The sequence below is a fragment of the Aotus nancymaae genome, unplaced genomic scaffold (genome assembly GCF_030222135.1).
Source record: "Aotus nancymaae isolate 86718 unplaced genomic scaffold, 86718_ANA_hifiasm-v0.15.2.pri h1tg000020l, whole genome shotgun sequence".
In the NCBI taxonomy this organism is placed as follows: domain Eukaryota; kingdom Metazoa; phylum Chordata; class Mammalia; order Primates; family Aotidae; genus Aotus; species Aotus nancymaae.
The window spans coordinates 41,396,203-41,684,560 of NW_026988432.1; the positions used below are offsets into that span (position 1 = coordinate 41,396,203).

At 39.9% G+C, this 288,358-nt stretch overlaps 2 protein-coding genes across 8 annotated transcripts; one reads left to right on the top strand and one right to left on the bottom strand.

Annotated features, from left to right (window-relative positions):
- Positions 1–2,287: 2,287 nt before the first annotated feature.
- Positions 2,288–132,912, bottom strand: GALNT1 (polypeptide N-acetylgalactosaminyltransferase 1). Of its 7 annotated transcripts, none has more exons than XM_064379267.1 (12): positions 132,897–132,912; positions 67,911–68,152; positions 58,582–58,756; positions 49,377–49,543; positions 43,643–43,850; positions 39,784–39,954; positions 37,713–37,830; positions 35,762–35,942; positions 34,766–34,905; positions 10,742–10,840; positions 10,097–10,231; positions 2,288–4,502 (listed from the first exon to the last, which is right to left on the bottom strand). In XM_064379267.1, exons 2-12 carry the CDS (start codon positions 68,047–68,049, stop codon positions 4,356–4,358), a joined length of 1,680 nt encoding a protein of 559 aa, XP_064235337.1. In that variant the 5' UTR covers positions 68,050–68,152; positions 132,897–132,912; the 3' UTR covers positions 2,288–4,355. The 7 variants fall into 7 exon arrangements, with proteins under 7 accessions (XP_064235337.1, XP_064235338.1, XP_064235339.1 ...); XM_064379268.1 differs by lacking the exon at positions 132,897–132,912 and adding an exon at positions 94,324–94,339; XM_064379269.1 differs by lacking the exon at positions 132,897–132,912 and adding an exon at positions 94,288–94,302.
- Positions 132,913–215,015: 82,103 nt separating this feature from the next.
- Positions 215,016–252,103, top strand: INO80C (INO80 complex subunit C). Its single transcript, XM_012447293.3, has 5 exons — positions 215,016–215,264; positions 233,832–233,942; positions 234,992–235,103; positions 236,045–236,112; positions 248,437–252,103. Exons 1-5 carry the CDS (start codon positions 215,109–215,111, stop codon positions 248,566–248,568), a joined length of 579 nt encoding a protein of 192 aa, XP_012302716.1. The 5' UTR covers positions 215,016–215,108; the 3' UTR covers positions 248,569–252,103.
- The last annotated feature ends 36,255 nt before the right edge of the window (positions 252,104–288,358 follow it).

Consider the following 288,358-nt stretch of genomic DNA (forward strand, 5'->3'; position numbering starts at 1 on the left):
TGTAGACACGGTATCTTGCCATCTTGCCTAGGATGGTCTTGAACTCCTGGGCTCAAATGATCCTCCTGTTTTGGCCTCCCAAATTGTTGGGATAACAGGTTTTAGCCACTAAGCCCAGCCTATTCTTTCAATTGCAGACTAGTATCCAGTGTATAAATATACTATTACTTGATTATCTATTAATGTGGTGACAGATATTTGGGTAGTTTTCAGTTTGATGATACTATAAAAATAAAATTGCTATTCTTGTACAAGTTTTACTGTAAAAACATACCCTCATTTCTCTTGGGTAGCTCTTTAGGAGTGGAATCACTGAGTCACGGGTAGGCATTATGTTTACCATTATAAGCAACTGGCAAACTGAGACTTCTATTAGTTGTTCCATATTCTCACCATTTGGTGGGTATGCAGTGGTATTTCCTTGTGGTTTCATCCTACATTCCCTGATGGCTGACATTGAGTGCCATTTCTTACGCTACTCGCACATCTGGAGAGCTTCTCCCAAGTGTGTATTCAACTCACTCATTGTTAAATTGGGTTGCTGTTACAAGGGTTTTAAAATCTTCTTTGCTTTCCTTTGTTAGTTCTGTGTATTGTGAATATTTTCTCCTAGGCCGTGGCTTGCCTTTTCACTTAAAAGTATCTTTTTAATGAGAAGTATCTAATTTTGATAAAATCTGTCAGTTTTTATATTTAACCTTCATATCTTCACCTCTCTTTGCCTACCCCAGTGTCATGAAGATAGTATTTCCTTTTACAAGATTTATTGTTTTGCCATTCACATTTAGTTCTATGATCCACTTTGAACAAATTGTGCACAGGATGAAGAAGACATCAACATTGTTTTTTTCCAGACATCCAGTTGCTTCGGCTCCAACTGAAAAATCTTTCCTTTTTCTATTTAATTCAGCTTGGTGTTTTTGTTGAAAATCCAATAACCATATACATGTGGGTCTATTTCTGGACTTGTCTATTAAGCTATTTGTTTATTCTAATTCTAGTACCATACTCTCTTAACTATTGTAGCTTTAGAGCAAGTCTTGACATTGGGTATTATAAGTACTCCAGTTTTGTTTTTCTTCTTCAAAATTATCTTGGCTATTTTGGGTCTGTTGCATTTTCATATATATATTTGCCAATTTCTACAAGATAGCCTCGTGGGATTTTCATTTCATTGAATTTAGATATCAATTTGTGGGGAACTGACATCTTACCATTATGCAGTCTTGCAACCCATGAGCATAGAATTATTTTTTATTGTGGTGCTCTATAATTTTTCCAGCACTGTTTTGTAGTTTTCAGAGTAGAGGTCTTGCACATCTTTTGTTAACTTTCTTCCTAATTAGAAGTTTGACTTCTTTGATGCCAGTATAAATGGCATATTTTAATGTTGAATTTTCAAGTGTTTGTTGCTAGGGTATAGATACACAACTGAATTTCATATATTTGTCTGATATGCTGCAAAATTATCAGTTCTGGTAGATTATCAAGCAAATGCTTGGCAATCTTCAAGAAATCAGAGAATGGAGAAAATGTCATCTAATTAGAAACAGATCTAATTTTCCAAATGGCCTAAAAAGGTAATCATTCTTTGTATACAACCTCTTACAGTTATGACCTCAGAAACACCGTCTTCTAAGTTTCTTTTTCCTCTGAAGAACAGGCAAATTTGCTCTTGGTATACTTCTTGGAGGATGAGAAGAACATCAAATCCTTACAAAGAGGAACCTCCGTTTTCCAGCAAAACACAGAATGGGGGCAATGAGGACATGGCCTATATGATGTCTTCCATCTGCAGAATAGATGAATGTTCCCAATGTTCAGTGGCAGCACTATTTCTCAAGAATGCCAATTAGGACAGAGAGACTTATTAAAAAAAGACTGGGACTGGGGTGGGGTGAATAGATTTGAGAGATTCAAATTATCCTTAATTGTTACGTTTATGAATTCTTCACTGTTTAAATAATAATCCCATTTTTTTCATCTTTCATTTTCGTTTTTTTTTTTTTCTAAGAGACATAGTCTCTTCTCTGTTGCCCAGACTGGAGTGTCGTGGCACCATCATAGCTCACTGCAACCTCAAACTCCTGGCCTCAAGTGGTCCTACAGTCTCAGCTTCCCAAAATGCTGGAATTATAGGTATGAGCCAATACCCAGCCATTGTTTTGTTCATTCTTTTCTTCCCAATTTGATTTATAATAGAGTGATAAGCATCTGCCTAATTACAAATAATTATGATAAACCAGGATCCACTCTAACTTCAAATAAAACCAATGTAAGTCACAACTATTCAGGAATATTTTATATTTTCAAAGTATTTAGGAATTCTTTAATTAGAAAAATAAAGGCAATAGGATTATCTGTCAGGTTCTAAAAGTACCCATGAATTAAATCACTTACATCCCCCACGTAAAAAACAAAACAAAACCTTAAATCACATTGCTGTTAGGCTTTCATACAGTAAGAAATAAGACCAAGCAATGCTGGAGTACAAAAACCTGAAATTCTGAGCATGAAAATAATTTATTGATTAGACATCTTGCTTATTCAAGCATTAGGCCTACTGGAGATAGAATTAACACAGCTCATGGAAAAGGAAAAAAAATTCCATCCAGCACCTGCTTCCTTTCAAATTTCCTGGGGATGTGGTTTATGCATTTTGTACTATAGCCTCACCCTAAAGCATCCCCATGTGCTTGATGTTGATTAACTTGAACAGGATATGAGAAACACTGTGTACACTCAACTTGGCAAGTATAATTAATGATGTGACTTTCAGAAACATTCTTAGGCACAAGAAATAGCACTGCCTGCAGTGAAAGTCCTTGATAATCAAAGAAAAGAATTCCATTAAATATAATTTTACAGATACGAAAGAAAATATATGCATTTTTGCCAACAGACTGCTCTACATATCAGAAAAAATGTCTTAATGAGATTCCTTCTATGAGATCACAAGATTACTTTTTAACTGACAACTTTTAATTGACACACAGGTGATTCTGTAGTATTAAAAATCAGAAAAATAAAACTGATTTAGCCCAATAAAATTTAGAAAAGAAATGCAAGCCTATTAATATGGAATAACAGCTGCACTTCTTTGGCTAAGTCATTAAAAAATGCCAATTAAACATTTTCAGTCAAATTTTATTTTAAAAAAAAGCAGCAGATAAACATTACAATTCAATAATCTAAATATGCACTTGACAATGAAGCATATCTGAGTATGGAGTGAAAAAGGTTTTCCAAAAAACCATCAAATATATTATCTCCAAATACCCAAATAATAAATCACTTCTGCAGGCCTTCTGTTAAGTGGAATCATAAACAAATAAATGAAGATTTATTGCTGTGAAAATGAATCTGTGGTACAGTAGTATGAATCTTGGGTATTAAGCATAATCAGGTGGGTCAAGAAGTTGAAAATGTGATAAGAAATTTGTGTTTGTGTATGTGCACTCATAAATCTGTAAGCCAGTTGACCCAAGAGCAACTGAAACATCTAACTTGTTCAGTTGAGACCGGACATTATGTTAAATTCCGAAGGCAATTAAAAATTACAATTCCAAATTTCAGCCCAGAAACCAAACAAACAGACAAAAAAAACTGTAGAGAGAAATTAAAACTATATTCAAAGAGTCTTTTTTTTTTTCAGCTCAATTTCAGCACCCCAAGGAAAATAAAAGCATCCATGACTATCACAGATGAAAACAAAATGAATGTCATAGGAATCAGCTATTTTTCCCCACTGAGGTATAAAATCTATATAGAAATTTGATACTATACTATAACAAATTGTACTTCTCATAGTTCTGTTTTAATTTCCTTTAAACCCTGTTTAATATAGTTTGTTGTTGTTATTGTAAAAATCTTGTTTTCATGGTCCTGTATCTGGTTCCAGTTCATTTATTTCAATATCAATATTTAATATACTGGCTACCAGTTCTAATCAGGAAAGAAAATCTTGGAAATCTCTTCATTATGACAGCACATTCAGCAGAAATTACTGATGTGCAAGCAAACCATAAAAGGTACAGTTCTCCAGAAAGCATATTTTGTTGATTTTTTTCATTGTCTCAATATTCTTTAGCATGTTTTTCAGAGAAAGACTCTTTCAATCTTGTAAACATCAGTGTGCACAGTCTCATTACTATGCAGTTTCACGTCAGTGGACAGGAAGGCTGGTTCACAGCTAGTGAAAAGCTAGAGAAGTTTAAGTTTTAATGGCTGATAAACCTTACATCCTGCAGAGGAGGAAAGCACTTTTCCTTTTTTGCTACTTAAGAATGTGGCAGAAATGTATGCTGAGGTAGCCCAGTCAATCCTTATTTTTTTCGTTTTTTGTAAATTTGGTCTCAGAATATTTCTGGCAGGGTGACGTTTCGAAGAAGCCACTGCTGGGACCGACTTCCATTGCAGTCTCTAATGCTGGGCACCTGGCTATCCTCTTCTGTGGCTTTATCCAGGCACTGATTGCTGTTCACATGCTGCAGGGTTAACTTCTGAAAGTAACAGAAAAAAATCTTAATAGGAGAGTGGAAGAAAACAAAACACCTCAAGCGTCAGTTTTGGTGATTATTAAATTCCTCTGTAGAAAAGGTGTTTTTTTTGTTTTGTTTTGTTTTTGTAATATACATTATTTAAAAGACAATCGATAAAAGGAAGGTGATAGATTAGATAAAGAGGTATGAGGGAGGGAGAAAGACACTGGGGTCCAATAGGATGCACTTGACTTGCAGCAAGATGACCTAAATTCTAAGTCCTAATTCTGGCGTAAGCTCTGTAACACTATGAGAAGTTTCTCTTTTTTTGTGCTTCAGTTTCCTAAACAACAAAAAAAGACCAGATTAGTGGTTCCTAATTTAGGATTCTCAACCTATTTTCAAACAGCTATTTCAAAATTGTTTCATTTCTCTGTGATAAGGCTGTTAAAGCTAATTCTGTGATTCCAAAGCTCAAGTTTTTAGAAACTCAGGTCTTTCTGATAACTCAAAATCGTAAGAATGTTGGGCAGCTGAGATTTAGTACAATCAATCTTACGCCTATGTCCATAGCAAACCCAGAGGCTATCCTGGTGGTTAAAGGAGATGGTGTGGTACAGAAAGAAAAGCACAGGAATGTGGAGTTGAGTTCACAGCCTGGGTAACTTGAAGTTTCTCCTTTTAAAAATCAGGATCACATTACATATTTTGAGCAGATTTTGGGACAGTACACAGATAATGAAGATAAAGTACATAGTGCCTCATCTAAAAGGAGATTCTTAATAAATGGTTAGTAGACATAGCCATATATTTCATCTACTTATTTAAGTTCTAGATTTGATGCTGCAACATGTTAAAACGATAATTTTGAAAGGGCAGGGCAGGTAAGAATTAACAGACAGATAGTTACAATGATCCACACCAATGATTGTGATCATTCACTCTGGCCATGTTAAGGACTTTAAAGTAGTTGTACACAGGAATTTGCATTAAGCATTAATCTACAAATGTATATTAAGGAAATGTAAAATGCTTAACACACAGTTATCTGATTCTTTTACTCATGGCTCTATTTTAATATAGTTCTTTTATCTGAAATATTTCATTTTCATGAGGCCTCTTTTGCACCTATTAGAACTTAAAATCTATTAATTGTTTACAACTACTTGGGCTTCCAGTCATTTATTATTCTGTGCTGTGGTCAAAGTAGGACCTGGCAGATGACAGTCTACCTTTGCAGGTGTCAATATCGACACTGTCTTTAGGTTCAGGATTCTATCTTTAACGCTTGCAAACATAAGAAGACTAGACCCTGGAAGACAGCCAGCACAGCTGTGGGGTATTCTTTTTTTTAAATGCAGACTTTGTGTAGTTTATTAGTTGAGAGGAGGGGCTTTGCAGTCAGACATTCCTGGGGTGATTTCCAGATTGGTCACATACCAACTATATGCTTCTGAGCAAAAATTTAAACTCTTTGAGACCCAGTTTCCTTATCTTTCAAGAGAGGACAAAAATACCTCACTGGGTTTTTATAAGGAAACACTGAGATAATGTACATAAAGTGCTCTCTATCCCATTGTACGTAAATGTAATTGTACCGTTTATCAGCAAATACCTGATAAACGGTACAATCACATTTACATACAATGGTAATCTGCATTCATAGACTAATGCTCATTATTGGAAAACACAACAGCCAAGCAATGTCCTGAGCAGTCATGGACACATCCAGCAGCCAGAGTGCTGCAGCTCAGCATGCACATTGCTGCCAATGCCTTCAGTCTCAGGAAAGACCACAGCAACAGAACCTCTCAATCATTCCAGGAGTTCCCCCAAAGCTTATCCCAGTGGCCTCCCTCATCAGGCCCATGGTCACTATTACTAAAAACAAAAAATCCCCAACTAAGCACAATAAAAAATTTAGTTGGGAGACTTGGTCTCTCTCAACCTAATTTCTAAAAATGTGCATTTCACTTAAAATTATTAAAATAAACCCATCACAAAGATACAGGTTATTGCTCTGTGCTGAGTATTTAACTGTTCAACATCAAGACAGAATCCCCATAACTTGGGAGGTGAGCAGCACCCCCAGGAGTCCTGGACTCTGATGGAGAACCCTGTTCCAGATATAACTCTGGCTGCTGACAGCAGGCATAAAGTCTTGTGGCTTGGAACCCTGCAGGGTAGGGAGCTGTCATCACAGCACTCCTCAGAGGACCCAGGCAACACCAGCTAGTTCTCATCCAGAGAGAGCTGGACTAAGGCAACAGGACAAGCGAGTGACAAGCATTTAACTGTAACCTTTGAAGAAGAGGATAAAAGCTATAATTAATCACTGAGTAAAGTCTACCTGTATCCTAGAAGAAAATAATTTGCCCACCTCCTAATCTCTAGATGCAACTAGGTCTAAAATCTGCATTTTATTCCAAAATGGACAGATACAAGTAGTCAAAGCAAAAGATCCCAGTGCCTTATAAATTTTATGTAATATGTAATATAAGTAAGACTCAAAAAACATTAATCAGAAATAGCATGGTACTGTGCAAAGAAACCTGGATTAAGAATCAAGAATTATAGATTTGAGATCTAGTCATACTATTTACCTGCTCTGGGACCTTGGGCAATTAATTTCCATTCTGAGCTTCAATTTCTACTTGTATAAAAAGTAACCTGGGTTTCATTTCTAGGTCCTTTGAAATTTGAGTGTTCATGATTTTGGGATTAGATTACAGATTACTGACTTAAGTATTCTGATATTTTTCTAAACTGTTAAGTTTTCAATGGATGGAGGCAGGACGATTCTGATGGGCTGTTCCCCTCCAGTGCTCCCCCTGCAGTCTGCTCAGGCTGGTGGAGCTGCAACGCAATTCAACTTCTCCCTCTGCCCAGGGAGAAAAATGTACTCCTTTAACAGGTTTTAACCCAAAAAGTGCTCCCTAATACACATCCTGAATGTTCAACTTTATCTTGTAGTCTGCTTCTGGGAGAAATCAACCCGTGGCATTAATGTTTTATCTCAGAGGGAAAAAACCTTGAAAAGTTATCTAGAAGTTTTAAAACTTGACACTCATAACTGGCTCTTTCTAAATTCTCTAAACTATCTCCAGCTTCTTACCTGTCTTATCAAACATTTACTTTTGGAATACTGTTGTGGTAGAGTGTGTAGATTGGCTAGCCAACAGTCCTTCCCAATTCATGTATCTCTTGACTATCTCACACTCTAACGACTAGAAAACCAAAACTTGCTTTCCCAGCTTCCTTTGCAGCTGAGGGTCACTATGGGATGAAGTTCTGATCCATAAGACATAGGTACAGCCTGCTAATGGGGTTCCAGAGAAAGCTTTTGCTTTGCTAATAAAGAGCAACACATGTGGTAGTGTACCATTCCCCTTCCCCTTTTCTTTCTGCTTGGAGTTGGGATGTGATAGTCAGAGCTGTAGCAGCCATCTTGTGGCCACAAGGAAAAGCTAAGAATATTACAACAATGTTATAATCACTATGCCACTGAATTTACTTACCTCTAGACTTATGTAATAAAAATAAATCCCTATTTGTTTTAGCTGTAATAAATAGAGTTTAATAAATATTGCCTAGTTAATATACTGTCATTTTCCAATGAACTTAAATTTAAGAGGCTTTTTCACTTTAAAAATTTTGTGGTTGTCACAATGGCTATGGGGTGCCACTCGCACGTACTGTCTGGAGCCAGAGACGCTACACACCCTGCAATGCATGCGGCAGTCACACACAAAATGGCAGTAGCACATACCATGGGAAACTCTGAAACAGAACATTAAGGCCATTTCCAATGGCCATATTAACTGAGCTATTATTATAGGTAATATTATTTTTTCTATAGTCTGATATTGTGAAAGACCCAGGATTTATAAAAGATGATCTCTGTCCTCTAGGATCTAACAATCTAATACTGGAGAAAAGACTGCTAGATAAATAACTACAAAGAAGTACAGATTTATAGAGGTCAGGGATTACTGCAATTAGGATTGACAGAGTTATTAATTTCAGGCTAGGATTCATGGAAGTGATGTCAAAGCAGGGTTCTTAAGAATGGGTAAAGTTTGTCAGACAGAAGGAAGAGTGTTAGATGTAAACTTGGAAAGTACAGGGTATGTTCATGGAACAGCATATTGATGATTAAAGTAGAACATGGTTGGTGTATGACACAGTATAGGGAGGAAAGATAGTCAGTGTCATAACTTTGGTCAACATCTCCATTTAAGGATGAAGAAGGAGAGAGAGCCTGGCCAACAAAAAGAACAGAAAGCAAACTAAGAGAAGAACCTAAACAGTAGTGCATCTTATGGTGAAGGGATAAGAGGATATGAAAATATCAGGCCAGGCCGGGTGCAATGGCTCATGCCTGTAATCCTATCACTTTGGGAGGCTGAGGCAGGCGGATCACCTGAGGTCAGGAGTTTGAGATTAGCCTGGCCAACATGGCGAAACCTCGTCTTTACTAAAAGTACAAAAATTAGCCAGGCATGGTGGCAGGTGCCTGTAATCCCAGCTACTCAAGAGGTTGAGGCAGAAGAATAGCTTGAACCCGGGAGGTGGAAAGTTGCAGTAGCTGAGGTCGTGCCACTGCACTCCAGCCTGGGCAATAAGAGCAAGGCTTTGTCTCAAAAAAAGAAAAAGAAAAAATATCAGGCCAGGCCTGATGGCTCGTGCCTGTAATCCCAGCACTTTTTGGGAGGGTGAGGTGGGTGGATCGCTTGAGTCCAAGAGTTCAAGCCCAGCCTGGACAACAAGGTTAAACTCCGTCTCCACAAAATTATAAAAATTAGCTGGGCATGATGGTATATGCCTGTGGTCCCAGCTCTTCTGGAGGCTGAGGCGGGAGGATAGCTTGAGCCTGGGAGGTGGAGGTTGTGTGAGCTGTGATTGCAGCACTGCACTCCAGCCTGGGTGACAGAGCAAGACCCTGTCTAAAAAAAAAAAAAAAAAAAAAAAATCATCTGCTTAGTGGCACTAAATGCCTTAGAGAAGGTAAGCCAAATTAAAAAGAACCAGAGAAAGAGATACTAAATTATGTTGGTGCTGGTTCCAGAATGACAAAGGCAAAAGCACGAATGAAACAATTAGGCAGATAGGTGGAAAGAGGTTTACCACAGATGCTTTTAAGTACCTCCATGTTAGCCCATTGGAGAAAAAGGTTCTAGACAAAAGGAAAGATAAATATGAAAGGTTCTGTTACATATGTCACTAAGAAATCATCAAGCCAGAGAACGTCACTAATTAAAACTTACCTTTCACTTAAGTGTTTAATTAAGTAATTTTAAAAAACCTACTTTCTGCCTCATTTCTTCCAAGCTAGACTATAGAACTTGAAGACATACAGAAGGAACGGTGGCTACTCAGTAAACAAGGTCCCAGGGACTGGAGGCAACTGTAATTTTGTAAGACTAAAATTTAATTATTAGGGATATTAAAACATGTTTATTTTACTTATTTTTCCTACCTGTCAATATTTAGTGTATAAGAAAAGTTTGATCCATATTCAAAGTCCACAAGAATTCATTCCTTTAGCTATAAAGTATACAAATATACCCAGTGACACACATAATTTTATTCCTATAGGCAACTGCATAACTTACCACTGGGTCATACTCCCACAGTTGGTTGCCTTTTAGGTGGTGGCATTTGAGCATTGTAACTGGGCCATTAAGTTTGGAGACATCCAAGCAAAGGTCATCTGTTCTGATTTCTTTGTTGGCAGTGTAAGAGAAAACCTGGAAATAAAAATGCATGCAGATAAACAGAAAAAACCAAATTAGTCAGCATTTTAGATACCCAATTATCTGTCAGGGAAAATACAAGTACTTCAAGGTACGTGATTTCTGTACTTTATTAAAGTAATGAAGGACAAAGTGATTCAGAAAAGTTACCACTAATTTACACTGACGTTATGTTACTAATTTTCTTGCTTACGAGGTGAAGCAAAAATGACCTTGAGCTCTCTATACACTGAATGTATTGTCAAGGGTTGTCATCTGTTTGAATAAAAAGGGAAAAATAAATTTTGTGCTCAGCAATGTAAATACAGTTCTTACAATGGGCCTTTCACAAATGTTTCATTAAAAAAAAAAAAACCACTGGATTGAAAGCTTCCTTCACCTAAATGTCTATTATTTTCTCTTAAAGGAAGGAAAATATTTCCTGAACAATGTCATGGGATACAAAAGGCAAAGAAAAAACAAATCTGAAAATTATCCCTTTTAAGAGTTTACTGAGATACTCACCTGATTACCCCCCATACCGTGGCAATTAAAAATTCCAACTTTTTCATTCTCTTTTCTGGCCATGTTATCTAGACACTGATTTGTTTCCACATTTCTTATCTATGGGACAATGAATAATGAAAATATCAGGAGTTGGAGTAACTGGACAGACAAATACATACAGATACACTGAAAAACAACCTAAACTTTCCCTGGCACTACTCTGAAATGGCCTATTAGCCTATCACTCTCTGGCTATCTAAAATTCATTGGTCTAGAAAGGTCTTACAAACTGTTTACATAATTTCTGTGTTTATGGGGGGAAATTCTTAATTTTTTTTTTTCATTTTTTTTTCAAGTTATTCCTTTCAAATTTGTATTGAGTTCAACAAACTCTACTTTGGCTAATAATTTAAAGGAATTAACTCCCTGAAGACACTATTATCAATCAAGATATACTCAGTGACACACATAATTTTATTCCTATAGGCAAATGTATAACTTATTAAAAACAATTCTGGTAACTACTCTGATGACTTAGGGGAGACAAAGGTAAGTCTAGTCAGAGGTTGGAACTTGTCTTACCTGGAAGTTTAAGCATAGTGTGGTACAAACTCCACTCTTTCACTAGACATTTGTGGATTACATAAAAGGAATTTAAGTCAGTCATCAGAATTATGAGCAATATTTTAAGTAATGCCCCTTGAAATTTTGTTTCCTCTAAACTGTTACAGTTTAAAAGCATAGGGCAAATTAACAGACATTTGAAAGTCTTAAATCTATTCCCATGTACAGTGTTGTCAGCAGCTTAAGCCAGAAGGGAAACTACATCTGTCGTGTCATATAGGTTTTTTTAAAAAGGTAACTACTTTTGTGTGATAAAGCAGGGGTAAAGTTAAAATCACATATAAGCCAGTTACTTCTATAAACAAATACACAGTTTGCATATTCCAATATTCCCAAGCAGCCAGGAATAAAAAAGGAGGGTTCTGGCATAAAAGACTCAGGTTTAAATACAAGTTGCCTAAACCTTTTGAGATCAGGAACTCTGGGGTAATGTCAGCTCTATGCTGATGTTTGTAAGACAACGTATCCAGGCACCTAATTCAGAGTCCAGCATAACTGGGCTCAGAGACAGTAATAATCTGCACTGTCACTTTACCACTAGTCACATCTTACTACTCCACCAAAATCTCAAACTCGGTTCATTGAAAACAGGGTTTTTCAATTTTCTAATATGAACACTTCATCATCTTCACATTTTAATATGTCCCCGTCCCATCCCCCTTGAGATCTGCTACCTGAAACAAACCTCATTATTATTCCTCCAAAATTTTCCCAATTTCCTGATATCAATGTTTTTAAAAAATATATTTTATTGCACTTTAGGTTCTGGGGTACATGTGCAGAACATGCAGGACTACTGCATAGATACACACATGGCAATGAGGTTTGCTGCCTCCATCCCCTTAACCTTTATCTGGTATTTCTCCCCATGTTATCCCTCCCCAACCTCCCTACCCCTGACTGTCCCTCCCCTACCCCCCGCAACAGACCCCAGTGAGTGATGCTCCCCTCCCTGCGTCCATGTGTTCTCATTGTTCACACCCGTCTGTGAGTGGGAACATGCGGTGTTTGATTTTCTATTCTTGTGTCAGTTTGCTAAGAATGATGGTTTCCAGATTCATCCATGTCCCTACAAAGGACACACACTCATCATTTTTTATGGTTGCATAGTATTCCATGGTGTATATGTGCCACATTTTCCCTGTCCAGTCTGTTATCGATGGGCATTTGGGTTGTTTCCATGTCTTTGCTATTGTAAACAGTGCTGCAATGAACATACGTGTGCATGTATCCTTAGAATGATTTATAATCCCTTGGATATATACTCAGTAATGGGATTGATGGGTCAAATGGAATTTCTATTTTTAGATCCTTCAGGAATCACCACACTGTCTTCCACAATGGTTGAACTAATTTACATTCTCCCACCAACACTGTAAAAAGTTTTCGTATTTCTCCACATCCTCTCCAGCATCTGTTGTCTCCATATTTTTTAATGATTGCCATTCTAACTGGCGTGAGATGGTATCTCAGTGTGGTTTTGATTTGCATTTCTCTAATGACCAGTGATGAGCATTTTTTCATGTTTGTTAGCCTCATATATGTCTTCTTTTGAAAAGTGTCTGTTCATGTCCTTTGCCCACTTTTGAATGGGATTGTTTGTTCTTTTCTTGTAAATCTGTTTTAGTTCTTTGTAGATTCTGGATATTAGCCCATTAGTTGATGCAGTTTCTTCACTGTGCTGATGCTCTTTACCATTTGGTACGTTTTTGGAATGGCTGGTACTGGTTGTTCCTTTCTATGTTTAGTGCTTCTTTCAGGAGCTCTTGTAAGGCAGGGCTGGTGGTGGTGAAATCTCTGAGTAATTGCTTGTTTGTAAAAGATTTTATTTCTCCTTCACTTATGAAGCTTACTTTGGCTGGATATGAAATTCTAGGTTGAGCTGAAAAATACAACACGGGAACTTTGCGAAGCATGCACAAGTTTCAACAGCCGAATTGACCAAGCAGAAGAAAGGATATCAGAGGTTGAAGATCAACTCAATGAAATAAAACAAGAAGGCAAGATTAGAGAAAACAGGGTAAAAAGGAATTAACAAAGTCAACAAGAAATATGGGACTATGTGAAAAGACCTAATCTACGTTTGATAGGTGTACCTGAATGTGACGAAGAGAATGAATCCAAGCTGGAAAATACTCTGCAGGATACTTTCCAGGAAAACTTCCCCAACCTAGCAAGGCAGGCCAATATTTAAGTCCAGGAAATACAGAGAACACCACAAAGATATTCCTCAAAAAGAGCAACCCCAAGGCACATAATCATCAGATTCACCAGGGTTGAAATGAAGGAGAAAATGCTAAGGGCAGCAAGAGAGAAAGGTGGGGTTACCCACAAAGGGAAGCCCATTAGAATCACAGCAGATCTCTCAGCAGAAACCCTACAAGCCAGAAGAGAGTTGGGGCCAATATTCAACATCCTTAAAGAAAAGAACTTTCAACCCAGAATTTCATATCCAGCCAAACTAAGCTTCATAAGTGAAGGAAAAATAAAATCTTTTGCAAACAAGCAAGTACTCAGAGATTTCATCACCACCAGGCCTGCTTTACAAGAGTTCCTGAAAGAGGCACTACACATAGAAAAGAATAACCAGTACCAGCCACTCCAAAAATGTACCAAATGGTAAAGAGCATCAACACAATGAAGAAGCTGCATCAACTAACGGGGAAAACAGCCAGCTAGCATCAAAATGGCAGTATCAAATTCACACATAACAATATTAACCCTAAACGTAAAGGGACTAAATGCCCCAATCAAAAGACACAGACTGGCAAATTGGATAAAAAGCCAAAACCCATCGGTGTGCTGTATCCAGGAAACCCATCTCACATGCAAGGATACACAAAGGCTCAAAATAAAGGGATGGAGGAAGATTTACCAAGCAAATAGAGAGTGAAAAAAATAAGGAGTGGCAATTCTCATCTCTGATAAAATAGACTTTAAAGCAACAAAGATCAAAAGAGACAAAGAAGGACATTACATAATGGTAAAAGGATCAATGCAACAAGAAGAGCTAACGATCCTAAATATATATGCACCCAATACAGGAGCACCCAGATACATAAAACAAGTTCTTAATGACTTACAAAGAGACTTAGACTCCCATACAATAATAATGGGAGACTTTAACACCCCATTGTCAATAAAGAGCTAGAGGAGCAAGATGAAAAAAACTCAAAACCTAGTAGAAGACAAGAAATAACTAAGATCAGAGGAGAACTGAAGGAGATAGAGACACAAAAAACCCTTCAAAAAATCAATAAATCCAGAAGCTGGTTTTTTGAAAAGATCAACAAAATAGACAGACCACTAGCCAGATTAATAAAAAAGAAAAGAGAGAATAACCAAATAGATGCAATAAAAAATGATAAAGGGGATATCACCACAGATTCCACAGAAATTCAAACCATCATCAGAGATTATTACAAACAACTCTATGCACATAAACTAGGAAACCTGGGAAAAAATGGATAAATTCCTGGACACTTGCCTCCTCCCAAGCCTAAACCAGGAAGAAGTCGAAACCCTGAATAGACCAATAACAAGGTCGGAAGTGGAGGCAGCAATTAAGAGCCTACCACCCAAAAAGAGCCAAGGTCCAGATGGGTTCACAGCCGAATTCTACCAGACATACAAAGAGGAACTGGTACCATTCCTTCTGAAACTATACCAAATAATCCAAAAAGAGGGAATTGGTCCCAAATCATTTTATGAGACCAACATCACCCTGATACCAAAACCCAACAGTGACTCAACAAGAAAAGAAAACTACAGGCCAATATCCATGATGAACATAGATGCAAAAATCTTCAATAAAATACTGGCAAGCCGATTACAACAGCACATCAAAAAGCTTATCCACCATGATCAAGTAGGATTCATCCTGGGGATGCAAGGCTGGTTCAACATACGCAAGTCTATAAATGTAATTCACCACATAAACAGAACCAAAGACAAAAAACACATGATTATCTCAATTGATGCAGAGAAGGCCTTCGACAAAATTCAAAAGCCCTTTATGCTAAAAACCCTGAATAAACTAGGTATTGATGGAACGTATCTCAAAATAATAAAAGCTATTTATGACAAACCAACAGCCAATATCATACTGAATGGACAAAAACTGGAAGCATTCCCTTTGAAATCTGGCACTAGACCCTCTCTCACCACTCCTATTCAATATAGTACTGGAAGTTCTAGCCAGAGCAATCAGGCAAGAAAATGAAATAAAGGGTATTCAAATAGGAAAGGAGGAAGTCAAATTGTCTCTATTTGCAGACATGATTGTATCTCTAGAAGACCCCATCATCTCAGCCCAAAATCTCCTGAAACTGATAAGCAACTTCAGTAAAGTCTCAGGATATAAAATCAATGTGCAAAAATCACAAGCATTCCTATACACCAATAACAGACTTAAAGAGAGCCAAATCAAGAACAAACTGCCATTCACAATTGCTACAAAGAGAATAAAATACCTAGGAATACAACTAACAAGGAACGTAAAGGACCTCTTCAAGGAGAACTACAAACCACTGCTCAACGAAATAAGAGAGGACACAAACAGATGGAGAAACATTCCGTGTTCATGGTTAGGAAGAATCAATATCGTGAAAATGGCCATACTGCCCAAAGTAATTTACAGATTCAATGCTATCCCCACCAAGCTACCAATGACCTTCTTCACAGAACTGGAAAAAATCACCTTAAACTTCATATGGAACCAAAAGAGAGCCCGCGTAGCCAAGTCAATTCTAAGCAAAAAGAACAAAGCGGGAGGCATCACACTACCGGACATCAAACTATACTACAAGGCTACAATAATCAAAACAGCATGGTACTGGTACTAAAACAGAGATATAGACCAATGGAACAGAACAGAGGACTCGGAGGCAACACAACATATCTACAACCATCCGATCTTCGACAAACCTGACAAAAACAAGCAATGGGGAAAGGATTCCCTGTTTAATAAATGGTGTTGGGAAAACTGGCTAGCCATATGCAGAAAGCAGAAACTCTACCCCTTCCTGACACCTTACACTAAAATTAACTCCAGATGGATTAAAGACTTAAACATAAGACCTAACACCATAAAAACCCTAGAAGAAAACCTAGGCAAAACCATTCAGGACATAGGCGTAGGCAAGGACTTCATGACCAAAACACCAAAAGCATTGGCAACAAAAGCCAAAATAGACAAATGGGACCTAATCAAACTCCACAGCTTCTTCACAGCAAAAGAAACAGGCACTGGAGTGAATTGGCAATCAACAGAATGGGAAAAAATTTTTGCAGCTTACCCATCTGACAAAGGGCTGATATCCAGAATTTACAACGAACTAAAACAGATTTACAAGAAAAAAACAAGCCCATTCAAAAGTGGGCGAAGGATATGAACAGATACTTTACAAAAGAAGACATACATGAGGCCAACAAACATATGAAAAAATGCTCATCATCACTGGTCATTAGAGAAATGCAAATCAAAACTACACTGAGATACCATCTCATGCTAGTTAGAATGGCAATCATTAAAAAATCTGGAGACAACAGATGCTGGAGTGGATGTGGAGAAATAGGAACACTTTGACACTGTTGGTGGGAGGGTAAATTAGTTCCGCCATTGTGGAAGACAGTGTGGCGATTCCTCAAGGACCTAGAAATAGAAATTCCATTTGACCCAGCAATCCCATTATGGGTATATATCCAAAGGATTATAAATCGTTCTACTATAAGGACACATGCACACAAACGTTAACTGCAGCACAGTTTACAATAGCAAAGACCTGGAACCAACCTAAATGCCCATCGATGATAGACTGGACAGGGAAAATGTGGCACATACACACCATGGAATACTATGCAGCCATAAAAAATTATGAGTGTGTGTCCTTTGTAGGGACATGGATGAATCTGGAAAACATCATTCTCAGCAAACTGACACAAGAACACAAAATCAAACACCGCATGTTCTCACTCATAGGTAGGTGTTGAACAATGAGAACACATGGGACACAGGGAGGGGAGCACTACACACTGGGGTCTGTTGGGAAAAAAGGGAGGGACAGCAGGGGGTAGGGAGTTGGGGAGAGATAGCATGGGGAGAAATGCCAGATATAGGTAAAGGGGAGGAAGGCAGCAAATCACACTGCCACGTATGTACCTATGCAACAATCTTGCATGTTCTTCACTTGTAACCCAAAACCTAAAATGCAATTTAAAAAAAAAAAGAAATTCTAGGTTGAAAGTTCTTTTCTTTAAGGATGTTGAATATTGGCCCCAACTCTCTTCTGGCTTGTAGGGTTTCTACAGAGAGATCCGCTGTGAGTCTGATGGGCTTCCCTTTGTGGGTAACCCAACCTTTCTCTCTGGCTGCCCTTAGGATTTTTTCCTTCATTTCAACCCTGGTGAATCTGATTATTATGTGCCTTGGGGTTGCTCTTCTTGAGGAATATCTTTGTGGTGTTCTCTGTATTTCCTGGACTTAAATATTGGCCTCCCTTGCTAGGTTGGGGAAGTTTTCCTGGATAATATCCTGAAGAGAGTTTTCCAGCTTTGATTCATTCTCTCTGTCACATTCAGATACACCTATCAAACGTAGATTAGGTCTTTTCACATAATCCCATATTTCTTGGAGGCTTTGTTCATTTCTTTTCACTCTTTTTTCTCTAATCTTGCCTTCTTGTTTTATTTCACTGAGTTGATCTTCAATCTTTGATATCCTTTCTTCTGCTTGGTCAATTCAGCTATTGAAATTTGTGTATGCTTCACAAAGTTCTCGTGTTGGGTGTTTCAACTCCATCAATTCATTTATATTCTTCTCTGAGCTGTTTATTCTCATTAGCATTTCATCAAACCTTTTTTCAAGGTTCTTAGTTTCTTTCATTGGGTTAGAACATGTTCTTTTAGCTCAGAGAAGTTTGTTATTACCCACTTTCTGAAGCCTATTTCTGTCAATTCATCAGACTCTTTCTCTATCCAGCCTTGTTCCCTTGCTGATAAGGAGTTGTGATCCCTTGGAAGAGGAGAGGCATTCTGGTTTTGGGTGTTTTCATCCTTTTTGTGCTGGTTTCTTCCCATCTTTGTGGATTTATCTACCTGTGGTCTTTGTAGTTGGTGACTCTCGAATGGAGTCTCTGAGTGGATGTCCTTTTTGTTGATGATGAAGTTATTTCTTTCTATTTTTTAGTTTTCCTTCTAACAGTGAGGCCCCTCTGCTGTAGGACTGCTGGAGGTCCACTCCAGATCCTGCTTGCCTGGGGATCACCTGTGGTGGCTGCAGAACAGTAAGGGTTGCTGCCAGTTTCTTCTTCTGCTATCTTTGTCCCAGAAGGGTACCTGTCAGATGTCTGCCTGAGCTGTCCTTTATGAGGTGTCTCTGGATATATGGGGGTTGGGAAGCTGCTTGAGGAGACAGTCTGTGCCTTATAGAAGCTCAAGTGCTGAGCTGTGAGCTCCATTGTTCCATTTAGAGCTGCTGGGCAAGTACGTTTAAGTCTGCTGCAATGGAACTCATAACCACCTTTTTCTCCCAGGTGCTCTGTCCTGGGAAGGTAGGCTTTATTTATAAGTTCCTGATGTGTTGCTGCCTTTTTTCAGAGATGCCCTGACCAGTGAGGGGGTAGCCTAGTCACACTCTGCCAGCAGAGGTGTTGCTAAGCTGCTGTGTGAACTTCCTTGCAGTTTTGTTTGTAGAGGTATAGTTAGAACTGCCTCAGTAATGGCAGACTGCCTTGGTAGTGGTGGACTGCCTTGGTAATGGTGGACACCCTTCCCCCACAGAGCTGCATCGTCCTGGGTCCAGCTGTGCTTGCTGTGAGACTTCCAACCCAGAGCGTTTCAGATTGCTGGTCTTTGTGGGACCTGCCAAGCCAGATCACCTGGCTGTTTCAGCCTCCTTCTTTTCAGTTGAATGGGTGACTCTGTCTCCCAGGTGTTCTGTGCTAGTTGAAATGGCCGCCCAGATTTGTGTGAGTTTTTGTGCTGAGATTCCACTGCAAACAGCCGAGCCTGAAACTTGTGGTACTTTTCTGCCCGGGAATCTCCTGGTCTGTGGGTAGTAAAACCTCGTTTGGAAATGCGGTGATCACTCACCCTCTGTGTTCTTACTGGGAGCTGCACTCCAGAGCTGTTCCTATTCGGCCACCTTGGATCATCCCCTGATATTGCTATTTTGATTAATATTCTCACAACGTATCCAATTATTCAAGCTAGAAATTTCAAGGTCTTTTCTTCTCAGGGTCAAATATATCATATCAGTTTCCAGGAATTCTTTTACCACATAATTGACATCATTATTTTTAATCCATTATTTTAATTGTGGAATCTATCACCTCATAAATAGGTTGTATAAAAGATTTTATGGTTAAATACACATTTGCATAAAGCACACCTTCCTTCATCCTGGTAGGTGATCAATTAATACCAGATGATTATGGCTGTGTCACTTGAAAAATAATTTAGTTCAGATTGAGCCAATCATAGTGACTGACCCACATTTATAAACCTAGCACTTAAAGAGGCCAAGACAATAGGACTGACTGAGCCTAGGAGTTTGAGAGTGGGGGCCAATATTCAACATCTTAAAAGAATTTTCAACCCAGAATTTCATATCCAGCCAAACTAAGCTTCATAAGCAAAGGAGAAATAAAATCCTTTACAGACAAGCAAATACTGAGAGATTCTGTCACCACCAGGCCTGCCTTACAAGAGCTCCTGAAGGAAGCACTAAACATGGAAAGGAACAACTGGTACCAGCCACTGCAAAAACATACCAAATTGTAAAGACCATCAACACTATGAAGAAACTGCATCAACTAGTGGGCAAAATAACCAGCTAGCATCATAACGATAAGATCAAACTCACACATAACAATATTAACCTTAAATTTATACAGGTTAATTCCCAATGTAAATGCCCAAATTAAAAGACACAGACTGGCTGATTGGATAGAGTTAAGACCCATCGATGTGCTGTATTCAGGAGACCCATCTCACATGCAAAGAGACACACAGACTCAAAATAAAGGGAGGCAGGAATATTTACCAAGCAAATGGAAAGCAAAAAAAAAAAAAAAGGGGGCGGTTGCAGTCCTAGTCTCTGATAAAACAGACTTTAAACCAATAAATATCTAAAGAGACAAAGACGGGCATTACATAATAATAAAGGGATCAATGCAAGAAGAGCTAACAATCCTAAATACATATGCACCCAATACAGAAGCACCCAGATTCATAAAACAAGTTCTTAGAGACCTACAAAGAAACTTAGACTCCCACACAATAATAGTGGGAGATGACAACACCCCACTGTCAATATTAGATCAATGAGACAGAAAATTAACAAGGATATCCAGGACTTGAACTCAGCTCTGGACCAAGTGGACCTAACAGATATCTACAGAACTCTCTATACCAAATCAACAGAATATACATTCTTCTCAGCACCACATTGCACTTACTCTAAAACTGACCACATAATTGGAAGTAAATCACTCCTCAGCAAATGCAAAAGAATAGAAATCATAATAAACAACAGTCTCTCACACCACAGTGCAATCAAATGAGAACTCAGGATTAAGAAACTCAAAACCGCACAACTACCTGGAAACTGAACAACTTGCTTCTGAATGACTACTGGGTAAATAATGAAATGAAGGCAGAGATAAAGATGTTCTTTGAAACCAATGAGAACAAAGACACAATGTACCAGAATCTTTGGAACACATTTAAAGCAGTGTCAAGAGGGAAACTTAGAGCAATAAATGCCTACAAGAGAAAGCAGCAAAGATCTAAAATCAAACCCTAACATCACAATTAAAAGAACCAGAGAAGCAAGAGCAAACAAATTCAAAAGCTAGCAGAAGACAAGAAATAACTAAGATCAGAGCAGAACTAAAGGAGATAGAGACACAAAAAACCCTTCAAAAAAAATCAATAAATCCACGAGCTGGTTTTTTGAAAAGATCAACAAAGTAGACTGCTAGCCAGACTAATAAAGAAGAAAAGAGAGAAGACTCAAACAGACACAATAAAAAAAATGATAAAGGAGATATCACCACCTATCCCACAGAAATACAAACTACCATTAGAGAATACTATAAAACCTCTATGCAAATAAATTAGAGAATCTAGAAGAAATGGATAAATTCCTGAACACATATACCCTCCTAAGACTAAATCAGGAAGAAGTCAAATCCCTGAACAGACCAAAAACAGGTTTTGAAATTGAGGCAGTAATTAATAGCCTACCAACCAAAAAACGTCCAGGACCAGATGGATTCACAGCTGAATTCTACCAGAGGTACAAAGAGGAGCTGGTACCATTCCTTCTGAAATGATTCCAAACAATAGAAAAGGAGGAAATCCTCCCTAACTCATTTTATGAGGCCACCATCATCCTGATACCAAAACCTGGCAGAGACACAACAAAAAAAGAAAATTTCAGGCCAGTATCTCTGATGAACATCGATGTAAAAATGCTCAATGAAATACCGGCAGACTGAATCCAGCAGCACATCAAAAAACTTATCCACCAAGATCAAGTCAGCTTCATCCCTGGGATGCAAGGCTGGTTCAACATATGCAAATCAATAAATGTAATCCATCACATAAACAGAACCAATGACAAAAACCACATGATTATCTCAATAGATGCAGAAAAGGCCTTCAACAAAATCAACAGCCCTTCATGCTAAAAAGCTCAATAAACTAGGTATTGATGGAATGTATCTGAAAATAATAAAAGCTATTTATGACAAACCCACAGCAATATCATACTGAATGGGCAAAAACTGGAAGCATTCTCTTTGAAAACTGGCACAAGACAAGGATGCCCTCTCTCACCACTCCTATTCAATATAATATTGGAAGTTCTGGCCAGGGCAATCAGGCAAGAGAAGGAAATAAAGGGTATTCAAATAGGAAAAGAGGAAGTCAAATTGTCTCTATTTGCAAATAACATGATTGTATATTTAGAAAACCCCATTGTCTCAGACCAAAATCTCCTTAAGCTAATAAGCAACTTCAGCAAAGCCTCAGGTTACAAAATCAATGTGCAAAAATCACAAGCATTCCTATATACCAATAACAGACGGAGAGCCAAATGATGAGTGAACTGCCATTCACAAGTGCTACAAAGAGAATAAAATACCTAGGAATACAATTTACAAGAGATGTGAAGGACCTCTTCAAGGAGAACTACAAACCATTGCTCAAGGATATAAGAGAGGACACAAACAAATGGAAAAACATTCCATGCTCATGGATAGGAAGAATAAATATTGTGAAAATGGCATACTGCCCAAAGTAATTTATAGATTCAATGCTATTCCCATCAAGATACCATTGACTTTCTTGACAGAATTGGAAAAAACTACTTTAAATTTCATAGGGAACCAAAAGAGAGCCTGCATACCAAGACAATTCTAAGCAAAAAGGACAAAGCTGGAGGCATCATGCTATCTGACTTCAAACTATACTACAAGGTTACAGTAATCAAAACAGCATGGTACTGGTACCAAAACAGATATACAGACAAATGGAACAGAACAGAGGCCCCGGAAATAACACCACACATCGACAACCATCTGATCTTTGACAAACCTGACAAAAACAAGCAATAAGGAAAAGATTCCCTATTTAATAAATGGTGTTGGGAAAACTGGCTAGCCATATGAAGAAAACTGAAACTAGATCCCTTCCTTACACCTTATACAAAAATTAACTCAAGATAGATTAAAGACTTAAACGTAAGACCTAAAACCATAAAAACCCTAGAAGAAAAACTAGGCAAAACCATTCATGACATAGGCGTAGGCAAGGACTTCATGACTAAAACACCAAAAACAATGGCAACAAAAGCCAAAATAGACAAATGGGATCTAATTAAACTAAACAGCTTCTGCACAGCAAAAGAAACGATCACCAGAGTGAACAGGCAACCTTCAGAATGTGAGAAAATGTTTGCAATCTACCCATCTGACAAAGAGCTAATATCCAGAATCTACAGCAAAATTAAACAAATTTACAAGAAAAAAACAACCCCATCAAAAAATGGGCAAAGGATAAGAACCGACACTTCTCAAAAGAAGACATTTATACAGCCAACAAACATGAGAAAAAGCTCTTCATCACTGGTCATTAGAGAAATGCAAATTAAAACCACAATAAGATAACATCTCACACCAGTTAGAATGGCAATCATTAAAAAGCCAGGAAACAACAGATACTGGAAAGGACATGGATAAATAGGAATGCTTTTACATTGTTGGTGGGAGTGAAAATTAGTTCAACCATTGTAGAAGACAGTATGGCAATTCCTCAAAGATCTAGAACCAGAAATACCATTTAACCCAGCAATCCCATTACTGGGTATATACCCAAAGGATTATAAATTATTCTACTATAAAGACACATGCACACATATGTTTATTGTAGCACTGTTCACAATAGCAAAGACTTTGAACCAACCCAAATGCCCAACAATTATAGACTGGATAAAGCAAATGTGGCACATATATACCATGGAATACTATGCAATTATAAAAAAAGGATAAATTCATTTCCTTTGCAGGGAGATGGATGAAGCTGGAAGCCATCATTCTCGGCAAACTAACACAAGAACAGAAAATCAAACACCACATGTTCTAACTCATAAGTGGAGTTGAACAGTGAGGACACATGGACACAGGGAGGGGAACATCACACACTGGGGCCTGTCAGGGAGTGGGGGACTAGGGGAGGGATAACATTAAGAGAAATAGCTAATGCAGATGATGGGTTGACGGGTGTGGCAAACCACCATGACACATGTATACCTATGTAACAAACCTGCATGTTCTGGACACGTATCCCAGAACTTAAGAAGTATAATACAAAAAACAAAACAAAAACGATGCCTTGCTGACAGAACCAAGTACTGCCACTTCCCACCATTTAGCTATCCACCAGTCAAAATACTCATTCTGAGTACATTTCTTGATGTCTCCTGGATATGAGTGGTATTTCAAATATTAATTTAAAAAGAAGCCTTCCTATAAAAACATTAAGGTTAGCAGATGGTACATGCTGCATACCATTCTGATTTTTAAAAAATACACACACAGCTACCTTGGAAAAAAAAATGCAATTATCCTGAAATTTAATAGGGTTCCCTATCACCTTCTAAGTATCTTATAATAAATAAACTAGGCTAATTTGTTTCTATACGTGATCCTGCTAATAAATTATAGTAAATTCATTGTGCTTCTGCACTAGGCACTGTTGTAAGAGATTCGTACATTAACAGCTTATACAATCCTTACAAAATTCCTACAACGAATTCCCAACATGCGAGATCTGGGCCTTTATCCCTTGTGATTATTACTGATCACTAGATGTCGAAAGTGGAGTTTCTCCAAGGACTGGAAACCACTGTTTCCCATCAGCTGTTAGAGTAAAGAGCAACAGAACTGTATCAAAAGCATGTGGTGAGGCCCAGGGGAGGTGGTTGGTGTGGTCAGAGACCCAGATTCAGGCTCCTGGTAGGGCCTGGAGGCACTCCTCCAATGTACAGGGGAAAACTGGAGATTACACTTCTGAAGAGTGCAGCTATGATGTTTGAGTCCCTAAGTGAATTTTACATTAGAGGGCAGAGGATTCTGTTTGGCTCAACAAATATGTGGCTTCTTTGTAGTTGAAGGGACATCTGCTCACCAGGTGGGTTTTTCTATATACTGCCTAGCTAGAGAATAGTTCTCAGAGAATATTCTTCTTTGCTGTGTAGTGATACACATGGACTACGTCATCTATGGGGTGTGTAAGATGTTATCTCAAGGGCATGGAAAACTAGGATGACTCGGGGATAAGTTTCATCCTTTAAGATCCTAGGAAGGAGAGGACCATCTAACAGATTTGTTTGCTGGGAGTTAAATTTGAAGAGCCTTTCGAGGAGATGAAAATGAGGAACAAACATTTTCTATGGATGCTGAATCAAATGTTCAAAATTTTAATTCCAGATAGCTATAAGGCTATATAACCAATTACCAACTTTCTAGTGAGATGTGGAGGGCAGAAATGGTGAAACACATACTTGTTTCAATGTTTACATTGGGATGAAAATAGGTATTTGGGTTGGATATTCAAAATCTGACATTTGAAAAAAAATTTACAACAGTAGAATTTGGAAAATATAGAAGGAAGAGAAAATACATTGAAGAATTGAGGACTGGCTTGTAAGGATGTTCTAGGCAAATGTCTTTTTTGTTGGACTTCTAAAAATGAGTGAGAACCTTCTGATAAAAGGCATTTTGAAGTTCAATCTAAGGATCGAATGGTCCAGATTCTTTCTGTATTCTCCCACTCTTCAGAGGATTTTATCCCATCTCTTGGTGTACACACAGTGTACAGCTAACTGCTCAGTGGTCTTATTATACTACCAATTCCTTGTAGATCACTCCTTTCAAGTTACCTCTTGATGACTCTCTTGGAAAGAGAAAAGCAAGAAATAAGCCTTGCTTGATAACATATTCGGTAGTCATCAGGACATCTAATGGCAACTGAGATTCTAAATTATCAGGAACCCTTAAATAAAAGGCGGATTTCATATGGGAAAAGAAGGGAGCTTTTCTTGGTTGAAGTAGATACTCCTGAGTATCAATATGGTCCTGATGTTCTTAACAAAGTAGGAAGTTATTTATTGACAGGGTGGCTGGGGAATTTGATACGGTACATCCCTGTGAATTACGTTAATTCTAAATTATTTCAGAGTAGAGAGAATTAGAGGGGGCATACATTAGTTACAACATTTGAAAACACTAGATTTGACAAGGCAAATATGGCCACCTCAACTTAAGACCTGAGAAGGAGAAATGGGTGAAATGACAGGGTAGCAGTACATGATACAAACAGCTGGATGACCTCCCGTGTTGGCTGTTTTAAAACAGCAGTGTTAATGTCTCCAGCACCATTAAGTAGAACTTTCTGAGATGTTGGAAATGTCTATATTTGTGCTAATATAGTAGCCACTAGTCATGTATAGCACTGAGCACTTTAAATGTGGCTATTGTGACTGAAGAACTGACCTTTAAATTCTATTTAATTTTAATTAAATTTATTTTCCTTTATTTTATTTTTTGAAACAGTCTTTTGCTCTGTTGTCCAGGCTGGAATGCAGTGGCATGATCTTGGCTCACTGGAACTTCCACCCCCAGGGTTCAAGCAATTCTCGGGCCTCCCAAGTAGCTAGGACTACAGGTGGGTAGAACCACATCCAGCTAATTTTTTGTAATTTTTAGTAGAGACAGGGTTTCAGCATGTTGGCCAGGCTGGTCTCGAACTCCTGATCTCAAGTGATCAACCATGCGTGGCCTAGTTTTAATTACATTCAGTGTAGCCAACACATTGGAGGTGCAGGTCTAGATGCTGACACATAGGAGAAAAATATTCCACCATTTGTGAGGAGCTACTTGTCAATGATGGGAAATATTGCACAACATGCTAATAAACCCAAGTTCTCACCCTTGGCCACCCTATGAAAGCCATGTGCAAAGTGCCCAAGTGTAGTCTGTACTTTCTGAAACAGTGTAAATCCTGGGAGAGCTAAGTGATTTCAAGGGGAAAGAGCAGTGGGTGAATGGTCCTCTTCATAGGAATTGTTTATGGCTGATTAACACATCTTTCCTTATGTTGCCAGGAACGCCACTGAGTCAAGGCAAAAAAATCTAGAAATGATATACAGACTGAAAATATAACGGGTGAAGACCTGTTAGAAGCAGAAACTTTTCTACTTGAATCATAGCAATGTCTGACTCACAGTGTGTGAATATCCATACTTTCAAAGTGTCTGTAGGAGTGAGAGTTTAGGTTGTGGGGACATGCAGACAGGGCTTCATTCCTGACTAGCCATGAGACCTTAGGCAAGTTATTTACTCTAAGATTGTGATTTCAAAAACCATGATCTGAACAACAGCATTTTGCAAGGTGCCCCACTAAAGGTGTTTTATGATCAGGTATGTTTGGGAAATACTAGTTAAATTAATTTAAATAGGTTTCTTTTTTGAAGGACTTCTCAAAGCCTTTTAATATACCATGACTTGGGGGCATGGAGGCAGCAAACCACCTTGCCATGTATGTACCTGTGCAACACTCCTGCATGATCTGCACATGTATCCCAGAACCTGAAGTACAATTTAAAAAAAATACATGACTCTTGGTAGAAGTGGGGTATAAATTAGCACTGCCCAAACATTTTGGCCTCAAAATCTACCTCCTTCTCCCCAGTACCTCACCTTTCTAATTGAGCATCTTCAGGACATCAGAAATCAGTATTATTTACAACACAGAATTGAAAACACTGCTATAAGAACCCTGACTTTCCCATCGGTAAAGCAGGGATAAATCTCTCTCTCTCAGGTTTGTTAAGTGCTCTAAATGAGATAATACATACAGAGGCTCTAGCAGGGACAGACATGTAGTAGGCACACAGTAACCGTTGGTTTTCTTTCCCTTATCCACAGATCCAGCAACTCTTCACTCCCTTTTGGAAGCAGCAACTTAGCTGTACCTGACTGTCACTTTAAAAATACTATTTTTGACATTAGGAATTGTGAATGCACTCATTCTTGGGAAATGGGCAAGAGGTTAGAGCTTAAGTTTCTTAGTTTCTATTAGTCTCCTCCAGAATCAGTATCACCATTAGGGTGGACAGTGTAAGAGCTTTGTTAAAGCATTTTTACAATCTAGTATTAGTGAATATGGATTCACTTATCCATTCTCTGCTCCAAGGGAAATATTGGTTAGATTTGAGAAAGAATATGGACATTAGGGATTAACTGCACAGGCTCTCAAACAAGATGGCTGTGAGGTTAGCCATGTTTTCTAAACCATTTAATTGTGTCTCAATTTACTTATCTGTGAAGTGGGAATAACAGCACAATCCTATAGTGCTGATGTGCGGATGAGTTAATATTCATAAAGCATTCAGATCTGTGCTTGACATAAAGTACATGCTCAGTAAACGTTAGGATTATTAGATTGCCTGGAAAAGCAATTGGTCAGCCCCTAAAACTGACTAAACCAGTAAAGGTCTAGATTGTTTACTTTTTGTTGTTGTTTAGAATACTCAGCTCCTGGGTTGACAACTATCAGATACCACAACAAAACACATTTATTCTGGTCCTACAGGAACTATGAAAGTCAGAGTTAGCTGAAGCCAGATGCTCTAAATTGTATCTATAACCCTAGTCATATTTATACTTTCTGATTTCCCTTTCTGCTCAAAAATCCCATAATTTCAGGTTTCCCTGGACCCTTGAAGCATGACAAGAGATCTATGAAAGGCTAAATTCCTATTGCTAGCAAAGAAAGGTGAAGCTGTGATCAGAAGCATAAGATCCCTGACTGCATGATGGTGGGTACTTAAGAATGCCCTCCAACCTAGAAATGAGACCTTTAACCTGTAGGATGTGGCCTGGTATTAAGGGCGTGCAAGGCTTAAGACCAGCTGCTAAGTTAATAAGGCGATAACAAGCAGGCCACAGAGGGTAAACGCTGTGACTTGCCCAGAAGCCAGCTGGCAAGAGACAGGTAAGACGCAAGCTTGCCTTGGCAGTCATCTGCCATGGGGCAGACAAGTGTTTCTTTGTCGCACGCCTAAACTCTAGCCCAGCTAACAATGCCTAGGCGTTGTCCAAAATTGGGTCAGCGCAAAGGAAAAAAACAGCCCCTAATTTTTTGCTTCTAAAGACAAGCTGCAGTGACTGCTATAAATTTTTCCTTGGTGCACCACTCACCCTGGGCTGGCTTTGACTAGTACAAGGCTACAGCAAAGGAAAACATTTCCATTAATGAGGCATTGGTGAGAATGAAAGGCTCAAGAAACTCAATGGAGCCCTCACTTGTGTGAAAACAAATTCCCTAAATCACAATAAAGTTCAGAGGTAGGGAGCTCAAGTCAATCCTGAAGTAGCCTTAGTAACTGTTAAGGACAAATGCGGAAGTCTGTGCCTGCCCTGGCACTGGAGAAAACACCAGGCCAGATGGCTTCACCAACTCACCACCGTCTGGTTTTCTTCGGTGATCTACTTGCATTCCCTCATCTTACATTTCTATTTTACATTCCTATTCTCTTTCCCCAATTCCCCCTCACCAACACCTTCTTCACTCTCAGCCCATGAACTTGTGTTTAACTGGGGAAACAAGCCACCAGAAGAGAAGTTCCTCACACTCCCACCACAGACTGCTGACTTGCACCACCAAACCTACAGCTGCCCTGCACTTGTTTCCATTCCCTCTACATTCCTCGCTATGACAAGAGATGATCTCTCTTCTTCCCACCCCGAACTGACACCCTCTACTTGTACACAGATTTCATCTCCTATCCACCCAAATACATGACTCCTATAACAGATCCCTCCTTTCTTTTTATTCTGCTACAGAAACACATAAAATTTACCATTTAAACTCTTTTCAAGTGTACAGTTTAGTAGTGTTAAGTATATTCACACTGTTGTGAAAACAATCTCCAGTACTTTTTCATCTTGCAAATGTGAATCTATACCCATGAAGTAATTCTTTTTTACCTCCTTCTCTCAGCACCGGTAACCACCATTCTACTTTCTGTTTCTATGAGTTTGACTATTCTAGGTGCCTCATATAAGGGGAATCATACACTATTTCTCTTTTGGTGACAGTTTTATTATGCTTAATGTAATGTCCTCAAGGTTCATACATGTTTTTTGTAGCATATATCAGAATTTCCTTCCTTTTTAAGGCTGAATAATATTCCATTGTACATTGTATCAAGATTTATAGCAGTAACTCCGTAGCTTGTCTTTAGAACCAAGAATGAGGAGTTGTTTTTTCCTTTGAACTGACCCAATTTTGGACAATGCCTAGCTAGGCATTGCTAGCTGGGCCAGAATGAACAGACATGTGGGCTGCTTCCACTTCTTGGCTATTGTGAATAGTGCTGTTATAAACATATATGTACAAATAACTCTTCAAACCCTGTGTTCATTTCCTCTGGATATATTCCCTGATGTGGAATTGCTGGATTATATCGTAGTTCTATTTTTTGAGCATTTTTTGAGAAACCTCCATACTGTTTTTAAACAGCAGTTTTACCATTTTATATTCCCTCTAACAATGCACAAGGGTTCCAATTTTTCAATATCCTTGCCAACATGTGTCATTGTCTGTTTTTTTGATGGTGGCCATCCTAATGGGTGTTAAGTTGGCTCTTTGTTTTGCATCCTTAAATTTTCTCTTTTGGGTTCCTCATATCAGCACAGTTTTATCTTAATAAATAAAAACCCCTTTAATCCCATATTCTCCTCCAGCTACTACCCATTTCTCTTCTCTCTTTTACAACAAAATTCCTTGCAAGACTTGTACACATTTATCTATGCTTCTTCTTCCATTCTCTCTTGAAAACATTAGGGTTTTTAACAATGTCCATGGGAACTCTCTCGACACTGTGAGACAGGCTACTGACAATATGACCCTAGCCAAATGCAATAACCAATTCTAAGTACTCATCTTCCTCAACTTCTTTGCAGTATTCTATATAGCTGATCACTTCTTTCCTGAAACACGTCTTTCCCTTAGTCTTGGAGACACCACTCTCTAGGTTCTCCTATTTCACTCCCTACTCCTTCTCAATCTTTTTTGCGGATTCCTTCTCATCTCTGTGATTTCTAAACTGTGGCGTTCTCTCTAGCATTGTCCTCGGTCTTCCCTCTCATAGTTACATTTTCTCATCCTCAGGTGACCTCATACAGCTTTGTGGCTTTAAACATCATCAATATGCTGTCAACCTTTAAGCTTACATCTCTTATCACAACCTCGCCCCCAAATGGAATATTCTTAAATGTAAAGACCTATTTACATGTTCACTGGATCTCAAATTTAATATGTCCCAAACTACACCGTTGAATCCCGCCAGCATCTGCTCTTCCTGTAGGCTTTTCCATCTCAGTAATGGCAACTCTAGAGTCAGTGTCTCAAGCTTGACAGAAACCTGACATAATCCTTCACTCTCTTCCTTTCAACAACGCACACCTCTACTCCTGTTTCCATAGAGTTTTTCTCCACATAGCAGACAATCTGATCCTTTTCTAATGGAATTTTGCTGGTATCTCTCTATGGCTTCCATTTGACTCAGAATAAAATGCAAAATGCCAAGTTCTCACTATAACCTATAAGCTTTATATGATGTGATCCTCACTATGTATTTGACCTTAACTTCTACTACTCTCCACCTTGTTCACTCTATTCCAGACAACTGGTCTCCCTGCTGTTTCCGGAACACGCAAAGTACATCATCATCTTAGAAACCTTTATATTTGTTCTTCCCTGTGCCCAGAACACTCTTTCCCTAAAAATTCATATGATCTGCTCATTCGCTTCCTTCAGATCACTGCACAAAATCACCTTGAGAGGACTCTTTCAACTTCCTTACTCTTTCAACTTCCTTAAATAAAACAGCACTACTACCCATGCTCACTAGTCAGTCATTCTCTATCCCTTCTGCCCTTATCACCACCTGACACATTGTGTGCCTTTCATAATCTGGCTTACTCATGGACTGTAAGATCAACAAGAGCAGGATGTTTGTTTTACTTATTGCTGTATTCCTAGTACTTAAAATAGTACTTGTCATATACTAGGTACTATAGTGATGTGTTGAATGAATGAAAGAACTGAAGTGACAGCCTTCTTCAGAGTGGGAGCCACTTTTCCTGAGATTTAATCCTGGATAGGCCTGGTTGTAGTCCTGTTCACACTAATCTTTATTTTGCTGCTATAACTTATAAAAGGAAAGCTTGTTCTTCTATTGATTTCTATCACAAAAAGTTTGGGTTTTTTCCCCCTACTTGGCCATATTTTTTTCTAAAAGCCATCTTATAATTACAAGTTCACAAAGACTTGCAAAGAAGTCTTTTTTAAATATATATATATATACAGATTTTACAGATCCACAATTGCAGATGGTGCAGTCTGTTTAGGAAACATATTACTACAAACAGAATAGGGAAAATCAGACTCCACAGTACACAGCTTATCTCCAGGTGCATCAGCTTAGTGGAAATCAATTTTTAGGCAGAAGGAAAGGGGGGAAAAGAATATTATTTAGACTTATAGGATAGGAAGGAGGAAGGAAGCAAGAGAAGTTAAATGTTAGGTCTATCTGGAGAAAATATCACTATCAAGTCCCCAGATGATCAAACACAAGCTGGAAGAACAGGGCTGTGAGGATAAGGAAGGCTGTCAGTGATTGCTCCTGGCTGCATATCCTTAGGGTCAGTAAACATTTTCTTAAAGGGCTAGAGAGTAAATATTTCAGGCTTAGGTGCAGTCGCCATCCATCTCTGTAGCAACTACTCAACTCTGCTGTTGTAATGCAAAAATAGCCAAGGGTAGTAAGTAAACACATGGGTGTGGCCATGTTCCAATCAAAGTTTATTTACAAAAACAGGCAGCTGCCTGGATTTGGCCTGCAGGCTGTAGTGTGCTAATCTGTGGCAGAGAGGATCCTGTGCCTGTGCTCCTAAAATAACTTTTCCTTTCCCTTCTAGAGCCTTTAAGTAAAGTGATTACAGAGTGAAAAGAAGGATGGATACATCTTTATTACAAGAACTTATGTACAAAAAAGGCCATCTTAACTGCTAAGACTGTCTCAGGAAAAAAATGTGTCAAATTCTAAGCAAAGGAGTTTGAGCCAAGGGTATTATTACAAGGAGGAAGTCATATGTTCTCTGGGGAGGAAGCCATGGGATATAGAAAAGGCTATGTATCTATTACTAGAAAGGCAGACAATAAAAGAAGGGGCTACTAAAGAGATAAAAAAAAAAATCTGATAGTAAATTCTACAAACATGAATATGAGGCTATTCAGAAGAGAACTGTCATATACTCTTTATTAAAAAGACAGTATCTTTCAAACTTTTTTTGATCACAACTCATTTTAAGAAATATATTTTACATCATGACTCAGTAAAAATAAAATTCTTTTATTACAAGCAGTACATTTTAATATATTCATTTCTAGACTACAAAAAACTAGTGGTCATAAACAGCTAAATTGTTTTATAATCCACTACTGAACTGTGCTGAAAATCACTCCCTAGATTTAACAACAAAAAAAAAGGATCTTGGAGAGTTTGAAGATTATTAAGAAAGGATACTTAGGAATCTTTCTGGTCCCAAAGCTTGACATATTATATGATAATGAACAGAAGGAAAAGCACTGTTTCTACATAGGACAAAGCAGTTCAACACTTCTTCAAAACTAGGGGAATAATCGATAGAGTTGCAAATTGGTAAAGTATAAATTAAGGTAGGCTATAATAATTCAAGGACACATATTAAAATGTCTAGGGCAAACATGAAAACAAAAACACAAGAATGACAACTAAGAAGTCAAAAGAAGAGAAGAAACTGAATTAACAAATGGCTTTTGTTTCCTGGGAACTGAAGGGAGGAACATGGATGTACTAAGGCTAGAGGTGAAGACAGCTGTGTCTTCTTCCAAGAGAGGGAAGGTCTCAGGCTTCTGGGAGAATTCTGACTTACAGACTGAATATTCTGAATAAAAAAAAAAGGACCTTGGACTAAAGGCAAGGACCTATTTGGACTCCTACACATGAAGCAGAAGTTTGGCTGGGAGGAAGAATGGATGGCAGCTTACATTATACGAATAGGGTGAAACAGAGCATAAAAAATAGTTCCTATGACCACCATGGTAGTTAGATCCTCCTACAACATGGGCACCCTAGGGATAAAAGACCTAAACTCCAAAGCACAAATAATTTGTGTTAACCAATTATAAGCATTAATAAGCACATTTTTTAAGGTTTCAATAAAATTTGCTGCTGAATTCTAAGAAAAATAATTGAAGGCATCATCCAGAAACAAACATGTTTACCAACATTATTTCAAACTTCACTGACCAAACAAGAGAGATTTACAACTCCCAAAGTAAAATAAACATGTGCTGAAATACAATTTAATATAAATGGCCTTTCACATTTCCTTATCATTCCTTTATAGTTTATCTTGACTTTGTAGTTCCTCGAGCTTTGATTCAGGCTCCTTAACATCAAGACATTAGCTTTAGGAGTATATCATCTGAACTAAATGGGTTAATCTGTTAAAATAATAAGCCTACCAAAGATACTGCTACATTGTAATAAGAGTCCAGCTGTGAAAGCTCAGGGGTAGAACATTCTTACTTTAATAAAATATAACATGAAAAAAATTAGTAAGACTTCAAGTTATGAGGTAGATTCTGTCAACTAACAAAAACTTCCCCACACTTAAAGTTACTATATAATTTTAATATGAAAGTACTTTCCTTGTTAGAAGTTTAATTTCTGTTGTTTTCTTTTAATAAAAAAAGTAAGAACATAATAACCACACAGAATATATATATATTTCTTACCTCTCCTAATGAGAAATAGTGACGTGGAATTTGAGAATCAGGGTAAATATTTTCTAGGTACCAAGAAAAAGGTTTGCATTGTAGTTTGTGTCTTAGACCAACTCTTGATGATATATCTCCATAATCTACCTTTGTAACACCTGTTGAAAGAAATAATTGACTGAATTATTAATGTTGTTTTAGGTAACACACATCTATATATTGAATCTAATGAGCCAGATTACATTTATGTGAGAATGAAATATAAGTGATATGAGATCAGTAAACATCAATATATGTTAAGGCACAAACAAAACCATCAAGATCTATTTTGCTCAAATATTAAACAGAGCTATTGTTTGCAGTCAGGCTTCTCTCACACAACTCACAGAATTGTGAACCCTGCCACTTGACAGTCTTGCAGTAACTAAAAAATAAGATGGACTAGTAACAATGTCAGGCAAACTTACAGCTGATGGAACAACTGTTCCTACAAAAGTTTGAATAGCAGAAAAAAGTTCCTGGAGAGAAGGCCTTTGTGGCATGTTTTGGGCTCTCAGTGGCCTTGTGATACTTGGCGAACGCCTCCTATGAAGGCCTGCTTATAGAGAATACTCATGACCCACTGCAAAAAATAGCAGTTTTGTTATGTTGAATGAAAACTCCAACAATCATGAAAGTCACACAAGCTAGAAAAATGGCTGAAAATTTAATAAGATGAAACTTCACAGGAATAAATATTAAATGTTGCAGTTAGGTTAAAAAAAATAGAGTATCTGTAAAACCTGGGCTAGCAATACTGACCTGGATAATTTATTACTGCTAATTATATATTATTCTAGGCATTCTGCCAAGCACTTTCTATACTGTGTATGAGTTCATTTATTCCTTACAATGACCTTATGAGGTAGGTGTTCACCTCTGCTCAAAGCTTCACTTTTACCCTTCTTATTTCTCCTCCAGGATCAGGGTCAAGAAAGGTACAGTCCTGTATTTCTAATCCAAAACAATGCTAACCTGGAGAAATTATATAGAAGAAATTCTTGAATTCATCCATCCACACTTCTGCAAGTCGTCTGTTATTTTTATTGATAATCTGCCCTGTACCTCCTGGAAACGTGTAAGGTGTAGCTTTCCGAAACACGTGTCCAACATGTGAGCATGTAACAATTTCCAAAGTTCCACCACACTGCCAAATCTGAAAACAGCAGAGATGACTACGTAAGACGTAGCTGGGTAATCAGGAAATGTTCACCATAGTTTTCCAATGGCATTTTTCTTTTCAATTAAATAGGGATCTGGCTTTTGTTTAAACTTAAATGGAACCTACTGTAGTTACTGGTAAAAAGCCTCCAAAGTACCTCCATACTACCAAATCTGAAAATAACAGCAAAGAAGACCATATATGACATTGATAGTTTAAAAAAAAGTGTTGACATCTATTGGGTTCCACAGTTGGAATTTCACAGAATGAGGGGCACATGGTGGGCTCCTGCTGTACGGTTTGGTTACAAAGCCAGTGCTTCCTCAAAAGAAATGTCTCTAATTCTGGGCTCTGATCAAACTAAAAGTTGAAGATTAAAATAAAGAAAACATAAGTTAAAGGCTAAATACAGAAACGACACGAGATCTAGAGCAAGCAGTATTTTTCTAACTGCAGGCCATGATTCCTAAGAGAATCATAAATTCAAACTGATGAATTGCAACCTGTACTTGTTAACAAGGACATACTGTTTCACAAAATGTTTAAATTTTATGTTGTGTGTGTGCATAGTGTATAAAGTATTTATTAATGTGGTCATGGTTAAAAACAACAACCAAACCAAACCTGACCATGGAGTATCCAGCCAGATTCTCATCAGTTCACCCCTCTCCAAATCTGTGTCACTGCCTGTGCGTGAAACAGAACCTAGGAATCTAAACTAGATCCATCGTAAATTCTTCAGTGAGATAATAAAAGCATGTTTTGTTGTCTTTGTTGGAATAAAAACAAAAAAAGGGGCAAAATAAAGATGATCAATTATGGGGCTTACGTCATTAATTTAATGAAATCCTTCTGTTCCTTTCAAAATGCATTCCCCCACCCCTACTAGTTAAAAATCTTGTAACTCTTTACAATTAAAATAACAGTTTGGAAAGTTCTGATTTTGTTAAATATTCAGTGTTCCTACCTTCAAGTTTTCCCAGGAACATAAAGTGTTAGAGCTGAACAGGATCTCCAAGATGATCTGGAGTCCAACCCTCTCTTTGACAAGAAGGCAAAGTGATTCATTGGGAATTAAGTGAGCTCTCTGGTTTAGATTACAGTACAAAGTGATTCATTGGGAATTAAGTGAGCTCGCTGGTTTAGATTACAGTACATGTCAATGTGATTTCCACTTTAATAAGCTATGTCTCCAAAGTTGGTTATTTTCAAAAGTATGCAATGCCATTTAAACGATATATTGATTCTAGTGAACATGAAATGCAAAGACTTTATATGCAGACTGGGTTAAATTAAATTAGAGTCATTTTAGAATTTTTGCATTTTTCTTTTTACTGAAAAATATAAAGCTGGTAAAGTAACTAGGTTTTATATTAAAAAAACAATTTCACACTAGAAACAAAAAGCATATTACAAAATGTGAAATTTATGTTTTTAAGAGCAAAGTACCAAAGTAGCATATTCAAACCACATATTATTTTTTTGAGCTTAAATTACTTCCTTGAAAATAATAAAAAGTTAAAACAACTAGAAAATCTTGTGTAAGTTTTATAGCTGGACTTTAAAGGTAACTGTATTATTTGCTTCAATAGTTTATAATGAACCATTAATACTTTAGTCCATTTTATGGACTGAAGGTTCTGAAGTTACATTAAACTTGTATTAAATTCAATTTTTATTTTTTATGTAAAGATAGCATGAATAATCAAAGCACATCTATACTTGAGGTTAAATAAAAGATTAATTTTTTTGAAGGGAACTTACCCTAAAGGAAATTTCTAGGTTTTCTCCTCCCCAAATATCCATTCCAGCATCATATGTTCCAATTTCCTGAAAGTAATCTCTGTCTATTGAAAAAAGGCCTCCTGCCATGGTAGGTGTTCTGAAATTCAATAATGCTATGCCATTAGCAATTTAAAATTTACAATCAGTTTTTGTTTTCAAGAGCAGTTTCATAACTATTTATAACTACTGAATAAGTACTTATTCTCACACTTTTCATAAACTTTCATAGGCCCCAGGGGCTTTCTGTGTTTCATGCTGTGTTACTTGGTTTTCAGACATGACCTGTACCGTGGTCATGCTGACTGCTAGACTTGCTGTGTCATGCTTCTGCTCAGACACCCCTCTCTGTCACAGTCCTAACAGCACTTTGTATCTTTAGCATCTTTCTTGGTCCTCAGGTTCTAACTGGGTTTAGAGCTCAACTCCTTAAATTAAAGCTATTCCACACAATCCTCTCCATCTGACTGTGCACCCACTCCACGGATCCTAGCAACTTCAAGACAGTTGACTGTATTAACCAAGTAGATTGAGGTTACAGTTACCATGTCAGGTTCTAAAGGGTGGCAAATACGTAAACACAGAAGATAAACAGGATGAAAACAATGAGGTCTTTTCCCAATACCCACTAGAAATCTTTAAGGAGAAGAGAAAATATAGAATAAATCAGTATATTCCTTCCTGACTGTATGGTATATTTTCTGCAAAAGAGGAGCCTAATTCATCAAAATGGGCTCAGGTATGCAAAGGGAATGGGGATATGTGAAATTAAGCAGAGAAATGATTAAGAAATGAAGGAAGATTTAAATCAGTCCATTTGATTTTCATAAAGAGTAAGTATGGAGAAAAAGTGAACTCCAACCAGGAGAAAAAATAATTAAGTTCCAGGGACTGAAGATACCATGAAGATTATATTTTAAGATGAATTGGCCACCTCTGGAACCCTAAAATGTACTCACTGCCTTTCCAGAGGAAATAGTGGTTTCTAAAAAAGGTTTGAACTTATTTTGATTTTAGATGAAAAAAAGAATGAGAAAAGGGTTTAAAAGAAACAGGCCAAAATTCAGAATTATCATTTAATACAGGGGTTTCTTGACCTGAGTTTTTTGTGTGCTAAATCTTCTGTATGTAGGTGAGCATTTTTCTCTATTAGAGAAGACCCATAGCTTTCACCAGATTTTCAAAACACTTCATCATCTTTGAAATGTTTAGAAACCCTTGATTTCAATAGTGAATTGCACTAACAGCTAAAGAGAAGAAAAGTCCCTTGCACTACTAAGAACTCAGGCTGACTAAGGAAAATAGCACACAGTCAGTGGAAAATCTCTTCAATGTTGCCAGAACTGGACTTGAATTCAAGGGAAGGCAGACACAGGAGGCCCCAAAACAGAAGACAGCTGAAGCCTGGCTCTGAAAACTCTTAATACAGAAGTAGCAGGTTGATACAATTGGGATAAATTCTAGGATGGCTCAGAAGAGCTCAAAGTCTCAATTTCATGTTCTAAAAAGAGCATGAAGATTTTTATTCCACCCTGAAAGAAAAAATCTATATGTGGCCAAGTGGAGAAAAAAAAAAACGAGAAAATAAATGCGTTAATGAATACCTTTTTTATACTTTGTGTCAATTCTAGCTATTTTTATGTTTGATACAAGCTTTTCTAACTTTACCAGTCAATAACTGTCATCCAGATGGTACAAGTCTGAATTTAAAATCACACATTATAATGCAAGGACCCAGTTTTAGGCAATATTTTAACATACTGACACAATTAATTGAGCTAAGATTTATTATCCTTAACAAATGAACTAAAGCACAGATCTGACTTATACATTTGCAAAATGTTCATAAAGGAATGAAAAAACATGCATGTCATCATTTCTCATGTATAGAAGATTTATAGAATAAATAAAAATTTCTAATTTTATTACAGGAGAAATCCTTCTTTAAAACACTTATATATGTGAAAGATGGTTCTTAACCTACCATAAGATATATGAATGCTTCATGTTTCTCAAAATACACTTATCCATTTGATATGATTCCCATAATTACCTGACAGGAAGAGTCCGATCACCTTTCCTTCTGTCCATTTCTCTTTGGGGAACAGGATACCAGCGAAAATTGAGCTTCCAGTTGAACCCGCCATAGGTCATATCAGAGCCTGCCATGTACTCAAAAGTATCATCGCTGATCACATCGATGATAGGACACACCACTGTTTTCCTGATGTCATAAGAGCAATTTTAAAAATCTTTCAAAACATACCTGTTTAATGCCAACTATAGAACAATTGTATACTAAGTGCTTTAACTTTTTTTTTTTCCTCTGTCACCCAGGCTGGAATGCTGTAGTGCAATCAGGGCTCACTGCAGCCTTGACCTCCTCAAGTGATCTTCCCACCTCAGAGTCCTGAGTAGCTGGGACCACAGGTGCATAACACCACATTTAACTAATTTGAAAAAAAAAAAACTTTTTTTTTTTTTTTTTGGTAGAGACAAGGTCTCCCTATGTTGCCCAGGCTTGTCTCGAACTCCTAGGCTCAAGGGGTCCTCCTACTTTGGCCTCTCAAAGTACTGGGATTACAGGCATGAACCACCGCACCTAGGCCTAAAGTGTTTTTAAAATAAAATATAGTCTATAATGTTAAAGGCAATGATGAAAACTCTCATGCTCTATCTCACATCAAACTAGCGTCATAATTATTTACTGATTGATAATCCCTCCCCTTTCATTCATACTCCTATATTGTCTTAAAAAGAAGCATATTTTTATTTTTTATATTTAAGTCCTTAACCCTCAAGGGACTGGTTTTAACTATGATATGCAGTAAGTATACAATTTCACTTATTTCTTCTATAGATAACCAGTTGTTCCAGCACTAATTATATAATGGTCCCTTTTTCCTCTGCTGTAACTATGAGTGCCTGCTCTGTCATAAATCAAGATTACATTTTAAAAATGGGCTGGTTTCTAGACCCTACCCTGTTTCATTAGTCTATTTGTGAATTCCTGCATTAATATACCACTGCTGTAATTAACACAGCTTTAAAATAAGTCTTGACGCCTATTAGGGCAAGCCCCCTTAGGCTTGATTCTTCCTCAGAAGCATGCCAACTACTTTTTGTTTTCCTTTTATAGTTCCATATCAGTGCTAAAATCAGCCTTTTCAGTTTCTCAAAGAAAATTCTGTTGAGATTTCAATTGGAAATGAACTGCATTTAAATATGAATTTGGGTAGAACTGATACTCTCATGATATTGACTTTCCTATATATGAATGTCACCTCTCTTTTGAGATTTTTTTTGTAAATTTCAGTAAATCTTTTGAATATTCCTATGTGTAGTCTATGACTTCCATTGCTATTACGAATGATGTATTTTCTTTTTTTTGTATTGCATTTTAGGTTTTGGGGTACATGTGAAGAACATGCAAGATTGTTGCATAAGTACACACATGGCAGTGTGATTTCCTGCCTTCCTCCCCATTTTACATTGTATTTTCTAAGTATTCCTTGTTGCTGTGAAATAAACTTTTCTTTCTTTTTTTGGGAGATGGAGTCCAGCCTGTTGCCCAGGCTGGAGGGTAGTGGTATAATCTCGGCTCACTGCAGCCTTGACTTACTGGGCTCAAGTGATCCTCCCACCCCAGCCTCCCAGGTAGTTGGGACTATAGACGTGCACCACCATGCCTGGCTAATTTTTTGAATTTTTAGTAGAGATGGGGTTTCACCATGATGGCCAGGCTGGTCTCAAACTCCTGGGTTCAAATGATCTGTCCACCTCGGTCTCCCAAAGAGCTGAGACTACAGGTGTGAGCCACTGCACCAGGCTGAACTTTTCTATAGTAACCTTGTGTTTGGCAACATTGCTAAACTCTTAATGTTTCCATTATTTTATGTATAGATTCATTTTCTTCACAAACACATCTACAATTGACAACAATGGTTTTCCTTTTTTCCAATAAATAAATGTTCTTTATTGTAGTACTGCAAAACCTAAGAAGGACTTCTAATAATACTAACAGGTGACTGAAGGCATTAACATCTTGTTCCACATCTTTTTAAAAAATGCTTTCAGCATTTCTCCATTAACATGATTTCTGCTTGCAAAGGCTTTTTTTTAAGCTAACCTTTCTTGGATTAGTAAACTTCCACTGTATAATAGTTTGCTAAGTATTTTCTAATAATAAATTCATGTTAAATTTTAGTGAACCCTTTTCAGTATCTATGGCAGTGATCACAGGTGTTTAATAAGTTTATAATCATAATTTCAAAAATTCATTAATGGGATGTATTAAATGAATTAGTTTTGTAATATTATGCTAAACCAAGCAGTTATGATATCATGATGTGTGTGTGTAAACATATATATTGCTGGTTCTGTTTGCTGGCATTGTGAGATTTTTGTACTAGCATTCATGAATAGATTTGCACTGTAATTTTCCTTGTAGTATTTCTCTGGTTTTCACATCAGAGTTACACCAGCCTCATAGAAAATTTGGTTTGTTCCCTCTTTTTCTATATTCTGTTTACAAAGTCTTTTATTCTTGCTTTATCCTAAATACAGATTTCAAGATCCCAGCTTTATACAGGTATTTGCTATTAACCTTCTCACCTTAGGCAGGACCTAGGTTTTGTCTCCTATCCTTGCATCTTATTTGTCTGTCAAGGAAGAAGTTTAGTGTCCCCAAAGTTCAGCAGAAACCCTACCAGTGAAATCTGGCTTTAGTGTCTGGACTGCATATTTGCTCTCACTTCTTTTCGAGATCTGCAAATTTCTTACTTTTGTGCCAACTCAATGATGCTTTTAAAATTTGTTTTGCCTTTTATCCAGGATTTTCAGTTGGAAAAGTTATTCAGAATATTGAATCCACCATACAGGCCAAACTGGAAGTCACTGTGGTTGCTATTTCAGCTGACTCTCTTTCATACTTCTGTCATCACTTCACCTTGCTTTCTCTCTATGGGTTATGTATTATCTTCTTGCAAGAAAATATTCTCTAAAACAGTCATCAATTATACAGAGAAAACAATTTACAGAGATGTTCTATTCTTTTGACTCTTCCGGTCATTGCTCTTTTTTCTAAAGCTGCTCTACTTTCCCATTGATTGGCCCAATGCTGAGTTTTCCTATTTATTCATCTTTGAAAAGGAAAAAATGTAGATCCAGCATTTGCTAACAAACAGAATAGATGCTGTGGCTTTAGCTCCCTCTGTGTTGCACTTGATTAGTAAAAGTTCACTCCACTAAAATCTACACTTGAATGTTAACATGGACAGCCTCTACTTCAAATTATAATGACAAGCAGAAATTCAACCAACATTAGCAGAAGGAAGTTAGGTTCTCTCCTGATGCACAAGAACTAAGCCAGGGCCAAGCAATAGATAATTCTTCAAAAAATGTGTAACATGAAAAACTACGACAGGTGTTCATTACACCAATGTTCTTCCTGTATTATCCAAGATTATGGTGCTTTCCATATAAAATTAAGCATTTCAGGACACGATATGTTTCTCTCCATTCTCTTCTACTTCTTGCTGCACCACAGGCTGAGAGAAGACCTGCCTGCTCCAGTGTTAGCTTTAGAGAGCAAGGACAAGTGAAGGGTTTTACGCTATCTTCTCTGAGTTCACCCTCCATCTGTTCTGCTCCAGTTTGGTGAACAGATCATATAGTATACATTCCAACCACATGCTTCTTAATCCATCCCCATTAGCAAGACAGTTTGCAAACATTCCTGCCAGGTTTCAGAATGTGGTCTTCTGGATATTTTCTTTAGAGTCCTCTTCACAGATATTTTAAAGCAAACTTGGGAGGAAATTATATTTATTTAAAAATATAAAATTTGGCAACTCACCATATAGTTTAGGACAAAAGTACTAAAAACAAACTTACAGACACCAGAAAATTACCTGTCATGTTTGATCCTGGCCAAGAGAGGTTCCAGCCATCCCACTGTACACTCACAATGAGCATCCAGGAAGGTGATCACTTGGCCCTTAGAAACAGCAGCTCCTTTTAATCTAGCTCTGATCAATCCAGAACGTTGTTCCATTCGAATTACATGAACTGGTACTTTTAGTTTTTTCACATAACTCTCTAAAGGCCTTTTCAAAAAGTCTGGAAAACGAACAAAACAAAAAAACATGAAAAAAAGTGTGGCCTGGCCCTATTCAGATTAAAGCAATTTTGATTTGGAATATTTATTCAACATCCCCTTATTGAACACTCTCAGCAAGGCTCCCTAACTCAGAAACCCATTTTGCTAAAGGAAGCCTTTATATTTCCCAAGAGCATGTACTAGAGATGCCTCTATCTAATTACATGCAGAATTAGGAGAGTGCTTTTGGGCTCAGGCTTAACCAAGGATAGGAATGCTCCTACATTTCTCTAAGTAACTTTGTCAGACTCAATTCTTTTTCTAATCATGCTTAAAGATTAGCAATAGAAAGAAAGCATTAAATCCTCACCTCAACAGAGAGAAGACACAGAATATGTTAACAGCTGTTAAGAACATTGTGATATTTCCTCAAAAGCAGAAACAAATTGTCTTGTTGATTACCATGGTCTTTGACTATACATTTTTTTAAAATCAGGAGGCAGAAAGTGAGGTCGAGCTTGGAAAAGAAATGCTGGACTGTAAACTGCAAGGCCAAACAGCGATCCTTAAACTGACAATTAGGTGTAAGAAAAAAGTTTAAAAAGGAAAGGACAACTGAAGGGGAAAAGAGAAAAAGGGGAAAAAGGGGAAAGGGAGAGTATGTGGGTATATGAAATCAATAGCTATTCTATTGGTTCGGATAAGAGGAGAGTTCGGATAAGAGGTTATGTTGCTGAGGACACAGGCAAGCTATAGGATAAGGCAAACCTTACCTCCAAAGTTCACAACTGACTTTAAAAAGCAGAAAAGGCACAACTTCCTCAAAGCAAAGAGAAAATATTTTTCAGATTAGGTTGGTTTATAGAATTTATGCTAGAGAAGCTATTGGTGGTAATATGGCCAAATGCCTTTCCAACTATTCACCATACAGTAAGTATGAGGATAATCTCTCTAGGGAAGAAAATATTTGAGATGGAACTACTGGGACCCCTAAAGAGATTATCCTCATATCTATTAATTAAATACTAAAAGTAGGGACCCAAAAGGCTTCCTACATAGTGGGGTAGAAAAGACAAATGGGAATAAAATGATTCTGGACTATTCGACTCAACAAGACAAAATGACTCAATAATGAAATAATCAGGGATATAAAAGTTGTAAAAGAGAAAGGCCTGTGTGTCCCAAAACACTGATCTTTTCCATTTACGCTAATATGTTTTCTACTATTTGGGCCAAAAATTTATCTGAAAGACATCACTGTGATTTTATGAACCAAGTCTTAGGCTCTGAAGGATCTAACTTGATTCTGAGTAAAAAGGTAAGGGTAGTGCCAATCCCAGAGAAGTGCAACATTTTATAGTACTTGTTAACATTTTGGGTCTGTTTAGCACAATGCTAACATATGTAATGCTAATCTCATTATATATCTTATCTCATTTAATGCTCACAACGACCCTATGAGGTTGTTATTATGCATACTTCAGAAATGAAAATCTAAGGCTCAGCATATTACATGAATTTGATCAAGGTGATACAGCTTGTTAAGGGATAGATCCAAGATTCAAAGTCACGTCTGCCTGACTTTAAAGCCCATCTTTTTATCTACAACAAGAGAATCCTAGAAGGGAATTCTATGGAGAGAACAATTCAGGTCTTTGGAAGCACCTGATCAGACACAAATTTAAAATACTTTGTATGCAGAATTTGATAGAATTTCATGCAGTAGGGTGTAAGATATATTCTAGTACCTTAGATCAATCAAGCCTGGGTGTGTCATAAACAATGTGTCTCCCAATAATTTTTCCAAAAATATTAGTTTAAAATGTTTCTTCAGAACTAAAGCAATCTAATCTTGAAGTCCCACATGTCTTTGAAAGCTATACTATCTTGTTTATGAACAAAATATAAAAAAATGCACAATTCTGTGGTCTGGTAACTCACAAAATTTACTCTTCCACATATCTTCTTGGTGTCTTTGTTTGACATCTTTGTGGCTTTCACACAACAACATTAGGATATAGGTGTCTTATTTTCACTTGATACAGAATTATGGACTCAGGGCTGGGTGGGGCATTAGGAACTATCCAAGTCTCATTTTACAAAAATGTAGCCATGAGTTAAGTGATTGTAGTTAGAAGCTACTATTACATCTACAAACAAGGGAGAAAGAACATCTTTATAACTCTTGGCCTATAAATGAATCCCTATGCATTTTTCAGAGTGTGAGATTGTCAGAGAGTGTGAACATCAGGGAAAAATTTCACTGTTCACAGCAACATCTGAAAAATATTTACCAGAACTCTAAAGAGTAGTAGGGAAGAATAAGGAATTCAGAGTCTAATAAATCTGACTCCTAATCTCTGCTAAATAAAAACCTCTGCTTCTTTTTGTATAAAATGAAAAAAAAAATAGCCTTCTCAGATTAGAAACATTACATAAATTCTAAGTCTTAAGATAACTTTCTGAGATGACAATTACATAACTTCTGACATAAACTAGGGATTCGTCCAAATTCTGACTTCATTACAGATCCTGTAACGGTAAAGTTGTACCAGAAGCAATTAGAAGTGAGGCATATAGCAGTTAAGAGGTCAGGCTTGGATTTATACAGGGTTTGGTTACTCCTCTACCATGCTAAGCCTCATCAATAAAACAGGAATAATTATAGCACCTACTTCATACTTCTTTAATAAACAAAGTTACTCAGCAGATTAACTTGAAATCAAGTATCCAGAGGCCATGGGCACACTATCTATGCTACACAACCCAATTAGGAAGTTAGCACAGAGAAGTAAATGTGAAGATTAAATGTACCAGTGTACCTTATTCTTTCATCCATTCATTATATAATTCTAGACTGTTGTTACGTAACAGACACTGTGGGCACTGAGGACATAATGGTGAGCAAGCAGACCTGACAAAGTATACAGTATATTGTGGGGAGGCACCTGTTAAAGAGACAAGTAAATAATTCAAACTCTTGTTAGAGCTGCAGAGGAATAGAGTGTTATGTTTTCAGAAGAACATGACAGGACTGGAGAAGTCAAGGGAGGCCTCTCTAAATGCATCACATCTGAGCTGAACTCTGATGGATGATTTGATGTTAACTATGCTGGGGAGATGGTGGAGACAAGTCTTCCCTAGAGAACAATGTTCCAGGGAGAGGGAACAGAATCAGTACAAGCGAAGGCCCTGAGATAGGAAGAAGAATGATTATCTTTAATGAACTGAAAGAAGAAACTGTATAGAGGGCAGAAGTATGGGAATGGTTCAAGATGTGACTGGAGATGCCAGGTGGGGCCAGGTCATACAGGTCTTAGTGGAGGGGTTTTAATCATGGAAACAAAAGATTTGCATGCTTTAAAAAAGCTCACTTTGGAGGCACCATGGTGAACAGATTGGAGGGGGTAAGAGTATGTGGGGACATTAGTTAGACTAGTTAGCCTATTTCCACATCCAGCTGAGAAATGATGGTGCCTTGGATGTGTCTCATGAACAGGAAAAAGCAGATTTAAAGAGTTACGTAAAAGCAAAGAGCTTGCTCTGGTTTCTGGGTCCAACAATTATGATATAAACAATGGGGCCAAAGAAAAATACATTAGATGACAAGACTGCAAATTATCATCACAAAAACAAAGATCTAGTGTCTCCCAGATATCAGAAATGGTAACCTGGATATTTGAGGCTTCCAAGGCAGGAAGATAAAGGAGAATCAGACCCCTGAGCAGGGACTCTGGAGCAGCACTCCAGGACCCTGCCTAGTGACTAAGCCTCAGGTGGAGCAGTGAAGTATGCACCTGCCCACACCAGTTTCCTCTCACAGGTGTACCCAGGTTGGGGTGTTAGGTGAGGTCTGCATGAGGGAAAGGAAAGAGAACTGGTAGATGTGAGTTTCTCTATCATTTGCTGTGGGACCCTGCACCTTTCTAATTGGGCCATATCCTACAAAAACTTATTCTACACAGCAAGAGAGAAAAACAAAGGAGGAAATGAAAAAATAATTCATTTAATCTCAGGGTAAGTATCTCCTCTGGTAAAATATATTTAATCTAGCAAATATTAACATGTAAGTAAACCAAGCACAAGTCATTTGCAGGATAAATGTTTATATATATTCCTCCTTATATTAACTCAGGTTAATTTTCTTACAGAGGGACTAACTCCTAGCAAATAAACTATCCACATGAGGTTTATACTTCTGTTGTCAACAATTATTTCTTTAAGTATTCTTAACAGCTCTCATTCATTTTAACATGTAATTATATCATGTATTATACTATTTAAATGTCTTGTGTGATTATAAACTGTCTTTAATTAGATTAAAAAGGTAAGATATAAGTTACTTTAAAAGGTAGGTTTTATCTTATTCTTCATTTGCACCTGTATAATCTGGCAAAGTAATAAGATTTAAATTGTTTTTATTGCATTAATTACGCCAAATATTTGATGTGAATAAACTTAATTTCTGTTAAATGCCTGTATTCAGCGTGGGCACAGGAAGGAGAAAGTATGACACTTAACTAAAATCAAAGCAGATGAAATGACAGAATAGGCAAGAAAGTTGAAGATACTAGCAAAAGAGGTTAAAATGGTGGATCATTTAAGGCTGATAAAGGAAGGAAGAAAAGCAGTAGGAAATTATTTTCTGTAGCTCTAAATTTTTCTCATGTGAACACAGAACATTGGTGGAATACATGACACCAATGATTCCTAAACAGATGTGCTATGAATAAGAAAATTAGGAAATGCTGGGTATCTAAGTTAAGCACGTTTCTTTACTGATGGACTAAGCAGAGCCTTTTCTATACAGTACTCTGCGGTGTGAAATCTCCAGTAAGGATTCATTATAAATAATATTGACTAAGGCACCTTTAATCAATATGTCCTTTCCCAAAGAATGTTTCATGAAATAGTTTGGGAGATTTTAGGTTTATGAAGAATTCTGAGATTCTTAGAAGGATATTTGGGCAAGTCTGTAGAGATTTATTATGAGTCATATTACATCCTACCTTTTCATCCTTCCTAATCCTTTTATGCACCTAGCTATAGATCATTCCTGAAACTTAGAAATGGAGAAAATAGGGAAGCCTAAGGAAAATCTGGAGAATAAAGGTTCACCCAGCTAAGGCTCCATTTTGCTGTCAGAGATAGTTCTTACTGAACATGGAACTACATTTCTCCATTCATGGACCTACGTAGGATCCAGGCTCTCTCTACTGACTCAGTCCTACAGCTTCCCACAAAGAAAAACCTAACAAAATGATGTGAGTTTTTTCACTGTCCTGCATAATAGTTTGTTATATAGCATTATTTCTTTTTGAAACAAGATTAAGATGCAACACACATTAAATGGTAATTAAAGTAATATTTTGAGTCTCACAAGGGTGTACTTTTTTGCATATGTGAATGAATCCAAATGCCATAAATATTTTTGGGATAAATTAGAATCTTGTATAATATAATTAGGTTAAAAATTATAGCAACTATGTTTAACCATTAGTGGCAAAAGGTGTAGCAAATTATTGGCATTAAAATTTAAAATTTACCTCTTTCACTGGCATCATCTACTAGAACAATTTCTTCTATCATGTGTCTTGGTGAGCGATTAATGACACTATGGACAGTTCGCAGAAGTGTGCTCCAAGCCTCATTGTGGAAAACAATCACCACACTTGTTGTAGGAAGATTATCTGGATACACCTTTGTTTTACACCTAGAGACAAAGCAAATGCCTTTATAAAAAGTGACTGTTAAGATCGCGTAATAAAGGAATCTGGACTAGAAGGGGTGATAGAACAGTAAAAGCAGTTTGCTCTAGTGGTGGGACCCTTGGTACCTTTTCATTTAAGTCTTGGTTATGTTACGTGTTTAATAAATAGCACCTATTTAAAGTGATATATTTAGATTAAAATTATTCAAATATGTCCTTTATATCTTAAAATTAGGTTCTTCTTCCTGATGAATGTTTTCAGGTGATTCATTTTAATGGAAAATGAAATAAAGCTATATTATCTACCCCAAACTGAATGTACTTCAAGGACTCTATTAGACAAAAAAAAATCAGAACCACTGGAGTTTAAATAGTTTAACAATCTAAACAAAAATATACCTTCCACAAAAGCAGAAATATTTAATGAGTACCTATCATGTACCAGGCTCTTTATCTTCCTAGTCATTCTGTAAGACGGATGCTCGGAGCCACACTTCACAGATGAGAAACAGGGCAGGGATAGCAAGGAGGTAGCAGAACCTGACTGAATACTCCACAGCCCATGCCCTGCTGCTGGAACTCTTGATGCTACCACTTCCTTAAATATCAGCATGTATCTCATTTAGTAAACACTATTTATGCCTAAGCATGCAATCATCAGAAATATCAAACACACTCAAAAGTATGCACACAAAATCCACATAATAACTGTATGTTTCCAGCACTTTGTTAGGCAACATGGTCTCTTCTTCCAACCTTGTTAGATTAAATTAATAGATAACAACCTGTTAGAGAACAGTAACAGCAGTAGGTAACCTGAGATCGAGGGATGTGCTTTAGAACATAAGCCCCCCAAATAGTGCATACATAACTCTCTCCTAGGCATCCTCAATTTTAACAGTTGCTTTAGCCTCCTCTTTCTTCCTTTATTCCCTGTTCTCTCTCAAGCTCCTCAAACTTTGCACTCTCCAGTCTCAACTGTAATCACCTGTCAGTGGGAGTGGAAAAAGGGAAGGATGGGGAGGAAATGAGGAAAACACAAACAAGACTCCTCTTTTGAAGCTGCTGAAATAGCTCTTCTTATTGAACACTCTACCCCTAGGGCTGCCTGTTGGCAGCTGGAAGAAAAAGAAAAGGGAAGGGTAAAAAGATGACAAAGTAAAAGAGCTGAAAGTCACTGTAGGGCCCCCATCAGCCCTTGTCCTTTCTCTCTCCCAGGAGACAAGGAGCAACAAGTAGCTTTCCCTGTCCTTTGTTATATTCCACTACAGCCCCTCTCCCCTCTTCACCATTCCCAAGATCCCTTTCACAGGATGGTCTCCATCTCCTACTACCAGTAACTTCACCATCTATCCACTGATCCAGAAAAACCCACAGCCTCATTTCCACTTCACTGCCCACTCCCTATATTCACTCTAACAACCACAAGAAGGCCCACACAGCCTGCCACCCTCTCTGCAGCTCCCTCCTTCCAAGTCTAGGCTAAAGAGGTGGGGCCCAAAAGACTAGGCTAGAGGGGAAAAGATGTATCCTCAGCAGTCCTAATAATACTTCTGAAAATAGTTTCCCATCAAAACTCTGTTATAAATGGTGGCTAGAATATTTAGGTATATAATTAGTACTGTGTTTCAGGTACATCATAGCTGAGCAAGCTATTTTGTTTTTATGGGAGTATGTATCTTGAATGCCTGATGCACAGACTCCCGGAATGAGACTCTGAAGTCAGGAATGGCCTATGTATGGGTAAAAGAGGGGCCAGAAAAAGAGTTTCTTATATTATTTAGCTGAATCTTATTATGCTACATACAATCTCTTTTCCCAAGTGCATCCTACTCATTATTAACGTAGAACTGAAAATCAGAAAACAGCCAAGGTGACTATACAGCTGCTAGCTTACCAAAACAAAATAATAAAATCAAGTGATGTATGGAAGATGATTAGGCAAAATGTATAGTGTACAAATGGCAGTTAGCCATGTCTACTGCTAGCAACAGAAAGAAAGACAGAAAAATGTGGAGACATCAGGTTCTGCAGGAGAGAAGTGATAACCCATATTTACTTCTTGTATAATATGTTAAAGAATAAAATTCTAAAACTGTATGGAAAGTAAGATTATAAGAACACTAGAAAGAAACTAGATGGAAGAATTAGAGAGAGAAACAATATTAGGATCCAGAAGAACAGATGATAAAAAGAAAATTATTTTCTAAATCAGACGGCTAATCAGCGACCGTAACAAATTCATAAAAGATAATATTCTCTCAAAGCAAATGAGAAAACATAGAGAAAATATTAAACAACCACACATACAAACACATACCCCTAACCTGGAAGAGCCACAAGGTGCTTGAGAAGAACCAAAGAGCCTTTAACATTCTAGTTAAGCTTTTCCAATAAAGAAACCACCTGTCCTTGTGCATTTTGGGGTTTGAAGTGGGTAGGGGGATGGGTTCATAGAACACAGAGCTGAGGATGAGCTGAAAGGCCACAGGCCACAGGCCACGTTCAGGAAGAAGGTTTCTTCCACACTGGCCTAATTGAGACTTTTATCCTCAGTTATGAAAACAAGCCACTATAAGTTTATGCTAATTTCTAAAAGTTACATATAGGTTTAACAGCAAGGTACAGGTTAGGAAGAGAGAGTCTTCATTTTCTATTGAAATATATACATACAAAAAGTTACAAATCTAAGTGTACAGCTGAATGCATTTCCACAGTGAAAGCATCAAGTAGTCAGCACTCAGATGAAGAAACAGACCATGACCAATACCCCAGAGGCTTCCTTTGTGTCCCTGTTCAAGGTAACCACTCTATAGGACTTCTAGTACTACTGATGAGCTTTGCCTGATTTTTTGAACTTTACTTAAAGGGAATACTATAAAATAATAGTTCTCAAACTTTTTGATTTATAATCCCTTTACCCATTTAGATGTTGAGGACCCCAAAGAGCTTTTGTTTATGTGGGTTATGGCTATTAATGTTTACCATCTTATAAATTAAAACAAGAATTTTTAAAATACAAGCATCCACAAACATGTAATACATTAGCTCCTGGAGATGACTCATCATTGCCATGTAGGGTCCCCATCATCAATTTATTGCCTCTTAATTCCAAATATATCTTTCATTACCTGCACTGTGATAATGGAACTGGCCCCTATAAGCATTTATCCTTTGCAGTACACATGACACATGCATAGTTCTGTCAGTAGAAGGTGCTAGAGGGACGACACAGGAGGAAGAAACTTCCCTCCCTGGTTCCAGTGTACTTCCATTTGTTTTCCTCTCCTTCAGAGTGAACTGTGTGGTTGCCAGTGGAATGTGGTGGATACCCAGGGCATTCACCCTGCTGGGCTTCAATAGCACCCCCACCACAACGGACCACATATATGATGGTAGTCCCATATCATCATAATGGAGCTGAAAAATACCTATTGCCTAGTGTCACTGTTGCCGCCATCAACATACTAGCATAATTACTTGATATGCAAAATATATTTAGTAGAGCCTAAGTGTACAGTGTTGTTAAAGTCTACAGTAGTGTACATAGTAATGTCTCAGGCCTTCACTCAGCACTCACTCACCCAGAGCAAGTTCCACTTTCAGTCCTATTCTATTTATCCTATCTCAGGATACTGGACTGAAAAGGTCCTGCAGGCTTTTTATTAAGTTCCTGAAACTGCATTAAGAGGTTTAAATATATTACCCCATGTATGCTTATAACAACACTAAGACAGAGGTATTACTCTCCAAATTTTATAGATGAGGAAACCAAGACTTAAAGAAATAAAGTAGACTGCTCATGATAGCAGCTAGTAAGTAGCTTCCTAGAACTGCAAGTTGAGTCCACAACTTATGATAAAACTTGTACTGCTCATCAATCATCCATATATATGTCAAAAACTACAGTATGAAAGAAGAGCCAATAAAAGAAGAAATTTCCAATTAAGGTGACAATGCATATATAATCCAATGCTCTTCTCCATGTCCCTGAAAGCTATGATTTTCAACATATTTTTTTTCTCCCATTCTATTTCATTGGTCACTAGCATTTATCAATGACAACTCAATACTTCATAAGATGTATGGCTACCTGCCAGGCAGTGTTTGGCAATGTTACAAAATTTCTCCTCTGTATACTCTCATTCGGAGAAGATCAACTATGATCTAACCATAAAGTAAATGTAAAGCACAGTGATTCAGAGCACATATTTTGTCCTTGAAAGCTGGGTTCAAGTTTCACTTGGGTCACTTATTAACTATATATACTCTGGACAAATCATTTAATTTCCCTAAGTCCAAGTTCCCCCATTTGTAAACTGAGCACATTACTACTACTTTGCACAACTGTTTGAATATGGCAATGTGTATAATACTGGTATATAATAAAACATTCAGTAAATGCTATTAAAATTACTTTTTAAATATCTAAGACTATATAGGATGGATTTGGCTTACTAGATGATTTGGAATCTGTCTTATACCTTCTTCCCTAAGATCACACATTAGAAAAGTTATTCAGGGACTGTTATTTCTATTTAACTCTTCTAAACAGTGTAATACTGTCATTCTTCCCTCCAGTTTCCTTAAGGAAACGTGCCCTTGGAGACTGTACAAGGCAGCAGAAGTTACTGGCAGACAGGATGATCTGGACACTGCCACTTACACACCAGTTAAGCCCATGCCTTAGTACATAAGCAAGGCTTCTCTGAATTCCAAAAGGTGGTGAAAAAGCTGCACTCTAGGGGCCATGCCATACCATTCTTCCTCCACCTTGGGGAACAGGAATGGAAAGCATCTGAGTACCTCTGTCCAGCACAGTTGGCGCATAAGAAAATACTATCTAATATTTACCACTTGCCACTTCATTGTGAATCCACTTTGGAAGTCAGGCAATGAGTAATAAAAGGAAAAAAAAGTGAATCAAACAGGGACTTGCAGCTCACTCCTTGTACAGAGACCTTCTCTGTATCTTAGATTCCAGGAAGTGTGCAAAGCACTTTACAAATCCTCATAATCACCCTTGGAATTCTCCTTATCTTAGAGATAAGGACGGGAGGCATAGAAAAGTCAGGCAACTTGTCCTAAACCACATAGCCAGTAAATGGCAGAGCCAGACTTGGACTTTGCCACTATCAAGATATTAATGGGAAATTTACCCTGAGACAATTTGAAAAGGAACAAACAGAAAAAATAAGAGTATAGATTGAGAGGGTCTAGCATATGAATATAAGCAGCTCCAAAAGAACAGACTGGAAGAAATAGTGAAGCAGCAGTATTTGAGATTGCAGCTAGGAAATGTTCCACAATTGAATAATAATATCAATGCTCACATCAAAAGCACACTATGTGCACTGAACATGTAGATACATAAAGATAAATCTACACCTTGACAATTACAATATACCCAGGTCTTACTACTAAAGGAAAAAAGTATACAGCTTCCAAACCAAGAGAAAAACGTGAATACTCAAACTTTACCAGTTGAACCTGTATCAATTAGAAAGCAGGAAAGGAAGAAAAAAATGAAAAAGATACTAACAGAAAGCAAGATTTATTAGGTCAAACTTTATGAAATTGTCATTTTCATAGGTCAAAAGTGGTTGATCCCAGCAAGAGTAAAAGACCAACATGGAAGCCACAGTGTATTTAATAACATAATATTGAGAGATACCCAATTTTCCATGCACCATGTTCTACTGCTCAAACAGACCAATCTTAGTATAACTTGGAAAGAGACTACAAACAGGTGTGAATACTGGGAGGCAAAGATTGTTGGTGACATCTCAGAGGGTATAAGAATTCATAAGACAAAACTGCTAGAAATTGTTGAAGCTGGGTGGTAAATATATGAGGGTTCATTACATTATTATCTCTATTTTTGTACACATTTGAAATTTTCCATAGTAAAAAGTCTTCTAAAACTTTTTTTTAAAAGGGTATCAATCAAGAGATGGAGTGAAGATATAAAAAGGCTACTCAGTGGTAATAATGACTCTGTGCTACCTCCTAGGGAGCCTAGTCTCACAGAGGCCCAGTGACCAGAAGGACTGTTCCAGCAGCTTTCACAAAGGTAGACTTTGTCAAGTCTGAGGAGTCTTCATCTAGTGTGAAACTTGGTGCACAAGCATTTGTATCACTCCATTTAAACACTGCTCCTAATATCATAAAGCTGTTCAATGTCCAAAAACTGGTGACGTACAATGTACTTAAAAGCTACTCAATAAAAGAATCTTCAAAAACCATATAAGAGACAAAAAGACATAAATGTTTAATAAAATTTGTTGAGAGTGTTGATGTACTTAGGGGAGTTATTAAAATTACAAAGACAATTCTACCAGAAACAATAATAGTTGAGGCTTTTGAAGTAAGTATAAGGTTGTTTATAATACAGGCATCATTTTAACTCTTGACTGTGGAGAGTCTACAGTTTTCTTTGACAATGTTTAAATTGTTCAGGAAAGCAAATAGTTTGTGAAAAATCTAAGATTACAAATTAAGCTTCTCTTGACTGATCTCCACTTAACTCGCTGGATAAAGAGATACACTTCATCTCCTTGGTTTAATTTTTACATGCACAATATTCAACAGTTAACATTATGACTTATTCATGGCTAAGCCATGTAGTAGTAAACTATGATTACTTTTGTTTTCTCTGAACAATTTTTTTTTAAGTTTTCCCTGGAGATAACGCTCATTTAATTTTTTTCCTTATTATGGTTTTCTATGTATTTCAATCCCAAACTTCCCATCAATTGTCTAAATCTGCTCTAGACATTCAGCTGTATCAGGTGTAACTTCAAAGGCATCTTCTCGAAGTCTCTTCTGGAATTTTCTCATTGGCTGCCATATGGGCTGGTTGCCTCTGTGCCTGTGCAACTCTTACTCAGGCTCTCCCTTCATCATCTTCTGGTCATTCTCACCATTTCTCACACAAGCTGTATCTTCTGTATTTCACACTCTATGTCTTTCTTGTCCTTGTTTTTAAATGGTGGTGTACTATCTCTAGTAACTTCCTGAGAATGGATGCTTGGCAATTCAATGTTTTGAGATCTTGGAAGTCCAAAAATATCCTTAACCTGTACACTTTACTGCAAGTTTGGCTGGATATAACATTTTAGATTGGAAATTATTTTCTTTTAGAATTTTGCTCCTTTGTTTCTAGAGCTGCCGCTAAGAAGTCTGAAGGCATCCTGATTAATAATCCTTTGATTATGACCTGCTTTTGCCTCTTAAGAAACCTGTAAAAGGTTTTCTTTTTTCCCTTAAGGGTTGAAATCCTCAGTGTTCTGAAAGCTGCAATTTCTTGGAGTGCAGTCTATTTTTATCTATTGTCCCAAAAAGTTGGTGGGCTTTTAGAATTTGAAAATTTGTGCAGTTCAGTTACAGAAAATTTTGTGGATAAATTTTCTTCCCCTATTTTTAAAAATTCTTTTTGAGGCTCCTACTATTAAAATATAGAATCTCCTGACTGTCATTTCAATGTTCATATAATTTTACTGTTGTCCATCTCTTTTCGTGTATTTTTTTAAAAAAATTTTCAAAAGCTCTTTCTGGTTGTCTCAGTGTATCTTTTGACTAGTATCCTTTTCTTGTTTTATGGTTTTAACATATTCTCTATTTTGTTGAGGTTATTAGTTATTTCTTTTTGTGTGTTCTAGCTTAATATTTTTGTTTTCTCAAAGTTGCTTTTCTCTGTTTGTTGAGGGTTTCCTTAGATGTCCAGTATTCCTTGCTTATCTACCTGTTATTAAGAATGGAAGACCAAGAGGCTGAATATGACGCCTAAACACATGAGAAGGACTCATTAACTATGAGTTTCCATAAGGGTGGTCAGGCTGTACCATTAAGTTGGAAACTTTCCCAAGTCAATCAGCACTAAAGTGCAATTTGTTGGAAATTCAGAACATACTTTTTATTCACATACTATCAGGACCACACTAGGTACTTACCCTTCTCTCTAGGACTATACAGTTCTGATAAGAAAGATCTTCCTGTCTAGAGGAGGTAAGCTTGGCTGCCAGCATCAAGCAAGGAGCAAGGAGTCTAGGGGTCCTCAGCACAGAATGCACATGTTCATTTACTCTACCTATTTTCTGTACAGTTTGCTTGCTTTTAACTGGGCCTATTGTACTCTAGTACCTTGTATTACCATCTTATTATGGAGCAACTAGACATCTTATTAATATATTGCTGATAGGAGTGTAAATTGGCATAAATATTTTGGAAAATGTTTGGTAGCCCATGCTAATGCTATATAAATGCATAACCTATTCCTTTCTCTAGAACACAGCAAATAGTAATGGGCTCTTAAGTCTTCCGAAAGACATGAACATGAAGGTCACAACAGCTTTATTTATAGTGGTCAAAAAATAGAAATAATCCAAAGGTCTATCAATATATAAATAAATGATGGCATATTCATATTACAAACCACCATACTGAAGTAGAAAAGAATAAACTTCTGATACATATAAAAATATGAATCTCAAAGACACAAAAAATGGTGGGGATCCACTATAAAAAGTTCATAGAGAGACAAGAGGTCAATACAAAGGCTGTTTAAAGAGGTGGCTGCCTCTGGGGATAGAAGTACTGACTACAAAAAACATAAAGGGACTTCAGGGGTGATGGGCTCATTCTATGTCTTGATTTGGCTGATGGTTACACAGGTGTATATGTAGCAAAAATTCAGTGAGCTGTACACTTAGGACTGTGTATTTTACTGTTTCAAGTTACACACAACTTAAATGTAAAAAGTTGAGTATGTGAATATTTTGGTAATAATAAAGTTTAAAAATCCCTTACTCATCCATTAAGATAAATAATTATCTTCCAATGCCTGAAATACATAGTGCTAATAATCAGTAGAAGCTTGAGGTATTATTTCTATCAGCATTTAATTATCTTCTAAGTGGGGTAAGTAGTAACATAGTGATGTAACATTTGCCTTAAGAACAATCAGCACTAAAGTGCAATATACTGAAAATTCAGAACATACTTTTCATTCACATACTATCAGGACCACACTAGGTACTCACCCTTCTAACCTAACATCTGGTAAAGATCTGTTGAGTGCAATCATCTCACTTGCCATTAAATTGAACTGATTGATTTTAAACATCTCTTTCATCTTTTCTTGATCCTCTTTAGGAATGACGACTGGTTTCCCCATTTCTCCAGGACCTTCATGAGGCTTTTGTACTGGCTCTAGAACTAAGAATAGGAAGAAACTTAACATTAATTTCATAGCAATTGATTGATTCATCATTCTGTTTAATAACATTTGTGTTTGAACTGTGCCCTCAACCAGACCCCTTTCTGAGCCTACCCTCTCCCAGGCTGTTAGCCCTTCCAAGCGGCTGTCTTGTTCTCCTCCTCCATACCAGTATCCTGACTCAAGACTTCCTGACCTTGCCCCACTTACCTGGGTCACTGCATGGTGCTGGCTCCCATCTCAAAAACTACTGCCACATTGACCTCCCTAAAGTGCAGCCTTCACTGTTATTCCTATAGCCTCCTAGAGTCCAACTTCTATAATGTGCAATTGAGCCTAATTTTCCAAACCTATCACTTGCTAGGCCTTCTTCTCCCACCCCACAGTACTTCATCTTTCAGTTACCCATCGTCTGACTGGCAGCCTTCCTTCCAACATGCCTCACATTCTCCTGCTTCCATGCCTTTGCTCACAACCCCTATCCATTTCCATCTCTGCAACACCAAATCCCTATTTAGCTTTCCATGCCCAACTAAAATAGCTTCTCTTGCCTGTAGCTTTTCTGAGTCTCTCTATAGTGCTTACTTACTACTCTTGTTTATCATATTATTTCATCCAGGGTTCTTATGTCTCTAACCAATTGCTATCTCTCATTATAATAGTTGTCAAACCTGCCTTATGTACCCTTCCCACTAGAATGAGAATTCTAATCAAAAGTAATGCTATCTCTTGATACAGACATAAAAAGACCAATGTGACTGCAGTACTTTCCAAACCTTGTTCCTTATTATATGCTTTTGAGATGTTAATAAATGTCCAAGAAAAACAGGTTCTGGGATATATTAAATTTGGAAGATGCTGTGTTAAACTTCTCATCTAAAAAGGATGGCTAAAGAATGAGGTGAGGTCAAAAATGGGATGAAAATATATTTTATGCATTACTTATTTTTAAAATCTAAAGTTTTATTCTCTTGTAGATTGTTTTTTAGGAATCCTCAAAACCTCTCTAAACAAAAATAGTGACATCAAGGCAGCAGAAAAGCCACCTCTCTTCAGTCAGGCTTCATCTGTGCAAAAACAGGACTAGCTGGTAGAGCTGACTTTACGGTGATTGATTCAGACAGTGGTACAGAGCCACCTACCAATACCAGAGTTGCAGGATATGAAACTATTCATTGTGTTCTCAACCATGTCCAGAATTTAAAAATCGAGTTTAAAGAATGATGAAGAAAAAAACAGCGTGCATTAGTTTTCCCCTGCTTTCAGAATAAACTGTGATTTTATGAGAAACATTAAAATAGTAGAAAATTGAAGTTATAGGAAACTCAAGTAACACAGTTTTTAAAAACAAGTCCTGCCTAATGTTTGTCCAGTAAGCTCGCTCCTTAAATATAAGAGTTGGTAGAATTTTTTAAAATTCTCAATGACAAAAATTATCAAGTGTAATAAAAACTATAATACAAGTACAGAAGTATAATGCTCCATATAAAATAAGCTTTTAAAGCTTTAAAAGTCATAAATTGTAAAACTCATAGAGTGACTTCTACTTATCACTATCTGAAAATAAAAAATCAACAGATTTTGGGACTGGTACATCAGGGGTCAAAAGGAAGGAGCAGAATTCTGAAAGTGACAAAGATCTTTTGTGGATGGCACAGATAACATAAAGAGTAGGTGGGAGACATCTAGCGGCCCTGATTATAAATATCCTTCTGTTACTCATTCCCTATTTTAGTATAAAATGATGCTTTATAGAAAAATCAAAATAGAAACATTTTCATGCTGCCCAGTTTTTAAATGAAAAATATTAACATATACATACACCATCTGTGTTTTTGTTGGGGGAAAAAGATCCTCAATCTGATCAAGCCTCTGGACCTAATTCACAAGAAATAAAGGGGGCAAAGGGACATGACACACAATTAAAGGGATGCAAATCCTGACTGCAGGAAAGTGGAAAAGAGAAATACCTCAATTTCTTCTTCAACAACAAACAAAACAGGCGGAAGGGACACAGAAAGAGGTATCCATGCCACAAAACTAGACAACTCTTGAAGCCAGAAGATGGGTATCTGAGAGTTTAAAAAAAAATTTTTTTTTTTTTGAGACAGAGTCTTGCTCTGTCACCCATACTGGAGTGCACTGGCACAATCCTGGCTCACTGTAACCTTTGCCTCCCAGATTCAAGCAATTCTCCTGCGTCAGCCTCTCAAGCAGCTAGGATTACAGGTGCACACCGCCATATCCGGCTAATTTTTGTATTTTCAGTAGAAACGGGGTTTCACCATATTACCCAGGCTGGTCTTAGACTCCTGACCTCAGGTGATCCACCCTCCTCGGCCTCCCAAAGTGCTGGGATTACAGGTGTGAGCTACCATGCCTGGCCATAATTTTCTATTCTCTCTACTTTTGTTTATATTTGAGAATTTCCATGGTGGAGGATGAGCATTAAGGAGGACTGGAGAAATTATTACTGTTAAGTACTACAAAATATAAACTTAATTGCTTATTACATAAGAAACTATATAACCAGAAACTTAAAGTTGGTCTTGAGATCTTAAACTGTACAGCATTACAATCCTGCTGATGCACTATTTTGCACATTTCATCACCTGATATTTACTAACAATCTGAAAATCTAATATAGTGCCTGCATTATATACTCTAACCTACTGTTACGTATGAAATTTCAGAGCCACATTTAAAATTATCTTTAATCAAAAGTTATATGTCTACTGCACGATTTAGAGAATCTACCACAATACTCTATCAATAAGTAATTACAATATCCTACAGAATTAAATGGACTATTAAACTAATTGTCTTGGCAAATGAGCCTGTATGAAATGCATGTGGTTAGTGAATATATTTTTTTTATTAATGCATTTACAGTATTAGAAAGCAATTTAAAAAATGGTAGGCATTAACTTTCCATGTACTCTACTGCCAGTCTTCTACGTATATGAAAAGTTAGTTCTGCGAAAATTTTTAGAAAGAAACTGAAATGAGTTTGGATGCCATTTCATGAACGGAAGAAAACATATTTGCATAAAATTTTACATGCAGCTCATTTCCAAGAATCAAATCAATTTTGACAAGTGAGAGACAAAGGTGTTATTCCAAAGTATTATATGGTAACAAACATATTTAATTACATACTTCAGTTAAGTTTAATTTACATAACACTGTAGACGAGTATCATGTTTTAGAAAATGTATTTACCAAGAAAACTACTGGTTCACTATGAAAGCCCCCAAATAAGATTAACATACACAATCCACATGACATGCCTTTGAATACACTTTAAGGTATTTTTCAAATTTCTTATGTGTGTTTCTCTCATGAAAGTAGAATAAAGAGGTATAAAGTTGTATGACTCCTTTTTGGGGTAAATATACTAATAAAAGGCTAAAATAATTTCTCCCAAATGATTTTCTGATCTTACTATACCATTAACCATCTTTGCTGTCCTTATGCACTATATTTCACTATTTAAAAATGTTTCCTCCCGCATTTTAACATCTCTGACACTGAGACATGGCTCACAATGGTAACTGGAATGTTTTCACTTTTACAGTAGTATACAGAATATTCTATAAACAAAGGTATGTAAGATGCAATAAAAAATGCAGCATATTATCTGATTTTTTTAAACATCAAAGTATCATTTATAACTTAACTCACTGGTAACTTTGTTACTTCAACATCTTTGTCAATTTCCAATTTCATGTTTAATTTACCTGTGCTGCATATATAAAAATCAACACTTAAAAATTTGTCACAAAGTTTCTTATAGCATTTATTAGTAATATTTTAAAGTTTTTAATCATTGGAAGTTTTTTTTATAAACCATGTTCTCCAAGGCTTCCTAATGTTTAACAGTTGAAATAATTCCCAGCATAAGTACATGAAAAGCTGAATCATTAATGTTTTAATGATCTGAAAATGTAGTATTGACATGAAAAATCAATTACTACTGGAAACTGCATCTGTAAAAATCCTGAACACTATATAACACCCAAATCCATAAAGTGAATAAATGAGCTAATTTGGGAAAGCAGAAGAGTAGTAAAAATATTCTTAGGCCATAACCCCTACTACCCTTATTCTCTCAAGGGAGCCCAATCTAACTCTAGCAACAGAAGAATTCTGCTATTTTCAGATAGCCTCAGGTATAAAATACAAGTATACACCTATAAGACAACTACTCAGAAAAAACAAACCCCTTTGGAATCACCAGAAGACTGACTACTATCCCTTGAGGCAGGCAAGTAACGATGGAAGAATCTTAGAAAACTCATAAGGACAGCATATCAACAACAATCTTACAAGAAGCCTTCATAGAATTATCAAAGGAAATCAATCCATTCTATTCAAACCTAGGAAAACTTTTTTCATATTATAGAGAATAGAATTTGCTAAATTTCACCAAAATCAGAGCTGTAAAGTAGAATGGTCAGAAATTAGGTGCTTCCAATACTGAAACAGTCACTCTGGATGTCATACTGCTCAATGTTTTTTGCTGTTGTCTTGGTTGTTTGGTTTCTTTGCTTTTTGGTTTTCAAATGCCATAAAAAACAAAGATCCAGGAGACCCTATGTGTCCTATCAAGGGAGACTTCGAGGTCATGGAATGTACATGCTAATTCCACTAAGAAACTTGGCATCCATTGCCTGAACCCAGGAGGCGGAGGTTGCAGTGAGCCGAGATTGCGCCATTGCACTCCAGCCTGGGTAACAAGAGCGAAACTCCATTTCAAAAAAAAAAAGAAACTTGGCATCCTTGATGCCATCACCCATCCCCTCTCCCTGATCCTCTTTAGTAAAAAATCTCTTCAAAGACACCACAGCAATTTGCCACTAGCAGAACCTTAAAAACTCTGGGCTCTGAAAAGACTTAGGACTTCTCAGCAACCACTGCACTGAAACTTCATATCAAAGCAGATTTTTCACACTGTTGCTTATTAGCATCAACTGTGCTCTTCCCCAATCATTTCTCCCCTTAAGACTACTATGGGCCTCAAAGATCATCTCCCCTTAGCTATATACTTCCCCTCCCACCTACTGCTCAGCACTTCTCTCATGCTCCCATTGAGGACGTCCTTCTTAGTTTGTCCCCTGAACACCCTGACATCCCTAGGCTATTGTAAAGCTTCTCCACTGTCTGGTCTCCATAACACACAGGCTCCATCTACAGACTTAAGTCTGGCTCTCCTCCATGTTAGGGACAAGCTGCCTCAGAAAACCCCCTCCACACAAGCTGACCCCTTCCCCTCACTCAGATTGCTCTGCAGCTGCATTCCTGAACCCCTACCTAGGTGTCACATCAAGCCTGCCAGACGTGCTACAATTAAGCAAAGCCTGATTACAGCCATCCAGGAAGTGAGGGAGGACAGGGAAAATAAATGTTTGTTATCCATACTTGCAAATTCCTGTTTGACACATATCTGTAAAAAATCCTGGTTTTTCTTTTTTTAAAAACTGCTACCACAAAAGTCACAGAATGATGTACTGTAAGTCTACTGCAAGTTGACAAACTATCTCTGTGCCTGTTACCAGTGGATAGATTACCTCAGTCCTGAAACTCTCTTATGCCCCTCTCACTCCATATAAATCCCTCATTTTGTAAGCTCGGGGCTGCCTCCTCTGATTGTTATGGGTCAGCCCGGCAGGCTAATAAAACTTGTTTGCCTGACTTTGGGTCTATTCTCCTTTCTTTCTGCCAATGTTACACTCCAGAGTCCATGAACCTCACAACTGTTTCTGGGAGAATGATTCATTCTCCTTTCCTCCAGAGGCAATGATGCTATCTCCTACCTCCACACCGTTACTTTCAGACTACTGCTCCTTTAGTCTGTACTTTTGTACAAAACCCACTCCTTTTCTCTGAAACTGATGCCACTAGTGACTGTCAAAACGATAATAACCTGAGAACGTTCTTTGAGGAGAATCCTTTTCCTCAAAGATATAAAAAATCTGTTTTGATACCACACTGTCTCATCTGCTAAGAATTTGTTCTTTCAAGTATTCCTCCTTTCCCCTACAGTTTAAACCTCTTCCTCAACATATATAAATAATAATAAATACACAGAAAGCCAACTTCAGCTCCATTTCTCTCTTGTAACTACTGTATACTACATGCTTCCCTTCATGCTGAAGCTTCCTAAAGAATAAGCTACATCCCTACTGTTTCTCTGGTATATTGAATCCAGAATCCAATGACCATTCCCTGAAATGACACTTGCCAAGGTCATGAGAAGCCCTGTCTTAGGTAAAATCTCTGAGCAAACACCACCCTTGGTTAGGCTTCTATGACCCACTCCTTGGGGCTTTCATTGTACTCTGACTTCCTGGGAAGCCTTCCCTTCCTTCAGTGACCCTCCAGGAGGGGCTCTCCAACAGGGAGTCTGTCTCTTCCAATTCTACACATACCGTGCACAGCCTCATTTATAGACAAGGCTTAAATTACCACATATTTTCTTCATCTCAACCATTCTCTACTGTAGAACATCTCTACTAGTACCTCAAAATTAAATACTCCAAACTCAGGCCGGGTGTGGTTGCTCATGCCTATAATCCCAGCACTTTGGTAGGCCAAGGCAGGTGGATCACCTGAGGACAGCATTTCCAGACCAGCCTGGCCAACATGGCGAAACCCCATCTCTGCTAAAAATACAAAAATTAGCTGGGTGTGGTGGTGTGTGCCTGTAATCCCAGTTACTGAACAGGCTGAGGCAGGAGAAATGCTTGAATCCAGGAGACAGAGATTAGAGTGAGCTGCGATTGCACCATTGCACCTCAAGCTGGGTGATAGAACTACACTCCATGTCAAAAATGAAAAAGAAAGAAAGGAGAGAGAAGAGAGGGAGAGAGAGAGAGAGAGAGAAAGAGAGAGAGAGAGATTCCAAACTCAACTTCATCCATCTACCTTTTCATCAAAGCTGCTCTTCGAGGAGCATCAATTCATCCAACCATGGAGACAGGAAAGCCACCTTAGACTTTTTCTATTATTCCCTACATTCGATGGCTCCCAGGTTATGTAAATTCCACTACTTAAATACTTCTGTATATACTCATTTCCTCTCCACCTCCAGTGTCATTTTAGTGTCCGTTTCAAGCTCTTTTCCAAATTTTCACAACAGTCTCAGACTGATCTCTGCTACCTGCTTCATTCTCTTCTAGTCCACCAGTTACATGACCACGAAAGCATTCTTCCAGAAGTCCAGGTCCAATCAGGCCTTACTCCCTTGTTTAAAATGCTTCAGCAGCATGCCACTCTCTACAGATGAAGTCCAAAATCCCTAGCATGCCATAAAAGGCCTTGTGTGACATGGCCTCTGCCACCTCCCAAGCTTCATCCTGTGCTCCTGTTCTCCTATTGACTCTGTTCTCACTTGCTAATCTTGCATATCCTTCTTTCCTTTGCTTGGAAGGTCTTCCCCTCTCCCAGCGAAACTAAAAAACACCTGCTCAAGCTGATACTCAGCTGGAGCAGACTTTCTTACTGTACCTTCTCAGACACCCCAGGGCGTTCCTTCCTTTCTACTCTTGTCCACATTCCTAAAGTGATATTTATTATACTAGTGTTTATTATTGTTATTTCTCTTTCATTAGACTGTGAGTTCCCTGAAGGGAGGGATTTTGTCTTATTTTTTTTTGTTCAACTGTGTATCAACAGCACCTAGTACCTTGTCCAGCACATAGAGAAGTCAAAAAACATTCAAGTGAATCTTCACATGCTACAGATTCTATCCTTTTTCAGTGTCAAGCATTTACATTTAAGATAGAACACCAGGAGCTTATTATAAATGGCAATGAATTGAAGTAGGGTGATGAGAAATTTATTCCATTCTATTTGGGAAAAGAATACTCAAGTTTCTGACTGGTGAATGGTAATACCTGTTCTTTGATTTAAACACAGCATGGGTACAGCTCTAGCAACAGATAAGGAGGCAACATTTTGTCACCCAACAAAGATACTAAACAGCAGAACTATAAAGTAAATATTACGCAAAATAATGGACTGCCTTTGGATGAAAAATGTATTAAAACTTACGGAAAAGGTGAAAATTTAAGTTAGGAATTAGCCCAGGTATTATTAGAATTCAGTGTGAGCAACTGAGCCTAATTCTAGGCAGATTTACCAAGAAGATATGAATAGAACAGTTATATAAGCCCACATATAACAATTACAATTAAGTTGGACAGTTAACAATACAAATCAATATTTTTTCTATTGTAAATTTTGGGGATCCAAAGGCCTTTCTCATTGTAAAAGTGCAAAAAATTTAAATGTGGCTATATACTTAAACATGTTGAAAGAGTGATTATTTGTATATAATTCCCAAAAATAGTAGAACTGCTGTACAGCCATGTATTTTATAACTAATCACAGAGAGTTCAGAGCCTGGAACAACTGGATTACTGACTCTTGTAATGTAGTCATTTTCATTACGGTTAATTTTTTTTTAAAGGGCAACATTTATTTGTTGAATAAAAGGAGCTTAAAACTGAATCTTCCAATGTCCTCTGCCAAAAACATCAGTACTACTTACTACCGCCTCCTTTATATTTGTATATTTTCTTTCTTTTCCATACCACATATTGCAATGATCTCACTGCAGCGCCTATTCTATTGCCCGATCTTTTCAAAAGTTCTCCCTAAAAGTGCTAACTGGAGCTATCTCCAACACTAACAACAAAAACCTCTCCAGATCACATCTATCTATAAAAACGTCTTCCCCTTAGGACTGAGATGGAAGGGCAGGAGTAATCTCTTTTCATACCTTATAAAGCAATTTTAATGCTCCACTCAGCATTTCGGCATTAGACTAATCTTCCGTAAAATTTTGATACTCCCAACTATGAGATATCCATGTTACTTAGTAAAATAAATAACAAAATAACTTGTAGGAAATTAACTATGCTGAATAATGAACATAAAAGTCAAGTTTAGTAATTCTATACATGATACTTTAATGCTTTTAACTGTTGGAAGAACCCCCTGGAGAACTATAAATATGATCATCATATCTACTATAGGAAGCCAGGGACTCCTGTTAATCTAAAAAAAAGTTAAAATTTTATATTATCTAAATTTGTAAAAACTAGTAATATATTGATTAAAACAGCTGTATTATAAAATGTCACTTACCATCCCCAGCAGGAAGTCCTCTCTCCTTTTTTTCATCACATTTGTTGCATTCACTGAAGTAAAGCAGCAGGAACATATCCAAGAGTACCCAAATCAAGGAGGTGGCTAGGACCACCTTGCAGTATGCAAATTTTCTCATGGCACTTTAAGTCAAACGCAAAATTTAAAAATATATATATATAAATATACAAAGATAATGAAAATTATTCCAATCCAGTTTCATCAGAAATCACGTTCATACCCTATAGAGAAAGAAAGAAAAAAAGATTTACTTAAAAATTCAGAACCTCAAAAGTGAATTATAAAATTAATTTAATATTATAAACATTAAATAATATGAATTAACTTCATTAAGAATAAGAAATTTCACTATGAAGACTATGTTTGAAAATCAGACTTGGAAAATATTTATAAAATATATGGAGTATCAGGACTATATAAATAATTCCTACAAATCAGTATTCAACAATCCAGTAGGAAAATAAGTAAAAGATATAAACAGGTACTTTGCAGAATGGAAACCTAAATAGCCAATAAACATGTAGAAACATTCTCAATTCCCTACAATTAGGAAATGCAAATTAAAACAACAATGAGTTACTATTTCACACTTATTAAATACCTGGGTCTTAACTACCTTTCACTCAATTGCTGTATTATGTGTTAAGGCAAAAGCTAAGCTATTAATTACCATAGGGGTTTACGCAACTAGTGATTCCCACTGCATTTCAACTGTCCACATTCAGTACCCAGGCTCAAGAATTAATATAGTTCTCCTTATAGCCTGCACTACAACAGCTTGCTGGGCTAACCCTCGTTTGTCTTTCACACTGAATCCCATTCTAAAACCACAACAGTCACCAATCATTCAGGAAACAGATTTGTGAAAAGCATAATGGAAAAGAAAAGTGTCTTTTGTCATGATCTTATGTCATAAGATCTGATGTCTAGTCTTGGCTCTGACAATAATTTTATACACTTCCCTGATTTTTAGTTTCTATTTCCCACCCTGCTACCTCCCTTTATTCTGTTACAGCATCATGAGAAAATGACTAGAGGAACTGCTACCAATTTTGAAAAGTCATTTGGGATAGTTTGAGCATGGGTGTCTTGAGCACAAGGAATTTATCTTGGAACACGCTGAAGCAGCCTGAGGGACCTGAGAAAGGTAGAGAATCTCCCGCTCAGCAGCTGACTCTGATGCTCAAAGCCTGTGTCACTGAAGACCAAGAGAGATATAAACCAAGTGCGTTCCTATGAAGGGGAGCAAGGAAACACAGTTTGTACTGTGTCCATCCTGAAAGCTACAAATGCAGACACCCTGGAAGGACCAGAGTGTGGGCAAAGCAACAGCTTTTTACAAGGGCAACTTTATGCAACAAGTTCCATGGTGGCCAGCGGAGATGCCCTTACCTGAACAATTCAGGGCAGGCCTGTACTTAACCCATGAAATATATACAGCAGTTCTTGCCCACTTCACAAGGTTGCTAGAGAGCAACCTGAAAAAACACTAAGTGATATTTATAAAGTTATTATTTATGCTCATCTCTCTAGGGACTTTGATCTCTTGCCTATATTCCTCCTTTCACCAAACCAATACTCCCTGACTGCAAGATGAGAATAAGGATGCTACAAGATTAGAACAAGGATGCTACTTGACTGCAAGATGAGAACAAGGATGTTCTTACCTCAAAATCATGCTCACTCAATACCTGATACTGGGTCACCTGCAGTGAGCAACTACTGATAACCATGGTAACTGAGGTGAGGTGAGAACCTAAAGCATTATGTCATGGAACAACAGTTCTCACCAAATAAACTATATATATAAATTTATATTTTGTGTTATTTCACATGAAAAGCTGCCTCTTTTGGTCACTGGCAAAGCAGTCTGATTGCTGGAGCAATATTTGAATTTCAAATGTGGTTTTATGGTCTCTAAAATCCTATTTTAAAAATATGCCTACAGAATAGATAAATGTAAATATAACTTTGCATCTACTTCTACTTAAGTTTTGCAAGGGTGCACAATTAGCTTTAAAAATTGAAGGTGAAGGGCCGGGCGCGGTGGCTCAAGCCTGTAATCCCAGCACTTTGGGAGGCTGAGGCAGGTGGATCACGAGGTCAAGAGATTGAGACCATCCTGGTCAACACGGTGAAACCCCGTCTCTACTAATACAAAAAATTAGCTGGGCATGGTGGCGCGTGCCTGTAATCCCAGCTACTCAGGAGGCTGAGGCAGGAGAATTGCCTGAACCCAGGAGGCGGAGGTTGCGGTGAGCCGAGATCGTGCCATTGCACTCCAGCCTGGGTAATGAGCAAAACTCCGTCTCAAAAAAAAAAAAAAAAAATTGAAGGTGAAGTGCAGTGAAGGAGGACTGTTTGGGAGAAGAGGGTTGTGTGGCACACCCTACATGGGGTATGGGGAGAAAGGAAGATAAAGGAGAGGCAAAAATGATTCCCAGATTTAAGGCCAAGGTAACTAGATACATAGATGACGGCAATGCAATAATGAAAGGAAATACGAAATCATGAGTTGAGTTAGTTCACCCTGAATGTGAGGGGCCTCATGTCGAGGTGTCAACAGGCAGTCAGGGGAGTAGCTGGGTCTGATGTGAAAAGGCAGGTTTGTTAAGTATACACACACAAGCAGCAGCTGGGGTCAGCAGAGCAGACGAGATGGCTGAGGGAGATGGCTGAGGAAGAAGGTAGAGAAAGAAGGTAGAGAGAAAAAAGGGGGCTGAAACTCAAGGAAACCCATAACCTTCCACATATTGCAGAATACCAACCCCTATGAGAAAAGCATGAGGAGAGAAGTCAGAGGAAGGAAGGAGTATGGATAAACAACGTAAGATCCTCTAGGAGGCTGAGATAATAAAGAAAGAATGTCCATAGGGTGTGGCTCTTAGGATGAGGCCACTGGTAATTTGGGGTTCCTATTACTTGTTCCCCACAAGGGAATGAGGTCATAGAAGGCTTGCTCATCTCTATAAGCTTCAGAGCAGACTCTTAGAAAATGTCTTCTAAATGAAGAAAAAAAGAAAAGGACAAAATGCCACAAGAGATGTTTCTTTGAGATTCATTTAAAACAGCATAACTGTATCAGGAAGAAATCTGGTGAAGAGTAAGTAACATGTAAGGAACTTGATTTTTTTTTACTCTGTTGTTTATGTCCAAGAAAAAAATAAAGCTACTTATATGTCTTTAGAAAATGGAAGATAAAGTTCCATATATGCTGCATCCAATGTTTGCAACTGTCATCAAATATATAAGATGTAAAATAATGAAAAAATATTTATTTAAATATGGCAGATAATTTTTCTTTCTAAAGAGTTGTTTAAAAGATTGTTAATTTGCACTATACATTGCAGGTAAGATTCTAGTTTTCATATCTAAGTAAATAAACAATTATTATTTCAATTTGTTTAATGAAAGCTAGTACAATGTATTTAATGAATGAATTGCTACCTTTATTGCCACCATTATTGTAAAGTTATTCCTTATTCTCCATTACTAAGCAACTTTTGTGTGTACTCCACTGTCCTTGAAATGAAGGATACAATGAAAACCAAGTGCTTGTTCCAAAAGGCACACAAAGCTCAGTAGAAGAACAATCAGCAAGTGGGGAAGACAGTCAGAGCTGAAGAGAATTGTCCAACAGCAAATTTCAGTCTTTTAAGAAATTACGGGACATCAAACCCTAAAATAATACAGTAAAAATGTCTTCAGACTTCATTATTTGATCCAAGAAATTCAAGGCAAATTTTATATTTTTTTATACACTATTTTTCATTACTAGGAAAAATTACCATATTACAAAAACCAGACTTTAAAATTATACTTTGAAGTTGTTTTCCTCAAGGTAAAGTGGTAGGGGTGTTTTCTTTATAAAAATTGTTATAGTGCAAAATTATTAATGCATTAAGTCACAAATCTTGTTTTAGGTTCATAATGATAGTCATTAACAACTAATATTAACATGATCTCCTCGTTCAAAAAGATTAGCCATAATCTAGGAGGCCTTGAAAAGGAATTTTATATTTGGCCCAGAGGTCTTTAATAAGGTTTAGGAAACAAAAGAAGTTTAAAAAATGAACATCCCACATTTTCCAGAGACTATTAGTGTTGCCTTTACCTGAGCAATTTCCCACTCTTCCAAGAGGAGAAGACTGACAACAACATCTGGGAATCTTCAGCAGAGCAAAAGCACTGTCTGTCACAACAGACAACATTTTTGGTGACAACAGTGTACCAGTGAGTGCTAATCTTCACACTAAGCCAAGCCCCACTATCTACAAAAGACCCACACATATATAGTCCCTTGTTATGGAGAAAGAATAGTTTTTTCAATAGTCCCAGAACAACTAGACATCCATATACAATAAAAACACAAATATTGGCCCATTTCCTATACCGCATACAAATATTAACTCAAATTTTTTAACTAGATCTGGAATAAAACAGAATAAAATCTTTTGAGAACTTGGCTTAGACAAAGATTCCCTAGATAGAACAAAAAACCACAAACCATTAAAAAAATAGACTTCCTAATTAATCTTCAAAAGATATCATTAAGAAGATATCTGTTTATGCTCAAGTGACAACTCTTTATTGATTAAATTAAAAATTCCAACTTTTCTTTAAAAGAAAATAAACAAGTCACAAATTTCGGAGAAAATATTTATAAATTACATATCTGATAAATAACTTGTATCCAGCATACATAAAAAAAAACTTTCAAGACACAATAAGAAAACAATCCCATAAAATGGGCAAAAGGTCTGAACTGTCACTTCACCAAAAAAGCCAAACACTTTTTCAGATAGCAAATGAGCACATGAAAAGAAGTTCAGCATCAAATTATAACCATAATGAAATATCACTATGAACTGATTAAAACAGCTAAAAGAAAAAAGAGAAATAACAAGTGCTGGAAAGGAATTGGAGCAACTGGAACTCATATATATTGCCAGTGGGAATGCAAAATGGTACAGCCTCTCTTGAAAATAGTTGTTTCTCTCCATAAGAATCTGTAATCTCATTTCTAGCTATTTACTCAGGAGAAAGGAAAACATATCTACACAATGCCCTGTATGCAAATCTTTATAGCAGCTTACTTATAATCATTGATATCTGGAAACAATCCAAATGTCCATCATCTGACGAACAGATAAACAAATTGCACTACATTTACACAATGAAACACCACCCAGTAACCAGCAATAAATCAGACAAGTGGCTGCCAAAAGCTGAAAAAGGAGTAGGGGATTGCCCATAAATGAATCTGTGGCAATGAAAACATTCCATAACTTTCTTGGGGTGGTGGTCATACAACTGTGTCCCCTGTCCAAACTTATAAAACTGCCCTCAAATGATGAATTTTACTGTATATAAACTTAATCTCAATCAACTTAAAAATAAATATGGGGGACAAATAAAAAATATATATATATATAAAATAAAATTGGATTTCTTGTTTTAATAAATAAATATGGGGGAAGGGATACCTCAAAGAAACAATGCCACTTTTACAAAGAGAGAAATTGTTTTATGTTTTCTCAAATGACACATACCAGAATTCATTTTGGAAGTAACTAAAAGTTGTTTATTTTGTCCCTTTTAGTCTGTTCCCCTGGAGCAGCCTGGCCAACATGGTGAAATGCATTTAACTACTTATTTTTAAAGTTGTAAAATTAGAGTTAATATCAAAGTAGAGTGATTAATTACAGATGCTTCTTGACTTATGATGGGGTTATGTACCAATAAACTTATCATAAATCGAAAACATCTTAAGTCGAAAGTTGAAAATGCCCTTAATACAACTAACCAACAGAACATCATAGCTTAGCCTTGCCTATCTTAAATGTGCTCAGAACACTTGCATTAGCCTATAGTTGTGCAAAATCATCTAACAAAAAGCTTATTTTACAATAAAGTGTGGAATATCTTATGCAATTTACTAAATACCATATATTACATATAAATTGTGCTGGTTTCACACTCTTGTAAAGTCAAAAAATCTTAAGTTAAACCATCATAAGTCAGGGCCCATTTGCTTATCAGTAAACTTTTGATCCAATTCTTCTTCTTTTTTTTAAGAGACAGGGTCTCACTTTGTTACCCAGGTTGGTATTCAACTCCTTGTGGTCTCAAGTGATCCGCCCACCTTGGCCTCCCAAACTGCTGGGATTATAGGCGTGTGCCACCACACCCAATCTTGATCCTATTCTTACTATCATGTCAAATTTTCCGAAAGATTAATCAGCATTTTCTAGGACAAACGATTTTTCTCCTATCCCTCATATTTCTAACCAAAGCTCTCCAGAAATTTTGAGAGAATCTCAGCTCGATAGTAACTTTCTGAGAAAACGAAGCTTCATTCTCTTTGATACAAGCTTTACTCATCTCTCCTGAGAACACAGCACTCTCCCAGCCACCCAGAGCTAGGATCACTAGTTTTGCATCATACTAACCAGACAGAGGTATTATATATGAGACCCTTCAACAGATCTATTCATTTAATTAACAGCTAGAATTTCTGCCAGGAAAACTAAAAGACTTAAAAAGACAAGTGTTATCCTCTAATACAATAAAGAGAGACTGAGGAAGGAGACCCAGGCATCTGGGATTCCCTCCCCCTCTGTCATCCACTGTGCTGCTCAATAGAAGAGAGAGCAGGCCAGCTGGCGCCTCCTGAATCTCCTTCCTGAAAATAACACGCTTGGTCTTGGGGAAACTCTCTGGATGACACTATTTTTACTTAAAACAAGATCAAACCAGAAACCTTTTCACATGTGAGTCCTAAAACTGTAAACGGGAACCCTTTCATATGTGATTCCAGAAACTGTAAACCAAAACCTTTTCACATGTAAGTCCTAAAACTATGAACCTAAGATTCTCCCATGTGTAACATCTAAAGTATAAGCCTATATAAAGCCAGAACCTTTCTTTGTTAGAAGAGCTGGGTTTTCGAAAAATTACTGCCTGGTCTCCCGGCTGAATAAACTCCTCCCTCTTTTATTCGGTGTTCGAGAGATCTGTTTCCACCAGCCGCTCCTGCTAGAAGACTAGATTATTTTATTAATTTTATATTCTATTTGCTCTATTCCTCAAACAGAACTATAATCAAACAATGCATTCATTCACTTAATAATTCATTCAATCACCCAAACAGTAAATGTAGGGAATGTGTCAAATGCAGGGAATACAACAGTGAATAAAAGGCACACACTCCTTGAGTTTATGAAGTTCAGAGTTGGCTCCAGGGGAACAGACATTAAACAATCATATAAATGTGAAATTCCAATTGTGATAACTGCTCTCTATAATAGAGAGATTTGACTTTGTCAAAAAGACTTCTCTAACAAAGACGTGGTTTGAGGGGAAACTAAGCATTATAGACAGTGAAGAGCAAAGGCTCTATAGCAGGAAGGAGCCCAACACTGAAAAGCTAGGGAACTGAAAGAAAAAGAAAAGGAAACTGTGATGTGAGATGAAGCTGGAGATGACAAAAGTGGGAAGATTCAAGGGATATGATGGGACAAACTCAATCCTAGCTTGTACAACTAGATAGAGAATGGTGTCAATCATGGAAATGGGAACCAGTGAAAAAGGACCAATTTTTGGAGGGGAGGAGAAGGTAGGAACAAACCTAAGTGTGATTTTGGATATGCTGAGTAGGAGGTGCCTTTGATACCTTCAAGGAGAGATGCTACCATGGATGCTTGGATACACACTCCAGGGCTCAAAGGAGAGGCCTGAGGTAAAGATATCCAGACAGAAGCCCTTAACTTATGCTACTCTGTGAGGACAGACAGACTAAAAGAAACACATAAAATAATTTTTGTGTCATTTAATTTCCTCCCAGAGTGTGGGCTGGACTTAATGACTTGCTTCTAACCAACAGACTACGATGGAAGTGAAGACTGTGTCATTAAACACTCTATGGCCTCCTCCGAGCTCTCTCTCAGATCGTACTCTGGGGAAAGTTAGTGCCATGTCAGAAGGATGCTTAAGCACTCCTATGAGGAGGTCCACATAGTAAGAAACTGAAGCCTCCTGCTTACAACCAACATTATGGTGCCAGGCATGGAAGTGAGACCCTCTTGAAAGCAGCCCCAGGCAAGCCTTCAGATGACAGCAGCTCCACCTGACATCTTGAATACAACCTCATGAAACATCCTGAGCCAATACCCTGCTAAGCTGCTTGATACAGCTTGGTTCTGTATCCCCACCCAAATCTCATGTTGAATTGTAATCCTCAGTACCGGGGAAGGGACCTAGGGAGACATAACTGGATCAAGAGGGCAGATTTCCCCCTGGCTGTTTTCATGATAGTGAATGAGTTCTTGGGAGATCTGATGGTTTAGAAGTGTGTGGCAGTTTCCCCAACTCTCTCTCCTGCTCCACCACATGCTTGCTTCCCCTTCACCTTCTGCCATGATTGCAAGTTTCCTGAAGCCTCCTCATCATGCTTCCAGTTAAGCCTGTGGAACTGTGAGTCAATTAAACCTCTTTTCTTCATAAATTACCCAGTCTCAGGTAGTTCTTCATAGCAGTGTAAAAACGAACTAATATACTGCTCTTCCATTCCTGATCTACAGAAACTATGAGATAACTGTTCATTACTTAAAGTCATTAAACTTATAGGTAATTCATTACTCAGCAACAGAAAATTTCAACAGCAAACTAAGACTAGAAAGGAACTTCTTTAACCTACAATAAACATCATATTTAATGATGGAACCTCAGTTAAAACAAGGCAAGTTATGTATCCTCACTTCAATTTGACACTGTACTGAAGGTCGAAGCAACAGACAAGAAAATGAATTAAGGATTGGGGGAAAAAAAAGAAATTTATCATCTGCAGATGGTATAATTTCTACACAGAAATTATTTAAGAATCCATAAACCATTAGAGCTAATTATTAATTTCATCAAGGTGGATGAATATAAGATGAACATATAACATCAGTCGTGCTCTTATATGGTAGTAATAACTAATTAGAATATATAAAATAAAGCAAACTACATTCAAAATAGCTATGAAAACCCAAAGGTATTTGGGAATCCATTTAACAAAACAGGTACAAGAGGTGAAGAAAACTGTGGAGCTTTACTGAAGGATATTAAAGAACAATTAATTAATAAATAGATATACCACATTCAGGGAAAAGGAATACCAGGTTCTTCCCAAAATTAATCTATAAATTCAATATAATTCTGATCAAAACCCAAATGAGGCTTTGGGGACTAGATTTATTTATTCATTTACTTATTTATTTATTTTGAGACATAGTCTCACTCTGTCACCCACGATGGAGTGCAGTAGTGTGATCCTGGCTCACTACAACCTTTATCTCCTGGGTTCAAGCAATTCTCCTACCTTAACTTCCCAAGTAGTTGGGACTACAGGCCTGTGCCACCAAGCCCATCTAATTTTTGTATTTTTAGTAGAGACAGGGTTTCACCATGTTGGCCAGGCTGGTCTCTAACTCCTTACTTCAAGTGATATGCCTGCCTCAGCCTTCCAAAGTGCTGGGATTATTGGTGTGAGCCACCACGCCTGGCCTGGACTAGATTTTATTATAAAGCAGAAATACCTAAACCATGTGGTACCCTCAAGACAAATCCACACCAGTGTGAAAAACTAGAAAGACACTACTACAAAGAAAATTGGTACAGGGTCAATTGGCTGTCCATATAATTAAAAAATAAACTTGGATCCTACCTTATAGCAATACAAAAGTGAATCTGTAGAAAGGTAACTGAAGCCAAAATTGTCAAAACCAAGTAGCAACTATTCTGGCCTACCTCTACTGGCCAAAGTGAGTATGGCTCCAGTCCTGTAGGCTTCAATTTATATATTCCCTGCTTCCTATAAAGTGTTCAGCTCAACACTTCTGCCCCAGTTTTTGAGTTGTCAAGTGATTACTGATCAAAATTTAACACTGACAAGCCTCATTCACTAGCCAAAGAAAAAGGAGAATCAATTTTCAGGTCTTAGAATCTTCTTATTCGACATAAGTATTTAACAAAAATTAGCAAAAAAAAAAAAAAATCAATCAAAAATTCCTGCCCAGATTGATGTCCACATTCCATAAAAACCTGGATATCCTCTTTCTCTAGTTATTTCCCAGGTGTTATCTCAAGTTTAGACATCAGAACAAGCTTTTCTGGGGTAGTCATAATGTACATAAACTCCTACAAAATTTATTGGCTCAAATGTTTTAATTTAGGGAATACACTGTTTAGTGTCTTGAGTGGAATGTGTCTGTTTCTAAGACGATAAACTGACTTCCAGCAATACCTTTAAAAGTTTGTGTTTTCCTGGTTGCGTAATATATGTTCAAAGCAAAGAACCTGGCAAACAGAAAAGCAAAAGATACAAACTACCTACAAATTTGCATCCCAATTAAACACCAACGGGTTAAATGCCCTTCCAATCATCCAGAATAATAGATAAGTGCTATGTTTTAAACTAAGTTTGTAATATCTATTTTGACTCAAATACTTAATGCCTTAAATGTCCTTATGAGAAGAAGGGAAGGAGACAGATGTGACCGTAAAGTGGTAGGACAGCTGATCATGCTATATTTTAATTTTTAACAGATAATATGCTCAAGAGACATTTCTAACCCCTCTTCCCACCTCAGCCATGTCTCAGTACCATGTCTTAGGCAACATCATGACATCTTAGTGTTAACATCAAAACAGCCCTGATACCCACACAAAGGTGTGACAAAATGCCACACATATGGTTTTATACTTAATATATAACCAATGCAAATGAAGGTGGCTGCCTGGCTCATGATTCTCACCCTTAACCTCTCCTTCCCTTCCCCTCCCTGAAGGGTTTCTTGTGGTAACAGATCCAGTTGCTTGGCCACAGTATAGTTAAATGACCCAGCCAGGCCAACCACAGACACACAGGACCTGACTTCTTGGCCTCTTGATTCACAGAGCGGGAAGGCTATGCTCTAGGACTGCACTCAGTCACACTGCCCCCAACATGGAGGCCACTTGCAGCTAAAAAGAACAAAGCCAAGCAGAGGCATACAGATGACAGGCAGAGCACCCTGACAGTGACCAAGTCCCTGATTCTTCCTTGGCTTTTGTGACCACCCAGGAATCCTTCCACTAGTCCCCTTTTCTGCTTAAGAAAGTCTGAAGTGGGTTCCCAACACAACCAGAATGCTTGGGGAAGCAGGGAGGAGGGGACTATAGGTAAAAATCAGCAGCTTCTAGTCTGCTGATGAGTTTCCCCTCTGTGGGTCATAATTATATTATGAGACAGACGACACTATTTGAAAAGATACTTTTTAATGTCCCAGATCACAAAAACTTATAAAATATCAAAAGAGTACATATAAAATGCATCACAGAAATGAATGATCACAACACAACACACATCTCCATCACCTAGTTTAACAATAAGAACATGACTTTTAAAGTTCCCTCTCAAATCCCATCTCTTCCCCAACTCTTCAAAGGCAATCCCTATTCTTAACTTACAGTCCTTCCTTGTCCTGATAATTTAACCTCATGGGTATCTTTAACAATGCCTTGTTTAAACTTGACTGTTTCTGAACTGCTTATAAGTGGAAAAACCTGACTTGCTTTTTTCTAACACCATTCTTGAGATACACTGATATGCTGCATGTAGCTGTAGTCTATTCCATTTCATTATTAAGTAACTGAATAGTATTCCACTGGCTTAGTAAACCATTTCTCCACTCTACTCTTAATGGGCATTTGATTTCTTTCTAGGTTTCCATTATTACAAGCAATACTGCTATGACCATTCCTGCCCGTTTACTAGTACTTATGTGCAAGAGTATTTATTTAGGGAAGAGGTCAGTCAATATTTTCTGCAAAGGGCAAGATGATAAAGATTTTAGGCTTTCTGAGCCACGCAATGTCTGCTGCAACTTTAGTACTGTACCATGAAAGCATCCATAAAAGGTATGTAAATAAGTGTGACAACATTCCAAGCTTATTTTTGGACACTAAAATTTGAATTTCATATAATTTTCACATTATAAATTACAAAATATTATTTTTTCCCAACCACTTAAAAATGTTAAAAACCATTCTTAACTCATGAGTCATCACACTGACCCCTGATCTAAAGTAAATACCTACGGTTGTTAGGTCATAGAGTATGCATATTTTCAATACGATCAAATATCACCAATTTGTTTTCTCAGGTGGTTAAAACCACCCACCAGATATGAACTGTTATATCACTAGATGTGGTGGATATATCGTTGACAACACTTATTATTGTCAGACTTTTTTATTTTTGACAACCTAATGTGTCTGTAATTGGTATCTTAATATAGTTTTAATTTGCATTTCCCCACCATCTCTGACACTACTGATCATTCCATTTCCTCTTCTCTAATGTGCCTATTGAAGTTTGGTCCACTGCTCTACTAGATGTGTTGTTTTGTGTTTTTCTTGTTAGTTTGTAAAGATCTAATGTAGCCTGTGTGAGTTAAATGTACTGCAATATCTTCTCCCAGGGTTTTGGAGACAGGGTGTCCCTCTGTTGCCCGGGCTGAAGTGCAATTTGGCACAATCATGCCTCACCAAAGCCTCAACCTCCTGGGCTCAATGAATCCTTCCCACTTTAGCCTCCCAAGAAGTTAGGAGTACGGCACACACCATCATGCCCACCTAATTTTTGTATTCTTTTGTAGAGAGAGAGTTTCCCCATATTGGCCAGGCTGGTCTCATACTCCTGGGCTCAAGTAATCCTTCCACCTCAGCCTCCCAAAGTGCTGGGGTTATAGGCGTGAGCCACCATGCCCAGTCCTTTTCTCAATTTATAGCTTATATTCTTAATAAAAAAGAAGTACGTTTGTCTGGGCATGGTGGCTAACACTTACAATCCCAACACTTTGGGAAGCCAAAGTGGAAGGACTGCTTGAGCCCAGGAGTTCAAGATCAATCTAGGCAACGTAGCAAGACCCCTTCTTAAAAAAAAAAAAAAAGGAGCATCTTTTATGGTTCACATTTTCTATGTCTTAAGAAAATCTTCTCTATCTAGAAATCATTACAAACAATGTTTTAAGGTCTTAAAATGTTAAAGGTTTGCTTTTCCCATTTAAGTAAGGATTCAGTGTCATTCCCTCCTATGTGGATAACAAGTTGTCCAAAACTATTTATGGAAAGCTCTCTCTAAAGGAATGTGATTCCAACTTTGTCATAAGCCAAGTTTCTGGGTTTCCATATTCTCTTCTATTGATCTATCTCTTCCTATACCATACTGTTGTCTTAACTTTCATAGCTTTATACTAATTCTTCGTATTTGGTAAAACAAGTCTTCTCACCTATCAAAACTTCTTCAGGAGTGCCTTGGCTACTCCTGACCTGTTAAGTCTTCCTCAAAAAATTTAGAATCAACTTTTTAACCCAAAAATAAAAGTTATCATAATTCTGACTAGACTGAAATAAATATATAAATAACTGGAGAGATCTGCTATCTTTCCAATAGAGTCTTCAAATCTATAAAAATATTCTCTCTCTCCATTTATTTAGACCTTTCTTAACATCTTCCAATAAAATTTTATAATTTTCTTTTAAAGGTTTAACATAAATTTTGTTGCAAAATACCTGTTACTTTATATTTTTTCCTGCCTGAAATGGTATCATTTTGTTTATTGCTGGTTTACAGAAATGAACCTGATTTTTTACTTATTGATTTTAAGTTCAGCTACCTTGCAAAGATTTCTAGAATTAATATCATATTGAACAAGGAAGGTGACAACATGCAAGATGACAACAGGCATCCTTGTTTTATTCCTGATTGTAAAGGGTAGGTTTTAATAAGGCAAAAAAAGAATGCAGTAGCTACGACTGATAATCTAATTACTTAAAATAACATTCCAAATACTACAATAAAAATCTAGTAGTTAAAAGTATTTAAATGTTTAGGGTGGAACAATTCTACAAATCAAACAAGCATAAAGATCACACAAAAGAAGTTAATGTTGACAGGAAAAAGAGCTGAACTCAAGAGAAGTCTAAAATTAAATCCCAAAAATGTTTTTCAAAATGATATCGTTACTAAAATAAATGCATAGTACTTAACTTTTATGTCTATTACATTGTTGTTCTTAAAAAAACAAAGTTTCAGCCAGGCATGGTGGCTCACGTCTATAATCTCAGCACTTTGGGAGGCCGAGGCAGGCAGATCACGAGGTTAAGAGATCGAGACCATCCTTGCCAGCATAGTGAAACCCCGTCTCTACTAAAATACAAAAATTAGCTGGGTGTGGTGGCGCATGCCTGTAGTCCCAGCTACTCGGGAGGCTGAGGCAGGAGAATTGCTTGAACCTGGAGGCGGAGGTTGCAGTAACCCGAGATAGCGCCACTGCACTCCAGCCTGGCTTCTGGCAAAAAAAGCGAGACTGTCTCCAAAAAAAAAAAAAGTTTCACTACAGGCATACGTCGGAGATATTGTAGGTTTGGTTCCTGACTACGAAAATAAAGCGAATACTCAATAAAATGAATCACATAAATACTTTGGATTCCCGGTACGAATAAAAGTTATGTTGATACTATACAGTAGTCCACTAAGTACACAACAGCACTGTCTTTAAAAGTAATGTACACATCTTAATTTAAAAATTTTCCTGCTAACAAATACTAACAATCATCTTTGCCTGCAGTGAACTGGAAACTTTTTGCAGGTGGAGGGTCCTGCCTCGGTGTTGATGGCTGCTGACTGCTCAGGGTGGTGGCTGCTGGAATGGCTGTGGCAATTTCTTAAAATAAGACAAAAATGAAGTTTGCCACATCAACTCTTCCTTTCATGAAAGATTTCTCTATAGCATGCAATGCTGTCTGATAGCATCTTACCCAGAGTAGAACTTCTTTCAAAATTGAAGTCAATCCTCTCAAACCCCTTGCCACAGCGTAATCAACTAGGTTTGTGGATTATTCTAAATCCTGTGTTGTCATTTCAACTATGTTCATAGCATCTTCGCCAGGAGTAGATTCTGTCTCAAGAAACTACTTTCTTTGGCCATCCATAAGAAGTAACTACTCATCCATTTTATCTTAAGATTGCAGCAATTCAGCCACATGTTGAGGCTCCACTTCTAATTCTAGTTCTCTTGCTATTGCCACCACATCTGCAGTTCAAGTCAACTTCTTCCAACCTCCTGTCAATGTTTTGACCTCCTCCCGTGAATCAGAAATGTTCTTATTGGCATCTAGAACGGTGAACTCTTTTCTAAGTTTTTCAATTTACTTTGCTCAGATCCATCAGAAGAATCACTGTCCATGGCAGCTATGGCCTTATGAAATGTATAAATAAGACCTGACAGTCAGAATTACCCTTTGATTCATGGGCTGCAGAATAAATATATTTACAGGCATGAGAACATTAATCTCATTGTACATTTTCATCACAGCTCTTGGGTAACTACATGCATTCTCAATGAAAAGTAGTATTTTGAAAGGAATCTTTTTTATTAAGCAGCAAGTCTCAATAGTGGAATTAAATTATTCAATAAACCACGTTGTAAACAGATGTGCTGTCATCCAGCCTTTGTTGTTCCACATATAGAGCAGAGGCAGAATAGATTTAGTGTAACTCTTAAGGGCCCTAGAATTTTCAGAATGGTAACCAAACATTAGCTTCAACTTACAAGTTACTAGCTGCACTATCACCTAACAAGAAAGCCAGTCTGTTCTTTGACTGTTTAAAGTCAGGCACTGACTTCTCCTCTCTACCTATGGAAGTCTTTTTGTTTAGTATAGCCACCTTCAACAGTGGTCTTAGCTATAACTTCTGGATAGCTTGCTGCAGGTTCCACATCAGCACTGGTTTTTACGTTGCAGAGATGTCTCTTTCCTTAAACCTCCTGAACTAATCTCTGCTAGCTTCAAACTTTTTTTTTTGCAGCTTCCTCACTTCTCTCAGCCTTCATAGAATTGAAGAGTTAGGGCCTTGCTCATGATTAGACTTGGCTTAAGCAAACATTGTGGTTGGTTTCATCTATGCAGGCTACTAAACCTGAACAATAAAACTGTTTTGCTTCCTTATCATTTGTATGTTCACTGGAGTAGCTTCCTTCAAGAACTCTTCCTTGCCATTCAGAACTTTGAGAATTATACTGCGCAAGAAGCCCAGCTTTTGGCCTATCTCTGCTTTTGACATGCCTTCCTCACTAAGCGGAATCTTTTCTAGCTTTTGATTGAAGTGAGAGACACATGACTCTTCCTTTCATTTGAATGCTTAGAGGCCACTGTAGGGTTATTAATTTGCCTCCTTTCAATACTGCTGCTTAGCAGAGTGTGGTGGCATATGTGTTGCATCTTAGGGAACAGGGAGACCCAAGGAGAGGGAGAGAGACAGGAAAACGACTGGTCAGTGGAGCAGTCAGAAAACACACATTTATTGATTAAGCTTGCCGTCTTGTATGGGCAGCTTGTGGTACCTCAAAACGATTACAATAGTAACAACAAAGATCACTGATCAAAACTCACCACAACAGATATATGAAAACCTTTGAAGTCCTGTAAAAATTATCAAAATGTGACATAGAGACACAAAGTGAGCACAGGCTGTTGGAAAAATGGTGCCTATGGACTTTTTCAATACAGGGTTGCCACAAACTTTCCATTTGTTTAAAAAATCCAAAAACCAGGCAGAGTATGGTGGCTCACGCCTGTAATCCCAGCACTTTGGGAGGCCGAGGCGGGCAGATCACGAGGTCAAGAGATCGAGACCATCCTGGTCAACTTGGTGAAACCCCATTTCTACTAAAAATACAAAAATTAGCCAGGCATGGTGGCACGTGCCTGTAGTCCCAGCTACTTGAGAAGCTAAGGCAGGAGAATCGCTTACACCCGGGAGGTAGAGGTTGCAGTGAGCCGAGATCGTGCCACTGCACTCCAGACTGGCAACGGAGCGAGATTCCGTCTAAACAAACAAACAAACAAACAAACAAACCCCAAAACCAAAAAGCAGTATCTGTGAAGTGCAATAAAACAAAGCATAATAAAATGGATATGCCTGTATTTTTGAGTCACAACTCATTTCATGCTCTCTGGATATTTACTAAGTTTTGGCCCATGATGTTCTTGATACTGTGTCAGTTACTGTAGATGGTACAAGCATGAAGGTAACGACCCACATCCAATCACCTAATCACAGTGTTAAACACAAATCTAAGAGACATGTCACTCACATTACAAAAGAAAAATATCAACTAAGGAAACCTGACAGGAAAAGAAACATCCAGATAGGGAAGTTTCTGAACCGGTTTTATGAGAAAGCAGCGTAAGATACAAGGTTTTGTTTGTTTAAAGTAAGTTTTTCCTATAGTTGGTTTGTTTCTGTATCTCTTTGACCTAAAACCCTCTAATGGCCTTTCCCTGTCCTTAAGATAGTCTTTCCCTCTGGTCCATTTTGTTCTAAAGAACACTGTTATTGAAGGACCAATAACTGAGACAGCCCTCACTAAAGAGATTCCTTGGTCAGGCAAGTCAAGGAAACAGTTTATATGTACTTTATTTGTCCTGGTAGATCCACATTGCGTATTATCATACTAAAGGGTCTGTAAAATTCTGCAATAAGGAAAAATAAGGAAATCTATTTAACTGTGTTAACTCAGAACTTCCCATTTTCAAGTATGGAACTGTCCCCGTCCACTTTGTCATTTTTGTATAACATAAAGCACGTTTCAACTAGCAATAAATAAAGCAGCAAAGACTGATTCCATATCCTGGAATCACACATTCTTTTTTAAACAACAACAACAACAACTACGGCTGATGTGCTTCCTGCAAAACTGGTATTTCTGCGAATCTGCAAATTCTGTTAAAAAAGGATCCCATTGTGTTGTAAAGCCAAGGAAGACTTTCACAAAGTGAAGGTTAACTTTGAAATAACTGTCTTTAAATTAATATTTTTGTATTACTCTTTAACATAACACATATCATTATATAATACAAATAGTTGTGGACAAAAATGGGAAATCCAAAAGTCACCTTAAAAGAATCTATAAATCCCTAATTAAAAAAAAAATCTACCAACTTCTCAGAGAAATAAAATGTCAAGCTACTTTACTAACAATTATTGTTTCTACGTTTAGAATATCATACTCTAAAGACTATATCTAGCATTAAATATTGCATTCAACAAATGCAACAGTATTTCAACTGTGTGAATAGTTAACACAGCAGGCCCAGTTTACTTAGGTCGTGCTAATCTCTAGGGGATTCCTGGAAGCCACGGCAATGACCCTAGCCAAACTCTGAGAACGAAGTTCCTGGATTATTCACAGTCACTTGCTAATGATCTTTTTCTGTATGCTCCAGGCAGTGAGTCAAGATGTACCAGGCTGTCAGCATTGTTTTAAAGTAATCATTAAGATTTATGATGTGTATCTGGTATCTCCTGTGGGGTCCCAAGTTTCAGTTACCAGAGCTGGTCATATGGTACGAATGTGCTTATGTGACTAGCTCCCTGTAAGAACTCTGAACTGTAACACTTGTGTGCTTCTCTGGCTAGAGGCATCTTGCATGTGTCTCTATCACTCACTGCTAGAGAGAAAAGCACATCCCTGTGATTCTCGAAGAGCGAGGACTTGGAAGCCTATGCCTACCACCTCCACCTGCTTTGTTTACCTTCTTCCTGCATTGTATCCTTTGCTGTAATAAACCTGAGCCATGAGTACAGTGTTATGTTGAGTTGGGTGCATCCTTCCAGAAAATCAGCGGCAACTGGAACCTCCACAAAACAGATTCCATTAAAGAATTTAGTTTGCCATAATACCTACTCCTCTCATTACTTATCAAAAGCTGAATGTGACCATAATCACATTCTTCAAATGAATAAATCAATGTACAGGAAAAAAGTTAACAGGCCTAATATTCCTATCCTCAGAAGAACTTGGTTGTCAGGGTTGGCCCTTGGCTGGGATGTGGAAGCTTGGTGAACAGTTCCCTACATTGATATAAAAATTTCCCTAAATGATAAGCATGATTCATTGTGCCTAAACTTTCCAAACAACATGGTTTGTATTGTTTGTATAAAGGCCTGCTTTCTTTCTGGGAATCTGGAATTTTGGTATGTGCTAGACAGAGGATGCCTACATGATCAGCCCCAAAAAAAATCTTGGGCACTGAGTCTCTAATGAGCTTCCCTAATAGACAACATTTCACACATGTTGTCATGATTTGTTGCTGGAGGAATTATGTATATCCTGTGTGATTCCACAGGGAGAGGACTCTTAGAATCCTGTGCCTGTTTTCCTCTGAACTTCACCCCATGTACCTTTTTCCTGTGCTGTAATAAATCTCAGCTGTTAGTACTGTATGCTAGATCTTGTGAGTCCTTCTAGCCAATCACTGAACTGGGGGATGGGTCTTGGGAACCCCCACACAATCAGCATATTAAGACAGAAATGAGTGTCCATTAGGCCAAATGCTGAAATTCAAATATGAGTTCAAATTTCAGCTCCAACACTAATTAGTTATGTGACCCTTAGCAATGTTACTGTATTTGCAAAAACCTGTGCCTCTTCTTTTATTCCTTTAAATGAGAAAAACCTATCTTCTTTATAGTCCCATTGCACGAAACTAAATAAGAAAATGAACAACACACTCATACACAACAGTACACACTCAGTAAATTTTAAATGATATTTCCAGAAGCACCCTCTCAGGTTAAATAAAAAATGGAGAGCCTTTCACATGTATACTTATGCAACAAGAACTCAAATGGTCATTTGGAATACTGCAAAGCAAAGCTCATTGACAAACTTGCACCCTGTATCTTCAACACTGGCTCTGGGAATGATTTCCAGATCACATGACAGGATTACTGGGTAAGCTCAAGCAGGTTAAATCCTATATAACAAGTATCTTTCAACTTCTGAAACTGGTCCTTACTTAGCCTTCAGATTGACTTCCCTAATGAGAAGTGAGTATACTAATTAATTAGTATTGGGACTATGCTTTATTGTTACATTTCTCAAATTGCTAAACTGAGATTTTAGTACAAGCCATTCTCTTGTGTGTAGATGAGGCATAAAGTCCAATCAATGTAATTTTTAAAACCTAAGAGCTGTAAGATCAAACCCAATGTAAGAGAAGTAGAACCCTAAAGTCATTTACTCTCAACTATCAACTTACCCAAAAGTGGTTTCTCAAATGAATTCATATCCCAAATCCACATGTCCCACATCTCCTGTTGAAAAATAAATGTCCTACAATCAGTTTATTTCAGAATAACTCTATCGTCCCCACTTACTCAGCCACCTTGTTCCACTTCACTGTAGGCAGCTACCACCTGAGTGCAAGGACCATGCCTTATTCAGCTACTTCCCCAATACTGAGCACAGTCCGTGACACAGAATGTGTTCAGTTAATGTCTATTGCATGAATTAGTGAGTTAATAAACTATTACTGAGATCCAACACCAAGCTCAGTGGAAATACAAAATTATCTCTCTCCCTCTTAGAAAACTGTGGGGATCTTAACTTTCCAGGTGGGAAGGCCAAAGACACCTACAGAGCACTGTGACAGATACTGTTTGTTCCTTATCCCTCCCAAACATTTTTCACTGCATTGGACCCCCAACATAATTCAAGTGATCTTCTCTGCTAGGCCACCTATTCCTGATTGGCCCAAGCCAACCATAGTCATTCTATTCCTCTAGCTAATACAAGTGACCAAATCCTGACTAATGGGACCCAACGGGAGGTCTGCTGGGAAGCATTCAGGAAAAGTTGCATCCCTCATAAAGATGTTAAAGGAGAAACTATACTTTTCAATCTTTGGATATTGTTGGAGAGTGTAGTGCATGCTTAGAAGTAGTGTAACCATCTTGAGGCCATGAGGGAAGCCATCATCAACATGCCATCATTGATATGCTGAGGACAAACTGAAAATATGGAGAGCACACAGAACCCTGATGATCTCATGGAGTCAGACCAATCCTAAGATGAGACCTTCTAATGTCTGAACTTTTTGTTATGCAAGATGATAAAGTCCTCACTGATTAACTGGGTATTCTGCTACTATGGTCAAAAGCATCCTGATACACTAATCTGCAACCTACAATTACTGATTTCGACAGGTATATATCCTGTCAAGAAAAAAACGAAGATATAAATCAGTGGAGGATCCAAATTAAGGACTCTACTTTTACAGGAGACTCCAAAGAAGCAGAACTTCAGTATAATTTTAAGAGCTACAAACTAGAACCTGGTATATGAAATGACCATCTTGGACACGGCATTAGTTTATCACAGAATCATATATCCCTAATTCACTCAAACTTTCTCAGATACGTGCAAAACACGACATTAAGCGATCTGATGCACACAAACATGAAAAAGATTCAGTCCCTATCCTCAACTAGCTTGCGATATTGAAGAGACAACAAAGTGAGTTTGCATGGCATTTCACAACTTAAATCTTTGCAAAAGATGCCAAAAGTAGTCACGGGCTACAGTGCACAAAAAAGAGAAACTGGTGGGGAGAATGACTGGGGAATTGGTATCAGTTAGGAAAAGGCAAAAGAATATTTTAAGTGGACAATACAGTGTGGGTTAAAATAGGGAGGCAAGAAATTGCAGGAATGTCTGGGGAACAGCAAACAGAAGAATTAATGGGGAGATACGAGTAAAGGAGTGTATTCAGAACAGAGGAAATCTTGAGTATCATGCTAAGGAGTTTGAAGAGCAACGGCCAGGTAAGCCATTGCTTTCTTCTTGTATTTTAATTTGTAATCACATGAAGATGAATGCCAGCTCATTACAACAGAAGACTGTGTTGGATTTTCAGAAAAAAACACATCTCTCTCCCCACTATGAACTCGAACACAGGAAAATATATCACCTACCAGGGGAGCAGTTTCTGGGAAGTAAAGGATCCAGCAGGAACTTCCTCCAGGCCAGGGGCCCATGTTATTTTCTGCTCATGGAGTCCTCCAAATCTCTAATATTTTCTACACCTTTTTGCTATAACATCAACCTCTCCAATTACCATTCTATTCGTTCTTCCTTCCTCTACCATCTGCATAAGAAATCTTTATTCTCTATCTCTAAGGCAAGTCTTCACTTCAATGAAACCATTTGTTAATCAAGTCACTCTAATGTCCTACCTAGAAACACAAGTCTCTTTTTCAGCTTTATTCTACTTGATATCTTAGCCATCTTAAATTAGTTTTAGAATAGGCAGGCTATAAATAAAATTAAGCCTTTTCTTTTGGCTCCCAGGGTCATTTCTTGTTCTCCTACTTTTCTGACCATGGTTCAGGGTCTTCTTTATTGGCTCCCCGCTCTTCTCTGGATCTGTTCTCAAGCCCCCTGACACTATACAGATCCTCCCTGGGAAGTTCATCAGAGGCACAGCTTCACCCACCATATGCCAGTGGCTTCCATATCTGTATCTTTTCCCTGGTACTCTTTGGTTAGACTGTAAACTTCCCCAGCACAGGAATTATGTTTTTCATACTTGAGCCCTAAAGACGTTAGGCAATGTCTGAAGAGAGCAGAAACTCATCTACAAGACAGGATCTCCATCCCCATGTTATTCTTTATCCTTTCCTAATGCTTTACTTTCCAGTCTAGCACCAACTACTAATTTACATCATAATATATCTTAATTAATGTATTAATTACCTTGCAAGCTCCAATACGACAGGAACTTTATGTTGTTTAATGTTATTACTACAGCACCTTCAACAGTATGTGGCACAAGGTAGAAGAATTCAATAATTATTTGATAAATAAATAAAAATACCAGAAAACAGTATCATGTGAGAAGGAAGAAAGGCAACTGAAATTAAAGCATTTTAAGGTTGTTGTATTTAGGGATAGGGTAGAAATATTTGATTAATTTTAGTTTTAAGAGCAAATATGTTGAGAATTAAAAGTTAACAACTAATTAAATAAAAACAATGTGTAAGTTAAAAATCAAAGTTGAAAAAGGAGGAAATAGAAAATCAATCACTTTAAAGAAAATGAGAAAGGAATTTAAAATAATAGAGAAACCACACCTATACAAAGCACAAAATGGTAGAAATAAATTCCAATATATCAGTTATAAAAATTAAGACAAAATGACTAAATATATCCATTAAGCTGTCAAACTGGATTTCTTTAAAAAATAAAAGCTAAATGCTATTTACGAAACACACATCAAAAACATAAGGATTCAGAAAAGCTGAAAGTGAAAGGATGAGAGACTTACACACAAAAAAGTAGAGGAGCTTATTCTAGACTAACTTACTTACAAATAACAACAGTTACCAGCCTACACTGTGCCGAGTTACTGAAATTCAAGAAGGAAGTCACAATCATATTGGCTTGAAGCATCAAAGGATGAGGTTTGGAAGTAGCAGGCAACTGGAAAGTGAGGGAGCAAATACTAGAAAAGTGAGAACCCTAAAATGTGTATGTAAACTTCACTACCATCTTTAGCTGAACCTTGAATCAAATGACATAGGGCAGACTCCAGAGGCTCCAAAGAAAAGGAACATTTAGATGGCTGAAAAAATTGAACAGCGATATCAATGATGTTGCCCAAATGCCAGAGAGGGAGAGTTTGGAGTTTAAGTCTAGCCAGCAAGGAGTCAATTTTCTTTAGGAGAAGAGAGAATTGAGGGTCAAAAAAACATACTATCCACAATACCCAGTATACAATAAAAAATTACTAGACATGAAAATAAACAGAAAAGTTGAGTCAAGAAAAAAATGCAGTCAATGGATATTGTATAGAAGATGACCCAGATGTGGAAATCAGTTGGCAAGGACTATAACGTACCTATTATAAATATGTTCAAGAAATTAATAATAAATGAACAGAGGAAACTCTTATCAAACAAATTAAAACTATAAAAAAAGAACCACACAGAACATGTAAAATACAAAAATATGAAGTCTGAAATGGGAAATTCACTTGATAGGATTACAGCAGATTAGAGATAACAGAATACAGGGTTAGTCAATTTAAAGGCAGATCAAAAGAAATTATGCCATCTAAAGAGAAAAGAAAAATCTTTAATGATCAGAGCCTCAGTGAGCTGTGGTACAGCATAAAATTTAACATATATGAAATCAAAGTTGCAAAAGGAGAGAACAGAGAAAACAGGGCACAGGAAAATACGTGAAAAAACTGACAATGTCCACATTTGGGGAAGAACAAAATTGCAAATCTAAGTCCAGTGAAACCTAAGCAGATAAATACAAAGAAAACCACAACTATAACATATCTTGTTTAAACTGCTGAAAACCAAAGATACAGAGAAAATATTGAAAGCATCCACAGGGGGAAAAAAAATACATTATGTACAGAAAACAAAAAAAGGATGACTTATCATTATATATAACCAAGACATTTTCAAGTAAAGAAACATCGAAACGAATTATCTTTCACAGATGTGCACCATAAGAAATGCTAAATGAAGTTCTTCAGGTAAAAGGGAAACAACACCAGATGGAAACTTAGATCTGTGAGAAGGAATGAAGAACACTAGAAATGGTAAATATATGAATAAATATAAAAGCCTGATTTCTTCCCTCTTAATTTCTTAAAAAATGTATAACTAATATGTCATACAACTTATTAATATGAAGATGTGATAGATGAGATTACAACAAAGGATGAAGGTGTAAGAGCAACTATAATATATAGCTGCAAGCAACTTATATAAAATAGTAAAACTCAGCACTCCTTCATGAGATTTAAAACGGAAGAACTCATGGAAAACTAGAAATAGGAATTTGGTTAACCTGATAAAAGATATCTACCCCAAATCTACAGTTAAAAAAACTACTCCCTGTTAAAGTTGGGAAAAAGACAAAGATAGATGTCTTCTATCACTTCTTCCTGTCAACAATGTACTAGATATCCTATCTAGCACAGTACAACAAGAAGGGGGGAAAAAAGATTTAGACTCAGAAAGAAGAAAACAAACAAAAAATAATAGAAAATTCAAGAAAACAAAGACAATTAGAACAAGAACTTTCTGCAAGGTTACTGGATACAAGATGAACATACAAAATTCAATTGAAATCTTTTGTACCAATAACAACCAGAAAACTACTAAGCCACGTGCTTTGGCTCATGTCTGTAATCCCAACACTTTGGAGGCTGAGGCAGGAGGATTGTTTGAGTCCAGGAGATCAAGACCAGCCTGGGCAACATAGGGTGACCCTGGCTCTACAAAAAGTACAAAAATTAGCCAGGCACAGTGGCATGTTCTGTAGTCCCAGCTAATTGGGAGGTTGAAGTGGGAGAATCGCTTGAGCCTGGGAAGTAGAGCCTTCAGTGAGCTGTGACTATGCCACTGCACTCCAGCCTCAGTGACAGAGTGAGACCCTGTCTCTTAATGAAAAATAATAACAATAAAAGAAAAAAAAGAAAATTGCTTAGAAAGATCTAAAAAAAATTAAGGAATACTATGCTTATGTGTGAAAGGTTTTCTGTAGTAAAGAAAAAAATTCTCTTTATATTAATCCTGTGTACTTAATATAATTCCAATCAAAATCTCAACAGTTTTTTAAATAGAACTTTAAAAGTAGATACTAAAATTACATGGAAGAGCAAAGTCAAGAAAGCCATTATAACTTTGAACAACAAGGTGAGAACTCTGTCTGCCATATATCAAGATAGGGTAATTAATTCGGTATGATACACAGGCAGACACAGACTAAAAGACCAATGAAACAGAAACTACAGCCCAGAATCAGACCCACATGAATATGTAAACTTAATATATAATAGAGATGGCACTATAAATCAATGTGAAAGGGATAGGCTATCAATAAATCTTCATTCATACATAAAAATAAAATTCCTGCCTCATACCATACAAAAAAACATTAAAGACTTAAAGGTATAAATCTCTAACACTCTCAACTATAGGCAGCTATTGTCATGTCATTAAGTCAGGAAGAATTTCTTTTTTTGAGAAGTCTCGCTCTGTCGCCCAGGCTAGAGTGCAATGGCGCAACCTCCGCCTCCCAGGTTTCTGAGTAGCTGGGATTACAGACATGTACCACTACACCCAACTATTTTTTCTGTATTTTTAGTAGAGACGAGATTTCACCATTTGGCCAGGCTGGTCTTGAAATCCTGACCTTCTGATCCACCCACCTCAGCCTCCTAAAGTGCTGGGATTACAGGCATGAGCCACCACTCCTGGCAAGTCAGGAAGAATTTGTTAAGCAATATTCAAAAAGCACAAACCATAAAAGAATGAATAACTTGTACTATATAAAAATTAAAAATTTTGATATAACCAAAGACATCATAAGATAAGCCAAAGCCTGGGAAAAAATATTCACAATACAGACAATGAACAAAAGATTGGTATCAGAGTGTATTAAAAACTTCTACAAACCAAAACAAACAATAGGCCAATTGCAGTGGTTCACACCTATAATCTCAGCCAAGGATTATAGGAGGCCAAGGCAGGAGGATGACTTGAATCCAGAAGTTCGAGACCATCCTGGGCAGCATAGGAAGACACCATCTCTACAAAGAGTAAAAAAAAAATTAGCCAGGTATGTTGGCACGCACCTAGTCCCAGCTACCTGGGAGGCTGAAGCAGGGGGATCACTTGGGCCTGGAAGGCTGAGGATGCAGTGAACTGTGATCCTACCACTACACTCCAGGCTGGGCAACAGAGTGAGACCTTGTGTCAAATAAATAAATAAATAAAACAAAAACACACACAATTGAAAAATGGCCAAGATATGAATGGGCAAATCAAAGACAAAGGACCACAAACAGGGAACACATAAAACAACATATAAAAATATGCTCAATTTCCATAGTACTCAGGAAAATGAATCTGACCTCATCAAACTGGCAAAAGCACAACTAGTTAGAAATAAGGAAATGGGTCACTCACTGTTATTCCAAGTGTAATTTGGCACAGCCACTTTGGAGAGCAATCTTGCAATAAATAATCTCATAAAGCTGAAGAAAGAACCACCCTATCACTCACTAATTTCACTTCTAGGTACAGTCCCTGGAGAAACTCTTACACATGAGTATAAAAAGACATGATTGCAGGATTGTTTTTAATGGCCAAAAAAAAAAAAAAGTAACAACCTAAATGTAGATAAAGAGGAAAACAGACACATGAACTATATAATGGACTACTACATAGCAGGAAAAACGAATAAACTAGAATTATGTGCATCACTATCAGTAAAAAATGCTGAATGAGATAAAAGCAATTTGCAGAGTATATACAGTATGTTCCATTAGTATATAGCTTTAAAACATATTAAAATAAAACAGACTGCTTATGGACACAAACACTGTAGAGAATAATATGCATGAGAATAATATACCAAATTCTTACTAATGGTTTGAGGAGGGAGGGAGAAAGGGAAGGGCTTCAACTATATTAGAAATTATTTTATATAAAAGATCTAAATTGTGGCAGATTGCTAGTTGTTCATTCAATATTTTCCTCTTCTTTTTTACAAATCAAACTGCTGTATTACTAAAAATGGCAAATTTACATCTTCTGGCTTGTCTTGAAGATTAGGGTGGCCAACATCAGAAATCAGTGGGTGGGAATATGGGAAAGATTTTTAATGGGACCAACTTCATGGAGATAAGGGCCCTTTTGCCCATACCCCTCCTTGATTCTGCTCCCTGGAAAGCAAATGCAATGGATGGAGCTGCAAGGACCTTCTTTGCAATGAGGAGATAACCCTGAGAAGGAAAGTCACAAGCTAAAGACTGCAAAGCGGACAGATAACAGGAACTGGGTCTTTGGCAACCACACAGCTGTCATATCCTGAGAGGGAAAAAACCTCCATCTTGTTTAAAGCCACTTTTTGTGGGGGAAGAGGGAATGCAGGAACCTTTTTTGATGCTAACAAACACAGAAAGAAAATGGTCAAAATAGAAAAATTAGATGAAACATAGGGAGAAGTGGCTTCATGGCTTGTTTCTTATCTTCTGCTAACTGTACTTCTGTATAGGCTCTACATTTTTATTTTAAAAAAAACACTTTTACTTTCCAGACTTTAAACAGAGATTCTCAAATGTTACTCACAAACAACTGTTGGCTCACAGATCAAGTTAAAATGCAAAGACAACATGTATACTCTATGAGGTGGCCCCCCAGAGTGGATAAAGAATTCACTAGAAGCTTGCCAACCACACTACTGAGAGCAGACAGTTACTACACTGTTGTCATCAGTACTGCCACTGCCAGTTTGAATAACAAACAAGACTGTATGATCCCACAGTCTCTTGGCTCTGGACTACGGATGAGAAAGACCAAAAACAATTTGCAGACTAAATGGAAATCTCTGTTGTCACTCCCTTTTCCCAATTTTTTTTTCCATGCATTCCCCAGAGCTCAGTGCCATACTTTTCCTCCTCCACAGCTGGATCATCTGTGAGGAGAAAAAGAAGAAAAAAAATCTCAAAGGACAGCAGTACCGTTAGATGAAATTTTGTTTTTTGTGCATTTGTAAGCATGAAGGTTCTTCTGAGAACTACTTTCCTTAAAACACCGTCTGACGTTACTTGGATACTAACTTAAATAACCTTTTGAGTCTAAAAAGTTTTTGGATTTGCTCAACAGATCAAATAAAAACCGAAACTTGAGTTAGGGGCAGAGTTTAGATTTTTGGTACTAACAATAGCCTGCAATATTTAGTTACCATTGAAAAAACAAAACAAAACAAAACAAGAAACCTTTTCATTTATTAGCATGTTACAGAAAGACAGTATTCTGGTTAGTCACAAATTCTACCTTATAGATTTATCACAGATACCACACACTGCAAAACAACCATACCCTTCCCTTTTTCCTTAACTAATCAGTAATTTGATATATTGGTTTTTGTCTTGCTGTTTTTTCTAATTTGGTTTCTCTCTTATTAGTCTCTCCCTGATGTTATTTAACTTCTCCTAGTTTATAACCTTAGTGGTTGTTCTGCATTCTTACCTGCTGATTTTCCTGTGAAAAGCTATTCTCTGCCTCCTTTCCTCAATTCAGTCTGCCCTGTAGTCTCAGACTGCTTCTGCATTGCTATCAGTTAAAATTCATTCTAGGGGATGACCTCAAGTGCCTTTTTTTGATATTTGTTTCAGCTTTTTGGGGGCTGATTATAGGCTTTGCTTCCTGCTCTCAGAACAAACAAACAAAAACAGTGCAGTACAATTGTTATTTACTTAACAATGTAATAAGAAAGTTAAGCAAATTGTTGGAAAAAAACCACCCTGAAATAAACCTGCTATTTAATTCACATCAGTAACTCAAAACATTTCTTCTGTATTATTTTTTAAAATTCTAATTCGCAAAACTGTATTCTACAGAACATTCTAATCATTTGGGCTATCTCTCCTTTCCTTTTTAAATACACTAAACAGTTACACGTTTGTCTTTATTAACCACAATGTAACTAAGAGATAAATTTTTTGCAGATGCCATTTCTCCACTTGAGCTTTAGACAATTTAAGAATTAAGTCCATTCATGAGCAGTCTTTTTCAAACACACATTACAGTCTAGTCTCAAGCTTCCTTCTTGAGACCCTAACCATAAATTCAAGAAGAATAACTAAAATTTTTTAAAGATATAAGCATACTAAAGAACATATGCTTTTTAATGAATATAAAATTATTTTACAGCTTTAGACTGCACTTAATGTAATTGAAATAATGTAAAATTACTATGAATGAAACCAATGTAAAATTATTTTCCTAATGGTACTGGTTCATAATGCTAACTCACTGTATGAGAAAAATCAAATAACAGTTAACAGTTTTGCATTTTGCTGTGCTGTTAACTGCAGTAGTGCTCTCTATTCATGTTCAGTGTTTGGCTGTCCAAAAAAAAAAAAAACAGCAAAGCAGTCTTAAAAGATGAAACCTTTATCACTAGAGCAAAGTTTATGGTTTCATTATAAAGAACCCTAATCTGAAGAAAGAGTTATTAAAAAGAAAAGAGGGGAAGAAAGGGAAAAAAATAATCTTTAAAACAGGTATTATTTTATTTCTTCTTAAGGAAAATGTTTTCCTAAAAACTAAATGTACTATGTTGATCTGGTTTGAGTTTTGAATCTACAAATCAACTTAAAAAGACACTTCAGGGACCATTAGGGAAATGTGATTATGAACTGGGTTATTACTGGGTTATAGATGCTACTGAGAAATCACTGTTAATTAGGAATAATAAGAGCATTGCGGTCATACTCAAAATGTTCTCATTTTAAAAGAGCTATACTGAAGAATGTTAGCGGTTAAATGACATGATATCTTCTATTGCTTTAAAATGCTGGGCTTGGGGGTAGGGAAGTGAGGGTAAATTGAGAGGTGGAGCACATGTGGGAAAAATCTCGGTGTTTGCTGAATCTGGAGGATGGATACAAGTTTAAGGGGATTCGTTTCACTGTTCCGTCTACTTTTATATATGTTAGATTTTCTTAAAATATGAAAATTCTTTGTTTAAAATAAGTAAGTAACTTTTAAACGTGTTTCAGAAAGCTAAAAGCTAAATTAGGATTATCACTGGATTTAACCTCTTACTTTGGCTGGCCAAACACTGCACACACTAGTGTTTTGTAAACAAAATCAAGGGACATAGTAGACATTTGTTCACTTAACAAATTTGTTAAGTGCCTATTTACTATATGCCAAGCATTTTACCAGACCATAGGAGAACAAAGATAGGTTAGACAATCTCACTGTCTTTAGGGAGGAAATGGTCAATATAAATATCTGTAATAAATGATTCTTGGTGGTGTGAGAGAAGAGCCTAGAGAACAGAAGTCACAGACAGGAAATGGAGGGGGAGCTGTCTGAATGCCTGCAATGTGCCGCTTGTGTTACATTCACCCATCACTGCTGCTCAAATGGGAAGGAACTACTCATAAAGTTTTGTTTGTTTTCATACCACACCTCACCCAGGCACAAATGAGTCAGGATCTATGGTTACAGGGTTCCTCAGTGGATAATTAGGCATTAAAGAGAGAATTTTATCCTAATAGCAACCCTTTCAAGTGGGTTTTATCTTCATTTTCAGCTGAGGAAGCTGAAGAGTCAGAAGTTTTAGTGGTGGACCACACAACATTAGAACATTAGAGAACATCAACACTAGAGGACTCGAAGGTCTGAGAAGTCACAGAATTTGAAGAGTGGTGCCAAAATAAAACACAACAGAGCTCTAAAAAAGGAGTCTGGGACAATGCTAACTGCCACAGAGAAAGGTTGCATGCCACTGGAAGCTGTTTCTGCCAAGTATTCAGCACACTACCATGAATGTGGAGATTTAAACCCAACACTAAAACACTAGAGGGTTTTACAACCTATACTAAGCAAGAGAAATCAAACATTACTCAAGACTTCAGGTGAGGATATTTCAAGCCTTAGTACTAGCCTCATTAGCCATATGCAATGCAGGTCAGATAAAAAATACCCAGTGTCCAAAGCAATAAAGGCTATCTTTCTTTTAATAGAGACATAAATTAAAAGAGGAGAATAAAAGCATAACAACAATTATCAACTTACTGTGTGCTGAGCACTTTTATGGGAACTATGTAACAATCCTCCCAACAAACCAGTGAGCCAGGTACTATTATGCTACCATCTTACAGATAGGAAAAGTGACACTTTAAAAAGTTAGGTAATTTGGCCAGAGTCACGTAGAATATAAATGTCAAAGCGAGAATTCAAAATTAGGTCCCAGCAACTATGATGAAACACCCACAAACCTGTATCCTTTACAGTGTCGACCTCTGCAATTTATATAAATTAAATCATATTATAATCTTCTGCTACCTTTTAAATCCAACATCATGTTTTTAAGACTCATCCATATTGATGTAGTTTACTAACTTCAGTGTCATAAAGCAAGGATCGGCAAACTAGTATTTTTGTAAATAAAATTTTACAGGAATGCAGGCACTCTCATTCGTTTTATGTACGGTTTACGGCTGCTTTTGCACTACAAAGGCAAAGCTGTTGGCCTTTACAAAGACTGCATGGCCTGCAAAGGCTAAAATACTTACTATCTGGCCCTTTTTTTTTTTAGAAAAGTTTGCCAAACTCTGCCATGGAGAAGTGCAGTGGTATACTTGACAATGTCCAAGTTTTACAGTTTCATCAATGTAGCTTTAATTTGTATTGCCCTGAAAACTGTTTACTGGCTATTCATTTTTTCCTAAGAAACAGCTCTTGCTTTCTTTGTCATTGACTGTTTTCACACTTCCGTATGTATGTGTACTAACATATGGGTGTGTGTATTACTGTAGTTTAAAAAATCCTTGTCCTTTGTATGAGAAATATCTTTTACTTGTGTATTTGTGACTAGTCTTTACACTGTCCTTTTTGTGTACACAAAACCCCAAAGATCTTAATTTTAGTATAGCCAAATTAATAAACCTTTTCCTTTAACTATTATGCTTTTGGCATCCAAAGCCTAAGGTCTAAAATACTAATATTTTATTCTGAAGGCTTAAGTTTTGCCTTTCACAATCTAGTCTTTAATCCATCTGAAATTTTTAATACAATATGAAGTAAAAACCATTTTTAAAATATGGCTAATAATCCCAACACTATTTAAAGAGTATTCCATTTCCTTGATTTGTAGTATCAGCTCTGTCATGTATCAGGTTTCCATGCACTTAGAGTTCTGTTTTTTGCCTTAATTTCCTTCCATTATCTATTTGTCTATGCTTGTCCAAATACTACACCATCTCAATGATTAAAGTTTTACATTGTCTTAAAATCTTGTAGAACAAGTACTTGCTTCAAGAATGTCTAAGCCAATCTTGATCCTTCGTATTTCCAAATAAATTTTAGAATTAACTGGTCAAATTCCACAAAAACAAACAAATCTATACCCTGCTGGGTGTTTTTTTAAATAGCAATAAATTTATATATTTAAGAAAGATTGATTGATATATTTATAGGAAATCATCTTTCTATGAACACGGTATATCCTCATATTTACTAAGGTCTTAATTTTAGTCTTTCGATATATTTCTGTGCCTTTTATTTAAAGATCTTGCCTTCTCTTTTTCTATTTATTCCTAGGTGGCTTTTTTACTATTCAGAAATATTTTTATTACATTTATTATTGTATGCTGCTAGTTTAGAGTAATAGAACTGACTTCACCATATTGATCTTCTTGCTGATTTGTCAGCATTCCTTGCAGATCTGGATATCAGTCCTTAAGATTTTACTATATTAATCATATATTCAGCAACTTAAAAAACTCTTGAATTTTCTATGAAGGTATTCATATTTAAGGAATGACCATTTTGTTCATTCCTCATAGCCTTGTAGCTCTTTTCTGCCTTATTGCACTAACTCATACCTCCAGTGCAATCGTAAAGAGGTAGAGTAACAGCGGGTATCTTTATATTGCTGCTTTTTAAAGGAATGCCATTAATGTTTCCTTATCAAATACTATGTTTGCTATAGGTTCTTCAGATGCCCTTTGTCAGGTTACAGAATTTCCCTTCTGTTCTTTGTTATGAATTTTTATCATAAAAGAGAGGTAATTTTTAATAAATTTTCCTGCATATTTTAGGATGATACAGTTCTTTAAACTGCTTGTACGGACAATTATATTAGCAGTCCTTCAAATGCAGAACCAAGCTCACCTTCCTGGAATAAACCCTTTGTCCAATTTATAGTATTTCCTTTATACACTGCTGAATTCAACTTGCCTAATTATTTCTGATAGTCTTTTGCTCTTTAGCCGTATCTTTATACTCTGTAAACATATTAAGCATTTATCTTATATTCTGTATCTGACAATTACAACATCTGCAATGTTTGAATGCCTCATTACATGGTCTCCTTGCTTATATTAGCTTTAAATGGTGTATTTAAAGTGTTTTTGGCTTTTTAAATTGTGAATGCATTTCTAGGAAGAAACTTTACCTGTGTCAATTCTCTGAGGCCTGTGTTCCTATATGCCTCAGTGAGGATTTCATTTGATTCTCAGTCTTGAGACTACTCTTCTCTAAGCTTTTGGCTCAGTTTTCTTTTTTTTCCCCACCATGAAGGCAGTATGAACTCCAACCCCAAATCCAGTTACAGTGGACTTGTAGTTATAATCTTTCAGAGGTTATTTTACTCTTCCAGTGAAAAGCTGAAACAGGCAACCCTGTTCCTATCTCCCTACCTTATACTTTTCCAACACCTGAGGGATAGGTTTTTGTTTTTGCCCTAGTTTACCTACTGACACATTTCAGGGAGCTTAAGCTTTACACAAAGGTCTCTGGATCCTTCTTGGCACCTGCTTGATCCCTAGATACTGTCTGGTACCCCATGACCACCCTGCGAAAACCAAAGTTCTGAGTTTCCAAGGATTTATAAATACCAGAACCCTCAGCAAGGCAGCCAGTATCACTATTAGCTTACCTCCCTGGATTCAAGATTTCTTGTTCTGGGCCTCTGGAAAGTTTTCTTACTTCTTGTGAGCTCAACAATGCATTTAAAAGGTATTTTGAATGTTAAATCCAGTATTTTTAACATTTCATAATATGGGACTTTTTAAAATCTCTATTCTGCTACGCTGCCAGAAACAGAAGCCTCTTAAAGTTTTGACTAGTCTGCTAAGTATTTTTCTCTCAAAAGAAATGTACGCCCACTTTTAGAAGCCAAAGGAAAAACAATTCATTGAATTAACAAATATGTTCTAGGCACTCAATACCTATCAGTAAACTAAACAAAGATCAATGCATTCAAAGCACCTCTGTAGGAGAGTAGGAGACAGGAAACAATAAATAAGTAAATTGGATTATAGCACAGAAGGTATTGCAATGGAAAGAAAGAAGAAATTGCGTAGTCAGGTAGGGAGGACCAGGAGTGCCTGGTGGAGAGATGCTCCATCTTAAACAAGGTTGCTACTACTAAAACATTTCTTACTTCCCTACAACATACCACTGATTAATTTTTATTAAACATAAATTTTACATAACTATGGGTACTTTCCTCTTCTCTTGGTGTGAGGTATGATGGAGGGTGGCCTACAGATGTGTGTGTGTGTGTTTGAGACAGTTTCACTCTTGTTGCCCAGGCTGGAGTGCAATGGCGAAATAAATCTCTGCTCACTGCAACCTCCACTACTTCCCAGGTTCAAGTAATTCTCCTACCTCAGCCTCCCAAGTAGCTGGGACTACAGGAGCCTACCACCACGCCCAGCTAATTTTCTGTATTTTTAGTAGAGACAGCGTTTCACCATGCTGGCCAGGCTGGTCTTGAACTCCTGACATCAGGTGATCCACCCGCCTCGGCCTCCCAAAGTGCTGGAATTGCAGGCATGAGCCACCATGTCTGGCCCAGATATATTAATACTACATAAACCATCTACTTCAAAGAAATTGGGGCACACTTTAATATTAATTGGAAATGCTAAAGAAATTATGATGCTATCTATTCAAAAAATTAAATAAAAATAAAAATAAACATGATAGGCTTAGAGTAGGTACTTAATCTTTACTGAAAAAAGTGGTTAAATCAGCAGAATTATCTTTCACATTTCTAAAGATAATTAGAATTTAATTACTATCACTGTTAGGCAGTTCTTTTCAACCTAATCTAGAAGGCAAATTGTGCAACTATATCTCCTTCTATCTTTTATGGAGATGTACCGTATTTTTAACTCTTTAAAACATTTTTTTTCTCTTTTCATAAGAATCATGTGAAGTTATTAAACCACATCTTAAAATATTTAAATCCAAACCTAAGACAGTATTTTGCAGCCTTGTAATTATTTTTATTACTTTTCTCTTTATCTCTCAACTTTTCCTTCTATCTCTTAAAAGGCAGACAACAAAGCCAGAACTCATATTTTATATAAACACTGTGGTATAATTATATGCAATAAATGATCTCTTTTTTAATGATACAGGTAATAATGAGGGTAGTGAGGCCACTTTATGTTGCCTGTCAGAAAACTCCCAAAAGGCAAGGCCTACAAAGATTAGACAGGACTTTTGTGTAAAAACCGAAGCTTTATGGGAAACTTTTGTCAGGATCCTGTTTTCTTCTTTTTTTTTGAGACGGAGTTTCGCTCTTGTTGCCCAGGTTGGAGTGCAATGGCGCAATCTTGGCTCACTGCAACCTCCGCCTCCCAGGTTCAAGCTATTCTCCTGCCTCAATGGCACAATCTTGGCACACCACAACCTCCACCTCCCAGGTTCAAGCTGTTTTCCTGCCTCAGCCTCCCGAGTAGCTGGGATTACAGGCATGTAATCTGGCTAATTTTGTGGGTTTTTTTTTTTTTTTAGTAAAGACAGGGTTTCTCCATGTTGGTCAGGCTGGTCTTAAACTCCAAACCTCAGGTGATCCACTCGCCTACGACTCCCGAAAGTGCTGGGATTACAGACGTGAGCTACCGTGCTCAGCCAGGATCCTTTTTTCAAGACAAAAAAAATCAGAAACAGTTTCACACAGAAACAAAATAGACTGACTTGAGAATGTTTCCCAAAGCAGTCAAAAACAGCACTTTAACACAACAATGTACTACCATCAGCTGGTGGTGGTGCTGCCTAACACAAGGTCCAAGCTCTACGCAGCCTCTGGCCAGCTGCCATTCCCTCCACTCTCAAGACCATGAGAATTCCTCCTGTATTTGGCTCATAGAATTAGATTCCCAATTCCCAATATTAAACCTCCTCCACCTCCTTACTTTTGTCTGATTATATATTGAACCTTTGTTGAATTTTATTTTACATACTCTCAGATGTACAAAGAGAGCAAGTTGTCTTTTAAAAACCCGAGTTAGATAATATTCAATGACATAAGTATTTCTATTGAGGAAGGAGATCCAGGCATCTAGAATCATCTCCCCCTTGACTTCCACACTGCATTTCAATAGAAGAAAAGGCTGGCTGACTGGCACCTCCTAAATCACCTTCCTGTAAATAGCAGGCATAGTGTGGGGGAATCTCTCCGGAAGACATTGTTTTTACTTAGACAAGATCAAACCCCCACCTACTCCTCCATCAACCAAGACCCTTTCATATGTGATTTCTAAATCGGTAGACCCAAGACCCTTTCATATGTGGTTTCTAAAGCTGTAAATCCAAGACCCTTTCATATGTGATTTCTAAAACTGTAAACCCAAGACCCTTTCACTTGTAATTTCCAAGGCTGTGAACCTAAGATTCTTTCATGTGTAATATCTAAAGTGTAAGCCTATGTAAAGGCAAAGCTTCTCTTTGTTAGGTGAGCTTGGTCATTTAGACAAATTGTCGCCTGGCTCCGGCTGTAATAATAATAATAATAATAATAAACATTTCTTCCTTCCCAGTTTGGTGTTCGAGAGGTCTGTTTCTGGCAGCCGCTCCTGTTTCACTATAAGCTTGCTGCAAATTACAGTAAATTTTCTTACTGACATACAAAATATTAAAAAACTATTAAATAAAATACCTGAAAGTTAAACTATGGCACAGAGTGGAAAATCTCCGTAGTATGTTCATCTGCCTCACTTTCTCTCACACAGTATTCCTGCCTTAAAGTTATCAATCCCTAGGCTAATATAGTAGCTCAGCCAAGGAATGAGAAAGAAAGGAAAAGTCTGGCTCCAGGGACCTCCCCCTGCTCCAGAATCCCTACTCCCACTACATGTGCACTTTAACCAAAACAGCTCCATCTTTATCTGCTCTAGGCATTGGAACTTGTTAGGAGATATTTGACAATACACTCCTGCTACTAAAAAGTCTGAAAATCATCCACCTACAGCAGCAGTTCTGAAAACATAATACAAAGACCCCCACCCTATCTAACTCAAGGAGTCATCAAGACCCTTTCAAGGGGTCTGCAAGGTCAAAACTATTTTTATACTATGCCAAGTCACCATTTGTCTGTTTATGCTCATTCCCTAAGTATGTGGCTAAGGTCCAGAGGCTACATGATATGCAGTATCAATAGACTGAATGGAAAAAAGAAGGTATGAGGATCCACCTATGAGAAGCCAGATATTAACAGGACTTGCACAAATGTCAAATAATGCCACACTTCTCACTTTTTTTGTTTTGGAAAAGTTATTTTCCATGAAAATATGTTTATATTAACATATCACATCTATTATTATTTTAAATGAATTAATGATTTTTAAATGTCTAGGTTATCTTTAATATGGTCAATATCAATACATATAAATCCACAAAACTCTTTGGGGTCTTCGGTAATTTCTAAAAGTGTACAAGAGTTTAGAGAACTACAAGATTGAGAACAGTTAATCTACAGAATAAAATTCAAAATCCATACTAAAAAAATTTCACACTTACATTCATGCCACAAACATTTATTAAATGCCAGTTTTATGCTAGGCTCCAGATCTACAGCAATAAACAGGACAGACAAGGTCTCTGCTCTCACGGAAAACTGTGATCAAGCACTAGGACACAGACAAGAAACAAAAAGTGACAGCCAGTAAAGAACATTCTATAAAGAAACAAAAAGAGGAGTTGGTTTCTTAGCAAGTGACTGGGTGGCTACTTTATCCTAGGTGATCAGAAAGGCTTCTCCGAGGCAGGGCAATGAGAAGGAGCCTGGAAGAGCAGGGAGCCAGACACAGGAAGATCCTGCAGAAGGGCCTTCTAGGCAGAGGCCCCTGGGACTCTGCCCATCACAGCTGTGGCCACACCCTGGTTTCACTCTGCACCTCTTTCCCATGCCCTGCTCTTCATTCGCATTCAACCACTCCCAGCTGCTCAATTATGTCATAGTCATACTTTCTCTGGCTTCCATGTCTGCACAGGTGTTGCTTCTTCTGTCTGAAATGGCCTCACAAATTATACAGCTGTTCTATTCCTTGAAATCTGAACACTCTGTGACCCATAAAAGTATATCTTCATGGATACAGTCACGATAAAAATAAAAGAAACAAAATTGAAATTATCTGTCTTCCATTTGTTTCAGAAAAATGACTTTCAGAATTATTTTCTACCTCAATCTGAAAGGATCAAATGTATACTAAAGAATAACCAAATCCTAGGGATTAACTTCATTTTCAAATAATAAAAACATTAATTATTACTTGGAATGTCAGTGATAAAATAAAACCTGTGTGTTCAATGTAAAGAATCTAAGGGTATTAATATTAAGCAAAGAGTAAGCAGTTGATTAAAATCAATATTTTTTAAAAATTCACTGTCTCCCAGTCACTGTCTTCTCCCAAATGCTTCTGATGAAATGTTGTGCCCATCCTCCATTTTAAAAAATAATTATCTTATAGGAAAACTTTCTTTTTTGGATTGTCCAACATCTATGATGCCAAGACAATGAAGAATTAAAACATAAAATTTAGAGCTACCTTTAATCTAAGTAAACTATCATGCATAGCAGTGCTTTCAATTCATACATTTAACACATGCTATGACAGTACACACAGAAGAGGCTCAAGGGCAGCAAGGCGTTCCAGGTAAAATTATCCAAGAGTAAACATCATCTAAAACAAAAGTTCTGAAAAGCAAAGCTATTTCCACATCCCAAGAGATGGGCTGCAGTAACAGTGCTCTATTAATCTAATGTTATCCTATATATTCTGCATAAACTGACAGAGATTTAACTGGCCTGAATTTTTTTGAATTAAAATTCCATTTCAATCTAAGCTTACTGTGTAGCTATCCTCTAAAGTACCACTAATATCAATCAAAGACCAACTTTCTAAAGACAAAGGCAGAAAAAAAGTAAAGAAGGATAAGATTTAAAGTGAAAAACAACACCAGTGGCAAGCTGGTCAATAAACAGACTGCTATTTTAAAAATGCCAAAAGAAATCTTGGTCTGACAAAACTGGGTAAATGGATTTCTGGACAACTGGGTTTGTATGAGAAGAGTTTTATATAACATACAGCATTATACATATGTGACTGCTCTTTACTGTGATAGGTTTAGGGATTTGTTTATAGTAAGCTTTTACTCTGTTCACTGAGAGGGAAGAACTGGAAAGTTCTTGTAAGAAAGAACACTTGCATTTGGACTTATAGTGCCCCTATGATGGCTAGTGCTTAGTTATTTCCTGTGTCTTGAAGAAATAAGAGAGCTGGAAGATGCAGAAAGCTAGTCCTTCTTTTCTGTCATTCTAGTAGGTATACTTTATACCTTGAATGTTGATCTTTATTACTGCATTTATCATACTATATTGTTATTTTTACTTATTCATTTGTCTTTCTGCCAAACTGTGAGCTCCTTGAGGGCAAAGATCACATATTCCATTTTTGTGTCTTTCTTTTATGTCTACAATACTTAGTACCACAGCTAGAGTATATAATAGACACTAATAAATGGTTATTAAATGAAGAAACATGTGAATCTTTGTTCAGTTTGGCTGAAATAATCAGTACGCAGAAACTCAGGTACAAATAGGCATTAACTCAAAAAAGATTCTGAGTGGTGCTTTACACTCTTTTCACACCAAGGCACAGAGGTGTATCTTACTTTTAAGATACAGGAAGCATGGGAGAAATCAAACTACCTCTGTTTATAAATTACATGGTTACTTATGGGCAAAACGCTTAGAAATCTAAGAAAAACATTAAATTTAATAAGCATGCAAAATAAAAGATTGACATAATCTAATCAATTGCATTACTACAGATTAGCAGCAAACAATTAGAAATGCAACTTAAAACATCCTTTTACAGTAGCACAAAACCCATAAAATTTTAGGAATAAACTTAGTAATAAGTATAAGATACCTTCATTAAAAAATATTACTGAGAAAAATTTCAAAACATCTAACTAGAGAGGTATCTAAGAAATACACCAATAACAGACAAACAGCCAAATCATGAGCAAACTCCCATTTACAACTGCTACCAAGAGAATAAAATAACTAGGAATACAACTTACAAAGGAGGCAAAAGATCTCTTCAAGGAGAACTACAAACCACTGATCAAGGAAATAAGAGAAGACACAAACAGATGGAAAAATATTCCATGCTCATGGTTAGGAATAATCAATATTGTGAAAATGGCCATACTGCCCAAAGTAATTTATAGATTCAATGCTCTCCCCATCAAGCTACCATTGACCTTCTTCACAGAACTGGAAAAAACCACCTTAAACTTCATATGGAACCAAAAGAGAGCCCGCATAGCCAAGACAATCATAAGCAAAAAGAACAAAGCTGAAGGCATCATGCTACCTAACTTCAAACTATACTACAAGGCTACAGTAATCAAAACAGCATGGTACTGGTACCAAAACAGAGATATAGACCAATGGAACAGAACAGAGGACTCGGAGGCAACACAACATATCTACAACCTTCTGATCTTTGACAAACCGGACAAAAACAAGCAACGGGAAAGGATTCCCTGTTTAATAAATGGTGTTGGGAAAACTGGCTAGCCATATGCAGGAAGCTGAAACTGGACCCCTTCCTTGTACCTTACACTGAAATTAACTCCAGATGAATTAAAGATTTAAACATAGAACTAACACCATAAAAACCCTAGAAGAAAACCTAGGCAAAATCATTCAGTACACAGGCACAGGGAAGGACTTCATGACTAAAACACCAAAAGCAATGGCAACAAAAGCCAAAATAGACAAATGGGACCTAATTAAACTTAAGAGCTTCTGCACAGCAAAAGAAACAATCATTAGCGTAAACTGGCAACCAACAGAATGGGAAAAAATTTTCACAATCTACCCATCAGACAAAGGGCTAATATCCAGAATCTACAAAGAACGAAAGCAGATTTACAAGAAAAAAAAACAAACAAATCCATTCAAAAGTGGGCGAAGGATATGAACAGATACTTTTCAAAAGAAGACAAATATGAGGCCAACGAACATGAAAAAATGCTCATCATCATTGATCATTACAGAAATGCAAATCAAAACCACACTGAGATACCATCTCACACCAGTTAGAATGGCGATCATTAAAAAAGCTGGAGACAACAGATGCTGGAGAGGATGTGGAGAAATAGGAACACTTTTACACTGTTGGTGGGAGTGTAAGTTAGTTCAGCCATTGTGGAAGACAGTGTGGTGATTACTCAAGGACCTAGAAACAGAAATTCCATTTGACCCAGCAATCCCATTATTGGGCATATATCCAAAGGATTATAAATTGTTCTATCATAAAGACACATGCACACGTATGTTCATTGTGGCGCTGTTTACAATAGCAAAGACCTGGAACCAACCCAAATGCCCATCAATGATAGACTGGACCAAAAAAATGTGGCACGTACACACCATGGAATACTATGCAGCCATAAAAAACAATGAGTTCATGTCCTTTTGTAGAGACATGGATGAACCTAGAAACCATCATTCTGAGCAAAATGACACAAGAACAGAAAACCAAACACCGCATGTTCTCACTCATAGGCGGGTGATGAACAATGAGAACACTTGGGCACAGGGAAGGGAACAGCACTCACAGGGCGAGGAGAGGGGAAGCGGGCACAGCAGGGGGAGGCGGGGAGGAGGGGGAGGGATAACACCTGGAGAAATGCCTGATGTAGGCAATGGTGGGGGAGGGATAGAGACAGCAAACCACCATGGCATGTATAAACCTATGCAACAATCCTGCAGGATGCAGGATGTGCACATGTACCCCAGAGCCCAAATACAATTGAAAAAAAGAAAAGAAAGAAATATCTATTAGATGATTTGATACTGTTAAAATATAAAAACTGCTGTATAGATTCAAGGTAATTCCCCTCAAATCCCTATTTTTTAAATAAAAATTGGCAAAGTAATCCTACATTTATACTAAAAAAATTTTTAAAAGACACATGAAGCACACTGCCAGACATCCCCCAATATTCATGTCCCTCTCAGCATTACAGAACTCCCAATTTTTGCTAGGTACATGGACTGCTAGAATAAAGACACATTTCCAAGTTGCCCTTGCTGGGAGGTTCTAGTTGATATATGAGAGGAAGTCTTGAGCATAAGAGGAAGTCTTGAGTGTAACTTCATACAAGTGTCTAAAAAGGACTGGAGCATGACCCTTCTTTCGCCCTTCCTCCATCCCACTGCATGGAACATGAATGTGATAGCTGAAGTTACATTTGAGACCATGAGGATGAAGACCAGCCCATGAATCAGCAAATAAGAAAACTAGAACAACTAAGATCCTAGAAAACCATGGAGCCATTATTCCAGCCCCCAGCCTCATACATGAGCTGTATATGTCCATCCAGACTTAGACATAATAGAGAAGTACCTCTTCCTTGCTTCAGCTACTCTTATATTGGGCCTTTGTATGTAATTAGTACCAATACCCAATCCTATCCTACAGTACACATGCAAGGAGCCCAGGATTCCCAAGCCAAGCAGGGCAGAAACAACCATAGAGTCAGGCATCACAGATGGAAGCAGAAATGCAAAGGCTCTGGCAGAACACAAGGCCACACCAAGGATCCCAGCGGAAGGATTAGTGTTTCTCAAGGACTCCATGAGGACAACAATACTCCAAGAGCCTCTTCCTTCTCTTTTCAGCCCCGATCAACTCTGCTCTCTTTTTTCTCCATCCTCACTTTCTCTGATTTTCTTAAACTGCCTATGGGTGATAATGGTTTTTTACTATCCCATGGCATTGTGTTAGACTCAGGGTCTCTGTCTTAGTCTGGGAAGTCAAATTCGCAGGAAGACAGCAGAGCGGCCAGCCTACTTATCTTACAAGCCAGGTCATATCACAGCAGGTGCTACTGATCTGGCTGCCTTGAGTCTGGTGCACACTTCTGAGGGGTACAAAATATGACCAACTAAGAGTACCTTTGAGCAGGAACTGTGGGGGTCAGGCAGTTTCCTCTGGAATATGATATAAACATGGCCAGCACTATGACTGGTATCTCTCACAGTGGATGGTCACAATCTACAAATCCCAGCCCCCAAAAAAAAAAAAAAGACATCAACAAAGGGATCTGATCTGGAATTCTTTTTTTTTTTTCTTTGTAGTAATTGAGCACAAATTTTCCTGACTGATCTGGAATTCTAAACCCCACTTGAAACATCCAAGAGTCTGACCTGGGATTTTACCCATGTCCCAAATGAAATCAAAATCCTACTTTAAAAAAAGGAAGAGGAACAGTGATGGGCAAGGTCTTCCTATAATGAGAAGTAAAGAAGCTACAACTATTCTGCCCCTTCTCTGGTATACTGACTGTATCACCTGAGAAAAGGGAAAAGTCTGTACCTCCTAGAAAGAAGTAGGGATCCAATCAAGAAATTGGTATTCCCTCTCTGAGGACTTCTAATTAACTGGTCTAAAAGTGGCTTTAAAATAAACAACAGCTAAGAAAATAATGAGGGTAATTTTAATACTACTACCTACACTTGTTGCATGAGGATAAACAATTCTTGAAGGCTTAGCCGTTACACATCAAGTCGAAAGACAGGTGAGATTTTATATTTCTTGCAATACTGTGATAGTCATTAGTGTTGTCTACCAAACATTTCTGGTTCTCTTCACCAATATGATGGGTTTGCACTTTTCCATCTCCTGGAAATAGAGGTTAGCCACGTGACTTGTTTTGGCCAAATGTGAGCAGAAATGCCATGACTCACATCCAGGTGGAAGCTTTATGAGACTACACACAATTTGCCCTGCTCTCTTTCCCTCTACAATGGTGCTGGCAACAATCAAGGCAGTAACTGCTCCTTTAGCTTGGGTCCAGAGGCAGGGTGAGGCAGAACAAAGGCCCAGTCAATCAGTCACAAGGCCAAAAGTTTTGTTTTAAGCCACTGAGGTTTTGGGATTGTTTGTTAGCATAGCACAGTATAACTCATCCTACCTTGATATGTACAAATATGAATGCTTAAATACTCATAATTTTTTGGCCAGAACTGCTAATATAAAGACTAGTTTTCACAGTACTATGCCTTTGTATGATGCAAAAAAAGAAGAGTATTTAAACAAACATGCAGGCAATTGAAACACTAAAGCAAGAGATGCCTAGTTTAGGTCTAGAGATCAGCTGGAAAAAAGTATTTTGTCTAGAAGAGTTAAATGTAAGCACCTTTAAAAGCTATTGGTTTTAAGACTGTCAAAATGCTGATAATTACTGAGGTTAGACGATGAGTATATGAAGGTTCATTATGCTATTCTCTATACTTCTATATATATTAGAAATTTTCCATGATAAAAAAAGAAAGAAAAAGGGAGGGAGGGAGATCTGAAAGATTTTTAAGCATCTTAAAAAAAAAATACTACTGGTTTTAAGCACTTGAGAGAAAAGAGGTTTTTGTTGTTGTTGTTGTTTGTTTTTCGTGTTTTTTTTTTTTTTTTTTTTTTTTTTTTGGGACGGAGTTTCGCTCTCGTTACCCAGGCTGGAGTGCAATGGCGCGATCTCGGCTCACCGCAACCTCCGCCTCCCGGGTTCAGGCAATTCTCCTGCCTCAGCCTCCTGAGTAGCTGGGATTACAGGCACGCGCCACCATGCCCAGCTAATTTTTTGTATTAATAGAGACGGGGTTTCACCATGTTGACCAGGATGGTCTCGATCTCTTGACCTAGTGATCCACCCGCCTCGGCCTCCCAAAGTGCTGGGATTACAGGCTTGAGCCACCGCGCCCGGCCGTGTTTTTTTTTTTTTTGAGACAGAGTCTCACTCTGCCCAGGCTGGAGTGCAGTGGCACAATCTTGGTTCACTGCAACCTCTGCCTCCTGGGTTCAAGCGATCCTTCTGCCTCAGCCTCCTGAATAGCTGAGATTTCAGATGCCTGCCATCACGCCTGGCTAATTTTTGTATTTTTAGCAGAGACAGGGTTTCACCATGTTGGCAGGCTGGTCTCGAATTCTAATCCCCCCATCTTGGCCTCCCAAGGTGCTGGGATTATAGGCGTGAGCCACCATGCCTAGCCAGAAAAAGAGTTTCTAAAACACTGTTAAAAGACTTTGCCAGTGCTATTTACAGAAAAGTTGTAGAAATAGAACATCTTGAGGCTAGTAGGCTATAAAACCATAATAAATATAGTAAAGATCTGAGATGCCTCACTGTTTTGCAAAAACTTCACCTTATTAACTCCTAATTAAATTTAACCAGATATTTTGCATGGGTTCCAAAATTAAAGAATATCTGAGATGCAAAGTACATTATAGCTTATTCAGGGCAACCTCCCTGTTTTTACTGTTCAGGAAATTTAGGTCTAATGATATAGGTAGGTAGTGGCAAAGTAGAAACTAAAACTTCTGAGTCCTAATTTATGCAGTTTCTAACATGGAGGTTGGAGGACTAGCCTATTGGGCAATATCTTGGTGTTCAACTTATAAATACCCAACATAAAAATCCTATTATCAAATCAGCAAGCAAAAAACAAACAACCCTATTAAGCAATGGACAAAGGACATGAACAGACACTTCTTGAAAGAAAACATACACACAGACAATATAAGCATATGAAAAAATGTTCAACATCCCTAATCGTTAGAGAAAAGCAAATAAAAATCACAGTGAGACATCATCTCGTAACAGTCAGAATGGCTATTATTAAAAAGTCAAAAAATAACAGATGCTGGTGTGGCTGCAGGGAAAAGGAAATGCTTATATACTGGTGGTGGAAATGTAAATGAGGTCAGTCACTGTGGAAAGCAGTTTGGAGATTTCTCAAAGAACTTAGAACTACCACTTTATCCAGCAATCCCATTACTGGGTATGTAATCCAGCAATCCCAATACTGATTATGTACTCAAAGGAATATAAATCATTCTACCATAAAGACACATGCACATGTATGTTTATCACAGCACTATTCACAATAGCAAAGACATGAAATCAACTTAGATGCCCATCAGCAGTAGACTGGATAAAGAAAATGTGGTACATACACACCATGGAGTACCATGCAGACATTAAAAAGAACAAAACCATGTCCTTTACAACAACATGAATGCAAATAGAGGCAATTATCCTAAGTGAATTAAAATACGAACCAAAATATCACATTCTCACTTATAAGTGGGAGCAAAACATTGAGTACATGTGGACACAAAAAAGGGAACAACAGACACTGGGGCCTAGTTGAGGGTGAGAGGTGGGAGGAGGGTGAGGATCGAAAAACTACTTATCAAGTACTATGCTCACTACATGAGTGATGAAAGAATTTGCACACCAAACCCCAGTGGCATGCAAGTTACCCATGTAAAAAACCTGCACATGTACCCCCACACCTAAAAGTTGGAAAGAAAAAAATAGAGAAAAATCCTCTTATTTCTTTACATTATAATTCTGCATTATTACATCAATTGAGATGTCTTTAGCTGTATGACAACAGAAATTCCACTTCAAACTGCTTAAACATGAGGAAACTTACTAGCTCACATAACTATTAGTTCTGGGGGAGGATGAAGTTCAGAGTTGGCTTACTTGTAGAGGGATGGCGCTCCATGGTCCACCAGGGTCACTTAGGGTCCACCAATAATTGCCACACGGTGGGGAAGAGAGGTCATGATTGGAAGATAACTATATGCCACTATGTGGACAGCCAGGGATTCCTAATCTACAGTCCACAAGTGTTGGGAAGGTAAGGAATGCCTCATTAATACTTTCAAAACAAATTAACGTGTGTGTGTCATAGACACATGATGCTACCATTTAAAAATAGGTACAGAGGAAGTGATGTTACCAAAATTGCAGCAAATATTCAGTCCCAAGAATATCACCAGCAATATCCCACAACTTGAATTTGAGGCTAGGAAGGTCTCCAGGGTCACAGAGTAGTAGAAAAACTCCAGACAGACAGTAAGAGAAACAGACTTCTCTGTCCATGAAACCCCTCCCACAATCTGCTAGGCACTGCACATGGAAAATTCCTCCCTGTCTCACAATTTCCATACTGGAAAAAGTGAGATCAAGGTGAAAGGCCAGCTTCTCCACCAGCTTGGGTTCCCTGTTCTTGCCTCAACCCACAGGAAGGTTATAAGGAGAAAAACCCTTGCACCCCCATCTGAGACAGGCAGTGCTCTGAGTATTGCAAAAGCCAAGGAAATCCTAGGCTTAAGGCACCATCTAGTGCCAAAAAGGAGACAGCGATTTACGATTAATGAAAATTATAGTCAACTGCAAAGAACCCCTAAGCAAATATACTCTAGAAAGACAAGACATACAGTGAACACTGAAATAAAAAACTAATCCTTCAATGTGAAGTCATAGACATACATCCACAAGAAACACCAAACAGGGAATTATAACCTTCCCAGAAGGACAAAGCAAGGAGCCAGAGGCCAACCCTAAGTAGACAGCAATGTGTGAGCTCTCAGATCAAGAATTCAAAATAACAACGATAAGGAAAATCAACAAGCTCCAAGGTAACACAGATAAACAATTCAGAAATTTATCAAAGAAATCTACCAAAGATTGAAATGTTTTTTAAAACATCAAACAGAAATGCTGGAACTGAGAAATACATTTGCTAAACTGAAAAATGCATTAGAGAGTCTCAACAGCAGAATGGATCAAGGAGAACAATCAGTGAGCTCAAAGACAAGATACTGGAAAATTCTGTCAGAGGAGGGGAAAGAAGAATAAAAAGGAACAAAAACACCTACAAGATATACAGAATAACTTCAAACAGAATATCTAAGAGTCATTGGTGTTCAACTGGGAGTTGAGAAAGAATGGGGGTAGAAAGCTTATTCAAAGAAATAACAGAAAACTTTCCAAACCTAGAGAAAAATATAAATATCCAGATACAAGAAGGTCAGAGATCACCAAACAATTCAACCCAAATAACACTACCCCAAGATATAATGATCAAACTCTCTAAGGTCAAGGACAAAAAGAGGATCCGAAAAGCAGCAAGAGAAAAGAAGCAAAGAAGCAAATGACATGCAAAGAAGCGCTAATTCATCTGGCAAAAGACTTCAGCAGAAGCCATGCAAGCCAAAAGGGAGTGCGACAATATATTCAAAGTGCTAAAATAAATTACCAACTGAGACAACACAGCAAAGCTTTCCTCCAGACATGAAGGGGAGATCAAGTATTTCCTAGACAAAAACTAAAGCTATTTAGCACTACTAGACCTGACTCATAACAAATGCTAAAGGGAGTTCTTCAATCTGAAAGAAAAGGATGCTGATGTGTAAAAAGGAAACATTTGAAGGTATAAAGCTCACTGGTAAAAGTATGCGGACAAATTCAGAATACTCAATACTGTAATTGCAATGTATAATCTATTCAGATCACTAGAACAATGACTAAAAGGCAAATCTATCAAAAATAGAAACTACAGCAACCTGTTAAGACATAGACAATATAGATCACACCAGATCAAATGGACCTAACTCACATTTACTGAACATGTAACGGCTGCAGAATACATATGCTTTTCGCCAGCACATGGAACATTCTCAAGGATAGACCATCTGGCAGGCCACAAAACAAGCCTCAACTAATTCAAATCAGTCAAAATTATATCCAGTATCTTTTCTGACCATGATGAAGTGAAACTAGAAATCAGTAAGGAGAATACACAACATATCAAAATCTATGGGATAAAGCAAAAGTATTTCTAAGAGGGAAATTTATAGTAACAAACATCTACATCAAAACAGATTTCAAATAAACAACCTAACAATACTCCTGAAGTAACTAGAAAAGCAAGAACAAAAAACCCAAATTAATAGGAGGAAAAAATAATAAATAACAGGAAAAGTAAATTGAGACCAAAAAATATAAAAGATCAACAAAACAAAAAGTTGTTTTTTGAAAAGATTAATAAAATGAACAAACCCTTAGGTAGAATAAGAAAAAAAAGAGAGAGGGCCTACATAAATAAAATCAAAACTGAAAAAGGAGACATTAACAAATGATACCACAGAAATACAGAGGATCATTAGAGACTATTATGAACTATATACCAAAAAGTTGGAAAACCAAGAAGAAAGGGATAAATTCTTCCAACACCTAAGACCTATCAAAATCAAAACATAAAGAAATAGAAAACCTGAACAGACCAATCACAAGTAACAAGATTAAATCTGTAATAAAAGTCTCCCATCAAAGAAAAGCCCAGGAAGGCTTCACTGCTGAATTCTATCCAACATTTAAAGATGAACTAACGCCAATTCTACTCAAACTATTCCAAAAAAGTAAAGTAAACTGAAGGAAGGAAATATTTCCAAACTCATTCTATTAGGCCAGCATTACTCGTATACCAAAAGCAGACAAGGACACAAAAAAAAGAAAACGACAGGTCAATATCCCTGATTAACATATATGCAAACATCCTCAAGAAAATGCTAGCAAACCAACTTGAACAACATATTAAAAAAAGATTCAGCATGATCAAGTGAGATTCTTCCCAGTGAGCAAGAATAGCTCAATATATGCAAATCAATAAACCTGACACATCACATAGTAGAATGTTAATGGTATAGAAGGATTATACCCCCAAAATATAAAGGCCATAAGTGACAAACCCGCAGCTAACATTGTACTGAATGGGAAAAAATTGAAAGCCTTTCACCTAAGATCTGGAACAAGATAAGGATTCACCATTTTCTCTTCAAAACAGTACTAGAAGTCCTACCCAGAGCAACTAGAAAAGAGAAAGAAATAAAGGGCATCCAAATTGGAAAGAAGGCAGTCAAATTATCCTTGTTTGCAACAACATGGCATTACATTTAGAAAACCCTACAACTCCATTGGCAAACTATTAGAACTGATCATCAAATCCAGTAAAGTTGCAGAATACACACCAACATCAACATTAATACACACCAACATCAAACAAAATGAAAAAGAAATTAAGAAAGCAATCCCATTTACAATAGCTATTAAATACAAAAAAAATTAAATCCCTAGGAATAAATTTATAAATCTACAAGGAAAACTATAAAACACTGATGAAAGAAAGAGGACATTTTAAAAATGGGAAAATATCCCATGCTCATGAATTGGAATAACTAATATTGTGAAAATGTTCATACTATTAATGTGATCTACAGATTCAGTGCATCCCTATCAAAATACCAAGGACATTCTTCACAGAAATAGAAAAGGCAATCCTAAATTGGAACCACAAAAGACCCCAAATAGCCATAGCAATCCCAAGTAAAAAAACTAAAGCTGTAGGCATCACACTACCTGACTTCAAAATACGTTAGAAAGCCATAGTAATCAAAACCTAGACATAAAATACCTTGCCACCATGGTCTCCTGACCACTGAGGCTTGGGTTCCCTCGTCCCTGCCAAACTTGCTCTTCTCTGTCTGCAGGAAGTTGCCTCCTAGTACACTTAAACAGGCTTCTAGTTTCATGTGCTCAGCTTCCAACACAGAAGTCATATTACCTTTGTAATTATGTACTCCTTAACACACAAAAAAAGTCCCTCACTTCATTGGAGCTTTCAGCCATACATACAATCTCTAACCCTAGATAAGTTCTACTCTTTACTTTCTCCACTTTAACTTCTAGGGTAGTGACATTAGAAAGTTCTGAAACATTGGCAGAGTCCCCTGTAAACCTATGCTAACTAGCCAGACGAAGCCTTAGTAGTATTCTTTACAGCTCCTCTCCTGGATACCTTCTCTCACTCTCTACCTTCCCTTGTGCACACCCTCACAGACCAGCCAACATAATCCTTGTCTCTCTACAGAGAAAGAAATCCTACCTCCTCAGACTCAAGTTCCTTCTACCTCACTTTTACCTCACATTCCCTTGTTCTTCTTAGTTTTTTCTCCTTTTAATGAATAATACTCTTTACCTGCACAGTCCTTTACAAAGTCTTGGAAGCCTTGCTCCACAAATAGCTCCTCTCCTCTTTCACCTTTGCCAACCAGAGCCACCAGCCCCTTCTCCCAAGATAACTTTCAGGCAATGTTATGCCAGAGATGAGGGTTTTGTCCCCTACTTCTGCTCCCCTGCAAAAAGATTTAAAAACTGATTTAACTGCCAAGATTTAAAAATGAGGACATTGTACTTGAAAAATCAAAATCTGTAGTACAGGCTAGGCACAGTGACTAGTGACTCACTCCTGTAATCCCAACACTTTGGGAGGCCAAAGTAGGTAGATCACTTGAGGTCAGGAGTTCAAGACTAGCCTGACCAACGTGATAAAACCCCATCTCCACTAAAAACACAAAAATTAGCCAGGCGTGATGGCGCATGCCTTGTAGTTCCAGCTACTCGGGAGGCTGAGACAGGAGAATTGTTTGAACCCGGGAGGCAGAGGTTGCAGTGAGCCAAGATCGCACCATCACACCACTGCACTCCAGCCTGGGAGATAGAGCAAGACTCCATCTTAAAAAAAAAAAAAAAAAAAAAAAAAAGAGAGAGAGAGAGAGAGAGAGACTTGTATTCTAGCTTGAGAGAGAGAGAGAGAGAGAGAGACACTTGTATTCTAGCTTCTCTAGTTTAAAAAAAATAATAATCGGCCAGGCTCGCTGGCTCATGCTTGTAATCCCAGCACTTTGGGAGGCCGAGGTGGGTGGATCACAGGTTAGAAGTTCGAGACTAGCCTGGCCAGCACAGTGAAACCCCATCTCTACTAAAAAGTACAAAAATTAGCTGGGCATGGTGGTGGGCACCTATAATCCCAGCTACTCAGGAGGCTAAGGCAGGAGAATCACTTGAACCTGGGAGGCGGAAGTTGCAGCGAGCTGAGATCGCACCACTGCACTCCAGCCTGGGCAACAGAGATAGACTCCGTCTCAAAAATAATAATAATAATCTGCCATCACTGAGTGAGCCACCCAAATAACAAAATCCTAGTAGCTGATTAGCTGCCCCCTTGCAATGGAGTGCTTGCCATCTCCAGTCACCACAGTTGACTTTCCTTGTCCCCTGTCACCCCTCAGTGACTCTCATACACCTGACTGCCCTGACTCAACATAACCTACTACCTATAAATAATATGTTCTGCTCCTTCCTATCCTAAAAACCATTTGCCTCAACTACCCCAAATGCAAGCTACAACCTCCTCCTTTCTCCTCTCTAAAACATCTCCTCAAGGAATGGTCTACATTTGCTGTCACCACTATGTCACCATGCACTCACTCCTATCCCCTGGTAATAGATTTCTGCTCTTCCCCCTCTGCTAAAACTACAGACAGCAGAGAAAGAATAAGAAATCCTTTCACCTTCCTGCCTGTTCAACAGCACTGGACATCAACAACTGTCTTCTTTATAAGGCCTCCTCTATTAGCTTTCCCAACTCTGCCCTCGCTAATCCTTCTAGTGAGGAAACCACGTAAACCTCCCTACAGTTCAACACCTGAAAACACCGCTGCATGCCACACGGATTTCTTCAGTGCTTCCTCCTCACAGGCCCCAGATATGCAGCACACTCCTTCTCCCGTGGAACCCTACCCACAGCCTTCCATGTCTTGGAGCTCCTCTCAAGGAAAAAAAACAATAGGAAAACGACCTCAGTATGAAGACAAGTACATTGATTTATTCACCATTTACTGATCGCTTTTCAGGTGGTAGGCAGACCAGTAAGAGAAGGTCCCTACCCTTACCTAAGAGATTCATAGTCTAAAAGGGACAGGAATAAACAGAGAGTGGTAACATGATACATACAATGATAAAGGAAAACAGAGATACTATGGTGAAGGCCAGAGGAGCTTGCTTGAGATAAACACTAGAGCCTGATCCCCAGCCTCAGACATATTCACTACTGCCATTTAGTCTAGGCCTCCTGCAAGAGCCTCCCAACTGATCTCCATGCCTCCCCTTTACCCATCCCACCCAAATCCATTCTCCACACTGTAGCAGGGGTGATCTGCTTAAAATCAGAAGCAGAGTTCTCCCTACTCAAAACCTTTCAAAGCACTGAGAATGAGGTCTTGCATCAGCTATCCCATGCTAATTTTTCTACCTTCACCTCACCCCCCATCCCTTGCACCAATGGCTCTTCAGCCACACTGAAATTTCAGTTCCTTAAACTGAATGAGTTATCTTTGCTACACAGTCTCTGTGCATACCAGTCTTTTCTACCAGAATCGTCTTGCCCACACTTTTTGTATTATTAAAATCTTTTTGACCTCTGTGTCTCAGCTGAAATGTCGTTTCTCCCATTGTTTACTTAATTGTCTCTATTTTTATCTTCCTCATTAAATTGTCTGATCAACAAAGACAGGATCCATGTCTGTTTAGTCCTCATTGCAGTCACGGTGACTGGCACAAGCAGAGATACTCAGTACATATTTGCCCAATGAGGATGTAAAAGTCACATTCCTCCTCTGAACCCATAACTGTAAGCATCCCCTCAGGTTTATTCCTCAGCCCATTCTACCACTCCCTGTTTTCATCATTTCAATGCTGATGACGCTCATCTGTACCTCCAGACCTGACCTCTCCCAACAAGATGCAGTCCTTCAACTATGATGGCTGCAGGACAGTTCCACCTGGAATCCTTCTCTGACACCTGCAACTGGACATGTTCCAAGACACACAGATTATTCTCAAACTGCTTTTTTTCCATTGCTGTTAATGGTGACATCCCTTACAAATCAAGTGACTGACTTATTTTTCCTTCACCCACTGACGAGACCATCTGATTCCATTTCTAAAAATGCACCTGTATGTTCCAGCATACAAAGTCATGTGAGCTAGTGCACTAGACTCATTTCCTACCTGTAGTCTTTTGAAATAACACTCACTCACCTACATGTATGTTAAAGCTTAATTCTGATTGTGTCAATCAATGCCCTCATCAAAATCCTTCAACAGCTCCCTCCTGCATTCCAAAGAACATCCATAATCTTCTTGTTGGTATTCAAAGCCCCTCTCAATCTTGCCCAAAATATCCAAACAAGGTAGTCTAGTTAGGTGGTTAAGACCAAAATCTCTGGAGCCAGACTGCCAAATTAAATGCACAAACATGGGGACAGGTTTACCTGCCCAGCTTTACTACTTATCTTCTCAGTGCCGTTTACTTTTGTTAGAAAGAGCAAATGAATTAATATAAGTAAAGCACTTAGAATTGTGGTTGGTATGTGGCCAGAGGTATTTTAAATTGTGATTTATTTGTGTTTTGCTTCCTCATCTCCAATTATCAATAGCCTACATTCACGTCTGTCTGAACCAACTTACTATTACCCTAGTATTCATCAGACTTTCCCTTCTGAGGCAGGACCACAGCGTAAGGACCAGCTGATAAGCTGCCAGTGTTGCATCCCCTCCTCAAAGCATTTCCAGTGAAAAGTTTCTGCCACAAAGGTTCTTTCTCTCCAGGAGTATGTATACATCTCATGCACTGAAATGCCCCAGAGGTTGCTCATCAAAGGATTTCCAGCCCTCTTCAAAGACTCTCAGTCTAAATTAACCACCTTTTTCTTCCCTCTACTTTCTCATTCCCCTCACAGGTTTCAGATCAGAGACCATGTTACTGTAATTTTCTATACCCAGTGGCACAGCTGTTTTAGTCATCTTCTGCCCCCAGTCTAAGTAAAAGTTGAAACTCTCATGGCTACTCTCCCTATATCAGTCCTATTACTTCAGATAGTGTTCCCTTTGCATGGAAACACTTAAATTAAAATGAATTCTACAGTCCTAATATGAACAGAATATGGGTTTCAATCTCCAAAGCACCAGGCCTCTCACTATGACAGTGCTGCCTTCCTACCTTTTTTATAGTTGCTGCCACGCATGGGGACCTGTAAATGTTAGTCAAGTGTTTACTGCTAACTCACTAATTCCCAGGAATGGAAAATGAGAGTTTCAATACTCCCAGAAAATTTCTCCCACTCTTTAACCTGAAAGAAAACAATAAATTATAAAACATAATGTGTAGTTTCCAAAGGAAAATCCAATAACTTAATGTGTGTCTCTACCACACAATGCAAATTTTACTCCTTTCTACAAATGAACTGATACTTTAAAATATATTCTTTTTTCAATGAGAAAGAAGTTATAACTTCCGAAGACATAAATATCTAGCAAGAATCATGACGCTTAAACCTAAAGAACTGTCTTCAAACACTTCCTGGTTCCCATAGAACTTTGTCCTATACTCAAGGATGTCAATCAAAAGATAACATACTGGAAGCCAATACTTAACATCTTTACAGAGCCAAAACAAGTCATATGTTCTCTAACATTAGAAGTCATAAATTACAATGAAGGATTTAAAAGAGTCTTATAACAATTTCTAAGAATTTATTTTATAATTTGTAAAAATTTGCAAGAATTCTAAACACTGAAGAACAAATGGATCACCTGAAATCACAGATGTACTCTTAACTCTCATTACTGCTGCTACTTCTGCCCTCAAAACAATATCAAACATCCCTTCACATTAAGGACTAAAATGGGCTTCACATTGAAGGTGTCCCTACAAAAATCCATGGAAAACAACAGAGAAGTTCAAACTGAATGGCTAATCACTGGTTTATCATTTTAAAAAGAATTGAGCAGTAACATTCCAGGCAGTGCTAGCCAAAGTCTAGTCCCTAGAAGGTAAACTGGCATCCACCTAGTCCATGAGAAGGTTAAGGAGAGAGGGTGAGGAGTAAGCATTTAGAAACTTTGGTAACAGTATAACAGAGAAATGTTACATCTACTGAATCCAATAATTTTTGAAATGGAAATTATATATTGCCATTTTTAATTTCATTTTTCTTGCAATTCATATTTTACATATATTAGGAAAACATCAGCCCATGAAAAGAAGTAATGTTAAAAACTGATCCTTCAGGGATATTCGATTCCAGAAAGACGAAGCAGATGTATTTTCCCTATTCCTCCCACTAAGTACATCTGAAAACTGAACATTACATATAAAACAAACATTAGAAGATTCTTAACTGTGGAGAGGAGGAGGCAGACTAGCTAGGGACCTCAGGCTGCAAGGAACAATAATATGGTGAGTTCCCTGAGACTTATTTTTGACACACATATCCCAGATTTCTGGAGTTGAAAACGGCAGCAACCTGAAACCTGGAAACATTAACAGGAGCAGAGAGGGCAAAATAAAAAGCCAAAAGACCAAGAAAGGGACATCCTACCGAGACAGAGAGAGAACTGTGGCCCTACCCCGACCCGGACCAACAAAGATCAGCTGAGTACCCTAGACTTCGCATACTCACTGGGTTATAATAAGGCACCCACCTCCCACACACCAAGGTGGTGTTGAGAAGGCAAAGTAAGGAGCCCAAGCTTTCATTTACATCAGCTGGTAACAAGGCACGCTTCCACACACCCTCTCTCTGGACATCCTGAATCTCTACTTCCACCTGGTGGAAAAAAGATACTGTACCTCTTGGGTCAAGAAAGGCCAAGAGGGGAGTCTGTACTTCCAATTTCTCCTGGTGATCACTGGACAGTGCCACATGCCCTCCCCTGCCAACTTTCCCCTGCCAGAGTGGTATCAAAACAAAGCCAGCTAAAACAGAAGGCTTAAATAAGATCCAGAATCTCATGGCATAATTTAAAAACATTCAGGTTTTAATTTAAAAAATCACTCATCATACTAAGAACCAGGATGAATTCAAACTGAATGAAAAGGACATCAGGAGACAGCAACACCAAGATGAGAAATGTTAGAACTCTGACAACAATTTTAAAGCAGCTGTGATAGACATGCTTCAATAATTACAAGCATGCTTGAAACAAATTAAGAATAAATAAATATGGCTGGGCGCAGTGGCTCACACGTGTAATCCCAGCACTTTGGGAGACAAAGGCAGGTGGATCACCTGAGGTCAGGAGTTCGAGACCAGCCTGGCCAACATGGTGAAACCCTGTCTCTAATAAAAATACAAAATTAGCTGGGTGTGGTGGCACATGCCTGTAATCCCAGCTACTCAGGAGGCTGAGGCAGAAGAATCACTTGAACCCAGGAGGCAGAGATTGTGGTGAGCCAAGATCGCTCCATTGCACACCAGCCTGGGCAACAAAAGCAAAAAAAAAAAAAAAAAAAAAACAAATAAACAGTCTCAACAAAGAGATGAAGGAAAACCTAAAGCAAATTTTAGATCTGAAAAATACCAAAATAAAAAGCTTAGACTTAGCAGCAGAACAAGAGGGAAAGACACAGGGAAGTCACTGGAAGACAGAGCTCAATATGAATAAGAGAGAACTGGACTAAAGAAAAATTGACAAAGCCTCAAAAACCTGTGGAATCATAACAAAAGATCAGACATTACAGTCATTAGAGTCTTGAAAGAAGAGGAGAAAGAGAGCAGGCTGAAAAAATATTCAAAAAAATGGTGAAAACTTTCTAAATTGGGCAAGTGACAAAAACTTAACAGAATCAGGAATCTGAGTGAACCCCAAGTAGTATAAACCCAAAGAAATCCATACCAAAATGTATCATAGTGAAACTTTCAAAAACTAAAGATGAAGAAAAAAATCCTGAGAACAGTGAGAGAAAAATGATTTCTTTCTATAGAGAAAAAATGATTAGAATGACAGTGGATTTCTTCTCAGAAAACATGGAAGCCAGAAAAAAGTAGTATAACTTTTTCAAGCACTGAAAGAACTATCAATACAGAATCCCATACCCAGAGAAAATAACTGGCCTTCTCTCTCCACAGTTAATAGAAATGTCTAGACAAAAACAAGCAAAGACATAGAATTCAACAGCACCATCAACCAATAGGATGTAACTGGCACTTTTAAAACATACACCAAATAGGAGCAGAAAACATATTTCATTCAGGGGCCCACAGACAGACCATGTTCTGGGCCATAAAACAAACCCCAATAAATTTAAAAGAACTGAAATCACAGAGTGTGCTCTCCAACCAAAATGGAAGAAAACTAGAAACTAAAAACAGAGGATGACAGGAAAATTTCCTAATACTTGGAGTCTTAACAGCCTGCTTCAACATAATCCATGGGTCAAAGTGGAAGTCACAAGATAAATAAAAATAGACATTTAATTGAATGAAAATAAAAACAAGTAAAAGTTTGTGGAACACAAAGAAAACAGTGCTGATAGGGAAACATTGCTAAATGCCCCCATGAATCTAAGTGCAAAATTCCATAACAAAATATTAGTAAATAGAATTCAGCAATATATGCACAAAAAGTGTTATAATGTGACCAAGTTTCACACCATGGATGTAAGGCTGGCTCAATATTTAAAAATCAATCAATACAATGCACCATATCAACAGGCTAAAGAAGAAAAAATCACATGATCAGATCAACAAAAAACACAAAAAAATTCAATGCTCACTTACGATAAAAACTCTCAGAAAGACAGGAACAGAGAGGAACTTCCCTAACTTTATAAACAGCATCCATGAAAATCCTATAGTTAACGTTATACTTAATAAAAACTGAATGAATGCTTCCCCCTAAGATCAGAAAGACTGTCCTTTCTCACCATTTTTATTCATCACAGTGCTGATATTTCAGCCAGTGCAATAAGGCAAGAAAAGGCAAGAAAAAGTATGCAGATTACAAAGGAAAAAAATAAAACTGTCCCTTTTTGCAGGTAACATGGTAGTCTGCATAAAAAAATCCCAAGGAATCTCCAAAACAACTCCTAGAACTAATAAGTAGACTCAGCATGATTGTAGAATACAAAATCAACATATGAAAGTTAATTATATTTCTACATACTAGCAATGAATACATGGACACCAAAATTAAAAATACATTTACAACTGCTAAAATATAAAAAGAAATATTTACATACAAATATAACAAAACAAATCCAATAAAATCTAACAAAACATATGTACAGGACTTGCATGATACAACTACATAATGCTGATGAAAGAAATCAAGGATCTAAATAAACGGAGAAACAACCTGGAGTTCACAGATTGAAAAATGCAACATACATAGTAAAGACATCAAATTTCCCCATACTGATACAGGTCTACTGCAATTTCTGTCAAAAGCCCAGAAAGATTTTTTTTTGCAGATATAAACAAGATTATTCTACAATTTATATGGAAAAGCAAAGGAACTAGAACAGCTAAAATAACTGGGGAAAAAAAAGTGTAGGAGGAATCAGTCTACCCCATGGCAAGATTTTCATAGCGCTACAGTAACCAAAACTGTGTGATGTTGGCAGAGGGACAGAGACATAGATTAATGGAACAGGATTAGAGAACCCAGAAACAGACTCTTACAAATATGCCCAACTGATTTTTTTTCTTTTAGAGACAGGGTCTCACTCTGTCACCCAGGATGGCATGCAGTGGCACAATCACAGCTCATTACAACCTCAAACTCCTGGGTTCAAGTGATCCTCCCACCTCAGCCTCCCAGTAGCTGACACTACAGGCCTATGCCCACCACTCCCAGCTCCAAATGCTTTTTGACAAAAATACAAAGGCAATTCAATGCCTGTTCAAGGAATGATGCTGAAGTAACTGGACATCCACAGACACACACATAAACACACACAGAATTTTGACCTAAATCTCAGCTTCATCAAATGGATCATATAAAATCACAAAACTATTAGGGAAAAAAAGCACAAGAGAAAAATCTTCAGGATCTAGGGCTAGGCAAAGAGTTTCTAAAACTGACACCAAAAAGAATGATCCATAAAAGAATAAATTGAGAAACTGGACCTTAACAAATTAAAAACTTTTGCTCTGCAAAAGACCTATTAAGAGGATGAAAAGACAAGCTACAGATAAACCATATATCTAGCAAAGGACCAGTATTTAGAATATACAAAGAATAAAGAACTCCCAAAATTTAATAGTAAAAAGGACAAACAATCCAATTAGAAAATGAACAGAAAATAGTTCCCTGAAGAAAATATACAGATGACAAATAAGCACATGAAAAGTGTTCAACATCATTAGCCTTTAGAGAAATGCATGTTAAAACCACAATGAGACATCCCTACACACCTATCAGAATGGCTAAAATAATAGTGACAGGCCAGGCACGGTGGCTCATGCCTGTAATCCAAGCACTTTCGGATGTTCCAGCCATGCTAGAACATTTTACAAAACAGTTCACCAGTTTTTTTTAAAAAACTAAACATGCAACTACCACACACCCCAGTAACTGTACTCCTGGGCGTATATCCCATAGAAATAAAGACTCTGTTCACACAAAAACCTATACACAAAAGCTTACAGCAGCTTTATTTGCAATACCCCAAAACTAGAAACAACCAGATGTTCAACAGGTAAATGGTTCAACGATCCATAAAAGTATACTCATACTATGGAACACTACTTAGCAATGAAAAGAGAGTCACTACTGATACATGCAACAAACTGGATGAATCTCCAGACAATTATGCTGAGTGAATAAAGTCAATTCCAAAAGACACTTATTATTCAATTTACAAAACATTCTTAACATGGCAAAATTATAGAAATGAACAAATTAGTAACTGTCAGGGTTTAAGGAGGGGATGGAAGCAAAAGGGTAGTAGGTGTGGCTACAAAAGAACATAAGGAAATCTTGTGGCCATGGAAATTTTCTGTATCTTGACTGTCTCAGTGTCACTATCATGGGTCTGAAAATTGCACTATAGCTTTACAAGATGATACCATTGGGAGCAATCGGGTAAATAAGGACTAAATGAGGACACGCAGATATAAATATAAACTATCATCCCTACCCTCAAACACCATACACTCAAGAGGCATAAATCAACAGTGAATAACTTCATCAAGGAGAAAGGCCTTGAGTAAATCTACGAAAAACAGGCAGCACTTCCACAAGTGGAGGTGGAGAAGGGGACGTCTTGGGAAGGAGAATAAATCACACCAAAAGGTACACAGCCAGAAATAAGCAAAGTGCATATGAAGAAAGAGGCATGTTTACGGAATTGTGAAATAACAGAAAAAATGGGATAAGAAGTATGGGGATAATTCTGAAGGGTACCCAAAAGCCAGGTGCAGGAGTATAAATGTTACATATCCAGAGAAGCCCTCCTCCCCAAGTCGCCAACCTGAAGTTCCCCCTACCTACAATCTCTCCAGCATCCTTTACTTTTTCTGTATAGCACTCATCACAAATTGTATTTATGTACTTATTTGCATGGTTTTTTGTTTCATGCTGTCCATTCCCCAGTTATTTTGAGACTACAGCACTGGGTATGGCACACATAATTACTTAATACAGGGTCTCCAACCCCCAGGCCATAAACCAGTACCAGTCTGTGGCCTGTTAAGAACCTGGCCACACAGCAGGAGGTGAGCAATGGGTGAGCAAGCATTACTGCCTGAGCTCCACCTCCTTCCTGTCAGATAAGCAGTGGCATTAAATTCTCATAGTGCAAACCATATTGTGACCTGCACATGTGAGGGATCTATGTTGCACAAGCCTTATGAGAATCTAACGCCTGATGATCTGAGATGAAACAGTTTCATCTTGAAACCATTCCCTGGCCCCCAACCTGGGCCGTGGAAAAATTGTCTTCCATGAAACTGGTCCCTGATGCCAAAGAGACTGGGGACTGCTAACTCAAATATTAATTGAATAAATGAATGAACAGTAAGTATTCACTCCTAATTCTCTTCTACGAAGCTGATGCACTCCTCTTCCTTATCTGTCACTTCCTTTGCCTTGGTCCCTCTTTGCCTAACTGCCTCTTCTAACTGATCTTTTTAATGGATCTTCCCTCTTTCCTTCCTCCTCTACCTCAGCCTAGCTCTTAACCCATCAGAAAAATAAAACTCGGTACATAACTGCAATGGTATAACTCTCTTCTGAATCTCAACCAATTAGGAACTGTATCCAAGAAATGTGTTACTGAAAACAAAGCACCAAAGTTGTACGTTACATTAGCAGGATAGAGGTATTACATAAATAAATAAGTAAAAGCAAAAACGGTCAACCTGGCTGTGACCTTTCCTGAGTATGGAAAGCTGTCCATCAAGGAAAGCCAGGACAGTATCAAAACTAACAAAGTTATGCAAAACCAGACAAGACCGAGAAACTATCACAAACCAAATTATTAAAGAAACATGACATCTAAATACAATGTAGTACACTGGACTGGATCCTGGAACAGAAAGAAGATATTAATGGAAAAACTGGTGAAATCCAAATAATGTCTGGAATTTAACTAAAAAAATAAACTATATGAAACACTACTGTATTATTAAGATTCAAAATTATTAGAGTTATTTTATATTATTAAAAAGAGGGATAGGGCATGTAAGTGAGCCAGGAGCAAAACTCAGAGTAGCTGGAGCGTCCCACTGAGAAGTTACTTACAGATATATCTTCATTTTGACTCTGGTCCCATGCTCTCACCTGATGCCATAAGAATTACCTTGCCTGTAACTGCTTGGGATTAACAACCAGTTTTGTTGTTGTTGTTGGGTTTTCAGTTTTTTTGAGACAGGGTCTCACTCTGTCACTCTGGAATAGGTAGGACTACAGACCCATGACACCACACCCAGCTAATGACCACGCTTAACTCTCCTAGCACACTCATTCGTTTACTCAACAAGCATTTACCAAGTACTGCTTACCAGGCACTGTAAAGTCTCCAGGGATACATGGCTGGAAAAGGAAGCCACAATCTCTGCTCTCATAAAGCTTAAACTCTATTGAGAAAGCCAGGCATTTAACAAGTATTTGCATAAATGGTGAGTGCTCCCAAGAGTTTTGTAGTCTGCTGCTTAAGTGGCACCAAACAAACCAGCAGAGCAGTCATTAAACCCAGTTATCACCAGCAAGCTGAATAAAGGCTTCTCAGGTTTCAAAGTGCACACAAATAACCTGAAATCTTGGGAAAGAAGATACTGATTCAGTTCATGTGGAGTGGGGCTTCACATTCTGCATTACCGAGTGTGAGGTGACAGGGATGCTGCTGATACACCATCCACACTTGGAATAGCAGGGCCCTAGAGTATCATGGAAACATCCTCACAGGATCATGTAAAATGCAAACTCCATTAGGGCAGGGACATTTTGTCTCCCTTATTTGTCATATAGCCAGAACTTAAAACTGTGCCTCACAGACAGATCACATTCAGTAAATATTTACTTACACAATAAATGGATGTATGATTTAGACCAGGGCTGTTCAACTGTAGCAGAGAACCACATTTAGCTATGGAACACTTGAAATGTGGCTAGTGTGACTGAGGAGTTGAATTTTTAAATTTTAATTTTAATAGCCACATGTGGATAGTAGTTACCACGCTGTACAGTCCAGGTCCGGACACAGATGTGATGTAAAGAGGACTGTACTAACAAGGTCTAGGTTTGAATTCCAACTCTGCTGCTCAGCTTGTGACTTGAAAAGTTGCAACTTCTTAGGGCCTTCACTTCTTCATCTGTGAAATGAAAGACTTCCTACCTCTCAGGGTTCTTGACACGAATTATTGTAAAGCAATGTATTAAACATAAGATATGATCAAAGTGACATTCTCTGCCCTTCAGAAACAGTTCACAGAGACTACTTTGCCTACTGCTCACACTTGACCAAAAAAAAATGCCAAGTGAGTTTGGTTGACTGGTGGTTAGCTCAGTGGCTTCGAGAACGAGGACAAGGTCATAAATCTAGGGGGTAAGGGAACCTCGTCTAGCAAGGTTGACCAGATAAGAGAAGCAATGACAATGCAAATCATCCCAATTCCTGGTAAACGTTTAAATGGGCACGGTATTGATTATGGGTGAGTAAATGACATCTCATTCATTCATTCTTCTAGGAAAAGCTGCCACATTACCTAAAGCCCGCTACTTCCCAACCGCAAACATTTGTTAATTCAGGGCCGGGTCCTCCTTGGGGGCTGCGGGCGGGGAAGCCCCCTCCCCCGCTGCCGGTGTGTCTTCCCCTCCCCCGTCGCGCAGCGAGGGTCAGGCTGGCACCGCGGTTCCAAGTACCACACGGCCGAACCCAGAAGCCATATTTAGCTTTATTTTTGTCAATAAAACAAACTTCCGTCTTCTAAAGAAAAACGGTTCTAACTCAATGTCAAACTAGGACGGAAACTCGCTGTTCGCCGCAGCTGCCAACCAGAGACGCCGCATGTCCAACGGCCCCAGGGTCCCAGACCCGAACCCGCGCCGAGCGCGCCCGCGCCCCGGCCCCAGGCAGCGCCGGCCACAAAGGGACGGGGGACGCGGCCACGGTGGGGCCTCCTCCTCCACCTCCGACCCGCGCGAGCGGCAGCGGCTCCGGGACGGCCCGGCCGCGGGCGGACACTCACCTCGCTCTGCGCGCGGCGGCGGCGGCAGACGCTCCTCGGGGCCGGCCCGGGCGGTCGCGGCGCGGTCCCGCGGGCCGCAGCGCGGGCGCTACTCTCGGGCCGCCGTCCGCCGCGCCGCCTCCTCGGCCACTGCCGGCGGCCTCCCCGGCGGGCGGGCGGGTCCGGCCCGGGCCCCGCCTCCGCCGCGCTCGCCCCCGCCTCCGCGCCCGGCCTCACGGGCTCGGCGCGCTACTCCGGGCCGCCCCGCATACCGCCGCCGCCGCCGCCGCTCGCTCGGAGCTGCTCCGCGCGGCAGGCCCGGGCCGCAGGGCCGCCGCGCAGGCTGCTCGGGCGGGGTCTTCCCTGCGCTGCGTGCTCGGCGGCGGCGGCCCGTGCGGCTGCGCGGGGGAGGCGGGGGCGCCGGCGCTCACCCGGATGCGCGCCCCGTCCGCCACGGCGAGCCCACCGCGGGGCCGCTGCGCTCCCCGCGCGCGGCGCCACTTCCCGGCGAACCTCCCAGGCCCGGGCCCCACTCCCAGGGCTACCGGCAGGGCCAGGCCAGGCCGAGAGGTGTCCCCGACCCTGAGTCGGGACAAAGAGGCTGCCGCAGCAAGTAAAAGACAACTCGGGCCGTCGCGCGTCAGGCGGATCACGGGGTGGGAGAAGATGAGGAGCCCTCACCACGGAGCGGCCCTCGGGCCGAGCGCAGGGCCACCCTAACCCGGTGGGGCTGCCCGAGGCGGCCGCAAGCGCGGGAGTTGGAGCGCTTTCAGCCGCGCCGAGCCCGCGCCTGGCGACCGCGATGCAGGAGGCCCGAGACCGAGGGAGGATGGCAAGAGCGGAGCCCCGCGACCCGCGCCGCCGGGGCAGGCACACGGGTCTCGGGGGGCAGCAACTCCCGGGCCCTTGCAGAACCGGGACTGTTTCGGGAAGTGGCTCCCGCCCAGTGCGGGGACAGGGGCCCTTCCTCTGTGCCTCCTTGGGAAACACCGCTTGATAAAATTCCAATACCCAGCTCTACCCTGCCCTGAAGATAGAAGACAAAACTCTAGTCTGTCACTCACGCGAGGCATAACCAACCGTTCTTTTAATAAGTTAATTTTCTACTTAAATCATTGAGAGGTTTGTGTCTTATTGCTTGCCAACCAAGAGCTGCAATAAGAGATTACTTTATAATGTTTAAGTGGTCCCACTTTTAAACTTTTAAATTTATATTGCATCTGTTCACATAACCAAAAGGCTGTCAGAAAAAAAAAAAAAAAAAAAAAAAAGGCAACCCTCTTCACTGAAAATTATCTCTGGAATTTTACTATCCTGTTTTGTACGTATCTGCATCTTCCAAGTATTCTAAAATAAAAGTTAAAAGTTACTATTTTAAAAGTACTTATATAATACCTTGAAACAAAGTCAATCATGACTAGCCTGTTACTGTTGCACAAGGAAACTCCACTTTAGAATAAAGTTTTCATTGTTAAAAAATACTCTACCTTGGGAGAAAAGATTTGCAAATCATTTATCTGATGAAGGACTCATAGCCAGAATGTATGAAGAACTCTTACAACTCAGTAATAAGACTAATAATCCAATTTTAAATGGGCAAAACAGCTGAATAGACATTTTACCAAAGATGGTATTTACATGATCAACAATTACATAAAAAGGTGTTCAACATCATTTGTTAATAGAGAAATGCAAATTAGAAGGAGAATGAGAAAGTTCTTGACACCCACTATAATGGCTATAGTAAAAAAGACAGACAATAACAAGTGTTGGTGAAGAAATGGAGATATTAGAACCCTCAGACGTTGCCTATGGAAATGTAAAATGGTGCAGCCACTTCGGAAAACAGTTTTCCAGGTTTTTAAAAAAGTTATGCATAAAAGTATTATATGACCCAACAATTCCACTCCTAGGTGTATGCCCAAGAGAACTGAAAATACATTCCTACAACAACTTGTACATAAAAATTAGTAACAGTGTTATTCATGGTAGCCAAAAAATAGAAACAATCCACATGTCCAGAAACTGCTGTGTGGATAGATAAAATGCAGTATATGCCATACAGTGGACTACTATTCAATAAAAGTGATGAAGTATTCATAGAAGATACAACATGGAGGAACCGCAAAACAATAAGCTAAGTGAAAGAAGCCAGATGCGAAAGAGCCTGTATTGTAGGATCCATATAGAGTCATGCCCTGAATAACGTCACTCCTGTCAATGATGGGTTACCTGTACAATGGTGGTTCCATAAGATTATATGCAGCTGAAAAGTTCCTATCGCCAAGTGATGTTGTAGCCTTCAAAATGTCGTAGTGCAATGCATTACCTTTTCTATGTTTAGATACACAAATACCATTGTGTTAAAATTGCCTACAGTATTCAGTACAATCCCGTGCTGTGCAGGTCTGTAGCCTAGGAGCAATAGGCTATACCATGTACCCTAGGTGTGTAGTAGGCTGTGCCATCTAGGTTTGTGAGTATACTCTATGATAGTCCCACAATGACAGAATTGCCTAACAATGCAGTTCCCAAAACATACCCCTGTCACATGACTACGTACAATATCTAGAAAAGGCAAATCCATACAGATAATCAGTAGTTGTCTAGAGCTGGGAGTAGGCAGGGGGAATGACTGCAAAGGGGCACAAAAGATCTCTTTGCAGTGATATAAATGTTCTAAAATTGGATTGTGGTAATGATTATACAACTGTAGATTTACTAAAACTACCTGAACTGTGCACTTGAAATGTGAATTTTATGGAATGTACCATTACCTCAATAAAGCAAATTTTAAAAATAGATATCTGTATACCATTAAGTAGCCCAGGGAAATAGTACCTTTTTTTTTTAACAGAGGACAAGATATATGGCTCCAAAGTAGTACCTTTTTAATCTGCTTGCAACAAGTTCTTTGCAAGAAAACTTCCTGTAAAACAAATGAAACAGCACACAATTCTACCGTGTAATAAAATGCACTTTTCACAACTGTTTTTATAACCAAGCACATTTACCCTTCAACAGTCCAAGTCTACTCCTATTTATTCAAAAATCTACCCACTAACAGAACACCCACTAACAGAACAGAAAATGGGATGGAAAGGGTAACATATTTGAGAGCAGGAAGAAACTAGATGCTTTACAATGAAGTGAAGATTTGCCAAGAAGGAATAGTTGAAAGGGCATAGATCAGGGAATCCAGAGTAAGGACACTTTCTTTCCCAATGTTAATCTTGTTTTTCTTTGGCTCTGCCCCAGGACCCATTGGTTGCCTCCGGTAAGGCACATGGTATGCCTGTTATGCCTGTGGGGTAGAGGACATTGCCTTGGGTTGGATAATGGTAGGATACAATGTTTGTTTCATGATTTTATGGATTTTTAAGGATTTTTCATGATTTCTATGATCTTACCATAAAAGAAATTAACCCCTAGAAGATTAATTAGTAGAGACACATTGAAATTGAACATTCCTACCTGAAGCAGCCTATCTGCCTTGACATTCCCTCACCACAGCCCCCAACTCCAGGAAGCACCCCAGGGGAGCTGCTTTTTGGAGTGGACTTACTAATTCAGGGCATTATTTCTATCAGGCCCTCTTTAAAATGGTTATTATCTAAATGATGCTAATATTCTTTCAGCTTATGAATAAGCTTAAGTTGTTTGTTCCCGACTAGCTAGAAACCAAATGAATGGCACCTAGGATGGATTTGGTTTAATGGAGAGATGTGGGAGGTTGCCTGAAGCAGGGTAAACTGCCCAGGAATAACTGACCCACATGGTAGGCAAGGAAGAGACAAAGTAGAGGTTGGTTATACAGAATTGTGTGTCAAGCACCCACTAGTGGGAAGGAACAGAAGAGGGTGATGGATGAAAGAGGAACAGACACAAAGTAGCCCACACAGAAGTCTAATGATACGAAGTACATGGAATCATGTAGAATGCATAAGTAGCATGTTTTCATGATTTTTTTACTCCTTGTTTTTGCTTTTGCCAAACAGAGGCCTGGCAGCTCTGTCTTGTGGCTGCAGCCTCAGGAACATGCATGCACTTCTTCCTCTCATAGCTCCCCTGCCCATAGACATCATCACTGTCATGACCACTCACTGCTGTGAGGCCCAGGAACAAGAGAAGGCAAATTGGATGCAGGCAAGAACCTTGGTCCATTCATCCATTGGGTGGTGATCATCTCATGTCAGCGAGGTGAAGGCCTCCCTGGGGAGATGGAGGTAGCATCCCAGTCAAGATGCCACCAAACCCTTGTGATCAGAGCAGTACATTTTAGGCATTTATGGGAGGTGGGGCAGGTAACAGTGACTAACAGTTGCAGTTTCCCCCATGATTACACCTTATATAACTGTAGTATAATATCAAAACCAAGAAATTGACATTGGTGCAATTGTGTGTAGCTCTGTGCCATTTTACCATCAGTTGATTCCTGTAACTACTATCCAAATCAAAATACAGAACTGTTACATTAATTTCCTACTAACTCTGATGAAAGCTGAGAGGTTTCACAATGACTCAGTAGCCAATTATATATGTTTGAATTCATGGTTATTGTGAGGCCTTCAGACATCATCAATTATATAATTAATATTTACCACATAGGCAGTTATCAAAGTGAGTAATGAACCACAGTGATGGGCTTGGGAGACCAACGCACTGACAGACATGTGCAGTGGGTCCAGAAGTCCTTTGGATGTCAGTCAGGAGTGGGGGTGGGGGAGTCACAACTTCTGCTTCTCTCAGGCAGAGCCTGCAGTGACAGTTGCCAAGTTGGGAGATGACCTCACAGTTCTCATGGGCAGAGCCTCTGAAGGCATCTAGGGTAAGGCCAGGTGCTTGCTGCTTTTAGGGTCCTCTCAGATGTGTCCACTCTCATTATCTCAGCCACTTTTCACTTTCTGTCAGTTCATTTCAGGTCTCAGGTGGTACCAGACAAGAGCAGGTGTTATCACCTCAAGTCATTACATACACGTGTTTAGCACTTTGAGGATTAAATAACTTCACTGTGGACTCAATACTACTTGATAGGAGTGACTCCATTTTGAGACATTAGGATCCCAAATCATTATAATATATCAAGAAGTATTTCATCACCACAAAGATCTCCTGTAGAGCCACACCCCTTCCCTACCCTCACTGTCTCTAACCCCAGGCAACCACTCATCTGTTCCCTGTCTCTATAATTTTGTCATTTTGTGGATGTTGTGTAAGTGGAATCATACGGTATGTGGCAATATGGTCTGGCTCTGTGTCCCCACCCAGATCTCATCTTGAGTCGTACTCTCATACTTCCCAGGTATTGTGGGAGGAACTCGGTGACAGATAACTTGAGTCATGGGGGCTGTTTCCCCCATACTGTTCTTGTAGTAGTGAATAAGTTTCACGAGATCTGATGGTTTTATCAGGGGGTTCCACTTTTGCATCTTCCTCATTTTTTTCTCTTGCCACCGCCATGTAAGAAGTGCCTTTTGCCTCCCGCCATGATTCTGAGGCCTCCTCAACCAGCTGGAACTGTGAATTCAATTAAACCTCTTTTTCTTCCCGGTCTCGGGTATGTCTTTACCAGCAGCATGAAGATAGACTAATACAGTGGCCTTTTGAGATTGATTTTTTTACTCAACTTAATGCCCTTGCCTATCGTTGGGTCATGGTTTTAATTAATTTTTGTGCTATTCATTCTGTTGACTGGGCAGGAATGAAAGCCCTGGCTCTCCACTTGGCCACTTGGTCTTCTTTGACTCCTTCCCAGCAAGGGGTGAGGCCATGAGGGGTGCCTTGTTACAACAGAGAGAAGGTGGGAATCTAAGCTCTCTATTCAGCCTTTGTGGACGGGGATGAGGTGATGTCAAATATTTTTTCTTCAACGTTTGGTTGGAAGAGGGCAATTATTTTCTTTCTTTTGAGAGAGAGTCTCACTCTTGCCAGGCTGGAGTACAGTGGCAGCATCTCAGCTCATTGCAACCTCCACATCCTGGGTTCAAGCAATTCTTCTGCCTCAGCCTCCCAAGTAGCTGAGACTACAAGCACGTGCCACCACACCCAGCTAATTTTTGTATTTTTAGTAATACAGGGTTTTACCATGTTGGCCAGGATGGTCTTGATTTCTTGACCTTGTGATTCATCAGCCTCAGCCTCCCAAAGTGCTGGGATTACAGGTGTGAGCCACTGCACCCAGCCAAGGCAATTATTTTCTAAAAGTTTTCTCTCTTGCTAGGTTGCCCCTTTCCTGATCCTTTGACTAGAGAGAATAGGCATTTCTTGGGTTTAAAAAAAATGCTCCTGTGATGTTCCCAGGATGCCCACTTCTCCAGTACTTGGTCCAGGATCTATGAGGCAAGAAGAAAACTGAGAGAACAGGGCCAGGCATGGTGGCTCACACCTGTAATCCTAGCACTTTGGGAGGCCAAGGCGGGCGGATTACTTGAGGTCAGAAGTTTGAAACCTGGCCAACATGGTATAGCCCCATCTCTACTAAAAATACAAAAAAAAAAATTCGCTGGGCATGGTGGTGGGCACCTGTAATCCCAGCTACTCCAGAGGCTGAGGAAGGAGAATTGCTGGAACTGGGAAGATGGAGGTTGCAGTGAACCAAGATCACACCACTGCATTCAGCCTGGGCAACAGAGCAAGACTCCATCTCAGGAAAAAACAAACAAACAAACAAAAGGCAAAGGAACTTGTTACCTGTCATTCCGTGGATCCCAAGATCAATTGTGGATGGATTCCTATTGATCCCTAGTCAATTGTCTTCTTCTCTCTGCCTTTTAGAGTCTTCTGTTTGTTTCATAAACAATGCTCAGGGTTTTTAGTTATTCTTAGTAGGCACTGTACTCCATCCACTATTCCACCTTGTTTCAGAAACAGAAGTTGAGAATAACATTTTGAAACAGAAATTAGATCAGATTGCAGATTATTCCTATAAAAATGTCACTCCTGGGCCAGGCACAGTGGCTCACGCCTGTAATTCCAGCACTTTGAGAGGCTGAGGTGGGTGGATCACCTGAGGTCAGGAGTTCCACCCAATATGGTGGACCAATATGGTGAAACCCCATCTCTACTAAAAATACAAAAATTATCTGGGCATGGTGGCAGGCATCTGTAATCCCAGCTACTCAGATGGCTGAGACAGGAGAATTGCTTGAACCTGGGAGGCAGAGGTTGCAGTGAGCTGAGATCGTGCCACTGCATTATAGCCTGGGCCACAGAGTGAGACTGCATCTCATAAAATAAAAATAAAAATAAAAATAAAAATAAAAAGTCACTCCCAATTTCTTGCATTCCAATAGGCTTTCTTGAGTCAGAGAGGAAAGGGAAATTTACTGCTAGACTGTTGGAAATCCCACATATACACTTTGGACATTTAAATGGGCTATGTTTATTGTAGTAGAAAAAAATGCTATGAACTGCTAGATCAGAGACCCAGTTGGAGCCTGAAGTCAGCAAACATGGAGGAGTGGAAAAGTTGAGACATCAAAGAGAACAAGCTGGAGGCACTGCAGGTGGAACAGGACTTGCAGTGATAAGGCCCAAGACATACCATTTGGACTCGAGGTCAAAAAGGATGAAGAAGACAGTAGGCAAAAATGAACCTAAGAAACTGAGGCCGGGCGCTGTGGCTCACGCCTATAATCCCAGCACTTTGGGAGGCTGAGGCAGGTGGATCACTTGAGGTCAGGAGTTCGAGGTCAGCCTGGTCAACATGGTAAAACCCCGTCTCTACTAAAAATACAAAACTTAGCTGGGCATGTTGGCATATGCCTGTAGTCCCAGATACTTGGGAGGCTGAGGCAGGAGAATTGCTTGAACTGGGACCTGGGAGGCAGAGGTTGCAGTGAGCCGATATTGAGCCACTGCACTCCAGCCTGGGCAACAGAGCAAGACTTGGTATCAAAAGAGTAAAAAAGGGAAACTGAAAATTAATTTTAAAAAGTAACAAAGTCATCAATATAAAATTTAAGGAAAGTAGAGTAGGCATCATTTAAAAAGAAAGTCAAAGAGCATAAACTTCAAATAAAGAGAAATGGAAGGGGCAATGGGTACTTGGTTCAAAAGAGGTACTACAGAATAAGAATGCCAAAATTTTAACTATGAATGCATATGCATTTATGATATTGTTATATAGCATTTAGAAAGCCTCAGTGAAAAATTCCATGTCAAGTAGCACAGGGTAGGCAAGATAACTGCAAGTCTCTTTTAATTAGGAGTGACTTTCAAAGATTTATGAAATACTTGTTTTTTTTTTTGAGACAGAGTCTCGCTGTGTCACCAGGCTCACTGCAACCTCTACCTCCAAGGTTCAAGCGATTCTCCTTCCTCAGCCTCCCGAGTAGCTGGGACTACAGGCACGCACAACCACACCTAGCTAATTTTTATATCTTTTTAATAGGGACGGGGTTTCACCATGTTGGCCAGGATGGTCTCGATCTCTTGACCTCATGATTCACCCACCTTGGCATCCCAAAGTGCTGGGATTACAGGCATGAGCCAAAGTGGCTGGCTGTGAAATACATTTTCCTGGCCTCTTCTTTCTTCAAGTTATATCTTTCCAGTTTTGCAGGGCAACCGAACAGTCTATCTAAATAACAGCCTACATATTCCTAGCAAAAAAAAAAAAAAAAGAGGCACTGCTTTTTGTCAATTTAGGTCTAGGGGATGTAGTAACAAAAGCCACGAGTTAATAGCAATTCCTCGATATCTGCCACACCACTGGCCCTTAAGTTAGTTTCCACCAGCTCTAAGGACTGTGTTTTCACTATACAATCCACCCCATACAGCCCTGCTATATTGGCCTTACAAAAACATCTAGTTCATGTTCACACACATCAGTCAAGCATTCCAGGCCCTTCACAACTGGTCCCCCTCCCGACTACCTGAGACCTCTTGCCACAGCTCACCCATAAGAATTCTCTGTCTAGCCCTACCACTCACCTCATCCTTTCCCATGCTCTACTTGTTATGTGTTACACTGCTTCTTTCTTGCCTACTTTCCTCCACCTTTTCTCTACTCTAAGGGTTCCATCCCAGTGCAATTTTCTCTACTGTCTACAACCGCTTGACGGGTTCATCTTTTTTTATCTGAATTCCTACAATTTAATCATCTGCAACACTTTTTTGCTGACACAAACTAGATGTCTCATCACATTGTTGCTATAATGTTTTGTATTTTAAAGACTTATATCACTTCCTGTATGGTATGCACTTTACTTTTTATATTTTAATGGAAAATGTGCATATGACAAAAATTCACATAGGACAGGTTTCTATGAAATAAAAACTTAAACTCTCTTACCCAACACGATCTTTAGAAGTAACTAACCATTTCTGTTAGGTGGTTGCTATTCCTCCCTCTCCTAGGAGATTCCTCCTCTAACTCTTAATAATATAGTTCCCCTTCTTGATTTATATCAACCTCAGATACTATGTTTATCTATTTTTGCTGCCACACAAACAATCCCCCAGTTGTGGCTTACAACAACAAACATTTAATTCAAGCTCATGAGTCACTGTCTACAGCTATGCTGGACTTAGTCAGGCTTGGCTTTATGCATCTTCTCATTTTGGGACTTAGGCTGAAGGAGTGGCCATTATTTAGGGCATATTCTTCCCATGGCAGACAGCCACAGCTCAAGAGGAGCAACACAAACACATGATATTTCTGGAAGCCTCTGTTTACAACTGGCCACTGTCACTTCCACCCACATTCCATTGTTGAAAATAATTCACATGGCCAAAGCTAGAGTCAATAGAATAGGGATGGCACTCTTCGTGCTCTACCAGGAAGCATGTGAAAAATCACACGATGAAGAGTGTGGATGTGTAATTCTTCACAGGAGGGAGCAGAGTTGGGATCAATGAGCCAAGCTATCATACACAAATATCTACTGAGTCCCACGTATCAAAGACAAGGAATGGAGCTCATTAGCATCACTCCTGTCTCCCTCCTCTTCTCAAAGTTTCTTAGTTACATTATACATAGTTCTTCTACTGGCTTACTTTGTCACTTTAAATTGATAGGTAAAGTGTTTTATTGATCATTCAACTTTTGATAGTATCCCTCAAATCTTCGTTATAAAAAAAATGAGGCTACATACATCTTTGCATTTTCATACCTCCTCTTCTCTTTCTATCTCACAACTCTTACACCATGAAGGTTTATGACATTCCCATTGGGTTTTAGAACTATAATTATCTTCTATGCCTTGTATATAAGTTGATTTTAAAAACTAGAATCTAAAGGGCACTTACAATACTATAATTGCATACATATTATTTTCCATATAACCAAAAAATTTAGTTGGACTTGTAGAAAAGGAAATGGAACACTTCTCCTAAATATGTGTAGCTACAAGATGAATACTTCAGAAACCAAGATCAAATGGTTTATCATTCATTACACCCCATATGCTAATCAGAATCGTGCTACATTTAATTTGTTTTATACAGACTGTGATTTACAGATAGAGCTTTTTACTTTTCCAAGGAATTTATGTTTGTCTAATTTTATTTTCTTGTTAACAGAACAATCACCTTCATTCTATTAGTAAATCCAAACACCTTCTTAAACCCCACTTAATTGCTGAAGTGAATTTATTTTCTTATCAAACACATTCATCTCCAACTCTCACTATGTGCTTAATTTGAAATAATTGCCTTTACTAGGAGTTCTTTTTATTGCTATGCTGAGTTGTGGCCATTACTTCTTGGATTCCATATATACATCTTTTTTTATTTCCATTTTTATTTTCCTAGAGCATATGCTCAAGTGACTTTTTTTTCCCCCAGAAAGAGAATTAAATATTGAGTTCTTTCAGTCTGACTTGCAGACTGGTACACTGGCTGGGCATAGAATTCTATGGCTTATCCCACTTTCTGTTAGCACTTTGAAGGCATTGTTTCATTGTAGTCTATCTAAAGCTAGAAAATCTGAAAGTTGATATGATTCTCATCTCTCTGCAAATTAGTTGTTTTTGCTCTCAGGAAGCTTTTAAAAGTTTTTAACTTGGTATACTAAAATTTCATAAGGATATGTGAGTTCACAATGAGTCCTTTTTAAAAAGCAGTTACTTAACCCACAGGCATTTTTATTGTCTCATTACATAGTCAGCAGTGTTGAAGATGTGGGTGATAAATAAGACAAGCACAATTATTTCCCAGATCATTTCAGTCTATAGAAGGACATTTACAGTCCAGCTAAAAATGATTAAGTGGCTCGTAGAGAATAAATTTTAATAAGGCAAATTGAATTCAGTTATTCACTTTGTGTCTGATAAGATTGTGTAGAGGCTCTTTTTGCATCTTATGATGAAAATGTTCAATTCTGGAACTTTGTGAGAAGGGAACAAAGTCAGCCACTTCTTTGTTTATTTTCTCTTTTTGCTAAAACCTAAAGTTAGTTTTTCTAGTAATTCTTTTCCAAATAAATATTTCAAATTATGTTACAATAGGACATTCACTTAGTTAATGACCACAGAAGTTAAAAATAATTCTTTTCATTTCCTCTTTCTGACTTGTAACTCCATCACATTTATAATAAGCTTCTTGCTGGCTAGGTTTTGTCTTCTTGAGGCTGTTGCTATACTCTTTTTAGGATTATAGAAATTACATTCCATAACTATAACCATTTTTGTCTTTTTCTGGAGGCTACACTATTAGATGTGGTCTAAGGCTAGATTCTTATCATCACAGTGAATAATGACATGAGCTCTTTTCAAAGTAGCAGAGAATGAATGAGATGTGATCGGAAATACAGACCCAGGACAGTTTCCCAAAAAATGAATAAAATGAGAATATAATCTTCAACTGTATAATTTCTGTGTCTCCAATGAAAGAAAACAAGGAATATTCTATAGAAATTGATGTTTTAAAGCATAGAAAAAGAGCTTACTTCTTTTTCTTTTATGTTGAAACCTTGAAATCCCTTAAAATCATATTTTCCAATCCTTAGTGTGATTCAGAAATCTCCAGAGATGCTTGTTAAATATATAGTTCTCTGAGCTCCACCCTTGGGAGTATCTTGGGGCAGGTAGAGCTGGCTCTGTCTACTCCCAATCCTGGAGATCTTCCAAGAAAGTTTCAGTTTTTTAATAGATCTTGTTCCAGAAATTAAAAACCCAAAGATCTGTATTGCAAAAGAATAACTACATGCAATTGTTAAACAGTTGCCACCCACCCCACCCTCAAAAGGTGTTGCCATGTTCGGAAGGCCTTACAATGTTTATATTTCTTTGGATATCTGTTAGTAACTTAGATAACTAACTGATGTTGACTAAGTTAGATGAGATCGGACATTAAAAATTGCCCTGTGGGAGTTTTCTTTTCCTTTTCTCTCTGTTTTCTTTTTTTTGTTGTTGTTGTTTGTTTGTTTCTTTTTTTTTGAGACAGCATTTCGCTCTTGTCGCCCAAGCTGGAGTGCAATGGTTCAATCTCGGCTCACTGCAACCTCCGACTCCCAGGTTCATGCGATTCTCCTGCCTCAGGCTCCTGAGTAGCTGGGATTACAGGCACAAGCAACCACGCCCGGCTAATTTTTGTATTTTTAGTAGGGACAGAGTTTCACCATGTTGGCCAGGCTGATTTTGAGCCCCTGGTCTCAGGTAATCCATCTGCCTCTGCCTCCCAAAGTGCTGGAATTACAGGCATGAGCCACCACACCCAGCCCCTTTGGGAGTTTTTTATTTTTTATTTTTTTATTTTTTTATTTTACTTTAGGTGCATACTATATCTGGCATTTCTCCCCATGTTATCCCTCCCCATCCTTCCCTCCCTCCTCACTCCCCCATTGTTTCTCCCCTACCCCCCCCAACTGTCCCCTGTGTGTGATGCTCCTCTCGCTGAGTCCACATGTTCTCGTGGTTCAACACCCACCTATGAGTGAGAACATACAGTGCTTGGCTTTCTGTTCTTAGGTCAGTTTGCTGAGAATGATGGTTTCCAGATTGATCCAAGTCCCTACAAAGGACACGAACTCATCATTTTTTATGGTTGCATAGTATTCCATGATGTATATGTACCACATTTTCTTTGTCCAGTCTATCATTGATGGGCATTCAGGTTGGTTCCAGGTCTTTGTTATTGTACACAGGGCTGCAATGAACATATGTGTGCATGTGTCTTTATAGTAGAATGATTTATAGTTCTTTGGGTATATACCCAGTAGTGGGATTGCTGGGTCAAATGGAATTTCTATTTCTAGATCCTTGAGAAATCGCCGCAGTGTCTTCCACAATGGTTGAACTAATTTACACTCCCACCAACTGTGTAAGAGTGTTCCTATTTCTCCACATCCTCTCCAGCATCTGTTGTCTCCCGATTTTTTAATGATCGCCATTCTAACTGGTGTGAAACGGTATCTCAGTGTGGTTTTGATTTGCATTTCTCTAATGACCAGTGATGATGAGCATTTTTTCATATGTTTGTTGGCCTCATATATGTCCTCTTTTGAAAAGTGTCTGTTCATATCCTTCGCCCGCTTTTGAATGGGGTTGTTTGTTTTTTTCTTGTGTATCTGTTTTAGTTCTTTGTAGATTCTGGATATTAGTCCTTTGTCTGATGGGTAGATTGTGAAAATTTTTTCCCATTTGTTGGTTGCCAATTCTCTCTAATCTTTTTCTGTACAGAAGTTCTGGAGTTTAATTAGGTCCCATTTGTCTATCCTGGCTTTTATTGCCATTGCTTTTGGTGTTTTATTCATGAAGTCCTTGCCTATGCCTATGTCCTGGATGGTTTTACCTATGTTTTCTTCTAGTGTTTTTATGGTGTTAGGCTTTATGTTTAAATCTTTGATCCATCTGGAGTTAATTTTAGTGTAAGGTGACAGGTAGGGGTCCAGTTTCTGCTTTCTGCACATTGCTAGCCAGTTTTCCCAACACCATTTTTTAAACATGGAGTCCTTTCCCCATTGCTTGTTTTTACTGGGTTTGTCAAAGATCAGATGGTTGTAGATGTGTGGTGTTTCTTCTGGGGGGTCTCTGTTCTGTTCCATTGGTCTATGTCTCTGTTTTGGTACCAGTACCATGCTGTTTTGATTACTGTAGCCTTGTAGTATAGTTTGAAGTCTGGCAGTGTGATGCCTCCGGCTTTGTTCTTTTTGCTTAGGATTGTCTTGGCTATGCAGGGTCTCTTGTGATTCCATATGAAGTTTAAAATGGTTTTTTCCAGTTCTGTGAAGAAGGTCAATGGTAGCTTAATGGGGATAGCATTGAATCTATAGATTACTTTGGGCAGTATGGCCATTTTCACAATATTGATTATTCCTAACCATGAGCATGGAATGTTTCTCTATCTGTTTGTGTCCTCTCTTATTTTGTTGAGCAGTGGTTTGTAGTTCTCCTTGAAGAGGTCCTTTACATCCTTTGTTAGTTGTATTCCTAGGTATTTTATTCTCTTTGTAGCAATTGTGAATGGGTGTTTGCTCTTGATTTGGCTCTCTGTCTGTTATTGGTGTATAGGAATATTAGTGATTTTTGCATATTGATTTTGTATCCTGAGACTTTGCTGAAGTTGCTTATCAGTTTGAGAAGATTTTGGGCTGAGACGATGGGGTCTTCTAGATATACAATCATGTAATCTGCAAATAGAGACAGTTTGACTTCCTCCTTTCCTAATCGAATACACTTTATTTCTTTTTCTTGCCTGATTGCTCTGGCTAGAACTTCCAATACTATGTTGAATAGGAGTGGTGAAAGAGGACATCCTTGTTTAGTGCCTGATTTTAAAGGGAATTCTTCCAGCTTTTGCCCGTTCAGTATGATATTGGCTGTAGGTTTGTCATATATAGCTTTCATCATTTTATGATATGTTCCATCAATACCTAGTTTATTGAGAGTTTTTAGCATGAAGGGCTGTTGAATTTTATCGAAGGCCTTCTCTGCATCTACCTCTCAATAGAGGTAATCATGTGGTTTTTGTCTTTGGTTCCGTTTATGTGATGGATTACATTTATGGATTTGCATATGTTGAACCAGCCTTGCATCCCCGGGATGAAGCCTACTGGGTCGTGATGGATAAGCTTCTTGATGTGCTGTTGCAATCTCTTTGCCAGTATTTTATTGAAGATTTTTGCATCAATGTTCATCATGGATATTGGCCTGAAGTTTTCTTTTTTAGTTGAGTCTCTGCCTGGTTTTGGTATCAGGATGATGTTGGTCTCATAAAATGAGTTAGGGAGGATTCCCTATTTTTGTATTGTTTGATACAGTTTCAAAAGGAATGGAACCAGCTCCTCTTTGTATGTCTGGTAGAATTCGGCTGGGAACCCATCTGGACCTGGAATTTTTTGGGTTGATAGGCTATTGATTGCTGCCTCTACTTCAGCCCTTGTTATTGGTCTATTCAGGGTTTCAGCTTCCTCCTGGTTTAGTTTTGGTAGAGTACAAGTGTCCAGGAATTTATCCATTTCTTCCTGGTTTACTGGTTTATATGAGTAGAGCTGTTTGTAGTAATCTCTGATGGTAGTTTGTATTTCTGTGGGATCAGTGGTGATATCCCCTTTATCATTTTTTATTGCATCTATTTGATTCTTCTCCCTTTTCTTTTTTATCAATCTGGCTAGTGGTCTGCCCATTCTGTTGATCTTTTCAAATAACCAGCTCCTGGATTTATTGATTTTTTGAAGGGTTTTTTGTGTCTCTATCTCATTCAGTTCTGCTCTGATCTTAGTTATCTCTTGTCTTCTGCTAGCTTTTGAGTTTTTTTGATCTTGCTCCTCTTGTTCTTTCAATTTTGATGATACGGTGTCAATTTTAGATCTTTCCTCTCTTCTCTGGTGGGCATTTATTGCTATAAATTTCCCTCTCGATACTGCTTTAAAGGTGTCCCAGAGATACTGGTAAGTTGTGTCTTCATTCTGGTTGGTTTCAAAGAACATCTTTATTTCTGCCTTCATTTCATTGTTTATCCAGTCAACATTCAGAAGCAAGTTGTTCAGTTTCCAAGTGGTTGTGTGGGTTTCAGTGTGTTTCTTGATCCTGAGTTCTAGTCTGATTGCACTGTGTTCTGATAGACTGTTTGTTATGATTTCTGTTCTTTTGCATTTGCTGAGGAGTGATTTGCTTCCAATGATGTGGTCAATTTTAGAGTAAGTGCAATGTGGTGCTGAGAAGAATGTATATTCTGTGAATTTGGGGTGGAGCATTCTGTATATGTCTATTAGATCCGCCTGGTCCAACTCTGCATTCAAATCCTGGATATCCTTGTTAATTTTCTGTCTCGTTGATCTGTCTAATATTGACAGTGGAGTATTGAAGTCTCCCACTATTATTGTGTGGGAGTCTAAATCTCATTTTAGGTCATTAAGAACTTGCTTTATGTACCTGGGTGCTCCTGTGTTGGGGGCGTATATATTTAGGATAGTTAACTCTGCCTGTTGGATTGATCCTTTTACCATTATGTAATGTCCTTCTTTGTCTCTTTTGATCTTTGTTGGTTTGAAGTCCGTTTTATCAGAGACTAGGATTGCAATCCCTGCTTTTTTTTGCTCTCCATTTGCTTGGTAAATCTTCCTCCATCCCTTTATTTTGAGTCTATATGTATCCCTGCATGTGAGATGGGTTTCCTGGATACAGCACATCGATGGTTTTTGACTTTTTATCCAATTTGCCAGTCTGTGTCTTTTGATTGAGGCATTTAGCCCATTTACACTTAAGGTTAATATTGCTATGTGTGAATTTGATCCTGCCATTTTTATGCTAGCTGGTTGTTCTGCCCATTAGTTGACGCAGTTTGTTCATTGTTTTGATGCTCTTTACCATTTGGTACGTTTTTGGAGTGGCTGGTACTGGTTGTTCCTTTCTATGTTTAGTGCTTCTTTCAGGGGCTCTTGTAAAGCAGGCCTGGTGGTGATGAAATATCTGAGCAATTGCTTGTTCATAAAGGATTTGATTTCTTGTTCGCTTATGAAGCTTAGTTTGGCTGGATATGAAATTCTAGGTTGAAAGTTCTTTTCTTTAAGGATGTTTGAATATTGGCCCCCACTCTCTTCTGGCCTGTAGGGTTTCTGCTGAGAGATCCGCTGTAAGTCTGATGGGCTTCCCTTTGTGGGTAACCCGACCTTTCTCTCTGGCTGCCCTTAGGACTTTTTCCTTCATTTCAACCCTGGTGAATCTGAAGATTATGTGCCTTGGGGTTGCTTTCCTTGAGGAATATCTTTGTGGTGTTCTCTGTATTTCCTGGACTTGAATATTGGCCTGCCTTGCTAGGTTGGGGAAGTTCTCCTGGATAATATCCTGAAGAGAGTTTTCCAGCTTGGATTCATTCTCTCCGTCACATTCAGGTACACCTATCAAAAGTAGATTTTTTTCACATAATCCCATATTTCTTGGAGGTTTTATTCATTTCTTTTTACTCTTTTTTCTCTAATCTTGCCTTCTCATTTTATTTCATTGAGTTGATCTTCAATCTCTGATATCCTTTCTTCTGCTTGTTTGATTTGGCTATCGAAACTTGTATATGCTTCGTGAAGTTCTTGTGTTGTGTTTTTCAGCTCCATCAATTCATTTATATTCCGCTCTAAGCTGTTTATTCTCGTTAGCATTTCGTCAAACCTTTTTTCAAAGTTCTTAGTTTCTTTGCATTGGGTTAAAACATGATCTTTTAGCTCAAAGAAGTTTGTTATTACCCACCTACTGAAGCCTGTTTCTGTCAATTCATCACACTCATTCTCCATCCAGCGTTGTTTCCTGTTGGTGAGGAGTTGTGATTCCTTGAAGGAGGAGAGGCATTCTAGTTTTCGGTATTTTCATCCTTTTAGTGCTGGTTTCTTCCCATCTTTGTGGATTTATCTACCTGTGGTCTTTGTGGATTTATCTACCTGTGGTCTTTGTGGTTGGTGACTTTCAGATGGGGTCTCTGAGTGGACATCCTGTTTGTTGCTGATGAAGTTATTTCTTTCTGTTTCTTAGTTTTCCTTCTAACATCAGGCCCTGCTGCTGTAGGACTGCTGGAGGTCCACTCCAGACCCTGCTTTCCTGGGGATCACCTGCAGCAGCCTCTACATTTTTGCTGGGAACTGCAATCCAGAGTTGTTCCTATTCAGCCATCTTGGATCCTCCTAATCTTTTTCTTGACTGTCTCATTATAGCTGTGGCCCAATTCCAGCATAGGCAGTTCCTCATGGCAGGGGAAGACCTCACGATCATGGTGGAAAGCGAATGAGGAGTCAAATTATGTCTTACATGGCCACAGGCAAGCCCATCTTTTCTTAATTTAAAAATTCATTCAAGGCTAGGCATGGTAGCTCACACCTGTAATCCCAACACCTTGGTGGGCTGAGGTGGGAGGAATGATTGAGCCCAGGAGTAGAGACCAGCCTGGACAAAACAGCAAGACACCCATGTTTACAAAAAAATTAAAAACTTAGCTGCATATGGTGGCATGCACCTGTAGTTCCAGCTAGCTGAAAGACTGAGATGGGAGGATGGCTTGAGCCCAGGAGTTTCAGGCTGCAGTGAGCTATCACACCATTGTACCCCAGCCGGGAAGACAGAGTGAGACCCTGTTTCTAAAAAAAAAAAAAAAAAATGGAGTCATCCTGCTTTTTCTGTTTCTAAAAAAAAAAAAAAAATGGAGTCATCCTGCTTTTTTTCCTTCACTTTATTGTTATGCATTTAACAGTTTGGAGATTATATATATATTTCTTCTGGAAAGTTGAATAATATTTATATTTACTGATAATTTTATCGGTTTAATTGCTAACCATTTCTTCATATATCTCAGACCAGAATTTTAATGAGTAATCTATCTTTTATTCCTGGTTGCTTTTTAAAAAACTTTTCATTTCATAATAAACACAGATTCACTGAAAGCTATGAAAATAGAACAGAGGGGCCCTTTGTACCCTTCCCCCAGTTTTCCCCAATGATTACATGTTACTTAACTATAATACAATGACAAAATGAGGAAATAGATAATACAATGACAAAGTGAGGAAATTGATATTGACACATTGTGTATATATAGCTCTATCTCATTGTATCACATATGTAGATTTCTGTAAGCATGACTCAGTAGTTTCAAGATACAGAACGATTTTATCATGACAGAGATTTCCCTTATGCTACCACTTAACAGCCACACCCAAACCTCCCACTATCCCTAACTTTTGGAAACTATTAATCCGCTCTCCATCTCTATAATTTTTTGAAAATATTACATAACTGGAATCATACTGCATGCTATGAACTGAATTATGTGCCCCAAAATTTATATGTTGAAACATTAACCCTCAATATAACTGTATTTAGAAATACAGCCTTTATGAGGTTAAACAGAGACACCAGGGACGCCTCTCTCTCTCTCTCTCTCTCTCTCTCTCATTCTCTCTGCCATATGAGGACAAGGAAACAGTGATTTTCTGCAAGCCAAGAAAAGATCTCTCACCAGAAATCTACCCTACTGGGCCTTGATCTGGGATTTCTAGCCTCCAGACTGAGAAAATAAAGTTATATTGTTTAACCCACTCAGTCTATGGTATTTTGTTATGGCAACTAGTGAAGACTCATGCATAGTATTGTACTTGGCTTGTCACTCAGCCCAATATTCTTGATATCTGGTCAAGTTTCTGGGTGTTTCAATAGTTTGTTCCTTTTTATTGCTGACTTAATATTTCACTTGACTTTTTAAGAGCTCTGATTTGTCTTTGGCATTCTGCAGACTAGCTATGATATGTCTAGGTGTTAATTTCTTTTTTTTTTTCTTTTTAAGTTGTTCTTGGATATTTTTGTGCTTCCTGAATTTGAGAATTGATATCATTGATCAATTCTGAAAAATACTCAGCCATTATCTCTTTTGATATGGCCTTTCTCCTATTCGCTTTCCTTTCTTTGTTAGATATTCTCACTCTATCCTTGATATCTCTTAACTTTTCTTGTATATTTTCGATCTCTGCATCTTTTTGTATTCTGGGTCATATCTTCAGACTTATATCCCAGTTCACTTATTCTTTCCAGTAGTTTAATTCATCCTTTGAGTTTTTAATTTCAATTATTATTTTTATCACAACTTTATGATGATATAATTTTCATATCAAAAAGTTAATTTTTTTAAGTATAGAAATTTAGTGTTTTTCTGTTTATTCAGAGTTGTGCATCTACCACCACCATTAATGTGCAGAACATTATCATCAACCCAAAAAGAAACTCCATACTTATTGGCAGTCACTCCCCATTCTCCTCTTCTCCCAACCCCTAGAAACTACTGACCTACTATCTATTTTTATAGCTTTGCCTATTCTGGAAATTTCATTAAAAAGGAGTACTACAATATATGTAGCCTTTTGTGTCTGGCTTTTTCTCATTCAGCATGATGTTTTCAAGGTTCATCTGTTTTGCATGGGTACTTTAATTTTATTGCAAGGTAATATTCTATTGTACATACCACATTCCACACCACTGTTTGTTAACCACTCTTCAGTTGATGGACATTTGGGTGTTTCTACTTTGGGACTGCTATGAACATTTAATATGTACAAGCTTGTGTGTAGTTTTAAATTATCTTGTTTGTATACATCAGAGTAGAATTGCTGGGTCATGTGGTAGATAACTCTATGTTTAATCAGTTGAAGAACTGCCAAACTGTTTTCTAAAGTGGCTGCAGGATTCAACATTCCCATCAGCAGTATGTGAGAGTTCCAGTTTTCCTACATCCTTGCCAACACATATTATTTCCATTTTTAAAATTATAGCCATGCTGGTTGGTGTGAGGTGGTAATTAATAATTTTGTGGCTCTAATTAATAATTTCCTAATGAATATTTTTTGTGTGCAGATACACACAATTCCTTTTGAATTGCCTTGGTATCTTTTTCAAAAATCAGTAAATGTAAAGAATAATTTCTGGAGTCTCAGTTCTATTCCATTGATTTATATGTGTATTCTTATACCACACTGCATTGATTTGAAATCAAGAAGTGTGAGTGCTCCAATTTTATCCTTCTTTTTCAAGATAATTTGACTATTCTGGATCCCTTCCATTGCCATAACAGTTTTTGGATTGATCTTTCAAAATTCCTAAGATTTTTATAGGGGTTGTATTTAGTTTGAACATCACTTTGAAGATTATTGCCATTTTAATGATATTGAGTCTTCCAATCCATGAGCATATGATGCCTTTATATTGATTTGGGTCTAATTTATTTATTTATTATTTTTTTGAGACAGAGTCTCACTCTGTCACCTAGGCTGGAGTGCAGTGGCACGATCTTGGCTCACAGCAACCTCCGCCTCCCAGGTTCAAGAGATTCTCCTGCCTCAGCCTCCCAAGTAGCTGGGATTACAGGTGCAGGACACCACGACAGTTTGGCAGTTCCTCAACTCATTAAACATAGAGTTACCTAGCACATAACCCAGCAATTCTACTCTCATGTATACAAACAAGATAATTTAAAACTACGCACAAACTTGTACATATTAAACGTTCATAGCAGCCCCAAAGTAGATACAACTCAAATGTCCATCAACAGAAGAATGGTTAACAGTGGTGTGGAATGTGGTATGTACAACAGAATATTACCTTGCAATAAAAGGAAATAAAGTACCTATACAAAATGGATGAACCTTGAAAACATCATGCCGAATGAATAAATAGCCAGACACAAAAGCTAATTTTTTTGTATTTTTAGTAGAGATGGGGTGTCATTTTGTTGGCCAGGCTGGTCTTGAACTCCTGGCCTCATGTGATACACCTGTCTCAGCCTCCCAAAGTGCTAGGATTACAGGCATGAGCCACCACACCTAGCCCTAATTTAATTTCTTTCAATGATGTTTTGTAGTTTTCAGCGTACAAGTTTTATGCTGCTTAAGTTTATTTCTAAGTATTTTATTCTTTTTGATGCTATTATAATATTTCTGAATTTTATGTTCAGATTGTCCATTGCTTATGTATAAGGGTGTGGTGAAGTGAGCCTGTAGTGCCAGCTACTTAGGAGACTGAGGCAGGAGAATCACTTGAACCCAGGAGGCAGAGGTTGCAGTGAGCCAAGGTCATGCCACTGCACTTCAGCCTGGGTGACAGAGCAAGACTCCATCTCAAAGAAAAAAAAAATTATTGCAGCTTGTTTTATGCCATAGAAGATGGTCTATTCTGGAGAATGTTCCATGTACACTTAAGAAAAACGTATACTCTGCTGTTATTGAATGGAATGTTCTATTTGTGTCTATTAGGTCTTGTTGGTTTATATTATATGTCATCTTTTATTGATCTTCCTCATTCTTGAAATGTTATTATATGTTTTATTTCTAGAACATCTTTTGGTCCTCTAAAATTATGCTTGGTTACTTTTAATTAGCTCTTTCTCTCTAGTTTTATTTTGACTCCTCCTTTTAAAATTTCTATATATCCACTAAACAAGCTTATTTTTTATTTAGTATTATTTAATTCCAGTAGTTGGCATCTTTGTTGATTGTGCTATCTGTTCTCACTCATTATCTTGTTTTCTGTTGTTGTTGTTTTTGATTTTGTTTTGTTTTCTGAGATGGAGTCTTGCTCTGTCTCCCAGGCTGAAGTGCAATGGTGTGATCTCAGCTCACTGCAACCTCCACCTCCTGGGTTCAAGCGATTTTCCTGCCTCAGCCTCCTGAATAATGGGGACTACAGGCACATGCCAACATGGCCCGTCTAATTTTTGTATTTTTAGTAGAGACAAGGTTTCACCATGTTGACCAGGATGGTCAATCTCCTGACCTTGTGATCCACCTGCCTCGGCCTCCCAAAGTGCTGGGATTATAGGCATGAGCCACCATGCCTGGCCTTGTTACCTTGTTTTGCACATATTCTATAATATTTGACAGTGAGCTCCTATTATTTAAAACGTCGAGGCTACAATTTAAGGTATTTTCTTTCGTGAAACATTTGGTTTGCTTCTGTGGATGCTTAAGATTACTTTAAATTTTCAAACTGAGATTTTTAAAACCTCCTGGGTAGTTTGAATTCAGGCCAAAACCCATATGAAGCCTGCTGAGGATTACACATTTTCAGGGCTGTATTTTTCCCCCTTCACTCAGTGTCAAAGTTAGGCAAGTTTACTTATTATTTTTTTCTTTAGTGTGAATTTATTTGTAGTCTATCATTATGCTGCCACTACACTCCTTGGGTTTTTGACTTTACACAGGGATCTCCTTTCAGATTCTGCACTTTGGGCAGGTCTTGGATTTTAGCTCCTGTTTGTTACACCATGAAGGGCCATCTAATGAAAAGTCAAGGTCACTAGTGCCAGGCAAGTGGCCTCAAGATGAAAGCCAATCTCAGTGCTATCTTTCTTATCTGGATTTCAACATTTATTTAATTTTGGCCTGTGAGGCTTCCTTACTGCCTTGCAAGCTCCATGCTACATTTATAAGGGCATGTATTTTATTTAAAAAAAATTTTTTTGTTGAGATGGGGTCTCACTATGTTGCCCAGGTTGGTGGTCTTGACCTCCAGGCCTCAAGCTATTCTCCTGCCTCAACTCCCAAAGTGCTGGGATTACAGTCATGAGCCACTGTGCCCAGCCAAGTGCATATATTTTAAATTTTTATGCAGCAGTTTTAGTTGTTTGCTGGGGGAGAGTTATTTATGTTTTCAACATGTCTATTAAGTCTAGTTGGTTTATAATGTTGTTGAAGTCATCTTTTTAAATAGATCTTCTGCCTAATTCTTGAAATATTATATTTTCTGTTTCTAGAACTTCTTTTTGGCCTTTAAAATGATTCTCGGCTTTTTTTGGGGGGAGATGGGATCTTATTCTATTGTCCAGGCTGGAGTGCAGTGGTATAATCATGGCTCATTGCAGCCTTGACCTCCTAAGCTTAAGTGATTCTCTTGCCTCAGCCTCCCAATTAGTTGGGACTACAGACAGGCACATGCCACCATGCCCAGATAATTTTTTAACTATTTTGTAGAGATGGGATCTCTCTATGCTGACCATGAAGTCCTGGACTGAAGTGATCCTTCCACCTTGGCTTCCTCAAGTGCTGGAATTAAAGGTGTGAGCCACCATGCCTGGCCTGGTTGTTTTTTGTTTTTGTGCTGTGGGAGGAATACCTGCCTTGGAGGAAAGAAAGACTTGGTTTTTTTTCCCCTATTAATTTTATTTTATTGTGATAAAGACATTAGATTCATATTAGATTCACCCTCTTAGTCAAATTTGAAGCATACAATATGGTATTGTGGTATTGTTAACTATAAGCAAAATGTTCCACAAATCTCTAAAACTTACTGATCCTGCATAACTCAAACTTCATGCCCATTGATAGCTGGCCTGTTTTTGTTGTTTTTTTTTTAGAAGGAGTTTTGCTCTTGTCACCCAGGCTGGAGTACAATGGCACAATCTCAGCTCCCTGCAACCTTTGCCTCCTAAGTTCAAGCAATTCTCCTGCCTCAGCCTCCCAAATAGCAGGGATTACAGGCATGCACCACCATGCCCAGCTAATTTTTGTATTTTTAGTACAGATGGGATTTCACCATGTTGACCAGGCTGGTCTCAATCTCCTGATCTCAGGTGATCCACCTGTCTTAGCCTCCCAATGTGCTGGGATTACAGGCATGAGCCACTACACTCGGCCTGGCATGGTTATTTTTAATTAGTTCTCTGTCTCTGGTCATATTTTATATATATGACTCGATAGTATGATGGCCAGTAGTATGATCATGTGGAGCAGTATATTCTGTGCATGTATCAAACATGCAAGTACAGAACATATCTAAAATAACTACTCTACACTGGCCCATACTATAAATTAGTCCTCAAAAGCACAGCAAGTTCTACAGCTTGGAGAAATTTGCACATTAAAAAGTTGTCACCTTTAACTACCTTCTTTTATGCACTAATAGTCAGGAAGGCCCCCCACTTTAAGAGGAGGTGCTTGGGACCTAACCATTCTGCTGTTTACACTTAGCTCCTCTACTCTTGTGATCACCCAGTCTCCTTGACACTAAGAAGAGAGTGTTCTCAAAGCACATAGCAGCAGGAGGAACCAATGTGTGAGGACAAACAACAGGAGCAGAGTGCCAGGCTGAAGCTTAGGAGCAAGTGGATAGCCAGATAAGAGTGGGGTGGAGTATGAGAGCCAGAGGGAGGGGTCATGGCCATAGCTGTGTAGGGTAGGAGTGCCACAGAACAGCCCGCCAATATTTGAGGTCAGCTTCAAGTCATCTCTGGTCCTTCTCCAGGACACGGCTCTCTATCTTTCACATTGTGGCATGAAACTGCCACTTCAGATGTTGCTAGCAGAGACATACCCTCTTTGCAGCGACACTGTCACTCCATTAATGCCGTCATCCAGAGCTGCTCTAGCGTTGCCCTATTGATTCATTTTGAGCTGTCACCTAAAATACTCCAATTCTTTTCCATACCTAAAATGAATTCATTTCTCTCCCATTTTTTACCTAATTGAATGGGTTTTATTTTGTTTTTTGTTTTGTCTGTTTGTTTTTTAAAAATATGAGTGCATAAACACACATTTTATCACTTCACCTTGTTAGATGCATTCTAGGCAGCAAGAGCTTTGGCCTAATTCTGTCTTCATTAGCTTTTACTATCTTTCTTGGTTTCATGTCATCTGTCAATTTCATGAGTACTTCACTGTCTATGCATCTAAATCACTGATAAAAATATTGAACCAGATCAAGGCACATCTCTTGAAATTTCCTTCCAAGCTGATGTTGATGCATTACTCAGTACCCTTTGGGGATGATTTCTCAACCAGTTATTATTCCACCTAGTTGTACTTGTACCCAGGACAAATTTGCATGGTTGTCAAGTATGTTTTTGTCAATAGCTTTGTGGTAAGTATATATTTTACTAACCTAACAGCACAGCAACCATCTCAAAAGAGTGAAACCAAGGCAAGTTTCTTGTTCTTGGTCCATCCATTTTAGAACCTAGCGATTTCCACTGCTTTTTAAATTACTCACCAACCTCCCTTTATTAATCCATTCTAAAAAAGACCCAGCCATCAAACTCATCAGTTGGGGACTTACGGACTACGCCTTTGGCCCTCTCTTAAAGATCAAAAACACACTCTTTGACTAGTTTCTCAGTACCTTTCAACAAATTCTCCTAGTAAGGTTTTTGTGAAGAATAATTGAAATATCCTGGGTAAAAAAACTAGCAGCAGAATGCTCAATGTAATGCTCAACAAATAATAGTTTTCTTCCTCCTTCCTCACTTCAACCAGGAAAACAACTTTCTATTTAATTCCATTAAAATCATTTAGTCTACTTGATTGTGTGCTAATACATTACATTAGTTAGGCAGTTATAAAAGGACACCTAAAATACAGGAGCTTAAGCAAAACAGAAGTTTATTTCTCTGACACATAAACTACTGGGTAGGTACCACTGGTTGTTATGGCAGTTCCATAATAACCAAGGATCCAGCATCCTTCTCTCCTGTTCCTCTGGCACTCTTAAGAGGCAGCTTCCATCTCACAGTTTAACATGGCTGTGCCTGCTCTTCCTCTCATCTCTTTATTTGAGCCACTAGAAGGCAGAAAGGAAGGAAAGGGAGGGCATGTTCTTTCCTCCAATGCGAATAACCCAGGAATTTCAGGCATTATTTTTTCCTCTTATTTCATTGACCAGAACATATAACTGAAAGTGAGGCTGGGAAATGATCATCTCCATTTAACTCACCTTGGTTTGCCCAGCTCTTTTCAGGTTTTAGCACCAGAGTCCTGCATCCTGGGAACCCCCATAGTCCTGGGTAAATGGGCTGATGGATGGTCACCCTATGTCTACCTAAAATTTGTAGGTTCTAAAGAGAGAGGGAGAAATAGATATTGATGGACCACTAGATCCCTTCCTTAATCTCCAGTTTGTCTTGTGAGGTGTAAGGCCGGTTGCTTCGCCGGGAGCTTGGATGCAAACACCCCCCTTTTTTCCAAAAGCTCGGACAAGCCCTGACCAGCTCAGGCAAGCTCAGACAAGCTCAGACATGCTCAGGCATGTTCCCTTCTCCCATGCTTGCACAGCCTGGCCTTCCCTTAAAGAGCCCAGTATGCAAACAAGGTCTTGTAACCCTAGCCTCTTGCTAACCAATAGCAGTCAAGTCTTATGGACCAATAGCAGTTGAGTCTTAATAGCCAATAGCAGTTGAGTCTTACTAGCCAATAGCAGCCTAGTCCTGTATGCAAACAAAGCCCTGTAGCCATACCCAATGGTAGTTCTGCTTTGCCCACACCCTGCTCTCCCAAACCAATCGAGCTATTTCACTCCCTATAAAACCCCATGTCTGAGAGGAGTCCGTGCGACTTCTCCGGCCCCTCCTGTCGGACCACAGAACCTCACCTGGGAGCCTGAATAAACCCTTCGCATTAGATCTTCTTGTGCTGGCCTCAGTTTCTTCGTTTTAAACTCGGTGAGAACAAACCTTACATGAGGCTGCTATTTTTTTCTGTTTGAGGGACTGCTTTTCTTTATCTCACCCTGAAGGTGCTTCTTAAAACAGAGGACTAAAGCAAATAGGTGATGATGAGTCTTCCTTGTTCTTATAATCTGCCGGCATGCCATCTATTATTATCCATGTTTCTCTTGGCTGTGAATATTTATTTAAGGTCCTTTTGATGATCTTGGCATTTTTAATAAAAGCACTCAGACAGTTCACAAAATAATAAAAATGGCTAATAAGAACACGATTAGATGCTTAACACAACTAGTAATGAGGAAAATGCATATTAAAAAACCCACATTGAGGCCAGGCATGGTGGTCACGCCTGTAATCCCAGCACTCTGGGAGGCCGCGGCAGGCAGATCACTTGAAGAGTTTAAGACAGGCTGGCCAAAATGATGAAACCACTTCTCTGCTAAAAACACAAAATTTATCTGGGCGTGGTGGCAAGCGCCTGTAGTTCCAGCTAATCAGGAGGCTGAGGCATGAGACTTGAGTCCAGGAGGCAGAGGTTTCAGTGAGTCAAGATCGTGCCACTGCACTCCAGCCTGGGCGACAGAGTAAGACTCTGTCTTTAAAAAAAAAAAAAAAAACCCCACTACATATTCATTAGAATGACTACAATTTATAAAGACTAATAATAGCAAATATTGGTGAAGATGTGGTGCAACTGGCATTTTCATAATCTGCTGTTGAGTTTATTAAATATTGCACCACCTTTGAAGACAGGTTGGCGGTATCATAAAAAGTTAAACATACACCTACTATATAACTCAGCCATTCCACTCCCAAGTAATTTGTCCAAGAAAAACAAAAGTGTAAGTTCATACAAAGACTTGGTCACAAATGTTGATAGCAACTTCATAATACCCATAAACCTATAGGCAATCCAAATGTTCAACAGATGAATGGATAAATAAATTGTGGAATATCCAATACAATAGGATGCTACTCAGCAATATCAAGGAACAACCTCTGATGCACTCAAAAACAAGGATAAATCTCAGAATCATTACACTGAATGAAAGAAGCCAAACCAAAAAATAAAGAGCACTTACTGTATAATACCATTTGCATAAAATTCTAGAAAATACAAATTGATGTATGGTGACAGAAAACAGAGCAGAGGCCAGGTGAGGTGGCTCACGCCTATAATCCCAGTGTTTTGGGAGGCCAAGGCAGGAAGATCGCTTGAGGTCAGAAGTTTGAGATCAGCCTAGGCAATGGGTCACCTCAGAACTCACACCAACCAGGAGGACTTGTCAAAAGCATGCTCACTTGGCCACTTTTACCACTTACCTCTGTCCTGGAAGGCACCAACTCAACTGCCCAGTAGATAAGGCACCATGCTAGCAGGAGAACCCTTTGCTCTTGCTCCCTCCCTCCCCTGCCTTATAAAAGTGTCCACTTTCTGCTCCAGAAGTGAAGCAGCACATTTGAAGGTTGAATGGATGTTTGTGCTACCTCCCCAGGTTAGTTTTGGAATAAACCACTCTCTTTCTACCAGACCTTGCTCTTGTTAACTGGACTCTGCATGCAGTGAGCAACTAACCCACTGTCCGGTCACAAGGCAACTTTCAAGGGGTGAAGAAAATGTTCAGTGTCTTTATTTTGTGATGCTTAATTTTGCACTTTAAATTTGTGTGGTTTATACCTTAACAAAGTAATTTTAAGACAGTGAGTTGGTTTTGGCCACACTAAACTATAGTGGTTAGCTTTGGAGGAGTTGGAGTGACTGGAGTGTATAATAATTGGAAGGAGCCAGGAAGATGTTTCAGCGAATGCTGGCAATGTTTTTTTTTTTTTTTTTTTTTGAGACGAAGTCTCGCTCTTGTCCCCCAGCCTGGAGTGCAATGGCGTGATCTTCCCTCACTGCAACCTCACCTCCCAGGTTCAAGCCATTCTCTTGCCTGAGCCTCCCAAGGAGCTGGGATTACAGGCATCTACCACCATGCCTGGCTAATTTTTGCATTTTTAGTAGAGACAGGGTTTCACCATGTTGGCCACGCTGGTCTCAAACTCCTGACCTCAGGTGATCTGCCCGCCTCAGCCTCCCAAAATGTTAGGATTACAGGCGTGAGCCACCACACTCAGCCTGTTTTGATTTTTTATCTGGGTGCTAGTTACATAGATGTGTTCAGTTTGTGAAAATAAGTGAGTGGTACTATTGTGCTTGCTTTGCCTTTAGGAATGAATGCTATAGTAAAATAAAAAATGTTTACTTAAAAAAAATCTCCCAGCACTTTGGGAGGCCGAGGCGGGTGGATCATGAGGTCAAGAGATCGAGACCATCCTGGTCAACATGGTGAAACCCCGCCTCTACTAAAAATACAAAAAATTAGCTGGGCACGGTGGCGCGTGCCTGTAATCCCAGCTACTCAGGAGGCTGAGGCAGGAGAATTGCCTGAACTCAGGAGGCGGCGGTTGCGGTGAGCCGAGATTGCGCCATTGCACTCCAGCCTGGGTAACGAGTGAAATTCCATCTCAAAAACAAAAAAAAAAAACAAAAAACAACAACAACAAAAAAAATCAAGCTCCATCTCCTTTATGTATTATTTTTCCTGGTATCATTCTTACACACCTGTCTAATACTGTAAGGTCTTCCTTGGTTTAACCCCTTTTTTCCATCTTCTATGCATTTTTTTTTTTTAAAGACTGACTGAGTATCTGAACTTTCAAGGAACAACACAATTTTCTTGCAGTTATGCCCTTATTTTCTCACTAGAACAACTTATTCTATTTAATGGTATATATCCTTTATACTGGTTGAATTTTAATAGCAGTTTGAGATTGTAGACTATAAGCTCCTTGAGAGCAAGTGTTGGCTTCCAACACCTAGAACAGTTCCTGGCATATCTTATGTGCTTGATAAATAGCCATTCACTTCATCAAGGTTGCCGCACATCTTCTTAATAAGCTACCTAATATGTGTTTCTTTTGAATAAAATAGGCTCTCCTATCATATTTGACCTTTCAATTTCATCATACTATCTCAGTTAATTAAAACTGTGAATTTGGCCGGATGCAGTGGCTCACGCCTATAATCCCAGCACTTTGGGAGGCCGAGGCAGGTAGATCACCTGAGGTCAGGAGTTCGAGACCAGCCTGGCCAACATGGCAAAATCCCATCTCTATTAAAAATACAAAAATTAGCCGGACATGGTGGCACATGCCTGTAATCCCAACCACTTGGGATGCTGAGGCAGGAGAATCATTTGAACCTGGGAGGCGGACGTTGCAGTGAGACAAATTCAAGCCATTGCATTCCAGCCTGGGCAACAAGAGTGAAACTCCGTCCCAAATAAATAAATAAATAAATAAAAATAAAACTGTACATTTACCTGAGTGGCCAGTCCCTGCACATTGGAGAAACAGAGGCCATAAGCATGTGGTTTCTCAACCACTTTCCTCATGAGACGCTTGGGAATCTCCTACCCTCTTATTCCTCTCTCCATGCCATACTTGTTTTTTTCCCTTCATCCTTCTCAACATTTGTGTCAGAACCTCTTGTGTACTGTTTCAACGCTTTTCAACTGTGCATAGGTTATTTATTGTTTAAGATTTATTCTGCTTGGTGGACTTCTGAATCATTTTTATTTTCATTTTCATGCATTTCTTATGAAAAACAACCCCAAAACTAATATATATTTTAAAAATCCTCCTGAACAGCTTGGCCAGTCTCTGACCAAGCCTCTTCTTCCCTGTCCTTGTGGGATCCACTTCATCTCTAGTTAGGAACTTCTCATTCCAGCCCTTTATGCGAAGGTCCAGAATGCCAAATGGTGTCATACCTGCTAGTAAAAAACTATTTCCCTCCTATATTTCTCTCTCAAAATCCCTGTGGCATAATGAGAAATGTGTATGGGTCTCTATCCCTCAGTTTCTGGGACAGAACTTCTAAAACTCTTGTAACTTCCTGAGTGATAGGAGAGACTTTGGTATCAAATTTTATCTTAATCCCCAGTTCTTGGCACAAGAGTTTCTAAGACACTTGAAATCTCTGAATAATGAGTGTCCCTTTGAATGTTAGTGAGATGGCTGGTGGCAGAAAGCTTTTAGATACGTTGGTAGGGGTTGCTAATTGCCAGAGGAACCAATCATGTGATTAAAAGGTTGAAACTTTCAGCTCCACCCCCTTACCTCCAAGGAGGGGAGAGGGGCTGGAGATTGAGTTTAATCACCAATGGCCAATTACTTAACCAATCATGCCTACGTGATGCAACCTCCATAAAAATCCTAAACCATAGGATTGAAGAACTTCCAGGTTGAATCCATCCACATGCAGGGAGGGTGGTGAACCCCCAACAACACGGGGACTGAAGCTCCTGTGCTTGGGATCCTTGCGACCTTGCCCTATGTACATCTTCATCTGGCTGTTCATGTGTCCTTTGTAATATCCTTTATAATAAACCCCTAAACCCAAGTGAGCATTTTTCTTACAAAGTTTTATATAAATACAAATATTTCCTTAGGAAATGATCAAGCCTGAAAAGCGGATATGGAATTTGTTTATAGTTGGTTGGTCAGAAGTACAGGTAACAGCCTGGGACTTGTGATTGGCACCTAAAGTGGGGTAAGTCTTGTGGGACTGAGCCCTTAAGCTCTTGGATCAGATGCTAACTCCAGGTAGATAGTGTAGGAATTGAATTGAATTGTAGGACAACAAGTTGGTGTCTGAAGAAATAAATTGTTGCTGTGGAAAAAAACCACATAGTCCATAGACAGCTTGAAATAAATGGCAAAAACATGGTTTATATTCCTCACACCTTTAGTTTCCTGACTAATAATTTACAAATATTAAAAATTCTTCGTGGTTCCTTTTAAGCAATGCAACTTGTCTTTCTCTAAATCAGCATATGTGAACATCTATAAGTGGTTCTGAGATAAAGCTTACTCAATCTGTGCCACCCAGGAAGTGGCATAGGCCCTTGGTCATGCCTGTATCTATCAATGCATATGTGTATCTATCTATCTATCTGTCTATCTATCTATCATCTATCTATCTATCCGTCCATCCATCCATCCTGTGTTTCTTTCCCAGAAGATTTTATAGATTCTCATTCAGTTGTATTTCTCCAGTACTCGCTGACTTTTTTTCTTTCTTCTTTGACATCTTTTGGTTCTAGTCAACAACATTTGATTCAAGTTTTATTTCTATTCACTTTCTCAGAATTTTACATTCCCAGTTTCTTTCTAGGGAGTATATTATTTCTTCCAATATATCTAGGAATTTTACCTCTTAATCTCAAGTGGCATCAGAATAATATAAAGTCAATCTTTTGACAGGAAAAACATGAATTCAGAAACATGAGTATCCCCTTTAAGTAAGGAATATACTTTTGATTAAGGGGAAACAAGGAAGCAATTTCATGGCTCTTTGTTTATTCAGGTGCAGTACAGTAAATTGCCTCTGCTCCAGAATATTTCCAATGCTGGTGAGTTGCACAGCTCATTTCAAAGTTAGCTTGGGTGGACTGGGATCAAAGGTCTGGGCAGACTGTATTTTGCTATGTTCTGATCTTCCCTCTTGGATTCCATTCACTTTTTGCTTATATTCACTCAAAGTCCAAGGAGGTAAGAACTCTCTGACTCCTGCAGAGTCTGTCTTTATTTTTCAAAGTGAAACCCTAACCTCCACACATATATCTCTAGGTTTGTGAACAATATCTTAGGTAACCTCACAAAGCCCTAAACATACTAGAGTAGAAGGCAATGGAGTGGCTGCTAGCTTGAACCTGACTTTGAATTTCTAGTAGCCATGGCCTATGAGTGTATAAGAGTCACCTGCAGGCTTGTGCCAAGATGGAAGTGGAGAACCCATTGCTGTCATCTTCGAGGCCTGCTCTCCCTTGTCATGAATTATTTACTTTAGCCAAAACATTATTATTTTATATTTCTTTTTTCTTAAAAATTATTTTTAGCAAGACAGGGTCTTGCTATGTTGCCCAGGCTGAATTACAGTGGCTATTCACAAGCATGATCATAGCTCACTGAAGCCTTGAACTCCTGGGTTCAATAAATCTTCCTCCTCAGCCTCTCAAGTGACTGGGACTACAGGCATGAGCCACTGTGCCAAGCTAGCCAAAACATTCTTGCTTAACCTTACTTTGTCTGGGTTTCCATCACTAGTAACCAAATAAACCCTGAACAGCTCATGTGCCCCACATACCAGTGGGATCCCAGTTGCTGACAGCGCTCATCAGTAATGGGACCTTTGGGAAGATAGGAAGATCTGGACTCCTTAGACATGCAGTCCTGGACTTGTATACCCAGATGTAAGGGAAAAGAGAGAGAGGGACCGACAAACAGTTCAGAGGTAAAAGTTTCTTTAGACTCTGTGCCACCGTCACCTTGGTAGACCAGTTCATCAGCATCTGTAGAATGCAATATAAGAATAGTTCCCAAGCTTCATGCAGATCCCTTTCCTTGTTTTCAAAGTCCTTTGGCTCCATTTCAGGGGGAAGCTCTCCACAGAGGTGCCATTTGTTCCAACCATCAGAGACTCATCTTTCCCTTTCTATTTCAATAATAAACTTTTTTGGGGTTTGCAAATAGTGATTCAGTTTATTACATAACAATGCTACAAGGCAAGTAATAAAGTATTATTATACCCCTGTTCTTATAGGTAAGAAAACTTAGGCATGCCCAGGTCATGAAACTGCTAAGTGGCAGACCTAGGAGAGCAGCAGATTTAAATCCAACAGCCTCACCTAAGGTCCACCATGGGTTCAATGTTGTCATGAAGTTGTTACCCCTTCACTGATGCCTCTTCAAGGTCATAATTGGCAGATCAGTCCTACGCATTTGTATTCTCTCTTTCTAAAACCCCACTAAATTATAATAAAGAAACAAGGAATATATTCACTCACAAGGAAAAAGAACATTGAAAACAATGGATGAGGAATTTGAACATATTTATTTAAAGGTTAAACAGAAAGATGATGAAAAGAGAACTGATTTACTAAAGCTCAGAGACTACAGTGTAGCTTTCTGATGAGAAGGAAAACAGTTTCCCTAGAACCTCACCAGGTTCCTCTTTGGTGGCCTCAAAAAGGACCACTTGAGCCCAAGAGTTGGAGGCTATCCTGGACAATATAGTGAGACCCCATATCTCCAAACAAAAACAAAAACTACTACAGGAAATGGAATTGTGAAGCTGCCTCCAGTGCAGAGGGACTACCGGGTCAATTCTTCTCTTAAGTGTCTCCATCCCCCACCATGCCACCATCTCCCTCAAATAGGACACGGGGGATTATTCCTTTGCAAAATTGTACTAGAAGGGCCTGCTTTATGTGTATGTGGTGTATGGGTTAATTCTCTGTTAGAGCCATGTGAACTCTTAGTAATTTTTTAAGTGTCCTGCTTTTCTGAGTGAGGAGCTCAGTTTGCACTGGGCTTTTCAAACAATGTAGTGGTCTTGTGGACTGCTGAGGCTCATATGTAGGGATGCAGGTGCAGTGGTTGCTGAGGTGACCTGCAGGCCTTGGCAACAGGAAAAATTAAGTGAGCATCAAACACTGAATCATGGGACCTCACTCTCTTCCCCTGCCCTGTGTCCAGAATACAAGTATCCACATATTTTATACCTCCCTGCACCTCAATTTTCATCATAACTTTTTTCAACTTGGATTCCTTATTTGGGTTGAAGGAATTCCCAACCTCCGTTCATGCTACAGCCATTTACCATTTTCTTTGATTCCAATAATTTCTTTACTGCCCAATTCCCTCACAATCCTTTCACACATTTTTTTGGTTGGGCTCAGGATCACAACTACTCTCTCATGTTTATTGATAGAATCTCTCTGGAGAGCCTGAAGGGCCCAGGCAAAGTGCTTCTAGAAGCTACTTTGAGAGTAACCTACAGAAAGGTCCCCATCACTTCACAGTAAAATTCATCCTTTCGTACACTCTGAAGTTTTAGTTAGCTCCTAAATATAAGCAGTCCCTTCTTGGCAAGATGACTAAACATTTAAGAAATAGTCTCAAAGGGAACCCAGAGAAAACAGAAACAATGAAGGAAGCAGTAGGCAATTTAAGTAAAATCTGTAAATAACATACTCAAAAAGATTTTTTTTTAAAACTGGAGTTCTTGAAAAAAAAAAAGGAATAATTGGAGAACAAGAAAGAGCATTTGGAAATTAAAAATATGATATAACTGTAATATGAAAATTCAGTAGAAGTGTAGAAAGTAAAGTTGAAAAACATCTCCAAGAAGGTAGAGTAAAAAGACAAAGATTGGAATTAAAGGAGGTAAGAGGGATAATAAAGAAAAATTGGAGGCTTAATGTAGGAATTCAACATCTAACAGGAATTCCAGAAAAGTAGAATGAAGAATCAGAAGGTAAAGAATTACCAAAGAAATAACATCGAATCTCCAGATTACATGGGCCCAGCCAAACAAACGAAAAAACACCCACACTGAAGGACCTTACCATGGCATTTCAGAAATGAGCAATGATTTGGTTATGTTGTTCAGGTCTTTTTATCTTTACTGATTTTCTGTCTATTCGTTCTCTCAGTTGCTGAGAAAGGAGTGTTGAAGTCTCTACTGTAATAAGAATTTGTCTGTTTTTTTTTTTTTTCAGTTTGAACAGTTTTTTGCTCACATAGTTTGGGCTTCTAGCGTTAGGTGCATATCCGTTTAAGATTGTTTGTCTTCTCGGAAAACTTACTTCTTTATCATTATGCAATCTCTCTCTTTATCCCTGATACTATTCCTTGTTCTGAAGTCTGTTTTGTCTAAGATTAATATAGCTACCCTAGTTTTTTTGTGTTTAGTGTTTACATGTTCAATCTTTCTCCATTTAAGCATATTTAATGTGATTAGTGATAAGATTGAATTAAAATCTACCATCTTGCTAATTGTTCTATTTTCTATCTGTTTTTTTTGTTGTTGTTGTTGTTCCTGCCTTCTTTTTGGGTTATTTGAACATTTTTATGATTTTTTATATTTCTTCTCTAGAATTATTATGTATACTCCCTTAAATACTTTTTAGTGATTACCCTGGCACTTATAATGTCAACCTAAAATAAGATCTCCCAAAAATGTAAAAAATATCACCTAAAATGATGAAATTATTTGGGAGTTAGCAAAAAGAACTGTAACCCAGGATACACCGCTATGGCAAGCCACCGTGCATCAGAATAGGGGAAGGTAAAGAAAAGCCTTTATTGGCAAAAAGGAGAAGTATGCATAAGCTGCTTGGAAACAAGAGTTTATTGGTTCTAGAGGCTCAGAGCCAGAGTTGTCAGTTTATCTGTGGGAGATACCAACTGGGAAAGTGGTCTTTGGAGAGCATCTTATCTGAATTGCGAAAGTCCTAAAGAAGACATTTCTTGTGGGGTTATTTTAGAAAGTGCCTAAGACAGCCTAAATCTCAAACAGGCAAGCATTAGCCTTCCTGCTTTGTGCTTTCTCAGCTCTGATTTGTTTGGCTCTGACAAAAGTAATTTTGTCTGCTGTGGAGGTGTGTGCCTGTAGTCCCAGCTACTCAGGAGGCTAAGGCAGAAAAATGGCTTCAGCCTAGGAGTTTGAGACCTACCTGGGCAATATAGTGAAACCCTGTCACTAAAACACATTTTAAAAAATTAGCCTTGCATGGTGACATATGCTTGGGATCCCAGCTACTTGGGAGGCTGAGGCAGGAGGACTTCTTGAGCTCAGGAGTTCATGACTGCAGTGAGCTATGAACTGCACTCCAGCTGGGGCAACAGAGCAAGACCCCATCTTAAAACATTTTTTTAAGTGATTTCATCTTGATATCTGTAACCTTCACAACAATATACATGTTTAATTAATCAAAGTCTACTTTGAAATGACAGCATAGCAGTTTGCATGTAGTGTAATGGCTTTATAACAGTATATTCTTGACTGCGTTCTCCCATTGTCTTTGTGTTATTGGGTCATAACTTTTACTTTAACATATGCTTTAACCATGTAATACATCGCTACTATATGGCTTTAGGCAGTCAATTATCTCTTGGAGCAAGTAAAAACTTTTAAAATAATTCAACTTTATTCCGTTTCTGCTTCTTCTCATTTATTTGTGTAAATCCAGGTTTTAGTCTGATACTTTTTTTTTTTCCTCAGCAACCTTCCTTACTATTTCCTAGGGTATGTCTGCTGGCTATGAAATTCCTCAGTGTTTGTGTGAGAAAGCATTTAATCCCCCCTCTCTTTTTTTTGGAAACATTTTTTTGCTAGGTATTGGATTCTAGATTGAAAGTTTTTTTTTTCCAGTGCTTTAAAGATGTCCCTCAATTGTCTTCTCATTTTCTAAAGTCTGCTGTAATTCTTATTTTTGTTCCTCTGCATGTAATGTTTCCTTTCTCTCTGGCCGCCTTCCAGATTTTCTCTTTGTTTTCATTTTCAGTAACTCAAATATGATCTGCCCGAGTGTGTGTCTTGCTTGTTTTGGTATTCATCTTGTTTGGTGTTCTCTGAGCTTCTTGGATCTACAGTTTGGTGTTAGTCATTAATTATGAAAAATTCTCAACCATTATCTCTTCATATATTTCTTCTGCCCCATTCTTTTTCTCTTTCATTCTGGGATTACAATTACGCATATGTTAGCCTGATATTGTCCCACAGGTCTTGAATGTTCTGGTTGCTTTTTTTCTCTTTATATTTCAGTTTGGGTAGTTTCTTAACTTATCTTCATGTTTACTGATTATTTCCACAGCAGCGTTGAGTCTACCATTGAGTCAGTTGTTACTGTGATTTTTTTCTTTCTGGTATTTCCATTTGATTTTTTTTTTTCTCCAGACAGGGCCTGGCTCTGTTACCCTGGCCAGAGTGCAATGGCACCATCTCAGCTCACTGCAACTTTTGCCTCCCTCATCTCAGCCTCCCAAGTAGCTGGGACCACAGGTGTGTGCCACCATGCCTGGTTAAATTTCGTATTTTTGGTAGAGACAGGGTTTCACCACATTGCCCAAGCTGGTCTCGAATTCCTGGGCTCAAGCAATCCTCCTGCCTTGGCCTCCCAAAGTGCTGGGATTATAGGCATGAGCCACATGCCTGGCATTATGCTTTCTCATAGTTTCCATCTCTTTGCTGAAATTACTCACCCAGTCTTGCATGTTGTTTACATTTTTCATTAATCACATATTAATCAAAGTTATTTTAAATTTCCTGTCACTTACAACTTCTGTGTCATATCTTAAGTCCGGTTCTGATAATTGCCCTGTCTCTTAGGGATATGCTTTTTCACACCTTTTTGTAAACCTTATAATTTTTTATTAGAAGTTGGACATCTCATATAGAACAAAAATCCTGAGGGAATTGTTTTTATGCCTGGCAATTGGCATATCTTTCCTGTTAGGTCTTTTGTACCAGGGTTGAATTAATCTAGATTGACATTGGACAGGGTGTGAGGTTAACTGTGACTATGATCATCTTCTGGGCACTGCAGTTTCAAATTCCAGTAGGGATACTTTTTGTTTAGGATGAAGGTTGTTTCATCAGAGCAATGTCTGCTCAGTTCTGAGCTTTAGATCTTCCCTTGTTTTATGCCTTTAAGATGATCTGTTGAATACTCTTGTTTCTTGCTTGTCTCCTCCCTGTATTCTGCTGTTACTTGTTAACTAAAACTTGTTAGTTTGACATGGGAGAATATAAAGGAAGTGCACTCTATGTTGTTTTGATGAAGGCTTGGATTTAGACAAGTCCCTAGTACTGGGGTTAGGTGTCATTTTTTTTTCCTATTCCTGGCCACAGTGAATTTTCACTGTAGTCCTAAAGGAAGCAGTGCTTGTCCTTCCAACCCCCTCTTCTAGACTCTCTAAGTCAACCAGTTTTTAGCACTCTGCCACATTTGTTTTGTCATTCTCTATCTCTTATCTCATTAAACCTACGGATTAAAGCTTTTATTCTATTTGCAAGACTAGGGGCAAAGGCTCTAACCAGGGGTGTTCAGGGAGAGAATATATTCATAGGTCCTTAGTTTCTGCTTCTAGTTGGGTCAGTAAAACCCCTTCCTCATTCCTTTTTTCTGCTTATCACTAGAGACAGAAACTAAAAACCACGGCTTCAGGCTGCTAAAAGCCTAAAACAAAACAAGACAGAAGAATAACAAAATAAGGCAAGTAGGACAAGCTTGATCTAAGCCAATTCTTGTCTCTCCCACAGGGACTTCTATGAAGAACATTATTGGGTCAATTGACAGAAATGTGACATGTGCTATAGATGATAAAAGTATTATGTCAATATTAAGTATCCTGAAGTTGATAACTATACTGGAGTTATGTAAAATATCACTATCTTTAGGAAATGGACACTAAGGTATGAACAGGTATTAATAGCATGATGCATGCAACCCCTTCTCAAATGATTTGGGATAAATAAGGCAGATACAGATAGACAGATAAAGAGACAGAGAATAACAGAAAAAAAAGTGACAGAGTGTTAAAAACTGGTTGACTTAAAGAGTCTAGAAGAGTTTTCTGTATCATAAAATCGCAACTTTTCTGAAAATTTGAAATTATTTCAAACTAAAGAGTTTTTTTAGAAGAATCAATTTGTTCTACCCGGGATTTAGAGAGCTGGAAGAAGCATCACTCTCATTCTTAAAACAGCATAAAAAGGGGAAAACTAACCTCAAATTTATAATTTTTGGAAGTGTTTTGAAGAGCTGAGGTTGCACAATGACTAAATGAGGAGAGACAAGCACCTGAAGGGAGAGAAGGAGACTTCACCACTGCCTTCCCTGGGTTGGATATAACCAGTAGACACTTGTAAGAAGAGTTCCGCTGGAATCATTGAATTGGTGAAGGGACAAGGGTGAGTTGGTGGAATAGTGTTGAGACTTGCTGTCATTCAGGTGAATCACTGAATTGGTGAAGGGACAAGGGTGAGTTGGTGGAATAGTGTTGAGACTTGCTGTCATTCAGATGAATCACTGAATTGGTGAAGGGACAAGGGTGAGTTGGTGGAATAGTGTTGAGACTTGCTGTTATTCAGGTGAATCATTGAATTGGTGAAGGGACAAGGGTGAGTTGGTGGAATAGTGTTGAGACTTGCTGTCATTCAGGTGATTCAGTTCCAGTCCCAGAAAAAAAAAAGTGAAACCACAAAGGATACTCTAGAACTCTGGGGTTAGGAACAACTGGCACAGTTATCCCACTGAAGGGACAAGAGAAGGCCACTGTCATCAGAACTTGGACATGGGACATGGGACAGCAGTGTGGCTGTGGGAGGAGACAGCCCCTGACAGGAATGGAGACTTCTTGTCTGGAGACATGGCCAGTTGAGACCACCCCATAGGGAGGAAGCCTGGAAAAAAAAAAAACGTGGAATTCACCCTCTTCATTCCTCTTGCAAATCTTCTGTTATTGAGCAAATGGGCTTGTTGCCCAAAGCACATAGAAGTCAATACTATAGCACCAGCTTTTGAGAAAAGAAGGGTTTATTGCGAGGCCAGTTGGCAAGGAGATAGGAGACTCAGCTCAAATTTATCTCCTTGATTTGGGGTCTGAGGCAGGTTTCAAAGGGTAACAGGTTCAGGGATTTAGGAATGTTGGTTTGGCAGGGTCTGATGGGAGGGCTTCACATTTGAGCATGTAAGGTAAGGCATGTTGAGGTGGATTTTAACCCCAGATCTTTTAGGCCAGTGGACCTCTCGCTTTTGAAAGAGAACTGGCGTTCAAGTTCTGCTCATGTCCTGGTCTTTTTGGTTCCACAGGGAGAATTCATTGGCTCATTGTTATCAGAGGTCAAAGTTTTCCTATTGCAAATGCCCAGGCTACATGACTTGCAATTTTGGCTGTTATACCTACAAGGTAACTCGATGTTCTGTTATCAAAAGAGTAGGCCTAGGGGTCTTGGAGAAGGTGGGGGCTCCTCCCAGGTTAAAAGTCCCCTTCTCCCACAGCCCTTTGGACTCCATGTTTGGATCCCCTTCCTCCCTCTCTCTGTCTCTCTCTCTCTCTCTCTGTCTCTCTCGTGAAAGCTTTCACTCTTCCTCTCCTTTTTCTCTTTCTCTACCTAAATAAATCACTTTCTGCAAAAAAAAAAAAAAAAAAAAAAAGAGTAGGCCTAATTTGGTCTGGTCCTGTGGTGACACTGCAGGCCCCTCCCTTTGGCTGAACTCAGACAGCCAGGGAGCTGGATGGTGTGGTCTAACCAGGCTGCCTCCTGAGGCACACAGCACAGAGGACAGGGCAGGGCCAACTGAGGGGAGGAGACAGCAGAAGTTCCCATCACACCTGACATGCTGGCAGCTGAGGGACAGCCAAAAAGCATGGGAATTAGGAATTAGATCAGGTTTTGAGTTTGGAGCCTGCTTTTTGCTAACCATATGCCTTCAGGTTGACTCCTTACTCTCTCTGGCCCTGTCTTTGCATTTTTAAATGTCAGGAGCATAGCAACACTTGTAGGATGGTTGTGGGTTCTAAATGAGATAAACTATGTGTGTAAAGTGCCTGGCCCGTAATTAACTCTCAATAACTGGGATGTGTATGTGTGTGTGTGTATATATATATATATATATATATATAGAGAGAGAGAGAGAGAGAGAGAGAGAGAGACCATTACTCTAAGTATAACTATGAAAATGTCAACCTCCCACAGTGTGACGATGCCAGAGAGACTGACATCCTCAAATGTGAATGAATATTGAGGTTAAAATGGGAGAAACACTCAGAGCATTTATCAAGGGTATTATACCCCTACACTTTCAGTCCAGTAAGGTCCACGTCTAGGAATTTATGCTGAGAAAATAATCATTTGAAAAGCAGATAACAAGGTGGCCTATACCCCTGGTTCTGCAGGCAGAGAAATCTAGACTGAAATTCCAGCTTTGTCACTAAACAGTGATATGGCTTTGAGTAAATTACTCAACTTCTCTCAGCCTTCCTCTATCTTTCTATAAAGTGGAGATGAAAATAGTACCAGTAGATAGTTCTTGTAGAAATGTAAAAATGTAGCACAGAGCCTGACTCATATAAGACACTCAATAATATTAGCACTTTTATTTATAGTAGTGGAAAATAAGGTACAACTTAGGTATCTAAAAAATAAGAAAATGGTGAATTTATGAAATAAAATATTATGCAGCCATTAAAATGATGTTTTAGGATAACATCTTCATTATGTTATAAACAAAGGTAATTAAGATATTATCTTTTTGGGCCCCAAAAGCTTTAACCAGAAAAGTTGGATATATAAAGTTCATTAAAATTAAAAACTCTTACTCATCAATAGACACGATTAAGAGAGTGAAAGGGCAAACCACAGAGTAGGACACCCATATCCAGGATATAGTATATAAAGAATCCCTACAAATCAATTTTAAAAGGCAGACAATCTAATTAAAAAAAATAGGGCCGGGCGCGGTGACTCACGCCTGTAATCCCAGCACTTTGGGAGGCCGAGGCGGGTGGATCACGAGGTCAAGAGATCGAGACCATCCTGGTCAACATGGTGAAACCCCATCTCTACTAAAAATACAAAAAATTAGCTAGGCATGGTGGTGTGTGCCTGTAATCCCAGCTACTCAGGAGGCTGAGGCAGGAGAATTGCCTGAACCAAGGAGGCGGAGGTTGTGGTGAGCCGAGATCGCGCCATTGCACTCAAGCCTGGGTAACAAGAGCGAAACTCCGTCTCAAAAAAAAAAAAAAAAAAAAAAAAAAAAATTGTCAGAACAGGCACTTTGCAAAAAGGATGTCCAAGTAAAAAGGTGCTCAACATCATTAGCCAGCAGGTAAATGCACATAATTAAAACCACAAGGAGAAACCATTATACTCAGAAGAATGACTAAAATAAAAAGACTGGCAATACCAAGTGTTGCTGAGAATGGGAATAGCTAGAACTCTTATATGATGCTGATGAGGGTAAATTGGTATACTACTTTGCAAAATGGTTTGGCAATATCTAACAAAGCTAAACATACATTTGTCGTATGCTGTAGCAATTCTACTCCCGGATACATATCCAAGAGATATATATGCTTATGTCTAAAAAGAGGCAGATGCAAGAATGTTCATAACAGTTTTACTCATAATAGCTCCAAATTGGAAACAGCCCAGACGTCCATGATGGTAGAATAAATAAATGTTAATATCTTTATACCATGGGATACTGCACAGCAGTAAAAAAGAATAAAGTACTAGGACACTAAAGAACAGACAGATATCACAGAGCTAATATTTAATTAAAGAAGTCAGCTATAAAAGAGTATTTGTGATATTGCTCCACTTAAATCGAGCTCAAGAATAGGCAAAATTGGGCAGGGTGCGATTGCTCACATCTCTAATCCCAGCACTTCGGGAGGCCAAGGTGGATGGATCACTTGAGTCCAGAAGTTTGGAGCCAGCATGGGCAACATAGTGAAACCCTGTCTCTAAAAAAAATAATAATAATACAAAAAATTATCTGGACATCGTGGTGTGTGCCTATAGTCCCAGCTACTCAGGAGGCTAGGGCAGGAGGGTTTTTTTTTTTTTTTTTTTTTTTTTGAGACGGAGTTTCGCTCTTGTTACCCAGGCTTGAGTGCAATGGCGCGATCTCGGCTCACCGCAACCTCCACCTCCTGGGTTCAACCAATTCTCCTGCCTCAGCCTCCTGAGTAGCTGGGATTACAGGCACGCGCCACCATGCCCAGCTAATTTTTTGTATTTTTAGTAGAGACGGGGTTTCACCATGTTGACCAGGATGGTCTCGATCTCTTGACCTCGTGATCCACCCGCCTCGGCCTCCCAAAGTGCTGGGATTACAGGCGTGAGCCACCGCGCCCTGCCAAGTCTCTTTTTATTTCTAAATTTCTCCTCCCTCTTTTCTTCTTGCAACTTATTTGTCGTAGAAATCAAGTCATTTATTTTGTAGAATTTCCTAGATTCTGACTTTGGCTGATTGCATTCCTGTGATATCATTTAATATGTTCTTCTTTTATGTACTTCTTTTAAACTAATAGGTCTAGAGGTTTGATTAGATTCGGTTTGATTATTTGATAAGACTACTTCAAAGGCAGCACTGTGAGCTCCCTATTATATCATATCATGATGCATATACTGTCTGATTATCTGTTTTTTTGGTGATATAATATTAATCCGTGAGTTCAAGTGATATTATCTTCATCCATTAATTATAAAGTTATAAGATTGTAGAGAATATGTTTCTGCACAGTTAAGGTTTTTTGAATAAATTTTACTAAAGTGTGTTTCCTGGCCTGAGAGCAAGTTTAGAAGGCAATTATGACTGATTGGATAGTGAACACATTCCAAAGAGATTGACCTAACTCTGGCAGTAAGAGGCTCAGGGCCTTGGAGACGTCTCTGAGCTGTCAAACTGAAGACACTGTGATCTTCCCAGTGTCTTTGGTATGAGGTTTACTTTCATACCAAAGGGTTAGGGTAAGGATCCTTCCATCTGATCTCTAAGGATACTCAGAAGGTGAGGAAGGAGAGTGATGTCTTTACTTTATATAAACAGTAACAAAAAAAATCCTGTATCTCACTTACAGAGTGAACCAACCACTTGTACAGGGCATTTATTCTAGCTGGCACTCTGCGGGCATGCTGGATATAGGGGACCAATGCTGTAGTGTTTCTTTGGCTGTTGATCTTTTTGTGAATAAAAAAGAAATCTGTTTCTAGTCCAGAAACCTGATGTGTATAATTAAAAACATTAATAAAGGTGAATAGTAAAAGCGTAGCAATTGCAAGAAAATAATGAACAGATTGAAAAGGCAACATATGGAATTGGAGAAAGTATTTGCAAATCATATATCTGATAAAAGGTTAATATCCAAAATATATAAGAAACTGCAAATAACTCAATAGCAAAAAAAAAAAGCAAATAACCCTATTTAAAAATGGGCTAAAGACCTGAACAGAAATTTCTTGTAAGAAGACATACAAATGGTCAACGGGTATATAGCAAAGGTGTTCAACATCACTAACCATCAGGGAAATACAAATCAAAACCATACAGATCTCATCTCACACCTGTTAGAATAGCTATTATCAAAAAGATAAAAGATAAAGTGCTGGTAAAGTTGTAGTGGAAAGAGAAACCTGTAAGCTGTTATAAGCCGTAAATTGGCACAGTCATTGTTGAAAACAATATGGAGGTTCCTAAAAAAATTAAAAATAGAACTACCATATGGATCCAGCAATCCCACTTCTGGGTATATATCCAAAGGAAATGAAATCAATGTGTTGAAGAGATGTCTGCACTCCCGTATTCATTGCAGCCTTATTCACAATAGCAAAGATATGGAAACAGCCTAAATATCTGTCGACAGGTGAATGAATAAAGAAAATGTGTATATACTTGTGCATATGACACATGCACACAAACACACACAATGGAATATTATTTAGCTTTAAAAAAGAAGAAAATCCTGTCATTTGCAACGCTGAAGAACCCAGGGGACATTATGCTAAGTAAAAGAAGCCAGACAAATAAAGACAAATATGGCATGATCTCATTTATGTTTGGAATCTAAAATAGTCAAATTCATAGAAGTGCAGAGTAGAATGGTGATTGCCAGGGCCTGATGGTTGGGGGAATGTGGGAGATGTTGGTCAGGGAATATAAAGTTTCAGTTATGGAAGATTAATAAATTATGGAAATGTAATGTATAGTCTAGTGACTACAGTCAGTAATACTGACTTGTATACTTGAAATTTGCTAAGAGGATAGATCTTAAGTGTTCTCAACACACACACACACACACACACACAAAACTATGTGATCTGTTGGATATGCAAACTAACTTGATTGTGGTAATCGTTTCACAATGTATACATATATCAAAACATCAAGTAATACACCTTAATTATACACAATTTTTGTTAATTATACCCCAATAAAGCTGAAAACAAACAGCCTAACAATCCTATTGGCCCTGTACCTTGTGATTTCTAACAGTTATTTGTGATTATTGCCTAGAATCATTATTTCATTAGGAGCTGCAAAATAGTAATATTCTAATTGTATCTTTTATTTTACAATTAATAGCTTTAATTTCTTATAAAAAAAGAAATTTATCTCATTTACTATGTGGCTTCTCTGGAATATATTTCATATAAGGAATGCAGGAATTATTTATTTAATTCACTTACCAATTTTTAGAATGTGTTAGTCCTCTAGCATCCTTCAAAGGTGATCAATGAGATTTTTAAAATGCATTAGTATAAGCATATGGATTTTAATGTTTTTATATATTTCAATGTACTTCAGGCATTATTACCTAATCTTTGACCAATGAAATTAAGTTATCTCCTGAATCTTTTGATATGACCCTAGTAACCTTGTTTTCTGTTATGAAAGATGTTTCAGGTTCATCTTGTACATTTCATGTCTCAGACCTGAAATCAAACATTTCTCCATGGAAACCTAGTTCCGTATAGTGAGAAATGATCTTTAAAGACTCCAGCCTAGGTGTTAGAGGTGCTTATTGAGATGGGGTTGCTCATTGCTTCTATACCTTTTGGTGGACAGACTGGAAAATATTTTTTAAGAGTAAAATACATTAAGATTTCATATTGGTATATCCAAATTTAAGGCTGTATAACTTTTACTCAACTTCGTTAATTCGATATTTGTCTCTTTTTTGTATGCTAAAATTTGTTTTTAACAATATTAACAAATTCAATTATTTGATTATTTTACTATGTATGTACATAATAGTTTACAAATAACACAATGTTTTTATTAAAAGTATGCTTATTGAATAATATGGATTTTGTTTTGTTTTTGCAATTCTTTGACATTAAGATCTACTTCACTATGAATATACAGTCAAACTACTGTGTTTTAAAGTCACATTATTACCTGAGAGAGGTATGTGGTTAAACTACCAATAGGATATATGGTTAGACTTATTTTCTAAATTTTATTTTTAATTTTTATTGATTTTTTGCATTTTGTTTTATACTTGCACAGAACATTTCCAATGCCAAAGCCATAAAGCAAGATACATTCAGTCAAATCTAGTTTCTATCCCTGTCTCTCTTCATCCTGTTTTCTTTCTCCTGTATAAGTAAAAATTTTCAAAGATATTTAATTTACCTCTTATTTGAAAATTATGAGCAAAAAAGAATATGTATATTGGTAGGCTGAATGATAACCCCAAAGATAACCAGGTCCTAACCACTGGAAACTGAGGAAGTTACCTTTATGGCAAAAATAATTTTGCAGGTGTGATTAAGTCAAGGATTTTGAGATGGGGAGATTATCCTGGATGATCTTCCAGGTAAGCCCTAAATGTAATCACAAGTATCTTTATGAAAGGGAGGTAGTGGGAGATCTGACTATCAAAGAAGAGATGGTGATGTGGTGATGGAAGCAGAGATTGGTGTGATTCACTTTGAAGATGAAGAAAAGGGTTACAAGTAGGTGGCCACCAAGAAGCTCAAAAAGGCAAAGAAATGGATGTTCCCCTCAAAGTCTCTAGATGGAACCAGCCTTGCCAATAACTTAATTTTAGTCTCGTAAAACTCATTTTAGTCTTCTAGACTCTAGAATTGAGAGAATAAATTTGTTGTTTTAAACCACTAAGTTTGTGGCAAATTTTTACAGCAGCAATAGAAAACTAAATGTGTGTGTATGTCTATGTGTGTACAGCAAAAATATACATGCTCACAATTTCCAAAATAAAGAATTAATTAAAATCTATAGAAATTGATTCCTCATGGAGGAGAGAGGAAACAAAGTGAAGAAATATGGGGATGGAAACTAGACTTGACTGAAAGCGTCTTACGGTTTTTAAACTCGGAATCACATAGACATACGTATATACACACATTGCTCTGCACCTTGATTTACTTAACGATATATCCTGGTGATTATGCAGTTTAAAAGATCTTCTTTGCTCCTTTTTATAGCTGCATAATACTCCATTGCATGGATGTACAATATTGTGTTCATTCCAATCTTCTCTTGACAGAAAATTGGGCTGTTTCCAGGCTCTTGCTATTTATTATAAACAGTGCAATAATTAATACATTTATGCATATATTTGATATTTTTGTTAGTGTATCTGTATCAGAGGTTTTTATAAGATTAATTGCTATGTCATAGGGTAAATGTATATGTAGTTTTGCTGTATATTTCAAATTCCCAATCCCTTCTATGGAGTTTATGCCTTTATTTTGCATTCCCACTAGCAATGTACGAATGTGTCAGTTCTTCCATAGCCTTAGCAACAGAATGTTTTGTCTAACTTTTGGACTTTTTTGTAAATATGACAGGGAGAAAAGGTATCATATTTTTAATTGGTAATTCTCCTATTGTAAATTTGAATAGCTTTTCAAATGTGTAAGAACCACTTGCATTTTTATTTTTGTTAACTGCCTTCATATCTTCCAGACCATTTGTTCAATGAGGTTATTGGTCTTTTTTCTCTTAATGTATAAAGTAAATTAACTTTTGAGAGAGAAAATAAACAAGTAAACATAATAGATAAATGAATGAATTCTGCTCATAATTTCCAAGACAGGAATAAGAATAATATGTAACAGAGTAAGGGTGTGGGGAGAGCTTTTTATCTGGAGAGGAACAAGGAAAGTCTACTGGAGGAAGTGACTTTTTAAGATGAGACATTAAGAGAAGCAGGCATGTAACGAATGAATGTGTCTGAAAGTAGGTTTAATATTCCAGGCAGAGAAAACATCATATGCAAAAGTCCTGAATTAAATAGTTTGAGATGTTCGAGGAATAAATAAAAAACAAATTGGCTAGCTTCAAGATAGGGTCACTTTTGGGGACAGTAAGTAGAAGAAGGAGAATTATGAAGCTTTAATCATGTTCTGGTTTTTGTCTTTTTATTTGGGTGCTGATTATGTCTGTGTTCACTTTGTGAAAATTCATCAACATATGTACATATGATATATCCTTGTTCTATACATGTGCTATAACTCAGTAAAAAAATTTACCAAAGAAAAAGGTGAAGGAGACAGGGGAGGGGAACCAGTGTTGCTGAAGCCTATTGAATGTAGGGGTGATGGGAGAATTGGGAAGGAAGCAGCAGATGCAGGGCTTTAGAAATCAGGATGAGTTTGGATTTTATTGCAATAAAGTGAAAGATTATTGCCAGATTTTAAACAACAGAATGGCAAGTTGTTAAGAATATGGAACCGAAAAAGCACAACACCAATTTTACTTAAACCTGCAGTTTGGAAAAGGTTGTTTTTGGTGCCTGGCTATAGCCACTGCCCCCCATCCTACTCACCATGACACCTGAGTGAAAAAACAAGAAGGGGTTCTTAAATGTTTTAGGAAAATGCATTTCTCTACTATCAGGATCTGCAGCCTATAGAAACTGTGAGAATGTCTCCTTGTTTGTTCTAGAATTTTTTTTTTTTTTTTGAGATGGAGTTTTGCTCTTGTTGCCCAGGTGGGAGTGCAATGGCATGATCTTGGGTCACTGTAACCTCCACCTCCCGGATTCAAGCGATTCTCCTGCCTCAGCCTCAGGAGTAGCTTGGGTTACAGGCATGCACCACCATGCCTGGCTAATTTTGTATTTTTAGTAGAGACAGGGTTTCTCCATGTTGGTCAAGCTGGTCTCAAACTCCTGACCCCAGGAGATCCGCCCATCTCAGCCTCTCAAAGTGCTAGGATTACAAAGTGTTAGCCACCACACCTAGTCTTGTTCTAGATCTTAGCAGAAAAGCAGTCAGTCTTTGGTCATTAAATGTGATATTGGCTTTTTTTTTTTTTTGAAACAGAGTCTCACTCTTGTCGCCCAGGCTGGAGTGCAATGGCATGATCTCAGCTCACTGCAACTTCCGCCTTCTGGGTTCAAGCAATTCTCCTGCCTCAGCATCCTGAGTAGTTAGGTTTACAGGTGCCCATTAGTAACCTGGCTAATTTTTGGCATTTTTTTTTAGTAAAAATGGGGTTTCACCATGTTAGTTAGGCTGGTCTTAAACTCTTAACCTCAGGTGATCCACCTGCCTTGGCTTCCCAAAGTGCTGGGAGTACAGCCATGACCTACCATGCCCCGCCATGATATTGGCTTTTAAAAATTTTTTAGTAGATGCCCTTTATCAGGTTAAATAATTTTCCTTCTATCTCTACTTTACTTCAAGTTTTTATCATAAAAGAATGTCAAATTATTTTCTGCATTAATGGATATAGTTGTATGGCTTTTCTTTAGTCTTTCAGTACGGTAAACTACACCAATTGATTTTCAAGTATTAAAACCATCCTTGCATTCTTGAAATAAACCCTACATGCTTGTAGAGTATTATTCTTTTTATGTATTGCTAGAATCAATTTGCTAGTATTTTGCTCAGATTTCCTACATCTATGTTAATGATGGATTTGGTTTCTAGTTTTCTTCTCTTGTTATACCTTTGCTTTTGGTATCAGGCTAAGACTGACCTCATAGTATATTCTCTTATTTATTTATTTTTTTCTGGAAGTAATTGCATAAAATCTATGCTATTTTTTCTTTAACTACTTGGCAGAATTTACCAGTGAAACCATTTAATCATGGAATTTTTGTTCAAAATTTCTTTAAAAAACTACAATTCAATTTTGTTAATAAAGGACTAGTCATGTATTTTTTCTTGGGTGAGTTTTGCAGATTGTAGCTTTCAAGTAATTTGTTCATTTCATTTAAGTTATTGAGTTTATAGGTATGGAGTTGTTGGGAGTATTCCTTTATTTTCCTCTTAATGTCCATGAGGTCTGTATTAATGTCTCCTTTCTCATTTCTGATATTGGTACATTATATTTTCTCTCTGTTTTACCTGGTCCATCTGGCAAAAGACTAATCAATTTTATTTATATTTTCAAAAGACTGCTTTTTGTTTTCATTGATTTTCTCTATTGTCTTTCAGTTTTTAATTTAATCGATTTCTTCCCATCCTTAGTATTTCCTTCCTTCTCCTGTCTTTTAATTGATGTGTTGAGATAACTTATATTTAAGTTATTATTGGCTTTGGGTTTGTGATTACCTTGTTTGTTTTAGTTTGTTAAGGTGAAACCTTAGATTGTTGATTCAAAATATTCTTCTTTTCTAAAAGAAAAGCACCTATGCCATTTAATGCTATAACTTTCCCTCTAAGCACTGCTGTAGCTGCATCTCACACATTTTAATTGATATGTTGAGATAACTTATATTTAAGTAATTATTGGTATGTTTTGATTTAGATTTACCATATTGTTATTTGTTTTCTCTTTTTTCCCCTCTGTATTTGTTCATCTATTCTCCTTGTCATATTTTGATTTCTTTGAATATTTTTTCATTTTATTTTAATTTTTTGAGTTTTTTATTTCTTTGTATATATTTTCCTTTCAGTGGTTTATTTACAGATTATAATATACATACTTAACTTTTCATAGTATATTTTGAATTAGTATCTAACCACTTGAAGTGGACTATAGAACACTTATATAGTTCCCTTTACCTGCCTCTTCATATTATATTTTCTCCATGTTTTACACCAATTGCTATGCAAAACCCCACTAAACAATGTTTTAACTTTTGTTTTTAGTTATCACACATATTTTAAAGAATTCACAGGAAAAAACCTAACTTATTATATTGAATTAGTTATTAATTATCTGTTACTCTTCCTTCATTCTTGAAGTTCCAAGTTTTCCTCTGGCATCATTTGCCTTCTGTTTGAAGAATATCTTTTATGGCAGTTCTAATGACAATGAATTTTCTAGTTTTTCTTCATCTGAGAATGTCTTTATTTTACCTATATTCCTGAAATATATTTTTGCTGGTTATAGAATTCTGGACTGACAGTGCTTTTCTTTCAGTAGTTTAAAATGTTCTACTGCCTTCTGACCTGGATTTCTGAGGAGAAATCCAGTCATTCTAACCATTTTTTTCCCCTATATGTAATGTATTATTTTCCTCTGGCTGTTTTTTTCCCCTTTGTTCTTAGTTTTCATCTACTTGTGTCTGGGTATGAATTGCTTTGGGTCCATCCTATTTATGGTATGCTCAACGCTATGGTTTGGCTCTGTTTCCTCACCCAAATCTCATGTCAAATTGTAATTCCCAGTGTTGGAGGAGGAGCTTGGTGGGAGGTGATTGGATCATGAGGGTGGTTTCTAATGTCTTAGCACCATCCCCTTAGTGTTGTCTTGTGACAGAGTTCTCACAAGATCTGGTTGACTGAAAGTATGTAGCACCTTATCCTCTCTCGCTACTGCCAGCCATGTGACTATGTACCCGCTTCCCCTTTGCCTTCCACCATGATTATAAGTTTCCTGAGGCCTCCTTAGAAGCAGAAGCCAGTATAGCCTGCAGAACCATGAGCCGATTAAACCTTTTATTCTTTATAAATTACCTAGTCTCAGGTAGGTCTTTATAGCAGTATGAGAATTAACTAATACAACTGAGTTTCTTGAATCTGTAAGTTTAAATATTTCACTAAATTTTGAAAGCTTTCAGCCATTATTTCTTCCAATATTTTTCTAAACCACACTCTTTCTCCTTTCTTTTTAGGGCTCTGATGGCTCAAATTTAGAGTTTGTTGTTCTTGTTTTTGTCCCTCAGATCCCTGTGACACTGTTCTTTTTTTTTTTTTTTTTTTTTTTTTTTGAGACTGAGTCTCACTCTGTCACCCAGGCTGGAGTGCAGTGGTGGGATCCCAGTTCACTGCAACCTCCACCTTCCAGGTTCAAATGATTCTCCTGCCTCAGCCTCCCAAGTAGCTGGGACTACAGGTGTGTGCCACCATGCCTGGCTCATTTTTGTATTTTTTATAGACATGGGGTTCCACCATGTTGGCCAGGCTGGTCTCGAACTCCTGACCTCAAGTGATACACCCTCCTTGACCTCCCAGAGTACTGGGATTACAGGCATGAGCCACTGTGCCAGGCAATTTTTTAAAATAAGTTTTTTCTTTGTTGTTCAGATTGAATAATTTCTATTGAGGTATCTTCAAGTTGACTGATCTTTTGTCCCATTTTTGTTCTACTGTTGAGGACTACCCATATGTTTTTTATTTTGGTTGTATATTTCAGTTCTAAAGTTTGCATTTGCTTCTTTTTTAATAACATGTCTCTTTCTGCTTAGACTTTGTATCTTTCCAATCATTTCAAGACTGTTCTTTCATATTTGTTGGTGCATTGTTTTAATAGCTGCTTTAAAACCTTTGGTAATGTTAATGTATGTGTCATCTTGAGACTGATGTCTTTTGGTTATGTTATCCTTATGAATTGTTGAGATTTTTCTGGTTCTTCATTTAGGACATTTTGAATATTGTATTGAGACTCTGGTCCTAATTGATTACTATGGAGAAAATGTATGTTTGTTTCAGCAGGCAATGAACGTGGTTAGGCCCCAAGTCTCACCTGCCTTGAGTGTGCTGTGGTTTTAATATCAGTTCAGTATTCCAAGTTTTTGCAGTGATATTCAGATATGTCTCATCTGTCTACCTCCTAGTGACCAATCTGGAAACCAGGTGGTTGCCGAGTTCATAGTTCAGTTCTTGAAATTTTGGTATGCTATCTAGGGTCAGATCCATGCATTTATATTCCTGGAATAAACCAACATGCTCATACATAACTTTAGGGGATTGTTTTCTTGAATTTTCTCTTTACCATGATCTCTGTGACATGTTCTGGCCTCCAGGAATTGCTTCTCCTGGTCTTCTGTCTAGAAACTGAAAATTTAGCTTCCCCACTCTGTAGCACATTTCTGACTGCATCTTTCCTCCAAAACCAAGCAGTGGGAGGATAGACACAGATTTTTAAAAATTCAGATTTTCTCTATGCTCTTGGGACTGTAGTCCCTCTGGCCAGAGAGAACGGTTCTACTCCAGCAGAATTGTAGGCTCCCATTCAGTTGCTGCTGTTGTTACTATCACTGTTACCACCATGGGGTTTCCTGGAGGGTTGGGTGGGAGATAAAATCAGTGACTAAAAACATAGGGGAATTTCTTTCACTCTATCTGAGTCTTATGGGCTCCCTTTCCTATCCTCAGGACAGAAGGAGACAGCTTCTCTTGGAGCTTGCTTCCATTTGGGTGTTCATCTCCTTCAAATCTCGTGTTGAAATTTGATTCCCAATGCTGGAGGTGGGGCCTAATGGGAGGTGTTTGAGTCATTGGGGTGGTTCCCTCATGAATATATTAATGCCTTCCCTTGGGCATTAATTAGTTCTTGCAAGAGCTGCTTCTCACCCAGTCAGGAGTGCAGCAGCATGCTTGTGGCTCACTGCAGCTTCCAACTCCTGGGCTGAAGAGCTCCTCCCACCTCAGCCTTTTAAGTAGCTGGTACTATAGGTGTGCACCACTATGCCCAGCTAATTTTTTATTTTATTATTACTTTCTATAGAGATGCAGTCTTGCTATGTTGCCCACATGGGTCTTGAACTTCTGGTCTCAAGTGATTCTCCCATCTTGGTTCCCCAAAGCACTGGGATTACAGGTGTAAGCATATTTAGTACTCATCTGTGTGCCATATTTTTTGAGGTGAAGTTTCAAAGCCTTGGAAGCAGTCCCACATTCGTGAGTCCTTTGGAACCAGTTCAGGTCAAATGGTTCCTTCTGTGTATGCCCAGCCTTCTTTTCTGGATCCAAGCAGGGACCTGGCTTTGGGTCACACTTGGCTCTCCCACATGGAATAAATGCAAATTCTCTCCCTTACACTGCTTCATTCCAGTTCTTGGCCTGCCTAACTCATATATCAGCTGCAAACAGGCCAAGGAGAAGAGAAGAGGACCTGGAAGAAGTTAACACATGGTTTCTTTGTGGGTTAACTCTAGTTTATTGCTCTTGTGACAGCATGTAATGAGGCCTGGTGCTGTTGTTCCCATGATTGCTTATATCCTATATCTTGGTGTGTCCAGACCGTGTTTTCTGGTTGGGTTATCAGCTCTGCAGTTAGCCTGGTTATTTGGAAACCTTGGTATATGCTTCTTGTGTCCAAGCTCTGGTTTCGTATCTTGATGCTTCCTCGGAGGGTTTTCCTCATAATAACTGTAATAATGGCAGTTATTCTTTACCAAGTTTGCACTGACAGAACTATTTTAGACTGTTTTGCATTCATTAGCCTATGTGTGTCTCCCAGTAACTCTGAAAGATAAACTGTTGGGGGTCAGAGTGGTTAAGGAACCAGCCCAACTCACATAACACAGCTAGTTCAATAACAGAGTGGAAAGTAATATTCAATTCTGCTTGATTCCGAAGAGTGTGCTGTTTTGTTTCCTCTGCACCAGACTTGCGACCTTCTGCTCAGAAGGGGCTGGAGAATATGCTGAGTTCTGGGTATTTCCATGGCTGGAGTTTTTACAAGCTCATGCCTGACCCATGTGGGCTGGAGAATTTCCTTGAGTCAGGTTTCTGGTTTGCTCCTGCCTTCCCTATGGGGTAGCTGCAGTTCCACCCGAACAACTTCCCTCTTCAGTATTCACTGTTCAGCTCCTGTCAATCCCACTGCATAAGTACAAAGTCAATTTGTCCACCCCTTGCTGAGCAAGCCAGGTACACTCCCATGGAGAAAATTGCACAGATGTCTTTGGAATTAACTCAATTGATGATGTATAAAAATACTTAAAGACATTTGGGAATCTGGGGCTGGAGTTTTGTTCAAACTGGCAGTAGCAGGTGGGATAGGACAAGATGTAGAGTGCAGATTTTCTATTAAAAATATAGGGGAGAAGTGGCTTTGCTGAAGCCTTGGTAGCAGCTGGTTGCCATGGTAACACAGGCACACTGATCTGAATTAGAAGGAAATTACTATAGGGTCGAACTACACCAGAGGGAAAAAAGAGCTTGTGTGTGAAGAGGATGGCAGGGAGAAGAGAGGGAAATATTGGGCTGGAAAGGAAAGAAGAAAGAGGAAGGTGACTCCAGAAGAGGAAGAGCAAGGATGGGGAGGCGGAGCTGGGGACCATACTGAGGCAGGCAGTGATCTCTCTAGGGTTTTCTCTCCTTTTTTTAGAAATATCTATAACTAAAGTAAAAAAGGCAGGAACAGGACTGGCAGGTGAGGTTGTTCCCCGTCTCATAAATGAGGACTGCTTTAGTGAGCCAAGCATGCAGTGTGCCAGGCATGTCTTGGATCCTCCCCCAAGTCACTTACAGCCTGGAGCTGGGCTGGTGTCAACTAAGTGCTGGCTGATGGCTCTGCAGAGACTCTCATTCAGTAGCTGCCTGGAGGGAGCATGTGAAGCTCTTTCCTATTTGTTTTGAGCTTTAAGAAAAGAGAGAACATACAGACCAGGTGTGATGACTCACATCTATAATCCCAGCACTTTGGGAGTTCAAGGCAGCAGTATTACTTGAGGCGAAGAGTTCAAGACCAGCTTGGCTAACATGGTGAAACCTTGTCTCAACTAAAAATAAAAAATAAAAATAGCCAGGCATGGTAATGTGCACCTGTAATCCCAGCTACCTGGGAAGCTGAGGCACAAGAATTGCTTGAACCTGGGAAGCAGAGGTCTCAGTGAACCAAGATTGTGCCACTGTACTCCAGCCTGAGTGACAGAGCAAGACTCTGTCTCAACAACAACAAAAACAACAAAATGAAAAGATAAAGCAAACAAGAAGTAAAGAGATGTGTATAAAACATTTTCAATCCTCTAAAAGCTAAAAGTTAAATAAGGTTACTTAACACCCAAATAACGGCCTGGCTGTGGGGACCCTGAAGCACTGAGTAGGAGGAAAAGAAAGCAGAGAGAATCATCTCCTAACAGACAAGTGCTGTTAGCAGATGAGGTCTAAAGCTGTGGAAGCTTCAGGAAAAACAATAACCAAACACTTGGCTTCAAGCCCCACGTCTGCTACTACTAGCTATGTGACCCTGGGAAAGTTACTTAACTGCTTCGTGCTCCAGTTTCCTCATCTGTAAAGAATAAATAATTGTTCCTGTCTCATGAGGTTGCTGGGAGGATTAAAAAAGAGAAAGTGTTTAAAATGATTAGCACACAGTAAGCATCCAATACCCAATAACTGTTATTTTTATAATCCATCTGGGAGCTACATTCAGTCCCTAGGCCATAAGGCAGAATGTCACCATAGTGTGGAGGGTAACAGGTGTCACTGTCTTTTGTTCTTCAACCTCAGGTTTGAGGTATTGACGCTGTCAGAACCTGTGGTTCTCAGGACCCAGCTGCACAGACAGTGTTGTTACCTCTGAAGGGATTAGATGATTAAATCACTAAGGACTACTTTTTTTTACTTGTTTTCTAAATAAGCAGTTTAATCTGGTTAAGAACATATGAACTTATAGCTTTGGGAAAATATCCATGAATTTTCACCAGTGGAAGAGGTCAAAGAGCAACATGATCAATTTGTTCAGGAAATGAGCCCTGGAACATGGGTCTTGGTATAAAGGAGCCCTCTAGCTAACCTCTTTTCTTGTTGAACTTAAACCAGGGGCGGTCAGACCTGTTCTGATGCTTGTCTCCCTCTAGACCTAGAGCCCCTGAGAACCAGGATCAGGGCTTGTTCATTTCCTTATTCTTAGTCCCCAGCACAATACCAAGCACATGGTAGGTATTCAATAAACATTTGATCAATGGATGAAACAATGATAAAATTAGCAGAACTCACTGCCATAGGCTGCGTGTCTCCTCCCAAAGGCAACCCATTCCTGCCACTACAGCAGCTGAATCCACAACTTACCTTTTAGTGCACAGGTAAGTTGTGTAAGATAAGGGATGTTTGTTTGTTTTTTGAGATGGAGTCTCGCTCTGTGGCCCAGGCTGGAGTGCAGTGGTGCCATCTTGGCTCACTGCAACCTCCACTTCCCAAGTTCATGTGATTCTCCTGCCTCAGCCTCCTGAGTAGCTGGGATTACAGGTGCGCGCCAACACACTCGACTAATTTTTTTTTGTATTTTTAGTAGAGACGGGGTTTCACCATGTTGGTCAGGCTGGTCTCGAACTCCTGACCTCGTGATCCACCCACCTCAGCCTTCCAAAGTGCTGGGATTACAAGCATGAGCCACTGCACCCAGCCAAGATAAGGGAATTTCATGACAGAAACTTTACAGAGTTAAGGTAGGTTAACATGTACTCAGATATTACTCATTTGGCTTTGTCCAGGCTTTAAGCATGGGAAGCCTAGGCCTGTCATCCTTCAAAACTGAGCTCTCAGCACTCTGTATTTCAGTTGTTATCATCAAAAGCAAACATTTATTGAGAACTTGATCCCATGTACAAGGCTGTATTCTGAGGATTTAGGTAAAGTAGCTCAGCTCCTGAAGGGACTTAGAATCTTATATCTGTTAGTTTCGGCTGCGTAACAAGCCATCCCTCAAAGTACTGACACATAAAAACAAACATTCCTTATTTTGTTTACAATTCCATGGATTGGCTGGAACGGCTTTTCCAATCCAGGCCAGCTCAGCAGAGGCTGGATAATTTAGGTTGGCTTTGCTCGCACATTTGGTTGTTGGCCAACTGTTTGGTGGTCTCAGGGTTTTCTAACACACCATTGGCCTAAAGAGGTCATACTCAGACTCAAGCTCAGATTTGAAGTGTAAAGACGTAGACTACCTCTTTAGGATAGAAATGGCAAAGGGGCATACATATAAGCATGGGAGAAATTACTGTGGCCATTTTGCAAACTATCCTAGGTCTCTTTGGAACAAAAGGGATAATGCATAAAACATGAATAACAATGTGAAATAGCACAAGACACATGCCAGAAAAGCTTCTCAGTGGAAGTCAGACTTGAGTTGAACAGGAGAGATAGCCTGAGACTGGATGGAGGCAGGAGAATGTTTCAGCTTGAAAGAGTACTTTCAAATGTGGATGTGGAAATGCATTTGATGTGTTCAGGGGGGCCAAGGAATGTGTGGCTTTGACCATGGTAGAGAGCTCAGTTAGGGGAAAGGGGGAACTGAAGACAGCAAAGTAGTTGAAAGCCAAATTAGTCAGAGTCTTGATGGAAGGATTTTGAGCTTAATTCTCTAGGCAGTAGGGAGCAGTGTAGGGTTTTTGTGGTTTGTTTTTTGTTTTTGCTACTTTTTGGAGAACAGGGTCTCACTCCTGTTGCCCAGGCTGGAGCACAGTGCGGGGATATTAGCTCACTGCAGCCTTGACTTCCCGGGCTCAGGTGATCTTCCCACCTCAGCCTCCAGAGTAGCTGCAACTACAGTCATGCACTACCATGCCCAGTTAATATTTGTATCTTTAATAGAGACAGGATTTCGCCACATTGCCCAGGCTGGTCTCAAATGCCTGGGCTCAAGAGAACTGCCGCCTCAGCCTCCCAAAGTGCTAGGATTACAAGTGTGAGCTACCATGCCTGGCTACAGCACAGGTTTTTGATCCAGGGTCAAGCAGTAAGAAGATTACTCTGCAAATAATGTGCAGACTGGAAAAGGAAGCTCTGATTTTGCCACAGTATACAGACACAATATCATGCTTGCCTAAAGTATAAGAGATCAAGCATAAGAAGGGCCTTTCAGTGATGGGTGGAGGGTGGGTCTTTGTTATTGTTGCTGTGTTTTGTTTTTTTTGTGTTTTAACTCTATGTGTACCTTGGTTACAAATATACTAGTACTTACCTTCTAGTATTGTTGGAAGAATTGAATTGGCGAATATGTATTAAAGGCCTCAGCACAGCACTTGGTTTTTGGTAATTCAGAGTAGAGGGATTTTAGAAAGGCAGTCACAGTAAGCAAGAGAAAAGCTATGTGTATTGTAGCATCTCCCCTCAGAAGGTCCCAGGGCCTTTCAAGCTAGCACAAGGGAGACCCAGCTCACCTGGCCTCACAAGTTGAGCTTTTAGCTCTCTTCCAGGATACAGGGGCTGGCCAGGGTGTGGGGGTAGAATAAAGGGAAACAGGGGAGTGGAAATGACTGAGAACATGGAGCAGAGAGACATAAACAATCTTTCAGAACACCAACATCAGACAAGGTCACTTAGACAAAACAAGTCCACTTCATAATTTTGCTTAAGCACAGACAAAAATAGTTATTGTGTCACCCACAAAATTACAAACATTCCTCCCTTAACTAATATGAGTGACTGCTGCTCTTTTTTTTTTCAACCAATTATAGCTTTATTCCTGCTCTAGTGAGTCCTCCCATAGATAAGTTTTGTTGACATAACCAGTCACAGAATTGTCCTCACTTTCTGATATTGCACAATCCAGGGAAAGCCTCTGCCTTCTTGGTTTCTCTTTAATAACCCCCAAAGCCCAAATCCCATAATAGGATTTTTCTAACACACTCTTATTGAGATAGTCCATGGTTCCCCTGGTGTATAGTCTATCTCATTGTGAGAAGTACATCCAACACCTTGTCAATTTTACAGGTGTGTTCTTGGTGGCCTTTAGTTGGAGGGCATTTACACCCTGTTGAACATGAGCACTTTCTTTTCCTTTTTCTTTTTAAATTTCTTTTGGAGATAGGCTCTCACTCTGTCACCCAGGCTGGAGTACAGTGGTGCCCTCATAGCTTGCTGCAGCCTTGAACTCCTGGGCTCAAGAGATCCTCCCACCTTGGCTTCCTAAGTAGCTGGGAATACAGACATACGCCACTGCACCTGACTAATTTTTAAGTTTTTTATAAAGACTGGGTCTTGCTTTGTTGCCCAGACTGGTCTTGAACTCTTGGCTTCAAATAACCCTCCTGCCTTGGCCAAAGTGCTGAGATTACAGGTGTGAGCCACCCACCATGCCTACCTATGAGCACTTTTAATCCTGAGACTGAGTGTATTCACTGGGATTCTCCAGAGAAACAGAACCAATAGGATATATATATATATATGAAATTCATATTTATTATATTAATTAATATATTATAAATGTTTATATGCATGATATAAATAAAATAAGGAATCAGCTCACACCATTATTGAAGCTGAGAAGTCCCAAGATCTGTAGCTAGCAAGCTGGAGACCCAGGAGAGCTGATGGTGTGGTTTCAGTCTGGGTCCAAAGGCCAGAGAACCAGGAGAGCTAATGGTATAAGTTCTAGTCCAAAAGCCGGCAGACTTGAGACCCATGAAGAGCCAGTGTTTCCCTTTGAGTCTAAAGGTGGGAGAAGATCCATATTCCAGCTCAAGGCAGTCAGCAAGTGGAATTTTTTCCTCCATAGGAGGGTCAAGCTTTTGTTCTATTCAGGCTTCAGCTGATTGGATGAGGCTCACACTAGGAAGGACAATCTTGTTTACTCAGTCTACCAATGTGGATGTTAATCTGATCCAAAAACACTCTCACTAAATAACATTGGACCAAATGTCTGGGCACCCTGGAACCCAATCAAGTTGACACCTAAAATTAGCCATCACATCGTGGTTTGATGTTGGCCAAAGACCTAAAGAAAAACGTGGATGCAGCCAGCATGCTGAAGGTGTGGCGCAGTGAACAAACAGATGCTGAAATGAGAAGGACCCAGGTGACCTCTGCAGCCTATGTTGCCTTGGCCCTGGGACACTGTGTTCTTATTTTTGAAAGTTTGTAAATAGGAGTTATTTCGTACAGGGCCATAGTGAGAGGTGGCAGGTGAGTGCTGGTTTGGAGTGTTATCTGCTCTACCACGTAGACTTGGGGCCTTGGAAGCAAAGGGAATCTCTGTGGCCAGGAACCAGTGTCTACTTTCTTAAGGGCCCTGGGCACAGTCCGCAGAATAAAAGGAGGCTAAAGGGAGTCATTTGGGAAATCTGGACAGGAAATGACTTTTCTTTTCCAAGAATTTGGACATGGCCCAGGTGGGTTGAGGTTGTCCATCAAGTTGGTGTCATTTTCAGGGCCAGCTTCAGGGTTGTGCCACCTGGGCAGTCACACAAGTCTGTGTGCAGGGGCCCAGGCTTTGTTGTCACTGTCTTGAAATTTTTAATATCTTTGAACAAGGGACCCTGTATATGTATCTTGTACTGGAACCCGCAAATTGTGTAGCCAGTCCTGGCTATGTGGACTGTAGCTCTAAATGGCGACACCCATTCTATATCTAGAGAAAGAGACTGATTCTGAGGTGGACCCATGAGTCCCCGAGTCCAGGTGTGGTGCTGCCAGGGCACCCCTGGCTACCTCAGGTCAGGCTGGGTTAGACCTTGGTAATTGAGCCTTTGAAATTGTTTTTCTTTGCAATTAAATTTTTTTTTTTAGTAAATTTAAAAGTAGAAATGTCAACCCTTCCTTCCTCTAAACCTTAGCACCTTGTGTGTGATTCTCATCCCTGCTAGAGTTGCAGGAGGAAGATGGGAAACTGTGTTAAGAGTGGGGTGGAGCCAGGAAGTGGTCAGTGGGCAGACAGTGATGGTGGAGGAGCCCAGAGGTGGCTCAGGAAAGTCCTCGAGGAGAAATGTGTGGGTGGTTCTGACTTGTCAGGAATTCCATCACAATTTTCCATGTCCCTTCATGTTATAATAGACTGGCTTCTTGCCCCAGATTAGGCCTCAAGATGCAGGAAACAACAACATTCAAGCATTAGGGGAGAACCCTGAGTACCTGGCTTTAAGCTAGTGAGTGTACTATTATTTGGGCAGTTTTAATATACAGTATATATAGTTTTCTGTCTGACTTCATTACCACGTTATAACAGCATTGTTTTCCACCAGTGTGACTGCACATGAATTATGGATTAGTTTTAGCAAGGTTTTCATGTGAAACTGAATTGTGGGTGCCAATGAACCAACCTCCAAATGCACTGTTGGAACACAACTTGTTTGTAAGCTGGGGCTATGCATGTTTAAAATTAGTAGAATACTGGATTGCAAAGTCCCAAAGAGAGTGACACAGCACGAGTGCACTATATATATCCTTAGGAGAATTGCAGAGAGAACTGGTCTCCATAAGGGCCTCAGTCATATGCAATGATGACGTATGGGGACATTTTTGGTGTGAAGTGGCTTTATGCAGAGTTTGCAGAGTTTCTTTTTTGTGTAAGTCCATGAAACCATATTTGACTCAATGCCACTTCTGTGAAGTATCTGGAACCAGCTCTTGGTATCTATTTTGACAGTCAGGAAACCCGGGGCCCCAGATAGAGACTGTCTGGCTGATCTAAAGGCGGAGGGTGTGTGTGAGTTGAAGGAACCATCGCATGGGAGGATTTTAGGAAGCAAGGCCAGGGAGCCTCCTGCTTTGAGCTGCCCTCCTCTTTGCTGCTCTGGTCTCTGATGTTTTGTTTTTGACTGGTGTGCCTGGGCTCATGTTTTGTGAGACGACTCTCTAAACATTTTTTCCTGCCTTCTCATCTGAGCTGATGTTCCCCCTGTCTTCATTTTCCCTCAGAAGGGATGTGGCAGGCAAGTGAGTGGAGTAATTTCTAAATCTCACTGACTTTTATCCTTCCAAAGTCTGTGCTCGTAGGTCAGTCCCAGGTAGTTCTGGAATAAGCTCGAAGGGAGAAGAATTTTCCCCAGGCTAAACAGAGTCTCCCGGGGCTGGAGAAAGATGGTCTGTTGAGTAGGCTGAACCAGCGGGGGTGCGAACAGGAAATGGCTTCATTTTACTTTCTTTGTCTGTCTTGAAACATTTTTAGTTGAATTTCCATTCCTCACTCCTTAACGTGTCAGGCTAACTTTTACTTTTAGGTTATAAACTTCCAGTGGCATTTAACTTAAAATGTCACCCTTGCTGTAATCCTAACTCTTTCCATCTTCCCTGCGCAGGGCACTCACGGAGGCAGGGGTGTGGGCAGTCCTCTTTGCTGTCCCTCCTCCACTTCACAGTGCGCCCCTGCAGCGAGAGGTCACATACCTCTCCAGTCACTGACAACTCTTCACAGAGCTTTCCCATTTGAATTTATTTCTTTCTCTTTAACCTAGCATGGAGCTGAAGGTGGTGGACCAGTTTAATCTCCTCAGCTTTTTAGGATGTCAGGGTGTGGAAGGAAAGAAGGAAGAAATAGAGATACACACACACACACACACACACACACACACACACACAGCCACACATAGTGCTCTGGGGAGTCCTGACATCTGCGAGATCTGCGCTGAGCTGCTTGGCAGCCTCCAGAGAGATGGGTGGACCCCAGAGAGGAGAGGCTGCCAACCAGAGGCCATAGGCCAGATTTGGTCGTCGAGACCATTGTCTTGTTTATCATAGTGTTGTAAACAATTTGAATGTCACTCGGGTTTGTCGCTGACCAATGCTTCTTAGATCATGGCCCCCAGCGGGCTCCACTGATGGCCATTCACAGCCTGGATCCTGTGACCCTGCCTGGGAACTTGGACCACAGGCTGCCTTGGCCCAGATTCCCACTCCTGGGGGCACCTGGGGGACAGATGCAGCCAAGGAACCTGGGACCTGAAGAGGCGACTTGGGGGCAAGGACAAGAGCTGGTTCTCCCCCAGTACATACACAAACGCTGGCACTATGTAACCTGGGGAGGGGAAGAACATTCCAGCAAGGACAGCTCATGTCATTCAGCAGCCTGGAAGATCTGGGGCTAGGAGCCAGCTATTCATTTATCACTTGAAAAAAATCAAGCAACTTTTCTTTGCAGAAGACTTTTCTTCAGTTAGTGACAGAAAAAAAATAGAAGGTAAAATTAACAATTTTTCAAGTTATCTTATTTCTCACATTGTCTCTCATCTGTCCTTTCAAACATCTATTTTTGCTGTCATCTTCACCATTATGCACAGTCACTGCCTTTACATAACTGGATGTGTTTGGCTATTCACCCTTTCAGCCATTCACTAAAACCAGGCGGCAACCGCCTGCGTGTGATGGGAACTTAGGACAAAAACAGACAAATCAACAAAATACAAAAATAAGTCAGACAGTGTCTCTGCCCCAGACAAGTCTATAGCTGGAGGAAGGAGAAGGTATGATCTTCAGAAACCCACTTGCCGCGACCACAAGCAGACACATCCTGAATCGTGGCCTTCTGCTTCTTAAGCTGGAGATTATTTATTTAATAGCACCTCAATGTGGTGTGGATGGACTGGGCCAGTGGCCACTGTCATCTGCACCGCAACTCTCCGTCAAAGGGAGATGGGGAATGGGGAGGTTTGAATCAGAACTGGGGCGACTCTGCCTGGGCACCAGAGAAAGCCACTCGAAAAGATGCTGTGTGTGTATGAATATGTATGTGTGTGTGAAAACATGTATGTATATATTTATGTGTGGATGTGTGAGTGAGTGTGGTTTTTTTTTTTTTTTGAGATGGAGTCTTGCTGTGTCACCAGGCTGGAGTGCAGTGGCATGATCTCGGCTCACTGCAACCTCCGCCTCCCGGGCTCAAGTAATTCTTCTGCCTCAGTCTCCTGAGTAGGTGGGACTATAGGCTCGTGCCACCATGCTCGGCTAATTTTTGTATTTTTAGTAGAGACAGAGTTTCATCATATTGGTCAGGCTGGTCTTGAACTCCCAACCTCATGATTCATCTGCCTCGGCCTCCCTAAGTGCTGGGATTACAGGCGTGAGCCACCACACCCAGCCGTGTGATTTTTTTAATGTGTGATTGTGTACATGTGTATGTGTGTATATACATGTAAGTGTGCTATATATAGCTGTGCATGTGTTTTGTGCGTGTGTGTGTATATGTGTATGTGTGTACACATGTGTAAAATGTGATGCCAAGTCTTGGGACAAGGAGGGGAGCTGAGAGCTAAATGCTTCTTAGTCCCACAGCACAAAATTACAGCCAGAGGTGGGGCTGGGGGCATTGCGGCCAACAGTCAAGACTGGAGCCACACTGACAGAAGCAACATTTCCCCTTTTCCTATGGGATTAGACCCAGGAGGCTCTGAAAACGGGATTCCTTCTCACTGTGCAGTAAGTGTCCCTGATAGCTGAGACCAGCTCTTGGCTCTCCTGAAGGGCCTGGTCCTGGCTGACCTGAGCTGCCTGTATTGTGTAAGGAAAAGCAGGGAACAGCAGGGAACCAGGCTGAGACAGGCTGCCCATTCCAGAGGCATGACGAAGTCACTTCCACACATAGGGCCACGTACCCAGGGCAAGAAGGGAGGGTTCCGAAAGCATCACATGCCTCAAAAGGCTTTCACCCAGTGGGGCAAAGGAACCCTGGAGCTGCTGGGACCTCCAACTTTGCTCCTCTTTCCTTGGGATACTGTCTGAAACTGCCTGGCTCCTAGTCAATAAAGCAAATGCAAGAACAACTGCCATAATGCCGGGTAGAGTGAGGGGAAGCACCCAAAATTCAGTGTCATAGAATATAGGGTCAAGGTGGCTCGTGCAGCCAACAGACAAGTATGTTGAACCTGGCTCAAGTTTATGCAGGGTGCATTCCTGGTGCGGGGAGAGGTTAACATTTCCACACCCTGGAAGGTGTTTGGGATGGTTGGCCTGGGAGGGGCAGGAAGCTTAGCTTGTCAAGAGGCTGTTGTGGGACTGCCATGATCATCTATGACATAGGAATCCCAGAGCCACCCCAAAGACTTTGTGTATGACAGGCACTAACATCCAACTTCCTATTTGCTCAGATGTCACCCTGTGAGAGGTGAGAAAAAGGAGTACACATTTTGACAGAAACCAGTTTCCCACTGTGAGACTGTCCAGATGGGACATTCTGGCCTCTGGGGGGTTACCTCACAATATGAGCACCCCAGTATCATGGAGCAGTCCTGGGTTCACACTTGGTGACCCTGGCCAGGCGAGGTGATGGTGGGAAGGCCTATGTGAGTTATTTGTGGTGTCCCCTGTGCATCTCCTTCCAAGTGAAGGACTATTTGCCTTTGTAGTCTGTTATGGAACTGGGGAGCCCACAGCACAGCTGGGGTGTGGGAGCTAGTGAGGGGAAGAGACCCCTCCATAACATGGGCCCCTCCGCAGGACTGACCTGAGGATGTATGTGGTAATGCATGTGACATGCTGGGCAAAGGGTCTGGCGTGTTGGACATGCTCAGGACATAGAATGCCTGGGAAATTTTTCAGGCTTGTTTCTGGAGCTGAACCTTGGCCTCATCTAAACTTAATCAGCCTGCTGAGCCATCATAATAGTAGAGTTGCTTATACCAGTGGCACAAAAACATGACTTCCCGCTACCCTTCGTGAAGAAAGAGGAAAAAGTTTAAAAATGCTTATGATCCTAAATTTCAGGTGTGTCTTAGAATAATTTTGACATTATTTACTCCTTTCCTAATAATCTTACAATCTTAAGAATTTAATCAGATCCAATATGGGAGTTGCAGTTATAGGACATCGAGTTTGGTCGTTATGGGACCTTTGCATTAAATAAGTGATACATTTATTAATAAGATACAGCTGCCTTGAGTGAAATCACAGGATTTCTCCCCAGGGCTCCCATTTGAGTTGGTTGTTCTCCTTTGTTATGAGATTACTTCAAATGTCTATACCCTAAGGTGGTGTAACATTTCAACCTGCATTGCTTCTGGATGGTTTAAACACTTCAAAGTCCATCAGCAGGAAATCAATGGCACACTCAAATTATGAAAATCTGTGGAGAGTTTAAAGAAGTAACAGTTTGGAAAGGTTTGGGCTGAGTGCCAGGAGATCACAAGGGGGCTAGGGGAATAAATATCTTCAACCCACTCTCCCTCACCTATTTCCTGCTGAGTTTCCCCATTGGCTGAACCCACCTGGGCACCAGAGGGCAAGACAGCCCTTGATCTGTTCATCTGGACAGCTCTTGGGCAGAAAGCTGGAGAGAACATCATTTGATAGGCGAAGAGTGTTTGCCAATTTCAGATATGCACATCTGGAATAGAGAATTGAATGAGCTCTCTGGAGTATGAAAAATAAAACAGATGACTCCTAAAGAAAAACCAAAAAATAACCTGTGTTCCATGCTGGGCAGATCTATGCAATCCTACCCCAAAGTTCAAGGAAACTGAGAGGATGAAGAAAGGCTGACAAATCCAGTTTCTTAGAAAGAAATGTTTAATAGGGACTTATGAACAGGAGTCATGTCTGTGTCTCAGAAGGGAGTGAGACAAGTTAGATCCCCACGCCATTACCCTTGCACCCCAGGGATTATATACCAAAGGGGAGAGGAGGTTCAGAATGGATTATGTGCAGATAACATGAAGGTTGTTTGATCTAAGGGTGGGATTTAGCAAAAGTACCTGTTCTTACACAAGGAACAATATAAATGGAAAATCTTACAGGCCTTCCCAGAAGTGATGTTAATTAGAAGTCAACATAGCGGATTAGCTTCTAAAATGGAGTTGCTTTGGCCTCCACAACCTGTGTATAGTAAACTGAAGGAGTTGCAAAAATGCACCATTAGGCTTTTAAGGCAAAAGTGTTACTTTATCTCAAAATAGTTTCTAATCTAATAGGAGCAAAATTTTATAATCACATAAAGTCCACAGGAACATATGTCAGTTAATCTCTGTTGTGATTTGAGCCCCTCTGGGGCTAGGGATGTGTGTGAGCTGAGCCTCTCTTACACTCAGGATCAGGGGCTTTAAGGCACCTTCTGTATATAACTAATATGTAGGCTAACAGTTGGCCTCCAGGGACTCAATAAGAAGGGAATAACCATACAGGTACATGGTTGAGCTGGCTTTCTCTGGGGTACGAAGTGAAACTGTGATGTCCACCCTTATTAAGCCTGCGCTCTGTGACTGAGAGAGTTTCCATCTTGCTCATTCTCTGTGCCCAAAATACTCACTGTCCTTTTTGACTCTTGATTGCTAAGACCTGGTGTGACCCAATGCTGAGCCAGCCCAGGTCACAACAACACTAAAAAGATTGAGAAGGCTATAGGGGAAGGCAGAGAAAGGGAAGAGAAACCAAATACCCCAGAGACCTCAGCCAAGGCCGGGCCACAAGCACACACAAATAGACATGCAAGGAGATACACACGAAACAACAAGAATCAGAAAAATAAGGAACTGGAAAACAGGGAGATGCGACGAAGAGACATCATGGGTTTTCATGATAAATGTATATTTTAATAACTGCTGATAACTTGGGTTTAGGCCATCAGAATAAATGCTCACTGCCTTTTGAAATACTAATTCTCCAACAATAAAAATGACTTTTCTTTGGGAGGTTGAGGTGGGAGGATTGCTTGAGGCCAGGAGTTAGAGACTAGTCTCAGTGACATAGTGACACCCCATATCTACAACAAAATTTTAAAAAGAATAAAAACGACTTTCAACCTCTATATTTATTCTTGAGGCATATTTTGTTAATGAGTTCTAAAGATGTTTTTAATAGTATGTGATAAAGCAAATCAAAGTGGGGTTTTTTTTTGAAATTTATATTCAAGTAGGAGTAATTCTACCTGGGGGTAGATATATTCACTTGGAGATATATCTGAATTGGACCCTGGTGAATTTCCAGGCCAAGGGAACAGCATGAGGCCTGGAGCATGGAATAGCATGTGGCAGTGGGGGCTCAGCCAAGACAGCAGCGAGTCCAAACCTGGACCCAGAGGAAGCATGGGCAGCGCCAAGGCTGGAAAGATGAGCCTCATAAAGTATGAACATGATATTTGCTTTCTCTGCCTCATGGCAGAGTGTAATGAAGTGTAAGTAAAAATGCTATGGATATTAGGAGACACTGACTTTTGTCATATATGCTTTTAGAATTTTCATTGAAAAATCAGGTCAGTTATGTTGCCATTAAGAAAGCCAAGTAATGTTTGAGAGATAGCAGACCTGACATATAACATGGGCGATCACTTAGGAGAGAAAGTCGTATATGAAAAGACATTCTCCCTGGTATTTGCTTTCCAGTGGAGCTGTTGCAGAATAAGCAGGCATCAGGAAATTGCATCAGGAATTCCTATGCAATGTGCTATAAGGCTTCTCTTAAAGCAGTCAACCACATGTCAGGTGCTCTGAGGCAGTATGAGAAAAGTAGCCTATAATCTAATTAGAAAAACATTCAAGAACCAATGAGAAAATAGCATAAGGTAGTGCTTAACAAGGGGCTCAGTGGTGTAGTTCTGGTTGTCAGGGTGACAGAAATTTGGAGAAAGGTCTATGAGGTGTTGACAGATTCTCAGGGAAGTTGGATGGATGCCAGCTGGGCCTGGAAGGATGGAGCAAAACTGAAGAGTGCAAAAGAGAGAATATGCGGTTTGATGGGTGGAGCCCACGAGTGCACAGGAAGGGGTGAGAACCAGCTGTGCTGAGGGCTCCCGCCTGGCCGAGGGTCCTGAGTGAGGGCGTTGAAAACATCACTAAGGCATCTGGAGTAGTACTCATTCTCAGAAGCTGCTGGTTTCTGAAAACTTTGGGTTAAATGTGACAGAGGCTCTTTGTGAACTCAGCCCACCACTAGAACATTATTCAGATGCCAGCTTCACTCTTCTTGTGAGCTAGCAGGGATGATTAAAAATAATGACACTAAATGCTGTTGGTAAGGATGTTGATGCTGACAACAGCAATTGGAATTATCAGTTGTTGACATTTCCTGGATTATTACGGTTATTTTAAAATAACAACCAGAGAGCCTCAAAACAGCCACAGATATCTGCACTGGAAAATTCAACCAAACACTTATGGAAGAAATAATACATAATATATACATCTTCCAGAAAATTGAAGAGGAGGGAATACTTCTCAACTCAATCTATGGGGACAGCATTACCCTAATAGCAAAAGCAGACATAATAAGGAAAGAAACTACAGACCATCATCTCTCATGAACATAGATGCAAAAACTTGACAAAACTGTAGCAAATTAAATCCAATGTTACTACAAGGATAATACATTATAACCAAGTGAGATTTAACCCAGGAATTCAGTGTTGGTTTAACATTCAAAAACAGATCTAATTTGCCATATTAACATAATGAAAAGGAAAAAGTATATGATATCCTTACCAGATGCGGAATAAGCATTTGAAGAAATCCAACCTCCATTCCTTATTTAAGACTTTCATGATGACTGAGGAGTATGAAAAAGGAAAAAGAAAAAAAAAACAAATAAAAAAAAGAGTTCAGCAAACTAGGAATAGAAGAGAACTTCCTCAATTGATAAAGAACATCTGCAAAACACCTGCAGCTAACATATTTAAGGGTCAAAGATGAATGCTTTCCCTCGAAGACAGGGAAGGAGATAGGGATGTCTGTGCTCATGGCTTCTATTCAGCATTGTACTGGAGAGTCTGGCTAGTACAGTGAGCAATAAAGAAGGAGCAGAGCTTTGACTGGCTCAGGCCTGGCACTGAGAAGAGGGGAGAGGTCCTCCAGGAATGCCTCTGATGTTCTCCAGCACACGACGGGACATCGGATACATTGCTGATGCAAACCAGCATGGCCACTACGTAGCTGTGTGACCTTAAAACATCCTTTAATCTCTTGGAACCTGTTTCCTAAGTGATGGAGTGAGCATAATAGCAGCCCACTGGCAGATTCGTTGTGACACGTAAATGGAGTAAGTTTGTGTCAAAGTGCTTTCAGACTGCAAAGTGCTATTCCAGCGTCTGGATTTACTACATTCATATCGAGTGACCAAGGGAGCAAGAGGATTCATTGATGATGTAACAGGGAGGTATGAGGACTTGGGATTTGAAGACCAAGGTCTAGACTAGGTACTTGAAGAGGGGGGCTAGGGGTCAGGCTAAAGATGGGGACTGACACCTGCTAAATTGCAGCAGGACCAACTCCTGGAGCAGACTGTGTGAGCAGCCAGCTTGGGCTGCGTCTCTTCTTCTCTCAAGTAGGGCAAAGGCAGGGCGTGGTGGTTAGCAAGAGGAAGGGGTGCGGGACATGAGAACCCTGGGTCAGATCTGTTAGCAGGTGTACCCTCCTTACTGTTCTGTTCTCTCTGCTGACTTTTACATGCTCTTTCCATCCTAAAGACTTCTCGTGGCTCAGAGGAAAGTGATCTGACAAAAATAACTCAAAGTGGGACACCAGGAATTGGTGATTAAACACTTAACCTCTCTGGGCGAGCATCTGCCTTTTAAGAAACCTCACGGTCAAGGCTGTGCCTACAGTGGCTCTCCAGGAGTTTGGAGAGGTGCTGGGGCTCCTATCCATAAGATATTTTAGGTCATATTCTTCTGTACAGAGTCCCCTTCTACTACTGAGTTAATTCATTGCTTGCCCCGTAGCAGCGGGTAGAGGAAGTAGAAGAAAAGCCCTCAGGACAGAAGGAGGTTCAGGAGGAAGCACCATATAGGGGACAGGTGAGGCCGGGGAGAGGAAGGGCAGGTGGGTAGTTTCACAATCCACCCATAGCTGGCCTCGGGAAGAGCACCTGGTGATATAAAAGCCAGCTCATCTGGCCAGCCCCACAGGTAATGGCCAGAAAGACCAAGGGCTAAGGAGGATACACAAACCAGTGTGTTTGTGATGTGTGTGCATTTGTTAGTGTGTGGTTGGGCATTTAGATGGGTGGGAGGAAGCAGATTTCCTTTGCTCTCAGAATGAGTACCTGGTGAGGTCTTTGCTTGAACGACAGAGTGAAAGCATTCAAATCTTTAATTTAGGAATCATGAACCACTATGTTCCAGGACTAGGAACAAGCCCTTCCCCTGCAGATGGCTGCTTCAGATAATGGGAAACTGTAGTGACTCTTGGTTTGGCAAGTCCTCCTGCAGACCTTGCATGGTTTTGAGAAGTTGTGCCACTTCTGGATGGGTGACAATTGTGTACTTTGGGGTGGGTGGGTTGAAGGTGTGGATCCTGAGAGCTTTAACTGTAGAAAGTAAGAAACAAAATAGTGTTCTGATGCTCTTTAGTTGTGATTTTTTTAAAACTCCAGGAAGGGTGAACAACTGGCGATCACTTTAGCTCTTGGTGTCATCAGTAGCCAGAGCCCTAGTGGTCCAATATCCAAACCCATTTTTGGGTTTGGAGACTTCATTGTTCTAAGAAGCCAAAAATGTAAGATAGAAATTATCCAAGTCTCTCTTGCTGTGAGGGCCTGAGCACAGGCTCCAGGCTCCCCTCACCCACCCAGTGCCCCACCTCAAACTTTCTGCAAGAGAGCTTTGTGAGAAGGAGACAGGCACAGGCAGTAGCACCCTACCTGCCTTGCGCAGGCATGAAGGAGTAAGTGTGTGTCAGCCATGGTGGTTGTAGCACTGCTTCTGCCACTAGCTCTTTCAGACTCTGACCATCCTGCCAGCTCAGCCTTACTGTCCAGAACAAAATGACACCACTCTGGGACCAAGAACTCTTCTTGCAAATTTCTCGTTCATTTCCCACCCTTGTTTCCAAAGCCCTTCACGTGATCATGTCCCTGCACCAATTAAATCTCTGCACTTGAAGCAGTGCATCTATGGCAAATGTGTATATGTCTGCTGTTAAGCGTCCACCCAGAGCTGTCCTGGGCCTGTCACAGAAAGTATATGACACCAGAAAGTATGTGACAAAGGAAGCACTTCTCATGAAAATCACAAAAAGAGCCAAGACTTTCATAGATGAAAGCAGTCTTATAGATCATCACTGCTTTAGAAGTAATAACTTCCTGGTCCAGAACAATTGCATCCTTCACTTGAAGTTTTACCTGAATATGATTTCTTCTATATCCTACTGCCTCTCCCCTTGCTCAGGGCATTTGTTTGGCAAATATAGTTATGTAGTATCAAGTGCAATGAAAAAGTCCTTGATGTAGAATAAATGGAACTCTCCTTTGCTGCTGGTGGGAAGGTAAATTGGTATAGCCACTTGTCAAATGGAAGTATCTATTAAACTGTACTCTGCGACCCAGTAATTCCATTCTTAATATAACCCAACAGAAGGTTACCTATGTGCGCTAAAAGATATGTATGCACAATGTTCAAAGCAGCTTCATTCAAAAGAGTCAGAAGACCCTGGAAACAACCTAAATGTCCAGCAGAAGAATGGTGACACCGCGGTTTGGTCTTACAATGGAAAACTGTACAGCCGCGGCAATGAAGTACTACTACATGCTGCAAAAGGAATCTCATCCAACACAGACACACAAGAATATGTATGGTACACGACTGATTACACTTCTATAAAGCTCAGAGCTAATCTCTGGTGGTAGAAGCCAAGAAAGTGGTAACCTTGAGGTATGGTAGTCTTTTGGGATTGGCAATGGGCATGAAGGAGGGGCTTTTGGATGCTGATAATGTTCCGTTTCTTAAGCTGGATTACCAAGACTGTTTACTTTATAAAAATCCCCTTGGCTGTCCACTTATGACTTGTGCACTTTTTTATGTGTTGTGCTTGAATAAAATGTTTCCTTTAAAAATGTTTGACAACTCAGATAAACAAAATTGGTTAGCTTATTTTAGAGATAAGGAAACTGAAGCCAAAAAAAAGTTACAATATTTACCAAAAATAGGTGATTAATCAGCTAAACTAAATTCTCCAGAGTCCACACACTGAAGCACATGCCTCTGGTCTTGGGACACCCACCCTGTTCCCAGCAAGTTTTCACTCATGGATCTCTGTGATTATTTTACACATATTGACATATTTCTAACACCTGTGGTAGTTGATCACTTCAGTCCACAATGTATTGAAAACAAAAAAATCTGTTAAGTGTATGGGTGTGTTGCGAGAGATGTTTGAAGCCAACCCTTTAATGGGAGATTTTACAATCAGAAGGCAAGAACTCAAACTGCATACTGGTGCAGGGCCATTTAGCATAGGGAGAAATGCCTTATCCACCTGCTCATGAGAGGTTCCTTGCATTATGGCAGAGCACAAAAACTGATGTTCAGTTCACACTGACGATCCCCAATACTCATGAGAAGTTCAGATCCTCAGTGCAAGTAGAAGAGGAATAAACTAGAACCTTTCAGAAAGTGCTTCACAACAGTGTCAGGGAGTTGCAAAAGTGAATATAGGGCAAGGCAAGAAAAAGGCCAGATGCCACTTTACACACAAGTCCAGGGATCGAGATAGAAAGAGCCAAGGCAGGTGCTGAGCCAGGCTGGAGCCTCAAGATCCCTGAGAGAACTAGGATGGAGGGCAGGGTGGCTGGACTGGGTCAGAACCCAGTCAACATTCAGGTGCCTCAGTGTGAGAGATGAAAGGAGAGATAAACAGATCACAGGGCATCCTGAGTAGTGTAAGTCTTTATGGAATAAATGATTTTCTAAAAAAAACTGTGAGCACATTTCATCTCTTGTTCTTCCAAACAATGGCCATCTTCTTTGGACAAAGTGAGTGTTGGGGACTTTGTCCCACTATCCTTTGGGTTCTGTTCAGTGCCATGGCAACGAAGAAGACCGCTGACAGCCCTGCCTCACACGGGTCCTTTGCCCAGACTGGATCTCCCTCCTGTGGCCACACCCTCTTGTGGCCCTGTCCCTGTTCCCAAGGCTGGGTCACACTCCAGGAGCTGGACTGGTTAGCTCACCTACTTTGGGGCAGCAGCAGCAGTGACAATGTCTAGGGAGGGGTGCATACAGGATACCCTGGAGAAGGCCTCAATTTCTCAGTCTTTGGGAATTTTGGTGAACTTAAGACAATGAACATCTCTAAGGTTCCATATTGTCTCTGTTTTATTCCACCACTGAATGTGCCCAAAGCTTGTGGATTGCTCTTCTCTGATACTATCTTAATGTACAGCCCACAGAAACAAGGTGTCACATGTGAATAAAAACAAACAAAACAAGCAACATAGCAGTGGGGTTAGAAATCGCGATGCTGGGGAAAAGATTCGAAGCAGGCTGACATTTAAGAAGGCAGGTGTTGTCACAGCCTGGGGATTAGCAAATTTGAGGTTTTGAGAGAGAAAACAGGGAAAAAATCTCATAGATAGGAGGATTATAGTAATTACAATTGTTTTTTTCCCCTATGGTATGCACAAACAGTAAGTGTTAAAACAATAATTCATTTTAAATAATGGGTGGGACCTCTGGTAAAAGAGGAAGGGACAACCAGTGCCCAGAAGGGGATCAACAGGGGTGGGCAACAAAAGAGAGAAAAATACCCACCTGGGAGCAGAATCCTGCCTTTCACAATGGAAGGTAAGGACCCCACTATTTCAAAAGTCCTTTGTCAGCCTTTTTGGGCCATATTTGTAATGTAAAATTGGTGTTTACTTAACAGCTGTGGATTTAAGAAGTAAGTCCAGTAAGCAAAATGACGCTTAAAACTATTTTCTCTCATTCAGACTTTGCAAAGCAGTATTATCTGTTGAGGTCAAAATTCAGAGAGCAGATTGCACGAGTCTGGATGCATCAAGTATGTCTTCCTACTGTGTAAGATGTGTAGTACCCCACTAAAGGTTGCCATACACATTGTAACCACAATAAAGGGTGCCTCTAGACTTGAGTTGTGCCCAACCTGCCCAAGCAGATGTGCCACTTGCCACTGCCAGGAGGTTTCTCACAGGTCCTTTTTTAGCTCTCTCCCTAATGGTACCTTTAAAGGGTGGCTTTTCCAATCTTCCTATGACCCTTCCCAAGCCTCTACCACTCTCCCTCCACCTTGCAGGGGTTGCTACCTGTTACCTCTCCTGTTACTGAGAAAACCCAGGCTTAGAGATGGAAATCACCTCAACTTTCTGCATCTCAACTGGATCTCCTCTTAGACCTGCCTTCCCTTCTTCCACTCCAGTTGTCAGGGAGGCTGGAACTCCACGCGGCTGGCTTCTGCTCCTCAGCTGGTGTCTTCCTACTTAACACTCTGAGCACAGGCTTCAGCTGATGCCCTGCCTGGGCAAGAAGGCCCTCTTCTGGCTCTGCCTTTGGAGAGGAGACTGAATAGGGACGGGGAAATGTGCCACCTAAGTCAATGGCTCCCTCCTTTTAGAACATGCTCTGGCACTTGGTACCCCAGAACCTCATGTTCAAATGGCCCTGTGCCCTGCTGGGAGGGACCCTGTGGGCCTTGTCCTTGGGTTTGATGTGTATCCCCAAAGGCTTGAGGGGTGGTCAAGAGGAGGCTGTTTATACAGGTTGAGGAGAGGAAGGATGAAGCTTGGATATAGGGATTGGGGTTTCCACAGGTGTACACATACACGGTTCCTTCCAGATGCCCTGAGAAGTAAGGGGTAAAAGTGGAGCTCAGGGTTGGAACAGCCCTTCACACCCTACCATATTCTAAGCAGAACTCCAAATAATCTGAACATTCTAAATTCAACTCTGGCCTTCTGAGTTATGAAGACACATTTGCCAAGAGAGAAGGGTAGAACATACTTTATTTCACGTTATTAGCTTGCTTTGTACACTTAAATATCAAGGCATATGGTAAGTACGCCTCCATTTGTATTCTTGCCTTGAACCCTGGAAATATCGTGGTCAGGCCTATTTTCAATCATTTTCCAGCTTTTAAATATTTCCATGCAGCTGTCAGGCAAGAAATAGTAGGCAAGGAAGTGAGCAAAGGCCCCTCCCAACATCCACTGGCCCGAGCTACCTTCTGCTCTCTCTGTTAATACTGATCAATTGTTTACAACGAAGCACTTAGCAGATTGTTACTGAGGGCCTGAAATACTCTGAAAACAGTGACAAAGAAGAAACTGTGTCTGCCCAAGTAAGCTTATGACACACAAGCACTTACCAAACGATACACTTTGGTCTGTAACAGAGAAAACGTAGGCTACTTTGGGAAGGTTCCTCAGAGATGGTGTTCCAGGAATGAGTGCTGCCCTCATACTCCCGAGAGGACTACGACTGGTCTCTGAGGATCTCCATCCGCTTCTCGCTACGGTGGGTTTGTTTTCAGCTGCACATCCCCAGAGCTCTGAGTAGGCACTGCACACTGAGCTGTCTCTTTCAGTATTTGTGAGTTAGGGGATTTTGAGGATCTTGACTGCAACAGCTTCAGGGTTTCTTCCCTTCATCAAGGAGTCCCCTGTCAACTGGACAGCCATGTTTCATACAGTGAGTATGACTAGCACACTTCACACAAGGTGTCAAGAGATGAGCAGTGTGTCTTCCATCCAGTAGCAGCATGATCCCAAATATCTACTGTGTTTGCTGAGATTTTTGAGAGACAGTAAATTAGGTACTCTGTGTCTCAAATCATACATAGTAGCTTAGCAGGCACACTATTCATTCTTAATCATTGTCTTAACTGGGATCAAGACTCTGGCTGAAGCTGCTTAACTGGTATGCCCCAGTCAGGGCATCGACATCCCAGGGAAAGCCCCGGCAGCCTTTGCCAAAAGAAGTGTGGCATTGGTGAGGGACACAGGAGCAGCAAGTACCAGGAAGGAAGCTGAAGAGGAAGTGCAAGAGAGGGCTCACATTACAGCAGGGGTGAGACACACCCTGCAAGTTTTCAGGAATAACTGGAGAGAGAACTTAGGGGAGCCTTAGGCCCTGTCTCAACACATAAGCTAGCAGAATGTGGGTCATCAGTATTAATTTATCTTTACCAATGGACAAGGAAACCCATGAGTTACACATGCAGCCGGTGTATGGGATCCCGATATGTGCCAACACTGGGCAGTAACTGGCGCTATCATGGCGGGCATGGGGCAGGTTTCTCAAGCTGATGTCCTCCAGCATTTTCCCACTCCCCTTGTTGCTGTCATCTGTTGATGCTCTGCCACTCAATCCCTGATGACTCTGGCAACTGCCCACAGGAAGCTTAAGTCCAGCTGAGAAGACAAATACAGTATCTTTCCTTCCCTACTAGACTGAGGGCTCCATGAAACAGGGAATATTCTGTTTTGTTTGCTCTTGCCTCCATCCTCTTAAATTAGCATACAAAAGACACTTAATAAAGCAGGGCATGGCATGTGCTTTTCTAGTCCCAGCTCCACTTGGAGGCTGAGATGGGAGGATCCCTTGAACCCAGGAATTTTAGGTAAGCCTGGGCTACACAGAAAGATCCTCCTAAAAAAAAAAAAGGTAATCAATAGGGATTAAATAACTGAGACTGATGAGAACGTCAAACCAGACCAGAGGAGAGGGAACACTGAAAATATAGCATGTCAGCCAAGATGGAAAGGGTGTGTGGAAGTTAGTAAGACCGGAGAAGGGTGGGGTTGGGAGAAAAGCAGCTTCCAGGCAGGAGAAGCAGTGTGTCAAGGCCTGAGGAAGAAGGGGCACAGCTGGTTGCTGGCACTAACAAAAGTGAAAACTGAGCAGGAATGCAGGGACCTGGGACAGAGGCAAGCTGGAGAGATGGCAGGTCTCTAAGGATCTTTGGAACCACCTTATGGACAATGGGCTTCATTCTAGGGACCACAGGAAGCCACTGAATGGTTTCAAGCATGGCAGTGGGGTATGATCTGAAAAATGCACATTTTTTTCTTCAAAGAAATCATCTGGAATCACATGTTGGGACTGGGTTACAAGGACCAAAGGTGGAAGCAGAAAAAGAACTCATAAGGCCACTTTGCAAGTCCAGAGAAAGATGGTGGCTGGAATACAGTTATAACGGTGTGGAGTGGAGGAAGGGGAGGAGTCAAGGATGACTCCCAAGTTTTGGTTTGAAGAACTGGTAGCTAATTGTGGCATTTGCTGGGACAGGAAACACCAAAGGAGGAACACGTTTCAGAGGAGAAGAGAGGATTATGAATTCTGTTTTTGCCATGCAGAGTGAAAGATGCGTGTAAGCATCTCAGTTTATATTTGGGAAAGGAATTTTACATCTGGGTATGCATTTTGTTTGTTTGTTTGTTTGTGACAGTCTCCTTCTGTCGCCCAGGCTGGAGTGCAGTGGTGCAAGCTTGGCTCACTGCAACCTCCACCTCCTGGGTTCCAGCAATTCTTGTAACTCAGTCTCCTAAGTAGCAGGGTCTACAGGCGGGCACCACCACACTCGGCTAATTTTTGTGATTTTTTTTAGTAGATACGGGGTTTCACCCATGTTGGCCAGGCTGGTCTTGAGCTCCTGAGCTCAAGTGATCCACCCGCCTCAGCCTCCCAAAGTGCTGGAATTACAGGCGTGACACTGCCCAGCTCTGGATATGCATCTTTGGAGAAAGAGCCAGATAAAGCATGCAAATCTGAAAGTGGTCTGCATTTGGATGGTAACTGAATCCCTAAGAATTGGTGCAATGGCTGGGGAGAGTATTGCCTGAGAAGGGCAGAGGGCCTTGGACCAAGCACCAAGGAACTCTCAACATGTAAGGATTCAGTGGAAGAGTCTGGTTTCAAACCTGGCTGATCATTAGAATCGCCTGGGAAACTTTTAAAATGTGACTCTACAGGGACATGTGACTATATATTTTGAAATACCTATAGTAGCATTAGAGACCATTTGGTAACAGAAGACTGGCTAGGAAAGAGGAAAACAAAAAGATGGTGGTGTTTCAGACACCAAGGGAAGAATTTCAGAAAGGAAGGAATCAGACAAGATCAGGACTGAATTTAGTAACAGGAAGACAGATGGCCACGTATCCACTTTTCTGACTTCTTAAAAGTAGGGAGTTGGGTGTTTGAACTCAATAAGGGATGACAGGAAGCAGCCCAGCAGGTCCCCCTGTGCTCAAGTGCACAGCGTGAGGACAGGGAAAGGGAAGGGGAAGGAGGGTGTGTCAGATGGCAGAAGCTTTTAATTGGAAGTAGCATCTGAACTGAGGCAAAATGGATGATAATCAGGCAAGGAACTAAGCATTCCTAGGAGAGGAAATAACAGAAACAAAAATATGATGAGCTAAGAGAACAATGTACACTCTAGGAGATAGAGTTAGTCCTTGGCTAGAACACAAGGAATTAAGTTTTGGGAACCAAGCAACAGAATGGGGCAGAGTCCAGTTATTAAGGACCTTGTATGCCAAGCTAAAAAGTTCTTATCCTGAGGGGGAAAAAAAAAAAAATTTTACCCTGAAGGTAAAAGGGCCCTGAAGAATATAAGAAAATAAGTGGTATAATTAGATTTGTAATTTAGAAAGCCCATTCTGGCAGCCAGTGCCTGGGGTCAGGAATGGATTAGGGAAAGATGGTGGCCGAAACTTCCACCTGGAGACTGTTGCTGGCATGCAGACATGGGATACAGATTCACCAAGGCAGGAGCAGTGAAGGAGAGAAGTGAGCTGGGAGGTGAAGAATGGCAGGAGAGTGGGACAGCAGCGAGAGTTTGCTTAGGTGACTGGTTTGTTGGAGGTGAGTCCTTGAGTTAAGGAATGAGGAAAAGACTAGCTTTTAGATGAGGATAGGAGTGGAGATGGGGTGTGAGAGAGAACGTTTCAACACTAGTAGGTTTATTCCTTTCTCCAAAGGAGAAATTACATAACAGTATTGCTAGTTTCCCTAACTGCTCCTTCTCTCTAACCTCTAAGTCACTGTGCAGCCTGTTTATTTAAAATATCAACACTAATATACATTAGCTTCCTATATTTAAACACAGTAGCTTCCACCAGTCAATGCAGGGAGTTAGTTCATTCGTTAATTACATCATTTAATAATACTTATAGGCTGGGCATGGTGGTTCACTCCTGTAATCCTAGCACTTTGGGAGGCCGAGGCGGGTGGATCAGGAGGTCAGGAGATTGAGACCATCCTGGCTAACATGGTGAAAGCCCGTCTCTACTAAAAATACAAAGAATTATAAATCATTTATACAATGTCGCAAAGGTTTTGTAAAATACAAGGTAGAATGAGGCAAAGAACAAGGCGGGTGAGGGGACTGAGTGAGGTTCCTAAATAGGTTTTAGCAGCTCTGTGACCTCCCTGAGATCCGTAAAATTTTCTCTGTGTCTGTACACATTTGATGGGGTGGTGGGGAAGCACAGATTCCATGCTCAAAAGTCTGTGAATCTTAAGAGATTAAGAACCACTCTACCCTTCAAATCCATGTGGTCACTATTTATAATCAAATCTTTCCCGCGGGGGAAGACAGGGAGGGGCAAAGGGGGCAGCCAGTACCTTGGCGGTGTACTGAGAATGACCCCAGCTTTACACTTAGACACATCAAAAGTACTTACTCTTCTGACTACGTGAGAGAAGACAACGCGCAATTTTTTAAAACGTAATTACTTAAAAAGATTGGGAGATGTTCTTCTCTATCACTGGGGATTTCCAGGCACGTGCCCCACCCAAGGCCCACGCCCAGAGCGACCCGATGGGAGGACTATGCCCGCTGCCACCTTCCCGTCCCGACGCCTCAGGCAGTTCCGAGCTCCGCCTTTTAGATTGCACCGAGAGAAGTCAGCGACAGCTTTGAGTCCAGGCCGGGTTTTCAAGCATCAAGACGGAAGTAACGGCGGAAAGGAAGTGCCAGGGTCCGCACTGGGAGAGGTGGGGGGACCAAGGGAAGGCTGAGGGTGTGATGGCGGCTCAAATTCCAATTGTGGCCACCACTTCCACTCCCGGAATAATCCGGAACAGCAAGAAGAGGCCAGCTAGCCCTTCCCACAACAGCAGCAGCGGCGGGGGCTACGGCTCCAGTAAGAAGAAAAAAATGTGCGCCTCCAGCTTTGCGCAGGTACGCAGTCGCCCTCCCGGCCGGCGTCTGCACGAGCGCGGGACGGGGCGGGGCGGGGCGGGGCGGAGCCGAGCCAGGGCGCCTGCGCAATGGGGTGCGCTGCTCGTGCTGTCTCCGGTGTGGTGAAAGACGTTAGCCTGTAATGTAAATGATTACTCTTTCCCTTCGTTTGGACACGTGGGCTTACAACGTCTTGTGTTGTAAGGAGAGAAGAGGAACTGGGGAGGTTATTACTGACTTAGTATTGATAGAAGGACTGCCTCTTCCCCTCGAGGTTGCCTTTAGCATGAGGTTCAGTACTTTTTAGTGTCATTAAGAAATTTGCCTGTCTTCCCCTTGTCCATTCTGCAGACATCTACCCAGTGTCTTTGAGGTTCATAGCGCCCTAATGCCCTGCATGGATGAGTACAAGATGTATTGATAACGTATGCTTTCTCTCACCCTGAGAAAAGTGCTTTTTTGACTCTTGGTTTCCCAGTGCTAAAGCGGGTTTGGTCTTATCTCATGGGCTTGTTAAGGATATGAAGTAATAACTATAAAGCACTGAGCTCAGCGCCTGGCTTAGACGTCAGGGCCTCTGAGCAATCTAGGCTTCGTAATTCCAGCAATAAATTTTCAGCAGGGAGTGGCTTGATTAGTGTTTTCTCTGGCTCCTGCATTTTATTCAAAGCAAAAGAGCAGAGATAGTGTGTGTTACTTTGTGCTTCTCAGCATATGGTGTGACACAGTTCACCCAGCCAGTCAGTGGCTGTTCTAGAAATGTTAACTTGTCTTTTTTTCTGTAGGTAATTGTTAGTGCTTTTTTTTTTAACCTTTTAATATTACTTTGCTGTAGTAAGATTTACATACAGTACAATGCACAAATCTTCAAGAATACAGGTCCTGGTTCACGCCTGTACCCCAGCACTTTGAGAGGCCAAGGCTCATGGATTGCTTGAGGCCAGGAGTTCGAGACCTGCCTCCCAATCCCCAACCAAAATTTACAAATTAGATGGCGCATTTACATACAGTACAATGCACAAATCTTCAAGAATACAGGTCCTGGCTCACACCTGTACCCCAGCACTTTGAGAGGGCAAGGCGCATGGATTGCTTGAGGCCTGGAGTTTGAGACCTGCCTCCCAACCCCCAACCAAAATTTATGAATTAGATGGCGCATGCCTTTAGTCCCAACTACAAGGGGATCACTTAAGCCCAAGATTTCAATTTCAAGGTTTACCGTGAACTATGATCATGCCAGTACAGCTAGGGCAACAGAGTGAGACCCTATCTAAAAAAAAAAGTAGCGATCCAGTGCCTTTTTTTTTTTTTTTAGACGGATTTTCTCTCTTGTTACCCAGGCTGGAGTGCAATGGCGTGATCTCGGCCCACCGCAACCTCTGCCTCCTGGATTCAGGCAATTCTCCTGCCTCAGCCTCCTGAGTAGCTGGGATTACAGGCACGCGCCACCATGCCCAGCTAATTTTTTGTATTTTTAGTAGAGACGGGGTTTCACCATGTTGACCAGGATGGTCTCGATCTCTTGACCTCGTGATCCACCCGCCTCGGCCTCCCAAAGTGCTGGGATTACAGGCGTGAGCCACCGCGCCCGGCCCCCCAGTGCCCTTTTACATATGTATACAGCTATGGCCACTGCCTGGATCAAGATAGCATTTCTTCCTGTCAGTATTGTCTTCCCTCCCCGAGGTACCCACTATTCGGCCACCCTTCACCATAGGCTGACTTTGGGTTGTAGCTTAATATAAATGGAATAATGTAGGACAATAGGGAACATACTCTTTTGTGTCTGTCTAGGTTCCTTTTTGAAACAATATTTTTGAGAGTCATTCATTCATTCAGTATATCTGTTGCATTTATAAACATACTACAACTGATGAATATTTGAATATTTACAGTTTTTGGCTTTGTGCATAGGCCGCTCTTAACATTCTTTTACAAGTCTTTGTGTAGATAGATGCTTTCGTTTCTCTTGACAAGCAGTGGAATTACTGAGTCAGAAGGTAGGCACACATTTAACTCAGAAACTGTTAAACAGTATTTCTCAAAGAAGTTGCATTATTACCAGCAAAGTATGAGAGTGCCAGTTGCTCCATATTTGTAACAATACAGGGCATTGTCAGTCTTTAACTTTTAGCCATTTTGACTTTTAGCCATTTTGTTAAGTGTGTAGTAGTGTATCTCCTTGGTTTAATTTGTTTCTCTGATGGCTAATGATATCAATCACTTTTCATAAGCTTATTGAACATTCCAGATCTTTTGTGGAGTGCCTAATTATCTTTTCTAATTGGCCTTTTTTTTTTAAATTACATTGATGTGTAGAAGTTTATTACATTCTCTTGATTAGACTCCTTTGCCAGATATGTGCATTGTGAGTAATTGCTCCTAGTTTGCGACTGATGCATTTTGATTCCAGTTGTGCTAGGACCAAGGAATGTCACTAGGACATATTGAGAAGAATAATTGTTTTGACTTCAAAGGGAGCATTGATCAACTTCCACTACCACAGGCTTCTGAGAGTGGTCAGATGCCTTCAGGAGGCTGGAAATTCCCAGGAATCCAATATGGTGGAAATCTTAACTCTGACCGTTGCAGGGCTTGCTCACGGGAGGGCTGCCTAAGTATTCCCTGTGGGCCTCTTTTGTATCTAAGCAGCATCCTCAGGAGAAGCTGGAAAGGGCAGAGCATTTTCTGAAATAGTGCTTTCTTTTGTCTTGACTCTTCTCTTCGCAGCTGATGTTTAACTAGAGGAGACAGGGTCTTCTGTCACCCAGGCTGGAGTGCAGTGGCACAATCATGGCTCACTGCAGCCTCGACCTCCCTGGCTCAATGGATCTCCCAGCTCAACCTCCCAAGTACTTGGGATGACAGGCATGTGCCACCGTGCCTGGTTAATTTTTTTTGTATTTTTTGTAGAGGTGGGATTTCGCCACATTGCCCAAGCTGGTCTCAAACTTCTGGACTCAAGCAATCTACCCACCTTGGCTTCTTAAAGTGTTAGGATTACAGGCGTGAGCCACCGTGCCCAGTCGTCTTAGATTTTTGCCTTGCTGTGATCCTTTCATTCTAGTTCCCTTTTCCACAGCATATAGAAAATAAGTAGGCATAAGCACAGTACCCCCAAGGGCTGCCTGGAACCTTCTTGAGGTCACCCTCATCTGTGTCACTTGCTCATCCTTTCTGTTCTGTTCTATTCAGTTCATGTAGCAATAATTTCTTGTACTGTGTTTCTGTTTGGTCCCCGGGCAGTATGCTTAAGACATTTCAAAGGATTATAGCTTGTCTCCACATTACCAACAACCTCCCAGGAGAGAATGACATACATATATACATTGTATTTAGTTTTCTACTGCTGCCATTACAAAGTATCACAAATGTAGTGACTTAACACCCATTTGGTAACTCATGGTTCTGTAGATTAGAAGTCCTGACACAGTGTGACTGGGTTGACTCCCTGCTCTAGGTATCACAAAGCTGAAATCAAAGTGTTGGCCAAGTTCTTGTCTGAAGGCTCTGGGAAGAAATTTGCATGCAGGTGCATTCGGGTTGTTGGCAGAATTCTGTTCTTTTGGGGCAGCAGGACTGCGGGGGCCCTGTCTCCTTGCTGTCTGTCAGCTGCTGCCCATGTTCCTTGCCAGGTGGCCTTTTCCATTTTCAGAGCCAGCTATGGAGAATCTTCCTTGTGTCCAATTCTTCTCATGCTTCAGATATTTCAGACTTCTCTTACTGCTGACCTCTGGACTCAGATTTAAAGGATTTATGTGATTAGGCAGGCCTACTTGAATAATCGCCTTTTTAAAAAGTCAGCTGATTTGAGATCTTAATTATATCTGCAAACCCCCTTTGTAGCTACACCTAGATTAGTGTTTGCTTGAATAACTGGAAGGAGTTGTGCGTACACCAGAGCTCGGGTACTTGCAGGGTGGCAGGGGTGTACTGGAATTCTACCTATCACACAAGTAAAACCATAAGGAAGATACAGTAATATCTAACCTTGAGCCAAAACTAATTATAGGTAATTATAGGTGTTGTTGCCCTATTGTGGTGAGACACAGAAGGATGATTCCTCAATGCTGGTGATGGTACCCAAAGGAGAGGTAGGGAGGCAGAGGGACTTGAGGTTGGCTTGGACAGGTTTGCTGGAGAAGGCATTCTAGGCTCAGAGCTGTGCAAATTGTAAGATTAACCCAGGTTGCCCAAGGTTTCATTAGTGGGGAAGTTGAGTGTTTTTCTATAAATGATTGTATTTCTTGATTTAGAAGAAATTGTATAGGTCTTTCAGCACCTAAATTTCCCTACTTCAGTAATTTTAGCTATTTTGATTCTTAAAGAAAAGTATGTAAAACTTTCATGGAATTGTAAAATTTACAAAGCACATTTACATATAGGACATTACAGTGTTTTCTGATATTTTTAAAGATAACATGAATTATCATGGATTCTTAAGGTGGGTTTAACTTTCCTGAAATATGCATGCTGTTTCTAAAGTAAAATTGAATGCTTAGTTGAAATTTAAAGAATTTTCGAAATTTAGATGCTTAGAAGTCCTCAGCAGTTGAAGGAAATATTTTTCATCTAAAAGTATTCTGAGGAAAGTATTTATAGAAGCCTTCTTTACATCAGTGTTAGGAAATACTATTAAATAATTTAATAGTACAAAAACAACTTTGTTTTATCATTTCATGAAGCTGGATCTCTTTAGTTCAGCAGAAATTACTGCTAATGTTCATGCTTGCTAAGGGGTGGTACAAATCATCTTAGAATTACAAGTCTGTGGATTATATTTTTAGTATAACAGTGATTAATCATGTTATTAAAGTTCAGTCTTCCATTCACTCTGGCTGTTACTTTGAAAGGATTAATGTTGGTGGGGTGGGAAACAGCTGTGTTAAAGTGAAAGGAAGAAGGATAAATAACAGTAATTAATATTTATGAAGCATATACTATGTGCCAGGCACTGTTCTAAGTATTTTCTAGGTACTATGTCATTTAATCCTACAAACAACCCTCTGTGAATTGTTATCTCTTCATTTTACAGATAAAAACGCCCAGGGCATAGAGAGGTTGTGTAACTTGCCCTAGGTCACACAGTGGTAGAGTCAGGATTTGAACCCAGGCGTGCTGTCCAGAGTCTACATTCTTTTTTCATTATTTTATTATTTTATTTTTTATTTTTATTTTTTGAGACGGAGTTTTGCTCTTGTTACCCAGGCTGGAGTGCAATGGCGCAATCTCGGCTCACCGCAACCTCCGTCTCCTGGGTTCAGGCAATTCTCCTGCCTCAGCCTCCTGAGTAGCTGGGATTACAGGCACGCGCCACCGTGCCCAGCTAATTTTTTGTATTTTTAGTAGAGACGGGGTTTCACTATGTTGACCAGGATGGTCTCGATCTCTTGACCTCGTGATCCACCCGCCTCAGCCTCCCAAAGTGCTGGGATTACAGGCGTGAGCCACCGCACCCGGCCCTACATTCTTTTTTCTTAACTGCCTCTCTTGATATCACTCTGTCACTTTCTATATTGGAAGATTGTTAATTAGATTTCTGATATAACCAAATTCATGGTGCAGAGAAATGCTTTGGGGAACAGTTTTACTGGATCAATATAGGACAATTTAGGCTTTTCAAATGTGTATTAAAGTTGATAAAATGTACTGAGAAATCTAATTAACCTATAGACTGAGAGTTACTTAATAGCCTTTTCATTTGCAAAGCAGCTAATAAAACATCTAAAGTGGAGAGGTGGTAGTTGCATCGTTAGAAGGATAATGCAGAGTGCAGATGATGATAAAAGAATCCTCTATAATTGGAGGGGCAGCCAGAAAATGCTGGACTGATTTGGTTTATTTATTGAAAAAATAATCATCCTACTATTCAACTTTTGTAAAAAAACAAAAGCAAAAAACCAACAAATCCTGATAATTTTTAAGTCTTAAAAGTTATTCTTTTCTATTTTAAAAATTACCTTTTTTTATTTTTAAAGTTGACATAAAAAGTCAGCCAATCTCTTTCCCCAACAACTATTATAATTTGTGTTTTCTACATGTAGGTATAATTTTTCATCATTATATTTGGTATATAACATTATATGCCCCCTTTTTCACTTAGCATTAGTTTGTGAACATTTCTCTATGTTTATAGTCTTCTCAATTAGACTTTTAAAAGTCTAATAGTCTTTTGAGTACTGACTGCATCATATTCCAAGGAATTAACTGCTCATATTTAATTGGCTTTATTATTGAATATTTAGGTTGCATTTTGAATTTTTGCTGTTTTAAGTAACCCTATAGTAACCTTGCAGTTTTAGACCAGGGTCAGCTATTTAAATCTATAATTCTATGAGAGAGATGTAACTTGACATTTGACTTTTCAGTAATAAGACAAAGGACATTTTTCTCCCTTCTTTATGACCACAGACAGAATGCCCAAATTACCCTTTACTCTGAGTCAGAGTCCAGCACACTGCTGCCTGAAGAGATGAAGCCATTGATTTGGGCTCTTCAGTTAGGCAGAGCAGAGCAGGATGAGACCCAGGCCTTGTGACCTCCAGTCTGTAAGCCATAGGCATGTGCTTCCTGAGTAGCAGGCTGGGTTTCTCTTCCCTGGGACCTACAACAGCTGTTAGTGCTGCAAAGAGGGGCACCCCTTAGTGCTAGGCGTTCCTTCCTCGCCTCTTAGGATGTTCATATCTTGGGGCAGGACACTTCATCTTGTAAAGTCCTTATTGGTAATAGTGCTTTAGTAATATGGAAACGATGCATCATTTTATCTTATTACATCCACGCATCACAGACTTGATGTTCCCTTTGACTAAAGGTTTCTCTCCTTCTCATCCTGTTGTTAGACACAGGAGTCTCAGCTTGGCTAAGCCGAGGGAAAGTGAAGAGTAACTGTGTAGTAATGTGGGGGTTGTGGGAGAGGAAAGTGAAGCATAAAACCAGCTCTGGCCTAGGGCAGGGGTGTCTCTGGTTAGAGAAGGAAGGGAGCCTGCCACAATCTCAGAGGCAGGACGCAGCACTGGGATGATGTGGCTCAGTTCATGCCAGGGTGACTTCCTTTCTCTGTCCCCTCTTCAGCCTGACTTCTCAGTGGGGGTCTGGCAGAGGATGGAGTGAGCAAGCCGGCAGGAGGGGTCCCTTTCAAAAACCAGTGCTTCAGTGCGTCATTTTCATTCCCTTCTTGACTCTTGCTTGCAGCCTGGAATGCTGACTTATACCTCTGGTCCTCTCTGCATACCCCACTCCCCTTAGTCTCTGCAGATGCGCTTGTCTGCCTGAATCTCAACGAGGGCCCCTGTCTGGCATTGTTCTCCCTTGTCTCCCTGGGGCCTTGGAACTAAAATGTCTATGTCAGAAGAATCCCCTATATTGTTTTCCTTTCACTGGGCACACAGCACCTTTGAGCTTCCTCACTGGGACTGGGGAAGTGAAATAAACAGAATGGAGGAAATGCAGTGTTTGGCTGGGCACAGCGGCTCACACCTGTAATCCTAGCACTTTGAGAGGTCCGGGTGGGCAGACCACTTGAGTCCAGGAGTTTGAGACCAGCGTGGGCAACATGGTAAAACCCTGTCTCTACAAAAATACCAAAGTTAGCTGTGCATAGTACTGCACACCTGTAGTCCCAGCTACTTGTGAGTGGGGGGCTGAGGTGAAAGGATGGCTTGAGCCCAGGAGGTTGAGGCTGCAGTGATCTGTGACTGTGCCACTGCACTGCAGCCTGGGTGACAGAGCAAGACCCTATCTCAACAACAACAACAAGATAATAAAAAAAGAAATGCAGTTTTTGAGCATCTCTGGAGTGGAAGAAAAAGCTAATGCCACTGCCTGAGAATAGGACCTTGGAAGCTGACAGGTCTGTGGATGGTTCTGTAATCACTGTTGGAAGCCTTGGGGAATGCATTTTCCCCTTCCCTTTGGTGTGTCCTTTTTGCTCTTTAACAGTTCAGATTGTTTTTTTTTTTCCTCCCTGATGGCAACAGTATATCAGTACTTACATTCTTTATGAGAAACTCAAACAATAAAGTTGAAACCTAAAGCATATCTGGCCCCATGAAATCTCTTTCATAGTCTGTTTACCCTGAACTAGACCTGGAGTTGTCCCTACTGGTGGTGTTTTTTTCTCTTTTGACGTAGTACCTACTGGGTAACTCTTAGGGTTATCTCTCTCTCTTATTTAATTTAGGCCATTCATAGGCTCAGTCTCCTGACAGTCCAGGGCATTGAGTAGTCTTGTGGCACACTCTATAAATGGTTAGATTATTGGGAGAATGGTTTGCTTTCCTTCTGCTAACGCTGTTGAGTCTCCTTGGACCAGCTCACCTCATGTTCCGTCCAGTGGGCCTGGGCTTTCTCCTTTGCCTTTGCACCACCATCTCTGAAAGAGCAGGTTACTTGTCACCCTTCCTGCCCTGCATGCCAGCTCCAGCTTCCTCCTCAGGAACCAGGATCATGACCTCTGGCTCATCGCAGCTGGGTATGCCCCTTGGGGAGGCTTCACTTGGCCCCTGTATTTTGTTTTTTTTTTTAATCCTCTAAATATTTCAGTGTGAATTTCTTAAAACCAAAGTCATTTTCTTACGTAAGGACAGTTAGGAAAGACCGTGCACAGGGGAAAGATGAAGTGAGGGGCAGTCCAGATAGAAGAGGGGTGTGAATAGAGGAGGGCCCAGACGCCCATGTGCAGAGGCCCTGGAGAGAAGTCTGGGAAGGTAGTGAGGAGAGATCATTCTGAATTTTATCAAATTCAGGGAGTTAATTCTGATGCAACACTGATATTTAATATACAGGCTTTATTCTTGCCCGTTATCTGGTTCAGGATCCAATCTAAGATCGCACGTTGTATTTAGCTGTCGTGTCTTTTTAGTCTCCTTTAATCGAAACTCTTCTTTAGTCTTTCTGTCTTTTATGACTGATACGGTTTGTCTATGCCCCCAAAATCTCATCTTGAATTATAGCTCCCATAATTCCCATGTGTTATGGAAAGAACCCGGTGGGATATAATTGAATCATGGGGGCAGTTTTTCCCATACTGTTCTCATGATAGTGAATAATTCTCACAACATCTGATGGTTTTGTAATGGGAAACCCCTTTCATTTGGTTCTCATTCTCTTGCCTGCTGCCATGTAAGACGTGCCTTTCGCCTTCCACCATGATTGTGAGGCCTCCCAGCCATGTGGAACTGTGAGTCCATTAAATCTTTTTCTTTGTAATTTACCCAGTCTCAGGTATGTCCTTATCAGCAGCATGAAAACAGACTAATACAGTAAATGGTACCCATAGAGTGGGTTGCTGCTGTAAAGATACCTGAAAATGTGGAGGCAACTTTGGAACTGGGTAACAGGCAGAGGTTGGAATAGTTTTGGAGGGCTCTGAAGAAGACAGGAAAATGTGAGAAAGTTTGGAACCTCCTAGAAACTTGTTGAATGGTTTTGACCAAAATGCTGACAATGATATGGACAATGAAATCGAGGCTGAGGTGGTCTTAGATAGAGATGAGGAATTTTTTGGGAACTGGAGTAAAGGTGACTGTTGCTGTGTTTTAGCAAAGAGACTGACAACATTTTGCCCCTGCCCTAGAGATTTGTGGAAATTTGAACTTGAGAGAGATGATTTAGGGTATCTGGAGGAAGAAATTTCTAAGCAGCATAGCATTCAAGAGGTGACTTGGGTGCTGTTAAAAGCATTCCATTTTAAAAGGGAAACAGAGCATAAAAGTTCAGAAAATTGCAGCCTGACAATGTGATAGAAAAGAATTCATTTTCTGAGGAGAAATTCAAGCTGGCTGCAGACATTTGCGTAAGTAATGAGGAGCCAAATGTTAATCACCCAGACAATGGGGAAAATGTCTCCTGGGCAAGTCAGAGACCTTTGTGGCAGCCCCTCCCATCACAGGCCCAGAGGCCTAGTAGGAAAAAATGGTTTCATGTGCCTGACCCAGGGCCCCCCTGCTGTGTGCAGCCTAGGGACTTGGTGCCCTGTATTCTAACCACTCCAGCCATGGCTAAAAGGGGCCAAGGTAGACTCTGGGCAGTGGTTTTAGAGAATGCAGTCTCCAAGCCTGGCCAGCTTCCACATAGTGTTGAGTCTGCGGGAGCACAGAAGTTAAGAACTGAGGTTTGGGAACCTCCACCTACATATTTCACAGGATGTATGGAAATGCCTGGATGTCCAGGCCAGAGTTTGCTGCAGGGGCAGGGCCCTCATGGAGAACCTCTGCAAGGAAAGTGGAAAAGGGAAATGTGGGGTTGAATCCCCCACACAGAGTCCCCACTGGGGCACTGCCTAGTTGAGCTATGAGAAGAGGGCCACCATCCTTCAGAGCCCAGTATGGTAGATCCACAGACAGCTTCCACTACAAGCCTGGAAAAGCCTCAGACACTCAATGCCAGCCTGTGAAAGCAGCTGGGAGGGAGGCTGTACCCTGCAATTCCACAGGGGTGGAGCTGCCCAAGACCATGGGAACCCACTTCTTGCATCATTGTGGCTTGGATGTGAGACATGGAGTCAAAGGATATCATGTCGCAGCTTTAAGATTTGATTTCCCTGCTGGATTTTGGAATTGCATGGGTCCTGTAGCCCCTTTGTTTTGGCCCATTTCTCCTATTTGGAGTGGGTGTGTTTACCTAATGCCTGTACCCTCGTTGTATCTAGGAAGAAACTAACTTGCTTTTGATTTACAGGCTCATAGGTGGAAGGGACTTGTTTGTCTCTGATGAGACTTTGGACTGTGGACTTTTGAGTTAATGCTGAAATTAGTTAAGACTTTGAGGGACTGCTGGGAAGGCATGATTGGTTTTGACATGTGATAACATACAATTTGGGAGGGGCCGGGGTGGAAAGATATGGTTTGGCTGTGCCCCCACCCAAATCTCATCTTGAATTGTAGCTCCCAAAATTCTCATGTGTTGTGGGAGGAACCCAGTGGGATATAATTGAATCATGTGGGCAGTTTCCCCCATACTGTTCTCATGGTAGTGAATAACTCTCAGGACATCTAATGGTTTTATAAGGGGAACCCCTTTCACTTGGCTTTCATTCTCTCTCTTGCCTGCTGCCATGTAAGACATGCCTTTTGCCTTCCGCCATGATTGTGAGGCCTCCCCAGCCACATAGAACTGTGAGTGCATTAAACCTCTTTTTCTTTATAATTTACCCAGACTCAGGTATGTCCTTACCAGCAGCATGAAAACAGACTAACACATGACCTTGATAAGAAGAGTACTGGTTGCTTATTTTCTAAAATGTTTCTCAATTTGGGCCTGTCTGATACTTCCTCATGGTTAGATTTGAGTTATACATTTTTGCCAAAAGTAGAGAATTGATGCTGTCTTCTTCTCAGTGCATCCTGTTGTAGCACTTGATGTCAAATTACTAATGATGTTAGATTTGAGCACTTAGTAAGGTGGTATCTACCAGGTTTCTCCAATGTAAAATTATTCTCTTGATGTTTGTATTGAAGTATCTTATGAGAAGATACTTTGAGACTATAAATATCCCATTTTATTTCATACTTTGCCAGTGACTTTTAATATCCATTGATGGCTTTTGCTTGAAATTGTTATTATTGTGGTGGTTGCCAAATAGTTATTTTCTAATTTGAATCTTCATTCCTTTTAGATTTATTAATTAGAATCCTATTGTGAGCCAGAACTTTCTCTTCTTTTCCATTCATTCATTTTTTTCTGTTTTAATTTTTTTTTTAATTAAATGGGATATTGCTATGTTTCCTGGGCGAGAGTGCAGTGGCTGTTGCCAGACGCAGTCATAGTGCAGTGCAGCGTCCTGGTTCAAGTGATCCTCCCACCTCAGCCTCCCAAGTAACCAGAACTACAACAGCCCATTTATTCATTTTTTAAAAACCAGTGTTTATGTCATGGATTTTTATTTTATTCTGTGGGTTATAATCCACTACTAGCTTTATTCATTCCATCTTTTACAAATTTATCTATAGTAGCTTTACTGAGATATAATTCACACACTATAAAATTCACCCTTTTAACATATATAATTTAGTGGCTTATAGTATATTCACTGAGTTGTGTAACCCTCACAATTTCATATCTAATTTTAGGCTATTTCTATTACCCCAAAGAGAAACTTGTTACCCATAAGCAGTCACTTCCCATTCCCCTGTTCTGCCAGCTCCTGGCAATCACTGATCTACTTTCTGTCTCTGTGAATGTGACTACTCTAGGTATCTCATATAAATGGAATTAATTATACAATATTTGGCCTTTTGTGTCTGGCTTCTTTCTATTAGTGTAATTTTTTTCAAGGTTTATCTGTGATAGAGCATGAATCAGTATGCCATTTCTTTTTACGATTGAATAATACTACATTTTATGGACATACATACTTTTGTGTTTTATTTCTTCTAGAGACAGGGACTCGCTCTGCTGCCCATGCTGGAAGGCAGTGGCACAATCATGGCATACTGAAACCTTGAACTCTTGAACTTGCCTCAGCCTCTGGATTAGCTGGGACTACAGGCACATGCCACCACAACTGGTTAATTTTTTATTTTTATTTTTTGTAGAGAAAGGCTCTTACCACTTTTGAACTCTTGGCCTCAAGCAATCTTCCCACCTCAGCCTCCCAAAGTGTTGGGAATACAGGTGTGAGTTCCTGTGCCTGGCCCCACCACCTTATAAAATGTGTTATCTGTTCATCAGTGATGGACATTTAGGTTGTTTGTGCCTTTTGGCAATTATGAATAATGCTGCTATGAATATTTGTGTACAAGTTTTTGCATGGACATATGTTTTTAATTCTCTTTGAGTATATAACTGGAAGTTAAATTATTGGGTCATATGATAATTCTGTGGTTAACATTTTGAGGAACTGCCCAATTGTTTTTTTTAAATGGTGTTTTTGCACCATTTCACATTCTTACCAGCAATGTATGAGGGTTCCACTTTCTTCACACTTTTGCCAACATGTGTTAATTGTCTTTGATTGTAACCATACTAGTGGGTGTGCAGTGGTGTTTCATTGTGATTTTGATTTGCACTTCCCTAATCACTTATGATGTTGAGCATCTTTTCATGTGCTTACTGGCTGTTTGTATATCTTCTTTGAAGAAATCCTTTGCCCTTTTAAAAATGGAATTATTGGTCCTTTTGTTTCTGAGTTGTAGAGTTCTTCATATATTCTGGATTTATATACATACTCAGTTGTTGCTTAAGTTTTTGAGATTTGGCCAGTAGGAGCCTCTTCACACTGGCTCCTGTATCCCTTAATATGCATTTTTTGGGTGCTTTTATGGACTGAGTTTTGGCACCCTCACACCCCCAATGTTCATTATTTTGTCCTGACCCCTAGTACATCTCAGAATGTGACTATATTTGGAGATAGGGACTTTAAGGAGGTAATTAAGGTTAAATGAGGTCATCTGTGTGGGCTTGAATCCCAGGTGACTGGTGCCTGCATAAGAAGAGGGAGAGACTCCAGGGATGCACATGGCTTCAGGAGAAACCAAACTTGTCAATACCTTGATCTTGAACTTCTTGCTTCCAGAACTGGAGAAAACAAATTTCTATTGTTTAAACCACCCAATCTATGATATTCTGTTATGGCAACCCAAATAAACTGACCCAAGTGCTTCCTTTCTGACACCACAAGATAGATGTTCTAGTCTTATCTTATACTTTTCTGCTCCAGCCTTAGAGTCAGCCATTTCTTCAAGGATCACTGGTTCTTAGACAATAATACACTTGTCTCTCAGTATCTGTGGTGGATCGGTTCCAGGACCTCTTATGGATACCAAAATCCATGGAACCTCAAGTCCCTGATATAAAGTATCGTAGTGTTTGCATATAATTTGTGCACATCCTCCTGTATACTTTGACCATCTCTAGATTTCTTATAATACCTAATGCAATATAAGTGCTACGTAAGTAGTTGTTATACTGTACAGTTTAGGGAATAATGACAAGGAAAAAAGGTCTGTACATGTTTAGTCGAGATGCATTTTCCCCCCCAAATATCTTCCATCTGCGGTTGGTTGAATCCACGGATGCAGAACCCACCGATACGGAGGACCAATTGTATTTAGAAAGCAGGATCTGAATGTTGCTTTGCCTGTTGTTCATTGTTTCCAGTCTTCTCTTAACTATCTTAAATATATACACAATCAATACAGGAGCACCCAGATTCATAAAACAAGTTCTTTGAGAACTACAAAGACTTAGACTCCCACACAATAATAGTGGGAAATTTTAACACCCCACTGTCAATATTGGATCAACAAAACAGAAAATCAACAAGGATATCCAAGATTTGAACTCAGCTCTTGACCAAGCAGACCTAATGTAGACATCTACAGAACTCTCCACCCCAAATCAACAGAATATACATTTTTCTCAGCACCACATTGCACTTATTCTAAAATTGACCACATAATTGGAAGTAAAACACTCCTCAGCAGATGCTGAGGAGATACATGTGTGTGTATACCTGCAGCCCCCACACCTCTATATCTATTTCTATAATTATCCGCATGTATATTGAAAACTGTGAGCTCATATTGATAACCTCTAGTTTCAATCCAACCCCACAGCGCTCATTCTGGCCTTTTCCCTTTTCTTATTTGCTTTCCTACATTTGTTATGTATCTTAGAATACATATAAAGTAGTTTCAGAATTATTAACATGTACCCCTGTGAGAAACAAACTTACCAACTATGTATGGTTCTCTTTGGCCTTTAACCTTGGATTACATAGTCAAAATACTATATTCATAGTTACTCAGGTTATTTCTCCCTTGCCTCCCCTTCAGTGTGGTTATATTATTTATTTGAAACACAAGTGAATTTCTGTTTATAGGGTTTTAAAAATTCTTTTTTTTATCCCCTGCCCCATCCTTGTTGAATTTATTATTTATTTTTTCAAATGTATGAAACCTTAACATGGTTCAAAAAGTCAAAACTCTACAGAAAGCTATACTCAGAGAAGATTTACTTTTCTATTTCATTCCCATCTCCCTGTCTATCCACTGTGTTCCCCTCTACCCCTGTAAGTAAACACACTCAGTTGTTTCTTTCAGAGTTATCCTTCCTGTGTGTTTGGCCACTGCATCCCAGCCAGAGATGATTCCTTATAAGGAGCTTCTGAGCATATACATCTCCAGTGCTGATGCTGGCATTCAGTCATGCTGCCCTGTCTTGTTCCTTAACATTGATCAGTTAATCAATGAACCATTCATTATTTGGTACCTACTCTGTGCTAGGCACTGGGTTAGAAGCAGGGACAGAGTCTGACTCATTAAATAAAGCAGCATGTTTTGAGCCCACTGTGCATTCTCACTCTCTGAATCTACCCCTTCCCTCATCCATTCACCTCTCTCCTTGTCTCCCTTTCTTCTGATCTGTTTTTCCCTGCCTTCATCATAAAGCTGCTATTTTTTCACTGATAAACTATTGATCATATATACAATATATACTAGATGTTACTCTTAAAAGTAGTCAGTGCAAAATAACATTGACAGCTGGCTAAAACTGCACAAAGTAATGTTTGTTACTGATTAAATGTGATGGGAGAATCAAATCTTCCTTATCAGACTGGGTCTCTCAGAATACAGGTACCTGGTTGAAATATACAATTATCCTAAAGGAAAACAAAATCATACAAGCAATAAAAGTTAGTCATGTAAAAAAAAAACAACTAAATCTAATCTTTCTTGAAAAATTAAAACTGACACAGATGAATCCCAATGCAAATAATCTTAGTATAGCATATAGAAAATGGCTAAATGGATATTGCATCAGAAAAGACAAAATATAGGAAAGATGGGGAACAATAGGTGAGGCTGGAGAGGAGGCCTGAATTTGTTTCTACCCAAGAGGGAAGTAGAAACCGCTGGCCAGTTTTAAGTAACGGAGCATCATCATGCTTGCATTGACAAGTGTGTCACTAGCTGAGCTGCAGAGAATGGGCTAGAGTAGGCAAGATGAGTACTGCAGAGTCCCACCTCTGAAGTTTGTAGCTCAGGAAGTTACCAGATAAAGGCAAAGGACTGTGGGAAGAAGGCAGAGAGGGGAAGAAGGCAGAGAGAGGAAGAGAGGGGGAGGAGGGAGGGTGGGAGGAAGGCAGAGAGAAATCACTATGGCTACAGATGGTAGGAAAATGAGGAATGGGCAGTGTCTCAGTTCTTAGAGCTGACATTTGCACTGAGCTTGGAGGGAAGAAAAGCTAAGAAAGACCTTGCAAGTGGAGAGGATGAGGTGAAGGGGAATCCAGACAGAAGGTGGCAGCAACAAAGGAGAGGAGGGAGCGCAGGGCCTGGAGTCCTTGGCTGGAGCCCCAGCTGAGGTGGAGAGACCTGGAGAGGGTCTGGGAAGGTGTTTGAGGAGAGGGCACTCAAAGAACTATTGCGGCAAAGTGAGTGGTTTTTGTCTTCACGACCCTTCTTCCACCAAGATGAATGAATGTATTTGTTCATATTCCACCATACTCCCTTACTAAGATAAGTAGGAGTTTCACTTACTAAGATAAGTAAGTTGAGCTCCTTATCAGCATGAGGGAACCAGTTTGGCAGAATAAGTTGCTGAAATTCCAGCTGAGAGTAGATAAGCCATGTTTAGTTAATCCTGTAGTGTCTTCCACATTCCACATGACAACATGATGACTTTTAGCCTTAACTCTTTTTTTGACATGCTACCACTTTGGAAAATGATCTGCCAGTGACTTGTGAAGTTAAAATACACTTATCCTAGAACCCAACCATTCCTCTCCTAGGTATTTACCCAAGAGAAATGAAAACATAACAGAGGCTTTATTTATAATAGCTGAAGACTGACAGTGAACCAAGTGTCCATCAACAGGAAAATGAATAAACAAATTGGGCTGCATCCTTACAGTGGAATACTGTTGTGTTGAGTAGTGTGCAAATACAATGAAACAAACTGATCCACACAACAACATGGATACATCTCAGAAACTTTTTTTTGTTTTTGAGATGGAGTCTGGCTCTGTCGCCTAGGCTGGAGTGCAGTGGCACAGTCTTGGCTCACTGCCACCTCCACCTCCCAGGTTAAAGTGATTCTCCGGCCTCAGCCTCCCAAGTGGCTGGGACTACAGGCATCCGCCACCATGCCTGGCTAATTTTTTTATTTTTTAGTAGAGATGGGGTTTCACCATGTTGGCCAGGCTGGTCTCAAACTCCTGACCTCTGATGATCCATCCACCTCAGCCTCCCAAAGTGCTAGGATTACAGGCATGAGCCACCGTGCCCTGCCACATCTCAGAAACTTTATGCTGAGGAAGAGAATCCAGACACTAGAATACATGCTGTTAGATCCTATTTTTTTTTTTTTGAGACAGAGTTTTGCTCTTTTTGCCCAAGCTGTAGTGCAATGGCGCAATCTCAGCTCACTGCAGCCTCCACCTCCTGGGTTCAAGCAATTCTCCTGCCTCAGCTTCCTAAGTAGCTGGAATTACAGGCATGCACCACCATGCCTAGCTAATTTATTTTTAGTAGAGATGGGATTTCTCCGTGTTGGTCAGGCTGGTCTCAAACTCCTGACCTCAGGTGATCTGCCCGTCTCTGCTTCCCAAAGTGCTGGGATTACAGGCGTGGGCCACTGCGCCCGGCCAGATGCTATTTATATGAAGTTGTAGAACAGGCAAAAGTAATATGATAGAAATTAGAACAGCAGCTGCCACTGGGACTAGAAGGTATTGACGAGGATAGGAATTTGGATTATGCTAATGTAAACTTTTGGCAAAACTCATGACAACTACATTTAAGATCTGTGCATTTCACTGTATGTAAATCACATCTCAATTTTTAAAGAGTTAATTGAAGTCTGGGAAGATTGGAAATTCTATTACATATCAGAAGTGGTTTCTTACTTTGTTTTTTCTTTGTGATTGTTAGCTTAAAGGTTTTTTGCTTTAAACCATATTAGCCTGCTTGTCAGGGCACTCTCTGGCTGCTGCCAGCTGACCCATGGCCCTCCAGCTTCCTTTCCATTTTCCTTCCTTGAAATGCCCATGTCCTGTTGTGCCCCTTAAGCATACCAGCTCCAGTCTGGGTTCTCTGGCCAACTAGACCCTTAGAGGGGCTGGACCTTTTTTGTCTTAATATTTCAAGACACAGTTCATAAGATCAGAGGAAGCAGAACTGTGTGGTGTCATGGAGATAATGAGGGCTTTAGAATTGGCCCAACCTAGGTTTGAATCCAAAGGTCAATCACTACATGACCCTGAACCTGTCCCCTCTGGGCCTCAGTTTTCTGTTCTGTATACTGGGAATAATAGCACCTACTGTGGAGTGATTGTCAGAATTAAATGAGCTAACTTGGATAGGACAGCCATCCCTGTGCTTGGCACTTAGGGGACCTAGGAAACATGGCAGCTGGGGGTCCTGCCTGTTTTTCCTGTGGCTTCTGCATAGCAGGTGCTACTCCACATGTGGTGTGCCCTCCCCTGGGGCAGGCTTCCTGTTGGCACTCTGGGCACACTGTCTTTGCTTGCATGCCCTGTGGCATCATATGCCCTGTTGAGAGCACAGGTGGGGAACTCAGCTGGAAGAAACTGACTTCTTCAAACTCTTTTTATTATGTTTTAAGGGTATCAGCATGGAAGCCATGAGTGAGAATAAAATGGTGCCCTCTGAGTTTAGCACAGGACCTGTGGAAAAAGCTACCAAACCTTTGCCATTTAAGGATCCCAACTTTGTGGTAAGCATCAAAGGTATTAGCTGAATAAACAGCCAAATGCAACTCCTCAGCCTCTGATCTTGCTGGGATTACAGCCAAGGTAGCACTGGCATCCCCTTCTCCCTCAGTCCCAGTCGCCTCCTTCTCCCCCATGGGCGAGATGGGGACGAGAGAAGAAGGGTTCTTTCTGTTGATCTCTCAGTGTGCCATATCCCAGGGATTTGGGTGTCCTTCGTGGATTCATTAAAGGATACTGTTTGGCGGTGGGTTGTTTCCATGATGCTTGTTCCCCTAACCTTTTCATTGGTCTTACATAAATCTCAGATGAAGCTTGAAATATTTAACTAAAAGAAGAGTACTTGCTCATTAGTTTTTTAAGGTAAATCAAAGCTATTGTGCTGTTGAGTGAAAACAGGGTACTCTTCCTTTCATTCTTGAGAGTGGTGATAAATTGCAGCGGTTCAGATTATACTTTTAAATTATTTCTAATGAATTAGTTTTGGAAATACAATATTACCAGTGTTTGCAATAGATTTTGATATTCTTTTCCATTTTATTCTGACATCTTCATAGGATTAAAAAAAAAAAAATTTCCAGAAGGCTTGCCATACTGCAACTGGGGCTTTCTGGACTTCTCCAGGATCCCCCATTTGCAAGGCGGAGACTTGCCCGGAGAAGGGAGTTTAGAGATGCAGTTGTGGATTTAAATCTGACTTCATAGCAAATTTATCTTCAAGTATGAAGAAATTCATGAATGAATTCTACAAAGTTAGATCCAATAAAGGCTTTGTGTTTTTTTTTTAACATGCATATAAAAAAGTAGCCTTTTATTTCTACTTCAACACCAACTTAATGGTTTTGACAATTTGAAAACTTTTTCTTTAAAAAAACTAAGATTAACATGTTAACGTGTACAGTAAAATACTTTTTAAAAAAGTCTCAAGGGTCCAAATGATTGTTGACAGAATGAGAGGTATATTACAGTTATGATTAAGCATAAATGTCAGATGCTGAAATGGTAGTCTCCATTGGTTTTTGTTTCTTCTAATAATCCATGCCTTTAATTCGAGCACTCTGGCCACGGTGGCGCGGTAGCTGGCAAGAAGAACAGAACCTGGAAGAACCTGAAACAAATCCTCGCTTCCGAAAGGGCATTGCCGTGGCAACTGAACGATCCTAACTGTGAGCTGCCTAGAGCCTTCCATGTGTTTATAATGTTCAGAGTAGGAACTGTCTTATAACAAACCCACATTATTTTATTGTGTTTGTATTATTGTAGGAAATAATTTTTAGCTTGAGAATTTTATAGTGGTATCAGCCTTGAGAGATTATGTGTGTATTTTCTCATAACTGTATCTGTATTCAGCCTATTTGTTTGTGTTGTCATGGGTGTGTGATTTTTAGTGTCATAGGTCCCGATATGATAATATTGTTGTTTCTACTAGACAAACTTCTTATTCAGAAGTCTACTCTTAAAATGTGTTTCCAAAGACAAGGTAGCCCAAGTATAATGCCAGATTTGGGAGGGCTCCTGACAACCAGCTTAGCCAGCTCTTTTACTTTGTGAGCCAGCGTTTAGCAGAGTAAATACTTGATGCTGCATTGTGTCCAAATGTATGTAAAACACTGTTACATGTTCTGTTTAGCGTCACTGGAAAGTACAGGTTCAAGGTTCTCACTATCTCCTGCTCCACTATATTTCTTTCATGGGGTGACTCACGTGGGTGACAAGTGAGCTAGTCATTCGTTCATCTGGGTGTGGACGTGAGGGTGTCGGGATGCTCAGATCCAGTTATTGGCTTGTTTGGCATTTCATCACCGTCAGCCCATGCAGTGTGAGATTGTGAAAATAGCTGGTGGGCAGATGATCTTTCCAGTGGTTCTGCTGGAATAAGGGTCCCTGGTGACAGGGCGGGGCTAGATCTGGAGCCTGCACTTGGCCTATGACATACTGCATTATTTCTGAGAATCCTCCCCTACTCCTCTAGGTAATCTCCAGAGACTTCTGTGACTACTTAATCACAAAGAAACATTTCAGGAATATTATCAAATAGTATTTTAGAAAAAAAGAGAAGGGATTTGAATGTTTTAAGTTCAGTTTAGTTATCTTTTTCTTTTTCCAGACTTCAGTATTGATGCTCCTCCATCCTTTAAGCCAGCTAAGAAGTATTCTGATGTTTCAGGTCTTCTTGTGAGTATGATCATATCTCATAACTTTAAATGGAAAAGATTTCACAGTAATGTCTAATTAGATAAGTGTCGAATATTGACCACTGCCAGTTCTGCCTGGACCCTGTCTACAGTGATAGGTGATAGGTTTGTGCAGTGTGTTCATTGCTGCAAACTGAGGCATCTGTGGCGGGCAGCCTGCGAGGAAGATCGAACTAAAAAGCAGGAGACCCGAGTTTCACTTCTTTACCTCTGCTAGTTAACTATATGAGATAACATAAAAGAAACAACTATATATTTCTTTTTTTACTGCTGAAGTTTTTAAAACTTGCATTTTAGATGATGATTGTATTTACAAAACTTATTTAAACTTCTTTAAACAGGTGCTTTGGTAAAGGTTGTGACTTTCAAACTTATTTTTAAGCACCAGAACCCCTTTTCCAAATGAAATCTTTTACAGAATCCAATATATAAACAGCCTGGAGCCCACCTTTCTGCTGTGGATCTGGCCACCTGTCTTACTACCCACTCCCCACCACAGTGACTGCTCAAGTGCTTCTGGGGAACACAGTTCAGAAACTGCCAGCATAGAGGGAAGTGGGCAAGTTGCTAAAGCTCAGGAATCTCAGGACGCCCCCATTTCCTTATTTGCAGAAGATAGAACCTAAGAGTCATCTTCTTAATCCTTTTTCATCTCATAAATTTGGAAAAATAATTTAAATGCTTTACATTTTAATGAAAATATGACTCTAACTTCTTTAACAAACTGATTTAATTATGTGCAGAGGAAAATTGCCTTTGTTATTATTATGTAATATCCCTGTTTCTCCCTGATAATATTCATTGTTCTGAAGTCTACTTTGCCTGAAACTAATATTCCTACCCCAGCTTTCTTTTGTTCAGGTCTAGATGGTATATCTTTCTTGATCTTTTCACATTTTTTTTTTTTTTGAGACAGAGTCTCATTGTGTCGCCCAGGTTGGAGTGTAATGGCACAATCTTGGCTCACTGCAGCCTCTACCTCCTGGGTTCAAGTAATTCTCCTGCTTCAGCCTCCCAGGTAGCTGGATTACAGGCATGTGTGCCACTACACCTGGCTTAATTTTGCATTTTTAGTCGAGATGAGGTTTTGCCATGTTAGCCAGGCTGGTCTGGAACTCATGACCTCAAGTGATCCTCCTGCCTCAGCCTCCCAAAGGCTGGGATTACAGGTATGAGCCACCATGCTCGGCTGATCTTTTCACATTTAAACTATGTATATATTTAAAATGGATTCTTGTTGAAAGCATATTGTTGGGTCTTCCTTTTTTTTGGAGGTAGGGTCTTGCTCTTTTGCCCAGGTTAGAATGGAGTGGTGTGATCATAACTCACTAAAGTCTTGGCTAGGCAGGCTCTCTTTTGGTTCCATATGAAGTTTAAAGTGTTTTTTTCCAGTTCTGTGAAGGTCAATGGTAGCTTGATGGGGATAGCATTGAATCTATAAATTACTTTGGGCAGTATGGCCATTTTCACAATATTGATTCTTCTTAACCATGAGCATGGAATGTTTTTCCATCTGTTTGTGTCCTCTCTTATTTCCTGGATCAGTGGTTTGTAGTTCTCCTTGAAGAGATCTTTTACATCCTTTCTTAGTTGTATTCCTAGGTATTTTATTCTCTTTGTAGCAATTGTAAATGGGAGTTCACTCATGATTTGGCTCTCTGTTTGTCTGTTATTGGTATATAGGAATGCTTATGATTTCTGCACATTGATTTTGTATCCTGAGACTTTGCCAAAGTTGCTTATCAGCTTAAGGAGGTTCTGGGCTGAGACGATGAGGTCTTTTAAATATACGATCGTGTCATCTACAAATAGGGACAATTTGACTTCTTCTTTTCCTAATTGAATGCCCTTTATTTCTTTTTCTTGCCTAATTGCTCTGGGTAGAACTTCCAATACTATATTGAATAGGAGTGGTGAGAGAGGGCATCCTTGTCTACTGCTAGTTTTTAAAGGGGATGCTTCCAGTTTTTGCCCATTCAGTATGATATTAGCTGTGGATTTCTCATAAATAGCTTTTATTGTTTTGAGATATGTTCCATTGATACCTAGTTTCTTGAGAGTTTTTAGCATAAAGTGCTGTTGAATTTTGTCAAAGGCCTTCTCTGCATCTATTGAGATAATCATGTGGTTTTTGTCTTTGGTTCATGTGGTGAATTACATTTATTGATTTGCATATGTTGAACCAGCCTTGCATCCCCAGGATGAAGCCTACTTGGTCGTGGTGGATAAGCTTTTTGATGTGTTGTTGCAATCGGTTTGCCAGTATTTTATTGACGATCTTTGCATCAATGTTCATCATGGATATTGGCCTGTAGTTTTCTTTTTCAGTTGTGTCTCTGCCACATTTTGGTATCAGGATGATGTTGGTCTCATAGAAAGAGTTAGGGAGGATTCCCTTTTTTCGTACTGTTTGGAATAGTTTCAACAGGAATGGTACCAGCTCCTCTTTGTATGTCTGGTAGAATTCGGCTGTGAACCTGTCTGGACCTGGACTTTTTTTGGTTGGTAGGTTATTAATTGCTGCCTCGACTTCAGACCTTGTTATTGGTCTAGTCACGGTTTCAACATCTTCTTGGCTTAGTCTTGGGAGAGTGCAAGTGTCCAGGAATTTATCCATTTCTTCCCAATTTACTGGTTTATGTGCATAGAGTTGTTTGTAGTAATCTCTCTTGGTAGTTTGTATTTCCGAGGAATCCGTGGTGATCTCCCCTTTATCATTTTTTTATTGCATCTATTCAATTCTTCTCTCTTTTCCTTTTTATTAGTCTAGCTAGCGGTCTATTTTGTTGATCTTTTCAAAAAACCAGCTCCTGGATTTATTGATTTTTTGAAGGGTTTTTTTGTCTCTATCTCCTTCAGTTCTGCTCTGATCTTAGTTATCTCTTGCCTTCTGCTAGCTTTTGAGTTTTTTTGATCTTGCTCCTCTAGCTCTTTCAATTTTGATGATAGGGTGTCGATTTTAGATCTTTCCTTGTTTCTCATATGGGCATTTATTGCTATAAATTTTCCTCTAGAAACTGCTTTAATTGTGTCCCATAGGATCTGGTATGTTGTGTCTTTATTCTCGTTGGTTTTGAAGAACATTTTTATTTCACCTTCATTTCATTGTTTATCCATTCGTCATTCAGGAGCAAGTTGTTCAGTTTCCATGTGATTGTGTGGTTTTGAGTGCTTTTCTTAATCCTGATTTCTAATTTGATTGTGCTGTGGTGTGAGAGACTGTTAGGATTTCTGTTCTTTTGCATTTGCTGAGGAGTGATTTACTTCCCATTATGTGGTCAATTTTGGAGTAAGTGCAATGCGGTGCTGAGAAGAATGTGTATTCTGTGGATTTGGGGTGGAGATTCCTGTAAATGTCTATTTCGTCCACTTGGTCTAAATATGCGTTCAAGTCTTGGATATCCTTGTTGACTTTCTCTCTCGTTGATCTGTCTAATATTGTTAAGTCAAGTATTAAATTTCCCACTATTATTGTGCGGGAGTCTAAGTCTCTTTGTAGGTCATTAAGAACTTGCTTTATGTATCTGGGTGTTCCTGCAGTGGGTACATATATATTTAGCATAGTTAGCTCTTCTTGTTGCATTGATCCTTTACCATTATGTAATGCCCTTCTTTGTCTCTTTTGATCTTTGTCGGTTTAAAGTCCGTTTTATCAGAGACTAGAATTGCAACTCCTGCTTTTTTTGCTCTCCATTTGCTTGGTAAATCTTCCATCCCTTATTTTGAGTCTATGTGAGTCTTTGGATGTGAGATGGGTCTCCTGAATACAGCACACTGATGGGTCTTGACTTTTTATCCAGTTTGCCAGTCTGTGTCTTTTGATTGGGGCATTTAGGCCATTTACATTCAATGTTACTATTGTTATATTTGAATTTGATCCTGCCATTTTGTTACTGGCTGGTTGTTTTGCCCGTTAGTTGATGCGGTTTCTTCATTGCGTCGTTGTTCTTTACCATTTGGTATGTTTTTGCAGTGGCTGGTACTGGTTGTTCCTTTCCCTGTTTATTACTTCCTTCAGTAGCTCTTGTAAGGCAGGTCTTGTAGTGACGAAATCTCTCGGCAATCTCGTGTTCATAAAGGATTTTATTTCTCCTCCACTTATGAAGCTTAGTTTGGATATGAAATTCTGGGTTGAAAGTTCTTTTCTTTAAGGATGTTGAATATTGGTCCCCATCCCTTCTAGCTTGTAGTGTTTCTGCCAAGAGATCTGCTGTGAGTCTGATGGTCTTTTCTTTGTGGGTGACTTGACCTTTCTCTCTGGCTGCCCTTAGAATATTTTCCTTCATTTCAACCATGGTGAATCTGACGATTATGTGCCTTGGGGTTGCTCTTCTTAAAGAATTTCTTGGTGGTGTTCTCTGTATTTCCTGGATTTGAATGTTGGCCTGCCTTGTTAGGTTGGGAAAGTTCTCTTAAATAATATCTTGAAGAGTGTTTTCCAGCTTGGATTAATTCTCCATGTCACATTCAGGTATGCCAATCAAGCGTAGATTAGGTCTTTTCACATAATCCCATAGTTCTTGGAGGCTTTGTTCATTTTTTTTCACTGTTTTTTCTCTAATCTTACCTTCTCGTTTTATTTCATTGAGTTGATCTTCAATCTCTGATATCCTTTCTTCTGCTTGATCCATTGGGCTGTTGATACTTGTGTATGCCTCGCCAAGTTCTCATGCTGTGTTTTTCAGCTCCATCAAGTCGTTTATGTTCTTCTCTAAGCTGGTTATTCTAGTTAGCATGTCATCTAACCTTTTTCAATGTTCTTAGTTTCTTTGCATTGGGTTAGAACATGGTCTTTTAACTCAGAGAAGTTTGTTATTACCCACCTTCTGAAGCCTGCTTCTGTCAAATTTGTCAAATTCGTTCTCTGTGTTTTTTTGTTCCCTTGATGATGAGGAGTTGCGATCCCTGGGAGAAGAAGAGGTGTTCTGCTCTTTGATGGTTTCATCCTTTTTGCACTGGTTTTTTTCCCCATCTTCATGGATTTATCTCCCTTTGATCTTTGAAGTTGGTAATTTCAGGAGGAGTCTCTGAGTGGACTTTTTTTCTGTTGAGGTTGAAGGTATATCTTTTTTGGCCTGTAGAGGGCGTTGCTGGGCTCTCGGGTTCAGTCAGGTTGTCGGATAGGTGGTCTTTCCCTGGAGTTTGTTTGCAGGTGAGATTGGCCCCGCCTTCCCAATGGCATCTCTCCCAGACCTCAGTCTTCCTGGTTGGGGTCAAACTGGTGTATTTGCTGCCAAGCTGTCTAGTGAGGGCTTCAGTTTGAGTTCTGTGGAGGTGGGGCCTGCCAGGCCTTATGATCTGTTTCCCTGCTTTCAACTCTACCTCCCTCTGTGGGACAGTCCGTCCTACTGGCTAGTCCAAACTTACTTCTGCCTACGTCCGTGTGACAACTGGCGGTGCCCTGCATCGACAACCCACAGCGCTCCACAGTCTGGCAGGGCTCTTGTGGACCTTGGGTTGTAGGAGGGATGAGGTTAGCACAGGGTCTGTATTGGAGCACCAAGGGGGTGAAGTTCCATCCCCCCAACCCCCACGTTTCAGGTGGGGATGCGCCCCCTGCCACCTTCTTGATTTGGCCCCCTGGGCGGCTCTCACCTGCATCTTCTTCCCTGGGCTATTTTCAGTGCCCTATCAGTCCCACCGAAATGAACCCCACACCTCCTTTGGAATCATGAAGTTCTCTAGCCCTCTGAGTCTCATTTGCTGAGAGCTGCATTCCCGTGTTGCTTTCTCACGGCCATCTTGGTGCCCTCCCTCCAAGAGGAGGATTTCTAAGAAGGCTCCTCTGGAGTCACTCCTGTACAGATTGTCCTTGTTTTTAATGACCTTAACAGTTTTAAGGAGTACTGGTCAAGTATTTAGTAGAATCCTCCACTATTGGAATTTCTCTGATGTTTTCTTATAAAACTGGGGTTAACTGAACATCTTAAAATGTTGTTTATTTTCTTATTTATACCTCTTTTAAAAATTATGAATGGTTACTTTCATGTTTACAATATACATTTTAAATAACCTGAGTCTATTTTCAGATATACCACGTTGTGTGTAATGTGAGGTCTTCTAGTAGTGAATTTCTAATTCCAGTCTCTCATTCTTTGTTGTCATATAGTTTATTTTTACATATGCTACAAACAAAATACATGGCTGTTAGTTTGTACTTTAGACAATTCCCTTTTAGAGAAATAAAAGGAAAAAAAAGAACTTTCTTTTATTTTCATTTCATTCTGTTTCCACATTTTTTCATTTTGCTATTTATTCCTAAGTTGCAGTCTGATATATTTTTTCTACTGGAACATTTTACTGTGCTTTTCTTATAAAGCAGATTTGCTGCTAATGAATTCCTTCCTTTTTTGTTTAGCCAAAGAGCCTTTATTTCTTCCTCATTTTTTTTTTAAGACAGGGTCTTAATCTATTGCCCAGGCTGGAGTGCAGTGGTACCATCTTGGCTCACTGCAGCCATCTCGACCTCCCAGGCTCAGGTGATCCATCCACCCACCTGAGCCTCCTGGATAACTGAGGCTACAGGTGTATGCCACCATGCCTGGCTGATTTTTTTGTAGAGATGGGATTTCACCCTGTTGCCCAGGCCTGGTCTCAAACTCCTGAGCTCAAGTGATCCTCCCGCCTTGGTTTCCCAAAGTGCTGGCATTACAGGCGTGAGCCACTGTATCCGGCCTTGTTCTTCTTTTTTGAATGACATTTTCAGTGAGTATTTTTGAATGACATTTTCAATCTGGGCTGACAGTTTTTTCTTTCATCACTTTTAAGATTTCAGTGGCTAAATATTGTCTTTTTGTTTCATGGTTTCTGATAAGAAATTTGGTATAATTCTTACCTTTGTTCATCTCTTAGTAATGTTTCTTGTTTGACTGTCTTCAAGATTTTCTCTTTGTCTTTTGTTTTCAGCAGTTTGAATATGACTGGGTATTACTGAATATGACTCTGGGTATTATTTTTCTGGTATGTATTCTTGATGTTCTCTGAGGTTTGGATTTGTGGTTTTGTATCTGTCAAGAATTTTGGAAAATTCTTGGCCATTATTTCTTCAAATATTTCTTTTGCCTCATCTTTTTCCCTTCCTCTAGGATTCCAGTTACACACATGTTAAACTATTTGATAGTGTCTCAAAACTCTTGGATATTCTGTTCTGGTTTGTTTGCTTTTTAAAACTTTTTTCTTTCATTGCGGTTCAGTTTGGATGGTATCTACTGATGTGTCTTCAAGTTCTTTACTCACTGTATTGAGTATACCAATGAGCCCATTGGAAGCATTGTTTATCTCTCTAATTGTGTTTTTAATTTCTAGCTTTCTATTTGGTTATTATAGCTTTCATACCTCTGATGAAATAATTTTCTTTTAAATTATTTACTTATTTAGAGATAGAGTCTTGCTCTCTAATCCAGGCTGGAATGCAATGGTGTGATCACAGCTCACTGCAGCCTCAAACTCCTGGGCTCAAGTGATCCACCTGCTTCAGCCTCCCAGGAAGCTTGGACTATAGGCATGTGCCACCACACCTGGCTATACTTTAACAAAATTTTTTATGGAGAAGGGGTCTCACTGTGTTGCCCAGGCTGGTCTTGAACTCCCAGCCTCAAGCCATCCTTCTGCCTTGGCCTACCAAAGTGTTTGGATTATCAATGTGAGCCACCATTGCCTGACCTGAAATAACTTTCTATTTTGCATGTTGTCTCTCCTTTAACATATTAATTATAGTTATTTTAAATTTCCCATTAGTTTCAAAACCTATGTCATATTCGGGTCTGGTTCTGGTGATTTCCTTGTCTTTTAAGACTACTTAGTCATTAAGTGTGTATGTATATATATATACACATATAGTCCTTGAACACATAGTAGCTGTTTTAAAGTGTTTATCTGCTATCTCCAACATTTGGTTCATCTTGGCCAGTTTCTATTGACTGCTTTTTTCTTAACTGTGGATCACATTTTCCTATTTCTTTGCATCTACAAGCTTTTTTATTGTGTGCTGGCCATTGTGGATGATATATTGTAAAAACTGTAGATTCTGTTATCTTTCCCTGAAGAGTATTTTCTTTCCTGTGGGTAGCTCAGTTACTGACTGATCACCTTGAATGGGTGTAGGTTTGGTTTTGCACTTTGTTAGGACTCGTCTGTGGAAGGCCCATGATGTTTCCCAAACTCCTTAACTTAGTTCCACTTAACTTCTAAGCTCTTTATTCTCTGCCAGTCTTATTGAAGTTTGCTGATAGACTTTGTTGTGGTGAGACTAGAATAGACTGTACTCACGAGCGAGCATGATTTTAGTTCCTAAGCTGTGGCCTTTCTGTTGCCTTAGCTAGGTGCTAGGACTATTGTTATAGAGATCTCTCTACTCTGGCTGGGCTGGCACTTCAGCAGCTCCCAGCACTGCTCAGTCTCTGGAGTTTCTATTTCCCTTTTAACCAGTCTCCAGTAAGACCTGTATAGTCTTGCCTTGAACATGCATAGCCCAGCCCATGGTTATGGACTCACGTGAAATCTCAAACCAACTTTTTTGCCTCCCTTCCAGGGAAGCTCCCTCTTCTGTTACTCAGCTTTGCCAAATCCAGATGTTTCAGTAGCCCCTGAATCTGATTTCTGCCTCCCCAGCTCAGTGGGTCCACTGAGCTCTGCGTGAGCTCCGCCTCTGCCCCATGGTCAGGAAATTGTCACAGGCAGAGAGTTTGGATGATCCTGGAACTTACCTTATGAGCTTCTCTTTTCTCAGGCATTGCGGTCTTGTGCTACCTCTTGTCTGTTGCCTGAAAATAGCTACCTCATATATTTGACCTGTTGTAATAGCTGTTTATGGCAAGAGAGCTCATCTGGCACCATTTATTCTGTTATGGCCCGAAGTGGAAATCTCTCCCTGTGTCATTTTGAGTTTCTGGAGGCCACAGTTTATGGCCAGACTTGGAGGGTAGTTCCTCAGAATGTCAGCTTTATCCTTACTGTTTCAGGCAGCTCATCTTCTAGTACAGTGGTTTTCACACATTAGGAGGAAGGAGAATCATTATTCCAGGCCCTTTTATGTCATCAGCAATGGACTTGCCATGTTACACACTACCTAAAACCTCTTGCCCCACTGTATGTAAGAAATAAAAAATTCTGAATAGACAAAGAACTCTCCCAGCTCATTTAAGGACAATCCCACAGAAGAATCAGCAAAAAAGATATAAATAGGCAATTGCCAGAGAAGAAATATAGATGACCAATAAGTAGATATTCAGCTTCACTGGTAATTAGGAGAAAGACTCATCAAATGGGAAAGAAATTAAGACATTTGATTATACATTTTGGCACCAACATACAGAAATGGGTATCTTCATACATTGCTGTTTTGAGGTGGGAACATGCACTGGTACTGCTTCTTTGGAGGACAGTTGGAGCAGTCTGTTGAGATTAAAAAAGCAAAAGCCTCTGACCTTGCAATGTGCTTTATAGGCAGCTCCCTAGAGAAATAGTGTGCATAAAGAACTTTATGCAGAAATGCTTAGGAGAGACAGCATTTGCCAAATGTTGAAAGCAACATCAAGGACTATCACAGCAGATATTTTCATACTATTCTTGAGATCAAAGCATAGTTACAACATGGATAAATTTCCAGGATGTAATGTTGATTGAAAGATGCGAAGCAATATTAACAGCATGGTGCCACATATGTAAAAATCAACACACACATACACACACACAAATTGGGTTATTTCTCTTGTGTGTTTACATATGTGTATAGGTGTAGACATAAGAAGTCCGGAAAGGTGCCCACTTAGCAGTGGTTTCTCCAGGGGAAGGCAGAGGACTTTTGGATGGTAGATGGTGATAAATGAGGACTTTAGTCTTATCTGTGATGTTTTCTTCTAATTTTTTTTAAAGGAGAACATGTTCGTCTGTTGCTTATATAATCTAAAGTTACATAATTAAAAAGTAAATCCTAGTTCATGTTTATACTGACACACAGCTGTTCCCAGCCAGCCACGTGACTGTTTCCCCGTGCCTAAACACGGCAGCAAGACATGCAGGGTCACACCTGTGTTCAGCACTCATTACAGAGCTATGGAAAGTGTGTTCTGAGTGAGACAGGCAAGCTGTGAATACTGCCTGTCACCCTGCAGCAAGGGGGCTTGAAGCTGTTTGCTGACTTCGCTCTGGGAAGTTGGCCTTTGCTTATTTCACTCAGGCTCAAGGGATGGCATCCAGAGGAGGGTGGACTATAGGTGTGAAGTTCTTTACTTGTTCAATTCTGGGGTGTCACTTGGCATCCTTCCTTCTATTCAGAATCCTAGATGCTGGCCCCTGGGTCCAGTCCAGTCTGTTCAGGTTTTTGTTGGTAACCTTTTTGTTGGTGCCACGAGATCTCTGTATTCTGCCCTGTTTATTCAGCAGCCCTCTTGCCAGTGAGGTCTGAACTTGGGCGGGCCGGCTCAGCACAGTTTGGTGGTAGGAGGGAAACAGCCACAGACATGGAGCTCAGCCGAGGCTGGTTTGTCTGTGGAGGCCAGATGGTCTGCGCCAGACACACATGCCTGCACTCTGCTCGGAACTGCAGGGCAGCCTCCCCTGCTAGTTAACCTAACTTCCCTCCCAGCCAGGATCCCTCAGAAGAGACTTGTCACTGTTTTTCTAAAGAAGCCTTTACTGTCATTAAAGGAAATGAGGACAGAAAGGTAACATCTAGATCAAAACGAGGGATCCAAGTTTTATTTTATATAGAGCTATTAGTTAATCTTAGCCTTTTAGGAATAATCCCATTTTCCTAACACAGCAATTAAATACTTTGGGGAGTCCCCAGTGGCAAAATGGAAGACGTTTTAGGCATGAGAAGCCTATGAATAAGTTCCCGACAGCTTGTCGCTTCTTTATTGAGACTTCCCTCCCTTACTAAATCGCAGGATTACTGTGAGTCTAGGTCTACACAAAGATGATCCACATTAAAGTAGACATTTACACTTGAATAATTGGATGTTATCTGTCTAGACTTTAATGGCATCTTTTATAATTTTTTAAAGGAGTTCAAAATGACTCACCCTCATGTTTTTTTGTTTCAAAATTCGTAGAAGCCATGTGCTTTGAGGTATATAGTTAGTGAATTATTTTCTCCACTTGGCACATGGGAAACAGAGACCAAGAGAGAATTTTGATATGTCTGGGAAACAAGTTCTCTTTTCTGTGATGTTGCCGATTGTCTGTTTATTCATCCATTTATTCATTCATTAATCATTTGTTATACAAACCCTGACTGAAGGCCCTCTGTGCACTCTGCGTTGCATTAGGAGCCAGTCTACAGTGATAAGCAAACCACAGTGTTCGCGTCTCATGGACCCTCATAGTCTAGACCATCATCAGAGTCATGTAGATGATAAACTTTAAAGCAACAGAGATGTGCATTCCACTGGAGTGGTCTGTGCTGCTGTGAAAGAGGGTGGGGTTCTGACCTCCTATGGGGGTACAAATAGGCTTCCCCAGAGGTGTACCTTTGCGGCTGAGTCCTGAAGAATGAACTGGTGATTACTGAGCAAAGTGGGCTGCACTTGGGGTCCCCTGCCAAGGAAAGGACAGATGGGGCATGGTAAGAGGGAGGAACTCAGAGGCCGGGGACAGTTGGAATCAGAGAGCAGGGACGTGTGGCTGAGGAGGAGGCTGAGGACAAAGGAAGGCCCAGAGCTAAGGAGCTGCACGGAGGACTTGGGCCTTGTCCCAAGAGCAGAGGAGCCATTTTGAGAGATTTTATGCCGAGGAATGACATGATCAGAATTGCACGTTGCCAAGAAGATCCTGGCTGCAGTTCTAGGGGAAGGGTGGGTGTGAGTGGCCAGTGATGCACTACAGAGTGGCCCAGGGAGGTGTGGAAGTGGCACAGCGGGTGTTGGAAGAGCTGGGAAGGAGCATGCTGGAGGTAAGTGGAGCACAGCAGGGAGGGGTATGTGCCCAGCATGCAGGGCATCAGCTCCTGGCTTGAGGAGCACAGACCTGGGACATGTGTTGGAATGAGAAGGAGTCTAGAGACAGGGAGGGATGACCATTGTGAATTCAGTCTTAGACCTGTTGCTTGCAGCCCTTGAGGCACCAACAAGAAGGGTCCCAGAGTCTGATGTGGTTATTTCCCTTCCATCCCTACCCCGAAGTGTTTCTGGAGTCTGTGCCACAGTGAGTGATTTAGTGTTCTTGGTGGCAGAGTAAGACATAATGAAAATATATTTCACTTTCAGTGAAATAGAAAAAAATTTTAAACTTATACTTGAACTTAACTTAAAATATCCCTACCAGCAATAACTTTCTGCCCTTCCCCGTGCCTCTTTCTACCCAGGCCAACTACACAGACCCCCAGAGCAAACTGCGGTTCAGCACCATCGAAGAGTTTTCCTACATTCGGAGGCTGCCCTCTGACGTCGTCACTGGCTACCTGGCCCTGAGGAAGGCCACGAGCATCGTTCCCTGAGCCCCAGAAGTGGAGATGAAGTGCAAAGCTGTTTCAAAAACAGACTCTGGACTCGTGATTTTGTTTCATGGAAACAAACTCGTTCTGCTGTCAATCTGAAAATGCCAGTGCTGTGCCTTGGAAAGAATGTTTGGCTTTAATGTAAGCGTTTTTTTGAGTGTGTGTTTTCCCTCCGAGTGTGATATTTCCTGCTGAATTAAATTGTACTTCAGTTGTTGCCTCAAGTAAAGGTGTTTGACAAGAAAATACCATAAAACCACATTTTTCATTTAACCCAATCCCTGTATTTTTGTTTTAAAGTTGTGAACTCCATAAAACACAGGTGGACTCTGCAGTGAGTCCACAATAGGTCTGGATTACTTCTAATCCTGGCGACTCCCCTTTTAGAGCATGTTAGTCCTCGTCTCTGATCAGAATGCTTGGAAGAAGTCCAACTTTGGGTCCAGAGAAGAAAGAGGAAAGTAACTTTTCCGGTCCCACTTGGCTGGTCCTCACCTGTGCCTCGGCCTCAGATCAGCCTCCCCTCATCTTTGGGAGTGTGGGGTACCAGCATTGACACTCTGTCCCAAAAGGGCTTTTGTCTTGGTACAGGATGCCACCCCTCTGGCTGCAGCCTGCTCCAGAAAGGGAGTGTTTGCATCTCCATCCTCCAACAAGAGGAAGCATTTTCTTGGCCAGGGAAAGGAGAGTATGGAGACAAGTCCTGGGCCTCTCTGGGCCTTGTGCCTGCATTTCCCCAGGGAGGACGGTGGAAACAGGCCCTGGGGTTTCTGGACCACAGCTGCCTCTGCTTTGGGGGATTAGGCACCAGCTGTCCTTTCTCTCTGGGGAAAGCCCTTCCTGTGCCCCTCTCCAGACTTAGAGAAAATAAAAATAAAACAAGTCAAGTCAGCTGGGAGATCAGCCTGTGCAGGTGGCAGCTGCCTGGAACCAGGCCCCCTTTCCTCCAGGTTGGCAGCCACAGTATCCTTTGGCACCTTCCCAATAACAAACTGTGAGAGCGGGAGAGGTACTGTGGGGCCTACTCCGGCCTCCATGACAGGCGACCTGAGGAGATGGCCTGGAGAGGTGGGGGCCTTTCCTAAGCCCATAATCTCCGCGCAAGCATCAGAATCACCTGGAAGTCTGTTGTGACACAGATTAGGGATCCTATCTCCCTGAAGTATCTGAGCAGTAGGCGCTCGGGGGTGGGGCCCAATAATTTGCATGTTTGCTTTGATGATGCTTTGAGGTCCACTCTTCTGGTGAAATCAATGGTCTCTGAAAGACCAGATGCTGCTGCTTGGTTTCTGCTTGCACTTCCTGCCAGCTGTCAGCCTAGGAAAATGCCAGCTTCTCTTATGGTAGCAGCAAGAAGTGACTGAGCAAAGGGTCCTTCCTGCTTTGCTTCCACCTCCTATTGTACAGAGAAATCTTGGGGTAGGTCTACTTCTTTTCCATGAAGGCCCTCAATTGGGCAACGCCCTGAAATCACTTTTAACGCTGATGCTAGGCACCACCTCAGACCGACTGCTCAGGCCCTCCAGGGGCAGCGCCCAGGATTAAAGAGGGAAGCCCTGCCCTGCACGTGTTCACCAGAAGGAGCCCACAGACTGCTGCTCCTGGAGGCTTCTCAGGGTTTCTGGGTGTGTGTTTTTCCCATAAACTCTCAGAGACACCTGGAGACCCGCTAAAATGCAGGTTCTTGGGCTGCATCCTAGATCTTCTGACCAAACCAGGGAGTGGGGCCCAAAAAGCTGCATTTGACAGATGTCCCCGTGTGATCATGATGCACACTGGAGTGGGAGAACCACTGTTCTCCCCGGGCAGAAGGGAAGTTCATGTGCAGGACACCTCACCCCTCTTTTCCCATTCCCCTGCCAGGCTTTCCCTCCTGACCTTGTTTCGCAGGAGAGCTGTGAATTCTGAAGGTTAGATTGCTTCTCACCCCAAGCTCCAGAAGTCCAGCCTGAGCCAAATCAAGCTTCAAGCTATATTTCCAATAATGAGTCCTTGCTCATTAATCAGTCCTATACTGAAATAGCCCTTGCTGTCCATGCTGTAGCCTGGTGGTTCTCAGACTGGGCTGCACATTAGAATCACCTGTGTGGGTGGGGGGTGTCCAGGAGGGGGACAGTGAGGGAGGTTTAAAAATACTTGGAAATTCCGATTCCACTGGCCTGCACAGGAGCCTGGACATAGTATTTTAAACTCCCAAGATGCTTCTAATGTGCAGCCAGTGTTGAGAACATTTGCTATAACTAAGAAGAGAATATTTCACCTAAGGTACATTTTCTTCTCAGATAAGCTGGCTCTTTCCATCCCAGGGCCATGAGCAACTTGCACAGGGGTTTCTTTGGGGTGTGTGTGCATGTATGTATTTAGGATTCCTTTTTACATGGCATCCCACTCTGGAGTCAGAAATATGAATGCCATTGCAGATTTCTCCCTCTTCATCCCTACATCACATTCTTCCTTTTCTACTTGGCCCTGCTCCAGTCCTGCTTCAGGATGACCCCATACCCTGCTGACACTTTCAGTGTCCTCCTAACAACTTTGAATGACTTTGCCCATCACGGCATATCTACTGATCATTTACCTCTGATGCAAGGTCAATTCTGGCATTGGTCTGCAGGATCCAAAACATAAACTCAGCCCCTTTAAGAGAAAAACAATTAGCTGGACTTGAGAAATCCTCTTAAGACCAAACTCAGGTCCAGTCTGCTCTGACTGGAGTTTGACTCTATTAATCTGGTTTTAACTTAAAATGACCTGTCACATTGAAGATAATGCTGTTCAGAGCCAGAAGGAAGTCCCTGTGGGTGAGGGGGACCCATTTCCCCTCATATCCCAAGTTAAAGCATACATCTGTCCAGGTTTTTTATGTGTTTCATAATTGATCTGGCACCTGGTGGAGATGCAAACATGTTTGCAATAAGAAATCTCTAATTTCTGAATCCATAGTCATTGGAAAAAGGTATCAGACATTTGATACTGTTTCCAGTGACTATAAATTGGGAGTGTTTAACTTACTAAAAATAAAAGTTAATGAAAAAAATCAATGGACTATGGAACCATTATCAAATAGGACAGATATCGTGGGGAGAGATTACAAATTATGTCATCTTACAAATGCATGAAACAAATAGTGTCATTTAAAATAATGTTCTATCTGATAGGAATGTGTAGGCCTTATCTGAATCCTCGAACAAAAAAACTTTACAATTTTGAGACAGTTGGGAATTTGATATATTTTGATATTTGATAATATTTTGGAATTCTCACAAATAGTTGTGATTATGCTATTGTAATGTTAAAAAAAGAATTCATCTTTTTAGAGACAACTACTGAAATATTTATGGATGGAATGATACGATATCTGGGATTTGCTTCAGGATGACATGAGAGACAGGAAGTGGATGAGAATGGTGCTGAAATAAGATTGGCCATGAGTCAATTATAGTTGAAGCTGAGTGTTAAGTCCGTAGGGGTTCTTTATACTACTCTACTTTTGGTATATGTTTGCATTTCTGCATAATAAAGTTTTCAAAAACAATGTGATGTTTTTATTACTAAAAATTGTGATGAAATCTTTTTTTTTTTTGAGATGGAGTTTCACTCTTGTTGCCCAGGTTGTAGTACAATGGCGTGAATCTCAGCTCATCACAACCTCCACCTCCCAGGTTCAAGTGATTCTCCCGCCTCAGCCTCCCTAGTAGCTGGGATTACAGGCACATGCCACCACGCCCAGCTAATTTTTTGTATTTTTAGTAGAGACAGGGTTTCTCCATGTTGGTCAGGCTGGTCTCAAACTCCTGACCTCAGGTTATCCACCCGCCTCGGCCTCCCAAAGTGCTGGGATTACAGGCGTGAATTGTGATGAAATCTTACCCAAAATTAGTGCTTTGCTTTAGCTTGCACTGGCTTACGGATGCTGAAAGTTTGAGAAATGCTGCCCAAATGGTATGAAGCCCTGAATACAGGAAATACCCGCTTCCTAAAATATCTAACAAAGAATAGGTTAGAAGAAAAGAACCAGAGACGGGTAAAGTTGTCCTCTAAGTGTTCTTAATAGAGGTATTCATTGTGTGTTCCATTGTCCCAGAGGGCTGTCAGCATATTTAAGAGTATTTTCTAATGTAGATGATGGGGTGATGGATGCAGCAAACCACCATGGCACATGTATAACTATGTAACAAACCTGCACATTCTGCACATGTACCCCAGAACTTAAAGTATAAAAAAAGAGTATTTTCTCTGTAGAAGTTAGGAAGCATAAGAGTGAGGAGACCAAAGACTTCAGCTTTGAGGTTCCAGTGAGACATAAATCTTAATAGAGAGGGCTTGGGATGCATAGAATGACTGATTATGACTTGAATAAAATACCTATTGATCTAATTCCTGATAGAATCTACAGTATTCATTTATCTACATAGAGAAGGAAATTAGATTACCAAAGAACTACGCACCTGGACAAATTGGCTTCAATGAATTGCTTTTGCTGAATTTCAATGGAGTTTATACTTTTGTGCCTATGTTAATGAATTGCATTGAAAGAGGTCAGGAGACATGGCCCTACAAAAATGCCTATTACATTTGTCTCAGAAATGTCTCACAGAACCCCACTCCCTGACCCCAGTCCTGCAGGGTGAGCTTTTTGGTTTAGTATCCAGACACAGAGCCTGATAGCCTGGGTTTGAATCTCATTTCTTCAGCAAACTATGACTAACTCTGTAGTCTTGGGCACATTACTAACTTACTCTTGAAGTCTGAGTTTCCTTATCTGTAAAATGAGTGTTATAATAATGTCCACCCCATGAGATTGTCAGGATCAAGTAAGAAAATGTCAGAGAAGCTCTTGGCTTAGGACCGTGATCACCCACCTCCCTCCAGTCTGTGCATTAGAAAGGCAGAGCTTTCCCGACTTGTACCTCCTGCTTGGTTATATTTCTCATTTCTTTGGCTCCTAGGACTCTTGGATCAAGCCTACTTGTAGTACCTGAATAGCATCATATAATAGATATTTCCATGTGCTCATCTTATTGCTGGCTCTATCACTATTTTCCTGCCTTCTTCATTGCTTATTTTGACCATTTTTTTCATCCTTTATTCTGTGTATTCCAGTAAGCTAGCTCAACTTTTTTATGAGACAAGGGAAGGAGTAAATAACTAGCTAAAGAAGCAACCATCTGTGATTGAAGCCGGGGGGAGAGAGGGGTTGAGGGAGTCGTGGGGTGAACAGAAGAGGACTCTAATGGAGGAACCCCTCCAGAATAATGAGGGAGAGCCAGAGTCAATCTTCTGGACCTCTTAGAAATCATTAATGTTATGCCTTCTTTGGTATTCACCATGTGTACTACTATGTTTCCTATACAACAGCATGCCTTAAAACCCTAAAAAAAAAAAAAAAAAAGAGGGGCTAATTGTTTACTTGTTTTGATGACCAGGTTGAGCAGGAAAATGAGGGATCCTTCTTCCTATTATAAACACAGAACTGGACCCAGCCTGGTTTTCTTCCATAACTCAGTGGCCTCTGTCTACTGGTATTTCTGTTCCAACTGCCGTCAAAGCCTTTCCTGGGAAGAGTCAGTGTTTTCCTGGCCTACAGGATGCTGACTACTGACAGGTGCACAGTGTGCACCAAACACACCACTCTCCTCCCCTTGGGGTCAGGAAGATGAGTCACATCCACCAGCCCTGGTGGCTTGGAGCTTTGGATCTTTCCAGTATGAAAGCAGGAGGGCACAGCCTGGGGTTCAGTAGTGTGGAATACTGCAAGGGCTTTTATTAGGGAGCCAGCCAGGGCCTTGGTGACTGATATCTCCCCTAATAACATCTGGGGAGGAAATTGCTCACTAGAGATAAAGATGAGAATTTCTGCTCTTGGCAAACAAAAATTATTACAGACAACGTCATACCTCAAAGTACACATTTGTACAAATCCCCCCAAACTTCTTGCTTGGCCGTTTGGAAGGTTTTGTAGAAAAACAGTAACAGTAACCTGGCCGGGCACAGTGGTTCACACCTGTAATCCCAGCATTTTGAGAAGCCGAGGCAGGTGGATCACCTGAGCTCCGGAGTTCAAGACCAGCCTGGCCAATATGATGAAACCCTGTCTCTGCTAAAAATACAAAAAATTAGCCAGGCATGGTGGCGCATGTCTGTGGTTCCAGTACTCGGGAGGCTGAGGCAGAAGAATCATTTGAAGCCAGGAGGTGAAGGTTTCAGTGAGCTGAGATGGCGCCATTGTACTAGGGCCTGGGCAACAAAAGTGAAACTCCAAAGAAAAGAAAAGAGAAAAGAAAGAAAAGGAAAGAAACCTAAGGATTTGTGTGTACTTGTTGCCATTTTCTTTGAAATTCGATGCTGCCATTTGTTTGCTTATGGAGTGGCAGAGAGTCCACAGCATTTGGCTCAGCCTCAGAGGCAAACATGGCTACAGGAGCAAAGAAGGACACTCTAGGAATTCAACCTACAAGCAAGGACTTCTGGGTGCACATGGGGTCTTGGAGAGCACAGGCAAGGCCTCCTGTGGCATCACCTGGGCCAAGGCCCTTCTTAGAGAAAAGGGCACTAAGCATATGCATGCTCTCCCAGAAAACTGATTTCATTGGCCTACAGGGAGGTTTATCTTTCATTTGTAAGAAGCCTTTTGTTTATTTTTCTTCTTTATCTTTCTTCTCTATTTTAAGTGAATAGAAAGTTAAAAAAGCCTACTACTATACAAGAAGTCAGATTTAGACATTGAAAAATATATACAATACGTTGCTAAGTGAACAACAATAAAATCACAAATATAGACAACCTCCATTTTTTTAGTTAAAAAAAATCAGTAAGAGAGGATGTGAAATGATTTATGTTAATGAGTTAATGACTGTCTCCTTTAGAAAAAGGAGTGGATTTGGGGTTGGGGGATGAAGAAGGAGAACTTGAACATCTTACTTAAAATGTTTGGAAAGAACACAATATAATTTACAAAGAGTGAGAGAGACCCAATTTAGGAGCTCTGGGCCAGGAAGATTGCTGATGCTTTCCTATGGAACTAGGGAAAACTTGAGATTGGACCATTTGTCCTCTGCTGCCCTGTCCATAAGGAAAGCCACTGCCACCCATCAGGATCCAGGGTCGCTCTGCCCTGCTCTGTGTCAGAGCCTCTAGCCCTCCTGATAGCACAGCCACTGTACCTGATGGCACACCATGCACCCCACACACATTGTTTCCATCTAATGCCCACAACAATATTGAGGCAAATGTAGTGGCTGGCTCACTCTACATCTAAGGAACCTGCGGTTCAAGAGAGAAACTAGAGGTAGGGAAGGCTGTGAGCCAGGCCCCTGCACCCACACCCAGGACTCCTGCTCAGCCCTGCGTCCTCTGGCAGGAGAAGGTTGACTTGGAACTACCTGCGGAGGGCAAGGAGAAGCAGAGGAACCCTGCCTGACATGCATGAGAAGCACATCACCCCACGTTGCATTCTGTGATAGTTAATTTCATGTGTGAACTGGGCTAGGCCACAGTACTCAGATACATGGTCATATGTTGTCTGGATTTTTTCGTGAGGGTATTTTTTAGATAAGATTACCATTTAAACCAATAGACTTGGAGTAAAGCAGATTTCCCGTCATAATATGTGTGAGCCTTATCCAGCTAGCTGAAGGCCTTAAAGGAAAACAAAACTGAGGTCCCCAGTGAGAGGGAAGAAGCCTCTAGGCCCGCCTTGGACTCACATCTTCCCTGGGTCTCCAGCCTGCCCACCTGCCCTGCAATTTTTAGACTTGCCAGCCCCGACAATCTTATGAGCCAATTTTTTGAGTGCCCAGGCTGGAGTGCAATGGCGCGATCTCGGCTCACTGCAACCTCCGCCTCCCAGATTCAAGTGATTCTCCTACCTTAGCCTCCTGAGTACCTGGGATTATAGGCATGTGCCACCATGCCTAGCTAATTTTGTATTTTTAGTAGAGACAGGGTTTCTCCATGTTGGTCAGGTTGGTCTCAAACTCCCGACTTCAGGCGATCCACCCATCTCAGCCCCGCAAAGTGTTTGGATTACAGGCATGATCCACCGGGCCTGACCATGAGCTGATTCTTTAAAGTGAACCTCTATATATACACACAACCTATTGACTCTGTTTTCCTGAAGAAGCCTGGCCAATAACTTGGTTTAAAGCAGAAGGGTGGGTGGACACATTTGATTTAAACTACATTTCACCGGCATTACCACACCTAGCAGTGAGCCTTGCACATCTTATATGCTCCATAAATATTTGAATGGAAACGAACAGTAATACTAAAAATGCTGAATGGCTTTGCCAGATGTAGTATTTATTTAAACTATTGTTTTGTTCTCTTATGAGTCACTGAATGGGAAGGAACTGAGATTGTCTTGAAATTGTGGGCAGGGGAGTGGAGAGGGCTGGGAGCAATGGGTGGTGAGGTGCCTTCCATTTCTAAAAATTCTGTGACCCACATTATTCCAGGAATTCTAGTTTTTTTTGTCTTTTTCTTTTCTTTTTTCTGTAGACAGGGTCTTGCTTTCTCACCCAGGCTGGAGTGCAGTGGTGTGATCACAGCTCACTGCAACCTAGAACTCCTGGCCTCAAGGGATCCTACTGCCTCAGCTCCAGAGTAGCTGGGGCTAAAGATACACCTGGCTAATTTTAAAACTATTATTATTGTTTTGTAGGGACAGGGTCTTGCTTTGTTGTCCAGGTTGGAATGCAGTGACGCAAATATAGCTTACTGCAAACTGGAACTCCTGGCCTCAAGCAGTCCTCCTGCCTTGACCTCTCAAAATGCTGGGCTTACAGACATAAGCCACCATGCCTGGACTGTCTCTTTAATCAGAGTAAGCAGGGACAGGGAAGACCGGAGGGAGAGCTCTAATACCGGCAGCATTGGCCTCATTCCCTACTCTAGCTGCCCTGAGCCTCTTGCTGTGCAGGTCCCTCCTTAGGGAGAGGCCTGATCCCATTTTGTCATTAGTCACAAACAATACTTACTGGCTGTTTGCATGAGCTGGGCCCCGCACTGTTCCCTCAGGAATTCCTCAGCACCCTCTGCGGCAGGCACTGTTGCTTCCAATTTAACCCTGAGGGAAACTGAGGCTCAGTAATTTGGGGCCATCTGCTTAAGCAGCACACAGGATCACGGTCCTGAGGCTGCTGGGAAGAGGAGAGGTGTCTAGGAGGATGTGCCCTGGCTTCCCTTCCCTGGGATCCCCATCCACCAAACCCCACTGTCTTTTTTTTTGAGACCGAGTCTCACTCTGTTGCCCAGGCTGGAGTGCAGGGGTGCAGTCTCGGTTCACTACAGCCTTTGCCTCCTTAGTTCAAATGATTCTCCTGTCCCAGCCTCCCAAGTAGCTGAGATTACAGGTGTGAGCTACCACATCTCACTAATTTTTGTGTTTTTTATTAGAGATGAGGTTTCACCATGTTGACCAGGTTGGCCTCAAACTCCTGATCTCAGGTGATCCTCCCGCCTTGGCCTCCCAAAGTGTTGGGATTACAGGCGTGAGCCATCACCCGGCCCCCCACCACTTTTTGAAGAGAAGATCCTAACAAAGGGATTGAGACTTTGTATCCTGGCTTCACTGTCCTTAGAACTCCATCGTAGGTATAGAAGAGTCCTTTTTAATTCCCATTAAAGTTTCTGGCTTAGTGTCTCCTTAAATCAGTTTCATTCAACACAACATTTCATTTCCCACAATGTGGCAAGCTCATCCCCTATCCCTTTTTACCTGGAGCGTTCCCTTATCCCCCAGCATTCGCCTCCTCCAGGAGTCTTCCCCGTCCACTCCTCTGCCCTCTGCCTTCCTCCATGGAAACCTGGCAGTCCCCCAGATCCACAGTTGTTGCCTTGCATGGTCACCAGGCTAAGACCTCAAGGGCAGGAACACTGACGCTCTACATTCTCTGGCAAATGATGAAATGGACAATGCCCTGGTCCCTAGGCCAAGCTGGAGGCAAGGCAGCCTGTGGCCTGGAACAATGATTCAGGCAGGAGGAATGTGGCTCAGGCTGCCTGCAGCTGCGATAAGGAGGACAGGATGGGGCTCTGCAGAGGACATCCTGGAGCAGCCAGGGGACTTTCCATGCAGGAGCACATGTGGAAACCCACAGCCTGAGAGAATCCTGGCCTGCATGCTGCACAGAGTCCTTGAGGGTGAGCAAGAAGAAAAGACTGGAAATGCCATCCCACCATCATCCATCTACAGTGGGTTTGGGGAGGAAGCATAGCCAACATCCACAGGGTTGCACAGACAGTTTTATTACCACCCCTCCTGGCTCCTGCCTTCTGGGGCCCTGCAACCCGTGAATTAATCCCTTTCCAGGCTAGCCTGGGGTGCTTCCATCCCCTTTGGCTCCTAACCTATGGATTCAAGCCTCAGGCATATTTCTCCTACCAGCCTGGTTTGTGCCATATCTATGTAATGCTTTCGCCTTAATTTACTTAGATTGCTCCCTTAAACAGGCTCACATTTTAAACATAACCTCTGCCTCCTAAGCAAATACTCATATTCACAAATTACTCCCACCTGAACCCCACCACCGCCACCACCCATAAGATTCCTGGGCTTCCTTGCGGCATAGTTAAAAGCCTTTTTGGGCAACCACTCACCAGGGACTGGGTGGGAGCAGCCAGCAGGGCACATCCTCCCTCCTTGGAAGCAATATTTACTCAGCAATCCTTCACTCAGCAGTGTAAATCACTGTGGCTTCCCAGCAGGCATATGATGTCTGCCTGGTTGGGTTTCTCTCCCTTTTCCATGACTGAATCTGAAGCTCAAGCCCCTTTTCCCACAGCCTCTCCCACATATGCCTGGAAACTGAGGTCTGGCCCGTCCTTCAAAGAGTTCCATGCTTCCCTGGTAAGGTCAAAAATCATCCTGTTAATGGCCACAGTGATGTCATGTTGATAACGTGTACAGTCATGCTGATAGGACATGATGAGAATGGCATTTCACCTTTGTGGTCTTCCTCCCATCACCTGGTATCCGAATTATGAGGGAAACATCAGACAAATCCCAGCTGAAAGACATTCTTTAAAAATACCTGGCCAATAGTCTTCAAAACTGACAAGGTCATCAAAAATAGAGAAGTCTGACAAGCCGTCACAACCAAGAGAAGCTTAAGCAGACATAACAACTAAGTGTAATCCAATATCCTAGAAGGGACCATGGAACAGAAAAAGGACACGAAACAAAAAATAAGGAAATCTGAATAAACTATGGACTTCAGTTAATAATAACATACCACTATTGGTTCGTTAATTCTAACAAATGTATCACGCTAATGTTATGATGTGAATAATAGGGGAAACTTGGTGCGGGGGCTGTAGAACTCTCTGTAGTATCTTTGTAACTTTTCTGTAAATCTGCAACTGTTCTAAAATTGAAAATTTATTTTAAAATAATAATAATAATAAAGGATTATTGCAGGAAAGAATGGAGCAGCAACTGCTTGATCAGATGTCATGGAAGAAAATCTTTCTCATGAATCCTAAACGCTGCCTTTCAAACTTCAGTTACGATAAAGTAGCAACTAGTTACTAAGTGGGAAATCCACTTTCATTTTTTTACTGCTATTTTAACTATTACATAATCCACAAGAACTATTATTAACATGTACTTTAAAAATTCTGGTTTGATTTATTCTGATTCAAAATATAATGTATTACTTGTTAGGACTTGAATAGATTGTGAAAGTTGCTCCTACCTTAAGAAATAGTGTTATTTGCAGAACATCCCTTAAAAGAGTTTTTGGAAATGACTCAGAATGCCCACTTACTCCACCACATTCTACCCTGTAGGAATTGTGATAAAGAAACAGTAATTTCCAGTGATAGCTACATGCAATAAACCCAAACAAGTAGATTCCATGCCTCACTGTGCACATGCAAAGTCTAGCCCTTTCTTCCCTGAAGTAGTTGGTGAGGTTATCAATATGTGTCTCTGATTTTTATCCATCAAGTGTTTATTGTGCTGCTGTTGTTTGATGGGGAGAGGGACAATTTGAGAAGAGGAGAGAAGGTCTCAACGGGAAATCCGGGAAGAAGCTTCTCTTGTTCTCAGTACAAATATCTCTAAATATAACATTAGTGTCTTGATTTGCCTATTTGTGGTATATAGCACATTACAATACCATTCAAGTTATAAACTGTCTTTCTTTTATATTTATATATTTTTTTGAGACAGAGTCTCACTCCATCACCCAGGCTGGAGTGCAGGGGTGCCAACTTGGCTCACTGCAACCTCCCTCTTCCAGGCTCAAGCGATCCTCCCACCTCAGCCTCCCTATAGCTAGACTACAGGCATGCACCACCACACCTGGATAATTTTTGCATTTTTTTTTTTTTTTTTTGTAGAGACAGGGTTTCACTATGTTGCTCAGGCATGCTTCAAACTCCTGAGCTCAAATGATCAGCCTGCCTTAGCCTCCCAAAGTGCTGGGACTACAGGCATGAGTCACTGCCGCACCCAGTCATAAAGAAATAAATTGAAAGAAATAAATGGAAAAAAATCGTGGCAAACATCTTTGAAAAACTGAAATACACATCATGAGCCCTGTCATGCAGACCTGCCCAACTCTGCAATCCTAGCATCTCACTGATTTCTTTTCCCTGTCACGTCTGCAGCTCATCTGTCTCTTGGGCTTCTTCCTATCTCAGTTCTGGTCCCCAGTCCCTGTGTTCTACTCTTTGCCAGCTTTTTCCTGGTTTTATGTTCTTCCTTGTCCAGAGCATGATCTTCATCTGTGTATGAGTCAACACAGAAAACCTGACCCAAAAGGGCCAGGACCAGAAAGGGAGCAGCTCAGCTTTTACTAAGTGTCCTGTATGCCCAGTACTTTGTCAAATGCTCCTTACGGGTTGTCTCAGTTAGTTAGTAATGGACTTGGCATTTCAAGAGGAAACAAGTATTAGAAGGCTCACAAAACAATCAGCCAATCAAAAAAGCCATAGAGCTACTGCATGACTTCAACATCTCCAAACTCATTTCTGAGTATGGCCCACACCTGGAGAATGATCTGATAGGATTAATCTCTCTGGGCTGTTTCCTCATTTTCCCTGAGTAGTAACTAATGAATCAAAGGATCCCCAAGTTAAGCAAAATCCAGCTCATCTGCTCCTGCGCTCATTTCCATAAAACAAAGATTTCCCAGAGCCTGCAAAGGCTCCCTGTTGGCTACTTACACAGCACCACATATGGTAAAATCAGACTATTAGTTTCTACAAGAAAAAATTTTTAAAGGCCTAGTAGAATTTTGATTGGACTTGCATTGAGTCTATCTATAGATCAATTTGAAAAGAATGAGTATCTTTTTTTTTTTTAAGACGGAGTTTTGCTCATGTTGCCCTGGTTGGAGTGCAGTGGTGCTATCTCGGCTCACAGCAACCTCTGCCTCCCAGGTTCAAGCGATTCTCCTGCCTCAGCCTCCCGAGTAGCTGGGATTGCAGGCATGCACCACCACATCCGACTGATTTTGTATTTTTAGTAGAGATGGGGTTTCTCCAGTTGGTCAGTCTGGTCTCAAACTCTCAACCTCAGGTGATCCGCCCGCCTCGGCCTCCCAAAGTTCTGGGATTATAGGCGTGAGCCACTGCGCCTGGCCAACAATGAGTATCTTAATATTGAGTTTTCCGAAACATAAACTTGACTCACCCTTTTATTTATTTAGATCTTCTTTAATTTCTCTGAGCAATGTTTTGTAGTTTTCAGTGTAGACGGCTTGCACATATTTTATTAAATTTATTTCTAAATATTATATGGTTTTTGGTTGCTACTATAATTGGTCACTCAAAAATTTATTTACAAGCAGTAGTATTCACTTTTTTGATATACGTTTCTGTGATAGAGTCTCTTTTTTTGAAAAATTGGTATGTAAATTACATATTATAAAAAACCTTTTAAAAACCTTTTAAATCCAGTGGTTTTTAATACATTCACAAGGTTGTGCAACTGTCATGACTATCTGATTTTTAGAACATTTCTACAATCCCCCAAAAGAAGCCCCCAATCCATGAGTAGTCATTTCCCCCTCCCTCTCGCCCCTGCCAACCACTAATCTGTTTTCTGTCTCTACGGACTTACCTATTTTATTGATTTTATATAAGAATCATAAAAATGAAATGATATGTGACCTTCTGTGTCTGGCTTCTTTCACTTAGAATAATGTTTTCAAAGTTTATCCTCATTATGGAATGTATCAGAATTTCATTCCCTTTTATGGTTGAATAATATTCCATTATATGGGTAAACCATATTTTGTTCATCCATTTGTCCATCAATGACACTTGAGTTTCTCCCATTTTTTGGCTATTATAAATTGTGCTGCTATAAACACTCATGTACAAGTTTTTGTTTGAATACTTGTTTTCAGTTCTTTTGAGTATATATCTAGGAGTGAAATTGCTGTGTCATATGATAATTCTATGTTTAACTTTTACAGGAACCACCAAAATGTTTTCCACAGAGGCTGCATCAATTTACATTCCCACTAGCAATGGATGAGGGTTCCAATTTTTCCAGACACCCACTGACACTTGTTTATTTTGGTTTTGTTTTCATTATAGCCATCCTTGTGGGTGTAAAGTAGTATCTCATTGTTGCTTGATTGCATTTCTCTACTGAGTAATAATGTTGAGTATTTTTCATGGGCTTATTGGCTATTTGTATATCTTTGTTGGAGAAATAGCTGTTCAAGTTCTTTGGTCATTTTAAAACTGAGTTGTCTTTTTGTTGTTAAATTGTAAACTTCTTTAGATACTCTGAATACTAGACTTTTATTAAATATATGATTTGAAAGTATTTTTCCCATTTTGAAAGTTATCTTTTCATTTTTTGGATGGTGTCTTTTGATGCACCAAACTTTTAAAATTTTGTTGAAGTCCAATTTATCAATTTTTTAATTTTGTTGCCTGTGCTTTTGGTGACATACCCAAAAGTCATTGCCAAATCCAATGTCACAACTATATTTTTGCTGCTTTCTTGTAAGAGTTGTACAGTTTTAGCTCATATGCTTAGGTCTTTGATCCATTTTGAGTTGATTTTTGTATATGGTGTAAGGTAAGGGTCTAACTTCATTTGTTTGCATGTGAATATTCAATTTTTCTGGCACCATTTGTTGTAAGAACTGTCATTTCCCCATTAAATGATCTTTATCATGGCTCAGCCTCCCAAGTTGCTGGAATTACAGATGCGTGCCACCATGCCCCTGGCTAATTTTTGTATTTGTAGTAGAGATGGGGTTTTGCCATATTGCCCGGGCTGGTCTTGAACTCCTGAGCTCAAGCAGTCCACATGCCTTGGCCTCGTAAAGTGCTAGGATTACAGGTGTGAGTCACCATGCCTATTATTTCTTTTTTTACCCTATTGTTCCAGTGGGTAGTGATGTCCAGTACAGTGTTGAATCAAAGTGGTAAAATTGTATATCCTTGCCTTGTTCTACACGGTAAGGTGAAAATTTGAAGATTTCATTATTACATAAGATGTAAGCTGTAGATTTTTATTTATTTATTTATTTAGAGACAAGGTCTTGCTCTGTTGCCCAGGCTGGAGTACAATGGCATGATCACACCCCATTGCAGCCTTGACCTCCCAGTCTCAAACAATCCTTTTACCTCAGTCTCCCAAGTAGCTGAGACCACAGGCATGTGCCACCACACCCTGCTAACTTTCTTATTTTTTGTAGACATGAGGGTCTTATTATCTTGGCCAGCCTGGTCTCAAACTCCTGGGCTCAAGTCATCCTCCTGCCTCAGCCTCCCAAAATCCTGGGATTACAGGCATGAGCCACTGTACCTGGCCTAGTTGTAGGTTTTTTCCAAAATGTCTTTTATCGGATTGAGGAAGGTCCCTTCTATTCCTAGTGTACTCAGAGTTTGTATCATGAAGAGGTATTGAATTTTGTCAAATGCTATTTCTATATCTATTGAGATGGCTGTATGGGTTTTTTCTTTCTTTCTGATAATGTGATGAATTATATGGATTTATTAATATTGAAATTAAAAAACTGCATTCCTTGTAAAAACTTCACTTGGTTATGTTGTATTATTCTTTTTAAAAAATGCTGGGTTCAATTTGCTAATATTTTGTTAAAGGATTTTTGTGTCTATGTTCATGAGGAATACTGGTCTGTGGTTCTCTTTTCTTGTAATTTTTTTTTTGTCTGGTATGCTATTAGGGTTGTGCTGGCCAAAACATTTAAAAATTGGGAAATGATTTCCGCCTCCTCTATTTTCTGAAACAGTTTATGTGCAATTGGTATAATTTCTGCATTGCAAGCTGATAGAATTTAGTAAAGCCATCTGTGACTGAAGTTTCCTTGCAAGTAATTGCACATTCAATATTTAAAATCAACTTGGAGATTTTCAGATTTTCTATTTCTTCCTGTGTCAGTTTTGGTATGTTGTGTTTTTTTAAGGTATTATAAATGTGTTTAATATACTTGCTTGGCATCCACTTTTAAGCCTTATATAAGTTGTTTAAAATCCAGCCGTATCCCATCTCTTTTAGCCTAGTTAAAACTTCCCCTTCCTGTGATAGTTATTTGTGATATAGCCCACTTATTCTTCATCCCACTGACCCCAAATTCAACACACCTCATAGCTGCTAACCATGATAAAACCTAATGATCAACACCAGAGTCATAAAATACGTTCCCGTCTTTGCGCATATTTTCTTTAAATTAGGTAATTCACAATCCCTGTGAGAAAGCCGAAAGGATAACACCTATGGACCTTAATACAAGCATTGCCTCATAGGTCCTCCCCCTCCCTTTTCCCTGCTCCCTCTCATCCTTTTCCCTTTCCTTCTCCTTCCCCTTTTCCCTCTCCCTCTTCCCCGCCACTTGCTAATTGAGCTCCTACTACCTCTACACTTCCCATCAGCCTCCCATCAGCATCCCTAACATCCCTGAGAACTTTAAATAATACATTCCTTCTATCTCATGCATTTTTGGTTATACTTCTTAATTGTGTCTCACCTAACACACACAGTTGAACCTAACTTTTCCCTAGTCAAAGCTCTCCTAGAGAGTGGATATGTTGGCTTATTGCCAACTTTCCAGAGAGCGCCCTCAAAACCAAATTAGATCAGGTGCAGTGGCTTACACCTGTAATCCCAGCATTCTGAGAGGCCAAGGCAGAAGGATCATTTGTGGTCAGAAGTTCAAGACCATTCTGGGCAACAGAGCAAGACCCTGTCTCCACAAGCGTAAGTAAATAAATAAATAAATAAAATTATAGCACAAGGAATTTGCCTATCTTATCTAAGTTGTCAATATTCTTGAGGATAAAGTTGTTCAAAATCCTTTATTTAATGTTTCTATGTCTGCGGCATTGCCAATAATAACTTTTTGTTCCTGTTTGGAATTTATTTTCTATCTTGTTAACTTGCTCAGTCTGATGTTATTTTCTATCAACCTTAAGGATTTTCTTTACCATTTCTTGGAGTGCGAATCTGTTAGAGATGACTCCCTTTGTTTAACCAACATGCTTATATTTTGCTTTGATCTTTAAAAGGTATTTTGGTAGTTTATAGATTCTGGGTTGCAACTGCTTTTCTTTCAGCACTTTAAAGATTTTTTTCCACGTCTTCTGGCATTCATTGTTTCTGATGAGATGTCAATCTTAATTTTTTAAATGTATATAATGTATCTTTTTTTCCTTTGGCTACTTTAAAGATTTTTGTGTTTAACTTAGCTTTTCAGTTTTTTGACTATGAAGTGCCTGGATGTGATTTGCTTGTATTTATACTGCTGCAACTTACGCAGCTTCTTGGGTCTCTGGGCTTATGTTTGTCTTTATGAACTACAACGAAAAGCTTGGCTGCCTCTCACTCACATAATCTTCCTCTGTGGCCAGCCTGCTCTTCAGCAGACTAGGTGCTGGCCTCCACTGGGGCTTTTGACTCAACCATGACAGGCTCATTAGCACCTGAAATTCAGTTAATCAGGGTTTCTTTGCATCTGCTACTTACTCACCAAATGGAAAACTATGACTTATGTTTCCTCTAGTTTTCTCTTGTGACCATGATAGTGAAAGCCTTTGGCATTCTTCCCCCTAACTCTGAAGCAGAATTCCTGGCATTTTCTTATCATCCTCATTCTCTATACATGAAGTGATTGTACTTTCTACCTTATAAAATTTAGGTGTGGCCATGTGACTTGATTGACCAATGAAATGTGAAGGTCATGAAGTATCCTTCTTCTGGGCAGAATATTTAAGCAGTGTGTGTGACTGGGCACCATCACTTCTGTGTGATTAGCTAATAACAGCCCCCCCAGAGAAATCCACATGTTAGTCCCTAAAATCTGTAAGTATGTTAGCCTCTACGTCCTGGGTTCAAGCAATTCTCCTGCCTCAGCCTCCCAAGTAGCTGGGATTATAGGCACGCACCACCATATCTGTCTAATTTTTGTATTTTTAGTAGAGACAGGGTTTCGCCATGTTGGCCAGGCTTGTCTTGAACTCCTGACCTCAGGATGATTTTGAGGGTTTCAATATTTAAAGGAGAAAGGGCAGATACTGGGGAAAGAGGAAGAAATTTTTAAAAGCTGTAGGTAGTTAAGAGGCAGCCAATTGCATGATTTTGAGTCTTTGATCAGCTGTTCACATTTGAGAAGGGTAGAGGAATAGTCACTTATGAGTTCATCTAGCTCAGTCAATCTGCATTTTTACATAAGATGAAATAAACATAGGGCAGAGGACGCAATCAGGTGTGCATTTGTCTAAGGTGAGCAAAGAGATGACTTTGAGTTCTGTCCTTTGTCCCATACCTGTGAAGATAAGCTATTAATTCACATTGTGAGGGTGAAATTCAACAAAACTGTTATAGGGTGAAGATCTTGGGGCCCACAAGAAATTTCCTAGTGGGCAAATTATGAAGAAGGTAGGTTTTCATGATATAGTTCCCAGCTTGACTTTTCCCTTTGGCTTAATGAGTTCTGTGTCCTAAGGTTTATTTTCCTTTCACAAATAAACTCAGCAAGTTGGTTGAGGACTTTTTTGTGTTGTGGCTCTTCGGTTCCATGGGGGATAAGACAGGGATTTATGATGTTCTGCCTCTTCTCTCAGGGACTGGGTAGTCTAACTGGAGGGAGAATCTGTGGACACATGAAGCCCAGGTAACAATAGACGGTATGGATTTAAATAACTTCAGAGGGCTCCAATAACAGCAAACAGTTACTATAGGAAAGAAAACTTGAGAGAAGACAGCCTCTCTTAAACGATAATAAGTTTTATCAAGTGTTGCTATTCAGAGGGTCAGAGACTACAGTCTTCATTTTACTCTATTTCAGAACAAGTCAAATGACAAAAAAAAAAAACAACAAAGCTGAAATCATAAGCTTCTACAAGCAGGCATGCTTCAGGGTTTGTCCTGGGGCCAGTGTACATATAACTCTGTATTTCCTTTGCTTATCTGTAGAACGGAGCAGTAAGTTCTCAAAGATCATGTTATGATCCTAGAGGATGGTAATTAGGACTTGGCAGTTTGCAGAAGGATAAAACGTCAACTGCACTGGATCCTGGAGCAGTGAGGAACACATTACGTTTTTAGAGATTTCTCTCAGAATCACAGGATACTAATCTTCAAAAAGATCTAATGAACCATCTGATCGAATGCTCTGTGAGGGACAGAGCATCCAGGAAAACTCCAGGGGTGGGAGTTGTTTTCTAGGTTCTGAAATGAATAATTCCAGGGGCTGCACGGCACTGGGGATTTCCTAGGGTTGGGGATGAAGACAGCAAGCTGAGTGAGGAAGAGTGTGAACCAGGGCCCTCAAGGGAAGTGACAGATTAAGCAGAGACATGGGAGAAGTGCCCTAGGGAGAAGAGGAGGCCTTAGCATGACTGTGGGTTGGACCCATTGTCACAAAGTCTGTTCTGTCTCCAGGTGGCCTGGGACTTGGAGAACCAGGAGATGAGGGGACTGCTTGAAGATCACATGGAGGAGAAGTCTGATCCAGGCCCACGTGGCATCCATACTCTTCCTTCTTGGCCCAATGAAGACTATCCATGGACCCCCATTTATGTGCCTTGGGGCCTTTGCACAGCCTCTTCTTCCTAGTTGGAAACCTCTTACCCCACGATGCCCTTGGCTCTCTCTAGCTCCTCCTTTTTTTCTCATGTGTCACCTCCCACACGAGGCTTCCTTGACTGCAGCTGTACCTCCCCGTCCACGTTGCCACTGCCCATTCTTTTTTGGAGGGGATGGGGGAACACAGTTTCATTCTGTTGCCCAGGCTGGAGTGCAGTGGTGTGATCTTGGCTCACTGCAACCTCCGCCTCCCAGGTTCAAGCGATTCTCTTGCCTCAGCCTCCCCAGTATCTGGGATTACAGGCTTGCACCACCACACCACACCCAGCTAATTTTTGTGTTATTAGTAGAGACAGGGTTTCAGCATGTTGGCCAGGCTGGTCTCAAACTCCTGACCTCAAGTGATCCCCCCAGCCTCAGTCTCCCAAAGTGCTGAGATTATAGGCATGAGCCACTGCACCTGGCACCACTGCCCATTCTTCTCTTCTTTTTCTTTTCCTGTCTTTTCTTTTTCCAGGGCATCCCTCCCTTCTTCCGCACACAGTGCAATTTTCTTACTCTGCTGGCAGCTCACTGTCTGTCTCTTCCCAATAAAGTGCAAACTCACAGGGTGGGGACCCTCTGGTTTGCTCATTGATGGTCTCTAGTGCTACACCTGCCTGGCACACCTTGGGGCTCCCTAGGAACCTGTCAAATGGACAAAAGGGACATTTTCAAATATGTTATTGAGAACAGCTTATTCCACATCCAGTTCAGGAAACTAAGGAGCTAGTATACTTCATGTAACTTAAGTTAGGGCTGCCAATGCTACGTGGGAGAATCCTGATACCTATTTGAGGCCTCCAACTAAATCATTCTTTTCCCATTTTTTGTCTTTGAGACAGAGTCTCATTCTGTAGCCTAGGCTGAAGTGCAGTGGCATGATCTCAGTTCACTGCAACCTCCACCCCCTCCACCCCTGGGCCCAGGGTTCAAGCAATTCTTGTGCCTCAGCCTCCCAAGAAGCTGGGACTGACTACAGGCATGCATCACTATGCCAAGCTAATTTTTATACATTTAGTAAACACTGGATTTCACCATGTTGGCCAGGATGGTTTCAAACTCCTGACCTCAAGTGATCCGCCCATCTCGGCCTCCCAGAGTGCTGGGATTACAGGCGTGAGCCACCACACTTGGCCTAAATCATTTTTATTTGTTTAAGAATATCGCAACTTGACCAAAGGCTTGAGTCTTCTTTGCTCCCTCCTGCCAGGTGTGGAAGCAGACATCCCCTCCATGACTGGGAGAGTGAGCTGCGGAGGAGCTAGGTTGTCGTCCCTACCCTACAGAAGTCAGGGGTCACACTTTTCTGTTTAAGCTTCTTCTTGGGTTATCCCTCCCAGAGGGACAGGAGAGCAAGGAACTCAATGTTACAGCATCCACTCCTCCAACCATCACCCCCTCATCCGCCACACACACACCCCTACAGAGAGCCTCTGGGGACATGTTGCTCAGACATCTGCCACAATATGTGTCACCCCCCCTGGTGCTCCCCCAGTGTAAAAGGGCAGGCACTGCAACTCCTGTCCCATCCACACTTAGGGGCCTTGTCCTTTGGACACAGTGAGATCCAAGATGCTAAATCTTGCTGTCAATTTGGATATGTTTGCAGCCTCCCAAGATCATGGCCAATTGCTGGAAGAACTCATGGCTACAGCTCTCATCCCCAACACACACACACACACACACACACACACACACACACACACACACACACACGTCCTCTTTCCTGAAGCAGGTGGCTCTCCCTCTGGTCTGCAGCAGCTTCTAAGTCTGCCGAGCTGCCCTGCACTTCCAGCCCATATGCTGGCTTGCTCTCCACTCAGCAGCAGCAAGAGCAGCAGCCCTCTAATTTTGGTTACTAGACACATGGTGGCTCTTTCAGAGTCTGGGTTTAGAGAGAGATACCAGGGAGGCATAGTGCCAGAGACAGAAATGGCAGTTGGGGTTGCCAACCCAGGGGTGGGCTTCCCATGGTGCCATGAAAAAGTGAGGAGACAAATCTCCTTATGCCTCTGCCTCCCTTCCCTTCTCCCTCCACTTCTTCTCAGATGCCACATGCAACATCTCATTCAAGTGCCACAGCAGCCCTGCTCAGCATTTGCTGTATCATCCCCATTGCACCAGGGAGGGAAGGAGGCAGAGGATGCCTGGCCTTTTCACATGCAGGCCATCCACAATACACTGATGGACCCCCCTCCTTCTGTCCAGCTCACAAGACTAAGGGCCAGCACACAGCTCCTGTGTCTGCACATCAGCCTTGGTGGGGGTTGTAGCTCGATTTGGAAGGAACTTGTGTAGCATAACATGCCACATTCTTAGGTGAGTCTTTGCCAGAGCAGGGGTACTCAAGGTGCCCTGACTTCTTTATGGCCCAGTCCCCACCCAGAGCAGTGACTGACACTCGACATGGTGCATGAACAGACCTTAACCAAGCTGATGCCTGGGGAATCCCTGGCCTTCCCTACTTAAGAAAGTCGAACACCATTTCCTGGGGAGCTGCTGTGGACTGAATTGTGTTCCCCCAAAATTCGTATGTTGAAGCCCTAACCCCAAATGTGACTATATTTGGAGATAGAGCCCATAAGGAGGTAATTAAAGTTCAGTGAAGTCATAGGGTGGGGTGCTGATAGAATTAGTGTCATTATAAGAAGAGAGCTTGTTCTCTGTCTGTCTGTCTCTCTCTGCTGTTCTCTCTCTTTGCTTATGTGTGCAGGCACTGAGGAAATCCCATGCAGGGACATAGGAGAAGGCGGCTGTCTGTAAGCCAGAAAGAGCTGTCACTAGAAACCAAATCAGCCAGAACCTTCCTCTCGGACTTTCCAGCCTTCAGAGATGTGGAAAAATATATTTCTATTGATTCATCTACCCAGTCTATGTTACTTTGGTAAGGCAGCCCAAGCCAACTAACAGGGGAGCCACCATGAGCCTGGCCCAGGATGGCCCAGTATGGTATGGCCCATGAATCCAGGCTCTGGAGTTCTGATGGACTCTGAAGACAGCGATCTTCCCTGTGGCTCTTGACCCTGCAGGCCTGGGCAGGCACCTGCCTTTCCTCTCATCCATGTCCTGCACTGCTCACTAAGCATTTATAGTTTAGTCTTTGAAGACTTCCTGGAAATTATTTCTGCTTTTCTTCCACAAATTGATAATCTTCCCCAGAGATTGCATTGAAGCCTGCAGTGAAGCTTCCTGAGACCCTCACCTTCTGCCCTAAGACACTGTAAAGAGACCACAGTGATTGTTCTCTGTAGTAGTTCCCATGATGCTCTGGAAGGAAGCCCAGGGCTACCAGGACAGGGTCTGGGTTGCACTTGGTATGGCGTGGATCTAGGCAGGGGCATGCTTGGGCTCGGGTTGAAGAGTAACACTGAGGTCTGCACCCTGGCATAGGCCACTCCCTGGGCCCAGACACCCTCTCCTTCCTCCAGTTGCCCAGGAATGAGTCGTGGATCCCTGCTGAGCAGGGTGGTTTACTGCACTGAGCCTGTACCTCTGTCTCCACTATAGAGGCTGATGCTTCTAGGCCAAGGTCTCATTGGTTAGTTAGTTAAACAGATTTAGCTCAGAGTGGGAGGAGAAGGGAAAAGAAAAGGAGGGATAACATGGGGAAAAGAAAAAGGGAAGCAAAGTGGGGAACAGGAGCTGCAGGAGTGAAAGCACAGTGGCCTTCAAATCCCATAGCACAAGGCTAGAAGGGGCACAGACCTCTGCACTCAGTGATACTCAAGCCACCTCTCCAGTCTTTGGCTTCCTTTTCAGATGCTGAGACATATGAGTTCCCGACACCCAGAGCCACCGTGCTCCAGACATCCACCACACTGATCGAAGCACATGGGCTTTACTGCTGGAGCCAAACAGCAGACAGGAAGAGGGTTTATAGAGACAAAGCCTCTTAGAGCCTTGGCTCACTTTAGATTGTTTGTGAATTTTTTTCAGCCTAGTGTGCTTTTTAAAAAAGCAGTACAATAATCAGGCTGACATCATCTGGCATTAGTGGGAACACTATAAATATTTCTATTTTGAGTCAAGCCAAAACATTATTCTACAATATCATTTAATCATTTCTTCCAGCATTCACCTAATCACTACAAATGTCAAGCAAATGTTTGAAATGAAGGGAACTGATATGTTAAGAAGTAAATTTATGGTAATAACAACCACCCCCGGTCAGGCTAAGTACATAAGGTTCTGGATTTCTTCCAGAGGCTTCCACAGAGTCCAGGAATGTTTTTGCCATTCACTTACACAGCTGAGCTGACCAGTTGCTGTGACAGGGAGCTTTGTTTATTTGGTTTTCACTTTTCGGCATGAAATACAGTTCTGTCTTGATTCTCCTGAGTCTGGGGCTCTCTGAATGTTTCTAACTAGAACGTTTCTGCTCATTTGCAAAAAGACTTGCTCCCCTGGGACTGGTGGGTGCCTGGAAACACTGCTGGTGAGGTGCGGGTCTGCTTGGATCACAGCTCTGCCTGGTCAGCTCACAAATCAGGAGTGTTTCTAGAGTTAGAATTTTCCTGTGGTGGTAAGTTTTCATTAGGAATAGCACTAACTTGGCTTTTGAACTCAATGTGATTTTCTTGTAAATCTACCAAAGTGCTTAATCTGGGGAATTCTTGCACAGGTTCTGTCTTGTCATCGTCACCGCATTACGCAGTTTGTGGGCATGTCGGCCTTTTTGTGCATTGGTGATCCCAGCAAGCCTTCCCCTGACAGAGGAACACTGGTCAGAGGTCTGACTTCATACTTGGTGTCTGCAAGAGTGCTTCTAAAAGTAAGCAGGGTGAAAGGTATCAGATGCTTGGGGAAGGGGCTAGGGGCTGGGAAGAGTACAGTTCAAAATAAAATAGCCACAGCTTCCTTAAAAAATAAATACGTAGGGCTGGGTGCAGTGGCTCACACCTGTAATCCCAGTGCTTTGGGAGTCTGAGGCAGGAGGATTGTTTGAAGCTAGGAGTTCGAGAAACCTGGGCAGTAAAGCAAGACTCAGTCTCTATAAAAAAATTTTAGATTTAGCCAGGTGCAGTGGCATGTGCCTGTAGTCCCAGCTACTTAGGAGGCTCAGTTGGAAGGATCACTTGAGTTCAGGAGTTTAGGGCTGCAGCGAGCTATGATGGCAACACTGCACTCCAGCCTGGGTGACAGTGAGACCCTCTCTCTAAAAAAAATTATTTAAGTAACTATGCAACTAATAAGTGATCTAGCATTTATAGTCTTAGGCATTTATCCCAGATAAGTGGAAACTTGTATTCAGACTAAAACATACACATGAATTTTCATAGCAGCTTTATCTGTAATAGCTCCAAACCAGAAACAATCTAGCAGTCTTCCAGTTGGAGAATGGTCAAACAAACTGTGTTACATCATACCATGAGATACTACTCAGCAATGAAAAGAAACTGACCGTGGATACACACAACAATCTGATGAATCTCCAGGATTTATTGTGAGTGAAAAAAGTCAATTCCCAAAGTTTGCATACTACATGGTTCCATTTATATAACATTCTTAAAATTACAAAATCATAGACATGGAGAAGAGGTTATCGCTTACCAGGTTTATGTAGGGGGTTTATGTAGGGAGTGGCACAAGAGCAAAGTGTTTGGCTACAAATTGGAGACATGGGGATCCTTGTGGTGATGGAAATACCTGGTATCTTAACTGTATCAATGGCAACATCCTGGTTGTGCTATTGTGCACAGGTTTACAAGATTTGCCTCTGGGGGAAACTGGATAAAGGGTACCAGGCATCCTTCTGCATTCTTACAACTGCATGTGAATCCACAGTTATCTCACAATGAAAACTTTAATTAAAAATAAATAGGGTGGCCAAGGTGGGCTCACTGAGAGGGTGATATTTGAGCTAATACTTGAAGGAGGTAAAAGAGGTGGCCGTGCAGGTATTTGGGGAGACAATATCCCTGGCAGAGGTCCCATTTCAGGAGAGCACCTGGCCTGCTCAGTGGCACCGAGGAATTGGTGTGATGAACAAGGTGATACATCAGGGACATAGCTGGGGCTGGACACAATGGCCCCAGTAGGCATGGTAAGGTCCTGGGCTTTTACTTAGTGGTCTGGGGAGCTTTAGAGGGTTCTGAGCAGCAGAGTCATGTGAGCTGACTTCCGTTTCAACAGATTCCTCTGGCTGCTGAGTAACTACACTGCAGGGGCCAATGGGGTTAAAGCTAGCCATCACTGTTAGTTCACCACAAGTGGGCAGGCAAGTAAAACAGTGAGGAATAATAATGAATGCTATGAGACAAGCAAAGAATGGGCTAGGAGGATACGTATGGGGAGGGGAGACAACATCGCTCCCTTAAGGAAGCAGGTGACGCTTAGGCAAGGCACAAAGTAGGAGAAGGAGCTGGGTTAGGGAGTTTCCAGCAGAAGGAATAGCCTGTGCAAGGGTCCTGAATGAGAGGAGAAGGCAAGAGGGGGTCCAGAGACAGAGTCACTGTGGCCATCATCACCAGTCAGCTGTCCCTGCTTGGCCTCTCCCAAGGAGAGCACTTTGCATCCAGGGCACTGGCCTCACACTCCTGCCGTTTTCCTCAGGGAGAGTCACAGAGCCAGGTCTGGATAGCACTTCACTAGTGCCCAAGAACTGCCCCGATTTCAAAGTGAGCATGAGTTCTACTTTCTTCTGTGAGTGTGAGAAGTTTTGAGAAAATATGAAATTCAATCTGTTAAATGTGCCTGCTTCCCAAAACCTCAAATCCACACATGGCAGGACCTGGTGGCCCAGGAGAGAAGGACAGGGCAGGTGGGCTGTTGTCCCAGGGAGCAGACACGGGACTGCTATCTTGGATACATAGAAGTCAAAGTCAGAGTGAACAGACTTTGACAAACTATGCACGTCATGTTTATCAGCTTTCTAGGGCTGCCATAACAAAGCACCACAAACTGGCTGGACTGATATGATAGGAACTTATTCTCTCACACTTCTGAGGACTAGATGTCCAACATCAAGGTAGGATTAGGGCATGCCCTTGCTGAAGTCCTTAGGGGTGGATCCTTCCTAGCTTCTTCTAAATTCTGTTAGCCCTAGGTATTACTTCACTTATGGTAGCATAACTCCAAACTCAGCCTTCATTTTCACCCACTAGCCTCCTTCTGTGTCTTCACATCACATCATCTCCACTCTTTTTTTTTCTTAATATGGAGCTTCACTCTTATCACCCGGGCTGGAGTGTAATGGTGTGATCTCAGCTCACTGAAATCTCTGCCTCCCGAGTTCAAGTGATTCTCCTGCCTCAGCCTCCAGAGTAGCTGGGATTACAGGCACCCACCACCATGCCCATCTAATTATTTTGTATTTTTAGTAGAGATTTTTCAGGGAGACAGTAAGGAGACACTCAGGTCCTGAGCAGGGGAGTGATATGGGAGACACAGAGTCTCCCAGGGCTAGGCTGGGCAGGATGAAGGAGACAAAACAGGGAAGTGAAGTGTAAGTGACAGGAGCAGGAATTAAGCCATCAAGATAAAGTTGCAAGCATATTATCTGATATTTTCAGACTAGGGGAGACAAAGATGAACTTTGAAACTCCTCTTTGAGAGATAATGAGACTTAGGGAATGATGTGTTGTCAGTGATAAAAACCAGAGCGTGCAGGAAAGACAAGGAAGGAGAGCTTTAAGTTGAAGGGGAAGCTTAATGGCTTCAAACTTCATCCAGAGGCAAGTGTGTGGTGGTTCCTGAAGAAAAGCCTTCTTTTCTAGATGTCTTCTTCATCCTCTTTAGAGATGGCTCTTTGCTCTGCTTCCAGGATTCTGGATGTCTCAGTTTCCCCAGATGACCACATGGCCTCAGAGCCCAGAGCTAGATGTGCTCCTGATCTTGCAGCCCCTCGTCCTATGTCCTCATCAAAACCAGGGGGTCATTGAAATGGACTGAAGAAGGAGAAAACTTGAAAGGATCTGAGGGAAGTGGTCTGGCTGAGAGTTTGAAATGGACAGAGTCCTGGCTCTCAGGCAGACACTTAAATTCTCCTGGTGCCACAGGCATTACAGCTGAATCCATTTAAATGAAGATGGCAAATATATAAATCATGACCTCAAAATTCCTTCAATCTCTCACAGGACACCAGGGAAACATTTGTATTATCCCTCAATAACAACCAGGGTCAGGAATAAATTTGGAATTCTTTAATTTAGGCTCCAATTCATTCATATGCCTATTGCTAAATTAAATGCTTGAAATAATTTCCTGCTATGAAAATATGAGCCTCTTACTATTCAGATAAATAGACTATTCAAAGCAAAGGCTTGAAATCTTAAGAATTATCTCAAAATGACTTTTGAAAAAGCTTTTCTGTTTTTGATCATAAAATGTCAAAGGCACACTATAATAAACCACAGTTTCCTAAATTTAGCTTTACTTTTTAGTATGCAGTCAAATCTAAGTTAATAAGATGTCATGCTTAAAATAATAAAATGCGTTTCTTTAGAAATATACTGTGTATAGATGGGACTACCAGTTATGAAGGAGTGAAGTGGTCAACAAATCCTCTCCCCACAAAGCAATTATAAAACTGGACAAAATTGTCCAAAATAATCATTTCAGGGCTCTGGAAATTGACTAGAGGCAAACAAATTGAGAAATTTATATTCTCAAAAACCTGTGGAGATTCAAGCAAAAACAGCGCCAATACATGGCATTCTTGCTGAAAGTGCCTCCACCATCCAGCCCAGCACAGTCAACATGGTTGTTTGACCTGGACAGGACAGACCTTTACTTGATTTGAAGTGAAGAGTAGAAGCCCACAGCCAGCAGCAAGTGGGAAAAGTTTGCAGATTTCCTAGCCTGAAGTTGCAATGCTGGTTAGGATGAGCAGTATTAGATAAACCAGAAATTTAACAGGAAGTTCGTGGAAATGAGCTAGCATTGAGGGCTTGACAAGCATTCCATATCCCTGTCTGTCTGGGAACCTGTATGCATGCACTGTGGAGACCCAAAAGGGCCCGGTGTTAACATAACACCTGGGGCAGAGATTGAAAACTGCCCCAAATTTGAATACATTCTCCAATTCAATCACAGATCCACCAGCAGCAAAGTGTGGTATTTGAACACAATTTCTGACCAATTATTGAGTGCCCATTGAGCTATGCAGACACAAAGGTGACCCATAAGAAGCCAACCCTTCCACCTGTGCAAATAAACAGGTAAGAATTTTTTTTTTTGGAAATGGAGTTTTGCTTTTTCGTCCAGGCTGAAGTGAAGTGGCAGGATCTCAGCTCACTGCAAACTTCACCTCCCCCACCACCCCAGGTTTAAGCAATTCTCCTGCCTGAGTCTCCCAAGTAGCTGGGATTATAGGTGCCCACCACCACACACAGCTAATTTTTGTATTTTTTTAGTAGAGACAGGGTTTTGCCATGTTGGCCAGGCTTGTCTTGAACTCTTGACCTCAGGTGATCCATCTGCCTCGGCCTCCCAAAGTGCTAGGATTACAGGTGTGAGCCACCACGCTCAACCAACAAATAAGAATTTTTTAAAAACTGAGCAGAGATATCAGCAGATGCACACTGAAAGGCAACAGATTCTGCAGATCAAGTCCTGTCAAGTTATAAACTAATATAAGGTAGCAACACCCAAGACTCTCTGAGGATGAAAGGAAAAATGAATCCAGAGCTCTTATAATGTATTATCTAAAATATGAAATTTTCAATACAAGTTTATGAGTCAGAAAAAAATGAAGAAATATCCATACTAAGGGGTGGGCGGAGGGCAGGAGAGACATCAATGGAAATGGTCTTTGAGTGCTCCAGATGTTGATTTAACAGACTTCAAAGCTACTATTTTAAATATGTTTAAAAAATTGAAGGAAATTATTCTTAAATAATTTCAGGAAAATATTATGAAAATGACTCAACAAGTAGGAATATCAATAAAGAAATAAAAATTTTAAAAAGAACCAAGTGGAAATTCTAGAGCTGAAAAATATAATAACAAAACAAAGATTATATGGAATCGGTAGTAAATTTGAAATGTCAGAAGAAATAATCAGTAAATTTGTAGATAGAATGTTATCCAATCTGAAGAACAAAGAGAAAAAAGAATGAAGAAAAATGAGCAGTCTCAGAGACCAATGAGACAATGTCAAGCATAACAATTGTGTAAGAGGAATTTCAGAACAAAAGGAGAGGAAAAGGGCAGGAAAATAAAAATTGAACAAATAATGGCTTAAATCCTCCCAAATTTGATGAAAAACATTAACTACAGATCTAGGAACCCCACTGTACCCCAAGTAGGAATATCACAGAGATCTTCACTTAGTCACATCAAAATTTTGAAATCAAAAAGCAAAGAGAAAATCCTAAAAGCAGCAAGAGAAAAACTAATCATCTATAAGAGAATAATAGTACAAATCTTGGTTAAATCCTTATTAGTAACAGTGGAGGCCAGAAAGCATAGAATGACATATTCAAAACACTAAAACATTTGTCAGCCAAGAATTTTATATCCAGCAAGATTATCCTTCAAAAAGGAAAGTGAAATAAAGATTTTCAGATAAAGAAAAACTGAGATAATGTATCACTAATGACCTGCCTTACAAAATACTAAACAAAGTACTTCAAGATGGGAATGAAAATTACTCCAGTTGATAACTTGAATCTACAAGAAGAAATAAAAAAGACTGAAAATGGCTAACATATGGGTAATTATAAAAGACTTAATGAGTATACATTGTTCTATTATTTCTTTAAGTGATATAATATACAAAACAACTGTATTTTTGAGTTTAAAATATAAATAGATGTAGTAATATATGATACTAATAGGACAAAAGTGAGAGAAGGGTAGGGAGGATATTGAGTTGTACTGGAGGAAAGTTGCTATATTTTACTGGATTAAATTAGTTTTAGCTCAAAGTGTATTGTGGTATGTTAAAATGCACATTGTAATTCCTAGAACAAATGCTAAGATGATAACTCAAAATTACAGTTGAAAAATCAACCAAGGAGTTAAAATACCATAAAAATTATTTGCCTAACACAAAGAAGGGAGTAAAGGAGGAATAGAGGGACAGAAAAGACATGAAGCATATAAAAAACAAATAGCATAATGAAAAATTTAATTCTAACCATATTAATACTTAAAGGTGAATGGAATAAATATTTCAGTCAAGATCACAGATTCTCAGACTAAATTGAAAAAGCAAATCCAATTATATATTATCTATAAGACATAGACTTTCAATCCAAAGACACATATAGGCTGAAAGCCAAAAGAGATCTGCTCTGATCACTCTTACTCAGTGTAATACTGGAGGTCCTGGTCAATAAAAGAAAAGAAGAAGAAGTAATACAATGTATTGTATATGGATTGGAAAATAAAAGGTTAAAACTTTGTTTTTAATTCAAAGACAGTATGACCCAGTATGTACAAAATCTTTTTACATATAAATATCATATATACATATACATACTGGTACTAGGTCTGGCAGTGTTTCAGGATAAAAGATCAATAAATAAAATATTAATTTTCCTACATATGGACAATGAACAATCCAAAAATGAAGTTTAAAATATTTCATTCACAACAGTATACAAAATAATAAAATACTTAGGAATAAACTTAAGAACTACAAGACTTGTACATTAAAAGTACAAAGCATTACAAGATAAATTAAAAATCTATATAAATGGTGACATATTCCATTTTTATGAATTGAAAGACACACTATTATTAATATGGCAGCTCTCCCCAAATTAACCTATAGATTTAACAGGATCCCTATCAAAATCTCAGTAGGATTTCTTATAGAAATTGGCAATCCAATCCTAAATGTATATGAAATGCTAAGGATCTAGAATAGCCAAAAGAATTTTTGGAAAGATGAACAAAGTTGGAGGACTCAAACTACTTGACCTTAAAATTTACTACAAAGCCACAGTAATCAAGACAATGTGCTATTGGCATAAAGGTAGATATATAAAGCAATGGGACAGAATTAAGAGTTCATAAATAAATCCTTACATTTATAGTCAATAGATTTTTCACAAAGGTGCTAAGGTAGCTCAGTTGAGAAAGAATGGTCTTCAACAAATATTGCCAGGACGTTTGGATATACATATGCAGAAAAATCAATTTAGACTCTTACTTTTACAACACATGCAAAAATTAACCCAAAATGAATCACAGGCTTAAAAGTAAGAGCAAAAACTATAAAATTTCTAGGAGAAAACATTGCAGACAATCTTTGTGGCCTTGGATTGGGTAAAGAGCTTTTAGGTATGGCATGAAAAGGACAATATGTTACCAAAATAAGCAATTAATTGGCTTCATCAAAATTAAAAATATTTGTCCTACAGAAGAAACCATTAAAAAAAGGATGAATCACAGATGATGAGAAAACATTTGCAGATCCATGTCTGATAAGAGGTTTGTATCTAGAATATATAATGAACTTCCATGACTCAATAATAGAAAGTTGAACAATTCAATTTTAAAAGGGGCAAAAGATTCGAGTAGCTATTTCAACAACAAAAAAGATATTCTAATGACTAATAAGCACATAAAAACACGTGCCTACACAAAGACTTGTATGTGAATGTTTATAGCATCTTGGCACTGGGGGCTGGCTCTGCAAGTGGAAAGAATGGAGGCTTGGAATGTCCTGCACAGCTTGAATAGATCTGCACTGCACAGATCAAATCTATCATGAATCGTCAGTAATGATGATAAGAAAAACAGCATTATATATTTATTCATGGTGACCATAGCATTCCATCCCAGTACAGGCTTTGCTATTTCTAAGGCACATTGTTGGCCACCATGTTATCTGACCCTCACTCACCCAATGGGTAAAATTCTTCCCAAGATTGGCCTCCCTGGACACCTAGTTACAGCCCTCCCACCACCATCACCTAGTCACCGCCTCACCTCCCTTCCTTAGCCTAACAATATCCCAAGTGGCAATGGTCATTTCTGATAAGGTGAATCTTTTTTGGTTAAGACTAAACCCTTCCACTCTTCTAATCTCTGTCTCTTTGAAACAAAAAAATAAGTCTTATCACCCTGACATGTCTTATAAAAAGTAGAAAGGAGAGAGATATAACATTTACTATGATTGAGTTCTATTGCTGTGACTTGCAAAAATCAGTGCAAAACCACAGTAGCTAATGAGCAGGGAAAAATGTGGTTTACTAAGATTTGCTGAAAAGAAAGAATTTCTCTCATGGGGCAACTTGCTTGGAAATAGAAGGAGCTGAAATTTGGACATGTGATTCTCATTACCAGCTACATCCTTTCAGACAGGAGGCAGAAATTATTGGATTCATTTCTATTTTAATTATAACTCTTTGGCTTTAAAGAAATCGCCAGTGGAAATCTGCAGGCCACTACAAACACTGCTGTTTCAAATTCCCCAGATTTTAATGTGGCCTGGATTTTCTTCAGCAGGGCTGAGGCCACCACCACAATAGATATTTGCTGCTGTTATAGACTAAAATTTTCCCTAAAGATGAACTGATCTCTCTCTTTCTCCCTTTTCCTTCCCCTCCCTCCTTCATTCTATTTTTCCTTTTGAAGTAAGTAGAAAGACCTTTTATACTTTGCCAACCACAAAAAATAGGAAAGAGAAGGAAGCCTTTCACTAGGAATGACAGTAGAGCGCTGGCACACGGAGCTTCCTTTCTGTTGCCTTTAGGTGCCCGGAGTAGTCTCCCAACCTCTCTAAAGTCCAGATTCAGGAACAATCATGAGTTCTGAGAAGTACTTGAAGTTGGAGGATGGGCTCCCAGTGAAGTCAAACAGCATAACCAACACTGAAACCTCTGCAGTTGAAACTCATTAGAACTGGTCCTGCTCAATTTCTTCCCATCAGTCTCTCTGTCTCAAAGACATTCTTGGCAGAGTTGGAAGGAAACCCCAGCAAGATAATCTCATCCAGTGCCCAAGGCACTGGATGCAGTGCCCAAGGCAATGGATGCAGTGTCCATGTGGCCCCCAGAAAGATCACTGCTCCCAAGTTCCTGAGAGAGGAACCTGGTGGGTATCTAAGGTTCCCATGCCAGTCCTCTAACATTGGCCCCACTGATGATTGGTGGCTTGTCGACCACAGCCTGACCAGGACAAAGGCTGGACTAGTCTTACTTTTGAAGCTGAGCAAATAAATATACAAACACAATCCATGCTGTGGACAGGTCTGTTTTAAATTTTAAATTTGTTTTAAATGTAAATTTAAATCCTAAAACAAATGGCCATAGACATGCACCACTGCTGGCTTTAAAGATGAAGGAAGGGGCCATGTGCTAAGATAAAATGGTTATGTATGCTCTAATGTTTTGCTTGCTCTAATTTTCCCTGCACTTAAATGTCTTACTCAAATTCACTAAAATATAATTCAATAAGTCTTTAAAAGTCACTTTAGTAGGGAACTAGAACAGCATTTGTTTATTTGCTTCCTTGCTTGCTTGCTTTATGCACATATGCAAATAAAAGTGTGAAGCATGCTTGAACCACACACACACACACACACGCCCTCCAAGAAATAAACATAGCAAAGCATTGCTGTTTAATTAAACTAAACACAAGGTTTGCACCACATTAATAATACAACTTCGGAATACAGAAAGTATTTAAGTGAGAATGTCAAAGTGTTAGTATTTGAAAATGCTAGTGTTTGAAAAACCTCACACTTCAAGAGGTTTAGCATGAGTAATAAGCAGCAAGGAACAAGTATAGATAACTGTGTCAGTATGCATGTGCCAGCAACGTCTGGCAATCAGTTATCCAAAAACAAGGAAGTCTGGGAGATAAACCCTTGTTTACGAAAAGATAGCCCATACCTAAAAATGCTGCCCAAGAGACAGTTGTGCGTCAACCAACCACAAGTGGTTTTGTTCTTGTTTTGTTTTTCAGTTTTTCTTTTTTCCACACATTCCTTAATAAATCTGAACAACCTAAGTTTGACATTTCCTAATGTTTCAAAAGAGGAAGTAAGCCAAAGTCGTAAAACACCTTGCTCAACAATAATTTTCTTGGGTTTCTAATCTTGTTTAGAATAGGCATGATTCACATCCAAGTCAACATGACCTTTTGCAAGCTGACTCACAGAGAGGGAACGCTGGGGATTCTACCCTCTTCCTGATGGCTCTTCTCTCTCTGACCCCCAGCAAGGTCCACCAGCAGTGGGCACCAGTCACCTTATCAGATGGGCCAAAGACTTGTTGTCATCACTGATTTACATTTCTATAACTTTAAAAAGTTACACGGTGATTTTTCCCATCAATCAGGGCCCATTTGGCATTACTGAATCTCTGTTTAGAGATAAAAAGGAAAGGCCTTTTCCTTCTCCCAACAAATTCCGAATGCAGCCTAGAGTGGCAAGTCATGCAAAGGAGTTTCTCAGTTTGCCTTGCACCTTTTTGTGAAGATTTCATATCTCTTTTCTTTATGACAGGGACACTGGAAGACTTTCTTCTGAAGTTTCTCATGCAGAACTTGAATCCCTTCTCTCATGGTTTTTCTGGTCCTGTTATTATTTTGCATCTCTTGGCTCCTACTCCCAACCAAATGCCTAAAACCTATGGATAAGTAATTAAGGAGAGGACTGTGGTCAACACCCTCTCAAAAATGTTCTTGTCCTAATCCCTCGTACCTGTGACTGTTAGGTTACAGGGAAAAGCAGAATTAAAGTTGCAGATGAAATTATGGTTGCTAGTGAGCTGATCTTAAAAGAGAGACTAATCTAGATTATTCAGGTGGGCCCAGTGTAATGTTAAGGGTCCTTAAAAGTAGAAAAGAGAGGCAGAAAGGAAAATGTAAATCCCAAAACAAATGGCCAGAGACATGTGCCATTGCTGGCTTTGAAGATGAAGGAAGGCGCCATGAGCCAAGGAATGTGGGTGGCTTCCAGCAACTGGAAAAAGCAAGGAAACACATTCTCCCCTCCAGAAAAGAATCACACCTGCTGTCACTTTAATTTTAGCCCACTAAGACTGATTTGGGCCTGGCGCAGTGGCCCACACCTCCAATCTCAGCACCCTGGGATGCTGAGGCAGGCAGATCACCTGAGATCAGGAGTTTGAGACCAGTCTGGCCAACACAGTGAAACCCCATCTCTATTAAAATTATAAAAATTAGCTGGCATGGTGGCACATGCCTGTAGTCCCAGCTACTTGGGAGGCTGAGGCAGGAGAATCACTTGAACCTGGTGGACGGAGTTTGCAGTGAGCAGAGATGGCACCACTGCACTCCAGCCTGGAGAGCAAGAGTCCATCTCAAAAAAAAAAAAAAAAAGACTGATTCGGACTTCTAACCTCCAGAATTGTAAGATAATAAACTTGTATTATTTTAAACCACTAAATTTGCCCTAATTTGTTATAGCAGCAATAGAATATGAATACAAGATTGAACACTTCACTGCTAGCCTCTCTCCTTCGATACCACCATGCCTAATGGTCCACCTCAAATCATTAATTTTGTTAGGTTTGATAATGTCATAGGAAAAATATTTTTAAAATAATACCCTTATCTGATGGAAATGCATACTCAAGTGTTTATAGGTGAAATTACATCATGTCTGGCATTTGCTTTAAAATATACCCATGGAAAAAACCAAGTTGTGGGGAGAAATGAAGCCAGATTATTGTTGATAATTGTTGAAGCTACATGATTGGCACATGGGAGTTTGTTATGATATTCTCTCTACATCTTGTGTGTGTTTGAATATTTCCATAAAACAAAGTTGAAAAAAATGTAGATGGCACAAAATTTAAAGTGTCCATCTGACACGGTGTGGCTCTGCTCCACCCAAATCTCACCTTGAATTGTAATCCCCAGGGTGTCAAGGGAGGAATCTGGCGGGAGGTGACTGGATCATGGGGATGGTTTTCCCCATGCTGTTCTCGTGATAGTGAGTTCTCATGAGATCTGATAGTTTTATAAGTGGCAGTTTCCCCTGCTCTTCTTCCTCCTGCCCCCTTGTGAAGAAGGTGCGTGCTTCCCCTTCTGCCATGATTATAAGTTTCCTGTGGCCTCCTCAGCCACGTGGAACTGTGAGTCAGTTAAACCTCTTTCCTTATAAATTACCCAGTCTCGGGTATGTCTTTATAGCAGTGTGAAAACAAACTAATATACCACCTTTATAGACAGATATTTTATTTTATATAAGTGAAGGGGTTTTTTTTTCAATTGTTTTTACTTGCAGCTTAATTCATGAGACTCTTTTGTTATTAACCTCATCTGTGCTACAAGGCTGGCCATGACCCTGGCCCTTGATTTTAACCATCTTCCTGAGAGGTTGGGAGAAAGGAAGATACGAAACCTAAAGCACATAATAGGTGCAGAGCTACTGTCTTCCTTTGCTGGCTGAAACCATGCTGGGGCTCTGACAGTTGGAGGAGGGAGAATAGGTGCCAGGTCATGGGGAAGGCAGGTGAACAGGACATCCTCAGGGCCTAGCACCAATCAAATCTTCCTAGTGCCCTCCCACCTCCCTTGTTTAGGGCCTGCATTGGTCCCGAAGCTTAAGCAAAAATTTACTTTTGAAAAAAAAACTTTAGGCATGGGGCTTCACTCTGTCACCCATGCTGGAGAACAGTGGCACAATCACAGCCCAATGCAACCTCAAACTCCTGGGCTCAAGCAATCCTCCCACCTGAGCCTCCCGAGTGGCTAGGACTACAGGTGCATGCCACCATGCCTGGCTATTTTTTTTTTAAATTATTATTATTATTATGTAGAGATGGGGTCTTGCTATGTTGCTCAGGCTGGTCTTAAACTGGTCTCAAGTGATCCTCCTGTCTCAGCCTCCCAAAATGGTGGGATTCCAGGTGTGAGCCACCAGGCCTAGCCAGAAGTTCATCAATTTTAAAATTCATATTTTAATATCTGTAAAGTAGGGATGTATTTCAAAATCTGTGGCGTCTGTGACTGGATGACAGACGGTATATGTTCCTGCTTCTTGTGATCTGTATCTGGGAGCATGATAGTGCTCAAGATTGTATACATCAGGAGCACCTCAATTTACAGTCATCTCATTTGTGGACTGTTTCTTGACATTTATATAAGACTACATGGTAGTTTATATTGCTGCTATAAGTTACTATAAATCCCATGGTTTAAAACAACACAAATACATGATCTTACAGTTCTGGAGGTCAAAAGTCCTGTATAGGTCTTACTGAGCTAAAATCAAGGTGTCAGCAGGCTGCATTCCTTTTTGGAGGTTCTAGGAGAGAATTCATTTCCTGCTCATTTGCATTGTTGGCAGAATTCAGTCCCTTGGGTGGTAAGACTGATTTTCTTGCTGGTTGTAAACCGAGGGCTGTTGCCAGCTTCTATAGGCTTCTACAGGCTGTCCAATTTTGTGGCTTGAAGCCCTCTTCCTCTATCTTCAAAGCCCTCAAGAGTGGGTTGAATTCTCACACTTTCAATTTCTCTTTTTTCTTTCATTTCACCTTTCTGACCTAACTAGAAAAGGATTTCTGCTTTAAAATGATCATGTAATTAAGTTAGCCCACCCAGATTATCCAGAATAACTTCAGCGTCTCAAGCTCCATACATTAATCACACCTGCAAAGTCCATTTTGCCATGTATCATGACGTATCCACAGGTTCCAGGGATTAGGGAATAGGCATCTTTGAGGTGGCCACTATTCTGCCTACTACAGGCTCCTCTATACATATCCCCATAGATGGGGAAAGCTGAACTAAAGCCATATGTCTGCTCCGTCTTCTGAGCAGACTTTGTCTATGTGGACACGTGAGCACTTATGTGTATTCAGCATGGCAGGGAATGATGAATTTCCTGAGAGACCTCATGGAAAATGGAAGTCCTGTAAGTCTCACTGTACTTGTCTGAGATTGGTGAAAGTGAGTAAGAATCCTCAAGTTTACTTCAGGCAAAAAAAGAAACTTTGGATTAACCCATATGTTTTCATCTGAACAGTAAGCTTGTGTTGACACATCCACACTTGTACACTGTCCAGCATGGTGTTCTTCCATCACTTCTTTCCCAAAGAACCCCATCTCCTGCAGCATCACTGTATTTCTTTTTTTTTTTATTATTTAAAAAATTGTTTTATTTTTATTGATTTTTTTTTAGAGACAGAGTCTCACTTTGTCACCCAGGCTGGAGTACCATGTGGCATGATCATAGCTCACTGCAGCCTCAAATTCCTGGGCTCAAACCTCCTGCTTCAGCCTCTTGAGTATCTGAGACTACAGGCATGTACCACCATGCCTAGATAATTAAAAATTTTTTTTAATTGCATTTTAGGTTTTGGGGTACATGTGAAGAACATGCAAGACTGTTGCATAGGTACACACATGGCAGTGTGATTTGCTGCCTTCCACCCCATCACCTATATCTGGCATTTCTCCCCATACTATCTCTCCCCAACTCCCCACCCCCCACTGTCCCTCCCCTAGTTCCCCTCGGCAGACCCCAGTGTGTGATGCTCCCCTCCCTGTGTCCATGTGTTCTCATTGTTCAACACCCACCTATGAGTGAGAACATGCAGCGTTTGATTTTCTGTTCTTGTGTCAGTTTGCTGAGAATGATGGTTTCCAGGTTCATCCACATCCCTACAAAGGACACGAACTCATCGTTTTTGATGGCTGCATAACATTCCATGGTGTATATGTGCTACATTTTCCCTGTCCAGTCTATCAACGATGGGCATTTGGGTTGGTTCCAGTTCTTTGCTATTGTCTAATCATAGACATTGAATATTATGCCACATCTGAGACTCAGATATGCCTGGGCTCCTCCTTTACCAA

Coding starts and splice junctions, on each gene's coding strand:
- GALNT1 (XM_064379267.1), bottom strand. CDS start 68,049: ATGAGAAAATTTGCATACTGCAAGGTGGTCCTAGCCACCTCCTTGATT. Junction 43,851..49,376: donor AGATGATGCCAGTGAAAGAG/GTAAATTTTAAA, acceptor TTCGTTTTCCAG/ACTTTTTGAAAAGGCCTTTA. Junction 37,831..39,783: donor GATCGGACTCTTCCTGTCAG/GTAATTATGGGA, acceptor ATTGAATTTCAG/AACACCTACCATGGCAGGAG.
- INO80C (XM_012447293.3), top strand. CDS start 215,109: ATGGCGGCTCAAATTCCAATTGTGGCCACCACTTCCACTCCCGGAATA. Junction 215,265..233,831: donor GCGCCTCCAGCTTTGCGCAG/GTACGCAGTCGC, acceptor TTATGTTTTAAG/GGTATCAGCATGGAAGCCAT. Junction 235,104..236,044: donor GCAACTGAACGATCCTAACT/GTGAGCTGCCTA, acceptor TTCTTTTTCCAG/ACTTCAGTATTGATGCTCCT.